The 280,133-nt window shown below is 43.2% G+C and overlaps 1 protein-coding gene and 1 long non-coding RNA gene across 4 annotated transcripts; one reads left to right on the top strand and one right to left on the bottom strand.

Moving 5' to 3' along the window:
- Positions 1-18,381: 18,381 nt before the first annotated feature.
- LOC140204915 (GTPase KRas-like) lies at positions 18,382-64,721 on the top strand. 3 transcript variants are annotated; one of them, XM_072271863.1, is made up of 5 exons: positions 18,382-18,455; positions 37,472-37,668; positions 43,943-44,121; positions 52,718-52,877; positions 62,077-64,721. In XM_072271863.1, exons 2-5 carry the CDS (start codon positions 37,558-37,560, stop codon positions 62,191-62,193), a joined length of 567 nt encoding a protein of 188 aa, XP_072127964.1. In that variant the 5' UTR covers positions 18,382-18,455; positions 37,472-37,557; the 3' UTR covers positions 62,194-64,721. The 3 variants fall into 3 exon arrangements, with proteins under 3 accessions (XP_072127964.1, XP_072127966.1, XP_072127965.1); XM_072271865.1 differs by having other exon boundaries at positions 18,389-18,451; XM_072271864.1 differs by lacking the exon at positions 18,382-18,455 and adding an exon at positions 19,556-19,800.
- Positions 64,722-72,341: 7,620 nt separating this feature from the next.
- Positions 72,342-124,410, bottom strand: LOC140205431 (uncharacterized). Its single transcript, XR_011887840.1, has 3 exons — positions 124,372-124,410; positions 92,733-92,788; positions 72,342-72,523 (listed from the first exon to the last, which is right to left on the bottom strand). It is a non-coding gene; the product is annotated as an uncharacterized lncRNA (long non-coding RNA).
- Between the last annotated feature and the right edge of the window lie 155,723 nt (positions 124,411-280,133).

Below are 280,133 nucleotides of genomic sequence, written 5' to 3' on the forward strand. Positions count from 1 at the left end.
TTGTGTCCTTGAGCAAGGCACTTAACCACATATGCTCTGTGATGACACTGGTGACAAGCTGTATCAGCCCTTGTGCCCTTCCCTTGGACAACATCGGTAGCGTGGAGAGGGGAGACTTGCAGCATGGGCAACTGCCAGTCTTCCATACAACCTTGCTCAGGCCTGCGCCCTGGAAACCTTCCAAGGCGCAAATTCATGGTCTCACGAGACTAATGGATGCCTATTAGGCAGGAACTAGGGAGAGTTAATTGGGAACGTTTGGCAAGTCCACATCTGACATGTGGAGGGGGTTTAAAGGCTAACTGCACAGAATACAGGACAAGTTGGTTCCAATAAGGAGAAAGCACTGGGATAGCAAGGTAAGAGAACCATGGATATTGAGAGAGGTGAAAAGTTTAGTCAAGAAGAAAAAGGAAAAGTGTGTATAATCCTCTCACCAGGGCTCATCCACAAACTTGGCTCGTCAGCTAGCTCTGCTGACAGCCACGGGACTCAGCGGTGAGAAGACCACCGTTCATACACAATCTACCTCGAGGGTCGGTATGATCTGGGGCTCAACCAAACAGGAATGTTGTGATGTTCTGATTAAAGAAACCTCGATTTAAGTGAATGCTGTGAAAATGCTGCCCATATACACAGTTATCGGTCACCCAGAAATGACAGATCGTACACCAGCATAAAATTATAAAGAAACATATTTACCAAATTTTCAACTTTAACAAACAGTTATAGAAAAAGAAAAGAGAAATAAAAGGGCCCATTACAGTTAAACCAGTCCAACGTGCACATATTTGGAGGTGTATCTCTCACTCACCCGCTGGACCCACGGTCCGCATGAAAGCTCCCGCCACATTCTGAGCTCCCCTCAAAGATTATCTCGAGTGAACTGACCCTCCCTCAGGAGCAATGGGCTTTCTCCCTTGGAGCCATTCATCTGCAAAAAGCACTTCTTGCACCGGGGACTCTGCGGCATCTTCCCTCGTGCCCTGCTCTGCAGCTCCCGCCAAAAGACCCCAAACCAGAGGACTGTCCTTCAGAAAACTCTTCCCCGCAACACTCTAGAACCTTCTCTCACATCCCACAATCCTGACTAGCTAACTCACATTCCTAAATTGGACAACATGGGTCCTAATCTTAGCCGAAGCCAAAGCTCACTTTCTGGCATAGCACACTGCTTTTACAGGAAACTGCTAATACCAACTACCCCACAGCATAGCAGCAGAAATCTTTACAAGGCCATTACACATGTGAAGCTTGTGAGGCTAGAATCAAACAGAGGTCTTGAGGATTATAAAGAAGCCAGAAAAGAATAGAAGTGAATTAGAAATGCCAGGAGGGGCCATAAAAAATCCTTGGCAAGTAGGATTAAAGAGAATCCTAAGATATTGTGTACATACCTCAAGAGCTAGAGCATAACTAGAGACGGGGTAGGACCACTCAAGGATAAAGTGGGGAACATTTGCTTGGATGTGGAGAATGTGGGTGAGGTCCTTAATCAGTACTTCACTTCAGTACTTACCAAGGAGAAGGACATGGAGGACCAGGAGATCTGTGCTGAGCATATTGATGTACTAGGGCATTTCAAGGGAGAGGAGGATGTAGTGTTGAGCATTGGGTGGCAACGGGCAGATATTCTCTTCCAAAGGAGGAGTAAGGTGCTCCTTCCCTCTGCTAGCCTGCTGATAACCCTTGGGCAAGGTGTAGCACTTGCTTAGCCCCTGATCAGGGCGAAATGAAGCCATGGGAGCAGGTGGTGAATATCACAAGTCCTGGTTATGTGAACACTGATGCCATTTGTTACATAACCGGCAACAATGAATATCAATCGAGACAGGTTATATAAAAAGAACCAAACATTTATTAAACACGGGTAAACAATAAAAAAAACAAACGAAAACCTTAACTGGAAGTTAACTGCTATGCAGCCGTTCAACAAATCGTCACGCAGCACTGGTTCTTAAAGTGTTAAATGTGAAAACAGTTCTTAAAGCGGTAAAGTCAGATATAGTTCTTAAAATGGTAAATTCGAAAGTCCAACAGATTTATATATTCAATTGGGAGAGACTTCTCTGGAGAAGGATTTCTTCATAGACGCGACTTTCCTGCTGGTTCTGACCAAAGGGTTCACGATGCAGGAAATAAACAGTTTAAAACAACTGACCTTAAATTCTAGAGAGCACCTTGCATGAACTTTTTTCTCGTTTGGCAAGAGTTATTTTCGATGCAGGTCACTACTCCTTCAACAAAGACTCAATAAGGTCGATCCTTTGTTAAACCGCCAAACGACACCGACTCCTCTCAATCCTTCGGGTCCTGTACTTCGATAAAGTCTTCACTCTCCCGTACTACTGCTGGAATAAGGTACATCAACACATCTAGCAAAAATTTCCAGTCCAGCACTATTGTACCTCGCAACAGAACATAACACTCCGTTTTAAAAATGAAACTGTGTCATAAAAACAAGTACGCAACAGAAACGGAGACACATCAACGTTCTAGCTGGAAAACTAAAAACTAAAAACTAACTGCGTCATCTGAGGTCTTCCCTTATATACCCGTGGTGCACATGTCATTACGTGACCTCACATCGGCGGGAAAATTACATCAGGTGACCTCCAAAAGACCGTTACATCATTCTCACAAAAAAAATCACAGATGTCCTTGAAGTATGTAACACACTCAATCTCTGAAGAGTATTGATAATGGCTGGGGTCATCTGGCTTGTAAAGACACTGCCCAGAAGGCGGCAATGACAAACAACTTCTGTAGAAAAATTTGCCAAGAACAATCATGGTCATGGATAAGACCATGATTGCCCACATCATACGACATGGCACATAACGATAAAGATAAGTGTTGGGGATTGAAGTTGTTAAGTCCCGAGGACCCGATGGGATATATCCCAGGTTATTGCGAAAGACGAGAGAAGAGATTGTTGGGGCCTTGACCAATATCTTTGTGTCCTTTCTTGCCATAGGCAAGGTCCCAGAAGATGGGCTGGTTGCAAATGTTCTATTATTCAAGAAGGGAGCCAGAGATAAACCTGGAAACTATAGACTGTGAGTCTCACATCAGTGGTAGGGAAATTACTGGAGGGAATTCTTTGGGATAAGATCTATGAGCATATGGAAAACCATGGCCTAATTAGGGGGGACCAGCATAGCTTTGTGCGGGGCAAGTCATGTCTTACTAACTTGATTGAGTTTTCTGACGGGGATGATTGATGAAGGTAGAGCTATGTCTATGTGGATTTTAGTAAGGTGTTTTACAAGGTTTCTCGTGGTAGGCTCACAGTCGATTAAGATGCATGTGATCCATGGGGAATTGGCCATTTGGATTCAGAACTGGTTTGCCCACAGAAGACAGAGGGTAGTGGTTAAAGAGACGTATTTTAGCTGGAGGTCTGTCATTAGCGGTCTTCCACAAGAATCTGTATTGGAACCTCTTGCTGCCTGTGATGTATATAAATGACCTGGATGAAAATGTAGATGGGTGGGTTAACAAGTTTGCAGGTGATACGGAGATTGGTGGTGTTGTGGATAGCTTAGAAGACTGGCAAAGGATACAATGAGATATAGATCAGTTGTATTATGGGCGGGAAAATGGCAGTTGGAGTTTAACCTGGCCAAATGCAAACAGACAGTACACTTTTACAGCCAAGATCCTTAACAATGTTGATGAGCAGAGGAATCTTGGGTCCCAAGTTCATACCTCCCTAAAAGTGGCTGCACAGGTTGACAGGGCGATTAAAGAGGCACCTTCCCTTTACCAGTCGAGGCATTGAGTTCAAAAGTCAGGAAGTTATGTCGCACTTTACAAAACTCTAGCAAGAGGTTCCAATACAGATTCTTGTGGAAGACCACTAATGACAGACCGCCACATCTAGAGTATTGCATACAGTTCTGGTCGTTCCATTATAGAAGTGTTTCCCAACCTTTTTTTTAGCCCAGTGCCCCCCTAAAGCACTTTCATACTTGTCAGCACCCCTCTTAGACACAATATGCTTTCTGGAACCCCCATAGTGTAAAAACATGTCTACCATATGCTAACATGAGAAAAATGATTCCACTTTAAATTTTTATTTGTCTTTAAATCTAGCTTACACTGTACCTGTGCACTGTACAGCATCTTTGATATCAATGTAATCCTTGAGCTTGATGGCTTTTAGCAATAATTGAAATATCTGGTTCAAGTTGTGACAGCAAAAGCCTTAAGTCCCCATGTGTAACAATGTCCAAGGGGTTTCCGTTTTTTTGTAAGTATGTAGTTCACTGTACTGAAGCCTCTTTTAACATGGTAGGAAGATGGAAATACAATGCAGAGCAGTTTGGCTTTTCTCCAAAGACCAGGAAATTTCATATGACATTTCACAAAAGCTGACATTTTTGAAAAGCATTTTTGCTTCTTCACCATTCTGAACTTTGATAATTTCTTCTTGCAAGCTCTCTTCCTGTTCTTCCACCTTGCAAAGAAATGGGTTAATTACCCAGTCCAGAATTTCCAGATCATTCAAATCCTTGAATCGATTCTGAAAATCCTTCTTCACTGACTGCAGGTGTAAGCAGTACTCTTGCAAATCACCGACTGTGAAAGAGAGTGCCATACTTTCCATGCAGGGAAACTGTGAGAACATCATTCTCCCAGTGTTTTGCTTATATATTTCCAATTTTCTGATAGAAGTGGACACTGCACTTTTTGCCAAGATTGAATTGAAATTCTCACCCAACAGTTTCATAGTTAGAATGTTTATTTTGTCACACAGATCAGCTAGGTATGCCACATCTCCACACAGACGTACAATCTTGTTTCCCAAGTTCTAGTCGACTTTGAGCAAAAGTTCAACCACGGTGTCAAAAAGATTAAAGTAACATTTTAAGCAGCAGCCTTTTGACAGCCAACACATTTCAGTGTAAAGAAGCAAGTGTTCAAACTCTTCATTGTAATCTTGGCAAAACTGGTGAAATATTTTGCTATTTAATGGCTGAGTTTTAATTTTGTTGAAAGTAGATATTACAATGGTCATGCTTGAAGAAAGTCGCTGGCTGAGGTTTTTTGGCTGTGAAATGTTGACAATCAGTTACACAATGGATTGCAAACAGACTTGGAATTTCTTTTTTCAAAATGCCACTAAACCAGCAAGGCGACCTGTCATATATGGTGCTCCATCTATTGCACAAGAAATCATGTTCCTAATCGGAATACTTCTATCCTCAATATACATTTTGAGCTCATTGTAGATTGATTCTCCATTGAAATTTGTTTTTAACTTTTTACAAAAGAGAATCTTTTCATAAACTCCTCCATTTTTGATAAATCGTACATATGCCATTAGCAATTCCTTGTTGTCTCACACAGTTGACTTATCCAGTTGTATCCCAAATTCTGTTTTTTTGTAACTCTGTGTATAGTTGATACTCAGTGTCTTCACTCATTTCATCAATATGACAAGCTACTGAGTTATTACTCAGAGGAATTGATTTTAAAATACTGGTATCCATTTTGAGAACAGTGGTGAGCACTTCTGATATAGAAGGCATTGCTAATCTTTCACCAAATATATGAGATTTTCTACACATTGCCATCATTTTGAAAATGTTATAAGCAACAAGACGACTATCAAGGTCACTTTTAGCTTTCTTGGCAAATGGCTCGAGTGTGCAATGCTTTTCAAATGCTGCTTTCATCTTCGGGAACCGAGTAATACCAGAAGTAGCCTTTTCAGGGTGTCTTACGGAAGTGTTCCTGCCACCTTGATGGTTTTGTGGTTTCATTAGACAGTACAGTATTACAAATTACACACATGGGGTGTCGCTGATCTGATGGGAATGGAATAAAACCATACTCGAAGTATGTAACATCGCATTGATGCACTTTCTGTAGTTTCTGTATCTTTGCAGGACTAGAATTCAAGGCTTCACTGCCTCAGACTCGTAGATATTGCACCTTGCATATTTACCCATCATTAACAGGGCTAAATTAAAGTTAACAATTAACACAAACTGGGAATGCCTATCGGATGTTGACGACGGCAGCAAGTTGACATAGTCGGTCTGGTCTCTTGCCTCAAGTTAGGGTGATGCTTACCACCACACCCCCAAGAATCTTGACCGCCCCCCGAAAAATTCTATTTCCCCTAATGCCCCCATTGGGAATCCCAGCATTATAGGAAGGATGTTGAGCCGTTGGAGAGAGTGCAGAAGAGATTTACCAGGATGTTGTCTGGATTAGAGCACACGTGAAAGACTGGACAGACTTGGGTGGTTTTCTCTGGAGTGTCAGAGGCTGTGAGGAGATCTGATCGAGGTTTTTTAAGATTATGAGAGCCATAGATAGAATAGACAGATAATGTCTTTTTCCAAAGATGTCTAATACAAAAGGGCACAGATTTAAGGTGGGAGGGTGCAATATGAAAGGAGCTGTGAGGGGCAAGTATTTTTACACAGAGGGTGTGGTGGGTGCCTGGAATGCACTGCCTGTGGTGTTGGTAGAGGCAGAAACATTAGAAACTTTAAAAAGATGTTTAGAAAGGAACCTGAATGTGAGGAAAATGGAAGGATATGGGCATTGTGTAGTCAGAAGAGATTATTGGATGCATTGGTCATGGTCTTTCAGGAATCACTTGATTCTAGCACGGTCCCAGAAGAAGATTGCAAATGTCACTCCACTCTTTAAGAAGGGAGGTAGGCAAAAGAAAGGGAATTACAGGCCAGTTATCCTAACCTCAATGGTTGGAAAAGTGTTGGAGTCCATTATAAAAGATGAGATTTCAGGGTACTTGGCGACTAATGATAAAATAAGTCAAAGTCAGCATGGTTTCTGTAAAGGAAAATCTTGCCTGACAAATCTGCTAAGAGTTCTTCAAGGAAGTAACAAGCAGGGTAGACAAAGGAGAGGCAGTGGATGTCATTTACTTGGATTTTCAGAAGGCATTTAATAAGGTGCCACACATGAGGCTGCTTAACAATATAAAATACTATGGCTTTACAGGAAAGATACTGGCATGGATAGAATGGCTGACAAGCAGGAAACAGCAAGTGGGAATAAAAGGGGTCTTTTTTGGTTGACTAGCAGTGTTCCTCAGGGGTTAGTATTGGGACTGCTACTTTTCTCATTGTTTGTCAATGATTTGGAAAATGGAATTGATGGCTTTGTAGCAAAGTTTGCAGATGATACAAAGATAGGTGGAGGGGTAGGTAGTGCTGAGGAAGCAATGCAATTGCAGCAGAACTTGGACAAATTGGAAGAATGGGCAAAAAAGTGGCAGATGCAGTGTTGGGAAATGTATGATAATGCATTTTGGTAAAAGGAAGAATAATGCGGACTATTAAATAAATGGGGAGAAGGTTCAAACTTCAGAGGTGCAGAGGGATTTAGGAGTCCTCATGCAAGACTTCCAGAAGGTTAATTTACAGGTCGAGTCTGTGGTAAAGAAGGCAAATGGAATTTTGGCATTTATTCCAAGGGGAATAGAATATAAAAGCAAGGAGATAACACTAAGCCTTTATAAGGCACTCATCAGACCGCACTTGGAGTATTGTTAAGAGTTTTGGGCCCCAAATCTCAGAAAGGATGTGTTGTCATTGGAGAGAGCCCAGAGCGGATTCACAAGGATGATTCCAGGAATGAAGGGGTTAACAAATGAGAGTATTTGGCAGCTTTGGGCCTATATTCTCTGGAATTTAGAAGAATATGGGGGCGGGGGAGGTGGAATCTCATTGAAACCTACCAGATGTTGAAAGGACTAGATTGAGTGAATATGGAGAGGATATTTCCTATGGTGGGGGTATCCAGAACTAGAGGGCACAGCCTCAAAATTGAGAGGTGACCCTTTAAAACAGAGGTAAGGAGGAATGTTTTTCACTAGAGAGTACTGAATCTGTGGAATGCTCTGCTACAGACTGCAGTGGAGGCCAAGTCCATGCGTATATTTAAGGTGGAAGTTGATCGTTTCCTGATCAGTCAGGGCATCAAAGGATATGGCGAGAAAGCAGGTGTATGGAGTTGAGTATGATGGAATGGTGGAGCACACTCAATGGGCTGAATGGCCTAATTCTGCTCCTATGTCTTATGGTCTTATTAGTTTAGTTAGCAATTTGATTGCTAATTTAATTGGTTTGGCAAATCATTTTGGGCCAAAGAGTCAGCTCCTGTGCTATACTCGGAGAGGACTCATCCACTGAGTCCCTATGATTCATCATCATCATTATGTGCCATGTCGTACTGACATAGATGATCACAGTCTTATCCATGACCATGATTGTTTTTGGCCAATTTTTCTACAGAAGTGGTTTGCCATTGACTTCTTCTGGGCACTGTCTTTATAAGACAGGTGACCTCAGCCATTATCAATACTCTACAGAGATTGTCTGCCTGGCGTCAGTGGTCACATAACCAGGACTTGTGATGTGCACCAGGGGCTCCCACGACCATCCACCACCTGCTCCCACGGCTTCATGTGCCCCTGATCGGGGGGGGGGGGGCTAAGCAGGTGCTACACTTTGCCCAAGGGTGACCTGCAGGATAGTGGAGGGAAGGAGCACCTTACACCTCCTTTGGCAGAGATGCATCTCCACCCCGCCACCATATGGATAGAACTTTAAAAAGTGCAATCACTCTGATGGGATTAAACCACAGGACACTCCCCACCCCACACCAGGGCCACTGAAACAGTGAGGAACTGATATGTGGGCTGATTAGGGAACGGTGTAAAAGCAACAATGTTGTTGTCATGAGTGACTTCAACTTCCCCAATATACACTGGAACCTCCTTGGTACAAAAGGTTTAGACGTGCAGAATTCGTAGGTGCACCTTGGAGGTTTGTTAAATCAGTATTTAGATAATTTAACAAGAGGAAGGATCATACTGGAACTAGTATTGGGAAATGAGCCAAGCCAGGTGACTGAGCTTTTGGGGGAGAACAGTTGGGGAATGGTGACCACAACTTCTTAAATTTTAAGATGTCTATAGGTACAGATAAGTCTGGACCTCATGGGAGAGTATTAAATTGGAGCAGGGTGCACTGCAAGAATATTAGGCAGGAACTAGAGAGAACTGATGGGGAACAGCTGTTTAGGTGAAAACAAATCAGCGTGGAGGATGGTTAAAGACTAAATGCACAGAGTAACAGGGCAGGTTGGTCCCAATAAGGAGACAGCACTGGAATGGCAAGATAAGGAAACCTTAGATGTTGATAGAGGCGGTGAATTTAGTCAAGAAGGAAGCATATGTACGGTTTAGAAAGTTAAAACCAAACAGAGTCCTTCATGATTATATAGAAGCCAGAAAAGAAAAGAAGGGAATTATGAGAGCCAGGAAGGGCCTTGGCAAGTAGGATGAAAGAGAATCCTAAAGCATTCAATATATACCGAAAGTTCTTTGACTGGAGGGGCGAAAGTATTAAGAAATTAACTTATGTTAAAAATTGTGTCTGAAACCCTGGAAGGCTGTAAGGTGCAGTGGTGAGGAGCCATGAAATGTATGGACCACCACCACCCTTTTGTGTTGGCATTGATTATTCGTGCATTGTACGAGTGGGTGACAGGAACGAGTCTATTCGCATTCCAAAGAACAAATTTGTAAGGACATAAAAGAGTTCTATAATAGGTAATTTCCAGAAGCTACAACTAACCTGCACAAAACATAGTGAGATAAAAATAATGAAAATATTTGACAAATATTCTTGGTCCTTCATCACAGAGCAGGAAAACAGGCCCTTCAGCCCAACTCATTCATGCTGACCAATGTGCCTTCCCAAGCTAATCCCTCCCATTTGATTTGTATCTCTCAAAATCTTTAAAGACCAAAATGGACAACTGTGAGTGGAGCTGTAGGAAATGGGTTTCATCTTCAGTAAATTGTTCTCCTTTGTTTTTACCATGGAGAAGGATATGAAAACTTCAGAACTTGAGGTTAGTCCACATTACAGCACAGAAGGTAGATATGTTCTCCAGGGCCAGATCTGGTAAAGAAAAACCTAGGAACTATAGACCAATAAGCCTAACATTTATGGTAGGTAAGATGTTGCTGGGAATTGATGGACAGAGCTATGGAGAGAAGTTGTGCAGGCTGGGGCTGCCTTCACTGATGGACAGAGTTACGGAGAGAGGTTGTGCAGGATGGGGCTGCCTTCATTGATGGACAGAGTTACGGAGAGAGGTTGTGCAGGTAGGGGCTGCTTTCACTGGAAAGTAGGAGAACGTGAGGTGATCTCACGAGTGACAAAGAAAATGTCCAATGCACACAGTATTTTCCCCAGGTTTGTGTGATCTAAAGGGCATCAATATAAGGTTTAAGATTTAATAGGAAGCTGAGGGGCAACATTTTCACTCAGGGTGGTCAGTATATGGAATCAGCTGCCAGAGAAATTGGTTGACATTTACTAGTTACTTGAACCGGTACATAGATAGGAAAAGTTTGGAGGGATATAGGCCAAATATGGGACTAGCTTGGATTGGGATCTTGGATATCCAAGGGGCTCATTTCTGTGCTTGTTTGTCTTTATGACTCCCTTACCTTGGGAAAAAGACTGTGACCATCCACCTAATTTATGGCCCCCTATAAGGTCACACCTTGGCTTCCTCCATTCCAGACAAAACAGACCTAGCCTATAACATCGCTCCTTGCAGATTTGGTCCTCCTGTACTGGCAACACCCCGCAGAATCTTTTCAGCACCTTCTCTAACTTAGTCAGATCATTCAGTAGTATGGTGACCAGAACTCTAAACAATGTCCCAGGTGCAATCTCACCAATGTCTCGCACAGCTGTGATATGATGTTTTGAGTGTTACTGATGTCCTGATCAATGAAGGCAAGTGTGTTGCCTGTTATGTCTTCTTCACCACTCTCAGGGAATGTTGGAGTTGTACCCCTGGGTCTCTCGGAATTTGTTAAGCATGTTTAGGATTTGCTCTCAGTCAATACATGGATGACCCAACCTGAGAAGAGGCAAAACTCAACCTCTTCATGGAAGAGAAAGCAGGGCAAGAGACTTCAGTATCATTAGGGAAAACTATGACCATAACACTAATAATTTTAAAACTTTTCTCAGTTCAAAGAAAAAAGTTATTATCAGAGTACGTACACGTCCCCATATACAACCCTGGGGTTCATTTTCCTGCGGACATACTCAGCAATCTATAGAATACAGTAATAACTAAACAGGATTAATGAAAGAGTGAAAGTATAAGAAGTTCTGTTACTTTCAAGGCCACTGTGTTGGTGAGATATTCGACAAGCACAAAGATGAGTCCTCTACAACACTGTCCCAGAACATTGTGGAAAGCCAGGGGAGAAATTTCAGGGTCTCTTGTGATCATATTTGCTAGCCATGGGTAAGACACCATTAGATTGGTGGGGGGGGAGGTAATGTTCTTTAAGAAAGGCTGCAAAGAACTGCGTGCAATATGACAATGAATAAATTGTATTTAAGAGGCTTTTAGATAGCTGGGTGAATATACTGGGAAAGGAAGGATCATGTACAAGCAGAAAGAATTACCATGTTCAGTACAGGTATTGTCAGTGGAAGACCCTGGTCCTCTATTGTCCTATGTTGTATCAGTACTGTGCGCAGTTCTATTTGTGCTCCTACAGGAACGATAGTTCCTTGGGGTTGTTATAGCTGGGGGTGGTAATGGGGACAAGCTCCCACGACCTACTAAATACTCCCAATGGCATGCACCTCAAATAGTCTCTGCAAACCAAGTCCAACTCCTGGCCTTCATGTGTGGCTTAGCTACTAAGCCTGGCGTAACAGTTTCCACTGACAGGCAAAGGTGGGTTGCTGGCACCTTAAACCCAGTTGCTTTGGGCAGATGGGACGTGTCAGTCGTGTTTGGCAGCTCATCTAGGAGAAGGCAAACTCTGACCTCAAACCTCCACTGCCTTGCAGCTGCACCCACTCATGGGGAAGGCTTCGGGAGTAAACTCCGAGGGAAAAAACCTGAGCTGGAGTCCCTAAGGCAGTCCAACATTGAGTTCAATGCTGACTGGAACTCCTGTGACGCTGCTGGTACCAAACTGTATTGGTCTCTGCTGTTCTTTTGGGGTCATCAGCTGTGCGGAGAGGAGGAGCCTGCTACAGGGCAACAGCTTGCTCTCCATATTGTACTGCCCTGGTTTGTGTATCTAGACAGCTAGGACACAACATCCATGGTCGACTCTGACAGACGGAGGTCTCACTCACTCAAGAGAAGGACATCATTAAACCGTAGAATGTGCAAAAAAAAAATTTATGAGTATGTTACCAGGCCTGCAGGATTTGAGTCATAAGGAGAAACTGGATAGGCTGGGGCTTCCTCCTCTTGAGTGAAGGGAGATGAAGGGGCAAACTTAACGAGGTTTATAAAATCAAGAAGGGCATAGCTAAGGTGAGTAACTGAGCCTTTTTTCCTAAGGTAGGTAAATCCAAAACTAGAAGGCATAGGTTTAAACTGAGAGGGGGAGGATTTAAAATAGACCTGAAGGGGAACATTTTCCACACAGGGGCTGGAGAGAATATTGAATAAACCACCAGAGGAAGTGGTAGATGTGAGTACATTATGACATTTAAAAGACATTTGGAGAGGTGCATGGACAAGAAATGAAAATGGGGGGAGCTGAGCCAAGCTGCTTGGCACGGTTGTGTTGAGTCAAAATGCTTATTTCAAAGTACATACATGTCACCATATACTACCCCGAGATTTATTTTCCTGCAGGTCTTTGCTGCACAACAAAGAAATACAATAGAATTAACATTGCCACACACAACGACTGAGAAAAAAAATGCACAAAAGAAGATAATCAGTGTAAATAAAAAAAAGTAAATAGCACTGAGAACACGAGTTGTTGAGCCCTTGAAAGTGAGTTCATAGGTTATGGAATCAGTTCAGTATCGAGGTGAGTGAAGTTATCCACGCTGCTTCAGAAGCTTGATGATTGTCGGGTAATAACTGTTCCTGAACCTGGTGGTGTGGGACCTAAAGCTCTTGTACTTCCTTTCCGATAGCAGCAGCAAGACGAGAGCATGGCCTGGATATTGGGGGTCTTTGATGATGGATGCCACTTTCCTGCAACAGTGCTCCTCGTAGATGTGCTCAGCAGCGGGGAGAGTTTGCCTGAGATGGACCGGGCTGTATCCACTACTTTTTGTAGGCTTTTGCATTCCTGGGCACCAGTGTTTCCATACCAGACCGTGATGGAACCAGTCAGGATGCTCTCTAGTGTGCATCTATAGAAGCTTGCCAAAGTTTTAGAAAACACGCCAAATCTGTGCAAACTTCTAAGGAAGTAGAGGTTCTTTGTAATGCAATTACCGTTTGTACATACTGGGTCCTAGACTAGATCCTTTGATATGAAAATGCCAAGAAATCCTCTCCATGTCTGATACCCTAATGAGGACTGGCTCATGGGCCTCTGGTTTCTTTCTCCCGTAGACCCTATAATGTTCTGTTCTAAACATTCCCTGGGGCCCTGCACTTCACTATATGTCCTGTCCTGGTTTAACTTTCCACAATGCATCACTTTGCCTATGTCCCAGTTCACGCTTTCCCAGTTGATCCAAATCCTGCTGTAAGCATTTACAAGCTTCTTCACTGTCCACTGAATCATGAGCTTTGATGTCATCCACTCATCTAGGAACATTGCCATGTGAATTCTCATCCAATATATTAAAGTACATGACGAACAGCAGCGGGCTCAGCACCGATCCCTGTGACACACCACTGATCACAGGTCTACAGTCCGAGTAACTACCCACTGGCCCCTTACACCAAGCTTGTTTTTCTATCTAATTGCACAGCCTGCACTGGATCCTATGCGATCCAACCTTCCAGAGCAGCCTACCCTGTCAAAAAGCCAAGTCCACAAACAAAATGTCTACTGCATTGCCCTTTGCATTTTGGACAAGTTTATGCGGACTCTCCCCAGTCAGTCCTTGCCTTTCCAAATGCTGGTAAATCCTGTCTCTCAGGATCTCTCCAGCAACTTCCCCACCACTGACGTCAGGCTCCCCAGCCTGTAATTCTCTGGTTTGTCCCCACAGCCCTTCTGTAATAGAGACACAACATAAGCCACCTTCTAGTCTTCCAGTAGCATACCTGTGGCTAGCCATGGTACAGATACCTCTGCCAGGGCTCCTGCCATTTCTTCCCTTGCCTCCGGAACTTTTTAATTTATTAATTTATTTATTGCTGTACAATGCATAACAGGCCCTTCCAGCCCTTCAAACCACGCCGCCCAGCAATCCCCCAATTTAATCCTAATCTAATCACAGGACAATTTACAATGACTAATTAACTTACCGACCGGTACGTCTTTGGACTATGAGAGGCAGAGGCAGGAACTGAACTCGGGTCGCTGGTAATGTAAAGCGCTTTGCTAACCGCAACACTACTGTGCCTCCCAGGATACATTTGGTGATGCCTCAAGTGATTTATATAATTTTATACAGCTTCAACACCACCAGCACTCCCTTTTGTGTGAAGTCAATATGTTTTAGGACATTACCGTCTCTTCCATGAATTCCTTAGCTTCCGAGATCTTCTCCTTGGTAAACACAGATGAGAAATATTCATTTAAGACCTCACCCATCTCCTGTGGCTACATTAAACCTGCAGCGGCCACTCTATTAGATACCTCCTACAACTTGATAAAGTAGCCATTGAGTGTATGTCGTGATCTGTTGCTGCTGTAGCCATCCACTTCAAGACTTGACGGACCGTGTATTCAGTGATGCTGTTCTGCACGCCAACATTGTAATGCAGTGCCATCTTACATGCGAAGTGGCAATTCCAGACCAAACTTGAATCGCTGAAGGATGCTTGTCAGCTGTGGCAGGGCCTGAATGCCATCACCTCGTACAAAGTAAAACCAAGCAACTCATGTGACAACGAGGTTTCACTCCCAGATGAGCTCAACGCCTCTTGACCGACAAAACATGGAGGCACCTTCATGAGCTCCCACAGCTCCCGATGACCCTGTGACTTCAGTGAACCCACAGAAAGCATCCAGCCCAGACTGGGTAGCTGGCCGAGCACTAAAGACCTGTGCTGATCAACTGGCTGGAGTGTTCACTGACATCTCTAACCTCTCGCTTCGGAAGTCTGAGGTACCCATTTATTTTAAGCCGGCCTCAATTATACCAGAGCCCAGGAAGAACATGGTAACGTACCTCAAATACTTCCGTCCAGTGGCACTTACATCCACTGTGATTAAATGCTTTAAAAGGTTGGCGATGAAATATTTCAACTCCAGCCTGAGAAGAGACATGGATCCACTCCAATTTGCCTACATTTACAACAAATCAGCAGGAGATGCCATTTCACTGGCTATTCGCTCAATCCTGGAACATCTGGACAGCGAAGATGCATACATCAGGATGCTCTTTATTGACTACAGCTTGGCAGTCAATACTAACCCCTCTTTAAAACTAACCAATAAGCTCCAAGACTTGGCCTCAATACTTCCTTGTGCAATTGGATCCTGGATTTCCTCACTTGCAAATCCCAGTCAGTTCAGATTGGCAACAACATCTCTTCCACAATCTCCATCAACACAGGTGTACCACAAGGCTGTGTGCTTAGCCCCCTGCTGTACTCACTTTACACTTATGATTGTGAGGCTAAGCACAGATCCAAAGCCATATTTAAGTCTGCCAATGGCATCACTGTCATTGGCCGAATCAAAGCTGGTGATGAATCAGCATACAGGAGGGAGATTGAAAATCTGACTGACTGGTGCCACAACAACAACTTCTCACTCAATGTCGGCAAGACCAAGGAGCTGATCACTGACTTCCAGAGGAGGAAACTCAAGGTCCATGAGGCTGTCCTCATTGAGGGATCAGAGGTGGAGAGGGTAAGCAACTTTTAATTCCTCGGCATATTTATTTCAGAGGATCCAACACACAAGTGCCATTACAAAGAAGGCACGACAGCAGCTCTACTTTCTTAGAAGTTTGCAAAGATTTGGCATGTCCGCTAAAACTCTGACAAACTTCCATAGGTGTGTGGTGGAAGGAATATTGACTGGTTGCACCATGGTCTGGTATGGAAACACCAATGCCCTTGAATGGAAATGCCTACAAAAAGTAATGGATATGACCTCGTCCACCACGGGTAAAGCCCTCCCCACAGTTGAGCACATCTACAAGGAACACTGTCACAAGAAAGCAGTATCCATCACCAAGGACCCCCACCTTCCAGGCAATGCTCTCTTCTCACTGCTGCCATCAGGACAGAGGTATAGGAGACCCAGGTCCCACACTACCAGGTTATTACTTTCAACCATCAGCCTCCTGAACCAGAGGGGATAACTTCACTCACCCCAACACTGAAACGTTCTCACAACCCAAGGACTCACTTTCAAGGACTCTTCATCTCATGTTCTCGATATTTGTTGTTTATTTATTTATTTAGTATTTGCAGAATTTGTTGTCTTTTGCATCAACGACTGGTATCGAGGTGTCAATACACAGGACTAAAAAGCGTAACAGAGGGTTGTAGACTCAACCAGCTCCATCATGGGCACAAGCCTCCGCACCATCGAGGACACCTTTAAAAACTGTGCCTCAGAAACGTGTCTCCCATTATAAGGGCACTTACCACCCAGAATATGCCCACTTCTCACTGCCACCATCAGAGAGGGATACCAAGCCTGAAGGCGCACGCTCAACATTTTAGGAATAGTTTCCTACCCTCCCACATCAGATTTCTGATGCTCCATTGACCCATAAACACTACATCACTATTTTGCTCTTTTACAGTTTTTATATATTTCTTATTGTAACTTGCAGTAATTTTATATGAACTGCTGCCACAAAACAAATTTCATGACATTATGACAGTGATAATAAATCTGATTTTGATTTAAGACTTTAACTTGTGGAGCAGTCCTAAATCTTTGCATATCAATACTAAAGTGAGAAAAACAGGCCCATTGGCCGATCGACTCTATACAGACCACACCACGTGCCCCACTAATCCCAAATGCTTGTTTTCAGCCCACAACCCTCCCAATGCCTCACATATTGCCACTGTACCTGCCTCGACCACTTCCTCTGGCAGCTCATGCCCGCCACCCTCTGTCAAAGTTGTTGCCTCTCACATCTCTTTTAAATCTATCCCCTCTTATCTGAACACTGGAGAAAAGACTATGATTGTCCACCTCATCCATACCCCTTATAAATTTCTTTGAGGTCACCCTTCGTTCTCCTACACTCCAAGGAATAGATTCAGTGTGGCCAACCCCTCTCTCTTAACTTGGGCCCTGAAAACATGCAACATCCTCGTAAATCTCTTCTGAACCCTCTGCACCTTGACAATGTCTTTACTTTAATAGAGTAACCAAATCTGTACATAAATACTTTAAGACCAGTGTCACCAACATCATATCTAACTGCAACATAATGTTCCTGCTCCTAAACTAACAACCCTGACTAACATAAACATAAGACCATAAGAAATAGGAGCGGGAGTAGGCCATCCAGCTCATCGAGCCTGCTCTGCCATTCAATAAGATCATGACTGATCTGACCATAGAAACATAGAAAGTAGGTGCAGGAGTAGGCCATTCGGCCCTTCAAGCCTGCACGGCCATTCAGTATGATCATGGCTGATCATCCAACTCAGAACCCTGCACCTGCCTTCTCTCCATACCCCCGATCCCTTTAGCCACAAGGGCCATATCTAACTCCCTCTTAAATATAGCCAACGAACTGGCTTCAACTGTTTCCTGTGGCAGAGAATTCCACAGACCATGGACTCATCTCCACCTACCTGCCTTTTCCCCATATAACCCTTAATTCCCCTACTGAGGAAGGGCAGCCTTCTTCACCACCCTGTCTACTCGCGCGAATTGTTCACTTGTACTGCTCGGCCCTTCTGTCCCAGAACACTCTTCAGTGCCCTGCCATTCACTGTATAGGTTAGAAGGTCCAAAATGCACCAACTCACACTTAGTTAATTAAAAAAAAACATCGGCCACTCCTCAGTCCACTCTCTAACTGATCAAGATCTCCCTGCAATTCAGAGAAGACTACTTCACGAACAAACCATACTTTGTACACTCACATCCGGATAATGTTCATAAATAATGAGGAACGGGCCCCCACCCACCCACCCAGCGGAATTGTCCCTGTCAAAATCTGGGTCCTGACACTGAGGTACCTCCTCTTGCGACTTACATCGAACAATCCAGTCAGCTAATTATGCCGAAGCACCAGCCTCATGACCAATTCGTTCAAATTATTCACTACGTGTTTTCTTTTTTTTAAATTAAACCTTCGTTCCAGAAATATTTGACAGGCAGCCGTAAGACAGGCGGCAAAGGCCCCCCTGGCGACCTGTCCTCACTGGACAAAATCCAACCGAGTACGCGCTGTGATTGGCTGGCTGCCCCCGGCGTCCGCGGACGCGATTGGTTGGGCGGTCCTGGACCGGAGGAGTGGACGGACTGGTTACCGTGTGCTGGCGATGGGTGGGTGAGTGTAACAGGGTAACTGTGTATGTTGGGGTCGGTAACTCTGGGTGGGTAACAGTGTGTCTGGGGGTCGGTAACTCTGGGTGGGTGAGTGTAACAGGGTAACTGTGTGTGGGGGTCGGTAACTCTGAGTGTAACAGTGTAACTGTGTGTGTGGGGATCAGTAACTCTGGGTGGGTGACTGTAACAGGGTAACTGTGTGGGGATCAGTAACTCTGGGTGGGTGAGTGTAACAGGGTAACTGTGTGGGTGGGTAACAGTGTAACTGTGTCTGGGGGTCGGTAACTGGGTGGGTGTGTAACAGGGTAACAGTGTGTCTGGGGGTTGGTAACTCTGGGTGGGTAACCGGGTAACTGTCTGGGGGTCGGTATCTCTGGGTGGATAACAGTGTGGGTGGGGGTTGGTAACTCTGGGTGGGTAACTGTGTGTGTGGGGGTCAGTAACTGGGTGGGTGAGTGTAACAGGGTAACAGTGTGTGTGGGTGGGTAACAGTGTAACTGTCTGGGGGTCGGTAACTGGGTGGGTGTGTAACAGGGTAACAGTGTGTCTGGGGGTCGGTAACTCTGGGTGGGTAACAGTGTAGCTGGGGATCGGTAACTCTGGGTGGGTAACAGGGTAACTGTGTGTCTGGGGGTCGGTATCTCTGGGTGGGTGGGTAACAGTGTGTGTGGGGGTCGGTAACTGGGTGGGTGGGTAACAGTGTGTGGAAGGGTCGGTAACTCTGGGTGGGTAACAGTGTGTGTGGGGGTCGGTAACTGGGTGGGTGGGTAACAGGGTAACTGTGTGTCTGGGGGTCGGTATCTCTGGGTGGGTGGGTAACTCTGGGTGGGTGGGTAACAGTGTGTGTGGGGGTCGGTAACTCTGGGTGGGTAACAGTGTATCTGGGAGGAACATTGTGCTGGGCAGCGGCGGAGGTGTAGGTAAAGTTGTCTCGGGGTATGTGGGGTAACTGTGTTTGGGGCAGAAATGTATCTATGTAGCCAACACGGTGACTTGGCTGCTTGGGTTAAGAATTGGCTTGCCCATTAAAGACAGCGGATCGTGGGCGATCGGATTTATTCCGGCTGGAAGTCTGTGACTGGTGGTGTTCTGTACTGGAGTCTCTGCTGCTTGCAATATGCACGTATATAAATAGCCTGCATATGCGGGGTTAGTGAATTTGCAGACGGTGCAAAGATTGGTGATCTTGTAGATGGGAGAAGGCGTTAGCGGTTAGCGCGGCGCATTTTACAGCCCGGGACGTTTCGGAGTTCAGTTCCGGCACCGTCCTGTAAGGAGTCTCTTTACGTCCTCCCCGTGGAAAGCGGGTCCGCTCGGTTCTCTCCCACAGTCCAAAGATGTTCCGGGTAGGTTAACTGGTCATAAGGTTAGGGTTAAACGGGGTTTGTCGAAGGGCCTGTTCTCGCTAAATAAAATAACAAAGCATACAACGGGATATAGATCAATTGCAGATGGAATTTAATCCGGCCAAATGTGAAGAGATCAAATGCAAAGAATCCTTAACAGTGTTGGTTTATGTAGGGATTTTGGAATCCAAGTCTGCAGCCACACAGGGTAATAAAATGACGTATGTTATACTTGTGTTCATGAGTTGAGACATTTAAATAGAGTCGGAAAATGATACTGCGGCTTTATAAAACTCTAGTTAGGCTGCAATTGGAATATTGTACCCACTTATAGGCTTTGGAGAGAATATAGAACAGGTTTACCAAAATGCTGCTTGGATGGAGGGAATGCGCTTTAAGGTGATGTGGACAAACTTGGACTAGTTTCTCCGAACCTGGGGAGAGATCTGATAAGAGGGTTATAAGATTATGAGAGGCATAAATAAGTAGAAAGTTTGTTATTTTCTTCCTCGGGGACCAGGTGTCTAATAGGATATGCATTTAAGGTCAGCAGGGAAGGTTCAAAGGAGATGTGCAGGGTAAGTTTTTACACAGAGGGGTGGTGGGTGTCGGGAATGTACTGCCAGGGTTGGTGGTGGAGGCAAATACAATGGAGAGGTTTAAGAGGCTCTTGGATGGGTACATGAATGTACAGAAAATGGAGGGATATGGACATCATGTCGGCAGAAGGAATTAGTTTGGATTGGCATTAATTTAGTTGGTTTAATGCCACATTGTGGGCCAAAGGATTGGTTCCTGTGCTATACTGTTCAATGTGCTAACATTATGTTGCATGTGTGTGTAATATTGTATCTGGTAACAATGATTGTGGGGGTAATGTGTCTGGAGCAATAACTATCTCTGGGTAGATAACATCACACATGGTTGTCTGTGACTGTGTGTGTGAGATAGTGATTGTGGGGGTAAGGTGTCTGTAACAAAAACTATCCCTGGGTAGGTAACATCACATGTGTGGGTGGGTCAGTGACTGTGTGTGTGTGTATATATACATGTATCAGTGTGTGTATCGGTCTAGATTTAGATTCATTTCAATGTACGAGGGGTGATTGATAAGTTCGTGGCCCAAGGTAGAAGGAGATGAGTTATTAACTTAAAACTTTCTGCATAATCACTCAGAGTTGAACTGCACATGCATGTAACGAGAGCTGTATAACTCATCTCCCTCTGCCTTAGGCCACGAACTTATCAATCACCCCTCGTACATGGAAACGGGCAGTAAATTGCGTCATTTGCATCAACAATCTGCACAGCCTAAGGATGTGTTGGGGGCAGCCCACAAGTGTTGCTACAGACTCCAGTACCAATATAGCATTCCCATCATGCTCAGCAGTACAGCACAAGGCAACAAACAACAACACAACAGCAAAACAATCCTGTTCCTCCCCACTCACACAACATTCCAAACCCAAGACTAGGCCAAATCCAGTGGACTTGCAGACCCAGGTTTTGGCCATCGGGCAAGATTCTTCAATATCGATCATAGAACTCACCAATGATGATAAATTAAGGTCCCAAGCTCCAAAGTTGTTGATGATGAATAAGGATCCTGAACTCCAGGCCCCAACTCCAGCCTTCGAACCCTAGGCCTCAAACTCTGGTCTCACCGTCTCAGATACCCGGGGGTCACCGGTCCTCGTGCTTCCTGCCCACATGGTCTCTGAACCTGCTGATGACTCGCTGACCTGGGGGATGACCACTAGCCCTTGGCCTTGCTTGTCTGCCGGTCCTACATCCACGTCGCTGACCTACGAATGTGGAGCATAGAGCAGAGGCATAGACTCTGGCCTGACATCTAACTTACCCATATCCCTGTCCCTAATCACTAAACTGACTCCTGTCTCTCCTCTCTATCCCCAACACCATCCCTACAAACCTAGAAAGCAGCTGAGTCTGGGCCAGAAATTTGATAGAGACCACAGCTCGGCATCATCTTGACCAGAAGAAACATCCCAGAGCTCGTGTGTCCCTTTGTCCATTGAAAGGTCTTCAGCCTGATGCAATAACTCTGCTGTTCTTTCTGCAGACAGTGCCTGATCTTTCCAGTTTTCGTTCCTTTGCTCCCACATTTCTACCTAAGAGCACTGCAGTCACAGTCCGGTGGCCCTGCGCATGCGCACTGTTTCATTCCTGACATTTATTCAGTAGTTCTATTTAATATCAGAAAATGTATATGATATACAGCCTGAAATTCTTACTCTCCACAGACGTTCACAAAACAGAAATCACATTTATTTATTAATTATTTAGCAATACAGCCCTTCAACTCGCACTGCTCAGCAACCCCAATTAACCTTAACCTAATCACGGGACAATTTATAATGACCAGTTAATTGACCTGGTATGTCTTTGGACTGTGGGAGGAAACAAGAGGACCCGGGGAAAACCCATGTAATTCCACAAGCAGGACGTTCAGAGATTCCTTACAGACAGTGCCAGAGTTGAACTCCAAACTACAAAACACCCCAATCTGTAATAGCGTTGCGCTGATCACCACACTGCCATGGGGGTTTGACATGCCAGGTCAGTGATGGTATCTCAGTGAATCCACTGTACCCCTCCCACCCCTAAATGGCACTGGTGTCTAACACCACTGTGTGTGAACTGTCCATTCTGACAGTCCTGTTCCCTGGCCGCCTCAGAACGAACTGTGGCTGTTCTGATTTGCTTTTACGGTTTGTTCCTCCCCACTGGCCATGAGCAGAGAATGAGGAAGAAAGGTTCCTGGTGTTCCTGGCAGCAGTGAAAGGAAGGTTAACAGACACAACACCCTTTCAGGAGCTGAAGATGGGTGAGGGTGGTTGGCAGAGGGAGTGATCTGATACAGGTGGCTACCCTCTCTAGCAGGGGGTGAAGAGTTTGATTTGGGTACCAAGATTTTAGCCAAACCCTGAAAGGGAATTCCAAAGGTTGTCCTCACAACTGAGGGCCTGACATTCTGAGAACGATGACGCTCAGGAGTGCGTGGAGGTATGGAGGGAGTGAGCTGCGGGGGGGGGGGGAGGGGAGGACGAAGGTGTGTGTTGAGGGGGGAGCGGGACCTGAACCTGAATTTGAGACGGACAATTCTAAAGTTGAGCTGCTGCTGCTGAGGGAAGAATGTTGGCCAGGGAGCTGAGATGAACAGGAGTGCGGCAGCCACAAGCTGGGCCCAGAGTGAACAGAGGCACGGGGGAGAGCCGGGAAGCTTTTAAGAGTGGGATCAGAATCCGAATCAGGTTTAATATCACCAGCATATGTAGTGAAATTCATTAACTATACAGAAGCAGTACAATGAAATGCATGATAAATATAGAGGAAAAAACTGAATTCTGGTAAGTATATGGAGTAGTTCACTTAAAATAAGTAGTGCAAAAAAAAAAACAGAAATTGAAAAAAGAGAGGTAGTGTTCATGAAATCAGATGTCAGAGGGGAAGAAGCTGTTCCTAAATCGCTGAGTGTGTGCCTTCAGGCTTCTGTACCTCCTTCCTGTCTCTGGAGGAGGCTCTTTGGCCCATCACATCTGTGCTGACTGTTGAGTACCCATCTACACTAATCCCATTTCTGGCATTCGACTCGTAAGTAGGCAGTTTTTGAAATATTTTCTTTTCTCTATTCCATAAATCTCTTGATTTCCATGGTCTGTTGTTTCCCCTCTCTCACTCCCAGCCCACCAACTTTTCCCCAAGCCTATACAGCTTGGTACATCTATGTATTTTTGAAAGCTATTGAATGAAACAAGTAACAGTATTCTCTCATGCCCCCAAACCCACTCACAGCCACCGCATGTGTGAGTGTGTGTGCGTGTCCTCTCTCTCACTCGACGCTGTCTGACCTGTTGAGCTAACAATGCTGTGGTTGATGTTTCAGCACTGGGCTGTTTGACTTGAGGCCACCTGAGCTCGGCTTTCAGCCAAATAGCTGAATTCGACACCTGATTCTGAGAGTTTCGGAAGATGAAAGTTTATCTGCTGGCGGGAGAGGTCCCACAACGTTTGTCACATTTGGTAGATTTCTGGTCCTGTAGTGCAGGTGATCAGGACCCGCTTGTCTTTGAACAGGGAGGCAGCTGGTTAAATGTGGAATCACCTGCACTGGGGCAAAGGCTCCAGTCCTGAAAATTCCAGCAAGGAAACCAGAGATTTGGCCCCTAAATGTAAATGGAGATAAGAAATTAAGCTTCCTATTGAAGAGTCTGAAAACACATGGTTGTTTGGGAGCCAGAAGTGACTATTTGCTTCCACTTATTCATGATGTTGGTGTTGCTCGCAAGAGATTCACTGTCTCTCTTGTATCCTTAAGAATGGAAACCCATCAAGTAGAAATGTCAAGCACCAGAGGGCATAGGTTTGAAGTGAGAGGGGTAAAGTATAAAGGCACGCCATTTTCAAACAGAGTGGTCGGTGCCTGTAATGCACTACCACAGAGGTCATGGAAGCAGGTTTGACAATGATGTTTAATAAGTGTTTCTGCAGGCACATGAATAAGATATAAACCATGTGGAGGCAAATGGGATTAGTTTGGATTGACATCATTGTCAGCACAGAGATGATGGGCCAAAGGGCCTGTTCCTGTGTTGTGGTGTTCTATATTCTAAGGTATTTGACAATGCCCTGTATGTTAGCCACATGGAATTCTGGACAAGCTAGCTGATTGGATCCAAAATTGGCTTTTGCTGACAGATGAGACAGAGGCTGATGGTGGGAGGATGTCCTTATTGTAAGAAAAAGGCCATTTGGTCCATCAGGTCTGTTCTGCCATCCCATCATGGCTGATTTATTAACCCTTTCAACCTTTTTCTCCTGCCTTCTCCCATAACCTTTGATATCATTACTAATCAAGAACCTGTCAACCTCCGCTTTAAATATACTCAATGACTTGGCCTCCACAGTCACCTGTGGCAATGAATTCTACAGATTCATCAACCTCTGGCAAAATAAATTCCTCCTCACCTCTTTTCTAATGGCTGAGGCTGTGCCCTCTGGCCTTTAGACTCCCCCACTGTAGGAAATACCCTCTCCATGTCCACTCCATCTAATCCTTTCAATATTTGATAGGTTCCAATGAGATTCCTCCCTCATTCTTCTAAACTCCGGCAAGTACAAGCCCAGAACCATCAAACTCTCTTCATACATTAACCCTTTCATTCCTGAGATCATTCTTGTGCCTCATCTCTGGATCCTCTCCAATGCCAGCATATCCTTTCTTGGACAACAGGCCCAAAACTGTTCATGTCAAATGCAGCCTAATACCTTGTAAAGCTTCAGCATTACATCCTTGTTCTTGTAGTATAATCTTCTCAAAATGAATGCTGATGTTGCATTTGCCTTCCTCACCACCGACTCAACCTGCAAGTTAATCTTTAGGGAATTATGGCACGAGGACTCCCAAGTCCCTTTGCACCTCTAATTTCTGAATTTGGTCCCCATTTAGAAAGTAGTCTACACCTTTATTCCTTCTACCAAAGTGCATGATCGTACACATACCAACACTATTCCATCTGCCATTTCTTTGCCCATTCTCCTACTGTCTAAGTCCTGCAGCCTCCCTGCCTCCACAACACTGCCTGCCCCTCCATATACGTTTGTATCATCTGAAAACTTGGCCACAAAGCCATCAATTACATCATTGACACAAGACATGAAAAGAAGTGGTCCCAACACCAACCCCTGTGGAACACCATTAGATACCTGTAGCCAACCAGAAAAGGCCCCCTTTATTCCCACTCTTTGCCTCCTTCCAGTCAGCCAATCATGCTAGTATCTTTCCTGTAATATCTTGGGCTTTTATCTTGGTCATCAGCATTGGGTAGGAAAATGACAGGTGGAACTTATTTCAGACAAATGCAAGGTGATGTATTTTGGGAAGTGGGATAAGGGGGTAGGATGTATGCAGTACTGGTAAGTCTCTAAGGAATAATGATGAACAGGGATATTTTGGTGTTGAAGTCCATAGTTTCCTAAAAATGACCATGTGGGTGGATGGGGTGATGATGAAAGCAAGTGGCACCCTTGCTCTCGTTGGTTGAGTCAGAAAATGGACAACTTTACACAAACACACTGGCTCTGTTGTGCTCATGAGATGTATGTGCTGTAATTGATATTAAAGGCATCCATTAGTCATGCGAGACCATGGATCTACGCCTGGAACGTCTTCACTCTCCAGGGCGCAGGCCTGGGCAAGGTTGTATGGAAGACTGGCAGTTGCCCATGCTGCAGGTCTCCCCTCTCCACGACACCAATGTTGTCCAAGGGAAGGGCATTAGGACCCATACAGCTTGGCACTGGTGTCGTCGCAGAGCAATGTGTGATTAAGTGCCTTGCTCAAGGACACAACACGTTCCCTCGGGCTGGAGCTCGAACTCACGACTTTCAGGTTGCTAGTCCAATGTCTTAACCACTTGGCCACGTGCCCACTCATGATATAGAGATAGGGTAACTAATGAGACAGTACTCCAATGTGCCCATACAAAAATGAGAACATCAAATGAGAGGAAACTTAAATTCCTGGGCCATGTCATCAGAAAGGGAGAAATAGAATGCCTTACATTACAAGCCGTATGCCTGGTAAACGTGGAAGAAGGAGGCAAAGAAGAAAATATATGGACACTGAAAGAACTAACAGATCTAAGTGTGCGAGATATCATTGACGCTGCGAGGGATCGTTCGATGTGGACAACCATGATCGCCCAAGCGTATAACACGCAAGGCACATGAAGACAAAGCTGTTAGCCGCACCCCAGCAAGAACGTGGGACAGAGCGCGGCCAAGATTCATGGGGACAGTGCCTGGGTTGGATAGGCCTGGTTTGCCTTCCATGGAGTGAAGGAGGTCGTGACAGAGAGTGACTTGTTGGAAGAGTGTAAGGTTGTGAGAGGCATGGACAGTGAGATGTCAGAAGTCAGAGCAAAGTTTTAAAGTGAGAGGAATTTGAGGGCAATTCTCTTTTTACACAGAGTACAGTCAGATACAATTACTGCATTTAAAAGGCACTTCGATGGACACTCGTTCGCTTTAGGTCGCATCTGGAATTTCCAGTTGGCGGACGATTCCCCTCCACGCCGCTCTGACATGTCGGGAAATCATGTTGGTGGCAGGTTACACCAGTGGTTTGCCTTTGCCTACTGCCGGGTGAGTTTAAAGAGATCACCACCTCTTACAGTGGATGACCAGGACGTCTTAGTGCCTTGTCGTGCTGCTGGCACTCCACAACGCCTGCTGGGCCTGCCTTCTTGACCGTTGGACCTTTAATCAGTCTCCTCCGCTCAATCTGCCAGGGCCAGACTAAACACGCTGGGACAGACAGATCCCCTACCTCGCCGAGGGTCGAAGACCCATCGGCTACCCTCACCTGGTTTGGCCTGTCTGCCGAGACGGTTTACCGGGGTGTGGCCGCTGCGCGTGCTACAACTACTTGGAGCCACAGGTGAGAGTTGAGCGCCAGGTGGGGACCAAAGGTGGATGAGCTGCCCTGAAAAGGGCATGGCAGCCCCCCCCCCCCACCAGAGGTGCTACCCCTCCCTGGACACCCCATACACCCCAGATGGACATTAGAGTTAAGTTTATTATGTATTTATTTATTTAGAGATACAGTGCAGTACAGGTGCAGTACAACACCCAGCAACCCACCTGTTTAATACTACCTTAATCACAGTACAATGTACAATGGCCAATTAACCTGCTAACCTATTATCACTGACGTGCCATATATCTTGAAATGTCGTTTTGCCACCACTGTACAATGCAATACATAAATGGCTGTTATAATAAATAATTAGTACAAAAGCAGAGGAAAGTAGATGAACAATTCAAAAATCTCATAGCGGAGGGGAAGAAGCTATTTCTAAAATATCGAAGGATACATTCCTAATTTAGGCAAATGGAATTAATGTCAATGGGCAAAAAGATGGGTTTGGACTAGGTCAGGCTTGATCTGTGTCCCTACGTCTGTGACATGAAATGCACGTGCTGTTGGAATGCTCTGTCACGAAAATCCAACCAAACTGGTAAATATTAGAAATCTAAAACAAAATCAAAATGTTGGAAGGAGACTGAATCTGTGGGAGGAGGAATAGTCATGTGGGGTGTCTTCAGCCTGAAGTGAGTTCTTCCAGGAATTTCTGTTTGTATTGTTAAAGTTCTCCAGCTCTTGCTGCATGCAGATAGGGAATGGTCCAAAGTTCAAAGTAAGTTTATTTATATACGTCGCCATATCCAATCCTGAGGTTTGTTTTCTTGTGGGTAGACTCAGTAAATAAACATAGAACATAGAATAATACAGCACATTACAGGCCCTTTGGCCCACAATGTTTTGCCGACCCTCAAACTCAGCCTCCCATATAACCCCCCACCTTAAATTCCTCCATATACCTGTCTAGTAGTCTCTTAAATTTCACTAGTGTATCTGCCTCCACTACTGACTCAGGCAGTGCATTCCACGCACCAACCACTCTTTGAGTAAAAAACCTTCCTCTAATATACCCCTTGAACTTCCCACCCCTTACCTTAAAGCCATGTCCTCTTGTATTGAGCAGTGGTGCCCTGGGGAAGAGGCGCTGGCTATCCACTCTATCTATTCCTCTTATTATCTTGTACACCTCTATCATGTCTCCTCTCATCCTCCTTCTTTCCAAAGAGTAAAACCCTAGCTCCCTTAATCTCTGATCATAATGCATACTCTCTAAACCAGGCAGCATACTGGTAAATCTCCTCTGTACCCTTTCCAGTGCTTCCACATCCTTCCTATAGTGAGGTGACCAGAACTGGACACAGTAGTCCAAGTGTGGCCTAACCAGAATTTTATAGAGCTGCATCGTGACATTGCGATTCTTAAACTCTATCCCTCGACTTATGAAAGCTAACACTCCATAAGCTTTCTTAACTACCCTATCCACCTGTGAGGCAACTTTCAGGGATCTGTAGACATGTACCCCCAGATCCCTCTGCTCCTCCACACTGCCAAGTATCCTGCCATTTACTTTGTACTCTGCCTTGGAGTTTGTCCTTCCAAAGTGTACCACCTCACACTTCTCCGGGTTGAACTCCATCTGCCACTTCTCAGCCCACTTTTGCATCCTATCAATGTCTCTCTGCAATCTTCGACAATCCTCTACACTATCTACAACACCACCAACCTTTGTGACATCTGCAAACTTGCCAACCCACCCCTCTACCCCCACATCCAGGTTTTTAATAAAAATCACCAAAAGTAGAGGTCCCAGAATAGATCCTTGTGGGACACCACTAGTCACAATCCTCTAAGCTGAATGTACTCCCTCCACCACGACCCTCTGCCTTCTGCAGGCAAGCCAATTCTGAATCCACCTGGCCAAACTTCCCTGGATCCCATGCCTTCTGACTTTCTGAATAAGCCTACCATGTGGAACTTTGTCAAATGCCTTACTAAAATCCATATAGATCACATCCACTGCACTACCCTCATCTATATGCCTGGTCACCTCCTCAAAGAACTCTATCAGGTTTGTTCGACATGATCTGCCCTTCACAAAGCCATGCTGACTGTCCCTGATCAGACCATGATTCTCTAAATGCCCAGAGATCCTATCTGTAAGAATCTTTTCCAACAGCTTTCCCACCACAGACGTAAGGTTCACTGGTCTATAATTGCCCAGACTATCCCTACTACCTTTTTTGAACAAGGGGACAACATTTGCCTCCCTCCAATCCTCCGGTACCATTCCCGTGGACAACAAGGACATAAAGATCCTAGCCAGAGGCTCAGCAATCCCTTCCCTCGCCTAGTGCAGCAGCCTGGGGAATATTCCATCAGGCCCCAGGGACTTAGCCGTCCTAATGTATTTTAACAACTCCAACACCTCCTCTCCCTTAATATCAACATGCTCCAGAACATCAACCTGACTCATATTGTCCTCACCATCCAAGAACCTTTATAGAATCACTGAAAGACTGAATCCAACAGGGTGGGCAAACAAGGAATGTGCAACAAACTGCAAATACAAAGGAGAAAAAAGTAATAATTACACATAAATAACCAATAAACATCAAGAACATGACATGACAGGTCCTTGATAGTGAGTCCATAGAGATTGTGGGAACAGTTCAGTGATGGCATGAGTGAAGTTGAAGAAGTTAATCGCCACTGGTTGATGGTTGAGAGGTAATAGCTGTTCCTGAGCCTGGTGATATGAGTCCTAAGACTCTTGTTCCACCTTCCTAATGGCAGCAGTGAGACGAGAGCGTGACCTGGTTCACTATTCAAGGATCAATAAATGTCTGTTCTCTTTCTCGTTATTGCTTCCAGATTTAACTATGTTTGGACCAAGGGTAATGAAGACTGGGGGTGAGGTGGTCCTGGTAAAAATCCAAGCAGTAAGCAGTTTAGTGGAAAGTAATGCTGTCCCTATTTTAGCAGTTGCATCTTGCCTCACTCTGATTAATTAGGTGGTGATTAATTAGGTGGTAATTAACTGGCTTTGGTTGGCTCTGCCTTGTGTGAATAAGTTTGTCTGGACAAGTACCACATTGTCATATATGTTATGAATTAGTAACATGAAGTATTAGCTCCAGGGTAAATCTGGGCAAACTTCCACTGCCACAGAGGAGATTTACAAGGATGTTGCCTGGATTGGAGGACGTACCTTATGACAGGGGTCCCCAAACTTTTTTGCACCGCGGACTGATTTAATATTGACAATGTTCTTGCGGACCAGCCGACTGGGGGTGGGGTTGGGTTGCCAACTTTCTCACTGTTTACCCGGAGAAAGCCTACCATGATGATGAAGCCTTGCGCGGGCACTTGTGTACGCGTACATGCCATACGCATGTGTGTACGTGCCGATTTTTTTTTTCTCTACAAATCAGTTTTAGCGATTCTTCAGTGAAACTACACTGTACATACATTATTTCTACTTTATATAGGCTGTGTATTTATCATCTCATTCCTGATTTTACTATATGTTAGTGTTATTTTAGGTTTTATATGTTATTTGGTATGATTTGGTAGGTTATTTTTGGGTCTGTGAACGCTCAAAAATTTTTCCCATATAAATTAATGATAATTGCTTCTTCGCTTTACGCCATTTCAGCACGAAAGGTTTCATAGGAACGCTCTAACGGGAGAAATACAGGACAAGGGTGGTCCCATATGGGACAAACCAATTTAGCCCAATATAGAAACATAGAAAATAGGTGCAGGAGTAGGCCATTCAGCCCTTCGAGCCTGCACCGCCTTCAGTACGATCATGGCTGATAATCCAACTCAGAACCCTATACCTGCCTTCTCTCCATACCCCCGATCCCTTTAGCCACAAGGGCCTTATCTAACTCCCTCTTAAATATAGCCAATGAACTGGCCTCAACTGTTTCCTGTGGCAGAGAATTCCACAGATTCACCACTCTCCATGTGAAGAAGTTTTTTCTCATCTCTGTCCTAAAAGGCTTCCCCTTTATCCTCAAACTGTGACCCCTCCTTCTCAACTTCCCCAACATCGGGAACAATCTTCTTGCATCTAGCCTGTCCAATCCCTTTAGAATTTTATGTGTTTCAATCAGATCCCCCCTCAATCTTCTAAATTCCAGAGAGTATAAGCCTAGTCGATCCAGTCTCTCATCATATGAAAGTCTTGCCATCCCAGGAACCATTCTGGTGAACCTTCTTTGTACCCCCTCTATGGCAAGAATGTCTTTCCTCAGATTAAGGGACCAAAACTGCACACAATGCTCCAGGTGTGGTCTCACCAAGGCCTTGTACAACTGCAGTAGTACCTCCCTGCTCCTGTACTCGAATCCTCTCGCTATGAATGCCAGCATACCATTTGCCTTTTTCACCGCCTGCTGTACCTGCATGCCCACTTTCAATGACTGGTGTACAATGACACCCAGGTCTCGTTGCACCTCCCCTTTTCCTAATCGGCCACCATTCAGCTAATAAATCTGTTTTCCTGTTCTTGCCACCAAAGTGAATAACCTCACATTTATATGGGATGTCCCAGCTAATACAGGACAGTTGGCAACCCTGGGGGGAGGGGTGTTAATCACAACTGGAATATAGGTGATAAGTCAACTATAAGTCACTTATAAGTGGCTAATACACTCGATTTCATTTCTAAAAGGGTTTACCTAATAAATTTAATATTAAACACACAGCACATATTTTCCTCTCATGAATATAGTGATAAGACAATTATAAGTCACTTATAAGTCAATAGCATCATAACATTTTAAGTAACATTTGGATATTAAACAGACAGCACATATTTTCCTCGTATGAATATATAAAATCATTGCAACACACCAATATCGCTGGATCAGTGGGAGCCCTGAGCGTGTTTCCCTGCAACAAGACGGTCCCATCGAGGGGTGACAGGAGACAGCGATACTCGAAGGGGGTTCCTTATGTCCAGTTTTCCAGTTTATTCTGCAATTTAGTTTTTGTTGCATTCATTGCAGAAAACCCTGCTTCGCAGAGGTATGTTGGAAATGGAAGCAACATTTTCAGTGCTTTCGTGGCTATCTCAGGATTTTCAGCCTTGACTTTGATCCGGAATGCCGGCAGCGATGTTATGTCAAACATTCTTTTCAGCCCACCGTCACTTGCAAGCTCGAGGAGTTGATCTTCTTCCCGTGCTGACATGGATGACGCGCGGGTAATGACCTCACATGCATTCAAGTTCAACAGTGGTCGTGACAGAGAATGAGGAAAGGTGCAGCTGACCCATATCGTTTCATATCGCCAAATCATATTGTTTCCTCGCAGCCTGGTAGCACATGCTTTGCGGCCCGGTGGTTGAGGACCACTGCCTTATGAGATCAGGTTGAGTGAACTTGGCCTTTTCTCCTTGGAGCGACGAGGATGAGAGGTGACCTGATAGAGGTGTATAAGATGATGAGAGGCATTAATCGTGTGGATAGCCAGAGGCTTTTTCCCACGGCTGAAGTGGCTAACACGAGGGGGCATAGTTTTAAGGTGCTTGGAAATGGGTACCGAGGGGATGTCAACAGTAAGTTTTTCACACAGAGTGGTGGGTGTGTGGAATGCACTGCCGGCGGCGGTGATTGAAGTGGATACAACACGATCTTTCAAGAGACTCTTAGACAGGTACATGGAGCTTATAAAAATAGAGGGCTATGCCGTAGGGAAATCCTAGCCAGGTTGTAGAGTAGGTTACATGGTCGGCACAACATTGTGGGCCAAAGGGCCTGTAATGTGCTGTAGATTTCGATGTTCTATTCCACGGTGGGAAATGGTGCAGCAGCTCAGTTAGAAGCTCAGCTGCCTCTGGAGTCTTAAGGACACTGGCTGGTCTCTAAGCTTTCTTGCAATCTCATCTAATTTCTGATCTGACTTGGAGAGAAGCTAGGTGGTTGCAGGTTGTGTTGTGTAATGATGGGGAACATTGATAATCCACCGGGCAGTTCTGGCTGAATGTGGTTGCTTTGTCTGTGCTCTTTGTCTGGTGACACCCACTTTGGCTGAAGTTGGGGGATCCTGCTGTGCACCATGTTGTGATCAGCTACTGTTCCTGACGAGATGTGGGTACGCTGCCGAGCTGTCTGCTCGAGTATAGTCACAGAGCAACACAGTGTGGTAACAGGCCATTCAGCCCACTGGCCCATGCCAACCATGGTGCATACCTACTCCAGTGGTACTTACCTGCTTTTGGCCCGTATCCTGCTTAGAACCTTGCCTATCCTTTACTTGTTCAAATGTCTTTTAACCTCTGTAATTGTACTCACCTTGGCAACCTTCTCTGGCAACTCATTGTTTACTCACCACCCTGAGTGCGCGTTTGGGGGGGCGGGATCTTGGATCTTGTCCCTCAGGTCCCTTTTAAATCATTCCCCTCTCTCCTAAAACCATTGTCCTCTAGTTTTAGACTCCCAAGTTTGGGAAAGAGACTGACCACGGTTTTATAAACTTCTCCTGTACAAGGAGAAGTTCTTGGCCTCCTTTGCTCCGGGGAAAACAATCTCAACCCATCCAGTGTGACAAAAGAACCAGTTATCAGAAGATTGATGCCGATAAGAGGACAATGGAGGAACATGCAAGGTGCTAATAAGAGAGAGACGAGAGAGATTACCGAAAGGAGACACGGTTCCCAGTATTGTCAGAGACCGGTGGCTTTGAACCCTGAACTGTTTGAAGTTTGATGGACAGGCGATACCCCAGCAGGGGGATAAAAAGGGACAGGTTCGCTAAGGCAACAGACACGCGAGACCACTAGGTAACGAGATCCTGGAAGCGGTGTGCCCCCCCCCCCCACAAGTTGGTGGGAGTTTTTGGAGGTCTGGTCGCAGGACCAGCCATAGACACACAAGGTGGAAAGATACGGTTGGGCGGGAACCTGGTGTGTGTGTGTGTCCGCCCTTGCCTGGGTGCCGGGTTCACCGCAGAAGAACGATCGTATCTGGAACGGAGGGGTCACAGTCGGTGACCTCAGAAGTCATTACAAAGGGCTCGCCTGAAAGCTAACTGCGAGGAATATCGAAGGTCTGTTTGGAATCCGATTTGCATATTCATTCGTTCTCTCTCTCTCTCTCTTCTCCCCGCCCAACGGCACAACAGCGATTACTGCGAACTGAACTAAATTGAACTGAACTTTGCGTCACTTGAAACTGATCATTTACCCCTAGACTGCGATAGAGCTTGATTGATCCTATTATCCTAGTTCTGTGTACACGTGTGTTTTATCATTGCTAAACTGTTGCATTTATATCCTTTTGATTAGAGTACTGTGTTGCTTATTTCTTTAATAAAACTTTCTTAGTTCCAGTAATCCAGACTCCAACTAAGTGGTCCATTTCTGCTGGTTTGGCAACCCAGTTACGGGGTACGTAACACCAGTCTCTCCTCGTAACTCAAGCCCACCAAACAAAATCCTTGTGAATCTGTTCTGTATCCTCTCTAGCTTAATCACGTGCTTCCTGCAGTATAGTGACTAGAACTGAACATAGTACTCTGAGTGCAGGCTCGCCTGCATCTTGTGTGGTTGTAGTCTGCTGTCTCTATTTTAGACCAAACCTCCTGACCAATGAGGGCAAGTGCCATGTGTCTTCCTCACCATTTTGTCTAGGTGGTATATTTCTGTCATTATCTATCTATTTGCACGTGTGGGATTCTGTTCTACAACATTGCTAGTCACAGTGGAAGCCCTGGCCTGGTTTAACTTCTCAAGAAGCTTCACTTTGCACTTTCCCGAGTGAAATTCCATCTGCCATTTCTTGGCTCCCTTTGCCCAGTTGATCTAGATCCTGATGTCATCTGTGATCAACTTAGATTATTCTGAAATCAATGAAAATCAGTTGAAAATAAAATTTATTATCAGAGTGCATACATGTCAGCACATACAATTCCAAGATTCTTTTTCCTGCTGGCATACTTAGCAAACCTATAGAATAGTTACTATAAACAAGATCAATGAATAACAAACTGTGCAAATGTAAATATAAATAAATAGCATAAATAACGACTATAAAATAACATGAAATGAAAGAGCATGAAATAACAAGATAAAGAATCCTTAAAGTGAGACCATCGGTTGTGGGAAGACCAGAAATAGAACGAGCATAGTTATCCCCTTTTGTTCAGAGCCTGATGGTTGAGGGGTAGTAAATGGTCTTGAACCTGGTGGTGCGAGTCCTGAGGCACCTGTACCTTTTACCTGATGGCAGCAGTGAGAAAAGAGCATGGCCTGGATGTTGAGGATCTTTGATGATGGATGCTGCTTTTCTATGACAACGTTTCATGTAGATGTGCTCAACAGTGGGAGGGCTTCACCCATTCCACTACCTTTCATAGGATCCTTTCCTTGGATTAATGACTAAGAACGATCTTGTTATTATTCTCTGTCTTTGAGGTGTAGAGAATGCAGTGTGGCCCGACTCATCGATGCCGACAATGCTGCCCACCAAACTAGTCCCATTTTCCTGCTGTTGGCCCGTATCCCTCTAAAAAAAACCTCTTATCCGTGTCCTTATCCAAATGACCTTTAGATATTACTGCATCTGCCTCACCATTTCTTCTGGCAGCTTATTCCACATATGAGCCACCCTCTGTGTAAAGAAATTGCCTCTCAGGCCCCAGTTTAAATCATCCATCTCTCTCCTTAAACCTATGCCCAATATTTTTTTAAGATCACTTTTCCCGGTAAAAGGCATTCAACCTGTCTATGCCCCTTGTGATTTAAGTCACCCCTCACTCTAAGGAATAAAGTGCTAGCCTGCCCAAATTCTCCCTCATCCTCTCAGAGACTTGAGTCCCGGCAATGTCCTTGTAATTCTTCTCCATATTTTTTTGAGTTAATGGCGTGGTTCCTATGACAGGCTGACCAAAACTTTACGCAATGCTGAAAGTATAGTCTCACCAATATCTTGTACGGTGGCAATATAACACCCTAATTCCTATACTCAATGCCCTGGCTGATGATGACCAGTGTACTAAACACCTTCACCATCCTGACTATCTGTGATGCCACTTACAGTGAACCACAAAATGGTACTGCTTGACCCCTCTGTTCCACAGCCCCCACCCTGGTTAAGATGCAGCACTTCACACTTAACCTGAATTGAAACCTTTTGCCAAACGTCTGCCCACATGCCTATCTGATCGAGCTTAAATTTTGATAACTTGCCATGTAATTTTACTGCTTTCACCCTTTCCACTGGCCTTTAGATTCATGGAAACTTCAGTACAGAAGGTGATTCAGCCTATTGATGATGCGATTGTATTTCCCTCTGTTCAAATTGAAGATCTGATTCAATCTGAAAAATTATCTTTATTTGTCACATGTATATCAAAATATGCAGTGAAATGGGCCAACATTTTGAGAGAAGAAATTTTTTCTTTTGTCTCTTGTTGGGTTTCAGTTCCTGTTCTGATTTTATCATGTTGTGGTATTGACCTCCTTGTACTACTTGAAAATCCTCACCCTACTGAGGGTAATGCCTTCCTCCCTGACCTCCTTTACCTGTTGTCCTCGTTCCTATGAATTCCCTCACCCTAACTGTATATAACACTTTTGCACGGCCCTTCATATACGTATGCATGTTCATTCCAACAAATGGCAGAGCTCATTTCCTTTCTTTGGAATGGTTATCGGAACGATTTCGAAGATTCAAAGTGCATTTATTATCCAGAGTGTGTATACAACTCCTGAGGTTCATCCTGAGATATTTGTGTATTTTCTGATTTGTGGACAAAGTTGACTTGTGATTGTTCAATAGTTACATTTAATGATGAGAATGTGTGCAATATACAACCTGCAGTTCTCGCTCTCCACAGACATCCATAAAATAGAAGAAAAACCCCAAAGAATAGATGACAGGAAAACGTTAGAACCCCAAACCCCCTTCGCTCCTCCATGCACAAGCAGCAAAGCACCAACCCTTCCCTTCCCTCTCCCCTACCTGCCTCAGCAAAAGGCACTAGCCCCCCCACCACCTGCCATGTAAGCATTAGCAGAGCCCCCAAAGAGTCAATGTCCATCAAAAGCCGCTGTCACTCCAACAGTTCGACATGCCACAGACAGAGAGGTATTGCTCCTGCCACAGTGAGAGACTTGTAAGATGGAATTGGTGTACCTTGAAGCAAATGTTTAAATGTAAGGGGCGCATTTTAAATTTGAGACCTAATAACAAATGTTACTGTTCTTTCCAGATTTTAGGTCACATCACGGACATGCATGTTCATGATTAAAACACAGATGCCTGCTTCATGATACTCATCAGTGCACCAAAGGGAAGATGACCGAATACAAGCTGGTGGTAGTGGGAGCTGGTGGCGTGGGGAAAAGTGCTCTGACAATCCAGCTGATACAGAACCACTTTGTAGATGAATATGATCCAACGATCGAGGTAAGTGGAGATGCTGAGATGAGGCAGGGAAATATCTCCCAGTGGCCACACATTTAAATTCCACATCCCATTCCCATTCTGACATGTCTATCCACGGCCTCCTCTACTGTAAAGATGAAGCCACACTCAGGTTGGAGGAACAACACCTTATATTCCGTCTGGGTAGCCTCCAACCCGATGGCATGAACATTGACTTCTCTAACTTCCACTAATGCCCCCCTCCCCCTCATACCCCATCTGTTATTTATTCATTTATATACACACATTCTTTTTCTCTCTCTCCTTTTTCTCCCTCTGTCCATCTCACTATACCCCTTGCCCATCCTTGAGGCTTCACCCCCCTCCCCCTTTTCTTTCTCCCTAGGCCTCCTGTCCCATGATCCTCTCATATCCCTTTTGCCAATCAACTGTCCAGCTCTTGGCTCCATCCGTCCCCCTCCTGTCTTCTCCTATCATTTTAGATCTCCCCGTCCCTCTCCCACTTCCAAATCTCTTACTAGCTCTTCTTTCAGTTAGTCCTGACGAAGGGTCTCGGCCTGAAACGTCGACTGTACCTCTTCCTAGAGATGCTGCCTGGCCTGCTGCGATCACCAGCAACTTTTATGTGTGTTGCTTGAAATTCCAGCATCTGTAGATTTCCTGGTGTTTGCAGGGAAATGAAATGCAGCATTGGAAACTGGAGGTAGATAGACTCTAAAAGAATGTATGTAATATGACAGCACATGACGATATGATGTGGGTCTTTCATCTGTCTTCAATCTGACTATTGAGTGAGGGATTGTTGCTCTTTCCATGACCATGGTGGTCCTTGGCGAACTTTTCTACAGAAGTGGTTTGCCATTGCCTTCTTCTGGGCAGTGCCTTTACAAAACAGGTGACCCCCAGCCATTATCAATACTCTTCAGAGATTGTCTGCCTGGCATCAGTCGTCACATAACCAGGACTTGTGATATGCACCAGCTGCTCATACGACTATTCACGCAACCCTGATTGGGGGTGGGAGTGGGGGCTAAGCAGGTGCTACACCTTGCCCAAGGGTGACCTGCAGGAGCACCTTACACCTCCTTTGGTAGAGCTGTATCTCCAGTACACCTCCCATGTGTAATAGAAACCTGAAAAATTGGAGCAGGAGGGAGCCGCTCAGCCCCTTGGGGGCTGTTGCACCAATCCACAGCATTATGTCTGATCATTCACTTCAGACTTTGTACCTTGTCTAGCCTTGGCCCTTAATCTCTAGCTTTAATCTACCTGCTTCTCAAATATATTTAATGACTCGGCCCCAAGTTTCTGTGGTGGAGTTTCCACAGGCTTACTGCCTCCTGAATGAAGAAACCTCTCGTCTTGGTTCTACATGAAACACTTCATATCCCAAGGCTCTGAGCCCTGGTTCACGAACTCCCAGCTTCCCAGAATATCTTCCCTTTATCTGGTTTGTTTTGAGGCCATAGTCATAAAACACAGAAACAGGCCCTTCAGCCCAACTGATCCATTCTGACTAAGAGGCCCATTTAAACTGGTCGCATTTGCCTACGTTTGATCCATATCCCTTTTCTATTTAGGTACTTGATCAAATGTTTTTTTTTTAAATGCTGCATCAACCACTTCCTTTGACAGCTTGTCCATATAGGAACATAGAACATTATCATACAGTACAGGTCCTTTTGCCCACAGTGTTGTGCTGATATTTTTACCTACTCTAAAATCAATCTAACCCTTCCCTCCTATATAGTCCTCCATTTCTTTATCATCCATGTACCAGTTTCTAAATGTCCCTAATACATCTGCCTCTACAACTACCCTTGGCAGACCATACCTTGCACTCAGCACTCTCTGTAAAAGTCAATAAATAAGCTAAATACCTCTGAAAACCCCACCATACTTTCCTCCAATCACCTTAAAATATATTAGCTATTTCTTCCATGGGAAAAAGACTCTGACTGTCCAATCTTTCAATGCCTTTTATCAACTTGTACACCTCTTTCTAGTCTCCTCTCATCCTCCTTCACTCCAAAGAGAAAAGCCCTAGATTGCTCAACCTATCTTCATAAGACTTGCTGTCTAGACTATGCATTATCTTGGTATCTCTCTGCGCCCTCTCTAAAGCTTCCACATTCTTCCTACAATGAGGTGACCAGAACTAACCACAATATTACAAGTGTGGTCTAACCAGGGTTTTATAGAGCTGCAACATTACCTTGTGATTGTTGAACTCAATTGCCCTCAATTGGTCAACACAACATATGCCTTCTTAACAACCGTACCAACTTGCGCAGCGTCTTTTGAAGGACCTATGGTTGTGGACCACTAGGTCCCTCTATTCCTCCACATTGCCAAAACTCTTGTCTTTAACCCTGTGTTCTGTATTCTGCCTTCAAATTCGACCTTCCAAAATAAATCACTACGTACTTTTCCAGATTGTACCTTCATCTGCCACTTCTAAGCCCTAGCTCTGCATCCTGTCCTGCTAAAACCTACAATAATCCTCCACACTATCCACGACTCCATCAACCGTTCTATCATCTGCAAATTTACTAACCCACCCTTCCACTTCCTCATTCAAGTCATTTATAAAAATCACAAAGAGCAGGGGTCCCAGAACAGACCCCTCCAGAACTCCACTGGTCACCAACCTCCAGGAAGAATACGCTCCATCAACAATCACCCTTTGCCTTCTACAAGCAAGCCAATTCTGCATCCACACAGCCACGTCTCCCTTGGATCTCATGCGTCCTGACTTTCTGAGTAAGCCTACTGTGGGAAACCTTATGAACCACCTTACAAAAATCTGTATTCACCACATCCCCTGCTCTACCTTCATCAATGTGCTTTGTCACTTCCTCAAAAGAATTCAGTCAAGCCTGTGAGGCATGACGTGTCGCTTACAAAGCCATGCTAACTCATGGTAATCAGACCATGCTTCTACAAATCCTGCCTTTAAGAACCAGGTTGTGCGTATTTACTCTATCTATGTCCCTCATGATTCTGCGCGCCCTGAGACCACAAGGAAACGTTGGCCTGCGCGTTACAGGAGCGAGATTTGAAAAAGTGAGTTAGGCCTGTTGGGACATTCTGTGACCCTGAAATCGCCGACTGTGGGCAAGGGCCAATAAAATAGGTTAGGTGTAAGTGGAGCAGTCATTGTTGGCGAGGTTTGGGAATCAAATGAGATGCACAGTGGGGAATCCTGACTGGTTACATTATGTCCTGATACGGAAACACCAATGCCCATGACCGGAAAAGGCTACGTAAGTCCAGCCCACCACAGGGTAAACCCTCCCCATTATTCAGCACGCCTACAAGGAGCACTGCTACAAGAAAGTAGCATCAGTCACCAAGGACCCCACCATCCAGGCCATGCTCTCTTCTCGTGGCTGCCATCGGGAGAGAGGTTCAGGAACCTTGGGTCCCAGGTCACCAGGGTCAGGAACAGTTATTAATTACTCTTAGAGCACCACGAACAAAAGGCATTCCTCTGATCCGGTGCAATAATGGACCTGTGAGCATCAGGTTACACAAACGCAGAAGGCAGTCGTTTTGCTGATGTTCTCTAGTCAGGCTGACTGCGACGTTGTCAGTACTACAGGTTAGACCAAGAATAGAGGTAAAATGGTGGCAGGCAAAAATGATGATTCTCATAAAAATAGGAGCAAGGAGTGAGTTTTCGAAGGGCGGAGGGCGGAAGGCTCTATACCCGGGTGGATAATGAGGTGTTGGGTCTGTTTGTAACAGAGCAAAGTTCATAGTGGGATGGTGAATAAACATGGCTTACAACTAGAAGCTCAGTCATCTTCTGCATTAGGCGTACAGAGCAATCACCCACGTGTTGGTTTTGCTTTTATTTGAAAGGCCTCACAATGAACAACAAATGCAATGTGTTGAATGGGGGATAAAGTACAAGTGAATCACTTCTTCACCTGGGGAGAACGTTTGGTCCCAGGATGATGCGGGTTCAAGCAGCGACATCTCATCTCCCTAAACACAAAAGACTCTGCAGATGCTGGAAATCCAGAGTAATGCTGGAGGAACTCAGCAGGCCAGGCAGCATCTGTGGAGAGGAACAAACAGTCGATGTTTCAGGCCATAAACCCTTCTTCAGGACTGGAAAGGAAGAAACCAGAATAAGAAAGTGGAAGGATGTGGGTTGGGGGGCAGGGGGGGGGGAGAGAAGAGTAAAGGACTGTGCAAAAGTCTTAGACATATGTAAGAAAATAAATTCTGTAAAGCAAAGATGCCTTCAAAAATATTGAATTGAAAAGTTTCTAAATATCAAAAAAATACAGTCAGAAAACTAAAATCAATGTTTGGTGTGTGACCACTCTGCCTTTAAATCTGCATAATTTCTCTTAGGTACACTGTCGTGCAATTTTATATGTAAAAAAAAAAAAATCAGCTGGTAGGTTATTTCAAGGATCTTGAAGAATTTGCCACAGTTCTTCTGCAGACTTTGGCTGCCTCACTTGCTTCTGGCTCTCCAGGTAATCCCAGACAGCCTCGATGATTTTGAGGTCAGGGTTCTGTGGAGACCATACTTTTTGAAGTAAGAAGTTGGGAGGTAAAGGACTGAAGAAGAAAGAATCTGATGGGAGAGGATAGTAGATCATAGGAAAGGAGGAGGAGCACCAGAGGGAAGTGATGGGTAGATGTGGAGAAGAGAAGAGATAAGGGGAGATAGAATGGGAAAAGGGAGAGGGAGAGAAATTACCAGAAGTTAGAGAAATTGATGTACATGCCATCAGGTTGAAGGCTATCCAGACAGAATATGAGGTGTTGCTCCTCCAGCCCAAGGGTAGCCACATCGTGGCAGATTGCAGCCTCAGAACTCTAAATTTCACATTTTTCAACCTTAGATAACTCATTCTGTCTGTTTTATGTGCGAACTGGGTACATTTGCTTGCTGTGTTTTCGCTGTATAGTTTGTCCTGCTGCTCATGTCTCAGGTGGCCATCACACAGGGGTGAGCTAATCCTAATTTCTCCTTTCTTCCTATTGGATAAACTGCCCTTGCCCCTGTCTCCCTTTCTCAGTTCTGAAGGAGAGTCCAGACCTTCAATGCTGACTGTTTCTTTTTTCACCAACACTTGGAACTTCAGCTGAGGACTTTTTCCCGTTTTTGTCCCACGTGCTTTAAATACGCACACTGTTGTTTGTTGGGTTGTTGAGTGCATGGCACTGAATAATTGTGCAAGGGCAAGGCAGTTAGCTTCAATATCTACTGTAACACCACGCGTTTTGTGAAGATCATCCCTGAAGTGGAGGCAATAATCTGCTACCGAACATGGCTAACTGTAAAATGGTAAAACTGAACAGTGCCAAAGTTCAATGTTCAAAAGTTGAAAGTAAATTAATTATCAAAGTACATATACTTCACCATATACAATCCTGAGATTCATTTTCTGGTGGGCATTCATGGTCACTCTGTAGAATCATAACAATAACAGATGAATGAAAGACTGGCCCAACTTGGGCGTTCAACCAGCGTGCAAAAGACAATAAGCTGTGCAAATACAAAAAAGAAATTAATAATAAAAAAAAAGCAATAAACATTGAGAACATGAGATGAAGAGTCCTTGAAAGTGAGTCACTGATGTGGCAGCTTTTCAATGATGGGACAAGTGAAGTTGAGTGAAATTATTCCCTCTGATTTGAGAGCCAGATGGTTGAAGGGAAATAACTGTTCCTGAACCAGGTAGTGTAGGTCCTGAATCTCCTGCACCACCTTCCTGATTGCAGGAGCAAGAAGAGAGCATGTCTGGGTGGTGGGGGTCCCTGATGATGGCCATTGCCTTCCTGCGACAGCATTTCATGTAGATATGCTCAGTGGAGGGGTGGGCTGGAGAAGGGAACTCTTACTCACCTACACCAACTAAACGTGGAACTATGTTTATGAGTCTCGATTCCAATTCTGGGTCAATGGTCTTGTGAGTTCTTGAGGTGCCTTTGAAATGTGATAGAGATTCTGTTTTCTCTATTCACAAAGTCGGAAATCTTCAACCAACCTGTGAATAGCACTGGAAAGGGTGCAGCTTATTCCACATCTGCACGGATTCAGTCTGGGATTGGCATTGCAAGAAAGTAGCTAAACTTGGGAAGAGTTCACTGACAGAACAAAATGAATCTTGGAGAAAGCTGCACATCCGGACTCTGAATTCCCAGACCTCCTCCCAACAAACAATTTGACTGACTAAACTTGCATCAGTGATGAGGATCAGGAGCAAATTATGGTGGGAAATGTAATTACGGTTTGATTACTGACCACCTGTCTTCCTTTGCGCAGGATTCCTACAGGAAACAAGTGGTCATTGATGGAGAAACATGTTTACTAGATATCCTGGACACTGCAGGTCAAGAGGAATACAGTGCTATGAGAGATCAGTACATGCGAACAGGGGAAGGTTTCCTCTGTGTTTTTGCTATCAATAACATCAAATCTTTCGAGGATGTCCACCTGTACAGGTTAGTATTATTATGTGCTTGGAACATATTTACATCTTCAACGGGAATATAACCAAGGAGTTCCATTTTATTCCTGCAAAAGGCACAATATAAAGTTGGAGATGTGTAACTTGTGCTTCAAGGAGGTTTTAGCTTTAAAATAAGTACTTTCCAATCATTAAGTCCACAGCCTTGTTGTGGTTTGGAGGCTTGTGTGCCTCAATGACCTGGAGAGCTGTGTTGGCTGGAGTCAGGGCCTTGTGCTTTGGCTCTTGGTAGAGTCACCTATGCCAAACAGGTCAAAAGGTAGAGGCCAGACTAAGAGTGGTCCTCCAGGTTTGCTCAGAGCTAACAACCCTGACTGGTAAAACAAAATTGTTACGGAAACAGCAATGAAGAATCCTTCTACATCCGAGTGTGATGGTATTCCTGAGTCTCCACCCAGGACTCGCATGACTGACGGTACTGAAAACCGAGAGGAAACTGCTGAGATGATGAAGGAAGCCCTGAACACCACCAGAGATGGAGAATCTTCATTGTTGTCCTAAACGCCAGCGGTGTAACGGGCAGTAAGTAATCATAAGGTTAACTGTATCGATAAGGGCCCAATGAGCAAGATGGAGGTTTGTCAAAATTGTCTTCATCAATAAGGAATTGTCAAACACCTTCAAGTATTTGAAAACAGGCACTTGTGAAGAAAAAAGTTCACTATGACAGAAGTGAATGAGCAGGATGAGATCACAGGTTCCAAATCTGAGCGTAGCGTGTGGGTTAAGTATAAAAGAGTGTGGCCTATCTGCACACCATGTTGAAAAGTGTATTTTTTTTTTAAACAAATTGTCACATTGAACATCTGTTGTAAAAAAGGCTAAAGATTTAAAGAGTCACAGGTATTTTCAAAGTATTGTGTCCAGTTGATCTTTGTCTTTCAGTACTTAGTCTGGGTATTGGGTACAAGATAAAGAAAGTCCTCTGTTTTCTTTTCTTCAAGATTACTTGGCCACTCACAGGATTGCTCCCTGTACCATGTGCTAGCAAGGATAGAAATAAGAGGCTAGGGCAAATAACTGCTTGCCTGAAGAGTTGGTGAAGATGGGAAGACTTCAGTCACTTGGACAATTAGGGCAGAGGTGATCTTTACAAGAGAGGTGTGTTGTGTACTTGGATTTTCAGAAGGCCTTTGACAAGGTGCCGCACATGAGGCTGCTTAACAAGAGCCAAGGTATTACAGGAAAGGTACTAGCATGGATAGAGGATTGGCTGACTGCAGGACATGAAGAGTGGGAATAAAAGGGGCGTTTTCTGGTTGGCTGCCGGTGACTAGTGATGCTCCACAGGGGTCTGTGTTGGGAACAGTTCTTTTCACATTATGTTCATGATCTGGATGATGGAATTGCTGGCTTTGTGGCCAAGTTTGCAGATGATGAGAAGATGGGTGGAAGAACATGTGGTTTTGAGGAAATGGAGTTTGCAGAAGGACTTGGACAGATTAGGAGAATGGGCAGAGAAGTGGCAGATGGAATATGGTGTAGGCAAATGTTTGTTCATGCACTTTTGTAGAAAGAATGAAGCTATAGACTACTTTCTAAGTGGGGAGAAAATTCAGAAATCAGAGGTGCAAAGGAACTTGGGAGTCCTTGTGTAGGATTCCCTAAAGGTTAATTTCCAGTTTGAGTCTGTGGTAAGGAAGGCAAATGTGCTGTTAGCGTTCATTTCAAGAGGACTAGAATATAAAAGCAAGTATGTGCTGGCATTGGGGAGGATCTGGAGGAGGTTCTCAAGAATTAAATGGTTAACATGTTTGGAATATTCAATGGCTCTGTACTCACTGGAATCAAAGGTTACGACAAAAGGCAGGAGAATGGGGTTAAGAGGGATAATAAATTAGCCAAGATTGAATGGAGGAACAGACTCGATGGGCTGAATAGCTCAATTCTGCTCCTGTGTTTTATGGTCTCGTGTTGCATCAGAAATGGAGTGGAACTAATACCTTGGCGTGGAGATTTGCTTGTGCTACTGTGTGAGCTTGAACTTGTGTGGGAACCTAAAGTAGTAATGCTAACAGATGAGAAAGCTGAAGAAAATATATACATTAAGTTTGGAAAAAGCCAGTCTGGTAGGCGTGTCAGGGAATGAGGAAGATGTGATAACTTGCATGCAAAACCCTGATGATGAGCTCAGTGTGTGGACTGGACCGGCCCATGAGATGATACAGTATCTATTACAGAAACCTGGCTGTGGGAGGAGCAGTACTGTCTACTCAGTGTTCTGCCGTACACATTCTGCAGTCGTGATCGAGGTGGAGGAAAGGCAGGAGGAGGAGTTCATACTGACTAGAGAGAACATCACGGTACTACTTGGAAGATTTTATTGGCAATAGTATGGGTAGAACTTAGAAACAAGAAATAACTGATTACTTCTAATGGTTTATACTATAAGCCCACCAGCAGTCAGTGAGAATTAAAGCAAATGTGAAGGTAGACTCATGTCAGGTGTAAGAACAATGCTGTTGCAGTAGTGAGCAGTTTTAAATTTCCCTAACATTGAATGGTACTGCTTAAGTACTAAGTGATGAGACAGGACTGACTTGAAGTGTGTCTGGATTAACTTCCAAATATACTCTTCTGCTACTGTTCATTGCCCACACATCTCTTAGACGCTTACTCCACATTTACAGACAAGGCATCAAAACCAATACGCTTCCAGCACTGATCCTTGCAGAACTCCGCAGGTCCGACCCCTCCACCATGACCCTCGTTTCCCCTACGGCCAAGCCAAACTTGGGTCGATTTATATGCTCACTGTGGATTCCATGTGACTTGGTTCAAGACTGTTTGATCTCATTTCCAGTACACAAGTGTAAAGGAGAGTGAGATAATCGTTACTCCCGATGCAGTGCAGCACAAAAATATCACAGTGAGAGAAAGAACCTAATGATAACAGTCTAACACAAATATAAATACATAATTGATTGTATGTCCATAAAGTGACACTAGGCAATGATATAGTAGTGGTGGGGTGGGTTAGTGGGTGAGGGTGTTGATCAGTCTTACTGCTTGGGGAAAGTAACCGTTTTTGAGCCTGGTGGTCCTGGCATGGATGCCACGTAGCCTCCTCCCTAACGGGAGTGGGATGAGCAGTCCATGAGCAGGGTGGGTGAGATCCTTCACGATATTGCTCACCTTTTCTCAGTACATATTCTCTGTATTATCTGTCCTTGATGGCAGGTAGGCTGGTGCTGGTGATGGGCACTGTGGAGCCTTCCTGTCTGCTGTAATGCAGTTTCCGTACCACACAGTGATGCACCTTGTCAGAATGCTCCCCACTGTGTACCTGTAGAATGATGAGTACAGATGTGCGTAGTCCAGCTCTCTTCAGCTTCCTCGAAGTAGAGGCATCGGTGAGCTGTCCTGATTACGCAGAATGTGTTCTGGGACCTTGAGAGGTTGTGTGAGATGTGCACTCCCAGGAGTTTGAAACTGCTCACAGTTTCCACTGCTGTGCCGCTGATGTGAAACGGGGCATAGGTGGTGCAAGTTCTCCTGAAGTTGATAACCATCTCCTTTGCTCTGCTGATATTGAGGGAGAGATTATTTGCCTGACACCAGGCCTCGAGCTCTTCCACCTCATAGTTTAAAATTCAAAGTAAATTTATTATCAAAGTACATATATGTCACCATATACAACCCTGAGATTCGTTTTCTTGTGGGCATACACAGTAAATCCAAGAAACATAACAGAATTAATGAAAGACCGCACCAACAGGGAGGGCAAACAACCAATGTGCAAAAGACAAGCTATGCAAGTACAAAAGAAATAAGTATAATATAAAAAAATAAGCAGTAACTATCTGGTCCAAGAGCTTGATGATTGAGGGGTAGTAACAGTTCCTAAACTTGATGGAGTGATTCCTGAGGCTCCTGTACTTGCCACCTTGATGGCAGCAGCAAGAAGAGAGCATGATCTGGGTGTTGGGGGTCGTTGTTGATGGATGCTGCTTTCCTGCGATAGTGCTCCATTTAGATGTGCTCAACGGTGGGGAGGGCTAAACCCATGATGGACTGGGAAGTACCCACTACTACTTGTAGGATTTTCTGTTGAAGGGCATTGGTGTTTCTATACCAGGCTATGATGCAACCAGTCAATATTCCCTCCACCACACACCTATCAAAGTTTGTCAAAGTTTTAGATGTCATGCCAAATCTTTGCAAATTTTTTTCTAAGCAAGAGGTGCTGTCGTGCTTTCTTTGTAATTATACTCGTATGCTGGGTGCAAAACAGATCCTCTGAAATGATAACACCAAGGAATTTAAAGTTTCTGACCCTCTCCACTTCTGATTCCCCAATAAGTACTGGCTCCTGGACCTCTGGTTCTCTCCTCCCATGGTCAATAATCAGCTCCTTTGTCTTGTTGACATTGACTGAGAGATTGTTGTTGTTCTCATCTCCTCCCATATATGTTGATTCACCGCCACCTTTGATTCAGCCAATGACATTGGTGTCATCAGCAAACTTAAATATGGCTTTGGAGCTGTGCTTAGCCTCACAGTCCTAAGTGTAAAGCAAGTGGAGCAGAGGGCTAAGCACATAGCCTTGTGGTGCACCTGTGCTGATGGAGATTGCGGAGGAGATGTTGTTGCCAATCCAAACTGACAAGGAGCTATTGAGGCCAAGATTTTGAAGTTTATTGATTAGTCTTGAGGGGATAATGGTATTGAATGCTGAGCTGTAGTCGATAAAGAGCATCCTGAGATGTGCATCGTTGCTGTCCAGATGTTCCAGGTTGGTGATGAGCCCCACCACTGTTGTGTCATTGACGAACTTGACAACGTTATTACCAGGGCGTTTGGCCGTGCAGTTAACTCCTGGATCAACCAACTGTACAACTCTTGCCAATTTGTTCCCCTCTTCCCAACCTGCTTTTGAACACGTATTGCTAGTGACATGGGTCTCTGGATGCCTGTCTTGCCCACAATCCTGCATCTAAATGTACACTACCCAAGAGAAAGTATGGGCAAATTCTACCTTGTTAGTTCAAGACATGTTATGATTGGTGATGGCCTGACTACAGTCCAGAGGTGCTATTCTGGTCTTATTGAAATCATAAACCATTCTTATCCAAATGGTTCTGGAAACTCAGAGCCCCAAGTTTAAAGCCCACTATTTTCTGGAATGTAAGTGTTTGATTAGAACACTACTAGGTTGTTATTGTAAGCCAGATGGGTTTTAAATGTATTTCCGGTAAGGTGTCTGCTATCCTTTTTTGGGCTGAGTTGTGTTTGACTCTAAGGTGGCCAACCCAAGTGGCCGAGCAGGTTGTTCATCTGGGAACAGTTGGAATGGACCTGGTCAGTGATACTTCCATCTTTTGGGATATGGGTGAATTATTTTGAGATGACATTTGGCCCACCAAGCCAATACCAGTACGTGTAAGACAATTCAGCAGCCCATGCCTTCCCCAGAGCCTTGCAAATATTTCCCTCTTGAATACTTTCACCTCTTCCTCGTTAGTAGCATAGTATCACTGATAGGAAGGTAGTTTACCTTTAGAGAATATCAGTAGTGTGGTTAGTAAGTTTGTGGCTGTCTCTAAAAATGGGGGTATGGTGGACAATAATCCAAGGTTGCAGTGGGACCATGATCAATTGAGCCAGTGGGCTAAGGAATGGCAGATGGAGTTTAATTTAGATAAATGTGAGCTGTTGATTTTGGTGTCAAACCAGGGCAGGACTTGCACAATGGTAGAGGCATGTGGAGTGTTGTAGTACACAGATCTAATGGGTGCAAGTACATGGTTCCTTGAAAGAAACAGCGCGGAGGCTGGTGCAGGTGTTTGACGCACTGACTATCATCGGTCAGGGTACTGAATACATGAATTAAAAAAAACTCTGTTACAGCTGTACAAGACTACATTTGGAGGTTCATTTAAAAACACATCTGGAGGGCTGTGTACAGTTCTGGTTACCCTGACATTGGCAAGGCCACACTGGGAGGATTTTGCCTCCAACTTCCACTGTGCCCTCATTTATTTGGTCCATTTCCAACTTTTCCCTCCCTTTCTCAATCTTTCTCTGTATCTCTGGAGACAGTCTATCTATTGATATCTTTTATAAACACACTGTTTGTTACAGCTACCTAGGCTATAACTCTTCCCAAACTGCCACTTGTAAAGATGCCATCCCCTTCACTCAGTTCCTTCGTCTCGACTACATCTGCTCTCAGGATGAGGCTTTTCATTCCAGAACTAATGAGATGTCCTCCTTCAAAGAAAGGGGCTTCCCTTCCACCAACATCAACAGTGCTCTCACCTGCATCTCTTCCATTTCGTGTACGTCTGCCCTCTCCCTATCCTCTTGTCCTCACCTACCACCCCACTAGCTTCCATATCCAACACATAATTCTCCCTAACTTCTGTCGTCTCTATCGGGATCCCACCACCAAGCACATCCCCCCAACCCTTTCTGCAGGGATAGCTCCCTATGTGATGCCCTAGTCCACTTGTCCCTCCCTACTGATCTCCTTCCTGGCATGTATCCTTGCAAGTGGAACAAGTGCCATACCTGCTCCTACACCACCCTTGCTACCTTTCAGGGCTCTAATCAGGTGAGGTGACACTTTATCTGTGAGGCTTTTGGGGTCATCTACTGTACCCAGTGCTCCCAGTGTGGCTTCCTGTATGTTGGTGATACCCGACGTAGACTGGGAGGCTGCTTCACTGAGCAACTACGCTCTAACCGCCAGAAAAAGCGGGATCTCCCAGTAGCCATCCATTTCAATTCTACTTCCCATTCCTATTCTGACATCTTAGTCCACGGCCGTCTCTACTACTGTGATGAGGCCACACTTGGGTTGAAGTAACAACAGCTTATATTCTGTCTGGGTAGCCTTGAACCTGATGGCATGAACATCAATGTCACAATCTTCTGGTAGTTCCCACCCTCCCCTCACCATTCTCCATTCCTGTTTCCTTCTCTCCTACCTCCATGCCTACCCATCACCTTCCTCTGGTGCTCCTTCTCCTTCCTCTTCTTCCATGATCTACCCTCTCCTGTCAGATTCCCCCCCTTTCCAGCCCTTTATCTCATTCACCAATCAACTTCCCAGCTCTTTACTTCATTCGCCCCCCTTCCCAGTTTCACGTATCACCTGCCACCTTGTTTCTTCCACACCTCCCCCCACCTTGCTCTGACTTCTTTTTTTTTCAGTCCTGAGGAAGAGTCTCGGCCTGAAATATTGACTGTTTATTCCTTTCCATAGGCGCTGCCTGACCGGCTGAGTTCCTCCAGCATTTTGTGTGTTTTGCTTTGGAGGACTGTGCACAGTTCTAGTTACCTTGCTATAGGAAGGATGTTAAAGTCCACAAAAAATACAAAAATATTGACAAAGTTGTTACTGGGACTGGAGGGTTTGAGTTAAAAGGAGAGGTTGGATAGCTGGGACTTTATTTCCTGGAGCATGAGCCTGAGGAGTGACTTCGTAGAACTATGTAACTTCATGAGTGACATGCAAGGAAGAAAGCCACAGTCTTTTCACAGAAGAAAGGAGTCGAAAAGTAGAAGGGTAGGTTTAAGGTGAGAAGGAGATGGGACATGAGAACCACACAGAACGTGATGGAAATGTGGAATGGGCTGCTATCACTATCAGGGAAGTGATGACCCCCGTCCTGTTAGACTGTTTGTGGTACTTGTTTTTATTCTTTCTACTTCTCTCCTAATATTTAATTCTGTTCACTTGTAATATTACTGTGTCACTGTAATTCCTTTGGGATCAATGAAATGCCTATCTATCTATCAGAGGAGGTGGTTGAGCCAGTTACATTTACAGCATTTAAAAGGCACACGGGCAGGGATGTGGATAAGAAAGGTTTAGAGGGATACAGGTCAAATGTGGGCAAGTGGGATGAGCTCAGGCAGCTTGTTCAGCAAGGAGAGTTTGGGCCCCCTGTTTATTGTGTTTATTCATTGCACAGCTTTAATCAGTTTATTTTTACACTAGCAAGGACACATTTATTGTTCTGTACTATCTCTTGTTTGACCATAGGAAGCCATTTAAGACTCCACTCCAACCTGCAGGCATCAACCCATTATGCCTGAAGATAGATTGCAGATCCTAATCCCTTACTACGGTTCAGTTTAAAGAAAATTACCTGTTGCCATGACTCGTGTTACTTAACCAATTGACTACCCATACCACTATAACCACACCCTAATCTGTGGCAATCAATTTTGTGGACCTTCATAAGATACCTCTTTGGAGGTTTATACTTTATGTAGCATATTTTCTTCTTTGAAAACACATTTACTGTTAACAAACAAATGTTTTTCTCTAAACAATCACTCGTGCAATTGGCTGTGATTCTGACTCTGATACTTGGTTTCGGAACTTCAGCAGCACTGGCTTTAACTGGTGGCTCTGTTTATTCATGCACCTTTTTTAAGCTTGGATGTAACATCTGCAACTTTTCGGTCTTTGCACCACCTCCTGGCTCTCTCTGAGGTGCCCAATGATGTGGTACTACTGTACGGATTTTACCCTACGCATTGGGAATGGGAAAATTCAGCTTTAAGATGGGACAAGAGGTGGAAATCGATCTTCACTTTCTTCTATGTCATTTCAGGGAACAGATTAATCGTGTTAAAGACTCTGATGACGTTCCCATGGTACTGGTTGGAAACAAGTGTGACCTTCCATCACGCACTGTGGACACAAAGCAAGCCCAGCAATTGGCAAAGAGTTATGGAATCCCATTCGTAGAAACATCAGCCAAAACAAGACAGGTATAAGGCTACCTTTAAAGGAATGAGAAGAGAATAGATTGGAAGGTCGTGTACAGCTATTAGTGTTTGTGAAAGAAGGAAAAAGAACTTGTTACTCAACCTGCTAAGTTCCTCCAGCATTTTGTATGTGTTGCTCAAAATTTTCAACATTTGCAGAAACACTTGTGGTTAGTTCAACCTATGCTTCAGTTCCTGACATGGCCATTCAGCATGGAAACAGGCCCTTCAGCCCAACTGGTCCATGCTGGTTCAGAGTCCCTTTTGCCCTCATATGGCCCACATCACTTTGAACTTTTCCTATCCATGTACCTGTCAACTGTATTTTAAATATTGTTAATGTACCTACTTCAACCACTTCCTTTTACAGTTTGTTCCATTTCAGTCCTTGTTGATCTTTCCAACACCCTCTCTAGCTTCATCACACCCTTTTTATAGTATGGCGATCAGAATTGCATTCAGTGTTCCAGCTATGGTCCTGGCAACCTTTTTGTATAGCAGTAATATGGCATGCCAACTCTTATACACAATGCTCCATCCAACAAAAGCAAGCAATGCACCTTCACCACGTTGTCTCTTGGGGAACTATCTACTTGCATCCCTATGTCTGTGTTTGACATTGTTTCCCAGGGCCTAGTCATTCTCGGTACCTGTCCTGCACCGGTTTCTCTTCTCAAAATGCATCACTGCACGTGTCTGAGTTAAATTTAATCTATCATTCCTTTGCTCAGGTTCGCAGTTAATCCAGATCCAGAGACAATCTTCTTCACTCCATAACTCTGGTGTCATCTGCAAATCTACTAACTATTCCTTGAACATTCCCATCAAAATTGTTGATATAGATGACAAACAGCAGTGGGCTCAGCTCCGACCCGAGGCACACCACTCATCATGCCATCTATGTTCTCATGCAAGTTATTGATATTAACGTGTTAATCAACAGGGGTAAAGCACTGACCCCTGTGGCTACAGGCTTCCAATATGATAAACAACTCTGACTCCTTCCACCAAGCCAATCTTGTATCCAGTTGGCTAACTCACCCTGGGTCTTGTGTGATCTCACCTTCTACACCAGCAGCCACCCCCCCCAACCCAATTTAGTCATAGTCATACTTTATTGATCCTGGGGGAAATTGGTTTTCGTTACAGTTGCACCATAAATAAAAAATAGTAATAAAACCATAAATAAATAGTAATATGTAAATTATGCCAGGAAATAAGTCCAGGACCAGCCTATTGGCTCAGGGTGTCTGACCCTCCAAGGCAGGAGTTGTAAAGTTTAATGGCCACAGGCAGGAATGACCTCCTATGACACTCTGTGTTGCATCTCGGTGGAATGAGTCTCTGGCTGAACGTACTCCTGTGCCCAACCAGTACATTATGTAGTAGATGGGAGACATTGTCCAAGATGGCATGCAACTTGGACAGCATCCTCTTTTCAGACACCACCGTCAGAGAGTCCAGTTCCATCCCCACAACATCACTGGCCTTATGAATGAGTTTGTTGATTCTGTTGGTGTCTGCTACCCTCAGCCTGCTGCCCCAGCACACAACAGCAAACATGATAGCACTGGCCACCACAGACTCATAGAACATCCTCAGCATCGTCCGGCAGATGTTAAAGGACCTCAGTCTCCTCAGGAAATAGAGATGGCTCTGACCCTTCTTGTAGACAGCCTCAGTGTTCTTTGACAAGTCCAGTTTATTGTCAATTCGTATCCCCAGGTATTTGTAATCCTCCACCATGTCCACACTGACCCAATGGATGGAAACAGGGGTCGCCGGTGCTTTAGCTCTCCTCAGGTCTACCACCAGCTCCTTAGTCTTTTTCACATTAAGCTGCAAATAATTCTGCTCACACCATGCGACAAAGTTTCCTACCGTAGCCCTGTACTGAGCCTCATCTCCCTTGCTGATGCATCCAACTATGGCAGAGTCATCAGAAAACTTCTGAAGATGACAAGACTCTGTGCAGTAGTTGAAGTCCGAGGTGTAATTGGTGAAGAGAAAGGGAGACAAGACAGAATTTGGGACCTAGGTAAAGTTAAAATAGACAATATCCACTGCTCTGCTCTCATCAATCCTCTTGGTCACCTCTTCGAAACAAAAAGTTGATCTAATCAGTGAGACATGATTCCCCACATACAAAACTCATCTGTCCCTGCCTTTTCAAATGCAGGTAGATTCTGTGTCTCAGAATTCTCTCCAATAACTTTCCCACGATTGATATCAGGCTCACGGACCTGTACTTCCCTGGCTTGTCCATGCAACTGTCCTTAAATAAAGGCACATTTGACATCCTCCAGTCTTGTATCTTCCTCGCCATGGAGATACATCTATCGAGAAAGATACAAAGATCTCTGCTGGCTATTTCTTCTAGTTTCCCACAACATACTCGGATATGCTTGACATGTCCTGCAGACTCATCCATTTTTTACACCTCAGGACTGCTAGTTCATCCTCTTTCATAATACTGATTTTTAATGTGGACAAGTCAAAAGCAATTCCCTTTTGGGCGGTCAGATTCTGTTGGGACATGTACAGTAAATAACAGGAACTTTGATATATTAAGATACGTAGAATTAGTGCAGCACTGGACAGGACACTTGATGTCGTGTTGACCTTAATGCAGATTTATACTTCCCTGCCCATAATCTGTAACTGATCCATATCCTGCCGTATTCTTTCACAGTCCCTCATGCTTATCACAATTCCTCCAATCTTGGTGTGAGCTGCAGATTTGCTATCCACCCAACTACATTTTCATCCAAATCATTGACGCACGTCACAAATAATAGAGATCCTTGCGGAATATCAACGGCTACAGACCTCCAGTGAGAATAACAACCTTCCACCCTTACTCTGTACGCAAGCCAGTTCTGAGTCCAAACTTGCAATTCACCTGGCTCCCAGGCATCTTTATCTACTGAATCAACTTACCATGAGGAGCCATATCAAATGCCTTACTAAAGTCCATGTAGATGATGTCCTTGGCCTTACCCTCACTAAGCTTTCCTCTCACTCCTTCAGGTTTGTAAGACAAGACCTTCCCCGCACAAAGTGATGCTCGCTGTCCCTATGTAGTTCATGTCTTTCCAAATGTTGGTAAAAACTGTCTCTCAGTATCCTCTCCAGTAGCTTCCCTACCACTGATGTGAGGCTCACTGACCTATAATTATCTGAATTATCCCTATTTTCCTTCTTGAACATCGGCATAACATTTGCTACAATCCAGTCCTCTGGGACCTCGCCTGTTGCTTAGTGAAGAAACAAAGATCTTTGTCAAGGCCACAGCAATCTCCTCACTTACTTCTTTCTGGGATATATAGCATCAGGCCCTGGGGACTTGTCTACATTAATGTTTTTCAGAAGACCAAGCACTACCTCCTCAATCTCAAAATTTCCCAGCACATTAGCTTGCTCTGCGCCATTTTCACTACCCTCCAATCTTTCTCAGTAAATACTGATACGAAATACCAAATGCAAATTCCCTCCTTTATCCATGAGTAGATCTTAGATATCCTCTCTTTGTTAAATGCCTTGGGATTCTCCTTGACCCTGGTTGCCAGGGCATTTTATGGTCCCTTTTGGCCTTGCTAATTGCCTGGTTGAGCGCTTTCCTGTTATCTTTATATTAAATTGAATTGACTTTATTTCTTGCATCCTTCACATACATGAGTAAAAATCTTTACGTTATGTCTCCTAAATGTGCAATTATAGTAATTTATAATAATTTCTAATAAATAGAACAGTCAATGTAAAAGAAATACACTCTAATAAGTGTGAGTTCATCAGTCTGATGGCCTGGTGGAAGAAGCTGATGTGGAGCTTGGTGGTCCTGGCTTTTATGCTGCAGCATCGTTTCCTGGGTGGTAGCAGCTGGAATACATTGTGATTAGGGTGACTCGGGTCCCCAATGAACCTTCGGGCCTTTTTCTCACACCTGTCTTTGTAAATATCCTGAATCATAGGAAGTTCACAACTACAGATGCACTGGGCTGTACGTACCACTCTGCAGAATCCTGCGATTAAGGGAAGTACAGTTCCCATACCAGGCAGTGATACAGCCAGTCAGAATGGTCCCAATTGTGCCCCTCTAGAAAGTTCTTAGGGTTTGGGAGCCCATACCAAACTTCCTCAACTGTCTGAGGTGAAAGAGGCACTGTTGTGTTTTTCACCACACAGTTGGTGTGTACAGACCACATGAGATCCTCGGTGACGTGGATGCCGAGGAATGTAAAGCTACAAGGCCCAGTCTGATTTTAGCTTCCTAAGCCTTGCATATGCTTCCTTTTCCTTCCTGACTAAACTTAAAACCTCTTAAGTCGTCCAAGGCCATCCTTGCCCTTCTGGAACATGTTGATCATGAACTCTAATCAGCTAATCTTTAAATAACTCCCACGTTAGACATGGACTTGTCCAACAGCAACTGCTCGCAATCAATGCCAGTAGCTCCTATTTCGTTCTGTTGTGATTTACCGTTCCCAATTTAGTACCATCCTGCAAAATACATTTTTATCCTTACCTATGCCTATCTTAAAACGACTAAAGAGTTATGCCCTAAATATTCACCCCACTATCAGATCTGTTACCAGCCTGGCTTATTTCCTGAAACTAGGTCCACTATATTCCTTCCTCTAGTTTGACTGTCCAGTTTCAAGAATACCTCTTGGATTCATTCACTGAAGAAATCCCACCCCATTCAAGTCCCTTATATTAAGAAAGCACAAACCCATAGGTCCTTGAAAGTGGGATATAGGTGAATTAAGGTATTAAAAAAGGCATTTGCTATGCTGGACTTTATAGGCAGAGGCACTGAATCTGCAAGTTGGGATGTCATGTTGCAGCTGTACAAAATATTCCTAAGGCTGCCCTGATCTGTAACTGATCCATATCCTGCTGTATTCTTTGACAGTCCCTCATGCTTACCACAGATCTTCCAATCTTGGTGTAACCTGCAAACTTGCTATCCACCCATCTACATTTTCATCCAAGTCATTGAAGTACATCAACAACAGAGGTCCCAGTTCTGGCCCCCACACTTTAGGGGGATGTAGGAGGAATAGAGGGAGTGCAGAAGAGATTCACCAGGATCCTTCCTAGAATAGAGGGCTGAAGTGATGAGATGAGATTCGATAGGCTGGGCTTTGTCTCACTGGAATGTAGGGAGCTGAGGTGTATTACAATTAGGAAGGGTATAGGACATAGGCCAAAATTAGATCATTCAACTCTGCTCCACCATTCTGTCATTGCAGATACTTTTTTCAACCCTGTTCTAGCTTCTCCCTGTAACCTTTAACCATTTTGCCAATCAAGAAACTATCAATCTTTGCCTTAAATACATCCAATGATTTGGCCTCCATAGCCCTCTTAAGGCAATAAATTCCACAGATTCATCACGCTTTGGCTTAAGAATTCCTTCTCATCTCTGTTTTTAAAAGCACCCCCTTTTATTCTGAGGATCTGTTCTCAGATCCGAGAATCGCCTACTGATGGAAATATGCTCTCCATGTCCACTCTGTCCAGTCCTTAGTATTCAGTAGGTTTCAATGGATCCTCCCTTGTACTTCCAGGGAATTGCAGGTTGGTGAGCCTGACACCAGTGTGGCTAAGTTACAGGAGGTGATTCTCAGGGACAGGAACTACCAGCATTTAGATAGACCAAGGTCTAATTAGGGAAATCATGTCTGACAATCCCTTAAATTTTATAAAAGGTAACAAGCAGGATAGATGAGGGTAGGACAGTTGCTGTTATCTAAATGCACTCTAGAAAGGCTTTTGACAAGGTCTCTCATGGCAGGCTAGTTCAAAAGGTTAGATTGCATGGGATCCAGGGAGTGCTAGCTAATTGGATTCATAAATGGCCTAATAGTTCCTTATGGTTGTTATAGGAGGGGTGTTGGCGGGGATAAGTTCCCACTACTTATTAAATACTCCCAATGGCGTGCGCCTCAAATAGCCTCTGGCAACTAAGTCCAGCTCCCGACGTCCATGTGTGGCTTAGCTACTAAGCCTGGTGGAACAGTTTCTACTGACAGAAGGGGCAAAGGCAGATTATTGATACCTTAAAACCAGTTGCTTTGAGCAAATGGGGCTTGTCAACTGTGGTTGGCAGCTCAGTAAGAGAAAGAAAACTCTGATCTCAAACCTCTGCTGCCTTGCAGCTATAGCAACTCATTGGAAAGTTTCAGGAGTAAATCCTAAGGATAAATCCAGAGCTGGAATCCAAAAGGCCAACCTACATTGAATTTAACACTGGCAACATGTCGAGGAACCAACTACAGAGCAGGCTATTCTAGACTGGGTATTGAGCAATGAGGAAGGGTTAATTAGCAATCTTGTCATGAGAGGCCCCTTGGGTAAGAGTGACCATAATATGGTGGAATTCTTCATTAAGATGGAGAGTGACATAGTTAATTCAGAAACAAAGGTTCTGAACTTAGAGGGGTAACTTTGAAGGTATGAGACATGAATTAGCTAAGATAGACTGGCAAATGACACTTAAAGGGTTGACGGTGGATATGCAATGGCAAGCATTTAAAGATCGCATGGATAAACTACAACAATTGTTCATCCCAGTTTGGCAAAAGAATAAATCAGGGAAGGTAGTGCACCCATGGCTGACAAGGGTAATTAGGGATAGTATCAATTTCGAAGAAGAAGCATACAAATTAGCCAGAAAAAGTAGCTCACCTGAGGACTGGGAGAAATTCAGAGTCCAGCAGAGGAGGACAAAGGGCTTAATTAGGAAAGGGAAAAAAGATTATGAGAGAAAACTGGCAGGGAACATAAAAACTGACTGTAAAAGCTTTTATAGATATGTGAAAAGAAAAAGATTGGTTAAGACAAACGTAGGTCCCCTACAGACAGAAACAGGTGAATTGATTATGGGGAGCAAGGACATGGCAGACCAATTGAATAACTACTTTGGTTCTGTCTTCACTAAGGAGGACATAAATAATCTTCCGGAAATAGTAGGGGACAGCGGGTCTAGTGAGATGGAGGAACTGAGGGAAATGCATGTTAGTAGGGAAGTGGTGTTAGGTAAATTGAAGGGATTCTGAGGATTGGAGGGTGGCTAATGTAACCCCACTTTTTAAAAAAGGAGAGAGAGAGAAACCGGGGAATTATAGGCGGGTTAGCCTAACATCGGTGGTGGGGAAAATGCTAGAGTCAGTTATCAAAGATGTGATAACAGCACATCTGGAAAGTGGTGAAATCATCGGACAAAGTCAGCATGGATTTGTGAAAGGAAAATCATGTCTGACGAATCTCATAGAATTTTTTGAGGATGTAACTAGTGGAGTGGTTAGGGGAGAACCAGTGGATGTGGTATATTTGGATTTTCAAAAGGCTTTTGACAAGGTCCCACACAGGAGATTAGTGTGCAAACTTAAAGCACACGGTATTGGGGGTAAGGTATTGATGTGGATAGAGAATTGGTTGGCAGACAGGAAGCAAAGAGTGGGAATAAACGGGACCTTTTCAGAATGGCAGGCAGTGACTAGTGGGGTACCGCGAGGCTCAGTGTTGGGACCCCAGTTGTTTACAATATATATTAATGACTTAGACGAGGGAATTAAATGCAGCATCTCCAAGTTTGCGGATGACACAAAGCTGGGCGGCAGTGTTAGCTGTGAGGAGGATGCTAAGAGGATGCAGGGTGACTTGGATAGGTTAGGTGAGTGGGCAAATTCATGGAAGATGCAATTTAATGTGGATAAATGTGAGGTTATCCACTTTGGTGGCAAAAACAGGAAAACAGATTATTATTTGAATGGTGGCTGATTAGGAAAAGGGGAGGTGCAACGAGACCTGGGTGTCATTATACACCAGTCATTGAAAGTGGGCATGCAGGTACAGCAGGCGGTGAAAAAGGCGAATAGTATGCTGGCATTCATAGCAAGAGGATTCGAGTACAAGAGCAGGGAGGTACTACTGCAATTGTACAAGGCCTTGGTGAGACCACACCTGGAGTATTGTGTGCAGTTTTGGTCCCCTAATCTGAGGAAAGACATTCTTGCCATAGAGGGAGTACAAAGAAGGTTCACCAGATTGATTCCTGGGGATGGCAGGATTTTCATATGATGAAAGACTGGATCAACTAGGCTCATACTCGTTTGAATTTAGAAGATTGAGGGGGGATCTTATTGAAACGTATAAAATCCTAAAGGGATTGAACAGGCTTGATGCAGGAAGATTGTTCCCGATGTTGGGTAAGTCCAGAACGAGGGGTCACAGTTTGAGGATAAAGGGGAAGCCTTTTAGGACCGAGATTAGGAAAAACTTCTTCACACAGAGAGTGGTGAATCTGTGGAATTCTCTGCCACAGGAAACAGTTGAGGCCAGTTCATTGGCTATATTTAAGAGGGAGTTAGATATGGCCCTTGTGGCTAAAGGGATCAGGGGGTATGGGGGGAAGGCTGGTACAGGGTTCTGAGTTGGATGATCAGCCATGATCATACTGAATGGCAGTGCAGGCTCAAAGGGCCGAATGGCCTACTCCTGCACCTATTTTCTATGTTTCTAACTCCTGCGATGCCACTGGTACCAAACTGTTTCATGGGCAATAGCTTCCCCTCAATATTATACTGCCCTGGCTTATGTATCACATTGACAGCTAGAACGCAACATCCATGGTCGACCTCTACCAAAGGAGGGCCTGAAATAGCTAAATGGTAGGAAGCAGAGAGTGAGGGCTGAAGGTTATTTCTCAGACTTGAGAGGCCATGGGGGTTGGTGCTGGGACCTTCATTTGTTATTTATTTTAAAACAAAACAATGTAAATGTAAAGCATGGTTCATAAGTTTGCAGATGATACTAAAATAGATATCACAGACAGTAAAGGTTTTAAAAAATTATAGGAGATTTTGATCAGCTGGGTGAGTGGGTCAAAGATTGGCAAATAATTGTGAAGTATTGCACTTTGGGAAATGAAACGAGTATAGAACTTGTACACTGGTTGGGCCCTGGGGAATGTTGTGCATAGGTTTAAGGTAAGAGGGCAGCAATTGAATAGGAACTTGAGGGGCAGTTTTTCACCCACAGAGTGGTCAGTATATGAAGTGACTTCCTACAGGAAGTGGATGAAACAGGTACATTTTAAAAAAAACGGTACTGTATGTGCGCTTTTCTGGTCACCAAGAATGAAATTCCTGAGTTTTGTTTCTCCTTCACTTCAAGTACATTCTTCTAATTTCAGGGTGTGGAAGATGCATTCTATACATTAGTGCGTGAAATTCGTAAATACAAGGAGAAGATCAGCAAAAATGGTAAAAGGAAGAAAAAGCCTTCAAAGAAGAAGTGCATAATTCTTTAAAGTAACTTGGACCTTGATCTTAAATTGCAAGTGTTGCATATCAGAAGGGAGCAAATTGAAACTAACCGTCTTTAACTAACACCACTGTCCAACCCTACCTGAACCTTGCTCTCTCCACTAACTGAACACCCAGAGGAAATGAGATTATCGGATGATACAGTAAAAGCTGTGGTTTCCAAGTACAGATCATGCAGCTTTTGAAATGCTACTGCAGCATTTTTAAGTTCACCACTGCTATTATTAATGGGGATGCCAGAAATCACAGTGTCTGTGAAAAGATCATAAGTTTAAATTCCAAAGCTGTTGCAATGCAGAACACTTGTACTGAAAAGTTTCCTTTTTTACAAATGCAGATTTTAAACTGTCAATACAGTTGTGTGATACTGTAAGCCTTCCGGTAACTTAGCCAGTAGTGATCCTGCTGATTAACGAAGAGGAGGCCGAGAGAGCCATGTCAATTTTGTTTAGTTGCAGTGAATATTTCTTATCACTGGTGCCTGGGTTAAGACCTCAGACAGAACGATACACATCCTTTCTCTTGCTATTCAATAATGCCATTAAACATCTGAACACTTCCCCGTGAAATGCTTTACATGCAGGATCTATGTGCATGATGCTATCTGCATTGACTAAGATATGAAGATTTCAAGAAAATGAAGAATGCTGTTGTTAATGGTATAATCTGGATATAAAGAACTTAGAAAAGAGTTAACAGAAGTAAATGCAAACTGGTTACAGATGTGAAATTGCAGCTCCAATTGTCAGTATCATAGTTTACATTTTAATTCCACTCTGGAAGATAGCCAGGAACTGCTGTTGAATTGGATCTTAACTTGGACTATTTCATTGCAATGAAGTTTAGAATACACAGGAATTAATAACTGTACTCAGTGCTGTTAATAGTAGCTGTCATAGTCTGTGGCCTGAATTATTCATTTCTTCCAAACATGGAAAACAAACTATAGTGAAAGATTGTAATTGCAGTCCTCAAATAGAAATGCCTATCCACCTTCAATTGACTGGAGAACTGCCAATTATTATGTTTCACTCCCTGCTTCACAGTTCCACAGAAAAATAATGGAAGGCTTGAGATCAACTTAAGTAAAATCATTCAGGATAAAAGCATTCTACAAATAGTCCAAGAATATAATCTGAACAAATGTTGTATCGAAAGAGTGATAATGCCTTATGAGTAATGATTTTGTGAAGAGTCGTAGCCCAAGCTTTTGGCCTCAGAATTTGGAGTTTGTAAAATAATGTAAATGCTGGAGAGGGGGGATCATTATTCAGTTAGCTTGCTGAACCTAAGTATTTTTGTTTTTGATTTCAAAGAAGTTTAATTCTGTGCAAACAGTTATTGTTGCCCAATGGGTTCCAGTGTCAATTGGCACACGTCATCACATCTGTTGTGAAAGGTGTCATGTTTGGAGGACCACTAGTGTCCTCTTTGTGTGATGAATAAGTACCACAACTCTGTGGCAATCTCCTCCACAACTTCTATAATTTAGTATGTACAAAGTTACTGGATGTTTCAATAATGTGAGTTTGTTTCTCAACTGATTTACTGATTAATGTAATACAAAGATGACGAGTTGCCATTTAGTCAACAGCCTGGTGCCAGTTCCAGAATCTTTTCCATTAACTTGCCTCTTGTCTTTATGCGACTTTTACTTTCAGACAAAAACTAATTTACAGCTTAACTTAAACTTACTATATGTGTGATTGATTATGGCTCATTTCTTGTTATTTGGACAGCATTAAACCCATTGTCCAAGATAAAAATATTTAAAGATGAACCATATTTGCAAATCAATCACTAACAAAATATCTTGCAATACTTTATTGACCAAGTTTAAAAAGGTTTGGACAATCTATTCACATTTGATTATACTTAACATGTTAAATCTATTTTGCAAATCCTATTTTGCAGTTCTACAAATAGATTACAAAAACGAATAGACTGAATGACTTGTTATTCCCTTCAAATGGTGAAAATGTCCATTGTTAGTTTATATTTCAATAACCCACTGCGACAGGTGGTCAACAGTGTAAACTGTTTTCACGTATTATAATAGATTCCCTGCTTTACTGAGAACAATCTTGCTCTTTATCATATTTGAAACAGTTCCCAGCTAATTAATTCTGAATTGATTATTCTCACAGTACTTTGTTGCCAATTTACCCAACAACTGATGTATCTGCTTCTGTAATGGAATTTGCAGACATGGTAAAACTGTTCATCCTTTTAATGTCACAGATAGCTTCTATCTTTCTGAATTGCTTTAACAGGGCTGCTGTTTATAAATTAATTTAAAAGATGGTACATCTAAAAGCAGTGCTACTGTGGGCCTTCAACTCATAAACATCTGATGAGCTGAGAGTTGAAATTGGCATTTTCTGAAGTAGATCATTTCACTGTTCAATTAATTGTTACAGTATACTTTAAATAAAACTGCAATCTGTAATTCTTGTTCTTGTCAAAATTAAACTGAGTTCAAGGTATTCTGCTTTCATTTCCCAATAAACAGATTCAGTTTTGATATTCTTTACAATCACTGCATTAGCAATTGTTTTAAAAGAATGTGTTTTTAATAATCAGTACCTTCTTTTACCTTTTGAATTAGATATGCAACACCAGTAATACAAAATAAAACTGATACTGTAATCACGCAAACACAAGGAAATCTGCAGATGCTGGAATTTCAAGCAACACACATAAAAGTTGCTGGTGAACGCAGCAGGCCAGGCAGCATCTCTAGGAAGAGGTACGGTCAACATTTCGGGCCGAGACCCTTCATCAGGACTAACTGAAAGAAGAGCTAGTAAGAGATTTGGAAGTGGGAGAGGGAGGGGGAGATCCAAAATAATAGGAGAAGACAGGAGGGGTTAGGGATGGAGCCAAGAGCTGGACAGTTGATTGGCAAAAGGGATACGAGAGGATCATGGGACAGGAGGCCTAGGGAGAAAGAAAGGGAGGGGGGGGAAGCCCAGAGGATGGACAAGAGGTATAGTGAAGAAGGAGAGAGAGAAAAATAATGTGTGTGTATAAATAAATAACGGATAGGGTACAAGGGGGAGGTAGGGCATTAGCAGAAGTTTGAGAAGTCAATGTTCATACCATCAGGTTGGAGGCTACCCAGACAGAATATAAGGTGTTGTTCCTCCAACCTACAAGGGGGAGCCTCCAACCTGATGGCATGACCATTGACTTCTCGAACTTCTGCTAATGCCTCACCACCCCCTCATACCCCATCTGTTATTTATTTATATACACACATTCTTTTTCTCCCTCTGTCCCTCTCACCTTGCCCATCCTCTGGGCTCCCCCCCCCACCCTTTCTTTCGCCCTAGGCCTCCTGTCCCTTTTGCCAATCAACTGTCCAGCTCTTGGCTCTATCCCTCCCCCTCCTGTCTTCTCCTATCATTTTGGTTCACCCCCTCCCCCTCCCACTTTCAAATCTCTTACTAGCTCTTCTTTCAGTATCCTGACAAAGGGGCTTGGCCCGAAACATCGACTGTACCTCTTCCTAGAGATGCTGCCTGGCCTGTTGCGTTCACCAGCAACTTTTGTCTGATACTGTAATTTTTTTTTCCTTGGGAAGAGAAACAAAAGTATTACAAAACTATCCTGAGGTTTGGTAGCACCGGTAGCGACCTGGAACATTAACTAGTATGTTGGATCTGTAAAATTAAGCGCAGATGAGACAAGAATTTGCATAGTTGTGGATAGTGAGGAAAATTATCAAATTATGGGTAGGATATAGATCAGTTAGAAATGTGGGCAGGGAAATGGCAGACTGAGTTCAATCTGTAGCAGTGTGAAGCATTGCTCTTTTGGAGATCAAATGTGAGAGGAAAGTATACAGTAAAGGGCAGGACTTTTAGGAGCATGGATGTACAGAGAGAATCTGGGTTACAAGTACATAGCTCTTTGAAAGTGGCACACAAGATGGAGGAGAGTGCACGATATTTGCCTTCATCAGTTGAGACGTTAAGTCCAAAAGTTTGGAAATCATGTTGCATCGTATGTGTTGGACAAACTTGGGTTGTTTTCTCTGGAGTTTAGGAGGCTAAGGAGGTGACCCAAGAGAACTATATGAAATGACAGAGGAGGTAGTAAAAGTCTTTAAGCCCAGATGGAACCAACAGAGGACATAAGTTTAAGATGAAAGAGGGGTAAGTTTTTAAAGGAAATATTCAAGGCAAGGTTTTTATTACACAAAAGTGGTAGGTGCCTAGACTGCACTGCCAGGGGAATTGGAAGCAACTATGATAGCAGCATTTAAGGGGCATTTTACAGGCATGGATATACAGGTAGACACAATTAATTTGGATTGCCACCAGACAATGGACAGTGTGGGCTCAAGGGCCTGATTCTCTATTGTATGGTTTTGTTTCTATAATATCAGATGAGAAATTAATCTGCTGTTTTACTCAATATCACATTTTAAATGCATTATTCATCATTACCTTTTGAAAGGTGAAGTTGTTATGCAACTTGCAACCAACATTTCCATTTGCAAGTCTTTTTCAACTAAGTTTTCCAGTTTCTCAAAATGCTGACCCTAGGTAATGCCTTTTATTAGTTCCCATTGCAAAGTTTCTTATCTATGTTATTGAATGGTACGGTACAGAAACAGGCCCTTTAGCCTTCAGGCTATGTCACCTTTTGCTATCTATATTTGCCCATTTTAGGACCATCTCCTCTTATGCCTTATCTATTTTAAGTGTTTGCATAAACACCTGGTAAACATACTACTATGTCCTCTGGCAGTGTGTATCATGTATTCATGACATCTCTGTTCGGTTTTAGAGTACCTGGTGCTTAATGGGTGAAAATTTTATTTAAATTGCATGAAAAAGTACCTTTTCAATAAGATTATTATACTACTTTGACACTACTTATAACTCTTGAAAGCCTAAGCACCTAAAAATTAAATATTTTTGGCTGATCCAGGGTAATCTCACCAACTAGGAGTCGGAAAGTGGTTGCTTCTCACATTGTAAACCTATGACCAGTGTAAGGTCCACTGTTGTTTGTCAAGTATATTAACAACTTTAATGAAAATATAGCCAGCATGACACCAAAATTGGTGGTGTAGTGGACTGTAAATAGTGACATCTGAGATGCAACCAAAATCTACTGTAGGTCGACTAGTTAAGTGCATAGGCAGCTATCCTTTTTCCCCATGGTCAACATGTCTCATACGAGAGAGCATGTATTTAAGGTGAAGAGCAAAGTTCAAAGGAGGTGGTGCAGAGGAAGCATTTTTTTATATACAGGGTGATCAGGAATGTGCTGCCAGGAGTGGTGGTGGTGGAGGTAAATATAGAAGCATTTTAGAGTCCCTTGGATAAGCACACGAATTTGCAGAAAATGGAGCAATATGGGCCCTATGCAGGCAGAAGAGCCTGTTCTAGTGCAGTACTGGTCTATGCCTATGCTTGCTTTCTCCAATGTAGAGAAGGCTACATTATGATCACTGCGTAAAATAGAGCAGGTTGGGAGAAATGCAGGTGACTTTTTCACCCCTAGAGGGATGTTTAGGTCCCTGAACAATGTCAGAGAATGTGAAGTGACAATTACACCTTTTAGAATTGCAAAAGAAAGTGCCTGGGTTCGGTGAGGAGGGTATCGTAGACAGGTGTGGAACAGATGTGACTGGTAGTGAGATCACGTTCAAGCTGGTGGACATGGCAAAGAATGTAGAAGCAGAGGCTGGTAGGGAGAACAGTGAGAATCAAAGGAAATTTGTTATGGCTAGGGGGAGACTAGTGGGTGGAAAAAAGATTTGCTGGTAATTGAGGAAATATGTGTGATAGTTCCATCAACTACGTAGAGGGGAATCCATATTTCAGGAAGCAGGAAGACATTTCAGAAGCCCCAGCAGAAGGCTTGAACTCTATTGTCTAAGGCCACATCTTGAGGTCAGATGCAACAGAGATGGAGAAATTGAAAAGAGATGACAGTGATCCAGAAAAGGAAGAATAGTGTCAGAATCAACCCAGGGCAACTTGAGGAAGTCTGTTGACAAGGGTGGATAAGTTACATACAAGTGCATGAAATAGCTCAGATGCAGTACAGAAAATTTGGGGAAGGGGTGTGTGCTGAAGTTGCCAGCAAATACATAGGCATAGTTGGGGCTCATACAAGTGCCCATGGCAACTGCACCTTTTGAGCAACATAAAGTGAGAAATTGAGAGAGAAGTTGTCGAGGGTAAGGACAAGCCCAGCAAAGCAAAAGAAAATGCAGAGGAACTGGTTTGGTCTTTTATCCCCAAAAAATCTTGAGCCTTAAATGTTGACCCTTAAGGTTAATTGTCCCTTCGCCTCCACAGTTACAGCCTGACCTGCTGTGTTAGAAGATAGAACAGTACAGCACATAAACAGGGCCTTTAGTCCATGATCTATGTGCTGAGCATGATGCCAAATTAAACTAAACTGTCTGCCTGCACATGATCCATATCCTTTACTTCACTGCATATTTATGTGCCTAAGTGCCTCATAAACACTGTATGTGGAAAGGACACTTGCCACTCACTACGTAAGAAACCTCTCTCAATTTAAAGCTGTGACATTTTGTATTTGGCATTTGTACCCAGAGAAAAGGACTCTATTTTCCTTATCAATGCTTCTCATAATGTTATAAACTTTGATCAGGTCTCCTCTCAGCCCCCAATGCTCCAGAAAAAAAAATAATCAAGGTTTATCTAACAGCTTATTTTCTCTCGTCCAGGCAGCACTCCCTCCAATGTTTTATATAGCTGCAGTGACTTCCTAAATTGCATCACTTCAAGGCTGCCCAGTCTCCATCTACCATCTCTCTGCACTAGTAATCCAGGACAATATCACAACTGCACTCAGCGAAGACATAGGGAGGGGTCAAACACTGAGTCCATTTGAGTAGAACTCAGGAATAGGAAGGGTGCATCACACTGATAGGATTGTACTGTAGACACCCCCACCTCTATAGCCACTGGGACATTGAGGAACAGATACATAATCAGATTAAGGAAATGTGTGAAAATGAAATGGGTTGTTGTCATGGGGGATTTCAACTTCCTTAATTTAAACTGGGACTTTCTTGGTGCAAGGGGTTTAGATGGGGCAGAATTTGTTAAGTGTATTCAGGAAGGGTTCTTAAATCAATATGTTAACCATACAACATGAGGAAGGGCTGTACTGGACCTGGTGTTGGCTAATGAGGCAGGCCAGGTGACTGACCTTTCATTGGATAAGCAGTTAGGGAACAGTGACCACAACTCATCATCTTTCAGGATAGCTATAGTTCCTGCAAGAGAGTTTGAAATTGGAGGAGAAATTACAAGGGCATTAGGCAGGAACTAAGATGATTTAATTGGGAACACCTTTTTTTCTGGCAAGTCCACATCAGACGTGTGGAAGGGGTTAAAAGATCGACTGCACAGAGTAAAGGTGTGATTTCATGTTAGAAGGAAGGATGGGGACGGAAAGATAAGAGAACCTTGGATGTCTAGAGAGGGAATGAATTTAGTCAAGAAGAAAAAGGAAAAGTATGTAAGAATTCAGAGTTAGGATCAAATGAAGTACATGAGAAGTATAACGAAGCTAGAAAAGAACTAATGGAGGGAATTATGAAAGCCAAGAGGGGCCATGGAAAGTCCGTGGCAAGTAGGACTAAGGTGAATCCCAAACCATTCTATAAATACATCAAGAGTAAGAGGATAACTAAGGAGAGGACGGAACCACTCAAGGATAAAAGGGAGAATATTTGCTATAATGCGGAGAATGTGAGGTACTTTGCTTCAGTATTTACCAGGGAAAGGGGTATGGAGAACCAGGACGTCCGTGCTGAGTGTATAAATATATTAACATGAGGAATTCTGCAGATGCTGGAAATTCAAGCAACACACGTCAAAGTTGCTGGTGAGTGTGGTTTAATTCCACATCCCATTCCCATTCTGACATGTCTATCCACGGCCTCCTCTACTGTAAAGGTGAAGCCACACTCAGGTTGGAGGAACAACACCTTATATTCCGTCTGGGTAGCCTCCAACCTGACGGCATGAACATTGACTTCTCTAACTTACGCTAATGCCCCACCTCCCCCTCGTACCCCATCCGTTATTTATATACACACATTCTTTCTCTCACCCTCCTTTTTCTCCCTCTGACTATACCCCTTGCCCATCCTCTGGGTCCCCCCCCCTTCCTTCTCCCTAGGCCTCCTGTCCCATGATCCTCTCATATCCCTTCTGCTAATCACCTGTCCAGCTCTTGGCTCCATCCCTCCCCCTCCTGTCTTCTCCTATCATTTTGGATCTTCCCCCTCCCCCTCTCAAATCTCTTACTAGCTCTTCCTTCAGTTAGTCCTGACGAAGGGTCTCGGCCTGAAACGTCGACTGTACCTCTTCCTAGAGATGCTGCCTGGCCTGCTGTGTTCACTAGCAACTTTGATGTGTGTTGGTTGTATAAATACATAAGGCTGCTTGCAAGTCAAGGAGGTAGTGTTGGGCCTCCTAATGAGTATTAAGGTGGATGTCCTCAGGGACCAGTATCTTCATGTCCTCTCTATCCACAGGCAAGGTCCTGGAGGCTGTATGCTATACCTGTATCTAAGAAGGGAACAAGAGGAAATACTTGGCTCTATAGACAAGTCTCATGTCAGTTGTAGGAAAATTGCTGGAGAAAATTCTTAGAGATCTGATTTATGAGTATTTGGAAACCCACGGCCTAATTAGACTTTGTGTGTATCAGATTGTGCCTTACAAAATGATGAAAGAGATTGATGGGGGTAGGGCAGTGGAATTTGTCTATGTGGATTTTTATAAGGTGTTTGACCAAGTCCTTATGGGAGGTTAATCCAGAAGATTAAGATGCATGGGGTCTGTGAATTGGCTGTTTGGATTCAGATGTGGCTTGTGCATAGAAGACAGAAGGTGGTGGTTGAAGGGACTTATTTGAGCTGGAGGTCTGTAATCAGTGGTGTTCCACAAGGATCTGTACTGGAACCTCTGCTGTTTGTGATGTATATAAATAACCTGGATGGAAATGTAGATGGGTGGGTTAATAAATCTGTGGATGATACCAAAGTTGGTGGTGTACAAAACTGGCAAAGATGTAGATCAACTGCAGATATGGGTGGAGAGATGGCAGATGGAGATTAACCCAGATAAATGTGAGGTGTTGCACCCTGATAGGGCAAAGGAGACAGTACACTGTTCAGGGCAAGAACCTGAACAGTGTTGCTGCGCAGAGAAATCTTGGGATCCAAGTTCATAGCTCCTTGAAGGTGGCTACACAGGTTCATAAGATGGTTAAGAAAGCTTATGGAATGCTTGCTTTTATTAGTTCAGGCCCTGAGTTCAAAACTCAAGAGCTTATGTTGCAACTTTACAAAACTCTGGTTAGGCCACATCTGGAGTATTGCATACAGTTCTGGTCATCCCACTATAGGAAGGATGATGAGGCCTTGGAGAGGATATAGAGAGGTTTACCAGTTTGCTGCCTGGTTTAGAGGGCATGTACTATCATGAGAGGCTGGATAGACTTGGGTTGTTTTCTATGGAACAATGGAGGAGATCTGACAGAGTAGACAGGAAATACTTGTTTCCCAAGGTTGAAATGCCTAATACCAGAGGACATGCATTGAAGGCGAAAGGGGGTAGGTTCAAGGGGGATGTGAGGAGCAAGCTTTCTACTCCACGTGGTGAATGCCTGGAATGCACTGCCTGGTATGGTGGTAGAGGTAAATACATTAGAGGCTTTTAAGAAACGTTTGGATAAGCACATGGATTTAAGGAAGATGGAGGGACACAGACATTGTGCAGTTAGGAAGGAATAGTGTTTGGTGTTCTTGATTTGCTTTTTAGCTGGTTCAGCACAACACTGTGGGCCAAATGGCATGTTCCTGTGCTATACTGTTCTATGTTCTACATTCTATGTAACAGAAAGACATAATTTAGACTGAGCAACTACATGATCAGTTATTCTGGCATTATGGGTGATCAGAAAAATAAATGTATACATAAGCTAAAACTATGAATTTCATTTAAAACAGTTAAAATTTAAAAGTGCTCTTTATTTTGAAAATTACATTGATTACTGAGTCAAACAGGTGGAGGAGCTCCATGCCTTAGCCTGATTTGAGGGCAAAGTAAGGCTTTAAACAATGACCAGAAGCTGCTGCCTGTGCATTCTGTTGAAGAGTACCTTTGGCAACACCCGGGGAAGAAGGAGAAAAAGCTGGAATAAGCCACAAGCATCAGTAAAAAACAGCAAAAGCTTACAAGACACAAGTTCTTAGTCTGCGAACAAAACCAAATGGACGAGTCCAGCTGATCTTCATGTCTACAGAGAGGGGAAAGGAAATGAAAATTCTAAATACTGTATCAAGAGTGGCATTGTAGGTCCAAATAAAAAAATGCATCATATTTATTCCATTGGTTACTGCAAATGTCCAAAATTGCAACTTTAGTACATTTTCATTAATGTTAGAAATGACATTATGGGTAATCATTTTGTTGGTGTCTTCACACATCTATGTAATTTCCAACTTTGCAAATTAACAACTTCAAATTAAGAACACAACAATTGAGATTTATAATGCATATTTCTGAAGAGACTTATACAAATATTAGTTAAATTTAATTAAGCTTCATTTAATGTAAGTACAATGTCTAGTTTATTGAATGATTATATTGTTCATTACAGAAGATCTTGCCAAAATCATCTAATAGCACCATTTCTCAGCAACAATGTTATTTCTGGTAATAACAACACCGAGTTTTTTCACAAAAAAACTTTAATTCACTCATCTCCACTCCATAGAAAAACTGGGTTACAAACACTAATTATAATAAAGAACCAAATGTCACTAATTATAAAAACATCACTGTTTCTATTTGATCCTCCTCAATTGCTCTAACTCCAGTGGATCTCACAATTTTTGAGATTTCTTTTAAAACTACATCTTAGAATTGTTTTTACTCATTTATAGGATGTAGGCTTCAGAGTCAAGGCCAGAATATACTGACCATATCCTACTATGCCTTGTCTGTTGGCACGTGGCCAAGTGGTTAAGGCATTTGTCTAGTGATCGGAAGGTCGCTAGTTCGAGCCTTGGCTGAGGCAGCGTGTTGTGTCCTTGAGCAAGGCACTTAACCACACATTGCTCTGCGACGACACTGGTGCCATGCTGTATGGGTCCTAGTGCCCTTCCCTTGGAAAACATCCATGGCGTAGAGAGGGGAGACTTGCAGCATGGGCAACTGCCTGTCTTCCATTCAACCTTGCCCAGGCCTGCGCCCTGGAAACCTTCCAAGGTGCAAAACCATGGTCTCACAAGACTAACGGATGCCTCTATATTATATTATATATATACACATATATACATACACACACACACACCGTCTACTTAAGTGACAAATGTCTGTTAAATTTAGTTATTGTATCTGAATGTATCTCAGCTGTCACGGTAACAGGACTGGCTGCTGGAATTTCTAGGGCTTAGATGTTAAAAATGGGTCAGGTAAGGCAGGTAAGGAGGTAAAAGAGGTGGGGGTGGCATTGCTAATCAGGGATGGTTTCACGCCGCAGAAAGGGAAGACATCATGGAGAGATCTACTGAGTCAGTGGGGGTAGAAGTCAGAAACAGAAAGGGAACCACTACATTACTGGGGGTATTCTATAGCTGACTACAGGGTCACCAAGGAGCAGATCAGTAGACAGATTCTGGAAAGATGCAAAAATACTAGGGTTGTTGCCATGGGTGCTTCAACTTCCCTAATATTGATTGGTACCCCTTTAATGCAAGAGGTTTTGAGGGCAGACTTTAGATAGGTCCAAAAGTATTCCTGATACAATATATAGATATGCTGACTCAAGAAGAGGCCATACTGCATCTGGTACTAGGCAATCAGATGACTGATCTCTCAGTAGGTGAGCATTTTGGAGACAGTGACCACAACTCTCTAACTTTAGCATAGCCATGGACAAGGATAGGAGCAAACCATTTAGGAAAGAATTTAATTAGGGGAGAGCTATTATGCTATTAGGCAGGAACTTAGGAACATATGTACTCAGGGAAATGTAAAATGGAAATGTGGAGATTGTTTAGGGAATACTTGTATGGAGTTCTGGATAGCTTTGTCGCATTGAGCTGGGAAAGAAAGTTAGGGTGAAAGAAACATAGTTGGCAAGAAAAATGGAACATTTAGCCAGAGGCAGAAGGAAGCATACTTAAGATTTAGGAAGCAAAGATCTGATAGGACTCTTCAGTTCCATGTTCAAAGTAAAGTTATTATCAAACTACAAACGTGTATGTCACTATATAGTACACTGAGATTCATTTTCATAAAGATATTTACAGGCCAAAGATATACATAGAATCAATGAAAAAAACTACACAGACTGACAATCAATGTGCAAAAGAATAAAAAATGGCAAATACAAAAATAAACAAATAAATAATGCTAACATGTTGTAGAGTCCTTGAAATTGAATCCATAAGTTGTCAAATCAGTTCAGAGTTCACAGTTATAAGGTAGCAAGGAAGGAGTTTAAGGAGGGAGTTAGGGGAGCTAGAAGCAGACATGAGAAAGCCTTGGCAAGTAATATTTTAAAAAGACCCAAGCCATTGTACAAGTACGTAAAGAATGGGAAAATAACAGTGACAGTAGGACCAATCAGGGATAAAAGAGGAAACATATGCCCACAGTTGTGGGAGGTAGGGACAGTCTTTAATGCATACTTTGTTTCAGCATTCACCATTGAACAGACCTTGACTAATGTGAGGTCAGTATAGAACAGGGTATAAAATGGGTTGGTACAACTCAAGAAGAAGGAAGCATGGAACTTTTGAAAAACATTAGGATAGATAGGTCACAGGGCCAGATGAGATATATTCTAGGTTAATAAGTGAGAGAAGAGACTGCTGGACTGTTGGCAATAATCGTTACATCATCACTGGCAGCAACAAGTACAGCCAGATGATCAGACTTTCCGAAGTGTGAGCATGGAATAGCACGGTATTCATTCCTGATGGTGGTGTAACAGTAGTCCAGTGTATTGTTCCCTCTGGTGGTACAAGTGATTTGTTGATGGTAATTATTTAGTGACTTTTTCAAGCTGGTCTAATTAAAATCCCCACTAAATGACGATGAAGGTGTCAGGGTGTGCTGTTTCGCGCATGTTGATCACATTCCACAGACTGTATGACATTGGCCTGAGGTGGAACGTACACTGCTACCAAAATGATTGGTAAAATCTCCCACAGCAGGTAAAATGGACGGCACTTAATTGCAGGGTACTCCAGGTCGGGTGAGCAGAATTGGGACATCACTGATACATTTGTGCACCAAGAGGAGTTGATCATAAGGCATACATCTCCACCTCTGCCTCTGTCCTATCCTGGTGGTGTATAGGGAACACATCAATCTGAATTGCTGTGTCCAGTACGGGAGGGATTAACCAGGATTCCATGAAACAAAGAATGCAAGTGGTCCTAATGTCCCTCTGATATAGCTCCCTTGCTCTGAGATCTTCAATTTTATTTACTAGAGACTACGTTTGTCAGCAAGATACCCGGTATAGGGAGTCAAAACCCCATTTTCTTAAACGCACCTGTATCCCGGACCGCCAGCCACATTTCCTTCGAGGAGTCTGATGAGCAGTATGGCCACAATCAGCATTGTTTCCACTGGTTTTAAGCAGTGACAGATTGTTCAATCACATTGAAATATCTTTATTAACTGTACAGACCGTGGAAGCAGTTGTGATTCTCAGCTTATCAAGACTGAAATGGGAATATTTAATCGTATCCATCGAGCTGCACTGCAATGAAATCACCCCAGGAGTAAATGCCACGTGTAGAACCAGAGGAGTGAGCACACCTGACCATTGTTACAGCACCATCAAGAATGCTTACTGTGCCATCCCACTGCCACACCTGGTTGTACTTCTACACCTGGCGTGCAAGCAGAAACTGAAGACTGCAGCGCCAGTGGTGAGAATCAGGCATGGTCAAGGGAGGCAGAGGAATGCTGACAAGACATTTGTATAATTATAGCAAAAGTTATGACATAAGACTTAGGAGCAGAATTAGGCCATTCAGCCCACCGTCATTAGTGGAAAGCTAGAGGATTGGGAAGCCTTTAAAAACCAAGAAAAGTTGAAACATGAATGAAGCTGGTCATTGATATAAAAGAGGATACCAAAAGTTTTTTTTTTAAGACATAAAAACAGTAAAGGAGAGATGAGAGTGGAAAGTAACAGTGAAGAGGTATTAGTGGGGATAAAGAAATAGTATTTAGTATTTTGCACCAGAGATGAAATTCAAGAGTGTTGGAGGCAGAAGTGAAGATCAGTTGCTGCTACTAAGGAGAAGGTACTTAGGAAGCTGAAAGAACTGAAGGTGGATAGGTCACCTGGACCTGATGGATCACACTACAGATAGCTGAAGAAATCGTGGAGGCATTAGTAGTGAATCATTTGACTTTGGAATGGTTCTGGAGGACTCTTTCAGAAGGGATGGCGGGAAAAGACAGGAAATTATAGGCCAAGCCACTTAACCTGACTGCAGTGGTTGGTGAGATGTTGGAGACATTAAAGATGAGGTTTCGGGGTACTAGGAGGCACATGATAAAATAGGCCACAGTTAGCATGATTTCCTTAAGGCGAAATCTTTCTTGACAAATCTGTTGGGAGGATTGAGAAAGGAGAGTCAGTGGATGTAAATTACTTGGATTTTCAGAAGGCTTTTGACAAGATGCCCAACATGAAGCTGCTAAACAAAATTAGAGCCTATGGTATTATAGGAAAAATACTAACATGGAGTAACATGGACAAAGGTTTGGCTAATTGGCAGGAGGCAAAGAATGGGAATAAAGAAGTCCTTTTCTAGTTGGCCACCAGTGATTAGTGGTGTTCCACAGGGGTCAGTGTTGAGACCACTTCTTTTCACATTATAGCTCAACAATTTGGATAACAAAATTGATGGCTTTGTGACCAAGTTGCTCATGCATCCTTCTAGCTCTCAATTGACAATGAACCCATGTACACAGTCCACCTCACTATATATATATTTTCTTTACTGCACTTTTTGCGCTACTTATTTAAATTTTTATTTTTTATTGTATTTTATAGTTTTTAATTATGTATTGCAATGTAGTGTTGCCACAACACAACATAATTCATGACATGCCAGTAATATTATACCTGACTCTAAATCTAATCTAAAGACACACTCAATGTTTTAGGAACAGCTTCTTCCCCTCAAATAGCTGATTTCCAAATGGTCCATGAACCCACATACACGACCTCACTATTTTATTCTCTTTTCTGCACTACTATATTTTTGTTTATATTTCTTATTGTAACTTAAAGTATATTTATGAAGAGCCTATGGTATTACAGGAAAGATGTTAACATTGACAGATGCTTGGCTAACAGGCAGAAAGCAAAGAATATGAACAAAGGCGGTTTTTTCTGGTTGACTGCTAGTGGCTAGTGACCAGCAACAGGGGTCGCTGTTGGGTCCACTCATTTTAAAATGAAATGTTAACGATTTGGATGACAGAATAGATGGCTTTGTGGCCAAATTTGCAGATCATACAAAGACAGTTGAAGGGGCAGGTTCCATTGTTCTTTGATCTATGTCAATGATCTGGATGATAATGTGGTAAATTGCATTGGCCAATTTCTGAATGACACCAAGATGGAAGTGTAGTTGACATGAAGAAGGCTATCAAAACCTGCAGCAGGATATGGACCAGACGGGAAAGATAGGCTGAAAAATGGCAGAGGGAATTTAATGCAGACAAGTGTGAGGTGTTGCACTTGGGTAGGACTTCTGCAGTGAATGGTAGGGCACTGAGGAGTTTAGTAGAAGAGAGAAGTCTGGGAATGCAGTGGTCAATTATGCCGATGATACAAAGCTAGGTGAAGGAGCAAGCAGTGTTGAGGAAGTAGAGGGTCTGCAAAAGTACTTGGGAAGATTAAGATAATGGGCAAATAAGTGGCAGATGAAATACAATGTAGGGAAGTGTACAGTCATGCACTTTGGTAGAAGGAATAAAGATTTAGACTATTTTCTAAATGAGGAGGAAATTCAGAAATCGGATCTGCAAAAGGACTTGGGAGCTCTAGTGCAGGATTTTGTAAAGGTTAATTTGCAGGTTAAGTCCGTAGTAAGGAAGGCAAATGCAAATGCATATTAGCATAAATGTAATATTAGCATTAATTTCAAGAGGACAAGAACATAAAAGCAAGGATGTAATGCTGAAGCTTAATAAGACTGCTTTAGGGCCTCATCTCTAAGAAAGACTATGCTGGCATTGGAGGGGGCCCAGCGGACATTTACAAGAATGATTCTGAGAAAGAGAGTGTTGAACATAGGACATTAAGAAGTCATCTGATAAAGATATAAAACACCATGAGTGGCATAGACAGGGTAAAAGCACACAGTACCTTTTTCCCTAAGGATGCTAAAAAGAAGTGGGCATAAATTTAAGATCAGATGTGAGAGATTTAAAAGAGCTATCAGGAATAGCTTCTTCACACAAACAGTGATGCATATTTGGACTGAGTCATCAGGAATAGTGGTTGAGGCAGGCACTTCAGCAACACTTAACACCAACTAGATAAGTACATGGATAGTAGAGGTTTAGAGGGCTATTGTCGAAACATGAGCAGATAGGACTAACTCCCAGGGCAACAAATTAGCAAGGACAAGTTGGGCCAAAGGGCCTGCTTCCTTGCTGTACAACTTTGATACTAGCCTGAAGTGACAGCAGGATCTCTTTCTAAATATATCCGATTTAGCTTTCAGATAGATTCCTTCAACAATATGCTGTTTGCTTATTAGTGCCCATCAGCCATTCTGGCACAAAGATTAACCTTTACAGTTTCAAGTCTCATTTTTTCAACTTCAGTTCAATTAATTATTTATTTTAAGCTTTTGAAATATAAAAGCTTTTAAAAATCCAAATATTCTTTCATTTCTCTATTTTTCTTTCCAAACATTTTCTGGTTCACCCACTAATTATACTTGTTGTTCAATCCTTGTGCTGTTTATTTCTTCAATTGGTTAAGCCCTATCAGTACTTTCCTACAAAGCAAGTTTTATCAGCTAGCTCAAAGAGCAACTTGAAATGCAAAACAATCAATTAACTGATTAATCACTATTTTGATGATTGTGAGCTAATACATCTAAATTATTTCCATGAACTCATGGGATCATGAGTTCTTCCCCGTGTTTCATAAGTATAATATGAGTCCTATATTGACATATGGTGTGCATGATTCAAAAAGTTCAAAGTTCAGAAGTTAATTTTATATCAAAGTATACAACTTGAAATTCTTCTCTGGGTAGCCATGAAACCAAGAAAGGCAGCACAATCATCAGCCCCCAAATACCTCCTCCTGCACAAAAAAATTATCAAAATAGAGCAGGCACATCGATCCCCAAATCCCTCCTTCCACACAAAAAAAATGAACAAAAATGGAACAGGCACATCCGCCCCCAAATCCCTCCTCCTGCACAAAAAAAACCAGCAGAACAGAACAGGCACATTGATCCCCAAATCCCTCCTTCCACAAAAAAAAAAAGAACAAAAATGGAACAGGCACATCCGCTCCAAAATCTCTCCTCCTGCACAAAAATAAATGAACAAAATGGAACAAGCACATCGACCCCCAAATCTTAACTCCCACACAAACGAAAACAGATAGGCACATCAGCCCCCAAATACCCCTACGCGCACAAAAAAGGACAATAAAATTTGGGTGAAAAACACAGAATATAAAATACTATAAGACCAAAAAAAAAGTCTATAGTCTAAGTACACATTCAAAATGCAGAAAATCTGGGCAACACTCTCTGGACCTGTGGCAGACCTTTCCCTCTCTGTATCAAATCGATCAATAAAAAAGGCAGCCAGTGCTCACCCTCTGCATTCACCTTGATGCTTCAATCTCCCTCATCGCTTTAATTGGCGAACAATAGAACCTTTAATCAGCACAATGGAGTCGAATAACAGCTTGTGCCCCATCCTGAGGCCTTCTCGCCACAAAGTTCGCACATGCTGCCTCTGGCTCCCGGAATCCTCGCAGAGACTGCAGAGTACTGAAGCACCTGAACAATCTCCAAGCTTCTGCATTCGCCTCGATGTTTCAATACGCTTGTCACTTCAATTGGCGAACAATGGAAGCTTTAATCGGCGAATTAGAATTGACCATTGGCTCGCAGCCTGCCCACCATGAGGTTCACATACGCTGCCTCTGTCTCCTGGAATCTCTCAAAGACTGCAGAGCGTTGGAACACCCAAACAATCTCTAAACAGCAAATCACAGGCTCTAACAGTTCCAGAATCACATCCAAGACGAAAAACAATAGTAAAAGACATAAAAGAAGTGAAGCATATGGTTTCATGATCTATCCAAATGATGTCAACCGAAGGACTGTTGTATGCAAACACCATCTTGACCGGAAATTTCTTTTTTGACAATGTTTTTTGCCAATATTAATCAAGTTAAAACCAGCTGTATTTACATACACATTTGCAACAGCAGTTTTTAAAATACCGAGTGCTTACAACAGACTAGTTCTCCTGCTGATATTTTGTCTTTTTCAGTTCAGTCAGTATTCATTCCTAAATCATCTTAACTTCAAACATCTCTGCTGAAATACCACATAATTTTGTGTTCTTAACAAAATATCAAATTTCAGTTTGAATTTCACTGAAGTATACAAATCCTAATAAACCTGCAAAATACTTTCTCTTGTACCTTAATATTCAAAATTGTATTCCAGCACATTATATCTTATACTCTTAAAAAAGTTGCTCTAAACATTCAAATTCCATTCATGTTTCTCTTAATGCAATTTACATTGAATTCTGATGTCCAATGATCTCACTTTCAAATTAATTGGCTTTTATACTTTTAATGTTTCTAAAATATCACTTACCATGGCTCTGTCCTTTTCCACCTATGTCCATGACACCTCACATGTTCTCAATTTGACAACTTTCAAATTTCCTGCCCACCCCTCACCACCTCATTTTTCCTAAGAATAGTCAGTTCCTGTACACTTCTATCACACTTCAGAAAGGCCTCAGAGGTTGTTGCTTTTTGGAACATACACACAATCAGTTCTCCTCCACCAACACCTTCCTGTTTGGCAAACTTGTATTTACCCTCAACAACTTCTCTCCTGGCTCCTTATACTTTCTCCACACCAAAGCCGTGGCCATGAGCACTTGAATGGGCCTCAGTTATGGCTACCTTTTTATTGGCTACATGGAGCAATCCATGTTCCAAGCCTAATCTGGCACCATTCTCCAATTCTTTCTCTACTACTTTGATGATTGTATTTTATATTCGTGTAGTGATGCTGAACTTTATCCATTTCGCTGCCAAATTCCATCTCACCCTCAAGTTCACTTGGTCCATCTTAGACTCTGCTCTTCCCTTCCTTGATCTATCTCCATCCAAGGACACAGATATCTCCAATATCCACGATAAACTACTGATTCCCACAGCTACCTTGACTACAACCACCTCACGGCCTCCCTGTCAGGCTGTTTCTCTATCTCTGTTCTCAGGTCGAGGCCTTCCATCCCCTGAGATTGAAGCCCTCACTCTCATCCCCTCTATTCCTTTATCCTATTCTCACCCCCTCCCTAGTAGATCTGGGGTAGAGTTCTCTTGGTCCTCACCTTGCCCTCCTGAGTCCATCTGTTCCATACAAAGCCAGGACCCTACCTTTCACCGAATGCATCCTACCCAGGTTTGATCTTCCAAATGCAAAACCTTGCATTTATCTGGATTGAAAGCCATTTATCAATTCTCAGCTCAGGTGTCTAGTCTATCAAGATCCCTCTGTAATTTGTCATAAACGTGTACACCATCTACTACACTAGCTATTTTGGATAGATAGATAGATACTTCATTGATCCCAAAAGAAATTAGTGTCACAATAGCATTAGAAGTGCACAGATATACAAATCTACAGATATTAGAAGAGAAGAATAAAAAATGTTACCTCGAACAGTTGAGCTGGGCAGGGGGGGGGTGGGGGGGTCATCATTTCTGCGGTTATAGGCTGACTAATTATAGAGCCTAATGGCCAAAGGTAAGAATGACTTCATATAGCGCTCTTTACAGCAGTGCAGTTGTCTTAGTCTATTATTAAAAGTGCTCATCTGTTCAACCTAGGTGGCATGCAAAGGGTGAGAAACATTGTCCAGAATTGACAGGATCTTCCATAGGGTCGGTATTCACCAATGAAAAGGACCTTGGCAATTGTGGGGATGACATACAATGGACTGAAATGTTTGAGTATATAGATATTAATAAAGAAGATGTGCTGGAGCTTTTGAAAAGTATTAAGTCAGATAAGTCGCTTGGACCAGACGAGACCTACCCCAGGTTACTGTGGGGAGCGAGGAAGGAAATTGCTGAGCCTCTGGCGATGATTTTTGCATCATAAATAGGGAAGAGAAAAGTACCAGAGGATTGGAAGGTTGCAAATGTTGCTCCTTTGTTCAAGAAAGGGAGTAGAGATAACCCAGGAAATTATAAACCAGTAAGTCTTACTTTAGTGGTGGGCAAGTTGTTGGAGAAGATCCTGAGAGGCAAGATTTATGAGCATTTGGAAAGACATAATCTGATTAGGGATAGTCAGCATGGCTTTGTCAAGGGCAGGTCATGCCTTAAAAACCTGATTAAATTCTTTGAGGATGTAACAAAACACACTGATGAAGTTAGAGCACTGGATGTAGTGTATATGGATTTCACTAAGGCATTTGACAAGGTTCTGCAAGCGAGGCTCATTCAGAAGGTAATGAGGCATGGAATCCAAGGAAACCTTGCTTTGTGGATCCAGAATTGGCAGGACCACAGAAGGCTAAGGGTGGTTGTGGATGGTTCATATTCTGCATGGAGGACAGTGTGGCGTTCTGCAGGGATCTATTCTGGGATCCCTCCTTTTTGTGATTTTTATAAATGACCTGAATGAGGAAGTAGAAGTGCGGGTTAGTAAGTTCACTGATGACACAAAAATTGGAGCATTGTCAGAGGTTACAGCAGGACATCTATAGGACGCAGAACTGGGCTGAGAAGTGGCAAATGGAGTTCAACCCAGATAAGTGTGAAGTAGTTCATTTCGATAGGTCAAACTTGAGGACAGAATTTAATATTAATGGTAAGACTCTTGGTAGTGTGGAGGATCAGCAAGATCTTAGGGTCCATGTCCATAGGACACTCAAAAGCTGCTGCGCAGGTTGACATTGTTGTTAAGAAGGCGTATGGTATGTTGGCCTTTATCAACTGGGATTAAGTTCAAGAGCCATGAGGTAATGTTACAACTATACAGTATAAGACCTTAGTTAGACCCCACGGAGTACTGTGTTCAGTTCTGGTCACCTCATTACAGGAAGGATGTGGACATTATAAGAGAGAGTACAGAGGAGATTTACAAGGATGTTGCCTACATTGGAGAGTATGCCTCATGAGAATAGGTTGAGTGAACTTGGCCTCTTCTCCTTGGAGCAATGGAGGATGAGAGGTGACCTGATAAAGGTCTATAAGACGATGGGAGGCATTGATTGTGTGGATAGCCAGAGGCTTTTTCCCAGGGCTGAAATGGCTAACATGAGGGGGCAGAGTTTTAAGGTGCTTAGAAGTAGGTACAAGGGGGATGTCAGAGGTAAGATTTTCACACAGAGTGGTGGGTGTGTGGAATGCACTGTCAGCGTTGGTGGTAGAGGCAGATACAATAGGGTTGTTTAAAAGATTCTTAGATAGATACGTGGAACTTAGAAAAATAAAGGGCTATGCAGTAGCGAAATTCTAGGCAGCTTCTAGAGTAAGTCAGCACAACATTGTGGGCTGAAGGGTCTGTGATGTGCTGTAGATTTTCTACGTTTCTATCTACAGGGTCTTCTGTTCTACGACAGCCTCCAGCGTGTCCAGTTTGACTCTTATAGCAGAGCCAGCCTTTCTAATCAGTTTATTGAGCCTGTTGGCATCACCTGTGTTGATGCCATTGCCCCAGCACACCATCGCATAGAAGATTATACTGGCGACAACAGACTGCTAGAGTGTGTGAAGGAGAGCCCTGTATACTTCAAAGGACATCAGTCTCCTCAGGAAGTAGAGATGGCTCTGCCCTTCTTGTACACAGCCTCTGTGTTGGTGCTCCACTCAAGTCTATCATCCAGGTGCACCCCCAGGTACTTGGTCAATAGTAACAGGGAGCAATGCCGTATCATTTGCAAACTTACCAGCCATTTCTTGTACATTCACATCCAGATTGTTTATATAAATTATAACAACAAAGCTCCTTGCACACTCCTAATCACAGGCAACCCTCAAACATCACTAAGAGTAGAACCTTCCTACCACTGAGCCTATTTTCTCTCTCAGATCCTATGCAATGCAACCTTCTAGACTAGCATGCTGTGAGGGACCTTGTCAAAGGTATGTTAAGCTGCATATATTTAACATTAGCTGTGTTACTCTCATCTAACCTCTTTACCTCCTTAAAGACCTTCAAGAAATTTGCCAGACATGGCCTCTTACGCACAAAATCATGCTGACTGTCCCAAGTCAGGCCTTGACTCTCCAAATATCGGTAGATCCTGTCCCTTAGCACTCCCTCAAGCAATTTACTCATTGATGTCAACCTCATTCCCTGTAGTTTCCTGATTTGTTTCTGCTTTAAACAATAGCACCACATTAACTATTCTACATTCCTCCAGGACATCATCTCAAGCTAGAGATGAAACAATTATCTCTGCAAAGGCCTCCACAATTTCTTCTCTAGCTTCTCACAAGAATGCACTAGGTCAGGACCTGGAGTTTTATCCACCCTAATGCACTTTAAAGCCTCCAATATTGCAAAATGATTGGCAAAATGACTGCTAGGAGCCACTTAGACAATAGACAACAGGTGCAGGAGTAGGCCATTCAGCCCTTCGAGCCAGCACCACCATTCACTGTGATCATGGCTGATTATCCACAATCAGCACCCTTTTCCTGCTTTCTCCCCATATCCCTTCACTCCGCTATCTTTAAGAGCTCTATCTAACTCTTTCTTGAAAGAATCCAGAGAATTGGCCTCCACTGCCTTCTGAGGCAGAGCATTCCACAGAACCACAACCCTCTGTGTGAAAAAGTTTTTCCTCAACTCCATTCTAAATTGTCTACCCCTTATTCTCAAATTGTGGCCTCTGGTTCTGGACTCCCCCAACATCAAGAACATGTTTCCTGCCTCTAGCGTGTCCAATCCCTTAATAATCTTATATGTTTCAATCAGATCCCCTATCATCCTTCTAAATTCCAGTGTATACAACCCCAGTCACTCCAATCCTTCAACATATCATAGTCCCGCAATCCCGGGAATTAACCTCGTGAACCTACGCTGCACTCCCTCAATAGCTAGAATGTCCTTGCTCAAATTTGGAGACCAAAACTGTACACAATGCTCAGCTGTGGTCTCACCAGGGCCATGTACAATTGCAGAAGGACCTCTTTGCTCCTATACTCAACTCCCCTTGTTATGAAGGCCAACATGCCATTAGCTTTCTTCACTGCTTGCTGTACCTGCATGCTTACTTTCAGTGACTGATGAACAAGGACACCTAGATCTCGTTGTACTTCCCCTTTTCCTAACTTGACACCATTCAGGTAGTAATCTGCCTTCCTGTTCTTGCCACCAGAGTTGATAACCTCACATTTATCCACATTAAACTGCATCTGCCATGCATCTACCCACTCACCCAGCCTGTCCAAGTAACCCTGCATTTTCATAACATCCTCCTCACATTTCACACTGCCACCCAGCTTTGTGTCATCTGTAAATTTGCTAATGTTACTTTTAATCCCTTCATCTAAATCATTAATGTATATTGTAAATAGCTGCGGTCCCAGCACCGAGCCTTGTGGTACCCCAATAGTCACTGCCTGCCATTCTGAAAAGGACCCATTAATCCCTACTCTGTTTCTTGTCTGCTAACCAATTTTCTATCTATGTCAGTACCCTACCCCCAATACCATGTGCACTAATTTTGCCCACTAATCTCCTATGTGGGACCTTATCAAAGGTTTTCTGAAAGTCCAGGTATACTACATCCACTGGCTTTCCCATGTACATTCTCATAGTTACATTCTCAAAAAAATTCCAGAAGATTAGTCAAGCATGATTTCCCCTTCGTAAATCCATGCTGACTCAGACCCATCCTGCCACTGCTATCCAAATATGCCGCTATTTCATCTTTTATAATTGATTACAGCATCTTTCCCACCACTGATGTCAGACTAACTGGTCTATATTTGCCTGTTTTCTCTCTCCCTCCTTTCTTAAAAAGTGGGATAACATTAGCTACCCTCCAATCCGCAGGAACTGATCCTGAATCTATAGAACATTGAAAAATGATTACCCACGATTTCATCCACGATTTCTAGAGCCACCTCCTTAAGTACCCTGGGATGCAGACCATCAGGCCCTGGGGATTTATCAGCGTTCAGTCCCATCAGTTTACCCATCACCATTTTCTGCCTGATGTGAATTTACTTCAGTTCCTCTGTTACCCTAGGTCCTCTGGCCACCATTACATCTGGGAGATTGTTTGTATCTTCCCTAGTGAAGACAGATCCAAAGTACCTGTTCAGCTCATCTGCCATTTCCTTGTTCCCCATAATAATTTCACCCATTTCTGTCTTCAAGGGCACAACTTTGGTCTTAACTAATTTTTTCCTCTTCACATACCTAAAGAAGCTTTTACTATCCCCCTTTATATTCTTGGCTAGCTTACCTTCATACCTCATCTTTTCCCCCCGTATTGCCTTTTTAGTTATCTTCTGTTGCTCCTTAAAAGTCTCCCAATCCTCTGGCTTCCCACTCAGCCTTGCTATGTTATACTTCCTCTCTTCTATTTTTATACTGTCCTTGACTTCCCTTGTCATCCACGGTCACCCCTTACTCCCCTTAGAATCTTTCTTCCTCTTTGGAATGAACTGATCCTGCACCTTCTGTATTATTCCCAGAAATACCTGCCATTGTTGTTCCACTGTCATCCCTGCTAAGGTATCTTTCCAGTCAACTTTGGCCAGCTCCTCCCTCATGGGTCCATAGTCCCCTCTCTTCAACTGTAATACTGACACTTCCGATCTTCCCTTCTCCCTCTCAAGTTGTAGATTAAAACATATCATATTATGGTCACTACCTCCTAATGGCTCCTTCACCTCGAGTTCCCTTAACAAATCTGGCTCATTACACAACACTAAATCCAGAATTGCCTTCTCCTTGGTAGGCTCTAATACAAGCTGCTCTAAGAATCCATCTCTGAGGCATTCCACAAACTCCCTTTCTTGGGGTCCAGTACCAACCTGATTTTCCCAGTCTACCTGCATGTTGAAATCCCCCATAACAACTATACAATTACCTTTGCGACATGCCAATTTTAACTCTTGATTGAACTTGCACCCTATATCCAGGCTACTGTTTGGTGGCCTGTAGATAACTCCCATCAGGGTCTTTTTGCCCTTACAGTTTCTCAGTTCTATCCACACTGACTCTACATCTCCTGATTCTGTGTCACCCCTTGCAAGTGACTGAATTTCATTCCTCACCAGCAGAGCCGCCTCACCCCCGTCGGCCAACCTGTCTGTCCTTTCGATAGGATGTATATCCCTGAATATTCATTTCCCAGCCCTGGTCCTCTTGCAGCCATGTCTCTCTTATTCTCACAACATCATACTTGCCAATTTCCAACTGAGCCTCAAGCTCATCCACTTTATTTCTTATACTCCGTGCATTCATATATAATATTTTTAATCCATTACTCCCCTCACCTTTTACATCGATTCCTGTTGCACTTGGCCATACTGTCTGATCCCTTCCTGAGCTTTCCGCCCCTTTAATTCTGTTGTCTTTCTTAACTTTTCTTATTCTCTCATTCCCTTTAACTCCATTCTTATATTTTCAGTTCACCCCTCCCCCCACTACTTAGTTTAAACACACCCGTGTAGTAGTGGCAAACCTGCCTGCCAGAACGCTGGTCCCCCGTCTGTTAAGGTGCAACCCGTCCCCTCTGTACAATTCATCCTTACCCCAAAACAGATCCCAGTGGTCCAAGATTCTAAATCCCTGCTTCCCGCACCAGCTCCTCAACCACACATTCAGATCCCCTATTTCCCTGTTCCTGTCCTCTCCAGCACAAGGAACTGGAAGCAAACCCAATATAACCACCCTGGAGGTCCTGCTTTTCAGCCTTCTTCAGAGTTCTCCGAAGTCACGCTGCAAAATGTCTCTCATCTTCTTCCCGACGTCATTTGTGCCGACATGCACCACCACCTCCGGATGTTCACCTTCACCCTTGAGGATGCCCTGCAATCGGTCCCTGATGTCCTGGATCCTAGCACCAGGGAGGCAACACACCATCCTTAAATCCCACCTGTTGCCGCAGAAACCCCTATCTGTACCTCTCACTATGGAGTTCCCTATTACCACGGCTGTGCCTGACATCTGTCTCCTCAGCTTTGTTTCAGCGCCAATTTTTGACTTGCAGACCCGTCCGCCTCTCAGACTGGCACTGTCTTCTGTCCCGACAGCTTCCAAGAGGGTGAACCTTTTTTCAAGAGGCACATCCCCCCGGGGTCTCCTGTACTCCAAGCATCCATCCCTTCCTCATCATCAGCCCCTTTCTCTCTTCCGGTATCTTAAGTGTAACGATCCCACTACAGGTCCTGTCCAGAAAATTCTCTGTTTCCTGGATGACCCTGAGGTCATCCAGTTGCCTCTCCAGTGCCTCAACACGGTCCTTCAGGAGCTGAACCTGGACACAATTTCCAAAATTTGCAGCAGTCAGAGGCACCATCAACGTCCTGACCTCCCACATCATGCAAGAAGCACACTGAATCAGTTGTCCTGTCATTTCTTCACCACTTCTCACCCCCTCCAACTGTGGCGTAGTCTCCTCCCTCAGCCTCCTCGCCGAAGACTCTCTAGACAAAGAGAGTCTATTATCTGCCTCTCTTAGCCGTTTGACAAGGGCCAATAAATAATAAGACATTAGAATTAAGCAGAGCAGCCACTGTGGGAATGGTCATTGTGTGAGTGGGCCAGCATTACAGTGGAGAGCTGGAGGCTTTGGTGAGGAGAGGAGGAGGCTGTAGGTAGATTTTTCTCATTTTTTTAAATTTCCTTCTTTTTTATTGCACATTTAGAGCACTGGGAATGCCAGGCAGGATAGTGGAATGCTCCTCTTGCATAATGTGGGAAGGCAGGGTGTCCTCCAGTATCTCTGATGACTACAGCTGCAAGAAGTGCATCCAACTGCAGCTTCTTACAGATCGTGTTAGGGAACTGGAACTGGATGAACTCTAGATCATTTGGGAGACTGAGGAGTTAATTTACAAGTGATACAGGGAGGTAGTCCTAAGGTGCAGGACACAGGTAACTGAGTGACCTTCTGGTGGAGGAAAGGGTATAGGCAGACAGTGTAGGATGCGACTGTGTTCGTTCACCTCAACAATATACTGCTTTGGATACTGTTAGCAAGGTGGTGGGGGGGTATGACATAGCAGAGGAAAGCTACAGCAGTCAGGTCTCTGCCAATGAGTCTGCCTCTGTGGCTCAGAAGGGAAGGGGGAGAAGAGGCGAGCTGTAGTGATAGATGATTCATTTGTTAGGGGAACAGCCAGGAGATTCTGTGGATAAGAACAAGATTCCCGGATGGTATGTGCCTCCCAGGTGCCAGTGACAATGATATCTCAGACCAAGTCCATAGTATTCTTAAGTGGGAGGGTGAGTGAGCAGCCAGAGATTGTGGTCCATGTTGGTACCATTGACAATCCACACATCCACACCTTCACATAGCAACTGCTATTGTCCAGATCTTCACCTCCTTCAGTCCCTACCTCCCAGCAACTCCCCAGTCATTATGGACTCACTCACCTTCACTACTGAGCAGGTGAGAAGGGCTCTGGGAAAAATCAGACACAGCAAAGCTTTGGGACTGGTTGGTGTGAACCCCAAGGTCATGAAGGAGTGTGCTGAGCAGCTGTGTGGAGTTCTCCAGCACATTTTCAGTCTGAGTCTCAGCCTGGAAAGGGTCCCGACTGTGTAGAAAACATCATGTGTGGTTCCAATCCCAAGAAGGGTCAACCAAAAGTCTTGAATGACTACCATCCAGTGGTCCTGACGTCACACATTATGAAGACCCTAGAGAGGCTAAGTCCTGGGTCACCTCCAACCCCTGGTCAGATCAGACCTCGATCCCCTGCAGTTTGCCTACTAGGAGCACATTGGAGTTGCTGTCACCTACCTGCTGAACAGAGCCTACTCCCATTTGGATAAGCAGGGCAATACTGTGAGGATCATGTTTTTTGATTTCTCAAGTGCCTTCAATACCATGTAACTCTCATTGCTGGGGATAAAGTTCCATTCAATGCAGGTTGGCACTTCCATTGTATCCTGGATAATGGACTACCTGACTGGCAGACCACAGTTTGTGTGGCTTCAGAGCTGTGTGTCAGACATGGCTATAGGCAGCACTGGAGCCACAGGGGACTGTATTGGCCTCCTTCCTGTTTACCCTGTATACATTGGACTTTAGATTCAACATGGAGTCATGTTATTTGCAGAAATTTTCTGACCTAAACAATAGTTGAGAGGATGGGAGGATGAATACAGGGTCCTGGTGCAAGCTGAATCTGCAGCTCAACATCAGTAAGACAAAGGAGATGGTGATGGACTTTGCGAAGACTAAGCCTGCATTGCTTCCTGGTACTATTGGTGGTGAGGACCTACAAGTACCTGGGGGTGCAGCTGGATGATAGACTTGAGTGGAGCATCAACAGAGAGGCTGTGTACAAGAAGGGCCAGAGTCACCTCTACTTCCTGAGGAGACTGAGGTCCTTCAGAGTATGCAGACCTCTTCTTCACATGTTCTAACAGTAACAATTGATGCTACCCATGCCATGTTGTAGTGAGACTAGAAATTAGAAGATAATAGGGAGTCTTGTAAGTAAGGCAGATGAGCTTAGAACATGGATCAGCACGTGGAAAGATGACATAAGTGAGACTTGGTTGCAGAAGAGGCAGGGTTGGCAGAGCAATGTTCCAGGGTTCCATTGCTTTAGATGTGATTGAGTGGGTGGGATTAAAGGGAGAATGTGCAATGCTGGATCTCCTATTAGAGAATGAGACAGGGTAGCAACAGAACTGTGTATACAGGGGTCACTTTAGATCATGTGATCATAATTGCAATAGTTTCAAGATTATTATGGAGAAGGGTAGGTCTGGTTCTCAGGTTGAGATTCTAAATCAGAGAACCCAATTTTAATAGCATCAGAAAGGATCTGGCAAGTATGGATTGGGACAGTTTGCTTTCTGGTAAAGGTGTGCTTGGTAAGTGTGAGGCCTTCAAAAGTGAATTTTTGAAAGTATAGGGTTTACACGTTCCTGTCAGAATAAAAGCAAGTCTAACAGGTTTAGGGAACCTTCATTTTCAAAATATATTGAGGCCCTTGTTAAGAAGGAGGAGGTGCATAGCAGTTATAAGCAGCAAGATACAAATGAGGTACTCAAGGACTGTAAGAAATGCAAGAGAATAATTAAGAGGGAAATTAGGATGGCTAGAAGAAGACATAAGGTTACTCTAGCAGACAAAGTAAAGAAGAATCCCAAAGGCTTTGCTGATCTATTGAAAGCAAAAGCATAGCAAGGGATAAAATTGGTCTTCAAAGATCAACATGATCATCTACAGTGCCTATAAAATGTATTCACCCCACTTGGAGGCTTTCATGTTTTATTGTTTTCACAGCATTGAATCACAGTGGATCTAATTTGGCTTTTTGACAACAGAAAAAGACTCATGTCAAAGTGAAAACAGATCTCTACAAAGTGATCTAAATTAATTCCAAATATAAGTCATAGCAGAGGAATTTAAAACATCCTTAACCACAGGTGACATGCAGGAGGTTTGGAGGATAACTAACGTTGTTCTGTTGTTTAAGAACAGCTTAAAAATAAACTTGGAAATTATAGGCTGGTTAGACTGACATCAGCAGTGGTTAAGTTATCGGAAAGTATTCCAAGGAACCATATATGTCAGTATTTGGATATGCAGGGGCTGATAAGGGATCATTAACATGGCTTTGTGCATGGTAAGTCATGTCTAACCGACCTTATAGAGTTTTTTGAAGAGGTTATCAGGAAAGTTGATGAAAACAAGGCAGTGGATATTGCAAACTTTGTTGGGCACATCTACATGCTCAATTAGTTTGAACCCTAAAAAGCAGTGAACAAAGTTGGGATATTCGACAAAATAGAGAACATCAAAAGTCTCAATATTGCTACCTTTTAATTGTACTTCATACCAAATTAAATTCTAGAGCAGGTTTCATGTGATATCATTTGCTTACATTTGCAGTTGAAACAAAATATGTTTCTTTAAAACACCGCCAGTCAGTTAAAATTTGGCATTCAATCTGACATATGGATATACAACAGAAAATGACAGCTCAGGTTAATAAAATCATAAGTACTCACTTCACATCAGTTGCTGGTGCTGTCAACTCTGTCTGCATCACATTCCACCTGATGCACTATTAAATTAAAATGAAAAAAGTAAGTTATCAAGCAGTCAATTAAATTTTCAGAAATGTTTCAATCTGTAATCTAGTTCTGGAAGTAAGTCACAAGGCACTACTATCTTCAATGTACAATGTTGACTATAACTATTAACAAAGTTATCAGATTTCAACACTGACAGCACACCAATTAATTTTTAAAACCTAATTTTAGCAATCTACAGCAACCTAGGCAGCAAACCTTAGCTCAGCAAGGAAACCATTGGGCACTCTAGGCAGTGTTTATTTCACATTTCCAAAAGAGCCGAGACTAATAATGTCCACTTTTAATCTCCACGTCAGCCATTGTCCATTAAAAGCCAGGGGGCACAAAAATGCATGAAGGCAGTAATTAATTCTGACTCCGGTGAACAAAAAGAAGAATATGTGCTCTACAGTTCACAAAAAATGACTTTGTTAACATGAAGTTTCAATATTAGGATCAAAATGTAGTTATTTGTAGGCATTCATTGGCTGATTTGATTCAGGAATGCAAATAATACTATGAGGAGTCAACACCTGATGCACCATTCTCAAAGCAATGAGTGAAAACAGAGCCTGAAAGGACTGAAGGTACCTTATGAAGTACAGTAGGCCGTATTCAGAATACTGTCTTCAGTTTTGGTCACTCTGCATTATGCAATGCACCATTAAGCTGAAAATAGTACAGTAGTACAAAGGACATTTACGAAGAATGTTGCCACGGCTTGAGGGACTGAGTTAGAGAGAGAGAGGTTGATAAGGTTGGGATTTATTTTCAATGGAGCATAGGAGAATGTGGGGTGATGTTTTAGAGGTGTATAAAATCATTAGCCATAGGCAGAGTGAATATGTACAGACTTTTTCTCAGGGTTAGAAAATCAATATTTGGAGGACATAGAAGGAAAGATTTCATTGGAACTGAGGGTCATCCAGAGAATGGTCAGTATATGGAAACAGCTGCTGGAGGAAGTGGTTGAGGTGCAACAAAATGAGGGGCAATCTTATAACAGTGATAAAATTATGAGGGTATAGATAGGGTGAATAGTGATGGGACTTGATACTTGAGGGCCATACTTGGAGGATGCAATACTGGACCTCCTGTTAGGGAATGAGATAGAGCATGGAACTGAACTGGCAAACAGGAGGCACTTTGGTTCCAGCAACTATAATTCTATCAGTTTTAACATAGTGATGGTAAAGGGCAGTGCCACAGACTGGGTCCTAAACTGAAGCACAAAAAATTTTGAGGGAGTTAGACAGGATGAAGTAGAGGTCAACTGGGTGAGTCTGTTTGAAGGGAAGGAAACAAATGGCAAGTGGGAGGCTTTTAACAGTGAGGTATTAAGAGTCCAGGAACAACATGTTCCTATTAGTGAAAAAAGTAACTAACAATTAATGGATCCCTGGCTGACAAGAGTTGTTGAGGCTCTGGTCATGAAAGAAAGGATACATTGTGTTTAGGAGGTTGGGGATGTGTGAATCTTTTGATGATGATGATAAAAAGAACACTTAAGCAGGAAATCAGGAGAGCAAAAGGAGGATATGAGACGGATCTGGCAGGAAAGATTAAGAAAAATCCCGAGATTCTATAGATATATTAAGTGAAAAAGGGTGGTTTAGAGATCAGCAGGGCTGCCTATGTTTCAAGCCACAGAAGATGGGTGGGATTTTTAACAAATATTTTCCTTCAGTGTTTACTAAAAAAAAATTCATGGTTGCTCAAGAGATAAAAGGAACAAGTGGAGATGTTTTGGGAACAGTCATATATCAGTGGGGAGGTATTTGCAAATTATCAGCACATTAAGATCAGTAAATCCCCCAGGGCCTGACTGAGCGCATTTCGGACCTTTGTGAGATGCTAGAGAAGAAATTATGGAAGTCCTTGCAGAGTATTTGATTCATCATTAGCCACTGGTGAAGTTCCTGAAGACTGTAAGGTGGCTAAATGTTATTCCATTATTTAAGAAGGGTGTCAAGGACAAGCTAAGAAACTAAAGGTCAGTTACTCTGACGTCAATGGCTGGGAAGTTACTAGAGGAAATTCTGAGGAATAGCTTCTACCAGAATTTGGATCTGATTAGGAGAACTCAAATGGGTTTGTGCATGAAAAGTCATGTTTGACGTTATCTTTAGAGTTTTTTGAAGATGTAACCAAAAGATGGGGGTAGGACAACCAATGCTGTCTGTTTGTACCAGCCTACTGACGGGACAAGGCTTTTGACAATGTCCTACACAGTAGGCTGGTAAGACAGCTTATGTCCCACAAAATTCAAGGACAGCGAGTTACTGCATTCAAAATTGGCTCGGAGGTGGGAAACAGAGGGTGGTGGTTGAAAGTTGTTTCTTGGAATGGAGTCCGGTGACAAGTGGTAAACTGCAAAATGATTTGGGTGCAAATACACAAGGCCTAATCAGGGAAAGATATGGTTAAACTGGAAAGAGTACATAAAATATTCAGAAGGATGTTGCCAGGACTAAAGGGCCTGAGTTATAGGAAGAGGCTAACCAGATTAGGTTTTTATTCCTTGGAATGTAGGAGAACTGGAAGGGCGGACAGGGAGCCTTGTAGAAATATTTAAATATGAAAGGCATCAATAAGAAGGATGGTATTTTTCCCCAGGGTAGGGGATGTCCAAATTTAGGAGTCAGAATTAGAATCAGGTTTATTGTCTCAGACAAATGTCATGAAATTTGTTGTTTGCGCAAGTCAATAAACAAAGTTAGGTCATAGGATTAGGATGAGAGGGGAAAGATTTAAAAGGGACCTGAAGGACAACCTGAGGGATGGTGAGTGTATGGAATAAGCTTTCAAATAATTGATTAAGGCAGATACAATATCATTTAAGATCACTTAGATAGGTACATGGACATATGGGACTTAAGGGATTTGTGTCAAACAGAGGAAATTGGGGCTAGCTGGGTGGACTATCAGCTTGGCCTAGACAGGTTGAAGGGCCTGTATCTACTGAAGATCTTTTAATTCCTCTCTCACATTCACTGTAATTGAATGTCAGGGACAACAAACCAGAATCTGTGTTGTATTGCTCTATGACTATGAATGTGTAGTCTTTAACCCTAATTTGGAAAATCAAGAACTAAAAGACATTGGTTTAAGGAAAGCAGTCAGAGATTTAATAGGATCTAAGGGGCAATTTGTTCACCCAAGTGAGGTGTACGTATGGAAAGACCTGCCAGAGGAAGTGGTTGGGACTCTTGTTCTTCGTTATTTAAACATATATGAATGTGGGCCAGTTGGACTGAGGGGCCTATTTTCATGCTGTCTGACTCTATTCTAGTCAAATTGAAGCCAATGAGGATCAGGAGAAAATTATATTTCCTTTGTGCTGTTCTACTTGCCGTCCTACAGGAAGGATGTGACTGCACAGAAGAATGTAGAGGGGATGCACTACATTGTTGCTTGGATTGGATGGATTTAGTTATGATGAGTGATTGGATAGGTTGGGCAAAAGATACATGTAAGATTATGAGCAGAAAACATACAGTGGTTGGCTAAAATTCTTTTCCAATGGATAGGATATAAAAAGCAAGGAAGCATTGGTGGAAAATGAGAGGAAAGTTTGAAAGGATATCTGAAAGGCAAGTATTTTATAAACAGGGAGTGATTGATTTCTAAAAAATGTTGCCAGTGGAGGTGGTAGAATCACAGATAATCAGTATATTTAATTAAATTTAGACAGACACTTAAGTAGGCAAAGCATAGGATGATGTTTTTAATGGGATTAATATATAGATGGGCAAAACAAATAACCATTGACATGGTGTTCTGAAGGGCCTGTACCTGTGTTATATAATTGTACATCTATGCAGTCATACATAACTTGCATAAAACAAGATGGCTTTAGTTTAAGTTAATTGCTTCTGCCTCAGGATATCACTGTAGGTGTTAAACAAAACAATGTCCTAGAGACAACCTATTTTAAATTAGTGAATTAGTTTATTACTGTCACATGTGCCAAGGTACAATGAAAATCTTTATATTTATGCCATCCATACAGAACATCAGTGCATTGACATAGTACATGGGGAAATAATAAGAATGCAGAATATAATGCCACAGTTACAACTGAGGTGCAATGCAGGAGTAAGGTGTAAAATCATAACAAAGTGGATTGCGAGGTCAAGGGTCTATTCTTATTGTACTAGGAAACCATTCAATAGACTTATAACAGCAGGATAGAAACTGTCCTTGGGACTGGTGGTATGAGCTTTCAGGCATTTTTATGTCCTACCTGATGGGAGGGAGAGAAGCGAGAATGTCCAGGGTGTGTGGAGTCTTTGATTATGTTGGCTACTTTCCTGATGCAGTGAGAAGTGTAAACAGGGTCCATAGAGGGAAGGCTGGTTTCTGTGATCTCCTCCACTGTTTATGGTGATCTCAGGCAGAATAACTGCCATACTAAATCGTGATGCATTTGAGATGCACCCCTCTCACTGAATATCAGCAAGGCCAAGGAGCTGCTTATTGACTTCAGGAAGAGGTAACTGGAAGTCCATGAGCCAGTCCTCATTGGGGGATCAGAGGTGGAGAGGATCAGCAACTTTAAATTCCTTGCTGTAGGCATTTCAGAGGATCTGTCCTGGGTCCAGCATGTAAACACCATTACAAGTAGAGCCTCTACTTCCTAAGAAGTTTGCAAAGATTTGGCAGTATCATCCAAAACTTCTGACAAACTTCTATAGATGTGCAGTGCAGAGTATATTAATGGGTTGCATCACAGCCTGGCATGGAAACACCAATACCTTGAAACAGAAAAACCTACAAAAAGTAGTGGACATAGCCCAGATCATCACAAGTAAAACCCTCCCAACCACTGAGCACATCTACATGGAATGCTATCTTAGGAAAGCAGCATCCATCATTAGAAACCCCCCATTAAACAGGCCCTGCTGTCTTCTCACTGCTGGCATTAGCAAGGAGGTAAAGAAGTCTCAGGACCCACACCACCAAGTTCTGAAACAGCTATTACTCCATAACTATCATTTTGAATCAGAGGGAATAACTTCACTCAACTGTTCCCACAACCTATTGATTCGCTTTCAAGTACTCTTCATCTCATGATATTATTTATTATCATTTTGCTTTATTTTGTTTCTTTTTACTTACTGTGAATTTTCGCTAGAAAACTTATTTCAGATTTGTATATGGTGACATAAATTTACTTTGAATTCTACAGTGTATTGATTAAAATTGTTGAGGGTCAAAGGGGACATGCTAACTTTCATTGGACACCTGAGAAAGCAGAGGTACCCTGGTGAGCTTTCTTGTCCATTGCATCAATGTGGTCTGACCAGGTTAGGTGACTGGTGATGTTCACTCCTAGAAATCTGAAGCCCTCAACCTGATATAAACAACAGCATGTGTACTGACACCCCACCTCCCCACCACTTCCTGAAGTCCTGAACCAGCTCTTTTTGTTTGCTGACATAGAAGTAAAGGTTGTTGTCATGATATCATGTCACTAGGCTCTCTACCTCCTTCCTGTATTGATTCATTGTTACTTGACATACAGCCCCCTATGGTGGTATCATTTGCAAACTTATTGATGGCATTACAGCTGTATCTGACTACACAGCAGTGAGCATATCAGGAGTACAGTAAGGAGCTGAGGGCACAGCCTTATTGGCAGAGGTCATACTGATTGTCAGGAAGTTGAAAAGGAAGGTATTGAATGCTGAGTCTATGAGTTTTTAGATGAGTTTACTTGGAATTATGGTATTGAAGGAGAGCTGTATTGGATAAACAGCAGTTTTTGTTATCCAGATGCTCCAGTGATTAATATAGAGCCAGAAAGATGATGCCCACCATGGGCCTGTTATGGTGGTAGGTGAATTGCAGTAGATTGAGGTTACCTAGGAGAATGGAACCAGGAGGATGACCAGCCTTTCAAAGCACTTCATGATGATGGATGTCAGAGCTACCAAGCAATAATCATTAAGGCATGCAACTTATTCTCTTACCAGGACAATAGAATTTTTCTTTTAGCAGGTGGGGGCCTCAGACTGAAGTAGAGAGTGGATAAAATGCCCTCAAGAACCCTGAAAACTGATCTGAGACTTTTCCCTCAATATCAGCAAGAGTTAATCATTGATTTCAGAAAGCGAGGTGTTGCTCATATTGATGCTGATGTGGAGGTGGTTGAGAGCTTCAAGTTGCTAAGCATAAATATTACCAATAGTTTGTCATGGTCCGACCATGCAGATGCCATGGTCAGCAAAGTATATCAGCAGGCTAAAGAAATTTAGTACATCCCACTGCCTCACCAATTTTTACAGATGCACCATAGAAAGCATACTATCCAGATGCAATAGGGTTGTATGGCAAATGCTCTGCCCTAAACCACAAGAAACTGCACAGAATTGTAAACAGATCACAGAAACCGTGACTGTCTATCATTCCCGCTGCCTTGGAAAAGCAGCCAACATCATCAGACCACTCCCACCTCAGGCATTTTCTCTTCTTCCAACAACCCCTGCCATCAGGCAGAAGACATAAAAGCCTGAAATCACACACCACCAGGCCCAAAGATTGCTTCTATCCCACTCTAACAAGACCAGTGAGCGAACCCCTTGTATGATAAAGGCGGACTCTTAACCTCAAAATCGCATGCAACTTTATTGTCTGCCTACACTTTTGCTGCAACTGTAGAACTATATCCTATTTTCTGTCATTGTTTTCGCTTGTACTACCTCGACATACTGATGCAGTGAAATGATCTGCATGGTTGGCATGAAAAAGAAAATTACTTTTTTTTTAATAAACCTCAATACATGCAACTATAATAAACCGATTTTAAGCAACAGGCCTACAAGTCACTTACCATTCAGACTATGAAATCATTTGTTATTTCTTCAATATGATTGGTCAAAATTATATTTATGATCCCTGGCCTCATAACTCAAGCATTGTTCCATAATAGCTACTCCTATCCATTATGCCCATTTAAACATTGTTTTATGTATATGGGTGCCATGGCAGCGTGACTGTTAGCATAATGCTATTACAGCTTGAGGCATTGGAGTAGGGAGTTCAATCCCAGCATCCCCTGTAAGGGATTTGTACGTCTTCCCTGTGTAATATGTGGGTTTCCTCTGGGTGCTCCAGTTTCCTCCCACAGATCAAAGGCCTACCAGTTAGTAAGCTAATTTGTCATTATAAATTGTCCTGTGATTAGGCTAGGGTTAAACCGGGGGTTGCTGGCAGTGCGGCTTGAAGGGCCTATCTCGCACTGTATCTATGAATAAATTTTAAAAATACCATATCCCTCTGATATGCTACTAGTGGCAAAACATTCAGTTCAATTGGTCTTTCTCTTGGAATCATTCTCTCCATTTATATTTACAAACTTCTTCAAACCCGTTTCGGTTAACCACATTTTAATCCTTTCTTCAGTATACTGTTCATTTTCTTTAAGCAGCTATTTATGAACCATTTTTTTTTCATGTTAGAGGCACAGCTTATCCAAATGCAAAACCACAGTCTTAAATTAAGACAAGTAATTTTGCACAAAGCAAGAAATTAAATACAATGAGATGTAAATCTCTGCCATCGATGAATTTACTAACAATGTTTCCTTCATGCTTTTGCTCACTCGAAAATAGCTCTTCAAAACGCAGTTCTAACTTGCCTGCAAAACAGAAAAAAAATGTAAGCACCTCCTTCCCTTTAATCCATGTCTACTGTCCTCTCTTATCAGATTCCTCTTTCAGCTCTTTCCCTCTTCCACCTATCACCTCTTAGCTTCTCACACCAATCCCTTTCATTTCCTCTCCCCCACCCACAGACTTTCACCCCCTCACTATGTGCTCCTCTACCTCCACCTACCTTTTTATTCTGGCTTCTGCTTTCTTCTTTTCCAGTCCTACTGAAGGGTCTTGGTCTGAAATATTAGCTGTTCATTTCCTTCCCTAGATACTGCCTGATCTGCTGAGTTCCTCCAACATTTTATGTGTTGCATAAGCAAGGTAGGATAGAAAACAGAACAAAATAGCACAACCCCTCACCCAACGATGTTGTACTGAAGAAATTAGATCAATGACTCACGATTAATTTAAACCTATTCCCTGTATATTGGCCATAGCACTCCCTTCTCTGCATATTCATATGCCTAAGTCTCTTAATCGCACCTATGCTATCTACCTCTACCACCACCCTTAGCAGTGCATTCCATGCTCAACACTGTGTAAAATACTTGCCTCACACAGCTTCTTTGGTACATTCCCTCTCTCACCTTAAATACATACCATCTAGAACTAGACATTTCAGTCATGAAAAATGATAATACCTGTCCACTCTATGTACCCCTTGCATAGTCTTATAAACTTTTATCAAATGATCTCTGTCGCACTAGAGAAAACAGTCTCAGCTTGACCAACCTTTCCTCTGAGCACATCTTCCAAGCTGGGCAGCATCCTGACAAACCTCACTTGCACATTCTCCAATGTTTCCATATATTTCTTATAATGTGACCAAAACTGAATGCAATACATTAAATGTGGCCTGACCAGAGCTTTAGAAAGCTGTAATATAACCTCCTGACTCTTGAACTCTATGCCTCAATGAAGGAAGGCAAGCATTGCATATGCCTATCAAGCTGTATCGCCACTTTTAAGGAGCCAGGTATGTAGATCCCAAGATCACCTGTTCAGCAAAGCTGTTAAAGATCTTGCCAATTTCCGTTTATGCTGGATCTCCCTAATGCAGCACCATACACTGTCCGCATTAAACTCCATCAGCCACTTCTCCATCCATATGATCTATATCTCACTGTATCCTTTCGCAATCTCCGATGTATCCATAACATCACCAAACTTGTCATCTGCAAAATTATTCATCACCCAACCACATTTTCATATAGACCGCTTTTATTTTTATATATAAGCAAACAACAGAGATCCCAGTACAGATCCCTATGGAACACAATGAGTCAATAACCTCCATCCATAATAAGAACCATCTACCAGTATCCTCTGCTTTCTATGTGCAAGCCAACATGGATCCCCTGCAATGTAGTTTTGTAAATAAACCTATTATGCAGAACCTTGTTCATTTCTTTAATAAGTTTCATGCAAACAGATTATATACTGCTCTAACTTCATCTATCACCTCCTCAAAAAATTCAGATTAGTTAGACATGACCTGTCCCATGCAAAGCCATGTTGTCCCTTCTTAGACTACTCTTCTATAAATTTTCATTTTCCTATCATGATGTGAGATCTTCTTGTCTATAGTTTCCAAGATTTTCCCTACTTTGAACAAAAGAACATTAGCTACCAGCCAGTCCACTGGGACATATGTGGTTAGCAAAGATACAAATATCAAGGCCCCAGCAATCTCTTCTCTCATCTTTCAATAACCTGAGGTTTCTCCTATCAGGCCCTGGGGGTTTAACCACCGTAATATTTTTCCTTGAGTTCTAACTGCTATGTTTTATAATTCTAAAACATAAAACTAATTGGAAGAAAAACAAGAGAGTCCAGAATGTCAATCTAACTTATATTTTACTCTAAGCGAGGTCTTCACATCTTACATGGTAGTGTCATGACATAAGCAATCCACATATTTTTACATATAATACACAATGAATTATTTAAACAAAGAATTCTTAATCAATTTATTTATAATATTACTCGAATATTAAATATACAACACCAACACTACCATTATCCCAATCTTGAAATATTGTAGCATCCATGTCGTACTATTTCCACTCTGGTCTCATTATCCTCCACATCTCACACAAAGTACTCATTTAGGATCTCACTCACATCCTCCAACTCTAAGTACAAATTCTCTACTTTAGCCTTGAGCTGTCCTCTAACATAATTATCCTCGTTCTTTAACGTATGTACGGAATACCTTGGATTTTCTTTAATTCTACTCACCAAGGACTTTTTGTGACCCCTTCATGTTCTTCTAAGTCCCTTGATTTCCCATCTATCTCAATATATGTACTTTTCTTTGCTCAAAATATAGCACTCAAATGAGAAATTTTGAATAAATGCCTTTAGTTTTATTAAACTTACACTGTTGCATTGTAAGTAACTGCCAGTTGATGTGATTGTCGGCATGAACTAATAATGCATCACTGATTAAACATTTGATATGAAATTGAAAAATCCCATTCATTCTCATGATCTCACCTTGGGGATAGGATGTACTCTCATCTGGAAAAGTACAGAATTAGTAGGGATAGTCAGAATCAATTTCTTATTACTATCTCATATGATGTGAAATGTGTTGTTTTACATCAGAAGTTCAATGCAAGAACAGTAAATTATTATGAATTGAAAAATTATGAAGTAGTGCAAAAAATGGAATAATGAGCTAGTATTCATGGATAGTTTTGAAATCTAATGCTGGAGAGGAAGAAGCTTTTTACTGAATCCTTGAGTGTTGGTCTTTTGGCTCCTGTATGTCTTCTTTGATGGTAGTAGTGAGAAGAGAGCATGTCCTTGATGGTGAGTGATTGATGCATCCTTCCTGAGGAACCATCTCTTGCTGATGTCCTTTAAGAAATAGAGGGTTATGCCCCTGAAGGAAATGTCTTGAGTCTGTAAGTCTCTGAAGCTTTTTGTGATCCTATGCACTAGAGCCTCATTCTGATTGGTGATGCAACCAATCAGACTACTCTCCACTGTCACACCACACAGAAATTTGCAAGTCTTTGGTGACATACCAAATCTCCTCAAACTAATAACAAAGTAATACTGCTGATGTGCTTCTTCATAAGTACATTAACGTGTTGGGTCCAGGACAGATCAGCTAGTGTGAGGTTGTAGTTGCAACACCACTCAACCAGTCAACCTATCTCAATCCTCTACGCCTCTCCTTCTCCATCTAAGATTTTACCAACTACAGTGGTGTCATCTGCAAATTTATAGATGGCATTTGAATCAGTCTTGATTGTAGACATCAGCATGGCTTTGTACAGAGGAGAGCTTGCCTTATAAACTAGAGGTGACATAACTGATTAATGAGGAAACAACTTTAGACTTAGTACACAGATTATGTCAAAGCTTTTGACAAGGCTCCTTATAGTAGATTCAGGAAATTAAGGTACATAGGATCCATGCAGACTTGGTAGATAGGATTCAACTTGGCTTGGCTATAGAGGACAGATTGTCATGCTGGAGGGATAGTATTCTGACTGGAGGTGTGTGACCAGAGATTTTCTTGAAGGATCAGTGTTGGGAATTCCAATGTTTGTGAAATATTATATGTAATATATATCATACACATGCATATGCCTGATTTGAATGAAAATGTGATGTTAGTTGTCAAGTCAAACTAGAGTTTCTAGAAAGTATTGGGACTTAGAGGTAAAAGAAAATAAAATTTAAAAGTAATAGCAAGAATCCACTGATAGACCGGATGGAACCCACTGCCTGAGTGCTGCTTCTGCCTGGAACATTGGGGGGATCCAGCAGCATCACAGCGGCAGTCCGGAAGCAGCGTTGGAATCTGCGGTAAGATGCTGAACTTTAAATAACTTGAGAGACTGTTTCATGGAAAAGAGCACTGCTGTTACTGCGTTTTGAGCTAGCGCTAGCTTCATGTCACGGCGATCATCGCGTGCAGACACTTATGGAAAATGGTGCGAGCTTTAAGAAGAGCTCGGGAAGGGTCACCCGGTTTGAAAACATAACGGTCTATTAGGGAGCGGAGACTGTGCAGGTCGAATCAGTCTACGAAGTCCGGAGAGGCAGCCAGTTTTTTCACCTAATGACTAATGACTAATGTCTAATGACTATTGTCTAATAGCTCATGGCTAATGGCTGATGGAACTAATGGAACTATCAAACTGCTGCATTTGCGAAAAATAAGTTTGGTCATTGAGTGGAATCCAGTTAAAAAACCTTCAGATAGACGCATTCAATCTCTTTCAAGTGGGGAAGCTGCACATGTTCAAAGAAGAAAAAGAAATCCCACTTGACAGTAAAAAAACTGGTTGACCAGGAAACTGAAAACTGGGAGCTTTGAGCTGGAACAGCAGCAGCAATAACCTGGATTCCCGAAAAAGGAAGAAAATCCAGTTAAGATAAAACAACATCAAAGCATCATTAAAAAGTTGTACTTACCTTCTCACCTGTGAACAGCCTGCAGAGGAAATCAAACATGGCTAATCAAGCTACTGGGAAATCAGTTGAGCAACTCAAGATAGAGTGAACGACAGCAAAAAGATTATTTTCTCATCTGGTCAACAGTATTACCAGGACCTATAAGGACATGTCTGAAGAGGAGCTCAGAGTCAGTTTCAATAAACTCACAATAGAAGCCGAGGAGCTCAGAGTCAGTTTCAATAAACTCACAATGGAAGCCAAAGATGATGTGGAGGCCAGACTCACTGCAGAACTGGAGGTGGAGCTGAACACAGAGGAAGTAGCTGTGTTAACTGAACAGCAAAAAGCTGACCTGGCAAAGACAGCAAATGAGTGTGAGTTGAAACTAAAGGAGGTCAGAAGCCTAATCCAGGAGACTCTTTGGACCAACTTTGGAAATGTTGAATTGTTCACAGTACTACAAGCAGCAGAGGATGAGTGTAAAAATGTCTCTGCTGTACAACCCGATGGCAACCAGGAGGCATATGACTACATGCTTAACTGCCTGCAAGGACTGGTAAAGACAGCAAAGGATGTGCATGGTCAGTGGAAAGGATGGATCCCGCCAGGGGATCAGAAAGACCTTCAGAGTCACCTAAAGGGGCTCGAACTCCACATCCCCAAGTTGGTTTCCAAGAAGGCCCACTTCATACAGGCAAGGAGAAAGGAGGATGCTGAAAGACTAATACCGACGGTGTAGGGCTTTTCCTCCAATTTTCCCACACCAGCCATCAGATTGAAACCAACGGCCCTTCCCAAATTTACTGGCAGCAAATGTGATTTTCACAGGTGGGGAAGGGACTGGGAAGCACGCCAAAGGCAGGGAGAGACGATCGGTTCAAGAGAGGTGAAAAAGGTTCAACTACTGGACAGTCTTGACGACAAAATCAGAAGAGACCTTCGCCTCACTACTTAAAACTGCAGACGACATCTTTCATGTTCTAGAAAACCGCTATGGAAATCAAACGTGCATTGCTATTGAAATAGTGAAAGTGTTACAGAAAATGCCAGCTGTCAGAAATCATCCGTCACGGAAAATAGTGGAATTAATTCAAGCTGTGGAGAAGGCACTTCAAGACTTGAGTGACCTTGGAGACACGGGTGCTATCAAAAATCCGCTGGTGACAAAATCAATTGAAAGTAAACTTCCAGAAACTCTCTAAAAGGAATGGCTGGTCTATGTCGCTGACAGGAGAAATGCTGTGGCACCAGATAATCAGTTTGACAGTCTCTTGGAATTCCTCAAAGGGCTTGAGAGCATATATGAGCAGCTCGAGCAACTGAGGGATGAAGAGCCAAGTAGAAGAGAAACCAGGGCTGAGCCAAGACATGCCAGAACCAAGTCTACCAAGTCAAGCAACGACCATGGAGGGTGTGTAGTCTGCGATGATGGAAAGCACAAAAGGAAGCTCTACTTTTGCAAACAGTTCCGAGCGCTAAAGCTACCAGAGAAAAAGGTTGCAGTAAGAAAGTTGGGGGCATGCAAGAGGTGTCTCGAGGTTAATGATGACAGTTCATACTGCAATCCCGCCTATCTGTGTAAAAACCAAGACTGCAAGGATGAGCATACTCCTGAAAATCATTACTATCTGTGACCCAATGCTAAAATAAAGAAAAGCAGCGCAGGTCAGAAAAAGAGCAGATTTGGTCCAGAGGAGGATAAAACCAGGAAGAAATATTCAGAGGATCTCTTCAAGGGGAGTTCTTCAGCAACTTTCACCAGAATCAGCCAAACAATGTCGCGATGTATTTTCAAACACTGCATCCAGAGCTTTCAGCACTGTGAAAGATAAACTGGGCCTTTGGTGGAAAGTGGATTGCAAGAGCTGCCAGTGATTATGATGCTTCTCAAGGTCACAGCTAAAGCTAGGCAAAAAATCGGGACGTTAATTGACTTGGCTTCAGACACCAATTATATAACCCACAAGGCTGCAAGCAGACTGAACCTCAGAAGTGAGGAAATCACTCTTGTCGTCCATGGAGTTGGGGGGGATGAAGGTTCAGGTGGAGACAAAGCGGTACCTTCTAAAAATTGAGTAAACACTCCCAAGGGCACTCTCAAATCACACCAATTGGTTTGTTATGGACTAGACAGCATTGCAAATGTCCACAAATATGTGACACCGAAGCAACTGCAGAAATTCTTCCCAGACACACCGCTTGATGAACTTGAGACTCAGAGAAATAAATTTACTCATAAGCCATAGAGAAGGTCAGCTAGCGCCTCAGGGAACCAGAGCTGTTGGAGACTTCGTGCTGTGGGACGGACCATTGAGGAAGACGGTCGGAGCTGCACATCCTGATCTCTTTTAGGAGCTGTCTGTGTCGGCCTACATGTCCAAGACACATTTTGCAAGGTCAATGACAGCGGCTGCTGTAAAGTATGAGGAGCTCACCAGCACAGTCCCAGAGCAACTTCCACCAAACAAACAGGATGGCATCAAGCTCCAGGAGTCAGGTACTTCAAGCACCAACCGGGACTTCCTAGAGTGGTGGAAGTGGGATAGTATTGGCGCAGAGTTATCAATACTAATCCAGACAGCAAAGGCATCGTGAGGGACGTCAACGTCGGGATCTTCCCAACCTACAGTGTTCCTGTGACATAAGCTCCCAAAGTAACAACAGGCATCCAATCTCTGATGGGAAAAATGACAGGATCCAAGCCACCATCCTTCACAGGGACGTCAGGCGGCTGGTTGTCTTACTACCTGCTGAGAAACAGATGGAAAGTCAAGTCAACAATACATCGTAAGAACACCGAACTGCGGCCACCAAGTTTGCCTTTGAAGCTGGCAATCTCCCCAGTGTTTCCATGGGAAGATTGAGTGGGAGGTGTTAGGTCAAACTGGAGTTTCTAGAAAGTATTGGGACCTAGAGGCAAAAGAAAATAAAATTTAAAAGTAATAGCAAGAATCCACTGATAGACCAGATGGAACCCACTGCCTGAGTGCTGCTTCTGCCTGGAACAATGGGGGGACCCAGCAGCATCACAGCGGCAGTCCAGGAGCAGCGTTGGAATCTGCGGTAAGATGCTGAACTTTAAATAACTTGAGAGACTGTTTCATGGAAAAGAGCACTGCTGTCACTGCGTTTTGGGTTAGCGTTAGCTTCACACCACGGGGATCATCACGCGCAGGCACTTCTGGGAAATGGCGCGAGGTTTAAGAAGAGCTCGGGAACCTTCGGGAAGGGTCACCCGGTTTGAAAACATAACAGTCTATTAGGGAGCGGAGACTGTGCAGATCGAATCCGTCTACAAAGTCCGGAGAGGCAGCCAGTTTTTTCACCTAATGACTAATGACTAATATCTAATGGTTGATGGAACTAATGGAACTATCAAACTGCTGCACTTGTGAAAAATAAAAGGAGGAAAAAGGAAAAGTTGTTTGGTCATTGAGCGGAATCCAGTTAAAAAACTTCCGATAGACACATTCAATCTCTTTCAAGTGGGGAAGCTGCACACGTTCAAAGAAGAAAAAGAAATCTGACTTGACATTATTAGGAGGTTAACAGTCAAAACAAAAATTGGTGTTGTAGACAGTGATAAAGTTCATCAAAAAGATTCAGCAAGATATTGACCAGCTGGAAATATGATCAGAGAAATTGCAGATGATTTAAAATTAGATAGGCGTAAGGTGATGTGCTTTAGGAGGACAAATTTCAAAGGAAATTATATGGTAATGGCAAGACCCTTACGAATACTAGTGCACAGAAGGATCTTGGGGTGCAAGTCCATAGTCCCCTGAAAATGAACACAAGTAGATAGGGTGGAAGACAGCACCCAGCATACTTGCTTTCATCAGTCAAGGTGCTGAGTGTAAACATCACTAAGTCATGTTGCAGCTGTATAAAATTTTGGTTTAATACACTTGGAGTATCATGTGCAGTTCTGCTTGCACTCATTACAGGATGGATGTGGAGACTTTGGAGAGGGTACAGATGAAGTTTACCAGGATGTCATCTGGTTCAAAGAGCATTAGCTATAAGGAGATAATCAGACAAACTATGATTATCTTGGTTCAAGTTTCAGAGATCTGATTTAAGTAAAGTTATGAGAAAATTGAGAGGCATAGATAGTCTCTGTCTCAGGATGGAAATGTCAAACAGAACAAGACATAACTTTAAGCTAAGAGGAGGAATGTTTAAACAAAAGTTTTTTTGTTTACAAACAGGGTGGTAGGTGCCTGGAATGTGATACCAGGATAGGTGCTGGAAGCAAATATGATAGCGAAGTTTATGAAATATATAGACAGGAATATGAACAGACAAGTAATGAAGGACATGGATCATTTGCAGACAAATATTCAGTGGCATTGAGGTCAGCACAGACATCATGGGCCAAAGGTCTCTAATATTCTCTGTACATTGCAGTGCCAGTGTTCTGTGCCCATCATTATTGCCATGGACAAATTGGGCTGAAAGGACCCATTTATTAAGGAGTATGACTCTAGCTTAAATCTATCTACTCTAGCTTTTATCTGCTTCTAATATGGGAGAGGTTTTCTACAGATTACCCAATCTAAAGTCCTTATAATCATACTCATTTCACTTCTTAACCTCTTCCACTTCCAGGGAAAAGAATCCTAGGATCTCCGCTCTTTTCATATCTGAAGCACTCCAGCTGAGGCAACATTCTGGTGAATCTCCTCCGCATCTTTTCTAACGCTATCATATTTTATAAAGTTGGAGCATATGCTCCCTACTCTTCCATTCTAATGAAGTCCAGCATTTTGCTTTTGGGGGTATGGAATCATAAAGAGCACAATTTGTTTGACTCATCTAGAATCAATGTTAACTCATGCACTGTGACAACCTTTGATGGATTCAGTTTTAAGATAATATTCCTTTGTCTGATGTGCAGATAAAGGTACAATGTCATTTTTTAAATTGTGCATAAAGTAAAACTTCCAATGGTGAATGCCACTTGTAGAAGGTGCTGTGGACACCAAAATTGCAAATCAAATGCTATGATCCTTACAAAAGAACAAAGACACCTTCCAGTAACTACAACAAAAAATGTTCAAGGTGAAGCAGCCAGGCAGATCACAAGATCTTCAACTGCAGCTTTTCCTAACCTATTCAGGCAGTAGAATTTCCCTTTAAGACTTCAATACCTCACTGAAAGGATATAGTGGTGATCTTGTTTTATCAACATCCTATTGATCTGTGTTATTATTTTCAGCGAACTATGGAGATGAACCCCCAAGGTTCCTCTGTCATCAACACTGCTTCACACCCTATCCTTTACTGTGTACGCCCGATCCTATTTAACTTTCCAAAATGCATCACCCCACACTTGATGGGGTTAAGTTCCATCTGTCAATGTTCTGTCCAACTTTCCCATCTGCTCAGAATCCTGTAATAGCCTTAGGCAACAATCCTCTCTATCCACAGTACTACCAACTGTCATGTTACCTACAAACCTACAGATTTCCATTACGTTGTTAACCATTGCATCAAAAGGACAGATAGGTGGGCAGAGAAGTGACTATATGCTTCGAGTCGGTGGACTGGGCCACATTGAAGGACTTGGCAGAGGGCCTGAATGAATATGCCATAGTTGTTACAGACTTTATAAAGACTCTCGTGGACAAGTGTGTACCCACAAAATCATTCAGCCTTCCACAACTAGAAACCCCGGTTGTACCACGAAATCTGCAATTTGCTAAGGGCTAGATTGGTGGCGTTTAGGACTGGTGATCCAGTTATGATCTCTGGCAAGCCATCTCAAAGGAGCAGTGGCAATTCCAGACCAAACTGGAATCACAGAAGGATGCTTGACAGCTGTGGCAGAGCTTGAATGCCATCACCTTCTACAAGATAAAACCAAGCAACATAAAAGACAATGATTTTTTCACTCCCAGATGTGCTCAATGCTTTTTATGCTTACTTTGACTGAAAGAACATGGAAGCTTCTTCACAAATCTCCACAGCCCCCAGCGATCTGATGATTTCAACCTCTAAGGCTAACATGAGAGCATTGTTCAGGGTTCAAAAAGAACCAAAAAGAATGTGGTAACCTGCCTCAATAACTATTATCAAGTTGCATTCACATCCATTGTGATGAAGTGTCTTGAGAGGTTGGCCATGAAGCATATCAACTCCTAGCTGAGGAGTGACTTGAATCTGCCCACTATCACAGCAGATTAAATCTGTTGGAATTCTTTGAAGGAATAACAAGCAGGATAGACAAAGGAAAATCGGTTTACGTTGTGTACTTGGATTTTCAGAAGACCTTTATCAAGGTGCCACACATGAGGCTGCTTTACAAACTATGAACCCATGGTACTACAGGAATGATTCTAGCATGGATAAAGGAGTACCTGATTGACAGGAGGCAAAGAGTGGGAATAAAGGGAGCCTTTTCTGGTTGGTTGCCAGTGTCTAGTGATGTTTCACAGGGATCTGTGCTGCTGGAACAGATTCTTTTTATGTTATATGCCAATGATTTGGATGATGGAATTGATGGCTGTTGCAGAGCTGCAGACAATAGGAAGACAGGTGGAGGGGCAGGTAGTTTTGAGGAATTAGAGAGGCTACAGGAAGACTTAGACAGATTAGGAGAATAGGCAAAGAAATGGCAGATGGAATACAGTGTCAGGATGTGTATGGTCATGTACTTTGGTAAAAGAAATGAAAAGGTTAACTATTTTCTAAATGGAGAGAAAACAAAAAAAGCTGAGGTGTGAAGGGACTTGGGAGTGTTTGTGCAGTATTCCCTAAAGGTTAATTTGCAGGCCGAGTCTGTGGTGTGTAAAGCAAACACAATGTTAGCATTTATTTCAAGAGGACTATAATATTAAAGGATGTAATGTTGAGACTTTATAAAGCACTGGTGAGGCCTCACTTTGGAGTATTATGAACAGTCTTGGGCCCTTTATCTTAGAAAGATTGTGCTGAAATTGGAGAGGGTTCAAAGGAGGCTCATGAAAATGATTGCAGGATTGAATGGCTTGTCATATGAAGACCGTTTGATGGCTCCTAGCCTGTATTCACTAGAATTCAGAAGAATGAGAGACACCCTCATTGAAACTTATCAAATGGTGAAAGGCCTTGATAGAGTGGATGTGGAGAGGATGCTTCCTATGGTGGGTGAGTTTAAGACCAGAGGACACGGACTCAGAATAGAGGGGCATCCTTTTAGAGATGAGGAAGAATTACTTTAGCCAGAGAGTGGTGAAACTGTGCAATTCTTTGGCACGGGCAGCTGGGGAGGCCAAGTCTTTATATATATTTCAAGCAGAGGTTGATAGATTCTTGATTTGTCAGGGTATGAAGTGATATGGAGAGAAGGCAGATTGGGGCTGAGAGGAAAATTGGATCAGCCATGACAAAATGGAGCAGACTAAATTGGCCAAATAGCCTAATTCTGCTCCTATATCTTATGGTCAACAGCAGGTGTCATTTCATTGGCTCTTCACTCAGCTCTGGAATACCTGGACATCAAAGATGCAAAATATCAGGATGATCTTCATCGACTACAGCTTAGCATTCAACTCTATCGTCCCCCCCAAAACTAATCACTAAGCTTCAAGACTTTGGCTTCAATTCCTACTTCTGCAACTATATCTTCGATTTTCTCACTTGCGGATCCCAGGCAGTATGGATTGACAACAATGGCTCCTCCACAAACACCATAAAGGCAGGTGCGCCATAAAGCTGGGTGCTTAGTCCCCTGCTCTATTCACTTTATGATGGAATGGCAGCGCAGTCTCAATGGGCCGAAAGGCCTAATTGTACTCCAATGTCGTATGGTCTTAGGGTAAGAACAACTTCAATGCCATATTTAAGTTTGCTTATGACAGCACTGTCATTGGTTGAATCAAAGGTGGTGACAAAACACCATATAGGAGGAAAATTGATATTAATAGTGCCATGACAACAACCTCTCACTCAATGTCGGCAAAACTAAAGAGCTGATTATTGACTACAGGAGGAAGAAACCGGAGATCGACAAGCTAGTCTTTATTAGGGGTGCAGAGGGTCAGCAGCATTAAATTTCTTGGGGTTACCAGGCAAGAAGATCTATCCTAGAACCAGCATGTAAGTGCCATCACAAAAGAGGAATGACCTCAATCCTACTTTCTTAAAAGTTTGTGTAAATTCAGCATGCCTTTGAGAAATTTATGTAGATGTATGGTGGACAATATCCTGACTGTTTTCATCGCGACTTGGTATGGAAACACCAATGACCCGGAACAGAAAAATCTACAAAAGACCTTACCATCACTGAACACTTTTTCATGGAGGATTACTACAAGAAAACAGCATCCATTATCAAGGAGACCCATCACCCAGGCCACGCTCTCTTCTCGCTACAGCTATCAAATAGGGGGTAGAGGAGCCTTGGGTCCCATACCATTAGATTCACAAATGGGTATTACCCTACAACCATTAGACTACTGAACCATTGTGGATAACTTCACTCACCTCAAATATGAAATGACTCCACAACCTATACTTACTTTCAAGGATTCTATACACGTTCTCAGTATTAATTTTTTTAAAAACTTTTTAATTTGCACAATTTGTCCTCTTTTGGACATTGGATGTGTTAATCTTCATTACATATAAGTTTTTATAAATTCTATTGTATTTATTTATCTGTAAATGCCTGCAAGAAGATTAGATAGATTAGATTCAACTTTATTGTCATTGTGTCAAGTACAGATACAAAGCCAATGAAATGCAAATAGCATTTAACCAGAAATGCAAAGAATAATGTTATTTACAAAATAACTGCGAATAAAAAGTAAGCGCTATAGCACACAAATATAAAAGTACTGAGACATATGATGACATATACATACTTTGATAACAAATTTACTTTGAGCTTTCAACATTGAGAGGCGGTGGTGTTGTTCTGCTGGAAAAAAATCATATCAAATCCTTAGAAATAAGTGACATAGGATCAGAAGATGTAGAATCGTAATGGGTAAAGTTGAAAAACTACAAAGATAAAAAAGATTCTGATTAGTGGTGATATACAAACCTCTGACCAGTAGCCAGCATGTTAGAATGGGAGATTAAAAAGGGATACATTATACATTAAGGGCAATACTATAATGGTCATGGAGGATTTTAGTATGAAAGGAGATTGAGAAAATCAGATTGGTGCTGGATTCCAGAAGAGGAATTTGTAGAATGCCCACGAGATGCCTTTTAGAACAGTTTGTGGTCAAGTCCATTAGGGAAAAGGCAATTGGGTGTTGTGTATTAGTGATTTGATTAGTGAGCTTGAGGTAAAGGAATGCTTGGGAGACAATGATCATAATATGACAGAATTTATCCTGCAGTTTGAGAAGGAGAAACTAAAATAAGATGTTCTGGTAATAAAGTGGAGTAATGGGAACTACAGAGGAGCTGGCCAAAGCTGATTGGAAAGCACTAGCGGGGATGATGGTAGTACAGCAATGCCTAGAGTTTCTGGGAATAATTCAGAAAACGCAAGATCAATTTATCCTAACAAAGCATTCTAACTGGAGAATGAGGCAACTGTGACTGACAAGGGAAGTCAATGACAGCATAAAAGCAAAAGAAGGGCATATAATATTGCATACTTAGTAGGAAGGAGGATTGGAAGGCTTTTAAAAACCTACAGAAGCTAACTAAAAAAACCATAAAGAGTGAAAAGATGAAATATGAAGGTAGGCTAGCCATTAATATAAAAGAGGATCCACAGTTTTTTTCAGATATAGATAGATAGAGAGAAGAAGAGAGACAAGAATGGATATTAGACCAGTGGAAAATGACGCTGGAAGACACTAACAGTATATCAGAAATTCGAGCATCGGGGGCAGAAGTGAGTGTAGTTGCTATGACTAAGGAGGAGGTGTTTAACAAGCTGAGAAGTCTGAAGGTAGATAAGTCACCTGGACCAGATGGGCTACACTTCAGGGTTCTGAAAGAGGTAGCAGAAAATATTGTGGAGGCATTAGTAGTGATCACTCAAGAATAAACGGATTCTATAAAGGTTCTGGAGGAGTGAAAAATTGTAAATGTCATTCCACTCTTTTAAGAAGGGAGGGAAGCAAAAGACAGAAATTCATACACCAGTTAGCTGGCTTCCGGGGTGGCAATATGTTTTAGTTCATTTAGATTTTTAGAAGGTCTTTGTAAAGGCTGAGGTGTTTCTGCATGCTTGAGATCATGAGGAGCTATTGCCTTGTGCATTCTGGGAGCAAGATCTGAAAAAGTGAGTGAAGCCAGCCGGCACACTATATGCATTTGAGATCGCAAGGAGCCATCACCTTGAACAATGTAGGAGTGAAATTCAAAAAAGCAAGTGGGCCAGCCAGGACATTTTGCATGTTTAAGGTTGCAGGATAATTGAGCACTTGGAAAGAACTAACAAAAAGAAGTGAGGTTTAAGAGGAAGGGCCATTATTGGAGTGGGCAGGGTTAGAGTGATGACCCTCAGGCTTTGACTCAAGGAGGCTTTGGTAAGGCGAGGCGAAGGGTAAGGTAGGTTTCTGTTTTTTTTTTTCTCTCCTTGTCTCTCTTTCTTTCTTTCAGGACGGTCTTGACGAAGGGCCTCGGCCTGAAACGTCGACTGCACCTCTTCCTAGAGATGCTGCCTGGCCTGCTGCGTTCACCAGCAACTTGTATGTGTGTTGCTGAATTTCCAGCATCTGCAGAATTCCTGTTGTTGACATATGTTGTGAAATTTGTTAACTTTGCAGCAGCAGCACAATGCAATACATAATAGAGAGAGAAAAAAGGAATTACACACAAAAAATGCTGGAGGAACTCAGCAGGCCAGGACACTTCATCAGGACCATTCTTCAGGATGAAGAGTCTCAGCCTGAAATGTTGACTGCTTACTCTTTTCCACAGATGCTGCCTGGTCTGCTGAGTTCCTCCAGAAATTTGAGTGTGTTGATTTGGATTTCCAACATTTTCAGATTTTTCTGTGTTTCTGCATGATTGTTTTATATATATATATATATATATATATATATATATATACACACACACACATATAAAATAGTTAAATAAGGAGTACAAAAATTGAAATAAGAGTGAGGTGGTGCTCATCGGTTCAATGGCCATTCAGAAATCAGATGGCAGAGAAGAAGAAGCTGTTCATGAATCATGCAGTGTATGTCCTCAGGCTTCCGTGCCTTCTTCCTGATGGTAGCAATGAGAGAACGGCATGTCCTGGGCAATGGGAGGTCCTTAATGATCAGCATCATCTTTTTCATTAGAACTGTAGGTACGATGGTGTTAAATGCTGAGCTGTAGTCAATAAACAGCATCCTGACATAGGTATTTGTATTGTCCAGGCAATCCAAAGCCACATGGAGAGCCAATGAGATCACGTCTGCCGTAGACCTATTGCGGCCAGCTAGGGGAATCCCAGATAGTACATTGCCTCCCAGGTGCCAGAGACAAGAACATCACAGATCAAATCCATAGGTTTCTTAAGTAGAAAGGTGAACAGCCTCATGTTGTGGTCCATGTCAACACAACATGATAGATTGATGAGGACCTGGAAAGTAAGTTCCAGGAATTAAGTGCTAGGTTAACAGACAGGAACTCCAGGGCTGTGCCTTCAGGATTGGTTCCCATGCCACATGCTAGGGAGACCAGAAATAGGAGGATAACACAGTTTAATACATGACAGGGAGACAATGCAGGATGGAGGGTTTTGGCTTTCTTTCAAGGAAGCTGAGATCTGTACAGATATGAGGGTTTGCACCTGAATTGCAGTGGGACTGCATTGGGGGGAGGGCGGGGGAAGAGAATTAAACCGGAGTGACAGAAGGATGGGAGCCAAAGTGCCAGGAGAGATAATGGAGTGGTTGTGGGGAAAGATGTTAAGTCTACACACAAAGACAGGAATCAAAAGGTTCAGCATGGTGGGGGTAATATCCTAATGAGTTTACTTCACTGCAAGGGGTATTGTAGGTAAAGTGAATGAGTTAGAGCGTGGATTAGCAAGTAGTATTATGACATTGCAGCCATTAGTGAGACTTTGTTGCTGGAGAGACCATAAGACCATAAGACAAAGGAGCAAAAGTCAGCCACTCGGCCCATCGAGTCTGCTCCGCCATTTTATCATGAGCTGATCCATTCTCCCACTTAGTCCCACTCCCCTGCCTTCTCACCATAACCTTTGATGCCCTGGCTACTCAGATACCTATCAATCTCTGCCTTAAATACACCCAATGACTTGGCCTCCACTGCTGCCCGTGGCAACAAATTCCATAGATTCACCACCCTCTGACTAAAAAAATTTCTTCGCATTTCTGTTCTGAATGGGCGCCCTTCAATCCTTAAGTCATGCCCTCTCGTACTAGATTCCCCCATCATGGGAAACGACTTTGCCACATCCACTCTGTCCATGCCTTTCAACATTCGAAATGTTTCTCTGAGGTCTCCCCTCATTCTTCTAAACTCCAAGGAATACAGTCCAAGAGCGGACAAACTAATTTTAATTTTCCATATATTGATTGGGACTCCCATACTGTTAGGGGTCTAGATGGTTTAGAGTTTGTAAAATGTGTTCAGGAAAGTTTTCTAAATCAATATATAGAGGGACCAACTAGGAGGGATGCAATATTGGATCTCCTGTTAGGAAACGGGTTAGGACAAGTGACGGAAGTCTGTGTAGGGGAGCACTTTGGTTCCAGTGATCATAACACCATCAGTTTCAACTTGATCATGGACAAGGATAGATCTGGTCCAAGGGTTGAGGTTCTTAACAGGAAGAAGGCCAAATTTGAAGAAATGAGAAAGGATCTAAAAAGCGCGGATTGGGACAGGTTGTTCTCTGGCAAGGATGTGATCAGTAGGTGGGAAGCCTTCAAAGGAGAAATTTTGAGAGTGCAGAATTTGTATGTTCCTGTCAGGATTAAAGGCAAAGTGAATAGGAATAAGGAACCTTGGTTCTCAAGGGATATTGCAACTCTGATAAAGAAGAAGAGGGAGTTGTATGACATGTATAGGAAGCAGGGAGTAAATAAGGTGCTTGAGGAGTATAAGAAGTGCAAGAAAATACTTAAGAAAGAAATCAGGAGTGCTAAAAGAAGACATGAGGTTGCATTGGCAGTCAAAGTGAAGGCTAATCCAAAGAGCTTTTACAGGTATATTAAGAGCAAAAGGATTGTAAGGGATAAAATTGGTCCACTTGAAGATCAGAGTGGTCACCTATGTGCGGAACCAAAGGAAATGGGGGAGATCTTAAATAGGTTTTTTGCATCTGTATTTACTAAGGAAACTGGCATGAAGTCTATGGAATTAGGGGAAACAAGTAATGAGATCATGGAAACTGTACAGATCGAAAAGGAGGAGGTCCTTGCTGTCTTGAGGAAAATTAAAGTGGATAAATCCCCGGGACCTGACAGGGTGTTCCCTCGGACCTTGAAGGAGACTGGTGTTGAAATTGCAGGGGCCTTGGTAGAAATATTTAAAATGTCGCTGTCTACAGGTGAGGTGCCGGAGGATTGGAGAGTGGCTCATGTTGTTCCGTTGTTTAAAAAAGGATCGAAAAGTAATCCGGGAAATTATAGGCCGGTAAGTTTAACGTCGGTAGTAGGTAAGTTATTGGAGGGAGTACTAAGAGACAGAATCTACAAGCATTTGGATAGACAGGGACTTATTAGGGAAAATCAACATGGCTTTGTGCGTGGCAGGTCATGTTTGACCAATCTATTGGAGTTTTTCGAGGAGGTTACTAGGAAAGTGGATGAAGGGAAGGCAGTGGATATTGTATACGTGGACTTCAGTAAGGCCTTTGACAAGGTCCCGCATGGGAGGTTAGTTAGGAAAGTTCAGTCGCTAGGTATACATGGAGAGGTGGTAAATTGGATTAGACATTGGCTCAATGGAAGAAGCCAAAGAGTGGTAGTAGAGAATTGCTTCTCCGAGTGGAGGCCTGTGACTAGTGGTGTGCCACAGGGATCAGTGCTGGGTCCATTGTTATTTGTCATCTATATCAATGATCTGGATGATAATGTGGTAAATTGGATCAGCAAATTTGCTGATGATACAAAGATTGGAGGTGTAGTAGACAGCGAGGAAGGTTTTCAGAGCCTGCAGAGGGACTTGGACCAGCTGGAAAAATGGGCTGAAAAATGGCAGATGGAGTTTAATGCAGCCAAGTGTGAGGTATTGCACGTTGGAAGGACAAACCAAGGTAGAACATACAGGGTTAATGGTAAGGCACTGAGGAGTGCAGTGGAACAGAGGGATCTGGGAATACAGATACAAAATTCCCTAAAAGTGGCATCACAGGTAGATAGGGTCGTAAAGAGAGCTTTTGGTACATTGGCCTTTATTAATCAAAGTATTGAGTATAAGAGCTGGAATGTTATTATGAGGTCGTATAAGGCATTGGTGAGGCCGAATCTGGAGTATTGTGTTCAGTTTTGGTCACCAAATTACAGGAAGGATATAAATCAGGTTGAAAGAGTGCAGAGAAGGTTTACAAGGATGTTGCCAGGACTTGAGAAACTCAGTTACAGAGAAAGGTTGAATAGGTTAGGACTTTATTCCCTGGAGCGTAGAAGAATGAGGGGAGATTTGATAGAGGTATATAAAATTATGATGGGTATAGATAAGAGTGAATGCAAGCAGGCTTTTTCCACTGAGGCAAGGGGAGAAAAAAACCAGAGGACATGGGTTAAGGGTGAGGGGGGAAAAGTTTAAAGGGAAGGGGGGGCTTTTTCCACACAGAGAGTGGTGGGAGTATGGAATGAGCTGCCAGGCGAGGTGGTAAATGCGGGTTCTTTTTTAACATTTAAGAATAAATTGGACAGATACATGGATGGGAGGTGTATGGAGGGATATGGTCCGTGTGCAGGTCAGTGGGACTAGGCAGAAAATGGTTCAGCACAGCCAAGAAGGGCCAAAAGGCCTGTTTCTGTGCTGTAGTTTCTATGGTTTCTAAACGTTCCTCATATGTTAACCCTCTCATTCCCAGAATCATTCCAGTGAATCTTCTCTGTCCCCTCTCCAACGTCAGCACATCCTTTCTTAAATAAGGAGATCAAAACTGCCCACAGTACTCCAAGTGAGGTCTCACTAGCGCCTTATAGAGCCTCAACATCACATCCCTGCTCCTATACTCTATTCCTCTAGAAATGAATACCAACATTGCATTTACCTTCACTACCGACTCAACCTGGAGGTTAACCTTAAGGATATCCTGTACGAGGACTCCCAAGTCCCATTGCATCTCAGAACTTTGAATTCTTTCCCCATTTAAATAATAGTCTGCCCATTTATTTCTTCTGCCAAAGTGCATAACCATACACTTTCCAACATTGTATTTCATTTGCCACTTTTTTGCCCATTCTTCCAATCTATCCAAGTCTCTCTGCAGACTCTCCATTTCCTCAGCACTACCGGCCCCTCCACCTACCTTCGTATCATCAGCAAACTTAGCCACAAAGCCATCTATTCCATAATCCAAATCGTTGATGTACAATGTAAAAAGAAGCGGCCCCAACACGCACCCCTGTGGAACATCACTGGTAACCGGCAGCCAACCAGAATAGGATCCCTTTATTCCCACTCTCTGTTTCCTGCCAATCAGCCAACGCTCTATCCACATATGTATCTTTCCCATAATTCCATGGGCTCTTATCTTGTTAAGTAGCCTCATGTGTGGCACCTTGTCAAAGGCCTTCTGAAAATCCAAATATACAACATCCACTGCATCTCCCTTGTCTAGCCTACTGGTAATTTCCTCAAAAAATTATAATAGCTTTGTCAGGCAGGATTTTCCTTTAAGTAATCCATGCTGAGTTCTGCCTATCTTGTCGTATGCCTCCAGGTACTCTGTAACTTCATCCTTGACAATCGACTCCAACAACTTCCCAATCACCGATGTCAAGCTAACGGGTCTATAATTTCCTTTTTGCTTCCTTGCTCCCTTCTTAAATAGCGGAGTGACATTTGCAATCTTCCAGTCCTCCAGAACCATGCCAGAATCTATAGACTTTTGAAAGATCATCACTAATGCCTCCGCAATCTCCACAGCTACTTCCTTCAGAACACACGGGTGCATTCCATCTGGTCCGGGAGATTTATCTACCTTTAGACTATTCAGCTTCCTGAGTACTTTTTCTGTCGTAATTGTGACTGCGCACACTTCTCTTCCCTGCCACCCTTGAGTGTCCGGTATACTGCTGATGTCTTCCTCAGTGAAGACTGATGCAAAATACTCGTTCAGTTCCTCTGCCGTCTCCTTATCTCCCATTACAATTTCTCCAGCATCATTTTCTATCGGTCCTATATCTACTCTCACCTGTCTTTTACTCTTTATATACTTGAAAAAGCTTTTAGTATTCTCTTTGATATTATTTGCTAGCTTCATTTCATAGTTAACCTTTTCCCTCTTAATGACCTTCTTAGTTTCCTTTTGTAAGCTTTTAAAAACTTCCCAATCCTCTGTCTTCCCACTAATTTTTGCTTCCTTGTATGCCCTCTCCTTTGCTTTAACTTTGGCTTTGACTTCTCTTGTCAACCACAGTTGCATCCTTTTTCCATTCAAAAATTTCTTCTTTTTTAAAATATACCTGTCTTGCATCTTCCTCACTTCTCGCAGAAACTCCAACCACTGCTGCTCTGCCGTCTTTCCCGCCAGTGTCCCTTTCCAGTCAACTTTGGCCAGTTCCTCTCTCATGCCACTGTAATTTCCTTTACTCCACTGAAATACTGACACATCAGATTTCGGCTTCTCTTTTGCAAATTTCACAGTGAACTCAATCATGTTATGATCACTGCCTCCTTCACCTCAATCTCTCTAATCACCTCCGGTTCACTACACAATACCCAATCTAGTACAGCTGATCCCCTAGTGGGCTCAACAACAAGCTGTTCTAAAAAGCCATCTCGCAGACATTCTACAAGTTCTCTCTCTTGAGATCCAGTGCTGGATCTTAGGGTGTTGTAATTTGTAGCGGAGGTTGCTAGGCTCTTGATTAATAAGGACGCCAAAAGTTAAGTAGAGAAGGCACTACAATGGGGTTGACAGAGAAAATAATATAAGCCATGATTGAATAATGGAGCAATATCAATGGGCCAAATAGCCTAAATCTGTAAAATATTATTATCTAATATACACTACAAAAAGGATCCAGCACTGATTCTCACCATTCACAGACTTCCAATCAGAAAAGCATCCTTCCACCTCTACCCTCCGCCTCCAATCACATAACTAATTTTGATACAATTAGCCAGTTTGCAGTGGATCCTATGTGCCTTAATCTCCTGGAGCTACCAACTGGTCATTGCTCAAATCTCCTCAATCATGTTGCCCTGGTCTAGCCACATAGACTTCATAGCGAAGAAAATGTACCAATGTCATTACTTCATCAGGAGGCGAAGGAAATTTGGCATGTCTCCATTGACTCTCACCATTTTAAAACAAATATAAATTACAATGAGAAATCAGAGGGGAAGAAGCTGTTCCTGAAGTGCTGAGTCTGTGTCTTCAGACTCCAGCACCTCCTTGATGGTAGCAAAGAGAGCATGTCCTGGGTGATGGGGTCCTTAATGATGGATGCTGCCTGTTCAAGGCGTCGCATTTTTAAGGTGTCCTCGACGCTGGGGAGGCTAGTGCCCATGATAGAGCTGGCTGAGTTTATAGTTTTCTGCAGCTTTTCCTTTCCTGTGCAGTGGCCCCTCCATACCAGATGGAGGTGCAACCAGTTAGAATGCTGTCCACAATACATCTGTAGAAATTTGTGAATGCCTTTGAAAGCCACCCTTCCCTCTCTTGACTCTGTCTATATTAGCTGCTCGCTTGGTAAAGCAGCCAACATAACCAAATACCCCACTCACCCAAAATACTTTCTCTTCTCCCTCGCATTGCGCAGAAGATACAGAAGCCTGAAAACATATAAAGCCTGAAAGTCCAAATTACATGGCGGGTTCTGTCCTATAGTTATGCACCACTGAACAGACTCTTGACCTCACACTTTACCTTGTCATAGTCTTGCATCTTATAGTCTGCCTGCACTCCACTTTAGCTATCAAATGTGACACAATATCCTGCTTTCGTGTTCTCCCTTATACTGCCTCAATGTACTGATGTGGTGAAATGATCTGTTATAGATGCCATGCAAAACTAAGTTTTTCCCTGTACCTCAGTACACATGACTCTAATAAATCAATTACCAATCTCCAATGCAGCAACTCTCACATACACCCTCCAATGCTATCAGTAATGGTTAGTACCCAATGTTTTATCTTCATACACAATAAGTTGTTGATTTACTTTTAAAATAGAAGATTAATTACTTGCAGAACATCAGCGCATTTACTATCATCACATTCATCTCTTTTAAACCTGAGGAACTTTCAAATATGGTTCAAGTTAAACCTGGCAGACAACAACCCATGAGATTATAAAACTGAAGAGAATCAGTGGCACAAGTACTGAAGGATCCCCAGAGTTCCAGTGATCAGCATTCAATTCTAATATCCGGAAGAGTTTGCAATCTTTTTCCGTGACCACTTAGGTTCCTCTTGGGTGTTCAGGCTTCCTCTCACACCTCAAAGTTATGCTTCTTGGTAGCTTATTCAGCTACTGTCAACTACTTCTGGTAATAGTGGTTATTATGAGAATCAGTGGTACCTGATGCTACGCCCAGACTAGACCGGATAATTTTGAAAACTCCAGTTTCACATGTAAACAATAGGCGTCCATACCAGGCGTTTTTGAAAATACCTCTGTCCACAGTAAAATGGGTGTTTGGGCAAATTGCCTCCTACTAGGCATGCGCAGGACACATCTACAGAAAACAAGCAAAGAGGAAACGGTATACCTGGTGCGCGTTTGTCCAGTTACAGACTAGAAAAACTTAAAAGGAAATTGCCAAATGACGCACAGCTGTTAGCTCTCGCGCAAGAGGACCTAAAACTAAAAAAACAAATACTGGAGCGTATGGAGGCAACCGATAGAGTTCACAGACAGTATGACTCAGCTGACGACAAACATTGAAAAACTGACACAATACCAGCCTCACAGCCACTACAACAGCTACACATACGGTCACACAGATCCCGGGGTGGCCCCACCAACATCTTCCCCACTCCCACAGAGGGGTCACCCTGGAAACATTTCCTACAGCCATCGTCTCTTCACCGATGAAAGAGACGACAGGTTTTTTAAAACCTCCGGTTACCCCATACACACCATAATGCCCAACCAGCATTTTCAGGTTTAAACACTCTGGAGAGTGTTTTAGAAAAGCTCAGTTTTTGGGGGAGGAGAACGCCGTTTCAGTGTGGACGGAGCGTCAAAACGAAGAGAAAAAGCTTCGGTTACGGATTTAACCAGTCTAGTGTGGACGTAGCCTAAACAGACAAGTCAGAATAGATTACGGGAGATCCAGCACAGACTCGATGGGCCAAATGGCTCCTTTTGATGTCCAATTGAAGATTAAAACTATTTTATGCACATAAACATCCACAATCAGTAAATGAGACAAATGTCTAGATACCTGCATTGGTGGTGACTGTTGAGGATAACCAAGTGTCAAGAAAAACAACACTGAATTATGCCAAAGGATCTACTCAAATAGGTTAAAAGAGCCCCAGTTTGATATTTTATCTAATAACAGCATACACTATGAGCCTAAATCTATGACGATCAGGACATGGCACAATCCTACAGGACATGGCACAATCCTACAAGACTTGTCACTGAGTGGCAGGGGGACAGACTCTTACAACATCTCATTTGTACAGACATGTCAAGTGTATTTCTGGAAACTATAATAACCCAGTAGCATTTAGATAAACCCTTTAACAAGATTATTATTTGTCTCAGAAACAACATTTATTCTACGTAAAAATGTTAAAACTGCACACAAGGTTAGTATCCAGCAAAATGAATAACTTACTGTCATTCTGGGGCCCTTTTAAACCTTTTCTCTCTCAATTTCATTTTGTGATTTCTGCTACTATCCAATTATTCTTAATGAACTACTTTCACTGTACGGTTCTGACGTTGGATAACGTACTTTGTTGCTGATCTATGTTGCCACATAAACCCCGACAAGCTCTTTGAACTTGCATTGTCTCTGAGCTGGTTGCACATCTCGTATTATGCTCTTTCTCACTGGATCGATCAACGTGAAGATTATAATGCTCTGGAGATGTCCCACACTCAACCTACAGCAAGAAAATTAAAAGTAAGATGCTAGATCAGCTCTAGTCAACAATAACAAAATGCTTAATACAATTTCAACTTAGGTGAGGTTTTCATTATCAGTAATATTTACTAATGCAGTACCACATAAGGAAATTTCAGGCACACGGGCAAAGGTTGGTTGGCGAAATGTTTTCAGTAGCAGTTCAGTAAAGCAGTTCAGACAAGGTTCCCCATACATTAGACTCACTCAGAAAGACAGGAAGCATGGGATCCAGGGAAATTCGGCTGTGTGGATACAGAATTTGTCTTGCCCACGGAAGTCAGAGGGTGGTAGTGGATGGAGAGTATTCTACTTGGAGGTCAGTGACCAGTGGTGTTCCACAGGGATCTGTTCTGAGACCCTCCATAACTATTCCCCCCCCCCCACTAAATGGGAGCCAATACAGATTCATGAATTGAAAAGCTTTATATGGATATGGGCCAAATGCAGGGCAAATAGAACTCAATCAGGAAGCAACCTTGATCAGCGTGGACAATTTGGGTCAAAATTGGCCTGTCCATGTTGCACAAATCTGTGTCAATTAAAGAGTTATGGTGGTGAGGAGAGAAAACACTGAAAGCTTTCAGCAGGTCATATAGCACTCATGCACAGTAAAATTATATCAATGTTCTAAGTCTATAACTTTTCATCAGAACTCAGCAAAATTAGAAATCAAACACATCTGTTATACAGAAGAGGGAGGTATGGAAACAGTAATGAAAATACTATGATAAGGTGGAGACCAAGAGAGTCAAAAGTGGTTACTGTGCTGGACAAGAGGATGATAATGACAGCTGATCAGCCAAAAGGAGATGTAAATTGAAGAAATTAAATAAACATTGGAAAATAGTAATAACAATGTCAAATGGCATAATACAATGTGAAGCAAAGCACAGCATGTTCCAGCTACGTAAGGACACAGAAACATTACAGGATCTCCCTGATTCTAATTCTGAGTCACAAACATTTGACCGATGGACACACTGTACATCTGAATTAACTGCTAAGAAACCAGCAGGATGAAAGAGGATGGATTTGTCAGGTGCTGCAGGCATCTTCTGCTGGGAGGGTACAAGGTCTTTCTGGGTTTTCAGCCTTCTCTTGAGCTAAGATTTTTGGGGCTGGGTTGAGCAGTGAGCAGATTTATTTGCTCACCACAAAATTAGTGAGGCAGACTGGCAGCCAGTCTTTCTTTGCATGCTTGGTCTCCTGTCACAACTATCTCTGTGACACTCTGCCCCCCCCCACCCCCACATCATGTTTTTCATCATTTCCAACTTACAAACCAACCAGGTTACGAACAGTTGTAACGAATGCCTGTATTCTGTCTCACCATTCTAGCTGCTCCTGATACAACCTTCATTTCTGCCCTTTTCTGACGAAGATGTGGTTCAGCCTTCACATACTCAGCTGCAGGATGATCATTGTCTTTTTTAACACCATTTCTGAAAGTCAAACATCTTATGTAACTTACTTGTTTCAGTTTATGATCAGTAGCCATAGGTATTACAAACTGAGTTTCTTTGATATTCAAAGTAAGATATACAGCACATAGTACAGCACAGCAACAACTCACGGATACCTTCTCTTATTTACCCCTCAATCATGACCCCACTAAGGAGCACCAGGCCATTGTCTCCCACACCATCATCAACTTTATCTGCTCAGGGGATCTCCATCCACTGCTACCAACCTTATAGCTCCCACACCCTGCACTTACCATTTTTACCTCCTACCCAAGATCCACAAACCTGCCTGCCCAGGTAACCCATTGTCTCAGCTTGCTCCTGCCCCACCAAACTCATTTCTGCATACCTCAACACCGTTTTATCCACACCCCTTGTTCAATCCCTTCCTACATGATCCCTGTCATGTTCGTGACACTTCTCATGCTCCAAATTTTTTCGATGATTTTAAGTTCCCTGGCCCCACTGCTTTATTTTCACCATGGATGTCCAGTCCCTATATACTTCCATCCACCAGGAAGGTCTCAAAGCTCTCCGCTTATTTTTGGATTCCAGACCTAACCAGTTCCCCACTACCACCACTCTGCTCCGTCTAGCGGAATTAGCCCTCACTCTTAATAATTTCTCCTTTGGCTCCTCCCACTTCCTCCAAACTGAAGGTGTAGCTATGGGCACCGTATGGGTCCTAGCTATGCCTGCTACACATGCCCATTCACCACCATTCAGAGCCCCAGACTGTCCTTCCAGGTGAGGCGACACTTCACCTGTGAGTTGGCTGGGGTGATATACTGCGTCCGGTGCTCCCGATGCGGCCTTCTATATATTGGCGAGACCCAGCTGGGAGACTGTTTCACTGAACACCTACGCTCTGTCTGCCAGAGAAAGCAGGATCTCCCAGTGGCCACACATTTTAATTCCACATCCCATTCTCATGTGTCTATCCACGGCCTCCTCTACTGTTAAGATGAAGCCACACTCAGGTTGGAGGAACAACACCGTATATTCCGTCTGGGTAGCTTCCAACCTGATGGCATGAACATTGACTTCTCTAACTTCCATTAATGCCCCACCTCCCCTTTGTACCCCATCCGTTATTTATTATTAAGTTTTTTCCCCCTCTCTCTCCTTTTTCTCCCTGTCCCTCTCACTATACTCTTTGCCCATTATCTGGGCTTCCCCCTCCCCCTTTCTTTCTCCATAGGCCTCCTGTCCCATGATCCTCTCATATCCCCTTTGCCAATCAACTTTCCAGCTCTTAGCTCCATCCCTCCCCCTCCTGCCTTCTCCTATCATTTTGGATCTCCCCCTCCCCCTCCCACTTTCAAATATCTTACTATCTCTTCTTTCAGTTAGTCCTGACGAAGGGTCTCGGCCCGAAATGTCAACTGTGCCTCATCCTATAGATGCTGCCTGGCCTGCTGCGTTCACCAGCATTTTTTGTATGTGTGTTGCTTGAAATTCCAGCATCTGCAGACTTCCTCGTGTTTGCACTTTAGTCCATGATGTCGGTTTTGAACATGATGCCAAATTACACAAATCCCTTCCACCTGCACATCATCCATATCCATTCTCCGTATATATTCATGTGCCAATGCAAAAGCTTTGGACAACAATTACAGAACCTGAACCTCTGTACCTCCCTCTGCAATTGGATTCTCGACTTCCTAACCGGAAGACCACTATTTGTGCGTATTGGTGATAATATCTCCTCCTCACTGACAATCAACACTGGTGCAGCTGAGGGGTGTGTGTTCAGCCCACTACTCTACTTTCTCTATACCCGTGACTGTGTGGCTAGGCATAGCTCAAATACCATCTATAAATTTGCTGATGATACAACCATTGTTGGTAGAATCTCAGATGGAGACGAGAGGGCATATAGGAGCAAGATATACCAACTAGTGGAGTGGTGTCGCAGCAACAACCTTGCACTCAACGTGGATTTCAGGAAGGGCAAGACGAAGGAACATATACCAATCCTCATAGAGGGATTTAGAAGTGGAGAGAGTGAGCAGTTTCAAGTTCCTGGGTGTCAAGATCTCTGAGGACCTAACCTGGTCCCAACATGCTGTTCTAAAGAAGGCAAGACAGTAACTGCATTTCATTAAGAGTTTGAAGAGATTTGATACGTCAATAAAAACACTCAAAAACTTCTATAGATGTACCGTTGAGAGCATTCTGACAGGCTGCATCACTGTCTGGTATGGGGGTGGGGGATGCTACTGCACAGGACTGAAAGAAGCTGCAGAGAGTTGTAAATTTAGTCAGCCCTATCTTGCGTACTAGGTTACAACTGACCCAGGACATCTTCAAGGAGCAGTGTGTCAGAAAGGCAGCGTCCATTATTAAGGACCCCCAGCAACCAGGACATGCCCTTTTCTCATTGTTACCATCAGGTAGGAGGTACAGAAGCCTGAAGGCACACACTCAGTGATTCAGGAACAGCTTCTTCTCCTCTGCCATTCGATTCCTAAATGGACATTGAATCCGTGAACACTACCTCACTTCTTCAATATATTATTTGTCATTGCATTTTTAATCTCCAATATACATATACTGTAATTGACTTACTTATGTATCTTCTATTTTATGTACTGCAATGAACTGCTGCTGCTAATATAACAAATTTCACAACACATGCCTGTTATAATAACAAGCAACACACATCAAAGTTGCTGGTGAACGCAGCAGGCCAGGCAGTAACTCTAGGAAGAGGTACAGTCGATGTTTCAGGCTGAGACCCTTCATCAGGACTAACTGAAGGAAGAGTGAGTAAGGGATTTGAAAGTTGGAGGGGGAGGGGGAGGGATGGAGCCAAGAGCTGGACAGGTGATTGGCAAAAGGGATACGAGAGGATCATGGGACAGGAGGTCCGGGAAGAAAGACAAGGTGGGGGGGGGGGACCCAGAGGATGGGCAAGGGGTATATTCAGAGGGGCAGAGGGAGAAAAAGGAGAGTGAGAGAGAGAATGTGTGTATAAAAATAAGTAACAGATGGGGTACGAGGGGGAGGTGGGGCATTAGCGGAAGTTAGAGAAGTCAATGTTCATGCCATCAGGTTGGAGGCTACCCAGACGGAATATAAGGTGTAGTTCCTCCAACCTGAGTGTGGCTTCATCTTTACAGTAGAGGAGGCCGTGGATAGACATGTCAGAATGAGAATGGAATGTGGAATTAAAATGTGTGGCCACTGGGAGATCCTGCTTTCTCTGGCGGACAGAGCGTAGGTGTTCAGCAAAGCGGTCTCCCAGTCTGCGTCAGGTCTCGCCAACATATAAAAGGCCACATCGGGAGCACCGGACGCAGTATATCACCCCAGCCGACTCACAGGTGAAGTGTTGCCTCACCTGGGAGGACTGTTTGGGGCCCTGAATGGTGGTAAGGGAGGAAGTGTAAGGGCATGTGTAGCAATTGTTCCGCTTACACAGATAAGTGCCAGGAGGGAGATCAGTGGGGAGGGATGGGGGGGACGAATGAACAAGGGAGTCACGTAGGGAGCGATCCCTGCGGAATGCAGAGAGAGGGGGGGAGGGAAAGATGTGCTTCGTGGTGGGATCCCGTTGGAGGTGGCGGAAGTTACGGAGAATAATATGTTGGACCCGGAGGCTGGTGGGGTGGTAGGTGAGAACCAGGGGAACCCTATTCCTAGTGGGGTGGCGGGAGGATGGAGTGAGAGCAGATGTGCGTGAAATGAGGGAGATGTGTTTAAGAGCAGAGTTGATAGTGGAGGAAGGGAAGCCCCTTTCTTTAAAAGAGGAAGACATCATCCTCATCCTAGAATGAAAAGCCTCATCCTGAGAGCAGATGTCGCAGAGACGAAGGAATTGCGAGAAGGGGATGGCGTTTTTGCAAGAGACAGGGTGAGAAGAGGAATAGTCCAGACAGTTGTGAGAGTCAGTAGGCTTATAGTAGACATCAGTGGATAAGCTGTCTCCAGAGACAGAGACAGAAAGATCTAGAAAGGGGAGGGAGGTGTCGGAAATGGACCTGGTAAACTTGAGGGCAGGGTGAAAGTTGGAGACAAAGTTAATAAAGTCAACGAGCTCTGCATACGTGCAGGAAGCAGCGCCAATGCAGTCGTCGATGTAGCGAAGGAAAAGTGGGGGACAGATACCAGAATAGGCACGGAACATAGATTGTTCCACAAACCCAACAAAAAAGCAGGCATAGCTAGGACCCATACAGGTGCCCATAGCTACACCTTTAGTTTGGAGGAAGTGGGAGGAGCCAAAGGAGAAATTATTAAGAGTAAGGACTAATTCCGCTAAACGGAGCAGAGTGGTGGTAGAGGGGAACTGATTAGGTCTGGAATCCAAAAAGAAGCGTAGAGCTTTGAGACCTTCCAGATGGGGGATGGAAGTATATAGGGACTGGACACCCATGGTGAAAATAAAGCAGAGCGGGCCAGGGAACTTAAAATCATTGAAAAGTTTAAGAGCGTGAGAAGTGTCACGAACATAGGTAGGAAGGGATTGAACAAGGGGGGATAAAACCGTGTCGAGGTATGCAGAAACGAGTTCGGTGGGGCAGGAGCAAGCTGAGACAATAGGTCGGCCAGGACAGGCAGGTTTGTGGATCTTGGGTAGGAGGTAGAAACGGGAAGTGTGGGGTGTGGGAACTATAAGGTTGGTAGCAGTGGATGGGAGATCACCTGAGCGGATAGAGTCAGTGATGGTGTGGGAGACAATGGCCTGGTGCTCCTTAGTGGGGTCACGATCGAGGGGTAAATAAAAGGAGGTATCCGCGAGTTGTCGCTGTGCCTCAGCAAGGTAGAGGTCAGTACGCCAGACTACAACAGCATCCCCCTTATCGGCCGGTTTAATAATAAGGTTAGGATTAGTGCGGAGGGAGTGGAGAGCAGAGCATTCGGAAGGAGTGAGGTTGGAATGGGAACAAGGTGCGGTGAAGTCGAGATGGTTGATGTCCCGTCGGCAGTTAGCGATAAAGAGATCCAGAGCAGGCAGAAGACCAGAGTGGGGTGTCCATGAAGAGGAGGAGGGTTAAAGACGGGAGAAGGGGTCATCGGTGGGGGTGGAAGAGTCCTTGCCGAAGAAGTAGGCTCGGAGACGGCGGAAGAAAAGTTCCGCATCATGGCGAACACGGAACTCGCTGAGATGTGGGCGAAGGGGGACAAAGGTGAGGCCCTTACTGAGGACAGAGCGCTCTGCCTCCGACAGTTGAAGGTCAGAGGGGATGGTAAAGACCCGGCACGGATGAGAGCCGGGATCAGAGGGGGGAGGGGGGAGGCTGGGGATGTCAATGGAGAGGGGAGGGTTGGGGTGAGAGGAAGATGGAGCCTCTGAGGACCCAGGAGCTGACGATGGGATCTGAAGGAGATGGGATTGCAGAGTATTGGTGGGGGAAGGGGAGACGGGAGTCACAATAGCAGCACATAAAGACCCAGCCTGGAGTTCAAGGCTGGAATCTTGAGAGCTTGGATCAGAGGGGGGAGGGGGGAGTTGATGTTTGCCAGTTATAATAAACCTGATTCTGATACATACCTGCTTCTACTACCAACTTTAGCAGTGTGTTTCAGGCATCCACCACTTTTGTCTTGCACATCCCCTTCCCTTCTCTCTCTTTAAATGTAGGCCCTTTGGTATTCATCATTTCTTGAGGAAAAAGATTCTGGCTGTCTACTATACCTATGCCCCTCATAATTTCATGAACTTCTCAGCCTCTGTTGCTACAGAGGAAACAATCCAAGTTTGTTCAAACTCTCCTTATAGTTCATGCCCTCTAATCCAGGCAGAAACCTGGTAAACCTCTTTTGCACTCTCTCTGAAGCTTCTGTATCTTTCTTGTATTGAATGCTACTCTGGGTGACTAAGTGTGGCTTAACCACAGTTTTTTTAGAACTCTGACATGACTTTCTGACTCTTATATTCTATACATCTTGTGATGACAGCAAGCATACCATATGCCTTCCTTACCATTCTATCTACTTGTTACTTTCAGAGAGGTATGGACTTGATTTTTTAAAGATAAATGGGTTAGATTTGCAGTATTCTGCCTTGCTCCACCTACAATGGATACTTGCTCTTGCCTTCTACATCTAAAATATTTTACTCTTCTAAACTGTAATACTTTTCTGGTTTAATTCCAATTGCATCAGAGCTGGTTCTCACAACTCTCAAGTGCAACAGACTGTTACAGCTTCTGACATTGGTCTGAAGGGAAAAAAAACACACAGAGTACCAGAAATACTAAGCAGATCAGGAATTGGGTCTCTGCGTCAGATCTCAGTGGAAGGTCTCAAACCAAACTCTCAACTTGCACCTTTTGCCTGAATACTTCTTGAAGTACTGATTTTTTTTTTGCAGATTTAGCATCTGCAATTGCTATACATAAATATATATATATACACACACACACACACACATATTATATATACATATATATACACACACACAGATATATAAAACATGAATGCCTGGTACCAACCTAGTTTATTCCATATTTTCAGAGATCACTTCCACTTATACTATTCTAAAATTAAATTTTCCACTTCTTCCAATGCACTAGCTTGAAATGATTCTGTAATTTCTCTTTACACTGTTAAATAGAATATTAAATAGAATATAGATTTTCTTATGTTTGTGAAGCTAGCCTGATTTCAATAAATACATCCTCCCACACTTGATATGGCCTAACCACAAAATCTTTCACCCTCCCCTCTATTTCACTGATACCTGCCCGAAAATTTATTCGGGGACATCAAGGGACATCTGTGCCTTGATGTAAACTCCCCCTTCTCCAGCCTTGTATCCCTTTTGCCAATCAACTTCCCAGCTCTTGGCTTCATCCTTCCCCCTCCTGTCTTCTCCTTTCATTCAGGTCTCCCCCTCCCACTTTCAAATCTCTTACTATCTCTTTTTTCCATTCGTCCTGACGAAAGGTATCGACCCAAAACTTCAACTGTACTTCTTCCTATAGATGCTGCCTGGCCTGCTGCATTCCACCAGCATTTTGTGTGTGTTGCTTGAATTTCCAGCATTTGCAGATTTTCTGGTGTTTGCGTAGATAAATTTAATGTTTTGTTTTCATATCTGGAAGCAAAAGGTCTGTCTTGGAAGAACTATGTTGGCATCTGTATCGATGGTGCCCCATCAATGGTTGGCTCCCTGAGAGGTTCCATTTCAAAGAAAATCCTGATGCTGTCACAACACACTGCTTTCTTAACAGAGAGGTGCTGCTGTCAAAAACTCTTGGAGATGAAATGAAAAAAGATGCAACAAAAATCGTTAACTTTATAAAATAAAGACCAGTTCACATGAGAATGTTTAAAAGACCGTGTGAAAACCTGGACCTGGAGAAAATGTTCTGACTTCAAGTGACAAGATTCTTGGATTTAAAAGGAAACTGAATCGTTGCAAAAATAATGTTGCAAAAGGGAATTGTGAAATGTTTTCATTGCTGCTTGTGCTTGAGAGTAAGGAAGGTTATCAGAAATTCTTGAGTCTTATTGAAAACATTTATTATGCTTTCCTTATGTTTTTAAAATTTATGAAAGGGAAAGAGATTAATTTCAAGAAAGGTAAACAAAGTTTAACTACCTTTTTTTTTCCCCAAGTAAGATTGGGTAAATTTCATTCTCTACTCAAAAGAGCATTGCCAATTATTTTTTGATTATTGTATCTACAACTTACTGATCATGCTAATGTACCATGAGCTATAGATACAAAACTTTCTACACGGGGTTCCCTGAGACGTGAAAATTATTTCAAGGGTTCCTCCAGGGCAAAAAGTTTGAGAAAGGCATGATGTAGAGACTTATATACAGTATGTGAAGCTGAAAGTGTGGGCAGGACATTATAGGGACCTTCAAGCTTCTTCCTAGAATTTTCCCAAATATTGTTGCAATCCAGGAAGCACTTAATCATAAGACATCGACTTGTGGGTGCCACGGTGTGATACTATTACATCTCAGGGTATCAGAGCTTGGAGTTCAATCCTGGCGTCCTCTGTAAGGAGTCTGTATGTCCTTCCCGTAGAATGCGTAGATTTCCCCCAGGTCCTCTGGTTTCCTCCCACAGTCCAAAGACATACCAGGCAGGTTAACTAGTCAGTGTAATTGTCCCGTGATTAGGTTGAGAGTTAAATCAGGGTTGCTGGGTGGTGCGCCACACTGTATCTCTAAATAAATAAAATTAAATTAGAGCAACCATCACTGTTACAACCTATTCAGCATTTTTTATGAAGTCCAACACTTCTTTAGTTCACTCTGCATTCACGTTTTGGCCATACTCTGTGAATTATGGCCCATTATGAATATGCAACTATCTTAATCATGCACAGGAAGCAGTACTCATGTCAGTCAGTTCGAAAAAAAAAAAGGTAATACTTCGGATTTCAATTCAGTTGAAACTGGGCAACGCAGTAGCATACCAGTTAGTGAAACACTATTACAGTGCTAGCCTGGGTTCAATTGTGCCGCACCTGTAAGGAGTGCATAAGTTCTCCCTCTAACCGTGTGGGTTTCCTCTAAGTGCTCTGGTTTTATCCCAAGTTTCAAAGACATATGGGTTAGAAGGCTAATTGGTCTCATGGGTGTAAACGAACTGTGCAGGCTTGTTTGGGCAGAAAGGGATGTTACTGTGTCGCATCTCTATATAAAAACAGAATAAAAGTTCCAAACTGCACTCCCACAATCTGAGACTCTGATAATACTTTAAAAAATTAAACATTTTCAAAATAAAGTAGGGATCTGATTAGCAAATTGCGAATAATATCCAATTGGTTATGACTCTTATTTGTGCCGCACGAAGATACCTGGTGTATGAATCCGTCTCTGTTTGGTGTTGCTGCATGACAGCTGTCAATTGTGGAGCTAGATTCCCTTTGTACATGTCCCAGATTATTTTAGTATAAAACAGGCAACTTATTTTCTGTAGAAGTTCTTTAGTTTCCTCTTCGATATCTTGCTGCATAAGCTAAAAGTAAAAGAGAAGCAAATCAGCAAACCACCACAGACTATAAGACAACAATAAGTCACTCACTAAACCTGAATGAGATACAGAAAAGAATAAATAAAAATCATCAAATAAGCAAGCAACATTAAAGACCAACACAATAATCATCATCATTATGTGCCACGTTCAATGATGTGGATGATCATACGCTGTGCCCACTGATTGTTCTTGGCATGAAATAAGCTAGCTCTAAAATAATAAATAATAAAAGTTGAGCAACACACTCAAAATGCTGGAGGAACTCAGCAGGCCAGGCAGCATCTATGGAAAAAGTAATCGTCCTTTCGGGCTGATATCCTTTGGCAGAGTTTTGGCCCAAAACGTCAACTATACATTTTTCAATAGATGTTGCCTGGAGTGCTAAGCTCCTCCAGCATTTTGTGTGTGTTGCTTGGCTTTCCAGCATCTGCAGATGTTTTCGTTTGTGAACTAATAAAAGTTGGTGGGTTGTGGAGGCAGTAAGAGGTCTATACAGATACTAATGAATTTGTTCATTATTTTAAAGGGAACTTGCTGACACTCATTTTCAATCAAATTAATACAGCTTAAAAATTTTGTGTGACAGTCAAGATATTGGATGAACTCAGTGGCTAGGCAGCATCTGTAAAGGGAAATGGATAGTTAATGTCTCAGTTTGAGACTCTTCAACTCTTGTGCTCAAAACTAGTGTTTTCTCAATTCTACAATGCCTTAGCCATTCTGAATGATGACACATGAACTTCATTAAGATTTTTAAAAGTAACCAAAATCTATGTTTGCATGAATTTCAAAGCCCTCATGTTTTAGTAAATGCATCATACAACACCGAAGCTGGAAAATGGAATGGGGAATGCCACAATGGTAAGTAGGCAAATGATTCATATCATTAAGGCCATCCTGGCCATCAGAAGTGCAACTTGTTGGTGAACTTCCCAGCTAGAGTGTGGTATCAACAATGGAAAGGCTTTTTGTGATGCAGTTGATGATCTTTACATTATGAGTTATTTTTGTCCACGCTCATCTAAGTTGAAATACATGTTTGTTTTAAGTTAATAAAGTTACAGAGCCAGCTACTTTAAGAGTTCAGCAAGCAAAGATCAGGCAACCTCTTTGTGCATTGTCAGTGGGTCAAACAATACATACCTCTGAATGAATACTGTGAAAGTAACAGTAGTGCCTCATAAAAATTGGTACTGAAAAAATACCCATGTTTTTAAACATGAAGGTTATTGTTCCTCAAATACAGAATAGACAAACATAGTTTACCTTATTGTTTACATTAACTGGCTGTATCTGGTTCCATTTGTTGGCCCAGTATATTAACACAATTAGTACACAGAAATCTGGAGACAACATCATAGACGCTATAAAGTCTCTTATCACACTGAGATAAGAGGCAACCAGAAGCACCCCCACACTTCTTAAAGTCTATTTCATTTATTATCCAGCTTCAGGTCTGGAGATAGTCAAGTAATGAGCTGAGTACAGAGTGAAATGAGGGTAGAGTTGAGGAAGTGCAAAAAATCCTACAAGAGGAAGCTGGACTACAAGCTCCAGCAGAATAGCATAAGGGTCGAGTGGTCAAGCATGAAGCAGATCACTGGCTTCAAGGTTAAGGAAAGGAAGATCGAGGGCTGCCTGGATAGGGCCAATGAATTTAACTTGTTTTTCAACAGCTTCAGCGTGTACCTCCTGCTGTCCCTCTCCTACTTTCCCAAACCACATACCCTCCCTGCCCCAAAGCTTTCTTTCCTCCACCCCTCCCCCCTCCCCTGTGGTGAGTGCTTGTGTTTCAAACACTGCCCCCCCAACCCCAACTTTGGAGTTATCCGCCTGACTGTGACTGCAGGTCAGGTTAAAAGACAGCTGTAGAGACTACATCAAAGCAAGGCTGCTGGACCTGACTGTATGAGCCCCAGGGTACTGAAGGCCTGTGCAAGCCAGCTGCCTGGCATTTTGTAGCATCTTTTCAATCTAAGTCTGAGTCAGGAAAAGATACCAGTGTTATGGAAGACTTCCTGCTTGGTTCCTGTACCCAAGAAGGCGACTCCATCTGAACTTACTGCCTACAGACCAATTGCCTTCGCATCTCAGGCGATGAAGGTGCTAGAGAGGCTGGTCTTGACTTACCTTGGACCACAGGTGAGATCTTCATTGGACCCTCTACAGTTTGCTTACCAACCTCATGTGGGAGTGGATGATGCCATCATCTACCTGTTGCAGAGAGCTCACTCCCATCTGGAGGATGCTGGTGGTATTTTGAGAATCACATTTTTTGATTTGTCTAATGCCTTCAATACAATCCAGCCACTTCTTTTGAGTGAGAAGCTGCAAAGGATGGGCATAGACAAATCCACTATCCCTGGATTACTGGCTACCTGACAGATAGACCCCAGTTTGTACGGCTAGGTAATTGTCTGAGATGGAGGTAAGTGGGACTGGAGTACCACAAGGGTCCTGTCTCCATTTCTGTTCACGCTGTACACCTCAGACTTTTAGTACAAATTTGAATCTTGTCACTTGCAAAAGTTCTCTGATGGCTCTGCGGTGGTTGGGTGTATAAGAGATGGGCAGGAATCAGAGTACAGAGGACTGGTGGACAAGTTTGTGGAGTGGTGTGGGTGGAATCACCTGTTCCTGAATGTGACGAGAACCAGGGAGATGGTGATTGATTTTAGGAGGAAGAGGACCGTGACAAGTCACATATACATTCTGGGAGAAGTTAAGGTGGTGGAAGAGTACAAGTACTTAGGTGTTCACCTTGACAACAGACTTGACCGGAAAACCAAGACCAATGCTTACAAAAAGGAGATGAGCATACTCTATTTTCTAAGGAAGCTGAGATCCTTCAATGTGTGCAGCAGGATGTTGGAGATCTTTTACCAGTCTGTTGTAGCGAGTGCAGTCTTCTTTGCAACTTTATGTTGGGGGAGCAGCATTGGCTCTGGTGACGCAGAAAGACTAAATAAACTGATCGAAAAGGCTGGATCCATCCTTGGCTACAACCCGGACTCTTTTGAGTTAGTGGCAGAGAGGAGGTCACTAAACAAACTGTTATCCATTAAGGACAATCAGGCATATCCTCTCCATGAGCTACTGAATAAGCAGCGGAGCACCCTTTTGAACAGACTCATTCAGCTCTGCTGTCACAAGGATCGTTACAAAAAATCTTTCCTACTAAGTGCAATAAGCATATACAACAGTTCATCTCTGTGCAACAGGAGAACACACATCATGGTACAATCATCCCTGTTATATTATTTCATACATTATTAGTACACATTGGTAAATTGATACTGTGTATATTATTATTCTGTACTTTATTATTAGTTAAGTCTGAGCATTACTAATTGTGTTTTTAAATGTTGCTGCTGTAACGAAATAATTTCCCACTTCGGATCAATAAAGTGTTTATTATTATTAACTAATTGACACTCATGCAGACGCTTTTCTTTGGGAATAAGCAGATAGAGATCAACAACCCCAAAGCAGCAGCAATCTGAATGGAAAAAGCAATCATGGCTGACAAGTGAAGTTAAAGGCAGTATAAAAGCAAAACAGAGGGCGCACAGTATAACAAAAACTAGTGGGAAGCCACAGGATTGGGAAGCTTATAAGTAACAACAGAAGGCAACTAAAAAGCAATAAAGAGCGAAAAGATGAATTTTGAAGGTAAGCTAGCTAATAATACAAAACAGGATACCAAAAATTCTTTTAGATATATAAAGAGTAAATAAGAGGCAAGAGTGGACATTAGACCACTGGAAAATGATGCTGGAGAGATAGTAATAGTAGACAAAGACATGGCAGATGAACTGAATAAGTATCTGTGTCAGTCTTCACTGTGGAAGATACCAGCAGTAAGCCAGAAATCAAGAGGGTCAGGGACAGAAGTGAGTATCGTCACTATTACAAAGGAAAGTGCTTGGGAAATAAAAGGTCTGAAGGTGAATAAGTGGACCAAATTGACCACACTCCAGGGTTCTGATAGAGGTAGCTGAAGAGATTATGAAGGCAATAGTAATGATTTTTCAAGAATCACTAGATTCTGGAATGGTTTCAGAGGACTGGAAAATCGCACAAGTCCCTCTACTCTTTAGGGAAGGAGACCAAGGAGAGAAATTATAGGCCAGTTAGCCTGACTTGAAGGCCTTAATGATGGATGCTGCCTTTTGAGGTATCACTCCTTGAAAATAAAGATGAGAAAAGGATGTTGGCATCCAAAGGAGGTCTGTAAAAACTGACATGAGAATGAAAGTGAGAAGAGCATTTGATGGCACTGAGTCTGTACTTGCCGGAGTTTAGAAGAATCAGGGTTTTTACTAAAATCCAGCAAATATTAAAAGGCCTAGATACAGTGGGTGGGTAAAGGATGTTGCTAATAGTGGGACAGTCTAGGACTAGGGAGCACAACTTCAGAATAGAAGGGTGTCCCTTCAGAACAGAGAATAGGAGGGATTTCTTTAGCCAGCCAATAGTGAATCTGTGGAATTCATCGCCAGTCAGCTGTGAAGGCCCAGTTGGTTAATAGATACTTAATTAGTAAGGGTGTCAAAAGTTATGGGGAGAAAGCTGGAGAATGGAGTTGAGATGGAAAATAAATCAGCCATGATCAAATATTGGGAGTATACTCAATGGGCCGAATGGCCAAATTCTACTCCTGTGTCTTATGATCTTTTCATGAAACTCACCAGCCTAGATTACTATGTCACTGAAACCAACTAACCAAACCTTGCACGCTTTGAGTTTTTCTAACTGACCTCGAATGTATTAAAGCTGAAGAATAGGAGTTTGTGAACATATGATAAAATACCAGTCTCAGCTTACCCAGATGCTGAGAGCATAACTGGTTCTTTGAAGAAATCTTGGGAAAATTTATTTATATTGTTGGATATGACACTCTTCTTCCAGAAACACCTTTGTGACACCATGGACACACGGTGCACGTGGCAAACCATAACAGATTACAAGTCCACGCTGCCCTGCACGCAGCAATGACAGCAACACTCCACATTCGTGTTTTTTCTTTTCTCTTCTTTCTCTCTCTCTCTCACACACACACTCACTCACTCACAGGCATGCTCTCTGCCTGCATCCAAGGTCAAGAAAGCTGCAGGCCAGACAGCATATCTCGTCAGGCGCTGAGGGATTGTATGGCCCAGTCAAAAGAGGTTTTAACGGGCATCTTTAATATCTCTTTGAAAGAATCTTATGTCCCTCCAGGCTTCAAGGCAGCCACCAGCATTCCAGTGCTCAAGACAGTGACAGTAACTGACCTCAACGATTACAGTCCAGTGCCAATGACTTCAACCACCATCAAGTGTTTTGAGCAGCTAGTCATGGATTGTATGAAATTCCACCTTCTAGCCACATTAAACCTTCTCCATTGTGCCTACTGCTCAAACTAGTCTACTGATGTTGCCATAGCCTCGGCCCTCCACTCCACCTGTCCGACCTAGAAAACAATGGCTCATATGCCAGGATGTTATTCATCGACTTCAGCTCTGTGTTTGACACAATCATCCCTCAGAGGTGGTGGGTAAACTGTCCTTGTTGGGACTCAACATTCCCCTCTGTAACTGGATCTTGGACTTCTTGATGGAAAGACCCCAGTCAATCTGATTTGTCAGCAACATCTCAAGCTCCATCATCCTGAGTGCTGAGTGCTGAGTGCTGGTGCCCCCCCCCCGCACCCCCCCCACCACCACCACAGGGCTGTTTGCTCAGCCAGCAGCTGTTCATGCTGCTGACCACAACTGCACTGCCAAATCCAGCTCAAATCACACCATGAAGTTCACTGATAATACAACAGTGTTGGCTGCATCCACAACAACGATGAGTTGGCATACAAGGAAGAGGTAGAGAGGCTTGTCAAATGGTGTGAGAACAACAACCTGAGTCTCAACATGGACAAGATAAAAGAGCTGATTTTAGACTTCAGGAAGGTACAGGTCAAACACACTCCAATGCACAAAGATATCAGTGCTGTCGCAATTCTGCACATCAGACCTGGAATATCTCACAATTTAGTGCCATTCATTTTATGTACCACAGGAGATTTCTGTGATTATTTTGGTAGTGGTATACATTCCACCTTGGGCCAATGTCAATCAGGCTTTAGATGATCTAAGCAATGAGATCAGCATGCATGAAACAGCACATCATAACACCTTCACTATCATTTTGGGGGATTTTAACCAGGCCAGTCTGAAAAATAATCACTAAACATTAACCATCAACAGATCACTTGCAATACCAGAGGAAACAACACACAAGACCATTGTTACACCAGCATCAAGAATGCCTGATGTGATATTCCATGCTCTCACTTTGGGAAGTCTGATCACCTGGCTGTACTTCTACTCCCTGAGTATAGGCAGAGACTGAAGACTGTAGCACCAGTAGTGAGGACCAAGAAGGTACTGACAAGGGAAGCACAGCAGCGCCTACAGGACTGCTTTGAATCTGTGGTCTGGACCGTACTCAGGGATTCATCTTCGAATCTGGATGAGTATGCTGCAGTTATTACTGACTTCATTAAAACCTGTGTGGATGAGTATGTGCCTACAAAAACTTGCTGTATGTTCCTAAACCAAAAGCCATGGATGAACCAGGAGGTACATCTGAAAGCTAGATCTGTAGCGTTGAAGTCTAGTGACCCAGGTCTACACCAGAAAGCCAGGTATAACTTGTAGAGGGCTACTTCAAGGGCAAGGAGACAATTTTGTATGACGTCTTATGCACAACAACTCTGACAGGGTTTGCAAGACATTACTTCCTACAAATTGAAACCCAATAGCATGAATGGCAGCAATGCTTCAGTACCAGATGAACTCAATGACTTCTATGCCCGCTTTGAAAGGGAGAATATAACTGCAGCTGTGAAGATCCCTGCTGCACCTGGTGACCCTGTGATCTCTGTCTCAGAAACCGATGCTAGGCTGTCTATAAAGAGGGTGAACCCACACAAGGCAGAAGGACCCAACGGAGTACCTGGTAAGAGTCAAGGTCCATGATGGCTGTTTAGCATCTTAAACTGCAAACCTGCTAGGTTCCAGAAGACACATTATAATTTAAAAAGTAATGTAACAGTAAATTTCCTGCTTTTTTCTAAAGAGCTTGATGACAAGTTGATGACTCACTCGCCTACCCTGATACACATATGCTAGTACCTCTCTAGTAGTTCATGCAGGCACCATTGTCTCATCTGAAATTCCATGCGATCACAGTGAAAAGCTTTTACAGCAACGACAGAACATAGACCAGCAGAGCACAGGAACAGACCGTCAGCCCACAACTGCACTGGACATGGCGCCAAATTAAACTGCCTGTACCTGACCCACATCTCCGCACATTCATGTATCTACCAGCCTCTTAAACATGGCTATTGTATCTGCTTCCATCACTATACAAGGCAGCCCACTCTGGCATCCTCCACTCTCTGTGTAAAATCTTTGCCCTACATATATCTCCTTTAAATTTAAGCTCTCTTGTTTTACAAACATAGAACATAGAACACTACAGCACAGGAACAGGCCCTTCAGCCCATCTAATCACTGCCGAACTATTAATCTGCCTAGGTCCGTCAACCGCCATCCAGACCATAGCCCTCTAGACCACCGTAATCAATGTACCTATCCAAATTTCTCTTGCTGAAATCGAACCCACATTAGTTTTATATACATGTCCTCTAGTACTTGACACCTCTACCCTCTGAGAAAAAACTATTGTTTTATCCTATCTATGTACTTCCTTAATTTTATAAAACTTCTATAAGATCTACCCTCAGCTTTCGATACTCTAGAGAAAACAACCCAAGTTTGGTCAACCTATTCTTAAAGCCTTATACCTCTAAACCAGGCAGCATCCTGGTGCACCAGTTCTGAATCCTTTTCAAAGTTTCTACATAGTTCCTATAATAGGCAATCAGAATTGCACATAATAGTGCAGCCTAACCTAAGTTTATGACTTGCCCTTATAACATAACACACCAACCAATGATGGTAAGCATGCAAAATGCCTTCTTTATAATCCTATCTACTTGCATGACCACCTTCTGGGAGCTATGAACTTGGATCCCAAGATCCCTCTGTACAGCAATGCTGTTACAACACAAGGTATCTAGAAGTCATTATATAGTGAAAAGAAGTAGCAATATAATTCTTACCAGTTCTTCAGTGATTCCCTGAAAATCTACCAAGTTTCGTTGAGAACATTTTTGATACATGTCTTTGATTAATCTTGCAGAGCCATGAAGTGGTAATGTGCCACAGAAGGGTGTAGGTAAATTATCTGAAGCAACATCTGATTTCTGCTAAGAAAGAAAAAAATTAATGGCTGTGGCCCAGATGAAAGATAATGATCAACCAATACTTAAGCAAAACCTCCAATCAGCTACGAAGCATTGCTTTTCTTATATTGTACAAAACAGAAAACAGAAAATAAGCAATCCAATTCATATATAACACTGTGTGGCGACCCACTTTCTACACATGCGAACCAGCTCACAAAATAGCCCGCGCGCGAGGAGAGACTTTTGTAACGTGCCTCTGACGTCATTTCCACCCGGAGAGGGCTGAAAGGGAGCTGCTTAAAAGCCAGTGCCGCGAAATTTGAATAAACGAGTCTCAAGTGCGACTTACAGACTGCATCTCGTTATTTCTAGCACATCGCTACATTGGTGACCCTGACGGTCCAAACGGGATTTGGACCAAAGATGACCGACTCTTCTTCATCTGTTCACACAGTTTCACTAAAACTGCCAACTTTCTGGACGCTGCAACCACGCGTATGGTTTGACCAAGCAGAAGCCCAGTTCCAGATTCAGCAGATATCTTCGGATTCCACATGTTACTATTACGTGGTGAGCTCCCTCGACCAGGAGACAGCCGCACGAGTTGGGGATTTCATACAGTCACCCCCCGAAGAAGGCAAATATGCAGCAGTCAAAGCACTGCTCTTAGAGACCTTCGGCCTCTCACGGCATGAGCAAGGTGCCCGCTTGCTGCACCTGGACGGTTTGGGAGACAGGACGCCGTCAGCATTGATGAACGAGATGCTGGCCCTGGCTGAAGGACACAAGCCCTGCCTCATGTTTGAGCAGGCGTTCCTAGAACAACTGCCCGAGGACATACATCTGCTGCTGACCGACGCAGATTTCAGTGACCCCCGGCAGGTGGCGGCCCGGGCAGACATGCTGTGGAAAGCCAAGAGGGAGAGTGGGGCATCAGTCGGACAGATTACCAAGCCACGCGCCCAACAGCAGGCCAGACCAGGCCCGGCAACGGAGCACACACAACCCGGAGGCAGGAGTGAGGAGGCTAATGAACAGTGGTGTTTCTAACACCAGCGGTGGGGCACAAAAGCCCGCCATTGTCGCCTGCCCTGCAAGTTCCCAGGAAACGCCAGGGCCAGCCGCCGTTAATGGCTACGGCAGCTGGCCACCAGGACAGCCCCCTGTACGTCTGGGACAAGCAGTTGGGACACCGCTTCTTGGTCGACACTGGAGCGGAGATCAGTGTTTTACCCCCGACGGGGTATGACACCCGCAACAGGGCGACCGGACCCACTGAGGGCCGCAAACGGCAGCACAATTCGGACCTACGGCACCCGCACAGTGCAGCTACAGTTCGGCGCCAGCCAGTTCACATGGGACTTCACACTGGCCGCCGTAGCCCAACCACTCCTGGGGTCGGATTTCTTGCGAGCCCACAGCCTGCTGGTCGACTTGCAAGGGAAAAGACTGGTCCATGCCAAGACTTTCCAGACGTTCTCCCTGGGTGAAGCCAAGTTGCCAGCCCCACACCTGGACTCCATCACGCTGTCTGACAACGAATTCACCAGAATCCTGGCGGACTTTCCATCGGTTCTGGCACCGCAGTTCATGGCAGCCATGCCCAGACACAGAGTACGGCACCACATTCCGACCCAGGGACCACCCCTCCATGCCCGCGCACGAAGGCTCCCCCCAGACAAGCTCCACCTGGCGAAGGAGGAGTTCAAGGGGATGGAGGAATTGGGGATCGTACGGCAGTCCGACAGACCATGGGCCTCCCCCTTGCACATGGTGCCCAAAGCAGCTGGGGGCTGGAGACCATGCGGCGACTACCGCAGACTGAACGAGGCTACAACTCCAGACCGCTACCCCATGCTGCACATACAGGACTTTGCAGCAAACCTGCATGGGGCAAGCATCTTTTCCAACGTAGACCTCGTCCGGGGTTACCATCAATTCTGGTACACCCTGAATACATTCCCAAAACAGCACTCATCACCCCGTTCGGCCTGTTCGAACTCCTCCGAATGCCGTTCAGCCTGAAGAATGCCAGACAGACGTTCCAACGACTAATGGATGCGGTGGGACACGAACTGGACGTCGCGTTCATCTATTTGGACGACATCCTCATAGCCAGCAGTAATCGTCAGGAGCATCTGGCCCACCTCCGCCAGCTCTACTCCCGCCTGAGTGATTCCGGCCTCACGATCAACCCGGCCAAATATCAGTTTGGACTCGACACCATCGACTTCCTGGGCCACAGGATTACCAAAGACGGGGCAAAACCTCTGCCCGCCAAGGTAGACGCAATCCGCCACTTCGCCCGGCCCAACACAGTCAAAGGTCTGCAGGAGTTCTTTGGTATGGTGAACTTCTACCATCACTTCCTCCCCTCAGCAGCCCGTATCATGCGCCCTTTGTTCACCCTGATGTCGGGTAAAGGCAAGGGACATTACTTGGGACGAAGAGGCCGCGGCCACTTTCATTAAAGCCAAGGAAGCCTTGGCAGATGCTGCGACGCTGGTGCACCCCAGAACGGACGTTCCAACTGCCCTCACAGCGGACGCATCCAACACAGCAGTCGGTGGAATGTTGGAGCAACTCATCGAGGGGCGCTGGCAACCCCTGGCATTCTTCAGCAGGCACCTACGGCCATCCGAACTCAAGTACAGTGCCTTCGACCGGGAGCTGCTGGCACTATATCTGGCAATCCGGCATTTCAGGTACTTCTTAGATGCAGACCGTTCACTGCGTTCACGGACCACAAACCGTTGACCTTCGCATTCACGAAGGTGTCCGATCCCTGGTTGGCCCGCCAGCAGCGACATCTGTTCTACATCTCTGAGCACACGACGGACATCCAGCATGTCTCGGGAAAGGACAACGTTGTGGCGGACACACTCTCCAGACCAGCTATCCAGGCCCTGTCCCAGGGGGTGGACTATGCAGCACTGGCAGAGGCGCAGCAGGCAGATGACAAGATGCCCAGCTACAGGACCGCAGTCTCGGGTTTGCAGCTGCAAGACTTCCTCGTAGGCACAGGTGAGAAGACCCTCCTGTGTGACGTGGCTACCGGCCAACCTCGCCCCATCGTCCCGGCAGCCTGGCAGCGGTGAGTTTTCAACTCCATACACGGCTTGGCGCACCCATCTATCAGGACAACCGTCCGGATGGTCTCCAGCAAGTTCGTGTGGCACGGACTTCACAAACAGGTCAGCGAATGGGCCAAAACGTGCACTCAGTGCCAAACAGCCAAGGTGCAGCAGCACACCAAAGCCCCACCGCAACAGTTTGAACCTAACCGCTGGAGGTTCGACGACATTCATGTGGATATCGTGGGGCCCCTGCCAGTGTCGCGAGGAGCGCGGTTCCTCCTAACTATGATAGACCGGTTCACGAGATGGCCAAAGGCGGTCCCACTCACCGACACCACCGCCGATTCCTGCGCCCGAGCACTGATTGCAAACTGGGTAGAACGCTTCGGGATACCAGCCCACATTACCTCCGACAGAGGCGCCCAGTTCACCTCCAGCCTGTGGTCGGTTGTGGCCAGCCTGTTGGGAACACAATTACACCACACAACTGCCTACCACCCACAGTCGAACGGACCAGTGGAATGCTTCTACCGTCACTTAAAGTCGGCTCTCATGGCCCACCTGAAAGGGCCTAACTAGGTGGACGAGCTTCCCAGGGTACTGCTTGGAATCCGCACAGCACCCAAAGAGGATCTGCACATCTCGTCGGCCGAGCTGGTGTACGGCACACCCCTGGTCTTCCCAGGAGAGTTCATACCAGCCTCAAGGGGGCAAGAGGAAGAACCCGCAGCAGTCCTGGACAGACTACGCGAAAGGCTCGGCAACCTGGCCCCCATACCGACTTCACAGCACGGACAGATCCCGACCTGCATACCCAAAGACCTGCAGAACTGTAAGTTTGTATTCATACGAAGGGGTGCACACCAGGCACTGCTACAGCGGCTGTACGAGGGGCCGTTCAAGGTGATCAGTAACAACGGGTCCACTTACGTTCTGGACATTGGGGTGAAAGAGGTGGTTTTCACGGTGGACCGACTCAAACCGGCCCATGTGGACTTGGCGCAGCCAGTCGAGGTTCAGGCACCGCAGCGCAGAGGCAAACCGCCCAAACAGAGACTGATCCAGACTGTGGACATTGGGGGTGTATCGCCGGTTCAGGGGGGCGGGGTGTTATGAGGCGACCCACTTTCTACACAAGCGAACCGGCTCACAAAACAGCTCATGCGTGGGGAGAGACTTTTGTAATGCACCTCTGATGTCATTCCACCCGGAGAGGGCTGGAAGGGAACTGCTTAAAAGCCAGTGCCAGGTTTGAATAAACGAGTCTCGAATGCGACTTACAGACTGCGTGTCGTTATTTCTAGCTCTGTGGGTAGCACATCGCTACAACTGAAGATTATAGTAATGCAGAACAGGAAGCAAGTTTCACAATATTATGGGCCGAAGAACTAGTTCCTGTACTGTACAGTTCAATGTTAACAGTTACAAAATGCAGATCTGAAAATTGTAAGCCACTGTAATACAAAATTAGGAAGGCTAGATCTGTTCACTTGTAGCAAAAATCACCAACAATAAGAGACCTCTCCAGTAGTCTTCTTAGCAATCGTTCTCTAGAATAGAGTTATAGAACAATACAGCACAGATACAGGCCCTTCAGCCCATATCCTTAAAGCCCCTTCCTTCCATGTACCTATCCAAGTTATACAATTGTACCTGTGCCAACCACTTCCTTTAGCAGTTTATTCCATATACTCACCATCTTCTGCATGAAAAGTTCTCCCTCAAGTCTCTTTTAAATATTTCCCCTCTCACCCTAATCCCTTGTCCCCTAGCTTTGGACAATCACGCCTCACTGTTCAATTTCCCAGGAACTTTGCCTCTAGGCACTGCTATTTCTGTCAACCTAAATCCTGTTGGCATCTTTGGTAACCTATCCCAGAGTCCACTATATGACCCATTTTAGTGTAATCTCAAATTTACTGATTATGCCAACTTTACTGCCATCCTTTTACATAATAGAGATCATCAGCTATAATGAAGATACCAGTACTAAGCACAATATTGCAAGTGTGGTCTAACCAGGATTTTATAGAGCTGCAATATTACCTCATGGGTCTTGAACTCAATCTTCAATTTATCTTCATAAATTCACTTTTTCACATCACCAAATAATTCAATCAGACTCGTAAGGCATGACCGACAGCTCAAAAAGCCAAGTTGACTACCCTTAATCAGACTACTCTACTCCATATGCTTATAAATCCTGTCTCTAAAAATCTTCTCCAATAATTTACCGACAACTAGATCCACTAGTCTATAATTCCCAGGGCTATCCCTACTCTCTTTCTTGAATAAAGAAATAATAGTTGCTACCTCCAATCATCTGGTACTACTCTGTGGCCAAGGAGGGCACAAAGATAATTGCTAGTGCATAGCAATCTCTTCCCTCTCGCTTCCCTTGGTAACCTGGGATATACCCTGTCCAATCCTGGGGTTTATCTATCCTAATGTTTTCTAAGTGTTTTTGCATATCCTCTTTCCTAACGTCAACATGCTCTAGCATATCAGCCTATTTTATAATGTCCTCACAAACATTAAGGTCCCTTTCACTGGTGAATACTGAAGCAAAGTATTTATTAAGGATCTCCCCTACTTCCTCTAACTCCAGGCACATTTCCCCTTATCTTTGACCAGTCCTATCCTCACTCTAGTCAACTACCTTTAAGTGCATGTATATAACATTTCTTCCCTGGAAAGGAAAGATTCTGTATATCCTACCTTTGATTCTTATCATCTTATAAATTTTATTGGGTCTGCCCTCAGTCTGCAACCCTCCAGAGAAAACAACTCACATATGTTCAACCTCTCCTTACAGCTCCTACCTTCTAATCTAGAAAACAACCTGGTAAACCTTTTAAATATCCTTTCCAAAGCTTTCAGATTCTTCCTGTAATGGAGCAACAAAATTACAAATAATGCTCCAAATATGGCCTAATCAAAATTTAATGTAGCTGCAACTTGACTTACACTAATACTCAGTGTCCCAATGAATGCAGCAAATTATGTCATAGATCTTCTTTACCATGCTATCCACTAGGATGGCTACTATTAGGAGCCATGGACCTGGGCTCCAAGATCCCTCTGTACAATAATGCTGTTAAGGGTCCTACCATTAACTATATACTTTCCCCTTAAGTTTGAATAGGTTGTGTACAGTATTTTAGTTCTGGAATTTACCAACATACATTTCTGGTGAATTTCTCTAATTATGTTTGATTGATCATTCCTACCTGTTGAATCTCTTCTATCTCCAGCTGTAGAGAATATGCTGGTGTTCTTACAGGAGCAATGGAACTTTGCAATTCTATACCTTGGGTGCCATAGGGTCTGTGGTATGGAAAAGCTTTTTTTCAAACTGAACTCACAATTTTCATTAGATTTGAATAGTGAAAATCCAAACAAATAACATACAAATGAGTTAATAATTAGTGAACAAAAATCTCTTGATAGGATTTAGTTTGCAAGTACTCAGAATTACTTGCTACATCTTCCTCTTTAATTCCATTCAGAAGAAAGAAATTTGTCAATATAAACTTAATGCACATTCACCTTTAGAGGAAGGTGAATTACATCATGATGCTCTGGGCTTTCTTTTTCCCTCTAGGCCTTTGACCAAGTTCTTTCCCAGGACTACTACAGCCAACTATCCTTGTCTCTGTTTTTGCCTTTGCTGCCATTTCATCCATATGCTTTCCAGGCTTCCAGTTTAACCCAGCAAGGATCTTGCGGCCACCACTTCTCCCTATAGTTTTCCCTCAATGCTTTAGATCTCCACTATATATCAACACCTTCAGACTCTCAACCTTTTCCTCCCAGGGCTCTGGGCCTCCCTTTCCCAGATATGCCAGTACCTAATTTTTTGTCCTCCAACAGATCCACTTTTTCAACCAGACAATTTTTAGCAATCCTGATTTCCAAAAGAACATTGAAAACTGACCTGACTCCAGATTCCCACAGGACCACCTGCACTTCCTTAAGAGAGCTAGAAGGGGACATGAGAAGGCCTTGGAAAGTAATATTAAGAAAAACTCCAGGGCATTCTACACGCATGTGAAGGATAGGAAAATGACTAGTGACAGTACAAACAATCAAGCATGAAAGAGGAAATGTGCCTGCAGTTGCAGGACGTAGGAAAGGTCTTTAATGCATACTTTGCTTCAGCAGTCACCATTGAATGGACCTTGAAAATGTAAGGTCAGTATAGAGCAGGAAAATGAGTTCGTACAAGCTGAGGTTAAAGGGGATAAGTTGGAACTTTTGAAAAACATTAGGATAGATAAGTCCCAGGGCCAGATGGGCTGTACCCCAGGTTTACATGGGAAGCAAGGGAAGAGACTGCTGGATCATTGATGATGATCTTTGCACCATCGCTGGTGAAAGTAGTAGTACTAGAGGTCTGGAGAATGGCAAGAGTTATTCCTTTGATCAAGAAAGATAACAGGGATAATCCTAGGAATTATAGACCAGTGATTCTTACCTCAGTTGTGAGAAAACAACTAGAGAGGATTCTTAGAGACACGATTTACAAGCATTTGAGAAGCATAGTCTGATTAGGATAGTCAACATGGCAGTGTAAGGGGTAGATCATGAGTCTAATTGACTTTTTCGAGAAAGCAACAAAATATACTGATGAAGGTAGAACACTGGAGGTGGTGTATATAGTAATACATTTGACAAAGTTCCCCATGGTAGTCTCTTTCAAAAGGTTAGGAAGCATGGGATCCCCAGAAACTTGGCTGTGTTGATTCAGGAATGGCTTGCTCATAGAAGGAAGAGGGTGATAGTAGAGCGTATTCAGCCTGAAGGTTCACGACCAATTGGTTGCATCAGGATCTGTTCTGGGAGCCCTGCTCTTTGTGTTTTTTTTAAATAAATGATTTTTATAAAGAAGATCTCAGATGTCTCAAAGGGTGGTGCGGATAGGAGACTGTCATAGGTTACAACACAAAATTAACAGAATGCAGATCTGAGCTGAGAAGTGGCAGATGGAGTTCAACCTGGAAAAGTATGAAGTGGAAGCTCGAACTTTAAGTTTGTATACAGGGTTAAGGACAAGATTCTTAGCAATGCGGAGGAACAGTATGTTCTATGATTCCCCCACCTTCTCTGATAGCATATTCCAGATATCAACCAAGCTATATAAAAAATATTTACTCCTTACATCCGCTTTAAAATAAGGGCAATAATCCCACACTTACAGATGAGCTCAATGTCTTCTACACACACTCTGTTCGAGAGAAATATGACACATCCACTGAGCCCTCTCCTCTCTACATGCCTCTGTAAACTCAAGTCTCTGAGACCAACGCTCTGAGTGAACTCATGAAAGATACCTAGTCCTGATAGGACATTGAGACATGTACTAAAGATCAGTGTGGACTAAATAGCCTGAGTATTCATGGATACATTCAACCTCTTGCTTCTGCAGTCTAACATTCTCATCTGCTTCAGAGTTATCTATTGCACCAGTGCCCAAGATGAGCATGGTGACTTGCCTTAATGACTATCACTGCTAGCACTGGCAGCTTCAAGAGGTTATGTTTTGGTACTAATCAACTCCTGCCTCAGAAATGACTTGAATCCACTTCAATTTGCCGACTACCCCAACAAGTCAATAGCAGATACAATTTCTCTGCTCTGCACCATCTGTACAATGTAACACATACCAGGTATGTGTTCAGTGATTGACTTAACTGACTACAGCTTAATGTTCAAAACAAAATCTCCATCCAATAATCTTCAAGATCTGGGTCTCGCCATTCAAAACTAATCTCTCATAGATAGCCCCCTTCTGCAATTGAATCCTTGACCTCTATTTTAAGAGACCTTAATCAATGCAGACTGGTAACAACATCTCCTCCACACTGACCATCAACATACTTGTAAGTGTACTTTAAAGCTGTGTGCTTCGACCACTGCCTTACTCTCCATACACATGTAACTTTGTGGCTAAGCAATGCCATATACAAATTTCCCAAACAACACCACTGTTGTTAGATGAATCACAGATGATGAGTCAGCGTGCAGCAGCAAGATAGGACACATGGGCACAACACATAGATGCAATCACAAGGAAAGCAATCCAGAGTCTTTACTTTCTTTCACAGACATACTGTTGAAAGCATCCTGATTGGTTGCATCATGATTTGATAGAGCAATCTGAATGCAGAGTAGTGGATACAATCCAAAAACAGACTCAGCATCTCATGAAGATGGTGCCAGAGAGTAGTGATTCTTAATGTGCAGCTCAAAAAGGAATTATCAAGTACAAAAGGATTCCGGCTAATTGGGGCAGTCACTTATTTGGGACAGCTCTTGAAGAACAAAAATCGAGCCCATAAAATTGGTGGGATTCCCTTTGTTTATTTGGGACATTAAGTCACTTAATTGGAGCAGGAGACTATTGCGAAACAGTTGTGTGCACTTATGTGGCCTTTGGAAATTATAACGTGCTTAGAACGACCATTTTTTAAATAGTGTCAGTTGCATGTGCTTGTGTTGTTATCCATTTGGCTTGACAGATGCCAATTCAAAAAGCAGTGTTTTTTTTGACAATTTTGTTTTTTATTTTGACTTTAAAAAACTTTAGATCCTTGCCAAGATGCCATTAAAGATTTGACACTAAGCAAAAATATTACCTTAGGTAACACACACAAAATGTTGGAGAAACTCAGAAGGCCAGGAAGCATCTAGGAAGACAGTACAGTCGACATTTTAGTTCGAAACCCTTAGCAGGACTGGAGAAAAAAAGCTGAGGAGTAGATTTAAAAGGTGGAGGGAGGAGAGAGAGAAACACAAGGTGATAGGTGAAACCTGAAGGGGGAGGGGATGAAGTAAAGAGCTGGGAAGTAAATTGGTAAAAGAGACAGAAAGCCATAGAAGAGAGAAAGGGGGAGAGCAGCACCAAGGAGATAAGATTTTTTTCTCTTGTCCTGCCGAAGGGGTTTGGCCAAAACGTCAACTTTATTCTTTTCCTAGATGCTGCCTGGCCTACTGAGTTTCTCCAGCATTTTGTGTGTATTGCTCAGATTTCCAACATCCTCAGATTTTCTTTTGTTTGAAATTACCCTAGGTGTCTGCTCTGGTTTTGTTCATTTACAGTCAACCAAAAGAACACAGTAGTGCACAATGGATGAATTTCTCCATTGAAAACTATCACAAATAAATACACAGCTTTATAGCATTATTGGTGGCATTCTAATTTGTTCTGTATTTCATTTAAATACACAATTTGTTACTCAATCTATTCCATGAAACTTTGGCTAATTGGGGTAGCTGTTTAATTAGGCCAAAATATATAGACCCTGATATGTCCCAATTAACTGGAATCCACTGCATATTGTTTTGGAAACTGGGGGTTGGGAGTGGGATAATGCCCATTCAAGAGAATGAAGCAGTCGCCAGGTCTGTGCACCAATATCGGCTCTGAGGCTCAGCAGAGAAGTGTGAACGCAGGCAAGACTAAAGTGATATGGGACTTAATAGTTATGGAGGTGGAAAAGAGATCCTGTGGCCACAAGAGGCTCTGGAGTGGTATGGTGCCTTCCCTGGGCCAGGGTTCAGGATATCAGAGTGGCTACAGACTATTCTGAAGAACTCTATGAGAAGGCCAAAAGTGGTGCATGATGCTGACACAATGACAAAGGTAAAGAAAGGGCAGAGTTCCTGCAGAACGAATATCGATGCTAGGGAAGAAGTTAAAAAGCAGGACCACCAAGGTAGTATTTCTGAATTATCTCCAGGGCCATGTCCTAATGAAGGTAAGAATGGAAGGATACAGCTATAAAATTGCTGTGTGTGTGGGGGGGGGGGGGGTGGAGAGAACAAATCAGATTTTGGGACCACTGGACTGAGGTAACTTGTACAGTAAGGACAGGTTGTACCTGAACTGAAGGGGGACCAATATCGTAGCAGGCAGATTTGCTAGTGCTTCTAGTAGTAGTAGTCATACTTTATTGATCCCAGGGGAAATTGGTTTTCATTACAGTTGCACCATAAATAACAAAATAGTAATAGAACCATAAATAGTTAAATAGTAATATGTAAATTATGCCAGTAAATTATGAAATAAGTCCAGGACCAGCCTATTGGCTCAGGGTGTCTGACCCTCCAAGGGAGGAGTTGTAAAGTTTGATGGCCACAGGCAGGAATGACTTCCTATGATGCTCTGTGCTGCATCTCAGTGGAATGAGTCTCTGCCTGAATGTACTCCTGTGCCCAACCAGTACATTATGTAGTGGATGGGAGACATTGACCAAGATGGCATGCAACTCAGACAGCATCCTCTTTTCAGACACCACCGTGAGAGAGTCCAGTTCCAACCCCACAACATCACTGGCCTTACGAATGAGCTTGTTGATTCTGTTGGCGTCTGCTACCCTCAGCCTGCTGCCCAAGCACACAACAGCAAACATGATAGCACTGGCCACCACAGACTCGTAGAACATCCTCAGCATCGTCCGACAGATGTCAAAGGACCTCAATCTCCTCAGGAAATAGACACAGCTCTGACCTTTCTTGTAGACAGCCTCAGTGTTCTTTGACCAGTCCAGTTTATTGTCAATTCGTATCCCCAGGTATTTGTAATCCTCCACCATGTCCACACTGACCCCCTGGATGGAAACAGGGGTCGCCGCTACCTTAGCTCTCCTCAGGTCTACCACCAGCTCCTTAGTCTTTTTCACATTAAGCTGCAGATAATTCTGCTTACACCATGTGACAAAGTTTCCTACCTTAGGGTAGGAAACTTTGGGTAGGTTTAGGTTAGGTTCTTAGGGTAGGTTTAAATTAATTTGGCAAGGAAGTGGGATCCTAAACAATAAAGTGGTAAATTTGAGGCTGAAAAGTGATGCAGAAGACATTCACAGCATGTTGAATAGGCATGCCAGGCATGGGAATGGTAGGGAGTGTGGAAAACCTCTCAGATTTAAATCGTATTGATTTCCAGATTCACATGCAAGAAATCTGACAAGCAAGGTAAGTGAATTTAGGGCATGGATTGTTATGTGTGACTAGGATATTATAGCCATTACAGAAACATGGCTAAGGGATAGACAAGTTGGGCAGTTTGATGATAACAGGGTTTGGATGTTTTAGATGGGATTGAAAAGGAGGAAAGGGGATGGGGGGAGGAAGAGATGCATTCTTGATTAAGGGTAATGTCACAGCAGTAGTCAGAGATGAAATTATTGAGGATTATCAAATGAGACTTTATGAGTAGAGCTCAGATATAAGAAGGGTATGATCACACTTCATAGGGATTCTTCTATAGACTCTCAAATCGTCACCATGTGTTAGAGGAGCAAATATGTATTGTTCCAAACATTAATACGGTTGTATTAGTAGGGAATTTTAACTTTCTTAACATTAACTGATACTATCATATTGTTAAGGGGTTACATGGGAAAGAATCTATTACATGCGTTCAGGAAAGTTTCCTTGGGCAACATATGGGGAGCCTTGTGAGAGAGAATCGAAGGTTGAACTACTTATGAGTAATAAGAGTGGGACAGGTAACTGAGGTGACAGTCAGGAAGCATTTTGGACCAATGACCATAGTTGTTAGTTTCCAACTAGTTTATACAAAGGGACAGGACAGGCCACAGGTTCAAATTCTAAATTGAGACAAAACAAATTTTGACAATATGAGGTAGGAGTTTGCAAAGGTTGATTGGAGTAAGTTTGTTTGTAGGCAAAGCTTTAGAATACAAGGATGTTCCTTTACAACTGTGATGAAGGGAAATTTCTGAAGCAGAGGTTGGTGAATCTGTGGAATTTCTTGTCACAGATGGTTGCGGAGGCAAAGTCACTGGATATATTTAAAGCAAAGGTTGATAGGTTCTTGATCAGTAATGATGTCCTCGTGTAATAGTGACCAGTGAATACTCTAAAAGTAGCCTAACAAGAATTATATACATTTGCAAGATAAATTTGTACTCATTCCCTGCACCGCCCCTCCATCTGATGCAGGTGAGCATGCTATATACCTTCTTTATCACACTATATCCTCCAAGAGGATCAAAAGCTTGTTGTGGTTTGGAGGCCTATGTGCCTCAATGACCCAGAGAGCTGAGTTGGCTGGAGTCAGGGCTTTATGCTTTGGCTCTTGGTAGGGTCACCCATGCCAAACAGGTAAAAGGGTAGAAGCGAGACAAAGAGTGATCCATTGGTCCTCCAGGTTCAGGGCTACAGCTCAGGGCTAACAACCCTGACTGGTAAAACAAAATTGTTACTGAAACAGCAATGAAGAATCCTTCTACATCTGAGTGTGATGGTATTGCTGAGTCTCAACCTGTGACTTGCATGACTGACAGTAGTGAAAACTGAGAGGAAGCTACTGACACGCTGAAGGAAGCCCTGAACATTGCCAGAGATGGAGGATCTTCATTGCTGCCTTAAATGCCAGCAGCGTAACAGATAGTAAGTAAGTAACTATATATACTTGCGTCACTGCTTTCAATGAGCTAATGACTGGACCCTAAAATCCCTCTGTACATTGATGTTCCTAAGGGCCCAGCTATTAATTGCATACTTCCCACATACATTTGACCTTCCAAGATGCAAAACCTCACACATGACCAGCATAAATTTTATTTGCCATTTCTCTACCACATCTGTTACTGATCTATATCCTTCTTTACCATTTGACTACCTTCTTTGCCAACTGCAACTTCACTAATTTTACTGCAAATTTAATAAAGTACATGTTTACATTATCATCCAAGTCACTTACGCATACACAAGGAAGAGGTCTTAACACTGATTTCTGTGAAATGTCATTTGGTCTCAGACCTTGATCCAGGTGGTGTTGTGGATATTGTGGAATATTGTCAAAGGATACAGCAGGATATAGATTAGCTGCAGATACGGGTGAAGAAATGGCAGATGGAGTTTAATCTGGCCAAATATGAGGTGATGCACTAGTGAAGAATAAATGTAAAGGGACAGTACACTGGCTCTTAACAGTGTTGCACAAAAGAATCTTGGAGTACAAATTCCTGAGAGTGGCTACAGGTTAATATGGGGGTGCAGATGGCTATGGCATGTTTGTCTTTATTAGTCGAAGCAATGAGTTTGGAGAGGTGTGAAGTTATGTTGCAGCTTTATAAAACTCTGGGTAGGCACATCTCCGGTACTGTATTCAGTTCTGGTTGCCCTATTATAGGAAAGTTGTAGAAGGTGCAGAAAAGGTTTCCTAGGATACTACCTGGATTACAGCGTATGCTACAAGGCGAAGCTGAACAAAGTTGGATTGTTTTCTCTGAAGTAGGGGAAGCTAAAAGGAGATCTGATAGAGCTTTATCAGATGACAAGAGGCATAGATAGAGGAAATTTCATCTTTCTCCCAAGAATGAAATACCTACTACTAAAGTGCATGAAATTAAATTGAGAGCAATTAAGTTCAAAGGAGCTATGTGGGGCAAGTGTTTTTTTTAAATAGAGTGTTGGATGATGGTAGAGGCAGATACGATAGAAGCATTGAAGAAGTCCTTAGATATGTATACGAATGTGAAGAAAAGAAGTTCATGGATATTGTGCATATGTTGTGAAATGTGCCGGTGATAATAAACTTGATTCTGAACTGTAATAGCTATCACATCAGATTTCAGCTGTCTCCCTCTTCCTCTCCCCCTTCCTCTCCCCACTCCCTCCCTCTTTTAAACTGCAGTTCAATGCAATACATAATATAGAAGAAAAAATAAATCAATTATAGTATACGTATATTAAATAGATTAAAATCATGCAAAGAACAGAAATAATAAATATTTTAAAAGTGAGGTAGTGTTCATGGGTTCAATGTCCATTTAGGAATTGGATGGCAGAAGGAAAGAAGCAGTTCCTGACTCACTGAGTGTGTGCCTTCAAGCTTCTGTACCTCCTACCTGATGGTAACAGTGAGAAAAGGGTATGCCCTGGGTGCTGGGGGTCCTTAATAATGGACACTGCCTTTCTGAGACACCGCTCCTTGAAGATGTCCTGGGTAGGTTGTAGGCGGATACCCAAGATGGATCCGACTAAATTTACAACTTTCTGCAGCTTCTTTCAGTGATGCAGCCTGTCAGAATGCTCTCTACAGTCATCTATAGAAGTATACAATTCAGTAACATAGTTTCATTTCATCCCAAGGACAAAGCGTATTAAGGGGTGGATGATGCTATCATGACTGACAAGAGAAGTCAGTGATAGCATGAAAGCAAAAGAGGCAAATATTAATGGGACGCCTTTAAAAGCCAACAGACAATAGAAAAGCTATAAACGGCAGACAACATGAAATGCAAGAGTAAACAAGCCAATAATATCAAAAAAGATATTAAAATTTCTTTAGATATATAAAGGCAAGAATGGACATGATGCCACTTAAAAAATGATATTGGAGAAGTAGTAATAGAGAACAGGAAAATAGTGTAGAAGCCAAATAGGTACTCTGCCTCAATCTTCATACTCAAGGAGACCAGTAATATGACAGACATTCAACAAAATCACAGGGCAGAGGTGAGTGTAGTGGTTATTCCTAAGGAGAAGGCACTGGGAAAATGAAAGGCCTGGAGGTAGATAAATCACCTGGACCACATGGACTACACCCCAGAGTTCTGAAAGAGGTAGTTGAAGGGTTTGTGAAGACAGTAATGATCATTCCAGAATCACTGGATTCAGGAAAGGGTCCCAAAGGACTGAAAATTGAAAATGTTTAAGAGAGGCAAAAGATAAGAAATTATAGGCAGGGCATCCTGACCTCAGTGGTTGGTAAGGATTTAAAGTCCATTATTAAAGGATGAAATTTTGGAGTTTTTGGAAGTATATGAGGAAACTGAACAAAGTGTGTTCAGTTTTTTTAGGGGGAAGAACTGATAAATCTGTTATAAGTCTTTGAGGAGGTGACAAGCAAGTTAGACAAAGGAGAATCAATGGACATTACTTAGCTGGGTGTTCCAAAAGGCCTTTGGCAAGATGCTGCATATGCCGCCGCTAAACAGAGCTCAGGGTGTTAAAGGCAAGGTGCTAACATGGAGAAAAGATTGGCTGAGATCTAAGAATAGAAGTATATTGGCCCCTGTAAGTGGTGACTCAGGTAGACAAGGTGGTGAAGAAAACGTAAGGCATTCTTGCCTTCATCAGATTAGACAGTGAGTACAAGCTTAAATTATGAAGAGAGACTGGAGCAAAGGAGGCTGAGTAGTGATCCTTTAGAGGTTTATAAAATCATGAGGGGCATTAGTAAGGTGGATAGACAGTCTTTTGCCCCAGAGCAAATGGTTAAAGGTGAGAGGGGGAGGATTTAAAGGAGACTGTAGGGAAAAGTTTTACCAAGGTAGTATATATGCTATGCCAAAGAAGGTTTGAGTGGTGGTATAATTACAATGTTTAAAAAAAATTTCGAAAGGTTCGTGGCTAGGAAGTGTTAAGGGCTATGAGACAAATGCAAGCAAGTGGATGGTACTTAGGTCAACGTGGACAAGTCAGGCTTTAAGGATCAGTTTCCATGCTGCATGACTCTGTGATTAAGGTACATGATGACTTGGTAGATTTGTTTCAAAATTGGTTTGGTCATAGTAGAGAAGATGTTAACAGTGAAGCACTGTTATTCTTACTGCAGATTTATGACCAGTAAAGTTCCACAGTGATTAATGCTATGATCTCTATTGTTTGTGATATACAAGCAATTTGGATGAAAATGTAGGTTGGCTGATTAGTAAGTTTGCAAATAACACAAAAATCAGTAAGGTTGTCAATAGAGAGGAAGACTATCAAAGGATAGTGAGGAGATACACTCAGTGGTCACTTTATTAGGTACACGTGTACACATTATCAGCCAATTATGTGGCAGCAATTCAATGCACAAAAACATACAAACATGGTCAAGAGGTTCAGTTTTATTCAAACCAAACATCAGAATCAGATTTAATATCACCGGCATATGTTGTGAAATTTATTAATCAGAATGGTCTTCATCAGAGAGTGACTTTGACCGTTGTTGGTACCAAATGGGGTGATTTGAGTTTCTTAGAAACTGTTGATCTCCTGGGATTATCACGCACAGCACTTCTAGAGTTTACAGAGAGTCGTGTGATATAACAGCAGTTCTGTGGGTGAAAACTCCATGTTAATCAGCGAGGTTGGAGGAGAATGGCCACAATAGTTCAAGCTGACAGGAAGTTGAGAATAACTCAATAACCTTCACTCTGCCTTGTGCAGCTGGATCCTGGGCTTCCTGTCAGATCGCCAGTGAGTAGTAAGAATGGGCTCTCTTATGTCTGCCCTTCTGACCTTCAACACAGGAGCCCCCCAGGGTTGTGTCTTAAGCCCCCTCCTTTACTCTCTGTACACCCATAACTGTGTTGCCACCAATTTAATCTGCTAATTAAATTTGCAGATGACACTACATTGATTGGCCTTATCTTAAATAATAATGAGGCAGCTTACAGAGTAGTCATCACCTTGACACAGTGGTGTCAAGAAGACAACCTCTCCCTCAAGGTCACAAAAACAAAGGAACTAATTGTGGACTATAGGAGGAACAGAGACAGGCTCACCCCTATTGACATCAATGGATCTGGGGTTGAGAGGGTGAACAGCTTCAAGTTTCTCGGTATACACATCACTGAGGATCTCACTTGGTCTGTACACTGGGGGCCTGAGTCAACCCAATCACAAATTGTTCCATCTGCTACCACTCAGGAAACAGTCCTGCAGCATGAAAGTCAGGACCAACAGGCTCTGGGACAGCTTCCTTCACCAGGCCATCAGACTGATTAATTCACACTGACACAATTGCATTTCTAAGCTATATTGACTGTTCTGCTGTTTATCTTACAATGCACACTATTTATTACAAATTACTGTAATTTGCACATCGCATATTCAGACGAAGACGTAACATAAAGGTTTTTACTCCTCACCTATGTGAAGGATGCAAGAAATAAAGTCAATTGAATTACAACAACAGTGTGCAGAAGGCATTTCTGAACTCACAACCCGTCAAACTTTGCAGTGGATGGGCGATGGCAGCAGAAGGCCACAAACTTACACTCAGTGGCCACTTTATTAGATACACGAAGTACTTAATAATGTGGCCACTGAGTGCAATTGCTTCTTACACTTGACTTCCAAAAGTGCAATACTTCACACTTGATCAGATTTAAACTCCATCTGTCATTTTTTCCAGTCAATCTATTCTGTAATCAAGTACAGTGTAAAGCACCAGGTACTCTACTTCAAGACCGATGGAATAAAACATTAAAGAACTTGATTCTGATACACTGTGCATGGTCTACTATATATTTTCAGTCTTTTTTTTTGTCTCCCAGCATTTACTTTTCATCTACACTAGTATCACAACTTACACTGATAACTCTTCAGATATGAGATGTGACTGTAACTTGTTTATTTCTTCTTTCAATCCCTGTATTAAGAACAAAAATCATAAGCATTTAATATTAAGGCTATCAACAATTACAAAGAAAATTATGTGGCAGAGAATTCCTCATGTAAAAACTGAAAGATACCAGTCATCAAGTTACAATACATTTCTCCTTTTCAGCAAGCAGATTAAGAACTGGAAGTGCCAGCTTCTAAAAAGGAAGTTCTAATCACCACTGACATAAATTGGCACTAACAAGAAATTTGTGCTGCTTAATATCTCCTGTCCTTTTACTAATGGATATCCTCATCTCTCACTTAGATCTTAGAAGTTCAAGATACAGAGAAGGGTAGTGATACTTGTACTTTGGACAGCTAGCACAAGTTTAACATTAGTAGTATGTGGGAGATGTGCTAAATACCTTTCAAAATTAGATACACTGGCAACTCATTTAGTGTTACTGCACAGAGAAATGAATCATTATAGCTCTCTTGTTGCTTCAGACCAAACACGTGCAGATATGTACCCACCAGTACTTCTAAAGAATAAATACAAGTGAACTACTGCCTTCTGCTGAGAAATCCGCAACAAAGAATCATCCCAGCATGGAGAGGTTTCATGGGGTTAGGTTGATCTGAGATATAGAGATATAGTGCTCAGAGATGCACCCAGCATTGAGTACTCCACATTTTCAGACCACTAAGGACCTCCCTCAACATTTCACATTGGATGCAATTTAATGTATTATCTCCCCTTTGGTTCCATCTCTCTCCTCGGGGAAGTGACATTTCTATGGTAAAACATTCAACCTGAAACTATAATGTTGTAGCCTTTACAGGGACTTAGCTGAGAGGGGAACAGGAATGGATAGTTAATTTCAAGACAGTATCACAGCTGCTCTCAGAAGGGTATTATGGAGGGCTCATTAATAAAACTTTTTTTTCCACTTTACTTCCAGCAAATGTCCATCAATCCTTTATGTCTTTGCTATTTTACCTTAATAATGTCATTATATTCATCCACAGTTAATTTCATTTCTTCTGATTGATTTATTTTCTGTAAAATAATATACAGCAGCATCAAGGTGCATGTACGTATATGAATGTTTCCATGTTATATTTCTAAAATCACCAAGGTATCAAGTTTGAATTACAATTTTCATAATAATATAACCATGGCAATGTAATTCTGCAAGTCAGATTTCATCCCTGTATTTCTATTCCACAATAATTGGAAAGAAATTCAACTGGTATTCAAAGTTTGGCTGGCACAGAAATCATTTTGTGTGCTGGTGCATTGAAATCTGAGATTCAAGTAAGGTTACGAAGCTTAAATTCCTCTACCAAACTACGTACACCCAACTCATAGCAAAGCAAGCCAAGGTTTGTTAAGCTGCACAATAGGAGACACATACTGAACATGCAAGAAAAATCAGTTAAGTCTCAGACCAAGCAAGGTAAAGGTTGTAGTCATAAAGTCATACAGCATGGAAACAAGCCATTTGGCCCACTGCGTACATGCTGAACAATGGGCATTCATCCTTATTAATCCCAATTTCCAGCACTTGGCTCTAGGTGATTCAAGTGCTAATCTCGGCACTTCATAAATATTAACAGTGAACATGCTTCCATCACTTTCTCTGGCACTGCATTCCAGGTACTCACATTCTGTGTGAGAAAACTCAACCTCAGATCCACTCTAAATCAAGTTATCAAGTTTACTATCAAATGCACAAGTACAGTGAAGTCCAACACAAACCTCACTTGCAACAGTATCGCAGGCACATAGGCTCTCTTCCACCTTACTCTGTGGAACATAGAACAGTACAGCACAGTACAGGCTCTTCAGTTCACAATGTTGTGCTGACCTTTTAACATACTCCATGATAAATCTAACATTCAGCTGACTGAGCATGCAATTTAAAAGTGAGTGAGGCCTTTCGGTACATATTGATCTATCATGGTTTCTAGGCACTTGTCAAATGCTTATAAAAAGAAGTGAGGTTTAGGCAGAGCAGTCATTGTGGGAGCAGCTATTGTGTGAGTGGACCAGTATGCGTGGAGAGCTAGAGGATTTGCCTCAAGAGATTTCAGTGAGAAGAGGTGGAGGGAAGTTCATTTCTTTCTCAGTCTATTGCTGTCTAGCTAGAGCAATAAGAATGCAACCAGCTCAGTGTGTTCTTCATGTCTCCCTGATACCTACACCTGTATGAATTGCATCAGCTGCAGCTCCTTACAGACAGTGCTAGAAAAGTAGAGCTGCAACTCAATGACCTTTGGCTGTTATGGAAAAATGAAGAGGTGAAAGATAAGAGTTACAGGGAGGGGCAGGAGGCAGGTAGCTGGATGACTGGAATAAGCAAAAAGTGCTGAATATCCTTGTGGCCATTCACCTCAATAAATGGTATATCACTTTAGACACTGTTTGCTGGGAGGGGGGAAATGACCTAAATGACCTACCGGGGAAAGCCGTCTTTATTAGGTCTCTAGCACTAAGTCTGGGTCTGTGACTCAGAAGGGAAGGAGGGGAAAAGAGGAGTGATAGATTTAATAGTCAGGGTGCAGACAGAAGATAATGTGGAGGTGAAAAAGATGCCTGGATGGTACGTTGCTTCCCAGGTGCCAGGGTCAGGAACGTCTCAGACTGTGCCCATAGCATTCTAAAGGGGAAGGGTGAGCAGCCAAAAGTTGTGTTACATATTGGTCCCAGCAAAAAGGGATGAGAGAGGGAATATAGAGAACTAGGTAGGAAGCTGAAAAGCAGGATCTCAAGAACAGCAATTTGGCAGATGAATGTAGTGTGGCTGAGGAACTGGCAGGGTTTCAAATTTGTTTAAGTGAATTTGGCATATCATCAAAGATGACAAACTTCTAAAGATATAAAGTTAGAAAGCATTCTGACCGGTTACATCATGGTTTACTGTGGAAACTTCATGCACAGTAATACAAGTGTCTACAGAGAGTGGCGTGCTCAGCCAGTTTCCCTCTGCACCATAAAGGAGATATCCATCATCAGGGACAGATTCAACTTACACTGATTACTCTTCAAAATAGAGACTTGATTGTAACCTCCACCATCCAGGCCTTATGCTCTCTTCTCAAGGATGTCATTAGGGAGGAGATTCCTTAGCTTCCATGTTCTTTTCCAATGTAAATACAGAAATATTCATTTAACACCTCAACCATCCCCTGTGGCTCCACACATAGAAAACCACATTGATCCCCAAAGGTAATGTATTCTTTCCCTAGTTACCCTTTTCCAGTTAATATACTTGCAGAATGTCTTAGGATTCTCCTTTATCTATCTGTTCTATGCACATTAGCATGAAACAATGCCTACCTCACTCAGTAATGCATCCTTAACTGAAATGAGTCCTTTGGCTTCATATAACTGATTCTGGAAAGCAAGAGTATTAATTATTGTCCAAAAGCATTTTCCTTGGTGACAAGGAAGTAAAACACTAAGACTGTCAGCACCATTTATTTAGGATTTCCATGGTTTCCTGCTTAAGTTATTGTTGCTGAGATGAAACCTCCAAAGAAATTTATCTCTGATGGATTGGCAAGGTAATGCCAGAAAGCAGCATCCATCATCAAAGACCCCCACCATCCAGCACAGTACATGCTGTCTTCTCGTTGCTGCCATCAGAAAGGGGGTACACCACCAGGATCATGAACAGTTATTACCCCTCAACCATCAGGCTCTTGAACCAGAGGTGATAACTTCACTCATCCCAACACTGAACTGTTGCCATCACCTATGGACTCACAAGAACTCTTCATCTCAAATTCTCTATATTTAGTGCTTATTTATGTATTAATTATTTTGCCATTTTTAAAAAACTTTTTGTACTTTGTTTGTTGTCTTTTGCACATTAGTTGTTAGTCCATTTTGTCATGTACATTTTTTTCCATTGATCCTTTATATTTGTTGTTAATGTCCACAAGAAAATCCCCAGACCATCCAATGTCTATTACCATCCTTATGACAGCCAAGTCTCTGTAATAGCTACAACGTCGTAGCCAAGTACTCAACCATGCTCTATGTTTATCACCTTTGTTCCTGATACTTGTCACTGACTGAAAAGTAACCACACTTCAACCCGTGCACTGACTGAATTGTGCAATATCCACTGCCTATCCTTCTTCACAATCTCTCTACACATTGCATCTACCTTTACAACGGCTCCGTCATCTGGCCTATTACCCTGGTTCCCATCGCCCTTCCAAAAGCTCAGGCAAACTTGCCAACAAGGACAACCACGCTCCCCTAACAATTTTCAAAGTAGTATACTTAATACTGAGGGGAATGGCCACAGTGGCACCCCGCACTGTATGTATATTCTCTTTCCTCTCTTGACAGACATCAGCTATCTATCTGTTTCCTCTAACTTAGGACTGCCTCCCTGTAGCTCCCGTCTATCAACTCCTAATCCTCCTGAATGACTTGTAGGGCATCCAGCTCCAGCTCCCTTACAAAGACAGCAAGGAGCTGCAGCCAGCTGCACTACTCACAAGCATCAGGGACACCAGAGTTCACCATGACTTCCTACATCATGCAAGGGAATTATATCACTGCCATGGATTCCATTTGTGCAGCCGTACCTCTGCAATAATATACGAAGAAAGAGAATCTTTCAAAGTCATCAAACTAAAGCTCATGCATTGAAAGTCACTAAGAGTAGTGGGTAACTGGGAGAATGGGATATTTCCAAAAGCAACAAAGAATCACTAAGCAAACAATAAGGGAAAATAGGTTATGAAAATAAACTAGCACAAAACATAAAAACAGAAACACTTTATAATTACATAAAGTGGAGGATGGCTAAAATGAACGTAGGCAACTGGGGGTATTCAATAATGTGGAAATAGCCAACACTTCGAATGACTATTTTGTGTCGGTCTTCATAGTAGAAGACAGGTCTAACATACCAAATCGAGATGTTTTGGAAGCCAAGTGATGGCAGGATGTACTTCAATACAATCATTATCACTAAACAAGTGGTGATAAGTGAACTAGTTGGCCTGAAGGTAAAGTCCCCTAGTATTGATGGGATACATCCCTGGGTACTGAAAGAGATGTGTTTGTGATGACTTACCAAAACTCTCTGAACTCTCAGCAGATCCTGGCAGATTGGAAGACAGTGAATATCATACCACTGTTTAAAAAAAAGATGTAGGCAAAATGTGGATTAACTATAGGCCAGATAGCTTAAGGTCAATAGTCAGGAAAATGCTTGAAGCTACCATTAAGGAAGAAATAGTGGTACATCTGGATTGAAGTGTTCTTATCAGACAGACACAGCACGAATTCATGAAGGGCAAGTCCTGTTTGACAAACCTGCTGGAGCCTTGAGGGATAAAATAAGCACAGTGGACTGAGAGGAACAGAGTGCTGCCTCTACTCTGGTTCTCCAGGACTCTTCCAGGCATCATGTCCCCAAGCGGCCAGTAAAAGAGGAAACCCATCAGTAAGAAGGGGAATTCTGACAGGATTGATTCTCCCTGCAAGCACTGTCCCCTAATTAAGTAATGGCCCAGTTTCTCTATCACGGGGGTCTCAGACCCATGGGTTTCTGGCATTTTTTGACTCCGGGAAGTCAGGAACCTCATGGATATCTCTCAGACTCAAAGATGAAGAGTTCCCACTCAACAACTGAGAGAGAATATTGAAACCAAGGTTCTGGGTAGTCAGCCACTTGGCTCCCACAAGATCTACTTTTCTATAGTACCCCTCAATCTTGTGCTAGAAGGCAACCATAGGGAACAACCCTCTATCTTGTTGATTCACATGGACTGCCACCGGAGCTTGGCCTTCTCTAGCTCTCTTGACAGAAACTCACAGATCAATTGGTTCTAAAAGGCACCCCAAGAATGGGGAAGGGCATGTCAGTCCATGAGGCTGGGTCTTGCTCGAGCCCTGTTCAGCGCATCACCTCCTGAGCCATCCTGGTGTTCCAGATGAATATGCTGACCTTCTTGCATTCTAAGTAAGAAGGTAGCTATCTCCCTGCCTCCACACCAGCCAGATAACTGCGCCATTGACCTCTTACCTGTCTCTATTCCCTCTCTTGTCCTGAAACAGTGGCCATGGAAGAATACATCAAGAAGGCATTGGCTTGAGGATTTAAACATCCATCTACCTCATCATCAGCAGCAAGAAAGACGGCAAGTTCCATCCTTGCATTGATTATCAGTTCTTCAACAACACCATGGTGAAGAATATCTACCCTCCTCCTCTGCTTGCCTTGGCATTTCAACATCTCCAGGGAGAAACCTTGTTCTCTAAGTTGATCTGTACAATGTCTACAACTTGGTTCACAACCAAGAAAGACTGAGTGGAAGACAGTATACAACACCCTCACTGGCCACTGAGTACCTCATGATGCCATTTGGTTTGACAACTGTTTTCAGGCCCTGATCAACAACATATTCTAGGACAGGTTGAATCAGTTTGCGTATTTAGAAGACGTTATTATCTACTCCTGTTCTCACCAGGAACACGTCCAGCATATCTGGGAAGTTCTCAGACAGCTCCTCAACAACAACCTTTATGCCTAAACAGAGAAGTGTGAGTTCAACAAAGAGCAGATGTCATTCCTGGGCTACATCCTCACCCCTTCCAGTGTTCAAATTGATCCATGTCAAGTTCAGGCAGTTAGAGTGGCCCAAACCATCTAGTGCCAAACAAGTGAGGCGCTTCATAGGATTTGCAAACTTTTATAGCTGCTTCATCAGAAGTGACAGTTCCGTCGTGGTTCTTATAAATGCACTCACCAAGAGGACCTCTGCAGGATTCCAACGGACAAATGAAGCAGACCAAGTGTTCTCGGAGCTAAACTGACGTTTCACCACTGCCCCAGTGCTACAATCTATCCCATCCATTAATCATCGAGGTTGATGCATCTAATGTTGGCATTGGAGCTGCACCTTCCCAGCGCTTTTCTGTAGATAATCAGCCGCACCCCTATGCTTTTCTTTCCCACTGCTTGATACCTACAGAATGTAACTATGATGTCTGGAAATAAAAACTTCTGACCGTCAGGAAGGCCCTGGAGGCATAGAGACTGAAGAGAGAAAAACATCCTTTTCTGATATGGACAGGTCACAAAAACCTCTCCTACATTCGTAATGCCAAGAGACTCAACTCCCGTCAAGCCCATTAGGTTCTCCTCTTCACAGTTTAATTTCACCCTCACCTACCACCCTAGCAGCAAGAATACCAAAGCTGATGCTCTCTCCCACCAGTTTGACATCACTGAGAATAATACCAATCTAGAGCCCGTCCTTCCCTGCACATGCATAGCTGCTCTGGTGATCTGGAGAATAAACACAGAGGTGAAGACTGCTCAACAGTCGGATCAGACCCAGGTGGGGGAACTTCCCAATCAGCTGTTTGTCCCGGCCACTGTGTGCCCCAGAGTGTTGGAGGGGGGTCACTCTTCTCAACTGCTTGGCCACACAGGGATTCAACAGACCCTGGAATGTATCGAGATGATTTTGGTGGCCATCTATGTATGCCTCAAGACATCCATGACTTTGTGTCTGCCTGTCCCACTTGTGCCCAGAACAAGACATCATGTCAGCATCCCGCTGGAATGCTCTACCTGCTGCCCGTGCCTCACTTCCTCCTCACTTGCTCTAGTCAACCCCCCCACTTCCCCACTTGGTGGGTGGGTCGCCTGTCTATTCTGTGCAGTGCATTCTGGCATCTTGCTGGGTACGCGGTAGTGTCCAGTACCTCGCTGACTGGGAAGAAAGTTGTTGGGTTCCAGCTCGATGCATCTTGGACAAGTCTCTAGTCCAGGACTTGTAGCAGGCACAGGCCTCTGGCATCTTAGGATATGCACATAGCGAGGGGAGCCCTATCACAACTGCTGACACTGCTGCGGAGATCGGGTGCTCTCGCAGGATGGCAGCTGAAAGAAGACAGCAATCACACATGTGAGCATGCACACTTTCCAGCTAATTAGGGTTTCTTTGTAAATGTATTTAACTTGCTTCCTTTTGCTTCAGTCTTGTTAAGTCTTTATCGAAGCACAGCGATGACAATACTGTCGGTTTACCTTAATCCACGTTTCAGGAAAGAAGATTAGTGATTAGATAGACACCACTAATGCAGCAGTAGTAATTTGGTTCTAAGTTGCTGCTCTAGAGCTGCAGTAATAGCATTAGTTTCAGTTAGCTTGAAAGCTTTCAGTTTGCAGCCCTGTTGGCCAAACATTTATTAATTTCCTTTGTTGTGAACTGTCATTATTAAGACACAGTGAGCTGTTCATTCTGGATCTGTGTTTCTCATTTTGCACTTGGGTCATCACTGAACTCCTGTCATGTGCAATACCAAAAGATACCTACTTTATTTTCTAAACGAAGAACTTTTGTAATATGAACAAGTTACTATATATCTGTGATGACAATAGCGTAAATTGAATTGACTGGCAGTCACTTTGTAAAGCACCTTGGTCGATGACAGGTGACATACATCCATTATTACAGTTGTAATATCACAGAGTATGGTCCATGCAGATGTAGTTTTCAGGGACACTGGAGATCTCCTAGAACTCCAGCATCTGATGTGAAGAACATACCACTGATTCTGGATCCATTGTCACTACTCTAGCTGAGTACTAAACAACAAAGAAAGAAAAAAAACTTATCTTAGCCTCTGCCTCTTCTCTGTGAAGACTCGTGAGGGAAATCTTCGAGCTCCCCACTCTTAACACTGTCCACATCTGGCCGTATGAGTCTTCAAGCTCCTGAGCCTTCTCCCGGAGGGAAGAGGGACGAAAAGTGTGTTGGCTGGGTGGGTTGTGTCATTGATTATCCTGGCAGCACTGCTCCAACAGCGTGTGGTGTAAAGTGAGTCCAAGGACAGAAGATTGGTTTGTGTGATCTGCTGCGCCGTGTTCACGATCTTCTGCAGCTTCTTTCAGTCTTGGACAGGACAACTTCCATACCAGGTTGTGATGCACCCTAGAAGAATGCTTTCTACAGTGCATCTATAAAAATTAGTGAGGGTTTTAGGGGACAGGCCAAATTTCTTTAGTTTTCTCAGGAAGTAAAGGCGCTGGTGGGCCTTCTTGGCAGTGAACTCTGCTTGGCTGGACCAAGTCAGGTCATTTGTGATATTGACCCCAAGGAACTTAAAGCTGTTCCACTTGCGCACCACCGATGTAAATTGGGTCGTGCGGTCTGCTACTCTTTCTGAAGTCAACAACCAATTCCTTCATCTTGCTGATGCTGAGAGATAGGTTATTGTCTTCACACCATGCCACCAGGTTCTTAATTTCCTCTCTGTACTCAAACTCATCATTACCCGAGATACGGCCTACAATTGTTGTGTCATCAGCAAACTTATATATTGAGTTTGATGGGAACTTGGCTAGACAATCATGGGTGTACAGCGAGTACAGCAGGAGGCTGAGTACACAGCCTTGTGGGGCACCGGTGCTCAGAGCGATTGTAGAGGACAGCTTGTCCCCTATTTTCACAGCCTGGGTCCTGCCTGTGAGGACGTTGAAGATCCAGCTGCAGATCTGAGTGCTAAGGCCCAGGTTCCAGAGCTTAGGAATCAGTTTATTTGGAACGATGGTATTAAAGGCAGAGCTGTAGTCAATGAAAAGGAGCCTTACATATGCGTCTTTGTTCTCCAGGTGTTCTAAGGAGGAATGTAAGGCCAGAGAGATGGCATCTACCGTTGACCTGTTGCTCCAGTAGGCGAATTGCAAAGCATCGAGGTTGACCGGTAGGCTGTGGTTGATGTGTGCCATAACCTATCTCTCAAAGCACTTCATAGCAATTGATGTCAGAGCCACAGGTCGATAGTCATTCAGGCATGCCACCTTGCTCTTCTTTGGCACTGGGATTATCGTTGCCTTCTTAAAACACGAGGGGATCTTAGACTGAAGCAAGGAGCAGTTGAAGATGTCAGCAAACATTCCAGCTAGCTCGCTTGCACAGGCTTGGAGAACCCGTCGCGGGACGCCATCTGGGCCCGTCACCTTCCTTGGATTTATCTTCAGGAAGGCCCTTCTCACGTCCTCCTCAGTGACTATGAATCTCGATGCCACCAGGTCTGGTTCATCCGGAGGGAGTGGGTCGCTCCTCTTCTGTTCGAATCTTGCGTAGAATACTTTTAAGTTCATCAGGAAGAGAAGCGTCACAGTTATTGATATTCCCAGCCTTTTCTTTGCACCCAGTGATCTCATTTAGACCCTGCCATAGTCTACTGGCATCCCTCTGGTTAGCCTGGGCTTCCAACTTGGCTCAATATTGCCTCTTGGCACTCTTAATGGCTTTCCGGAGTTCACGCCTGGATTCCATGTAGCGACTGGTATCCCCGGACCTAAAAGCCGCAGCTCTAGCCTTTAAAAGGGACTTGACCTCATAATTCATCCAAGGTTTCGGTTAGGGAATACCCGGATCATCTTGCGAGACACACAGACCTCTGTGCATTTCCAAATAAAGTCCATGACAGCTGAGGCATACTCATCCAGGTTAGCTGCCGAGTCCTTGAATACTAACCAGTCCACTGATTCAAAGCAGTCACGGAGGACCTCATTCGTTTCCTCTGTCCAACGCGACACTACTTTTGACACTGTGACCTCCCACTTCAATTTCTGTTTGTAAGCTGGGAGGAGGAGTATGGCCTGATGGTCCGATTTTCCGAAGTGAGGTCGTGGGACGGAATGGTAGGCATCCTTGACTGCTGTGTAGCAATGGTCAAGTATATACGGGCCGCTAGTGGGGCAGGAGACATGTTGGTATAACTTTGGCAGCGCCTTTCTGAGGTTGGCCTGGTTAAAGTCCCCGGCTGTAATGAGCAAAGCCTCCGGATACCTGGTCTCAAGTTCACTGATGTTGGCATACAGTATGTTCAGAGCACACTCCACGTCCGCCTGGGGGGAAATGTAGACCACTGTCAGTATGACCGAGGTGAATTCCCGTGGCAGATAGTAGGGACAACACTTCACCGACAGGTGTTCCAGGTCCGGGCTGCAGAAGCTTGTCAGTGCCACCGTGTCCGAGCACCACACAGTGTTGATCAGTAGGCAGACACCACCTCCCCTCGTCTTGCCCAAAGACGCCGTGCGGTCCATCCGATGGTTCGAAAATCCGTCCGGTTGGATGGCACAGTCAGGGGTGGCAGGGGAGAGCCAGGTCTCGGTGAAACAGAATACACAGCAGTTCTGCATCTTCCCGCAGTAGTTGAGTCTCCCCTTAAGATCATCCACCTTGTTCTCTATGGCTTGCACATTAGCTAGTAGGATGGTGGGCATAGGGACCCTGAAGACCCTCAGCTTCAATCTGACCAGCAGCCCAGCTCTTTTCCCACACTTCCTTGGTAAATAGTGCACCTTTCCAGGTTTCCATCGATGCAGTGTGTTGCTGTCAGCTCTTTGAGGTTGGTGGACGCGTCCCGCAGGGATCAATCGGTGGGTCGCGTCGTCGGGCGCATCGGGTTGGACTGAGTGATGGGGGAGGCTCTGCTGCCACTCCCAGCTGCTGGGAGCCCGGGCTGTCGATTGGGTCGGGCCCCAAAGCCGACACTTAATCCTGGATGGCCGGGCTCCTGGCTGAAACAAGTCTGTAAGCCGAGACACGGTTGCGGAGGCCTCCGCTCCAGCCAAGCCTCGGGCTCGATTTCCAAGGTCGGCGGCAGAGGCCTCACTTCCAGCAGCTGTGGATGGCCACCAACGGGGCTTTACGGTGGTCACTCCGCGGAAGCGCCTGGAGCACCTTGAAGTCTCCACCGTCACTTCTGTGTGGTCGTCTGCTCCAGAGAGGTGCTGGTCGGAATGGGCCGTGTCTCCAAGTGCACCGGCACGGTAGCAGGCCGCAGGTCTCCGGGAACGTGGTGGGCCTCGCTGGTCGGGTCCAGGTGCGGTCCAGAGTTTAAGAAGCAATTCTGGCGGGGTGGTCTCCAGCTGGGTCAGTAGCTTCGCCAGGGTTTTGCTGATCTTGCTAGATGTAGCAGATTGAAGGTTTAGAAGGGTTTCTCGGGTATAGGATAGTGGACAGGGCAGTTTGCTTGGGAGAGCACGCGCCAAGTCACCAATTACCAGCGCCATCTTTCTTTCTTTTTATAGTATACCACTTTGGATACTATTGGAGAACAAAGTATTAGGGAAAAGCTATAGTGACCAGGTCTCAGGCACTGTCTGGTTCTGTGGCTCAGAAGGGAATGGGCAGTGATAGGGGATTCAACAGTTAGGGGAGCAGACAGGAGATCCTGTGGATATGAAACAGAATCTCAAATGGTATGTTACCTCCCAGGTGACAGGATCAGGAGCATGTCAGATCGGGTCCACAACATTCTAAAGGGAAAGGTGAGTAGTCAGAAGTTCTGGTACATTTTGGTACCAATGACAAAACTAGGAAAAGGAATGAGGTCCTAAAGAAAGAATATAGGAAGCTGAAAAGCTGGACCTCAAGGATAATAATATCTCATCTGCTGCCTATGCCTTGTGACAGTGAGGGTAAGAAAAGATTATATGGCAGATGAATGCATGGCTGATGAATTGGGGTAGGGTCAAGGGTTTCAGATTTGCGGATCAATGGGATCTCTTCTGGGAAAGGTATGACCTGTGCAAAATGGACAGATTACACCTGAACTTGAAGGGGACCAATATTCTAGAAGGCAGATATGCTTGTGGGGAGGGTTTAGTCTGGTTTAGCAGAAGGTTTGGAACCTGAGTGATAGGTCAGGGGGTGGACAGTTGGTATACACGTAGGTGCAGCATGTAGAGAGACTGTGAGAAAGAACAGGCAATATTGAAGTAAGTGGAATGGGTTGAAAAGTGTCTATTTTACTGTATGTATCAGGAGCAAAGGTGATGAACATAAAGTATGAAGCAGTACAGGTTTCCCCCACCATCCGAAGGTAGAGCGTTCCTATGAAACAGTTCGTAAGCCGAAATGTCGTAAAGTGAAGAAGCAATTACCATTTATTTATATGGGAAAATTTTGTGAGCGTTCGCAGACCCAAAAATAACCTACCAAATCATGCCAAATAACACATAAAACCTAAAATAACAGTAACATATAGTAAAATCAGGAATATGATAAATACACAGCCTATATAAATTAGAAATACTTTTCCACAATCATTACTGAACTGTTCTCCGTAGCGAAAATCTCACGCAAGCGCCGTCAGCAAAAAATTTCACGCAAGCGCTGTTGGCAAGAACACTCTCTCCAGTAACCGTTAAGCTACGAAGCTGCCAAATCATACCAAATAACACGTAAAAATACACAGCCTATATAAAGTACAAATAATGTATGTACAGTGTAGTATCACTTATGGGAATCGGGAAGACAGTGAGCACACTGATGATGGTGTGTTAGACTGAGTCATTGCAGGCTGGGGTGATGCAGTGACCCCCACCCTCCAGGCCGCTGAGCGATACATTGCCGCGAAGAACGCAGGAGTCCAGCGGTAGCCGGGAGGTATACAGCACATCTTTAAGAAAAAAGCTGAAACAAATATGCTAATTAATTAGGTGCTGCCCGTAATTGTTGGCCCAGATCAGTGCCAGTTTCCAATTGCGTCGTCTCTGATCTGGGCCGACAATTACGTGTCGGCGGCACCTAATTAATTAGCATGTTTATTTTGGCTTTTTTCTTAAAGATGTGCTGTGTGCTTCCCGGCTACCTTTGCATTCTCCGCAAATCGGTATCTGTCCATGGCCTGGCGGTTGGGGTGGTGGGGTGTCATCTCGTCGCCTGTTTCCATTAGAGCAGGTAGCTCATCTTCTTCTATCTCTGCCCGCCTCGATGTCGCAGGTCGAGGTTCATCGTCTACTGTGGCTGATGTGGAAGGCTTGCTTGACTGCAGAGCCTGGCGCATTTTTCTATCACACAGTTCTTTGTAAGGACTCAAACCATCCTGCAAATATCCCCTAAACCGACGTACCCTTTCAAAATTAAAGTTGTACTTTATCATTACTCATTTGGTTTCGATTGTTATCCTTTTTTCTTCCAATTGCATCAGCTCTTCATCTGTCAGTTCTTGGTGATGGGATGCCAAAACCTCTTCAACATCATGTTCCTCAGCTTCCACAAGCCAAACTCACGTTGTCCTTACTTCGTTCACCACGATCAAAACGCTTAATTATATCTAGTTTTACCGTAAGTGTAACACCCTTACCAGCCCTTTCAGGCTTTTCCGATACCATAGAATTCATCTTGCAAACGGCTACTCACAGGCACGTGTTAAAGCAAAGCAGTTCCGAATCCGGGGGAGAGCAGCTGCTTGGGACGCGCTGCCTTTTATCGCACGCTGATTTTTTTTTCGTAACATTGAAAACACCTTCTGAAAGCGAAAACAGGGTACTAATGTAGGTCATTCGTAACAGTGAGGTTTCGTAAAGTGAACGTTCGAAAAGTGGGGGACACCTGTACATGGAACAATGACACTGTAGCCATCATGGAAACAGCCGTCAGAAAAGCAGCAATGGCAGCTGGATGTTTCAAAAGAGACAGTGAGGGACGTAAAGAAGCTGGAGCAGTGGCATTATTAATCAGGGATAGTATCACAGCTGCAAAAAGGGAGGAAGTTGTAAACGGACTGAGTCAGCATGGGTGAAAGACAGAAACAGGAAGGGCGCAATCATTCTCCTGGGAGTATTCTATAGACCTACCAATAGCAAGAGACATTGAGGCACAGATCAGGAGGCAGAGTTTGGAAAGGTACAAAAATAACAATGGGTGACTTAAACTATCCTAATCTTAATTGGCACCTACTTGGTGCAAAAGGTTTAGATAAGGCAGAATTTGTTAGCTGTATCCAGGACAGATTCTTGTAGGTAGGTAGGTAGGCTGAGTAGAGGACATACTTCCTCTGATGCTAGGTAATGAAAAAGGTCAGGTGTCAAATCACTTGGTGGATGGACATTTCAGAGACAGTGACCACAATTACCTAACCTTTACCATAGTCTTAGACAGGAATGGGAGCAGACAGTCTGGGAGGTATTTAATTGAGGGAGTGGGAATTAAGAGGCAGGAACTTGGAAGCATAAATAGGCAACAGATGTACTCAGGGAAATGTACAGGTTAGGGTCAGTGTTAGGAAGTGTGGAGGTTGTTTGGGTTAGCACTTGTATGGGGTTCTGGATAAGTGTGCATCATTGAGGCAGAGAAAGGATGACAAGGTAAAGGAACCATGGTTGACAAAACATGTGGAACATGTACTCAAGAGGAAGATAGGAAACTTTATTAAACAAGATCAAACAGGGTTGTAGAGCTACAAGGTAGCTTGGAAGGAGCTGAAAATGGCCTTAAAAGTCCAAGAAAAAGCATGTATGAGAGGAACAGGAGGACGACTAAAGCAAAGGTAGCACTGATCAGGGATAGAAGAGGAAACATGCCTGGAGTCAAGATGAATATGAAAGGCATGAAGAGATACAGATCATGTGTAGGCATTAGATTTAGTTTAATTTGGCATTGTATTCACCAGAGACAGCACATGCCGAAGTACCTGTTCCAGTGCTGTACACTAATCTGTTCTAATTCATTTTACTTACTCATATCCCACTATTTCCCCAAAGATTCTGCCACTCATCTGCACACTAGAGGGTATCTACAATGGCCAGTTAACCTACCAAACTACATGTTTTATTCAGTTTTTATTTTAACATGAATCAACTGAATGGTGCTCTTGACATTTAGCAAGGGCAGCTTAACAGTCACATTGTTACAGTATGTGAACATCTGTAAGTCCGACAGAGTAAGGGCAGCGAATTGTTTCCCTCTGAAGGACACTAGTGAACCAGAGGCGTTTATACACTAAACTGTTAGTTTCACGATTACCATAACATAACTGAGAATAAAAAATACACACTGTTAATATGAAAAACAGACATTAAGCTTTAAGACATTAAGAAACTGTAATTAATTTTTCTTATCATGCACATGCATACCTTCAGGTCAACCAACTCAAGTAGCAGCTCCTCATTTCTCCAATGTACATTCTCTTTCTCAACTGTCAATTTCCCATTCTGCATTACATAAGAAAACAATTACCTTATAATTCTTACATTTTCCATGTTCTGTCAAATTTGAACTTCAGGTTCAGGAGCTAGTGTTATAAAATGTTAAACATTGTAACCTAAAATGCATCCACCACTTCTGATGGCAGCTCATTCCCCACTCCCATCACCCTCTGTTCTATCACACCCTGAAGTGCCCTTCTGCTCATCTTGTAAATCCTACCCCAATCTGTCCTTCCAGAAAGCAACACATCAAACTTGCCTGCATTAAATTCCATCTGTAATTTTTCTGCCCCTTTTTCCAGCTGGTGCAGATTCTGAAGGCTTTGATAGCTTCCTCGTTGTCCACTACACTCCAAATCTTGATGTAATCTGCAAATCTGATTATCTAAAATACCACATTATCATCCAGATTTTTCATACAGATGGCAAACAGCCATGGACCCAGCACCAATCTTTGCCACGTATTACTAGTCACAGGCCTCCAGTCCAAAAGGTAACCATAAGACATGGAAGTAGAATTAGGTTATTCAGCCCATCGAGTCTGCTTCGCCATTTCAACATGGTATCTACCTCCATTCCCTGGCTTTTCCCATGAAGCCAATGGCTAATCTGATATATTACCTTATCCTAAATGCCAAACAACTAAACCTTCTTGATCAACCTCTCATGCAGGACTCTGTCAGATGCCTTGCTAAAGTTCATCTAGACAATGTGAACTACCTTCCCTTCATTAACCATCCAAAGGTGTCAGGTTCACTGGCCAATAATTTCCTAGTTTATTCTTAGAACCTTTCTTAAATAATGAAATAACATTAGCTATTTTCCAGTCTTCCTTCTCTTACAAGTAAATACAGATGCAAAAAATCCTTTTAAGATCTCCCCTACCTCTTTTGGCTCTAAGCACAGATGACTACGCTGATCTTCAAGAGGACCAATTTTGTCTCTTGCTATCCTTTAGCCCTTAATATTCTGTAGAAGCCCTTGTGATCCTCCTTCACCTTGTCTGCCAGAGCAACCTAATGCCTTATTTTAACCCTCCTGATTTCCTTCTTAAGTGTCCTCCTGCATTTCTTATACTCCTTGAGTGCCTCATTTGCAACTTGCCTACTTGTAACCACAATGCATCTCCTTCTTCTTTTTAACCAGAGCCCCAATATCTCTTAACAACAAAGATTCCATAAGACTGTTAGACTTGCCTTTTATTCTGACAGGAAAATACAAACTCTGTACTCTCAAAATTTCACTTTTGAAGGCTTCCCACTTAACAAGCACGCCTTTGCCAAAAAACCACCTGTCCTGATCCCCACTTGCCAGATTATTTCTGATACCATCAAAACTGGCCTTTCTCCAATTTAGAATCTTAACTCAGAACTAGACCTACCCTTCTCCACAATCATCTTAAAATTAATGGCATGATCATTAGATGCAAAGTGCTTCCCAACATGTACTTGTCCTGTCTCATTCCCTAATAGATCTAGTATCACACTCACTCTAGTTGGGTCCTCTATATATTGATAAAAGAAACTTTCCTGAACACATTTGAGAAACTCTATCCCATTCAGTTCTTTTACAGTATGGGAGTTCCTGTCATAAGCTCTGGTAGAGTTGTTCCTGACCCCCTGCAATTCTAGTTTAAACACCAACCCCCCCCCCGCCACAAGTAGCACTTGCAAACCTTCCCATAAAAACATTAGTTCCACCCCTCTCAGTTCGTGCAAACTGTTTCATCTGTACAGTTCCCACCTTCTTGGAAAGAGCAAAATAATCCAAAAATCTGAAGTCCTCCCTCCAGCACCATATCCTTAGCCATCTGCTAAACTGTATTATTTTCCTATTTCTGGCCTCATTGGCATATGCCATGGGTAGTAAGCCTGATCACAACCCTGGAGGTCCTGTCCTTTAACTCGCACCTAACTCCCTGAACTCACTTTGCAGGAACTTTGTCACCCTTCCAACTCATGTCATTGGTACGTCCCGTGACTTCTGGCTGTTCACTCTCCCATTTAAGAATACTATGGACTTGATCCAAGATGTCCCTGACCCTGACACCCTGGAGGCAACATTCCATCTGGAAATATTGTTCTCGTCCACAGAACTTCCTATCTGTTCCCTTAAGCACTGAACTGTCTATCGCTACAGCTTGCCTCTTCTCCCCCTCCCCCCTCTGAGCCACAGAGCCAGAATCAGTGCCAGAGACCTGACCACTGTGGCTTTCCTCTGCTACCATCTCTACCCTCCCACCCCCCTCCCCCACCAACAACAGAATCCAAACTAGTACAGCGGTTATTGAGAGAACAGCCACAGGGGTACCTTTTACTTGCTGCCTATCCCATTTTCCCTTGCCAACAATCACCCAGTTATGCGTACTACACCTTAGCTGTAATTACCTCCTTGTATTGCATGTCAATCAATCCTTCAGTCTCATGAATGATCCAAAGTTCATCTAGCTCCAACTCCAATACCTTAATACAGCTGGTACAAAGTTGCTACTGGATGCACTTATTGCTGGAATAGTCATCAGAGATACTGGAGGTCTCTCTGCTTCACAAGAGGAGCATTATACTATCTTGCTGCCATTTCCACTGCCCTAATTGTGCCAAAAGAAAACTATCTACCTACAGTCTCTGCCTTTCCTCACCGAAGCCCATATCGATCAAAACCTCAACTCCCCACTCTAACAAAGTGGCTCATGATGAAGCAAATACCTCCTTAATTTCTTCTCTCGCCTCCCACAAAGTAGAAGGATGCACTCAGCCCAGGAATTTATCCATCTTAATGTGCTTCAGTACTGTAACTTCTTCCTGTCTGGTACAATGGATGCTCTCCAAAGCCTCTCAACTTGTTCCCTTATCTCTTAAGTAACCATGATTTTCTCCTCAGTTAACATGGAGAAGAAATATTTGTTAAAAACCCTATCTATTTCCTGTGGCTCAAGATGTAGGTGGCCTTGTTGATCTTTAAGGGGATCTACTCCCTTCCTTGCCAGCATTGTACTCTGAGAACCTCAGGATTTCCTTACTATTGCCTACCAGATCCACCTCATTCCCTCTTTTTACCCTCCTGATTTCCTTAAGTGTATTCTTAATCTTTTTATCATTATCAAGGGATTCGCACATCCCTGAGCTTCCCAATGTAAACCCAATGTATATTTCCTTCTTTTTCTTGACCTGAGCTTCAATATCATTTGTTAGCCAAGTTTCCATAATATGGCCAGATTTCCCCTATACTTTCGAATATACATTCGGCCGTTCTCAATGACATCGTATGTGTTAACTGGGGGCCGTGCACAATCCTGACTTGATGGAGACAGCCGTGGGAAGCACAGAGGAACTCCTGGAGAGACTTCTGAAATGCCCACTTCGCTGCCGCTGCTACTGTGCGATCAAAAATCTCCGGAGGAGAAGGCCCCGAATCCTCGACTTTGCCTACTGCCTGCTGCTGGGGCCAGGGTCGAAGCGCTCGGCAGAGCTGGTGCTCGGTGTTGGAGGCTTGAAGTTTTCCGACAGATTCAGAGTCGGACTGTGGTCAGATGCTACCAGGATACTGCATCGGTAAGTTTGCGGCGCTGGAGATTCACCGTCTGCGTGAGGTGATGGGACTTTCGAGAGACTTTGAGACTTTTACCGTGCCCATGGTCTGTTCTTATCAAATTACGGTATTGCTTTGCACTGTTGTAACTATATGTTATAATTATGTGGTTTTTGTCAATTTTTAAGTCTGTTTGTCATGTGTTTCTGTGATATCATTCTGGAAAAACATTGTATCATTTCTTAATGCATGCATTACTAAATGACAATAAAAGAGGACTGCGTGTCCTCATAAACTAATCTAAAAAAAAAGAACATGCTGCCAATGGACTCTAGGTGTCACTCATAAAATCCTCCCTCTTGTCGTTTATTCCTTTTCTTTCAAACTTATCAACTTCTACTGCAGTTGATACTGCCTATTTCCCCCAAAATTAGCCCTGCTCCAGTTTAGGATCCTAACCTGTGGACCTGTGGCCTATTCTCTTCAATAATATCTTAAAACTAAGAGAATTATGATTTTCCAGAATATCAGATGTTATTTAATTAATATTCCAGCACACTTCTAAATTAATTTTTTTTAAAAGGTACATTATACAGTAATATTTCAATAAACCTAGAGTTTAAAGCAAGTGTGGCCAACCGAACCAGGCAACTTTAAAGCAAGTCCACCAGCCTGCGGCTGGTGAATGTAAGAGCTGTAGCACTGGCCAGTGGAAAGTGCAAAAATCACCTGGTGAGGAAGATGCCACACTAATGTGATTTCCCATTGATAACATAGCAGATTATCAGAGTTTCTCTGTATTTACATTGGTCCTTTTTTTTTTTATAACCACTTGTAGGTTCCTTCTGCTTTTTACACCACTCCTATCACTAAAAAAGCTGGTGGTGGGGATGAGCAATTTACTGTTGGGAGGTAACTGGCCTCTACTGCTAAAAATGTGCCTTGTACATTAAAACATGAATTCCAGTTCATGTCTTGTACAAAAGCAAGTTTTATTTGTGTTTCAATTTAAATTCACTCTCCCAAGATATTGCGAGTTAAGTGGTCCAACATCTTTATTACAAAATATATTCTATTTTTCAACTTATTATAACCACAGGAGATGCACTAGTCATACTAATCCTCCAAATGCATCTTTCAGTTCTAGGAGCTCACCTCTTCTTGAAGCTGACTGATGCTTGCACTCAGATTCTGATGGTCTTTTTCCTGTTGAAGATAGATTTCATAAAGAAAGTTTTGTTTTCCTTTTTATTTTATTAAAGTATAGTAGAACTAAATGTTCAGTAAGGTGGGTGAGTATCGAGAGGGAGAGTACATAGTATGGGATCCTTCTGTGGCTGTTCCCCTCTCAAATAGGCATACTCTTTTGAATACCATTGGGGGACAGCCTCTCAGGAGGAAGGGACAGTAGCAGGTAGACCAGTGGTACCAGAATGGCTCTGATTTGCACCAGAGTAGGTCAAAGACCTGGCAAGCAATAGTAAAAGGGGGCCCTTTAGTCAAGTTCTCAGAAATAATTACTGTGGCTACGTGCGAGTCTCCAGCCTTCCTGGTAGCAGGCTCAAAACCAACTGAGTGGGAATAGGATATCCTGAAAGAGGAAGATACACAGCTAGAGGTTATAGTTCATAATGGTACTGACAACATAAGCAGGTAAGAGAATTTAAGGACTTGGGCAAGTAAAAAAAATCTCAGGATTACCCCCTGTGCTGCATGCTAGTGAGGCAAGAAATAAGATGGCAGAGGTCAGTTCAAGTAAGGCTGAAAGGAAAGACAGGTCAGGTTAGGTTAATACAGATAGTGGGCTGAATGGCAGAAGGCAAAAGGTGGTAATAAATGGGACTTTTTCTGGTTGGCTGACGGTGACTAATGGTGATGTGAACGGATTGATGTTGGGTCCACTACTTTTCACATTATATGTTAAAGATCTAGATGATGGAAACGACAGCTTTGTGACCAGTTTGCAGCTGATACAGAGATAGCTGGAGGGACAGGTAGCGTTGAAAAGAACCTGCAGAAGGATTTGGACAGTTCAGGATAATTGACAAATTCAGAGGCAGATGAAATGCAGTGTAGTGAAGTGTATGGTCATACACTTTAGTAGAAGGAATAAAGGCGCAGACTATTCTCTAAATGGGGAGAAATTTCAGAAATCGGAGATACAAAGGTCTTTGGGAGGGCTAATGCAGGATTCCCTGGTTTAAATTGCAGGTTGAGGTGGTAGTAAGGAAGGTAAATGCAGTATTAGCATTCATTTCGCGAGGACTAGAATATAAAAAGCAAGGACGTAATTCTCCGATATGATAGGAGAAGACAGGAGGGGGAGGGATCAGATCTCCCCCTCCCCCTTTCAAATCTCCTACTAGCTCTTCTTTCAGTTAGTCCTGACGAAGGGTCTCGGCCCGAAACATCGACTATACCTCTTTCTAGAGATGCTGCCTGGCCTGCTGCGTTCACCAGCAACTCTTATGTGTGTTGCTTGAAATTCCAGCATCTGCAGATTTCCTCGTGTTTATGTAATTCTGAGGCTTTAAGACCACATGATATACCAGGAGCAGAATTAAGCCATTTGACCCATCGAGGCTGTTCCGCCATTCCATCATGACTGATTTATTATCCCTCTCTCAACCTCATTCTCCTGCCTTCTCTCTGTAACCTTTTGACACCATAACTAATCAAGAACCTATCAGCTTCCGCTTTAAATATACCTAATGACTTGAATTCCACAGATTCACCGTCCTCTGGCTGAAGAAATTCTTTCTCATCTCTGTTCTACAGGGATGGCCTTCTATTCTGAGGCCATGCCCTCTGCTCCACCTTAAGAAATATCCTCGCTACGTCTACTCTACCTAGGCCTTTCAATATTCAGTAGGTTTCAATAAGATCCCCCTCCTTCTTCGAAACTCCCCAAGTTCAAGCCCAGCCCCATCAAACTGCTCATTGCTCGGCCCCCAAATCATAGAAAGAATGTGTTGGCATTGGAGAACGTCCAGAGGATGTTTGCAAGAATGATCCCAGAAACAAATGGGTTAATACATGAGGAGCATTTGATGGCTTGGGCCTATACTCATTGGAGTTTAGAAGAATAAGGAACTATTTCATTGAATATTGAAAGGCCTAGATAGAGTGAACATAGAGAGAATGCTTCCATTAGTGAGAGATTCTAGGACTTAAAGATGTGAGATAAGGTGGTGTGGAGAAGATGTTTCCTCTGGTAGGAGTATCCAGAACGAGAGAGCACAGTCTCAAAATTGAGAGGGTGACCCCTTTTAGAACAGAAGCAAGGAGGAATTTTTTTAGCTAAAGAGTGGCAAATCTGTGAAATGCTCTGCCACAGACTGCAGTGGAGGCCAAGTCCGTGAGTATATTCAAAGTGGCAGTTGATAGATCACTGATTGGTTGGGGCATCAAGGGATATGGTGAAAGGACAGGTGTATGGGGTTGAATGGGATCCAAGATCAGCCATGATGAAATGGCGAGAGTGAACTTGATGGGCTGATTCTGCTCCTATATCTTATGGACTAGAAGGACCAGACCTAAAACAGAAGGACGTCCCTTTAGAACAGAGATTAAGATGAATATATTTAGTCAAAGGGTGGTGATTCTGTGTAATTCAACAGTTCAGATGTTAAATATGATAATAGAAGGGGATGTAAAAGAGGTGGGAAAGTTGCACTATTCAGGGAGAATGTCAAAGTAGCACAGAGGACATTTTAGAGGACCCATACAGTGAAGCAATATGGGTAGAGCTCAGGAACAAGAAAGGTCACTGTGATGAGATTACGCTAAAATTTTCCCAATAACCAGCAATAATATATAATTAATTATGGAAAGATGTAATGTACTTGTAAAGGATGACTTTAATTTTCCCATTTTTGTCTCGGACTCCCTTAGTGCCAGAGGCTAAAAAGGGGCAGAATTTGTTAGGTGCATCCAGGAGGGTTTCTTCACACAGTATAGATAACTCAACCAGCGAAGAGGCCATGCAAGACTTTCTATTGGGAAATGAACCAGACCAGGTGATTGATTTTTCAGTGGGAGAGCACTTTGAGAAGAGATACAGTTAATTTACAGATAGTTATGGATAATCTTAACTAGAGAATCATACACAGGGAAAGGTTAATTGCAACAATATAAGGCAGGAGCTGAGGAAAGTAGATTAGGAGCAGCTGGTATTGCTAAGTCCAAATCATTCATGCAGGGGTCATTTAAAGGCTAACTGGAAGCTAAAGAACCATACGGGAATTGCTAAGCAGTCTTACACTAAGATGTTTAAATCCCCAAGTGCATCATCTGTCTTCCTAGGAAGCTAGGGAAGAAATCACAAGGCCCTGCAGATATTTGCTTCATCTTTAATGATTTTTAGTGGTCCAGGTTCCAGAAAACTGGAGACAGAAAAGACAGGCCTAGGGACTACAGGTTGGTGAGCCTGACATCAGTGGTTATGGGATTCTGAGAGTCAGGATTTATCAGCAATTCGATAGACACAGACTGATTAGAGATAATCAGCATGGCTTTGTACGTGGGAAATCACGTAACAAAATTCGGTGAGAGTTTTTCAATGAAGATGTACCTAAAAGGTAGATGAGGGTCAAGCAGAGGATATTGTCCATCTGGACTCTAGCAATACCATTGACAGATTGAAAAAGACCGAGGGGCAACTCCTCCATGCAGAGGGTGCTGAGTATATGGAACAAACTGCTAGAAGTGATTGGAGCAGGTAAAATATTTATAGGACATTAGGATAGGTTCTAACCAGCCTACAATTTCTTGCCTTTTGCCTCCCTCCTTTCTTAAAGAGTGGGACTTGAATCCCAAGCTCCTTCTGCTTGTCAATATTCCTTCATACCTTAGCCATTTACCTCTACCTGACTTCCCAAAATGCATGCTTTGCACTTGTCGGGATTAAAGATCCATCTGCCAATATTCTACTCAAGTTTCTATCTGTCTACATCCTGATGAAGCCTTATCCACACAACAGGAACAATTTTAGGTCATCTTTAAAGTTACTAATCATCCCTTTTACTTTCACATCTAGGTCATTAGTACACGTCACAAACAGCAAAGGACTCAGCACCAACTCCTCCAGTAGTTAACAATTACAGAAGCCTGTCATCAAGCTAATGCTGTGAACAATTCTTCTGCAATAGAAGTGTTATATAAGCAACACCTACAAAATGCTGGAGGAACTCAACAGACCAGGCAGCATCTATGGAAAAAAGTACAGTCAACATTTCAGGCTAAGACCCTTCGGCACGGCGGGTGTTATATAAACAAGAATGGTCATGCTCTTTATTAGAAAATTGCACTTCCATCAGCAGAAGTCCAATTAAGGCAAAAATAACAATTTTTGCAAATGAAGTCAGGGCATTCCGTAATGGATTGTACAACTCTGACGCAGGTGCTTTACATCCAGTTTGATGATGGCAGTAATAACAAGTCTTGATCATTATCTCTAGCACAGATCAGAACAGTACTGTACTAATTTCCCCCAATGCTTGAGTGTGCTATATCTTCTTTGCAGAATCTGCTTATTATTTCATTTGAGTCTTCAGTCTTTATTTATGATTGATCTCTCAGCTGTGGGTGCCAAGGACAGAATTGATACAACAGTATTTTTCTTACCAAATAACCTGCTGACAAATGACAAATAGACTATAAGACATAGGAGCAGAATTAGGTCATTTGGCCAATGAGTTTATTCTGCCATTCATTCATGACTGATTTACTTCCCTCTTCAACCCCATTCTCCTGCCTACTCCCCGCAACCTTTGACATCCTTACTAATTAAGAACCTATCAACCTCATTTTTAAATATACCAAATGTCTTCTCCTTCTCACCCAATGAATTCCACAGATTCACCACCCTCTGGCCAAAGAAAGTCGTCCTTAACTCTGTTCTAAGGGACATCCGATGCTAGACTCGCCCACTATTGGAAATAACCATCCTCTGCACATCCACTCCATCTAGGTCTTTCAATATTCAGTAATAATAGTAGTAAAAAGCTGTCGTCTATGCTATCATACCCTGCGTAAATCAATGGAGCAGCATGAAACATTGAGGTTAGGCATCTGTTTTAAAATTTGACAAAAATAAATTCAATCCAGAGAGGAATTTAAGTCACTCAGACCAGAGTTTTGAGGTTTTAATTAGACTAGTTAATGCTTATAAATACGTACCAATTGCCGCTTTTGAGTCTGCAGCTTACAATTTCTGTCCTCTAGATTTTTCATAATGGTTTTCAAATCCTCTAATTCATTCTCAAGTAATCTTACGTGCAGTGTTACTTGCTGGCAGCTGCAAAGAATAACAAGTATTAGTTAACAATGAACGGTTGAGGGTTGCTACTGAGAATATGACTTGACTCTCATAACTAGAAAGGTAACATAATTCCAGATTTTTGTTTGATCTGGAAATAAGATACACCAAAACTCAACAATTTTCCCTCTAGAATGGGCAGAACACTGGGAGGTGTAAAATATGGAGACATTTTCCTGTCTTGTACAAAAGCATATGAAATATCCAGTCACATATCATTTCCCTACCAACAATCTCTAAACTGAAGTTGCCATCAGCTATGCATACTGTTTAAATGTTTTATGTCATTAACATACTATGTTTTCAATCCTTTCTTTCCCTCAAATGCTGAAACAACTGCATAACCGAGGCTGAGTCTTAAGCTCTAAATAAATTAGCAGCGGAGTGAGTTTCCCACGTAAACACAGCTGGCAAAATCTTCAAGAATAAAAAAAAAATTGCATCTGATAGAGACTTAGAACAGAACCATTGCTGACATTCAGTTTTCACTACTCAAAGGAGGGAAATTTAGAGTGCTGCAGTTAATCAAAGGGACATTTTTGAAGGAAGCAACACCATAGAGCATGAACAAGAAGCAGCATATTGAAAACAGCATCAGCAAGGTCAGACCATAAAGAATGACAGAAAAACCGGTAAAAGAGTCACCCACATAAACTGCCAAACACAGGTGTAATACTTGGTCAATGTAAAAGAAAAGGGTTGCCCATATGCATGCTGTAGAAAAGAGATTGCTGTGTCAGCTTCTTCCCAAACCTGGATGACAGAAAAATAAGTTCCACACACAGGGACTTCTGGAAACAATTTACTATCATAACTTAGTCCTGACGAAGGGTCTTGGCCCGAAACATCGACTGTACCTCTTCCTATAGATGCTGCCTGGCCTGCTGCATTCACCAGCAACTTTTATGTGTGTTGCTTAAAATTTATTTTCTGTTATTCCCCAGGGTCCTGCCGCTCACTGTGAAAGTCCTAACACAATTTGACTTTCCAAAATGCAGCAACTCATACTTACACAAATTAAAATCTATTTCCATTCCTTGGCCCACTTACTCAGCCAATCAAAATCCCCCTTAGGGTTTTGATAATCTTCTTCATTGTCCACCTTACCATCTATTTTAGTGTCATCGGCAAGCTTACTAGCCGTGCCTTGACATTCTTATCCAAATCATTGATATGACAGACAACAATGGGGAAGGTACTGAACCCTGTGGCACACCGCTAATTATGGGCCTCTAAATGTGAAATAACCAGAAGCTCATTTCTGGTTTCACCCAATCTGAAGAGCGACGACTATCTTAAACCTTTAATTCTTTGAGTCTTTAAGGAAAGGCAAATTTTTCAATCTTTGTGCAACCAATTCTCTCTGGCAGTTTTAAACCAGCAATCAACTCTAAGAACTTTACAAATTCCAATAAGTACAGTATTTCCTTTCTTTCTCAAAAGAAGTTCCATTAAATATAAATTTGATCTTCCAGTGTAGTAAACCATATTCTTTGTGGATTGTGTGGTCTTTGTGTTTTCTTTTCAGGGGTAAAGATGGCTTTATTGCCATGCCAAATATACCATACTTCCTGGCCATGGCTGCTTTGAATCTGGTGTCTTACTATAGATGATGTGCATATTGCTAGACATCTGAAGGAGCAGTGAATGCATATCACATGCAGTTTCAGTATTACAGCTCCTTATATTTCAATTAATCTCCTCCTGAACTTTGTGTAAATCAAGTCAGAACAGTCAGCCCTACAATATTCAGGGGTGACTTCCTTTGAAGAAATTGGGAAAAATTAATCTTACCATTCAAATAATTAAGAATAGGTCTTCAATACATACTATATAATAATCAATCAAGCAATTGTGACAATAAAGTTCACTGACACATTATATACCAATATCTTCTAATAACTTGGAATTTCATCCTGCCACAAAATATGATTTTTTTCATTCCAACTCTATTTCAAGCTACCTTTTCAGTTTGTTTTTCAATTCGTAGATTTCCTCGGTCAGCCGTACATTTGCTTCCTCAAACCCTTCTACTGTTCTCTGTAGTTTTGCATTTTGATCCATCAACTTCCTATTTGTGTACTCCAGACACTCAATATCATTGATCAGCTCAGTTGTCTCGCTTTAGAAAAAGAAAATTTAGCCTTAGACCATCATTAACATAAATTTTGCAGTTACTACAAATAATTTTGATTTTCTCTCTATTTTTAATTATCTGAAGAGGATGATTCTATGCAATTGCAAATTTGATCATTTTTCTTGAATAAATTGATTTATAAATCAATGCATAAAATTAAAATATGCCTATTCAAAGAAAAGATAATTCTCCAGTGATCCTGAATTACCCATTCCCAAAAGAATATGATTACACAGAGAAAAAAGGGGTGTATTCAATTTACTCATTTGCACAAACCCATCTGCATATAAGCATAGTTAACAAAATTAGAATAGACTTGGTTCAGGCAATCTTGGGACAGATGATCAGAAGGTATATTTTGATGTATATTTTGAAGGAAATTGATTAAGGAAGCAGTATTGGGGAAGGAATACTAAAGTTAGCTCCTGAAAAGAAGATTGCCAATAGTGAAACTATTAAATTCTTAGATGACCAAAAGACTCTCTCTGTTGTTAAGCAGATACTCACAGGCTTCCTCTGTTCACTTCACCCCCATATCCCTCCAGCTGTCCCGATGATGCATCAGATTTCTTATCTGGAAAAATATATCATTTTTAAATGAAATGCTAACCAACATAAATTCAAAAACCCCACAATTTCTGTAGCGAAAGCACTTGCGTAGAATGGTTAAGGAATATAAAATGGCGGCCCTGAAATTCCACTGCAAGACAGTGCAAAGTAAGCAATAATTTCAGAACATCCAACAAGTCTAATTTAAAAAAATAGGTATCGTCACCTTGCTACAGCACCATGAGAAGTTCTAGTTTTCATGGGGCACTGAAAGCAAATTACTAAAGTCAAACTGGAGTTCCTCCTCATATGCACAAGTGGATACAAAAAAAAATGAGGTAAACACAGAACATTACAGCACAGTACAAACCCTTCATCCCACAATGTTGTGCCAACTTTTTAACCTATTCTAAGCTAACCCTTCCCTCCATTTTTGTATCATGCATGTGTATCTACCACCACTCATGACAGTGCATTACATGTACTCAAAACTCTGCACAAGAAAACCTTCCTCTGATTGCCCCCTTATATTTTCCTCCTATCCGCTCAAAACTATGCTCCCTCATGTTAGATCCCTGTCATTAACTGCATTCTGACTTCAAATTCAACCTTTCAAAGTAAACTATTTCATTTTTCAGGATTGAACTCCATCTGCCATTTCTCAGCCAGCTCTGCATCCTATCAATAATGTCCACTTCTACACTGTCCACCAATCTTCATGTCAGTTGCAAACTTACTAACCCACCTTTCCACTTCCTTATCCAAGTCATTTACAAAAATCACAAAACGCAGCAGTTCCAGAGCAGCTCCCTGCCAAACACCATTGGTCACCAATTTCCAGGCAGAATACACTCCATCGACAACCACACTCTGCCTTCTGCAGGCAAGACAATTCAGTATCAACACAGCAAATTTCCCTGGAGCCCATACTTCCTGACCTTCCGAATGAGCCTACCATGGGGAACCTTTGCAAACGCCTTATTAAAATCCATACACACATCCACTGCTCTGCCATATTCAATGTGCTTAGTCACATCCACAAAGAATTCAATCAGGCTCATCAGGCATGACCTGCCCTCATAAAGCCATGCAGGCTATCCTTAATTAGTCTATGCTTCTCCAAATACTCGTGACTCCGTTAAGAATCTTCTCCAATAGTTTGCCCACCACTGAAGTAAAACTCACTGGTCTATAATCTCAAGGTTATCTCTACTCCTTTTCTTGAACAAAGGAGTAACATTTACCACCTTCCAATCATGTGGTACTACTCCTGTGGCCAGTCAGCACACACAGGTTATTGCCAACAGCGCAGCAAACTCTTCCCTCACTTCCCATAGTAACCTGGATATATCCCATCCAGTATTGGGGACATCTATCCTAATCTTTTTCAAAAGTTCCAGCACATTCTCTTTCTTAACAAAGACACGTTCTAGCCTATCAGCCAGTTTTATAGAAACACAGAAAACCTAAGGTACAATACAAGCCATGTGCCAAACATGTACTTACTTTAGAAATTACCTAGGGTTACCCAAAGCCCTCAATTTTTCTAAGCTCCATGTACTATCCAGGAGTCTCTTAAAAGAACCTATTGTAACCGCCTCCATCACCATCACTGGCAGCCAATTCCACGCACTCACCACTCTTTAAGTAAAAAAAAAAACTTACCCCGACATCTCCTCTGTACCTACTTCCAAGCACCTTGAAACTATGCCCTCTCGCGCTAGCCATTTCAGCCCTGGGAAAAAGCCTCTGACTATCCACACAATCAATACTTCTCATCATCTTGTACACGTTTACCAGGTCACCTCTCATCCTCCATCACTCCGAGGAGAAAAGGTGGAGTCCACTAAACCTATTCTCATAAAGCAAATTTTTAATATTTACTAATTTTAACTATTTTTAATATCTTTAATATTTAATATTTGTAATCCAGGGAGTGTGAAGCGCAGAATCAAATATCACTGTGATTATTGTACATTCGAGTACCAATTGTTTGGCGACAATGAAGTATAAAGTACGCTCCCCAATCCAGGCAACATCCTTGTAAATCTCCTTTGCACCCTTTCTATGGTTTCCACATCCTTCCTGTAGTGAGGCGACCAGAAATGAGAACAGTACTCCAAGTGGGGTCTGATCAGGGTCCTAGATAGCTGTAACATTACCTCTCGGCTCCTAAACTCAATCCCACGGTTGATGAAGGCCAATGCATCGTATAACTTCTTAACCACACAGTCAACCTCCATAGCAGCTTTGAGTGACCTATGGACTTGAACCCCAAGATCCCTCTGATCCTCCAAGCTGTCAAGAGTCTTACCATTAATACTATATTCCAGGGGTCCCCAACCTTTTTTGCACTGCGGCCCGGTCTCATATTGACAATATTCTTGCGGACCAGCCGACCCGGCCAGGGGTGGGGGTGGGGGGGTAGGGTTGCCAACGGGCAAGAGTAGAGCGAAATACGTTGTTTACACAGAGACTACAATGACCATGAAGCCTTGCGCGGGCACCAGTGCGTATGCGTGTACGTGCCGATGTTTTCTACAAATCGTTTTTAGCGATTCTGTTGGGTGGGGGGGGGATGTTAATCACGACCAGAATATAGGTGATAAGTGGCTAATACACTTAATTTTGTTTTTAAAAGGGTTTATCTAACGAATTTAATATTAAACACACAGCGCATATTTTCCTCGCATGAATATAGCGATAAGTCAATTATCAGGGAAGGACGGGAGCTTGAAGTAAGTGTTGAACGAACTTCCAGTAGAAGTGGTAGAGGCAGGTTCGATGTTATTTAAAGAAAAATTGGATAGGTATGGACAGAAAAGGAATGGAGGGTTATGGGCTGACTGCAGGTCGGTTGGACTAGGTGAGAGTAGCATTCGGCACGGACTAGAAGGGCAGAGGTGGCCTGTTTCCGTGCTGTAATTTAGGGACTTCCGGTAGAGCTCATGGAGTGAAGTCGTGTTCTTGACTCGCTCCATTATCTCTGAGTTTTTTTTCCTATGATCAGCTACATTTAAGCTAACCATTAAAGCACCGACTTTTATAATACTTTGAAACAAATTGTGTTTTTTCATATTCGGATATTTTTAAGGTCTGCTATGTCTAAGAACAGGAAAGACGGCAAACCTCCGGTTAGACCGAAAGTTACCGATCCTCCTCCGACTGAATCACCGTTAACTTTGAAAGCTATATCGGATCTAATTCAAACGGAAATTTCAACCTCTATAACGGATCTGATTCGTGCGGAAATTTCAACTAATCTCCAGAAAATTGCCGATGCAATCAATAAAATGCAAACATCTATCACGGAACATCAGTCTGCTATATCTAATCTTCAAAACTCCACCCAACAAAATGAACTCAAGATGGGGAAAATTGAAGAAACAATTACTGTAATGAAGAAAAAACTTGACTTTCTAACTTTTAAAAACTCTGACTTAGAATCCAGAATGCGATGGCAGAATATTCAAATTATTGGTATTCGTGAAGCTGCTGAATCTGACAACCCTATAAAGTTTTTTTCTCAACTTTTAAAAGATGCATTTCCTATCGTGCTGTAATTGTCATATGGTTATATAAGTAAGTCAATAGCATCATAACATTTTAAGTAACGTTTCGATATTAAACACACAGCACATATTTTCCTCGTATGAACATATAAAATCATTGCAACACACCAATATCGCTGAATCAGTGGGAGCCCTGGGCTGAATGCTTGTTTTCCTGCAACAAGATAGTCCTATCGAGGGGTAATGGGAGACAGCAATACTTGAACGGGGTTCCTCATGTCCAATCTATTATGCAATTTGGTTTTCGTTCCATTCATTGCAGAGATATGTTGGAAATAGAAGCAACGTTTTCAGTGCTTTCGTGGCTATCTCAGGATATTTAGCCTTGACTTTGAGATCCAGGATGCCGGCAGAGATGTTACGTCAAACATACTTTTCAACCCGCCGTCATTTGCAAGCTCGAGGAGTTGATCTTCTTCCCGTGCTGACATGGATGACGCGCGGGTAATGACCTCGCATGCGTAATGGCTCAACAGTGGGCATGACAAGCAATGAGGAAAGGTGCAGCTGACTCCTATCGCCAAATCATATCGTTTCCTCGCGGCCCGGTGGTTGGGGACCGCTGCTATATTCTACCATCATATTTGACCTACCAAAATTAACCACCTCACACTTATCTGGGTTGAACTCCGTCTGCCACTTCTCAGCACAGTTTTGCAACCTATCGATGACCCACTGTAACTTCTGATAGCCCCCCACACTATCCACAACACCCCCAACCTTGGTGTCATCAGCAAATTTACTAACCAATCTCTCCACTTCCTCATCCAGGTCATTTATAAAAATCACTAAGAAAAGTGGTCCCAGAAGATCCCTGAGGCACACCACTGGTCACCGACTTCCATGCAGAATATGACCTGTCTACAACCACTCTTTGCCTTCTGTGGGCAAGCCAATTCTGGATCCACAAAGCAATGTCCCCTTGGATCCCATGCCTCCTTACTTTCTCAATGAACCTTGCATGGGGTACCTTATCAAATGCCTTGCTAAAATCCATATACACTATATATACTGCTCTACCTTCATCAATGTGTTTAGTCACATCCTCAAAAAAAATCAATCAGGCTCATAAGGCACGACCTGCCTTATCCTCTTGCTCTTCACATACTTGTAGAATGCCTTGGGAGTTTGCTTAATCCTGCCCACCAAGGCCTTCTCATAGCCCCTTCTGGCTCTCCTAATTTCATTCTTAAGCTCCTTCCTGCTCGCCTTATAATCTTCTAGATCTCTATCATTACCTAGTTTTTTTGAACCTTTCGTAAGCTTTTCTTTTCTTCTTGACTAGATTTACAACAGCTTTTGTACACAACAGTTCCTGTATCCTACCATCCTTTCCCTGTCTCATTGGAACGTACCTATGCAGAACTCCACGCAAGTATTCCCTGCACACTTGCCGCATTTCTGCCGTACATTTCCCTAAGAGCATTTGTTCCCAATTTATGCTTCCAAGTTCCTGCCTGATAGCTTCATATTTCCCCTTAGTCCAATTAAATACTTTCCTAACTTGTCTGTTCCTATCCCTCTCCAATGCTATGGTAAAGGAGATAGAATTATGATCACTATCTCCAAAATGTTCTCCCACTGAGAGATGTGATACCTGACAAGGTTCATTTCCCAATACCAGATCAAGTACAGCCTCTCCTCTTGTTGGCTTATCTACATACTGTTTCAAGAAACTTTCCTGAAAACACCTAACAAACTCCAGCCCATCTAAACACCTTGCTCTAGGGAGATGCCAATCAGTATTTGGGAAATTAAAATCTCCCACCACAAGAACCCTGTTATTATTACACCTTTCCAAAATCTGTCTCCTTATGTTCCTCGATGTCCCTGTTACTATTAGGTGGCCTATAAAAAACACCCATAGAGTTATTAACCCCTTCCTGTACCTAACTTCACCCACAGAGACTCAGTAGACAATCCCTCCCTGACTTCATTTTCTGCAGCCGTGACACTATTTCTGATCAGCAGTGCCATGCCCCCACCTCTTTTGCCTCCCCCCCCTGTCCTTCCTGAAACATCTAAAGCCTGGCACTGTAAGTAACCATTCCTGCCCCTGAACTCTGTAATGGCCACAACATCATAGTTCATCATTTATGCTGTCCCTTACAAACAGCAAGATCCTTCTCACAGGTGAACACTGAAACGAATTATTCATTAAGGACCTCGCCTACCTCCTCCAACTCCAGGCACATTTCCTCTTCTATCTCTAATTGGTCCTACCCTCACCCTACCCATCCTTCTGTTGTCACATCCGTGTAAACCACAGGGTTCTTCTTAAGCATATTTGCAAGGCTTTCACATGCCTCTGGTTTTCCTCATTCCATTATTCTGTTCTTTCCTAACTACCTTGTAAAGTTGAAGTCATCTATGCTAAGAACCCTGTTATTTTCTAACCCTTCCAAAATCTGCCTCAATCTGTCCCTCAGCGGCTTAGTTGAAAAATGTGGGGGGGGCTCTATAGAATACTCCCAATACTTCCGTTAGAGTAATTTCTCCCTCCCCGTGTTTGATTTCCACCAACATCAACTCAGTAGATAATCCCTCAATGACGTCAACCCTTTCTGCAGCTGTGATACTCTGCCTCCATACCTGTCTTTTTCGTAATATCGAAACCCCAGAACATCCAGTAGCCAGTTTTGTCCTTTGTGACAGGCAAATCCCCACAATGGCCACAATATCATAGTTACATGTACTGATCCATGCTTTAAGTTCATCATCCTTGTACTGTAACTTCTTGCATTAAAATAGACACACTTCAACCCATCCCACTGACTGCAATTTTGCTCTAACAAATGCTTTTCCTTCCTCACAGCGCCTCTATATGCTGTATCTATCTGTATACCACTGCCATCCTCTGACCAATCACTTGTTTCTATCCCTCTAACAAACTCATTTATACCCTCCTCTAAAGCTCTATCAAACTTGCCTGAAAGGATATTGGTCTCCCTCAAGTTCAAGTGTAACCTGTTCCTTTTGTACGTGTCAGACTTTCCCAAAAGAGATCACAATGATCCACAACTCTGAAACCCTTCCCCCACACCAATTTCTCAGCCACATATTCATCTGCTAATTAACCTATTCTGACCCTCACAGGTGTATGGCACAGGCAGCAATCCAGAAATTACTATCCTTAAGGTCCTGCTTTTCAGCTTCCTACATAGCTCCCTATATTCTCTGTTCAAAATCTTAGTCCTTTTCTGATTTATGTATGCCTTTGGTACAAATATATACCTGACTTCTGACTACTCACCGTCCCCTTTAGAATACCGTGGACATAATCTTAAACATCCCTGGATCTGTTCCTTGGAGCCAGCATACCATCTAAGTGTCTCTTTCATATCCACAGAATCTCCTGCCTGCTCTCCTAACTACTGATTCCTAGCACCACTGCCTGCACTCTTCTTCTCCCCCCTTTAGCATTATCATGGAAAAGGACAGAATCAGAGAGGACAGGAAAATTTTTAATTGGGGAAGGGCAAATTATGAGGCTATTATCCCAGAACTTGCGGGTGTGAATTGGGATGATGTTTTTGCAGGGAAATGTACTATGGACATGTGGTCAATCTTTAGCGATCTCTTGCAGGATGTTAGGGATAAATTTGTCCCAGTGAGGAAGATAAAGGCCTTGGCGAGTAGAGTAAAGGGAAACCTCAAGGCATTCTTCAATTATGTGAAGAAAAAAAACGATGACAGGAGTGAAGGTAGGATCGATTAGATATAAAGGTGGGAAGATGTGCCTGGAGGCTATGGAAGTGAGTGAGGTCCTCAATGAATACTTCTCTTCGGTATTCACCAATGAGAGGGAACTTGATGATGGTGAGGACAATATGAGTGAGGTTGATGTTCTGGAGCATGTTGATATTAAGGGAGAGGAGGTGTTGCAGTTGTTAAAATACATTAGGACGGAGAAGTCCCCGGGGCCTGACGGAATATTCCCCAGGCTGCTCCACGAGGCGAGGGAAAAGATTGCTGAGCCTGTGGCTAGGATCTTTATGTCCTTGTTGTCCACGGGAATGGTACCAGAGGATTGGAGGGAGGCGAATGTTGTCCCCTTGTTCAAAAAAGGTAGTAGGGATAGTCCGGTTAATTAAAGACCAGTGAGCCTTACGTCTGTGGTGGGAAAGCTGTTGGAAAAGATTCTCAGAGATAGGATCTATAGGCATTTAGAGAATCATGGTCTGATCAGGTTCAGTCAGCATGGCTTTGTGAAGGGCAGATCGTGTCAAACAAGCCTGATAGAGTTCTTTGAGGAGGTGACCAGGCATATAGATGAGGGTAGTGCAGTGGATGTGATCTATGTGGATTTTAGTAAGGCATTTGACAAGGTTCCACATGGTAGGCTTATTCAGAAAGTCAGAAGGCATGGGATCCAGGGAAGTTTGGCCAGGTGGATTCAGAATTGGCTTGCCTGCAGAAGGCAGAGGGTCGTGGTGGAGGAAGTACATTCAGATTGGAGGATTGTGACTAGTGGTGTCCCATAAGGATCTGCTCTGGGACCTCTACTTTTGGTGATTTTTATTAACGACCTGGATGTGGGGGTAGAAGGGTGGGTTGGCAAGTTTGCAGACAACACAAAGGTTGGTGGTGTTGTAGATAGTGTAGAGGATTGTCAAAGGTTGCAGAGAGACATTGATAGGATGCAGAAGTAGGCTGAGAAGTGGCAGATGGAGTTCAACCCGGAGAAGTGTGAGGTGGTACACTTTGGAAGGACAAACTCCAAGGCAGAGTACAAAGTAAATGGCAGGATACTTGGTAGTGTGGAGGAGCAGAGGGATCTGGGGGTACATGTCCACAGATCCCTGAAAGTTGCCTCACAGGTGGATAGGGTAGTTAAGAAAGCTTATGGGGTGTTAGCTTTCATAAGTCGAGGGATAGAGTTTAAGAGTCACGATGTAATGATGCAGCTCTATAAAACTCTGGTTAGGCCACACTTGGGAGTACTGTGTCCAGTTCTGGCCGCCTCACTATGGGAAGGATGTAGAAGCATTGGAAGGGGTACAGAGGAGATTTACCACAATGTTGCCTGGTTTAGAGAGTATGCATTATGATCAGAGATTAAGGGAGCTAGGGCTTTACTCTTTGGAGAGGAGGAGGATGAGAGGAGACAAGACAGAGGTGTACAAGATAATAAGAGGAATAGATAGAGTGGATAGCCAGCGCCTCTTCCCCAGAGCACCACTACTCAATACAAGAGGACATGGCTTTAAGGTAAGGGGTAGGAAGATCAAGGGGGATATTAGAGGAAGGTTTTTTACTCAGAGAGTGATTGGTGCGTGGAATGCACTGCCTGAGTCAGTGGTGGAGGCAGATACACTAGTGAAGTCTAAGAGACTACTGGACAGGTATATGGAGGAATTTAAGGTGGGGGCTTATATGGGAGGCAGGGTTTGAGGGTCGGCACAACATTGTGGGCCAAAGGGCCTGTACTGTGCTGTACTATTCTATATTCTATGTTCCTTTTAAGTCAGAGCCAGACTCAGTGCCACAGACCTGATCACTACAGCTTTCCCCTGCTAGGTCATCTTCCCTCAACAGTATCCAAAACGGTATACTTCTTATTAAATGGAAAGTACTCACTAGCTGCCTACTCCCTTTACATCTCCTTGCAGTCAACCAGCTACCTGCTTCCTGCAACTCAGTGGTGAACCTGTAGCCTTGATCTATCACCTACTTATTCTTCCTTATAAGCCAAAGGCCATCCAGCTGCAGCTCCAGTTCTTTAACACAATCTGTAAGGAGCTGCAGCTGGATGCACTTCACACAGATGTAGTTATCAGGGAGACTTGAGGCTCCCAGAACTCCCAAATCTGACATAAAGAACACATTACTGACCCTGGACCCATTTTCCCTACTCTAGCTAGGCACAAACAGACAAAGAAACTTACCAGAAAGTTACCTTTGCCTCTCCTTACCACAACCTCTCAAGCTAAAGCCTCAAGCCTCATGATCAACTCTTCTCGGTGCACGAATATATCAGTGCTGTCCCAATTCTGCTCACCAGACCTGAAATATCTAGCAGTAAAGTGTTGTCCTTTTTACTTACCGCGGGAATTCTCCGGGGTCATTCTGGTAGCAGTTTACATTCCACCTCAGGCCAATGTCAAACAGGCTTTAAATGATCTGAGCAATGGAATCAACATGCACAAAACAGCTCACCCTAATGCCTTCACCATTGTTTTGGGAGATTTCAACAAGGCCAGTTTGAAAAAAATCACTAAACAATTACCATCAACAGATCTCTTGCAATACCAGAGGAAACACCACACTGGACCATTGTTACACCACCATCAAGAATGCCTACTGTGCTATTCCACACCCTCACTTTGGGAAGTCTGGTCACCTAGCTGTACTTCTACTCCCTGAATATAGGCAGAAACTGAAGACTGCAGCACCAGTAGTGAGCATCAAGAAGGTTTGGACAAGGAAAGCACAGGAGCACCTACAGGACTGCTTTGAATCGATGGACTGGACTGTATTCAGGGATTCATCTTTGAATCTGGATGAGTCTGCTACAGTTGTCACCGACTTCATTAAAATCTGTGTGGATGAGTGTGTGTCGACAAAGACTTACTGTACATTCCCAAACCAAAAGCCATGGATGAACCAGGAGGTATGTCATCTGCTGGAGGCTAGATCTGTGGCATTCAAGTGCGGCAACCCAGGCCTGTACCATAAAATAAGGTATGATTTGCAGAGGGTTTTTTCAAGGGCAAAGGGACAATTTCGAACGAGGTTAGAGGCCATATCAGATGCACAGCAACTCTGGTAGGGACTGCAAGACATTACTTCCTCCAAAGCGAAATCCAGTAGTATGAATGGCAGCAATGCTTCACTACCAGATGAACTCAACGCCTTCTATGCACACTTTGAAAGGGAGAACACATCTACAGTTGTCAAGATCCCTGCTGCACCTGATGACCCTGCGATCTCTGTCTCAGAGGCCGATGTTAGACTATCTTTAAAGAGAGTGAACCCTCGCAAAGCAGGAGATCCCGATGGAGTACCTGGTATGGCTCTGAAAACCTGTGCTAACCAACTAGTGGGAGAATTCAAGGACATTCTCAACCTCTCACTGCCATGGGCAGAAGTTCCCACTTGCTTTAAAAACTACTACATCGACTCAGGCCGAGGGAGTTTAAAAAGGCAACAATTATACTAGTGCCAAAGAATGATGTGGGCTGCCTTAACGGCTATCGCCCAATAGCACTCACATCGACAGTGATGAAATGCTTTGAGAGGTTGGTTATGACTAGACTGAACTCCTGCCTCAGCAAGGACCTGGGCCCACTGCAATTTGCCTATCGTCACAATAGGTCAACGGCAGACGCAATCTCCATGGCTCATAACACGGCTTTAGACCACCTAGACAACACAAGCACCTACGTCAGGATGCTGTTCATTGACTATAGCTCAGCATTTAATACCATCATTCCCACAATCCTAATTGAGAAGTTGCAGAACCTGGCCTCTGTACCTCATGTGTAATTGGATCCTCGACTTCCTAACCAGAAGACCATAGTCTGTGCGGATTGGTGATAACATATCCTCTTTGCTGACGATCAACACTGGCACACCTCAAGCGTGTGTGCTTAGCCCACTGCTCTACTTTCTATATACACATGACTGTGTGGCGAGGCATAGCTCAAACACCACCTACAAATTTGCTGACGATACAACCATTGTTGGTAGAATCTCAGGTGGTAACGAGAAGGCGTACAGGAGTGAAATATGCCAACCAGTGGAATGGTGCCGCAGCAACAACCTGGCACTCAACGTTAGTAAGACAAGAGAGCTGATAGTGGACTTCAGGAAGGGTAAGACAAAGGAACACATACCAATCCTCATAGAGGGATCAGAAGTGGAGAGAGTGAGCAACTTCAAGTTCCTGAGTGTCAAGATCTCTGAGGATCTAACCTGGTCCCAGCATATTGATGTAGTCATAAAGAAGGCAAGACAGTGGCTGTACTTTATTAGGAGTTTGAAGCGATTTGGCATGTCAACAAATACACTCAAAAAACTTCTATAATTGTACTGCATCACTGTCCGGTATGGAGGGGCTACTGCACAGGACCGAAAGAAGCTGCAGAAGGTTGTAAATCTATTCAGCTCCAACTTGGGCACCAGCCTACAAAGTACCCAGGACATCTTTAGGAAGTGGTGTCTCAGAAGGCAGCGTCCATTATTAAAGACCTCCAGCACCCAGGGCATGCACTTTTCTCACTGTTACCATCAGGTAGGAGATACAGAAGCCTGAAGGCACACACTCAGCAATTCAGGAACAGCTTCTTCCTCTCTGCCATCTGATTCCTAAATGAGCTTTGAAGCTTTGGACACTGCCTCGTTTTTTTTAATATACAGTTTTTCTGTTTTTGCACATTTTTTAATAATCTATTCAATATACGTAATTGATCTTGTTTATTTATTATGTTTTATTTTATTTCTTTTTTTCTCTCTCTGCTAGATTATGTATTGCATTGAATTACTGCTGCTAAGTTAATAAATTTCACATCACATGCTGGTGATAATAAACCTGATTCTGATTCTTACCCTGGCTTACTCCAAATATGGCTCTCCCACAATGACCGTTCCACTTAAACATCACTTCTTTTCATAGCCCTTTGCCAGATGTCTAATAAATAACAATATTTCAAATCCACCAAAAAGTTCCAAAGGTTCGCTTTTTAAAGCTCAAGCTCAATCCTCCTAACAAGCAACTGCTTGCAATATCTCAAGCCTGTAACAATTTGAACACCATACTAACCTGCGTGCAAAATGCACAAGTTGTCTTTGGATATGACCTCTTCATTCTTTGCACTGGATAGCCTAGAGAGATTACAGTTTCAATCAAGATATCAGCTCTTTAAAATCTGAACACTGAGTGCTATTAATAACAATTTTTTTGTGACTGAATGTCTTTATTGTAACTATGTGTGCTACATGTGCAATGTACTGTGCGACTGTTGGTACTGTGCTTTGCACCTTGGCTCCGTAGGAACACTGTTTCAATTAGCTCTATTCATGTGTATGGTTGAATGACAATTAAACTTGAATTTGAGCTTGAACTTGAACATCGTAAGTACATGGAACAGTTTTGAGGACTCTGGGCCAAACCTGGACAAATGGGACTAGTTTGATAGGAAACACAGTTGGCATTGACGAGCTCCGCCAAAGGGCCTGTTAACTTACTGTATGTCTCTATGACTCTATTAAAAGGCAAGCCTTCAACTTCAGGTTCAGATTACAGATAGATCGGTGCTACTAGAAGTTAGGAGAGTAGGCAGACAGTGCAGAGTTCACTTGTAGCCATTCCTCACTTACAGATATACCCTGTAGATAATGTTAATGGGAAAATAATCTCTCAAAGGCTAGCACCAGCAACTGGGTCAGTGGCAGCAAGTGCAGCTCTGAAGCAAAGAAGGGAATGGTCAAGTCAAGCAGAGTGAGGGTAATAGGGAATTTGATAGTGAGGGGCACAGATAGGTGTTTTTGTGGTCATAACCAAGACTCCAAGACTGTGTGTTACCTTCCTGTGCCAGGATCAAGACCGTCTTGCCATGTGTATAGGCGAGGGGAGGGGGCGCAGTCAAATGTCTTGGTCCATACTGGTACCAGCGAGAAGAGAGAACATAGGGAGGAGCAAGTATGAGGTCCTGCAAAGTGATTTTAAGGAGCTAAATATAAAGTTAAAAAGTAGGAGTTCCTCGGTTGTAAAGTTATAGAGAAAATGCAATGGAGCTAAACAATAAAGTACAAGATTGTAACAAGGCAGATTATGAAGTCATACTAGGGAACCATTTAGTAAATCTTATAACAATGGGGTAAAAGCTGTTCTTGAACCTGGTAGTATGTGCTTTCAGGCTTTTGTAGTTTCTGCCCAATAGAAGAGGTAAGAATGGAGTTGTCTAGGGTGGATGAGGTCTTTAATTATGTTGGCAGCTTTACCAAGGCTTGCATGATCTGAGGAATCATAAGTTTAGTCAGGAAGGAAAAGGAAGCATACATAAGGTTTAGGAAGCTAAAATCAGATGGGGCTTGTTACGGTACACACCTACTCACACCAGCCTCTGGAGTTTAGATGCTTCGATTATCCAGAGCATGGATAGCTGGCCCACTCCGCTAATTGGTGGCTGTGGTTTGGTGTCAAGATTTAGATACTTAGAGAGCACCTGAACTCAGGTTCAGTGCTTAATCATCAGCTCAACTTTGGCTCAGTCTGCAATTGCGTTTAGGATTTCTGTCCCATTTGGATTCTCATCTAATCTTGTCAGGTTCTCGTCTAGCATCTAGTCAAGAACCTTGTTCTCACCGCAGTCTCAAAATCATGTCTCGATTCTCATCTTGGGTACTCCAGCTCTTGGGTCCAAACCACCCTTGCCTAAACCTTTCATCGCAGGGCTCTTGTAGAATGAAAGACAGAAAGGAATTGCTCAAGCAGGCTATTAGGAAGGCTAAAAGAAAAACTACAAAATGTCCTTGGTTAGCAGGTCAAGGAAAATCCCAAGGCACATTATACTTTAAGAAAAAGTGATAACTAGGGAGAGAGTAGATTCACTCAAAGATAAAGAGTCAGAGCACTAAGTGAATACTCCATTTACCGAGAAGGAATTGAAAGATAATGAAAACAAAGTGGGCCATGCTAATGTGCTGGAACATTTTAAGACTATGGAAGAGGTAGCATAGGATATTCAGAAAAGCAGAGAGAGAGACAGAGCCTGTGGTATGTCAAATGCGGGTGGAACACAAAGCCTTTGGGGTAATTGCAAGTCTGTGTCTTTGCTATTGCTTTGCTCACGCTTGAGAGGCTGATGGTGGGTGCTGATGCTTTTTATGCTGGTGGGGGGAGGGGAGATTGTTGCTCGCTGCGGCTTACGTGCGGGAGGGAGGGGAGCTGGGGGGACTTTTGGGGTTCTTACGTTTAACTGTCGTTCATTCTTTGGGGTACTCCTCTGTTTGTGTGGATGTTTGCGAAGAAAAAGCATTACAGGATGTATACTGTATACATTTCTAACATTAAATTGGACCTTTGAACGCTTGAAATAGTTAGATCCCCATGGCACGATGGCATATATCCTAGAATACCGAAGGAAGGAAATGGGAGTATTATAAGGTGTTAAACAGAAAATATTTGTGTCCCTACTAGCAGCAGGGACACATCAGGACCAATATATTTTGGTCCAATTAAGCGACTGTCCCAATGACCACTCAAGGACATGGTTACTCTGGGAGTGCACTTTGGGTCATTATTCTATTGAATGACAAACTTCCTCCCCAGTTTAAGGTTTCTGGCAAAGACAAGCAGGTTTTTATCCAGAATTTCTCTGTATTCAGCAGAATTTATTTTCCCATCAATCCTGACCAGGTTTCTTGTTCTGCTACTGAAAAGCATCCCCATAGCATGATGCTACCTCCACCATACTTTACAGTAGGGATGGTGTTACCTGGCTGATGCACAGTATTAAATTTACACCACATGTACCATTTAGTGTCAAGGCCAAGAAGTTCCACTTTAGTCTCAACCAAACACAAGACTTTCTTCCACACCTTTCAGTATCTTCTAAGTAATGCTTTGCAAGTCTTTACAGGCAAGGGTGTGCCTTTTTTAGCCAGGGCTTTTTCCTTGCCACTCTTCTATAAATACCCTTTTTGAGCAAAGCCTTAGAGATTGTGGAGCCATGAGCATCATCTCCAGTTGCAGACACTGATTTCTGCAGCTCACCCAGAGTGACTATTGGCATTATAGTAGCCTCACTTACAAAGACCATTCTTCTCCAGTGACTAAAGTTTAGAAGCAGCATGACCTAGGCAGTGTAGCTGTGATTTCATATTTTTTCCACTTTTTCATGCTGGACTGCACTAAGCCCCTAGGTATATTTGGTTCCTTTGAGATGGTCTTATACCCTTCCCCAGATTTGTGCTTCTCTAGTACTATTTCCCTGACTTGTCCTGAATGCTCTTTTGTCTTCATTTTGGTTGGATCTGCTGAAAATTTACCATACTGTTAGACCTTACAGAAAGAGGGGTATTTATTCCTACGAATTGATTGAAAACTGGTGATCCTCCAATTTTCTACATTAACATTTTGGGTGAGTTGGTACAACTATATATTGCATCTGAGGAAAGTTAGAGTAGTAATTATAAAGGGAATGAATACTTATTCAGCCTCACAATTTTGGTTTTCAATTTTTAGCAAATTGCTGACTGGATCGTGCCATGGGGATCTAACTATTTCAAAGGTTCAAAGGTCCAATTTAATGTTAGAAATGTATACAATATACATCCTGTAATGCTTTTTCTTCGCAAACATCCACACAGAGGAGTACCTCAAAGAATGAACGACAGTTAAACGTAAGAACCCCAAAAGTCCCCTCCCAGCTCCCCTCCCTCCCGCGCGTAAGCTGCAGCGAGCAACGATCTCCCCTCCCCCCACCAGCATAAAAAGCATCAGCACCCACCATCAACCTCTCAAGCGTGATTTAATATGATGTACAATGTTTTGTAGATTAGCTCAAAAATCCTATTGTAGCACATTTTAAATTTTGAAGTGATTGGAAAAAGAAGGGAGGGGGGGAAATTACTGGAAGTTGGAGAAATCGATGTTCATTCCATCAGGTTGGAGGCTCCCAGATGTGTAGTGGTACTTAATAGTGTTATTCCTATGCCACTCTGTTAGCTATTCACAGAGTGGAGTTCACATACTGTACAAGCAGGATTATCAATAGAGTATCCTGCATGCTGGTGTCCTGGTACCCCTCAATAAAGAGCACAACATGGTGTCAGAAGTGGTTGATCATCGATGAATTGGTGCTACAGACCAAGTGAGATCCTTAGCAAGAAAGAATTTACAGTAAGACTGTTCTTCACATATACCTATGAAACTATCCATAGATTTATCAATCTAAACTGCCCATGCTAGTTTGCTAACCTAAGGGATGAGCTGAGAAAGGGCAAGGGTTACTAGGCAACATCTTCAAGTTACACCTAAAAGGGGATACATTGTAATAATATATGTGCCACTTGCCTGGGGAAACACAGAGACACAAACAGAACAGAGAAGTCAGTCAAACTTTCAGGGAGTCCAAATAAATAAAGTAATAAATAAACAAACAAAGAGAAAAATGGTGCAAATACCTGTAGTACCTACATCTACTTACCTAATAAAGCCTACCATGACAGTTGATTTCTCTAAACCAGGGGACTTTGAGAGATGGCTCAGATGCTTTGAGAGATCTAGGGTTGCAAGCAATCTCATTCAGGCTTCAGAAGAGCATCAAGTAAATACAGATGACATCGTGGGTGGATTAGGATTGACAGATGTTCAGAAAAAGGAGTACAAAACAGTGCAGGACTAATTCAAAGAATATTTCACAGGAAAGCAAAATGTGAAATATGAGAGGGCAAAGTTCAACTCCATAAAACAGGAGCCAGATGTATGCGTTAATCACAGCATGGTATGTCCTGTCAGACAACTATGCATATGGAAATCTGAGAGATGAGCTCATTAGAGACAGGATTGTTGTCAGGCTACTGGACATCAAATTGCTAGACAAATCTCACACTAAAGAAACCTATTACTATGGTCAGGCAGAGTGAGAATGTCCGTCAGCCACAAGCAGAACTCAGGCCAAAAACAATGCTGAAGTAAAGCTAGAAGCTGTACAAAAAGAAGGGTACAAACAAGGCGCAGTCAGAAAGAGGTAACAGTAGAGCTCATCTCAAACAAAACAGACAAGTAAAATGTTCAACTGCAGGAGTTGCAGCAAGTCCCCATTCCACACCAAAGAGCTCTGTCCAGCAAAAGAAGTGAAATGCCCCCAATGCAATAGAGTTGGCCATTATAAAAGCCAGTGTCACTCAAAATCAGTCCTTCAGAAGGTCAAAGACGACAATGATTCAGACAAAAAGAGAACTGTCCTTGAGGCTCTAGATTCAAATAGACAAGGTTTGTGTTCTATACTTCAGTTGCAAAATGAGGCAGTGACATTCAAAATGAACACTGGAGCAGATGTCACAGCCATCCCCGAACATCTATTCACAAAACTGATGAAGAAAACAGGCATTAAACTAAACCCAACAAAAAAATTGCTCATGTGGCTAGGGAAACATAAGCTCAGTGTGAAAGGAATGCTTACTAATTCCATCCATAAAAATAGGATCTCTATGCTGTTCAGAATCTCTTCTCACCACTACTAGGACAACATGCCATCGAGAAGCTGAACCTCATTGCAAGGCTGGATTTGCTTAATAACGTTCAGTGGCAGAAGTACCCGGAGATGTTCACAGGCCTGGGGATACTGAAAGAGTACCTTATCCAAAGGAGACCAGGAGTGACACACTACTTCCTGACCACAGTGAGGCATATACCAGTCCCACTGATGAATAAAATCAAAACTGAACTTCAGAGAATGGAGGCCCTTGACATCATAACTAGAGTGAATGGACCTTCTGACTGGTGTGTGGGCATTGTTCCTGTTCCCAAACCAGATGGCACAGAGAGGATCTGTGTTGATCTAACAAGATTGAATAATGCGGGAGATAGTTATTCTGCTCTCTGTTGAGCACACATTGCGTATGCTGGGTGGAGGAAAGTTCTTCACCAAACTAGATGCAAACTCAGAGTTCTGGGAGATCCATTCAGCTCCTGAATCACAGAAGCGCACAACCTTTAACACACCATATGTACAGTATGTTATACTCCCTTTTGGCATCTCATCAGCTCCTGAATGCTTTCAAATGAGGATGAACCAAATTTTGGAAGGACTGGAAGAAGCAGTCTGCCACAGTAGTCTCCCACTCATCTTCGAAGGTTCAAGTGTAGAGTATGACAAGAGTGGAAACTTAAGAAAAATTGAAACAGGGTAAAAACACCCTGAACAAAAATAAATGCAAATTTGCAAAAGTTGGAGTGAAGTTCTTAGACCAGGGGTCCCCAACCCTTTTTTGCATCGCGGACCAGTTTAGTATTGACAATATTCTTGCAGACCGACCGACCGGGGTGGGGCGGGGGAGTTTCAAGTAGGGTTAAACTCACCTCAACGTGTCTTTTACAGTTAGGATTGCCAACTTTCTTAAGGGACAAAAGTAGCAGTCAAATCCCGGGACACTTTACCCCTGGAAAGACTACCATGACCATGAAGCCTTGAGAGGGCACCTGTGTGCACATGCGTGACGTGCCCCTGTGCGTACGTGCCGAAATTTTCCCCCACTAATCGGTTTTGCCCTCATCTTCCTGACTACACTGTACATACATTATTTCTACTTCATATAGGCTGTGTATTTATCATATCATTCCTGCTTTTACTATATGTTAGTGTTATTTATTTTCGGTTATATGTGCTATTTGGTATGATTTGTTAGGTTATTTTTTGGGTCTCGGAACACGCAAAAATTTTTCCCGTACAAATTAATGGTAATTGCTTCTTTGCTTCACGCCATTTCCACATGAAAGGTTTCATAGGAATGCCATACCTTAGCGGGGGAAATATGGGACAAACCAACTTAGCCCAATATACGAGATGTCACGGCATATACGGGACAGCTGGCAACCCTATGTTCAAGTTCAACAGTGCGTGACAGGGAATGAGGAAAGGTGCAGCTGACTCATATTGTTTCCTCACAGCCCGGTAGCACATGCTTTGCAGCCTGGTGGTTGGGGACCGCTGTCTTAGACCACCAACTGTCCTCAGAGGGAACGCAACCAGATTCAGACAAACTAGCAGGAGCTCGAAACATGGAACAACCCACAAATGTATCAGAGATTCGCAATTTCCTTGGTATGGTAAACCAGCTGGAAAGATTCATTCCAGGCTTGGTAGAGAAAACTCAGAGAAACGTTTCCACCTGGAATGCACCACAGAAGTCATTCTCATCACTTCAAACAGAGCTTATCGCTTTGCCAAAATTGGCATTCTTTGATCCAAACAAAGCAAGATCTCAGCAGATGCTTCTTCCTTTGGACTAGGAGGAGTGCTCATGCAATACTGCAGTGTTGTATGGAAACTGGTGGCATATACATCAAGAGCAATGAATCCTACTGAACAGCATCACGCTCAAATCAAAAGCATGAATCTGGCTCCCCTGTGGGCTTGTAAACATTGCAACTGCTACTTAACAGGCATTAAATTCCTACTTGAAACAGACCACAAGCTACTTGTCATCCTCCTCAGCTCAAAACACTTAGATGACTTACCTCCACATCTGCAAAGATTCAGAATGAGGCTTATGAGATACTGTTCTGACATTGAACGTGTCCCCAGCAAATCTTCCACAACACCAGAAACTTTGTCGAGGTTGTTATGCAAGACTGAGTGGATGGAAGCTGACTCTGACCTCATAGAAGATACCAGCATCCACTTAGCTCAGGTACATGAAGGCTTTCCTGCATCACAGAGTAAACTGGATGAAATCCGCGGCGAGTTGAAATAGGATCAAATCTGCAGCAAGGTCATGCAATACGGTCAGCACGTATGACCAGCTGTTCCAAAAGCAGCTCATAAACTCAAACCTTACTGACTTGAAAGTGACACTCTCACCATTCTTGAAAGTTTGTTGTTAAAGGGCTCTAGACTCATCATTCCTGCTTCTATGCACACCAAAGTCATCAGTCAAATGCCAATACACCAAGGTATTGAAAAATATCACCTAAGAGCAAGGCAATCTGTGTGGTGCCCTGGTCTGAGCACACAGTTGGGAGATTATGTACAGCAATGTGAAGCATGCACATGAATTTAAATTCACAATTTAAAGTTAAATTGGATAGATATATGGACAGGAAAGGAATGGAGGGTTATGGGCTGAGTGCAGGTCGGTGGGACTAGGTGAGAGTGAGAGTTAGGCACGGACTAGAAGGGCCGAGATGGCCTGTTTCCGTGCTGTAATTACTATATGGTTCTATGTTATATGTAGAAAACTGTACAAAAATCATGCTGAACCTTTCTGTTCCACAGAATTCCCAATCTTTCTATGGCAAATTACAGGCAGAGACATTTTCCAGCTGAAGAGAAAGAAATATCTTCTCACTGTGGATTACTACTTACAGAATGTTGAGGTGTCCAAGCTGTCCTCTACATCCTCCGCAGCAGTTGTACAGCACCTGAAAGATGTATTCACTCACCATGGAATACCAGAGAAACTTGTGTCAGACAGTGGTCCATGATTCAGCTGCTCAGAATTCAAAGCCTGTGCTAGGGACTACGAATTCAAACACCAGACAAGCAGTGCAGAGTACCCACAGGCAAATGGGGAAGCGGAAAGAGCAGTTCCAACTGTTAAGAGTCTACTGAAGGTAAAAGACCCCTACAAGGCACTGCTAGCTTATCTCTCCACACCTCTTGCGAATGACTACAGTCCATCAGAGCTGTCAATGGACCAAAGCCTGAGAACAAGCCTTCCTTCCCTTCTCCAACCTCAGTGACCGGACCGGACTGAGAAATTTTGAGGCAACACGGTGTGAAAAAACAAACAGCATGCATGATCTCGAGACACAGAGCAAACCCTTGTCACTGTTCAAAGTGGTAAAGCAGTTTGGGTTTCAAACCAATTCAACAAAGGAACAATAGTCTGACAGCATGTACCATGATCGTTTGTGATCAGAACATCACAAGGTAAAATCAGGCTGAACAGGCATGCTCTTGTGCACCTTCAAAGTCCAAGAAAAGTAGAGAAAGGAATAGAGTAGCCAGATCCTTATGACGAGGACCACTTACCTGGACGCAACTGTTCAAAACTCTCCATCCACTTTTAAAACATAGAAGCATAGAAAATAGGTGCAGGAGTAGGCCATTCGGCCCTTCGAGTCTGCACCACCATTCAGTATGATCATGGCTGATCATCCAACTCAGAACCCTGTACCAGCCTTCCCTCCATACCCCTTGATCCCTTTAGCCACAAGGGCCATATCTAACTCTCTCTTAAATACAGCCAATGAACTGGACTCAACCGTTTCCTGTGGCAGAGAATTCCACAGATTCACCACTCTCTGTGTGAAGAAGTTTTTCCTCATCTCGGTCCTAAAAGGCTTCCCCTTTATCCTCAAACTGTGACCCCTCATTCTGGACTTCCCCAACATCGGGAACAATCTTCCTGCATCTAGCCTGTCCAATCCCTTTAGAATTTTATACGTTTCAATCAGATCCCCCTTCAATCTTCTAAATTCCAACGAGTATAAGCCTAGTTCATCCAGTCTTTCATCATGTGAAAGTCCTGCCATCCCAGGAATCAATCTGGTGAACCTTCTTTGTACTCCCTCTATGGCAAGGATGTCTTTCCTCAGATTAGGGGACCAAAACTGCACACATCAAAGTTGCTGGTGAACGCAGCAGGCCAAGCAGCATCTGTAGGAAGAGGTGCAGTCGACGTTTCAGGCCGAGACCCTTCGTCAGGACTAACTGAAGGAAGAGTGAGTAAGGGATTTGAAAGTTGGAGGGGGAGGGGGAGATCCAAAATGATAGGAGAAGACAGAAGGGGGAGGGATAGAGCCAAGAGCTGGACAGGTGATAGGCAAAAGGGGATACGAGAGGATCATGGGACAGGAGGTCTGGGAAGAAAGACGGAGGGGGGGGGGAACCCAGAGGATGGGCAAGAAGTATATTCAGAGGGACAGAGGGAGAAAAAGGAGAGTGAGAGAAAGAATGTGTGCATAAAAATGAGTAACAGATGGGGTACGAGGGGGAGGTGGGGCATTAGCGGAAGTTAGAGAAGTCGATGTTCATGCCATCAGGTTGGAGGCTACCCAGACGGAATATAAGGTGTTGTTCCTCCAACCTGAGTGTGGCTTCATCTTTACAGTAGAGGAAGCCGTGGATAGACATGTCAGAATGGGAATGGGATCTGGAATTAAAATGTGTGGCCACTGGGAGATCCTGCTTTCTCTGGCGGACAGAGTGTAGATGTTCAGCAAAGCGGTCTCCCAGTCTGCGTCGGGTCTCGCCAATATATAAAAGGCCACATCGGGAGCACCGGACGCAGTATATCACCCCAGTCGACTCACAGGTGAAGTGTTGCCTCACCTGGAAGGACTGTTTGGGGCCCTGAATGGTGGTAAGGGAGGAAGTGTAAGGGCATGTGTAGCACTTGTTCCGCTTACACGGATAAGTGCCAGGAGGGAGATCAGTGGGGAGGGATGGGGGGGACGAATGGACAAGGGAGTCACGTAGGGAGCGATCCCTGCGGAATGCAGAGAGAGGTGGGGAGGGAAAGATGTGCTTAGTGGTGGGATCCCGTTGGAGGTGGCGGAAGTTACGGAGAATAATATGTTGGACCCGGAGGCTGGTGGGGTGGTAGGTGAGGATCAGGGGAACCCTATTCCTAGTGGGGTGGCGGGAGGATGGAGTGAGAGCAGATGTATGTGAAATGGGGGAGATGCGTTTAAGAGCAGAGTTGATAGTGGAGGAAGGGAAGCCCCTTTCTTTAAAAAAGGAAGACATCTCCCTCGTCCTAGAATGAAAAGCCTCATCCTGAGAGCAGATGCGGCAGAGACGGAGGAATTGCAAGAAGGGGATGGCGTTTTTGCAAGAGACAGGGTGAGAAGAGGAATAGTCCAGATAGCTGTTAGAGTCAGTAGGCTTATAGTAGACATCAGTGGATAAGCTGTCTCCAGAGACAGAGACAGAAAGATCTAGAAAGGGAAGGGAGGTGTCGGAAATGGACCAGAAGGGTCTCGGCCTGAAATGTCGACTGCACCTCTTCCTACAGATGCTGCCTGGCCTGCTGCGTTCACCAGCAACTTTGATGTGTGTTGCTTGAATTTCCAGCATCTGCAGAATTCCTGTTGTTTGAGGTAAACTTGAGGGCAGGGTGAAAGTTGGAGGCAAAGTTAATAAAGTCAACGAGTTCTGCATGCGTGCAGGAAGCAGCGCCAATGCAGTCGTCGATGTAGCGAAGGAAAAGTGGGGGACAGATACCAGAATAGGCACGGAACATAGATTGTTCCACAAACCCAACAAAAAGGCAGGCATAGCTGGGACCCATACGGGTGCCCATAGCTACACCTTTAGTTTGGAGGAAGTGGGAGGAGCCGAAGGAGAAATTATTAAGAGTAAGGACTAATTCCGCTAGACGGAGCAGAGTGGTGGTAGAGGGGAACTGATTAGGTCTGGAATCCAAAAAGAAGCGTAGAGCTTTGAGACCTTCCTGATGGGGGATGGAAGTATATAAGGACTGGACATCCATGGTGAAAATAAAGCGGTGGGGGCCAGGGAACTTAAAATCATCGAAAAGTTTAAGAGCGTGAGAAGTGTCACGAACATAGGTCGGAAGGGATTGAACAAGGGGTGATAAAACAGTGTCGAGGTATGCAGAAATGAGTTCGGTGGGGCAGGAGCAAGCTGAGACAATAGGTCGGCCAGGACAGGCAGGTTTCTGGATCTTGGGTAGGAGGTAGAAACGGGAAGTGCGGGGTGTGGGAACTATAAGGTTGGTAGCAGTGGATAGGAGATCCCCTGAGCGGATGAAGTCGGTGATGGTGTGGGAGACAATGGCCTGGTGCTCCTTAGTGGGGTCACGATCGAGGGGTAAATAAGAGGAGGTATCCGCGAGTTGTCACTGTGCCTCAGCAAGGTAGAGGTCAGTACGCCAGACTACAACAGCACCCCCCTTATCGGCGGGTTTAATAATAAGGTTAGGATTAGTGCGGAGGGAGTGGAAAGCAGAGTGTTCCGAAGGAGTGAGGTTGGAATGGGGACAAGGTGCGGTGAAGTCGAGACGGTTGATATCCCGTCGGCAGTTAGCAATAAAGAGATCCAGAGCAGGCAGAAGACCAGAGCGGGGTGTCCATGAAGAAGAGGAGGGTTGAAGACGGGAGAAGGGGTCATCGGTGGGGGTGGAAGAGTCCTTGCCGAAGAAGTAGGCTCGGAGATGGAGACGGCGGAAGAAAAGTTCCGCATCGTGGCGAACACGGAACTCGCTGAGGTGTGGGCGAAGGGGAACAAAGGTGAGGCCCTTACTGAGAACAGAGTGTTCTGCCTCCGACAGTTGAAGGTCGGAGGGGGTGGTAAAGACCCGGCACAGATGAGAGCTGGGATCAGAGGGGGGAGGGGGGAGGCTGGGGGTGTCAATGGAGAGGGGAGGGTTGGGGTGAGAGGAAGATGGAGCCTCTGAGGGCCCAGGAGCTGACGGTGGGATCTGAGGAAGACAGGGCTGCGGAGTGGTGGTGGGGGAAGGGGAGACGGGAGTCACAACAGCAGCACTTGAAGACCCGGCCTGGAGTTCAAGGCTGGCGTCGCAGTTGGTGGTTGCGCAATCGCTGTGAAGGTGTCCATGGTCATTGCTGGATTCCGGGTTTTGAATATGCCCTGAGGTGTTGGAGCCGGCGAGATCAATGGCAGAGGCTGCAATCTGAAGTTCATGCCTGCTAGTGTCGGGGCCGGCAGGCTCTGGAGTCCGTAGATGTAGGATCTTGCGATCTTTGCCTAAAATGACAAAGTCAAAAAAACGGCGATTGCAGGCGTGAATCCGACGGAGGATGAAATAACAGGTAGGACCATTACAGACGGTGAAGAAAGTGTCCCGAAGGTGTGGAGGGGTCTGGGATAGGGACACCAAGTACCTCCTCATGGCGGAGAGAGTCGCCTTCAGAGCTTGACGGGAGAAGCGGCGAGAGGCAGAGTCAATAAAATGTGAGTACCTGGGATCCTCAGAAGGTCCAAATTGAGAGGCTTGGAAACAAATCCTAAAGCCAACTGGAGTAAGTTGGCGATGGAGGCACGTTCCAAGAAAGGATATATGGCTGTGATAGCGAGTCTGAGTCAAAGTGTGGTCGAAAAGTTGAAGAGCCGAAGAAATTACAGATGGGAAGCAGTGAGAGATGGTTTCACTGAACTCCCGTCGAAGAGAGGATCTAAACTTCTTCGGGGTAGGCATCACCGGAAGAGGCTTCGCAGTAGTGAATTTAAACGCAAACAGAAATTCTGCAGATGCTGGAAATTCAAGCAACACACATCAAAGTTGCTGGTGAACGCAGCAGGCCAAGCAGCATCTGTAGGAAGAGGTGCAGTCGACGTTTCAGGCTGAGACCCTTCATCAGGACTAACTGAAGGAAGAGTGAGTAAGGGATTTGAAAGTTGGAGGGGGAGGGGGAGGGGGAGATCCAAAATGATAGGAGAAGACAGGAGGGGGAGGGATAGAGCCAAGAGCTGGACAGGTGATAGGCAAAAGGGGATACGAGAGGATCATGGGACAGGAGGACACAATACTCCAGGTGTGGTCTCACCAAGGCCTTGTACAACTGCAGTAGTACCTCCCTGCTCCTGTACTCGAATCCTCTTGCTATAAATGCCAGCATACCATTCGCCTTTTTCACCGCCTGCTGTACCTGCATGCCCACTTTCAATAACTGGTGTATAATGACACCCAGGTCTCGTTGCACCTCCCCTTTTCCTAATCGGCCACCATTCAGATAATAATCTGTTTTCCTGTTTTTGCCACCAAAGTGGATAACCTCACATTTATCCACATTAAATTGCATCTTCCATGAATTTGCCCACTCACCTAACCTATCCAAGTCACCCTGCATCCTCTTAGCATCCTCCTCACAGCTAACACTGCCGCCCAGCTTCGTGTCATCCGCAAACTTGGAGATGCTGCATTTAATTCCCTCATCCAAGTCATTAATATATATTGTAAACAACTGAGGTCCCAGCACTGAGCCAGATCTACACCAGATCAGATCATTTATCGGTCCCACCACGGAGATGCACTCCATAGCTTAATAACTCAGGTAAGTGACTAAAGAGGCAGAATAATCCTCTCACTTTGCCAGTATTCAGGTAGTCTACCCTAACCTTGATTAGATTTAGTGTCTTTTAAAGAGAGTTCTAGTGTTGAAAACATTTCACAAAATGAGACTGTTCTTAAAAAAAAATTGAATGGGTGTAAAAAAGGAGGAAAACAAAGAGAGAGGGCATTAAAACAAGGAGAAAGACAGTTATAATGTTGGCAATTCTTTTTTATATTTATGTAAGGAGCATAAGATGCATGCTATGAGTAAAGTGAACTGCAGTTCTATGGACAAGTTGTACATACCTAGCTTTTCATTTTTTTCTTCAAGGAAGGGAAGATATAGTGGTAGTTAATAGTATTATTCCTCTGCCACTCATTAGCCACTCCCACATGGGAAGAGTTCGCATACTGTACAAGCAAGGTTATTAATAAACTTCAGTTGAGTATCTTGCATGTTGGCATCTTGGTATGATCTGCACTCTCTCTCAATAACGAACACAATATGATGGAATACGAAGTGTTGCTCCTCCAACCTGAGTTTGGTCTCATCACAACAGTAGAGGCGGCCATGGATTAAAATTTCAGAATGGAAAGGGGAAGTCAAATTGAAACAGATAGCCACCAGGAGATCCTGTTTTTTTTTTGTGGTACAGCATGGGTGTTTGACAAACAAGTCCCCCAATCTGCACTGGGTCTCACTAATGTAGAGGAGGCTGCACTAGGAGCACTGGACAGCTGCTGTATGGTCTAAGTGCAGGTCAATGTGACTATGCAGAGTAACAGTTCAACATGGACTAGATGGGCCAAAGAACCTGTTTCTATACTGCAGTGCTCTATGACACTATAGCAGTTTAGTAACAGGGGCTGAACTACTCGCCTTGTGCAAAAGTAAATAAAGTGTAATTGAAAAATGAGTGCACGTTGTCACAGCCCAGTTAAACAGCAATGACAAGGTCATCTGAGGCCTAGGCTGATGACTCTCTCCAGTGCCAATTCCTCAATGTATATTGACACATGTTCACCCTCCTTTCCTTTCCTAAATTCAACTATCAGCTCTTTAGCTTTAATGACACTGATTGAGAGGTTGTTGTTATCATAGAACATAGAATAGTACAGCACAGTACAGGCCCTTCGGCCCACAATGTTGTGCTGACCCTCAAGCCCTGCCTCCCATATAAGCCCCCACCTTAAATTCCTCCATATACTTGTCTAGTAGTCTCTTAAACTTCACTAGTGTATCTGACTCCACCACTGACTCAGGCAGTGCATTCCACGCATCAACCACTCTGAGTAAAAAAACCTTCCTCTAATATCCCCCTTGAACTTCCCACCCCTTAGCTTAAAGCCATGTCCTCTTGTATTGAGCAGTGGTGCCCTGGGGAAGAGGCACTGGCTATCCACTCTATCTATTCCTCTTATTATCTTGTACACCTCTATCATGTCTCCTCCCATCCTCCTTCTCTCCAAAGAGTAAAGCCCTAGCTCCCTTATCAGAATCAGGTTTGTTGTTACTGACAATGTTACGTTGTGAAATTTGTTGATGTGCAGCAATACAGTGAAAAACAAAAACTATAACAAGATATTAAAATAAACAAACAATGCAATAGAGAAATAAAGTAGTGCTCATGGTTCATGGGCCATTCAGAAATCTGATGGCAGAGGAGAAGAAGCTGCTCCTAAAAACTGAGTGTGGGTATTCAGGCTCCTGTACCTCCTCCCCAATGGTAGTAGCACAAAGAGGACATATCCCAGATGGTGAGGGACCTTAATGATGGATACTGCCTTCCTGAGGCATCGCCTCTTGATGCCCTCCCTAGCATAGAGGGTTGTGCCTGAGATGGAGCGGGCTGAGTTGCAAGGAAAGAGTTAAATTCGCCAGATTCCTTCTTGATACATGCAATGGAACATACATTGGACTTATCTATTCACATGTCCCTAATTCAGTATCTTTTTATCTAGGCCATCCTACCCCAATCTGTAGTAAATCCCTGCATACAGAGGGCCAAGATAGAGAGCAGTGTGTAGATCTCCAGATAAGGTAATCACTCTGTCAGATAAGGTAGGACTTCACAAACAGAGGAGAGTAAGGGTATGGTTTTATGGATTTTGCCATGTGGCTGGAAAAATACATATGGCACATAAAGGCAGCAGAGCAATTGAGGGGCCATCCTAGATAACCCTAGAGCAGCAGGTGCTCCTGATGCAGCCTCCTTTACATCGTTGAGACCCAACGTAAATTGGGGGACAGCTTTGTCTAGCACCTCCACTCCATCTACCAAAAGCAGAATTTTCCAGTGGCCAACCACTTCATTCCTATACCCATTACCATTCTGAAATGCTGGCCAACGGCCTCCTCTTCTACCACGATGAGGCCACTCTCAGGGTGGAAGAGCAACACCTCATATCCTGTGCATGTATCCCGCAACATGATGCGTGAACAAAAATTTCTCCTTCCGGTAATATTTCCCCTCCCTCTTCTAGTTTCCACTCTGGCCCTCCTCTTACCTCTCTCCTCACTTGCCTATCACTTCCTCCTAGTGCCCTCTTTCTTCCTTCTCTCTCATGGTCCACTCTCCTCTCCTATCAAGTTCCTTCTTCTCCAGCCCTTCACCTATCACCTTCCAGCTATCCTCCTTCCCCTCCACCACCTTTTTATTCTGGTGTCTTAGCCCTTGCTTTCCAGCCTGAAGAAGAGTCTTGGACCTAAACATCAATTGTTTATTCATTTCCACAGATGCTGCCGAACCTGTTGAGTTCCTCCAGCTCCAGTATTTTGTGTGCGCTGCTCTGGATTTCCAACATCTGCAAAATCTATTGTGTTGAGAATTTCACCTTAACTGACTAAGCTAAATCAATCTATGAACAAGCTGAAAAAGATGAAACCCAGCAAACCATCCTAGTGTGTAAACTGATTAAATCATGCCAGGAGGATTTGGCAAGGCTGATGGATCAGGACCCAGACCCCATCTGTTGTATTGGGGTGTAGAATTTTTTTTTTTAAAATAATTGTAGTTTAACTCTACTATGCTTGTTCATACTTGTATATATTCATCCATACACATTCAATGAATTTTCCAGTAATTATAATGCAGTTGCATCTGTATTTTTCTAGAAACTTCTTGGTTTTCAGTGAGAAATGTCATATCAAATTAATCTGGCTGTTTACAGGTTAATTGTTATCAAAAGAATTTTGTTATCTCTGGTCTGGTCTGGAGACCACAACTACTATTTAGTTTGCCTTTTCACTATTCTCTAGGTATTTCTTTGCTTTTGTAATACATAATAAAACAGTTGTAAGAAATAAGTTTCATGCTAGATAGCTGGAATGGCAATATTTGGCATGGCCCTGAGGATCTCCCACTGAAGTAGTATGAGCAGTTTCACATATGAGAACTTGATAGCCCAGGCCCATCCAGTGACAGTCCATAGTCATAAAACCACCATCCAGAGTTGTAGTAAACAGGAGAAAAGCATGACCAAGGTGTGAAAGACTGAGAAGAAAGCCATTCTGGATAAATTTGTACAAATGACTGGGGAATCTCTTGCCTCATGGTTGTGCTGGAACAGTGCATCTGACTATGGAGGAAGATAACACTTTGTTTCCTCTTTCTACAAAAGGTTCTGTTAATAAGATGCAGAATAAGAAAGAGGAACATACAGACTGTTTGCACAAGTCCAGTAGACAGTTGAGGGTTTATCCCTCTGCATTACACTGCGAACAATAGGGTACACCTTGGCACACCACAGACGAGCGTATCATGATCTGTAGTTACGGGGATGTACCATAGATCAGGGTGGGATGGCCTGAATAAAGAGATACTGAATCAGGGACGTGTGAACAGATTAGTCCAGTATACACCCACACACTTATAGGGGAGGTGGGTCTTATTTTCGGTCCTGGCATTGCAAATGGAGCATCCTTCGAGGATGCGACTCAAAGGTTTCAGACACTACAGCAGTTATTAAAACAAGGTATGATCAAGCATACATCTACAAAGTATAACATTCCTGCTTGGCCAGTGATGAAAACAGATGGCAGCTGGAGAATGACAGTTGATTATTGCCACCTAAAAATGCACAACACACCATTAACTGCTGTCATCCCAGGAACTTTAGTGGAGGGAATATGTCTCAAGGGAGAAAAGAAGTGATGTGCTGTAATAACCTTGGCCAACACATTTGTTTCCAATGGCAACACACTCAAAATGTTGGAGGTACTCAGCAGGCCAGGCAGCACCATCTATGGGAAAGAGTAAACAGTCAACATTTTGGTCTGAGCCCCTTCTTCAGACTGTAAAGGAAGGTCAGAGTAAAAAGGTGGGGAGAGGGGAGGAAGAAGAACAAGGTGGCAGGTGATAGATAAAACCAGAAGAGGTGGAGGGGGTGAATTTAAGAGCTGGGAAGCTGATTGGTGAAATGATAAAGGAGAAGGGGGAATCTGATAGGAGAGGAAAGAAGACTGGAGAAGATCATAGAAAGGGAAAGGGGAGAAGGAGCACCAGAAAGAGGTGATGGGCAGGTAAGGAGATATGGTGAGAGGGGGAAAAACACAAATGGGGGAGAGTGAAGGAGAGGAGGGGGGCAATTACTGGAAATTCAAGAAATCAACATTCATGCCAACAGGTCAGAGGCTACCCAGGTAGGATATAAGGTTTTGCCCCTCCAACCTGAGTGTGGCCTCATCCTAGCATTAGAGATGGTCATGGACTGACATATAGGAATGTAATATAATGTACTGCTTTTGTCTAATGAGGAACCAAGGGATGGAGTGTAAATAAAGAGTAAAATTAGCCATAAGTCAAAATTGATTTCTCCTTGGTATGTACATAATATAAAATGAAGGATGTAAGACAAAATGAAATTAGCTTGGAAACTAGGAATGTTTTAAGAACTAATAGAAGATTTGAGAATAGATCATAATGAACAATCTGTTTGTTGGGGGAGGTGGGATGAACAGTGGGGGGAGGGAACAGAAGGGAAAAACCTGTTGGGACACCTGAGGTTCCCTCTAGCATTATATAAATTAGCTCAATGATTGGTTGGTAAGTATTATTTTGTTTCACCACTACCTGATTACAATTCTTTGTTTATATAACTCCTATAAAGTAACTTCCTACAACTTTAAATACTCATGTAATACATCCTGTTTGATGATACCTCTTGCTGCTGAATCAGGAAAGAACAAGGTATGAATTTTACAATATTTTTGTTTCACAAGTCTATAGCCCTCTGCAGTCTCTTTCAATACTGTGCATTAGAGACTCCCAACAGGCAGTGATACAACCAGTCAGAATGCTCACCATACACATGTAAAAATGTGAAAGCCTTTGTTGACATATTGTATCTCTTCAAACTCCCAAAAAAGTCAAACCATTGGCATACTTTATTCACAATTGCATCAATGCCTTAAGCCAAGATAGATCCTCAGAGTGCTGACACCTAAAAACGAAGCTGCTCAACTTTTCCAAACTGACTCCTCATGAGGAGTGGTGCATGTCTCTCAAATTCACCTTCCTGAAGTCTATAATGAATTATACTCTGGTAATTCAACTCACCATTACCTCCAATTCACCCAGCACAGCAGTGTTGTCAGTAAATCTGTGTGTGTCAGTGCAGTTGGGCTTATTACGTACAGACAGTAGTGTAAGAAACTACGCATGCAGCTGCAATACCCTAGTTTAAGACCAGGCATTATTTTATTAATTGTTATGCTGTCAGGTTTTTTTTTTATTACAGATTTTCTCAAAATACAGTAGGTAGTGTTCCTTTAATTACATTATACAATCAAGTATTTCATTTTTGCTGTTTAAATTAAAAGTTCAGTTGATTAAGTTAGGCTTGTTGAATTAGCCATAAGGCTGTCTTGGAAACATTCTAGAGAGCATGGAGAAAAGAATGGGGAATCATCTTATACAGAGAGCATGGAATCAAAGAAGAAAGATGGAGAACATGGTGAGATGCTCAGAGTCCATTTGGAAGGACAAATACCACGGTCAGCAAATCCTTATGCAGACAATGGTCTCACAGAGAATGTGCAGGTAACCTTTAGTTAACTAGTGATACACGATATTGGAAGAGGTTCGACATCTTTTTCCTTGGATGTAGCATGGAAATTTATTTATGTTTCACTTGGACAGGGTTTTCAGGCAAAGTCATTTCAGTACCATGAGTAAATGAAGTGAAATGAACTGGATTGATTACACAACAATGAACTCCAACACTTACTTGCACGTTATAGTTCATTGAAACTTTTATGGTTGTGTTTACTCTAATTATATTTACCCTTGACGTGTTTATTTAATGGAAGTGACCTTTCCATCATTATTCCTATGCATTGAGTTATGTTGCTGTTAGCTTGTGTTCACTGTAATAGCTAACTCATTAAGAGCCTATGGTGAGGGGGTTACACAGCCTTGAGGTGCACCTGTGTTGATGGTCCAAGGAGAATCTGTTACCAATCTGTACTGATTAAGCACCCTGATGAAAAAGTTGAGCAATCTAGTTGCAGAGGACAAGGTATTTTCAGATATATAAAGAGAAGAGGTGAGATTGGATATCAGACCACTGGAAAATGACAGTCAAGATAGTAATCAAGACAAAGAAATAGTAGCTAAATTTAATAAATATCTTGCATCAGTCTTTATTGTGGAAGACACCCGCAACATGCCAGATATTCTAGTGCTAGGGAGCAAAACTGAGTGTAGTTGCTATTACTAAGGAGAAGGTGCTTGGAAAGCTGACAGGTTTGAAGGTAGATATGTTACCTGCATCAGATAGACTGCACCCCAGGGTTCTGAAAGAGGTAGCTGAAGAGAATGTGGAGTGATCTTTCAAGAATCACTAGGTTTTCAAATTATTCTAGAGGACTAGATAATTGCAAATGTCATTCCACTTTCTTCAAGGGAAGGAGGCAAAATACAAATTATAGGCAAGTTTTCTTGACTTCTATGGTTGGGAAGATGTTGGACACCATTATTAAAGATGTGATCTGGGCCTCATCCTTAGTGTTATTTCACAGGCTCTATCCTGGGTCTAGCACATATGTGTTATTACAAAGTATGGCAAAGCCTCTACTTTCTTAGAAGTTTGGAAAGATTCGGCATAGCTTCCAAAACTTTGACAAACTTCTATAGATGTGCGGTGGAGAGTACATTGACTGGCAGCATCATGGCCTGGTATGGAAACACCAATGCCCTTGAATAGAAAAGTCTACAAAAAGTAGTATTTACAGCCAAGGCCATCATGAGTAAAACCCTACTCACCATGAACACAATTACATGGAGTGCTGTCACAGGAAAGCAGCATCCATCAGAGACCCTCACCATCCAGGCCATGCTTTCGTCTCGCCACTGCCATCAGGAAAGTGATAGTGGAACCTCAAGACCTACGCTACCAAGGTCAAGAAGCTTTTACTCCTTAAATCATCAGACTCTTCAACCAGAGGGGATAACTTCACTCACCGCTACACTAAACTTCCCCACAACCTGTGGATTCATTTTCAAGAATTCTTCATTTCATGTTCTCGATATTTAATCTGTATTTATTATTACTATTTTCCTTGTCTTTTGCTGTTTCTTTGTATTTACTGTGAATACCCACAAGAAAATGAATTGCAGGGTTCTATATAGTGATATACGTACTTCGATAATAAATTTACTTTGAACTTTGAGGTTTCTGAGCACTTGGAGGCACATGATAAAACTGGCCAAATTCACCCAGCACGGTTTCCTGACGGAAAATCTTGCCTGACAAATCTGTTGGAATTCTTTGAGGAAATATCAGGCAGGATAGACAAAGCAAAGTCGGTGGATATTGTTTACTTTGATTTTCAGAAAGCTTTTGACAAGGTCCTGCATACGAGGCTGTCAAAGATAGAACCCACGGTTATTACAGTAAAGATACTAGCATGGACAGATGATTAGCTGACTGAAATGAGGCACAGTGGGAATAAAGGGGGCCTTTTCTAGTTGGCTGCTGGTGACTAATTGAGACCACTTCTTTTCATGTTATGTCAATGATTTAGGTGACAGAATTGTCAGCTTTGTTGCCAAGTTTATGGGTGATACAAAGATATGTGGAGGACAGATCATGTTAAGGAAGCAGGGAGGACTTAAAATGGATTAGGAGAATGGACAAAGTGGCAAATGGAATACACTGTAGGGAAGTGTATGGTCATGTACTTCAGAAGAAGGAATAAAGGTGCAGACTATTTTCTAAACAGGGAACAAATTCAGAAATCAAGGGCTCTTAACACATCTGCAAGCACCTTTGGGATTCTCCTTTTCCTTGTCTGCTAGAGTAACTCCATGCCTCCGTTTAGCTCTCGATCTCTTTCAGTGTTCACTTGCATTTCTTAGTTCCTCAGCCTTTCAGTATGTCAGGAAAATACAAACTCTGTACTCTCAAACTTTCTCAAAACGCCTCCCACTTACCAAAACACGCCTTTGCTAGAAAACAATCTGTCCCAATCCACACTTACCAGATCCTTTCTGATACTATCAGAATTGGCCTTTCTCCAATTTAGAATCTCAACCAAAGCACCAGACTTTTCTTTCTCCATAATCACCTTGAAACTAACAGCATTATGATCACTTGATAGACCGTTTTTACCCTTTATGAAGAGAAAAACACTTTGTAATCTTCTAGTTCAAATGTTGCCTTTCAGTATTATTGGCTACAGGTTATCTGACTGACAGACTGACACTTAGCACCTTCTTATTGGCTCTAGTCCAAGCCAGCATCCACTTATTGCTCTTCTTCCACAAATGACAATTGGGAATTTATAGCATATTGTTCTCTTTGACTCTAGCTCAAACCTGTAAACAGCTCTAATTACTCAGGGCAGACACAGACCACGCCATTCACAAACTTTCATGTTATATTACATCAAACAGCTCACAACTAACTTATTTGGAAATTATCTCCAGTCCAGCAGATTACCTGGAGCATCATTAAGCCTACTTTAAAAACACTGATCAAGCCAAGCAACTTCAGGTCACAAAGTGGAGGATGCACAGTAGCCTCCATCCTTCAAGCTCATGGTAAGAACACTGTCTGCTTCCACTGTTCATTCGAATTCACTGATTTGTAGACTGTAGTTCTTTCTGACCAACACTGCCTAATACTCTCGTAGTTTGCCATGCCCCAATGTAATACTCTCTCACAAGATCCATACTTATCTTTTTCCATGGCTACCTAAAGATACAAGGAAGGTATGCCAGCATCCTTACTTTCTTAGGAGCTTAAGGACATTTAGTTCATTGCTGTATATGCTAACAAACTTCGACAGATGTATCCTGACTGGTTGCATCATGGTCTGATACAGCAATTCATATGTGCAAGAACTTAATCAGCTGCAGAGAGTAGTTTTTAATTTGCAATTTGCACAATACATATGGGCACATCCCTCTACATCATGGCTGTTTAAAGGAGGTGCTGCCTCAGCAAAGCAATGTCCATCAAAAATCCCCACCATCTGTTATATGCCAATTATTTGCAGCTAAGATTGGGGCAGGAGGCACAGAAGTCAAGTCTCACCGCACAAGATTCAAGATTATTTCCAATCATTCAGTTCTTGAATCAACTGGCAACACCCCAGTCACTATAGTTTAGCAACACTATGATTACTTTGATTATTTTGCAATAAAATAGTCATTTTATTCTGTGTTCCTTCTTGTATAAATTATGTACAATTTATATTCTTTCATGTGAATGTTGCTTATGATGCTATGTGCATGCAGTGCTGCTGCATGTAGACTTTCATTGCACCCGAACACAAATGTATTTGCACACACTTTGACCTTCAGAATTGTGACCAGTTTGCTAAATGCTCTTCCACTGAAACATCAGTTTAACTTGCCAGTACTAGGTACAACGTTTTCCCTTGAGTTGAACTGATTTAAGAAACCCTCTTGGATGCACCTAACAAATTGTGCCTGTCTAAACCACTTGCACTAAGCAGCACCCGGTATATATTAGTATATATGTTCACAAGATTCCTGTTATTTTTGCATCATTCCATCATCTTTTTACATATCTGTTCCTCAATGTCCTGGTGGCTATGGGGGGGAGGGGGGGGTTGGGTTGTAGTATAATCCCAGAGTGATTGCACCTTCCCTACTTTTGAGTTGTACTCAATGCATGAACCATCCATGTCCACTCGGTACAGCTGTGCTATATAACTATGATATATAGTTTGTCCTCTCTGTGGAATGTGTGGGTTTTCTCCAGATACTCCAGTTTCCTTCCTCAGTCCAAGGATATATGAGTTAGTAGGTTAACTGATCATTGTAAATTGGCCCATGATAAGGATAAGGTTAAATCTGGGTTTGTCTGGGGTTCCTGGGTGGTGTGGCTCAAATGGCTAGAAGAGCCTTTCTGCACCTTCTAAATAAATAAACTCCAACCTTTCTTTTCCCTCCCCATCTTTTCTAAAGTATCAAAATATTGGTAAATTAAGCATTCAGTCCCTTCTCTCTCAATCAAGTTTCTAATATTAATAACAATCTTTCAATGTACTGCTCCATACACTAAATTCATCACCCTTATCATTCAATGCTTCGTTCAGTGAAATCAGCATACAGTTGGATTAAATTCAGAAATGCTAAACTTCATAATTTATACAGTAAATCCCTTTTCGAAATGATACATAGATTTTATGCAAAATGCGATACTTACCCCCCCTCTCTACATTCAGCGATCCACTGTTTCATAACATTGTGAAAGGTTCCTAAATTCACTGCAACATCTTTCTCTTCTGGATTTAGCATTTTTTGCAGCATTCCTAACTGGCCTTTCTCACAGCTTTCACCAGTTACTTCTTCCAGATATGCAATGATTCTGGATACATATACTTCTCCTACAAATACAAAACGGACCATCAAAACCAGGATTCATTAACCAAGTATTAAAAATAAATGTTTGCTTCACAGAACTTTACAGCACAGAAACAGGCCTTTCGACTCAAGAATGTTGTGCCAAACTCTTTAAACTAATGGCACCTAATGAAACTAGTCCCCTTTGCCTACACATGATCCATAACCCTCCATTCTCTGCATATTTATGTGCCATCTTAAATATAAATGTTTTAAAAACCTCCAACATATCCATCACAACAGCAAATTCCAGGTGGCTATAATTCTGTATAAACTTGTCCCTCTCACTTTAAATGAATGTCCTCTCATATTAAATGTTTTAATCTTGACAAAAAGATAGATAGATATACTTTATTGATCCCAAGGGAAATTAGGTTTCGTTACAGCCGCACCAACCAAGAATAGAGCATAAATATAGCAATACAAAAACCACAAACAATCAAACAACAAAATGCAAACTATGCCAGATGGAAATAAGTCCAGGACCAGCCTATTGGCTCAGGGTGTCTGTCCCTGCACAGGAGGAGCTGCAAAGTTCGATGGCCACAGGCAGGATCACCTCCCGTGACGCCCAGTGTTATATCTTGGTGGAATATGGCCGGGGTCCAACAGCAAAAAGTTTAATATCCGGTCTACAAACACATTCCTCGATCATAATATGACCCGGATTGCACCATCCGTTGTTAACCAGAACAGTAAGCACCCAACTCCTTTACGCTTACCGCTCTCAGTGCACTTCCAGTCTGTTAGCTGTCAGCTGTCTACTCTGTAACTCTCAATTTTACAAATTGTTATCAGGTCTCCCCTTAGTCTTTACCACTCTAGAGAAAACAAGCCTACCATGTCCACTACTCTAGCAAACTTACTAACCCATCCATTCACATTTTCAACTAAATCCTTGAAATATATACAGAGTAGTTTCTTTTCTTTTTGATACAACTGCTCCTTAATGCAAATATCTAATCTCACATGCCTTCTGGCAAACTCTAGATGAGATTTCACAAGTTTTTTTTCCCCCACCAACAGTGGCTCTCTTTGCCACTCTCCCATAAAGTTGTGAATGGTGAAGCATCCGAGCAACAGTTGTTCTCTATGCAGTCTCTCCAATCTCAGCCACTGAAGCTTGTAACTCCTCTAGAGTTGTCATAGATCTCTTGGTGGCCTCCCTCACTAGTCCCCTTCTTGCATGGTCACTCAGTTTGAAGACAGCCAGATCCAGGCAGATTTACAGCTGTGCCATATTCTTTCCATGTCTTGATGATTGACTTAACTGTACCCCAAGGGATATTCGGTGACTTGAAAATTTTCTTATATTCATCTCCTGACTTGTGCTATTCAATAACCTTTTCATGGAATTACTTGAAGTGTTCTTTTGTCTTTGTGTCGTTTTTAACCAGGGTACTGACTCACCAGCAGTTAGACATTCCAAATACTGGTGTACTTTAACTACAATCAATTGAAGCACCTTGACTGGGCACTGGTGATCTCTATTTAACTAATTATATGACTTCTAAAACCAATTGGCTGCACCAGTGATAATTTGGTATGTCATTTTAAAGGGAGGGTTGAATACTTGGGCAATTATTTTCTGTTTTATATTCGTAACTAATTTAGATCACTTTGTAGAGATCTGTTTGTAAAACAATAAAAATGTTATAAAACATGAAAACTTCCAAGGGGAGGGGAGGTGAATACTTTTTATAGGCACTGTATATGCTTGATGGTGCTACCCATTGTAGAGCCCTCCTGTCTGCCACAGTGCAGTTTCTGTACCAAGCAGATATGTACCTTGTCAGGATTCTCCCTACTGCAGAATGACGAGAGTATAGATGTGCAAAGTCCAACTTTCTTCAACCTCAAGAAGTAGAGGCATTGACGAGCTTTCTTGACTATGTAGGATGCGTTCTGGGACCATGAGAGGTTGTGTGTGATGTGCACTCCCAGGAATTTGAAACTGCTTGCAGCTTCTACTGCTCTGCTGCCAATGTAAAGAGGAGCGTAGGTGGTGTGAGTTCTCCTGAAGCCAATAACCACCTCCTTAGTCTTGTCGACATTAAAGAACAAGTTATTTGCCTGTCACGAGGCCTCAAACTCTTCCATCTTCTCTCTGTAAGCCATTACGTCATCGTTGATGAACCCCACGACTGTCATGTCATCAGCAAATCTGGCGATACAATTGCTTGGAGGTTTGGCCATACAGTCATATGTGAGCAGGAAGTACAACAATGAGCTCAGCACATAGCCCGGGGGGGGGGAAGGGGGGGGGAAGGGGGGGGGGGAAGGGGGAGGGGGGGGGGAAGGGGGGGGAGGGGGGGGAAGGGGGGGGAGGGGGGGGAAGGGGGGGGAGCACTCTTGTCGAGGATAATGGGGAACAAGGAGCGGTTGTGCATCTTGACCATCTAAAGTCTCTTCGTTAGGAAGTCCAATACCCAGTTACACAGTGGTGTACTTGGAACAAGAAGTAGCAGTTTGTTCACCAAGGTCTGTGGGACAATAGTGTTGAATGCTGAATTGAAATCCAGAAACAGCATTTTGACATAAACGTCCTGGTTCTCTAGGCGTCAGGCGCATGATAGATGCTAAGTCATGCTTACCAATAGAACCATTCTATGACAGATGCTATGGTGATTGTCCAATGTCCTGGGATCATTCTTGTGAACCTCCTCTGGATCGTCTCCAATGCCAGCACAATTTTTCTTTTCAGACAAGGTGCCCAAAACTACTTACAATACTCCAGGTTTGGTCTGACCAATACTTTATAAAGCCTCAGTATTACTCTTGCTTTTATATCATAGCCTTCTCAAAATGAATGCTAATATTACATTTGCTTTCCTTACCACCAAATCAACCTGCAAGTTAACCTTTTACGGAATCCTGCACGAGGCCTCCCAAGTCCCATTGTCCATGATTGATGAATTTTTTCCTTTTCCCCATTTAGGATATAGTCCATGCCTTTATTCCTCCTACCAAAGTACATGAACAGAGTCACAAAGCCATCAATTCCTTTACCCAAATCATTGACATATTGTGGCGACCCACTTTCTGGCACCCACGAACCGGCTCACAACAGCGCGCGCAGGCGGAGGGCCGGCCCGAAAAAGGGCGCCAGGCCATTTTCACCAGCAGGGGGAAAACCCCGCGCGCGGAAAGGGTCTGGGAATATGCATTCCCCACAGCAATCCCGCCCAGGGAGGGTGGGAATGGGAAGGCTTTAAAGCAGGCCGCGAAGTTTGAATAAATCTCTTTATCGCAACTCGAACTCACCGACTCCGTGTGGTTATTCTAGCGCTGTGTGTAGCGCACCACTACATTTGGTGACCCCGACGGCCCAAACAATATTTGGGCCAGAGATGACCGACACCGCATCTGTTCATGCAGTTTCGTTACAACTGCCAAGCTTTTGGCCGCTGAGACCCCGTCTGTGGCTGGAACAGGCAGAAGCACAATTCCACATTCGGCAGATAACCTCGGAGTCCACTCGCCACTACTACGTGCTGAGCTCTCTCGACCAAGAGACTGCTGCACAAGTTGAGGAGTTTATACAGTCGCCCCCGGAGAATGGCAAATACACAGCATTCAAAGCCCTGCTCATAAGGACTTTTGGACTCTCACGGCGCGAACGAGCACGCCGCTTAATGCACCTGGATGGTTTGGGAGACAAGCCGCCATCAGCATTAATGAACGAAATGCAGGCCCTGGCTGAAGGACACAAACCCTGCCTCATGTTTGAGCAGGCGTTCCTAGAGCAACTGCCCGAGGACATACGCCTGCTGCTGTCCAACACAGATTTCAGCGACCCCCGGGAGGGGGCGGCCCGAGCAGATGTGTTGTGGAATGCCAAGAAGGAGAGAGGGGCATCTGTCGCACAGATCACCAAGCCGCGTACCCAACGACAGACCAGACCAGGCCCGGCAGCAGAGCCCAACGAACAATGGTGTTTCTACCACCAGCGGTGGGGCACAGAGGCCTGCCACTGTAGACCAGCCTGCAAATTCCCAGGAAACGCCAAAGCCCAGCCGCCGCTGATGGCTACGGCGGCTGGCCATCAGGACAGCCTCCTGTATGTCTGGGACAAGCAGTCGGGACGCCGATTTTTGGTCGACACCGGAGCGGAGATCAGCGTTTTACCTCCAACGAGTTACGACACCCGCAACAGAGAACCACGACCCACGCTGAGGGCCGCAGATGGCAGCACAATACGAACCTACGGCACCCGCACGGTGCGGCTACAGTTCAGCTCCAGCTGGTTCACGTGGGACTTCACACTGGCCGCCGTGGCCCAACCACTCCTGGGGACGGATTTCCTACGAGCCCACAGCCTGCTGGTCGACCTGCAAGGGAAGCGACTAGTCCACACCAACACTTTTCAAACATTCTCCCTGGGTGAAGCTAAGTTGCCAGCCCCACACCTGGACTCCATCACGCTGTCCAACGATGAATTCACCAGGGTCCTGGCGGATCTCCCATCAGTACTGACACCGCAGTTCACGGCAGCCATGCCCAGACACGGAGTACAGCACCACATCCCGACCCAGGGACCACCCCTCCACGCCCGTGCTCGAAGGCTTCCCCCGGACAAGCTCCGACTGGCGAAGGAGGAGTTCAAGAAGATGGAGGAATTGGGGATCATACGACGGTCCGACAGCCCATGGGCCTCCCCTCTGCACATGGTGCCCAAGGCAACGGGGGGCTGGAGACCATGCGGTGACTACCGCAGGCTGAACGAGGCTACAACGCCAGACCGCTACCCTGTGCCGCACATTCAAGACTTCGCAGCAAACCTACACGGCGCAAGGATCTTTTCCAAGGTAGACCTCGTCCAGGGATACCATCAAATCCCGGTACATCCGGACGACATCCCCAAAACAGCACTTATCACCCCGTTCAGACTTTTCAAATTCCTCCGAATGCCGCACAGATTTTCCAGCGGCTAATGGACGCGGTGGGACGTGACCTGGACTTTGCATTCATCTATTTGGACGACATCCTCATAGCCAGCAGTAGGCGGCAGGAGCATCTGTCCCACCTCCGCCAGCTCTACTCCCGCCTGAGCGAATTTGGCCTTACAATCAACCCAGCCAAATGCCAGTTCGGACTCGATACCATCGACTTCCTGGGCCATAGGATTACTGGAGATGAGGCAACCCCGCTGCCCGCCAAGGTAGACGTGGTCTGCAACTTCCCCCAACCCAACACAATCAAAGGCCTGCAGGAATTTCTGGGTATGGTGAATTTCTATCACCGTTTCCTCCCCTCAGCAGCCCAAACCATTTGCCCCCTCTTCACTCTAATGTCGGGTAAGGGCAAGGACATTACCTGGGACGAAGAGGCCGCAACCGCTTTCGTTAAAACCAAAGAAGCCTCGGCAAAGGCCGCGATGCTACTGCACCCCAGAACGGACGTTCCTACTGCCCTCACGGTGGACGCATCCAACACAGCAGCCGGTGGAGTGCTGGAACAACTCATCGAGGGTCGCTGGCAACCCCTGGCGTTCTTCAGCAAACACCTACGACCACCTGAACTCAAATACAGTGCTTTTGACCGGGAGCTATTGGCACTATACCTGGCAATCCGGCATTTCAGGTACTTCTTAGAAGGTAGGCCCTTCACCGTGTTCACAGACCACAAACCGCTTACCTTTGAGTTCATGAAGGTGTCCGATCCTTGGTCATCCTGCCAGCAGCGACATCTGTCCTACATCTCCGAGTACACGACGGACATCCAGCATATCTCGGGAAAGGACAACGTAGTGACGGACGCACTTTCCAGACCGACCATACAGGCCCTGTCCCAGGGGGTGGACTATGCAGCGCTGGCAGAGGCACAGCAGGCAGACGCTGAGATCCCCAGTTACAGGACTGCAGTCTCCGGTTTGCAGCTCCAAGACCTCCCCGTAGGCCCAGGTGAGAGTACCCTACTATGTGACGTAGCTACCGGCCAACCCCGCCCCATCGTCCCAGCAGCCTGGTGCCGGCGGGTTTTCGAATCCATTCACAACTTAGCGCACCCCTCCATCAGGACAACCGTCCAGCTGGTCTCCAACAGATTTGTGTGGCATGAGCTGCGTAAACAGGTCAGTGAATGGGTCAAAACGTGCATGCAGTGCCAAACGGCCAAGGTGCAGCGGCACACCAAGGCTCCGCCGCAGCAGTTCGAACCCACCCGCCGGAGGTTCGACCACATTCATGTGGATATCATGGGGCCCCTGCCAGTGTCGCGAGGAGCGCGGTACCTCCTAACTATCGTAGACCGGTTCACCAGATGGCCAGAGGCAGTCCCGCTCACCGACACCACCTCCGAATCCTGCGCCCGAGCACTGATTGCAACCTGGGTAGCCCGCTTCGGGGTACCGGCCCACATTACCTCCGACAGGGGAGCCCAGTTCACCTCCAGCCTGTGGTCGGCAATGGCCAACCTTTTAGGAACACAGCTACACCACACAACTGCCTACCACCCACAGTTGAACGGACTAGTGGAGCGTTTCCACGGTCACCTGAAGTCGGCTCTCATGGCCCACCTGGAGGGGCCTAACTGGGTGGACAAACTTCCCTGGGTCCTGCTCGGAATCCACACGGCGCCCAAAGAGGATCTGCACACCTCGTCGGCCGAGTTGGTGTACGGCGCACCCCTGGTCGCCCCAGGGCAGTTCATACCAGCCCCAAGGGGGCAAGAGGAAGAACCCACAGCAGTCCTGGACAGACTACGGGAGAGGCTCGGTAACCTGGCCCCCATACCCACTTCACAGCACGGACAGAGCCCGACCTGCGTACCCAAAGACCTGCAGAACTGTAAGTTTCTCTTTGTACGACGGGGCGGACACCGGGCACCGCTACAGCGGCCCTACGAGGGGCCATTTAAGGTGATCAGGAACAACGGGTCCACGTTCGTGCTGGACATTGGGGGGAGAGAGGAGGTTTTCACGGTGGACCGACTCAAACCGGCCCATGTGGACTTGGCGCAGCCAGTCCAGGCTCAGGCACCGTGGCGCAGGGGCAGACCTCCCAAACAGAGGCCGATCCAGACTGTGGACATTGGAGGAGGTATTGCCGGTTCTGGGGGGGCGGGTTATGTGGTGACCCACTTTCTGGCACCCACGAACTGGCTCACAACAGCGTGCACAGGCAGAGGGCTGGCCCCAAAAAGGGCGCCAGGCCATTTTCACCAGCAGGGGGAAAATCCCGCGCGCAGAAAGGGTCTGGGAATATGCATTCCCCACAGCAGTCCCACCCAGGGAGGGCGGGAACGGGAAGGCTTTAAAGCAGGCCGCGAAGTTTGAATAAATCTCTTTATCGCAACTCGAACTCACCGACTCCGTGTGGTTATTCTAGCGCTGTGTGTAGCGCACCGCTACAATATAACGTAAAAAGCAGTTCCAATAGCAACTCCGAGGAACACCACTAATCACTGGCAGCCAACTAGAAAAAACTCCCTTTATTCCCACTCTTTGCTTCCTGCCAGTCAGCCAATCTTCTATCCATGCTAGTATCTTTCCTGTAATACCATGGGCTCTTATCTTGCTAAGCAGCCTCATGTGTGGCACCCTGTCAAAGGCCTTCTGAAAACTAAACAAACATCATCCAGCAATTCTGCTTTGTCTATCCTGCCTGTTATTTCTTCACAGAATACCAACAGATTTGTCAAGCAAGATTTCCCCTTAAAGAAATCATGCTAACTTTGGCCCATTTTGTTCTGTACTTCCAAGTACTCCGAAACCTCATCCTTAATAATAGACTCCAACTCTTTCCAACCACTGAGGTCAAGCTATCTGGCCTATGATTTCCTTTCTTCTGCCTCTGTCCTGTCTTAAGGATTGGAGTGACATTTACAATTTTCCCAGTCCTCCAGAACCATTCCAGAATCTAATGATTCTAGAAAGATCTTTACTAATGACTCCACAATCTCTTCAGCTACCTCTTTCAGGGCCCTAGGGTGTAGTCCATCTGGTAACTTAACTACCTTCAGACTGTTCAGCTTCCAAAGCTCTTTCTCCTTAGTAAAAGCATTGACACTCACTTCTGCCCCTTGACTTTCTCATATTTCTGGACTTCTGCTCGTGTCTTCCAGTAAAGACTGATAGAAAATACTTCAATTCATCTGCTATTTCTTTGCCCCATTACACATCTCCAGCATCATTTTCCAACAGTCAGATTTCCACTCTTACCTCTCTTTTACTTTTTACATATTGTGAAAAAACTTGTTGCATTCTCTTTTACATTATTGGCCAGCTTACTTACATATTTCAGCCTCTCTCTCTTTAGGACTTTTTTTTATTTGCCTTCTATTAGTTTTAAAGAAGTTTCCCAATCCTTTACCTTCCTACTAATTTTTGCTATATTATATGCCCTCTCTTTTGCCTTTATGCTGTCCTTAACTTCCCTTGTCAGCCACCTCCCTTTAGAATACTTCGTTTTTGGGATCCATCTTTCCTGTACCTTCCAAATTTCTCCCAGAAAACTCCAGCCACTGCTGCTCTGTTAGTGTCCCCTTTCAATCAACTTTGGCCAGATCCTCTCTCATGCCTCCTCTGTAATACTGATACTTTTGACTTTAGCTTCTTCCTTTCAAACTGTAGGGCGAATTCTATGGTGAGGGGAAGTCATATTATGATGACTGCCTAAGGGTTACTTTACATTAATCAAATCTAGGTCATTACACAACACCTAATCCAGAATCTTTTATGGGCTCAATCACAAGCTGCTCTAAAAAGCCATCTCATAGGCATTTTACAAATTCCCTCTCATAGGAATCTCCTGTGACTACTGTAATATTGCCTCTTTTAAGTGCCTTTTCTATCTCCCATAGTAAATTGTACCCGACATCCTCGCTATTGTTCAGAACCCTGTATTTTAACTCCCAGAGTATTTTTACCCTTGCTGTTTCTCAACTACTACCCACAAGGATTCTACATCTCCCTATCCTATATCACTTCTTTCTAAAGATTTGATTTCATTTTTTCCAAACCAACAGAGCCACTTCATCCCCTACCTGCCTGCCCTTTTGATACAATGTGTGCCCTCGAATGTTAAGCTCTCAACTACGATCTTTTTTCAGCTACAACTTAGCAATGGCTACAACATCATACCTGCAAATTTCTAACTGCACTACAAGATATCACCTACCTTATTCCAGACACTGAGTGCAAATATAATGTTCAGTCCTGTATTTATCACCCCTCTCAGTTTTGACTCCGTTACGCTTCAACTCATCTCACTCACTGCAATTTTGCTAGATCATCCGCCTGTCCTTCTATAGTCTCGATACACATTGCATCTAATTGTATAGTAATTGCCCCAACTCTGGTTCCTATCCCTCTGACAAATTTGTTTAAACCCTCCCCAACAGCTCTAGCAAACCTGCCCACAAGGATATTGGGCCCCTCTGGGGTTCAGGTGTAACCTGTCCATCTTATACAGGTCATACTTTCCCCAGAAGGGATCCCAACGATCCAGAGATCTGAAACCCGAACCCCTGCACCAACTCTTCAACCACACATTCATCTGCCATATGCTATTTTTACCAGATAGATTACCACCATGGAATTCCTGCTTTTCAGCTTTCTACCCAACTGCCCATACTCTCTCTTCAGGACTTCCTCCCTTTTCCTATCTATGTTCTTTCGATTTTTTTATCTTATAATTCTATTTTAATTGTTTATATTATTGTAATGACACTATATGGCCATAACTGTCTCTTGTACAAATGGCAGGAGCTATACTGATGTTTTGCCATTATTTAAACACATTACAGTTTGCAACCTATTTACCAGCACAAGGCAGCAACACATTACCTTTCCCTTCTGTATCACAGGATTCAAATGTACAATTTAAAACATCCTCCTCTGAGCAGATACTCATTTCAGTCAAGTTTTCCATGGAGTCCTTTGCTTTAACCTCACATTGCAAGTCTGAAAAGATAATGAAAAGATTAAATTGCCAGTCTCGAGTTTTTCTTAAATATGTTATTACATTAATTTAAAATTAATTTCATCCTATATCAAGAGTGGCCAGATAACCCAAGTAATAACTAGCAGGTGGGAAGGTCAGCAGGATAATAGAAGGGTGGGGGAGAGACTATGAACAATTACTTGGGGATCTTGATCACCTAGCTATATGGGATGAAGAGTGGCAAATGGTTTTCAATCCAGATAAACTCTGGAAGATCAGAACAGAGATGAATGGTAAGTGGATATTAAGAATGTGCAGAGTGTGTTACCGTAACCTAAGAGTTTAAGGCACAATTCACTGAAAATGGTTTTGCAGATGAGTAGAGTGGTGAAGGTGGTATATTGCACATTGGCCTTAGTTAGGGCATTCAGCACGAATTGAGAAGTTACAGTGCCTATAAAAAGTATTCACCTCCTTGTAAGTTTTATTGTTTTACAACGTTGAATCACAATGAATTTAATTTGGCTTTTTTGACACTGATCAACGGAAAAAGACTCCTTTGTGTCAAAATGAAAACATCTTTACAAAGTGATCTAAATTACAAATATAAAACACAAAATAATTGACTGCGTAAGTATTCACCCTCTTCACGTCAGTATTTAGTAGTTGTATCTTTGGCAGCAATTACAGCCTCAAGTCTCTGTGGATAGGTCTTTATCACCTTTGCACATCTGGACACTGAAATTTTTTTCCATTCTTCTTTACAAAACTGCTCGAGCTCTATCAAATTGCATGGGGATCATGAGTGAACAGCCCTTTTCAAGTCCAGCCACAAACTCTCAAATGGATTGAGGTCTGGACTCTAACTTGGCCACTCCAGAACATTAACTTTGTTGTTCTTAAGCTATTCCTGTGTAGTTTTAGCTTTATGCTTGAGGTCATTCTCTTCCTAGAAAACAAATCTTCTCCCAAATTGCAGTTCTCTTGCAGACTGCATCAGGTTTTCAAAGGTACATTTAATGTCAGAGAAATGTATACAACATACATTCTGAAATCAAAGTTGCTGGTGAACGCAGCAGGCCAGGCAGCATCTCTAGGAAGAGGTCTCGGCCCGAAACGTCGATTGTACCTCTTCCTAGAGATGCTGCCTGGCCTGCTGCGTTCACCAGCAACTTTGATGTGTATTGCTTGAATTTCCAGCATCTGCAGAATTCCTCGTGTTTACATTCTGAAATTCTTTTTCTTCACAACCATCCACGAAAACAGAGGAATGCCCCAGAGAATGAATGACAGTTAAATATTAGAACCCCAAAGCCCCCCCGTTCCCCCCTCCTATGCATAAGCAGCAGCAAAGCAATGATCTCCCCTCCCACACAAGCAAAAGCATTACCCCCCCCCCCCCCCACCAAGCACACAAGGTGCAGCAAGTATTGTTAAGAGTGGTTTTTGGGTTTAGGTAATTTACATTTAGCAAGTTGCTTTGGCTATCAGTCTTCTATTCCTTGATAATGTATTGTGGATTTAATTTGGAACAATGCATTTCCTAAAAGGTGTGAATCCCAGTCCACAGACGATGCTGGCATCTATAGGATGGATGCGAATCAGGTGGTGTGAAGTTTCTATGTAGCTTCAAAGGAAAGATTGTCTATACTTTGTAAATATAGAATCATCCTTTGTGTTTAGCAAATAAATATCAAGCCCCACGTTGGGCCAGCAGACCTTTCCACTGAAAGCATCTCCATATGATGCTTGCTGTACCTTGTTTGCTTTGTCGAATAAATGCAACAACAGCATCAATAAAGACACAGACTTGCAGTACCCCAAAGACTACTCATTCACCCAGTACTTGGCATACCACAGGCTCTCCCTCTCCCTATTAAGAGAAAAAGGGGTGCCACCATTTTCACAGCAAGAGGGAAGACATTTCCTCCAGGATTTCTCTGTATTTTGCTGTATTCATTATACTCTCTACTTTCACAAGCCTTCCAGGGCCTACTGCAGTGAAGCATCCCCACAGCATGATGCAGCCACCACCATGCTTCACGATAGGGATGGTGTCATTTTGATGATGTGCGGTGTTCAGCTTATAGCAAACATAGCGTTTAGTCTGATGCCAAGAAGTTCGATTTTGGCTTCATCAGACCATAGAACTTTCTTCCAGCTGACTTCAGTCTCCCATATGCCTTTTGGTAAAGTCTAGCCCAGACTGCCCCCCAAACAGTGGCTTTCTCTTTGCCACCCTCCCATAAAGCTGTGACTGGTGAAGCAACTGGGTAACAGTTGTATGCACAGTCTCTCCCATCTCAGCCACTGAAGCTTATAACTCCTCCAGAGTTGTCACAGTCTCTTGGTGGCCTCCCTCACTGGTCCCCTTCTTGTACAGTCATTCAGTTTTTGAAGATGGCCTGCTCTCGGTAGATTTGCAGCTATACCATATTCCTTCCATTTCTTGATGATTAACTTAACTGTACTCCAATGGATATTCAGTGACTTGGAAATTTTCTTGTATCTATCTCCTGACTTGTGTTTTTCAATAACCTTTTTGTGGATTTGCCTGAAGTGTTCATTTGTCTTCATGGTGTAGTTTTTGCCAGGATACTGACTCATCAGCAGCTGGACCTTCCAGATACCAGTGTATTTTTACTACAATCGATTGAAACACCTTAACTGCACACAGGTCTCCAAAATCAGATCCCCATTTAACTAATTATGTAACTTCTAAAACGAATTGGCTGCACCAGTGATAATTTGGTGTGTTATATTAAAGGGGGTGAATACTTATGCAATCAATTATTTTGAGTTTTATATTTATAATTAAGATTAAATTGTGGAGATCTGTTTTCACTTTGACACAAAAGAGTCTTTTTCTGTTGATCAGCGTCAAAAAAGCCAAATTAAATCCAATGTGATTCAATGCTGTAAAACAATAAAACATAAAAACTTCTGGGGGGAGAATACTTTTAATAGGCACTGTATGATGCAGTTTATATAAACTGTTTACAGTTTTAGTCACTTTGTTACAGTAAAGATGGTATTAAACTAGAAAGAGTGTGGAAAGCATTTTCCAGGACATTGCCCAGACTTGGTGGCCTGAGTTACAAAGAGAGATTTTGCAGACAAGGTCTTTCTCTACTTGAACATTGGAAACTTGAGGGGTGATTTGATATTAGTGTATAATATCAGGAGACATGGAAATAGTGAAAATGGTCTGTTCCTAGGGAGTGTGTACAAAAAGCAAAGATGGCATACGCTTAAGGGCAGGGGCAAAGTTTAAAGAGGGACGTCAGGCGCAGCTTCTTCAACTAAAAGAGTGGTGCGTATTTGGAACGAGCTACCAGCAATAGTGGTTGAGGAACACTTGATAGCAATATTTAAATAAGTTAATGAATATGAGAGGCTTAGGGGGCTATCGGCGAAACAATTAGACATGACTAGCTTGCTAGGCAAGTTAGCATAGATAAGTTGGGTCAAATGACCTGTCTCCATGCTGTTTGTTTGAATGAGATTTAAGGCAATTTCCTTTGAGCACAAAAGGGCAAGAAGCTGCCAGGGGTTATACCAGAGGTAAATATGGTGGTGTTTAAGAGGCTCTTAGGCACATGAATACACAGATGAGAGGAAAATTGATATTGTGTTGGTAAAAAGAGATTAGTTTGGATAGGTGATCAATTGCCAGCTTAATTAGTTCAGTAAATTATCGTGGTCTGTAGGGCCTGTTCCTGTGTTATGTCCTGTTCTGTTTTCCTCATCGGAAAATGTAGCGTCATTTGCAAAAATAAAGCCCTAATGTACTATCACCTGGTAGAAAAGCAGGTGAAGCATTGAAAAGTAAACAGAATTTATGCAGACATCATGCTTCATTATTAGACCCAATCACATAATATGCCTATAGTTAGTACTGACATTCAATCAAGGCAAAAGTCATTAACATAGTTAAAGTAAAACAAACAATGTTAAAGGTTTCAACTGAGAAATGACAAACATGATTTATGTGGATGAAAAGGTATTGCATCTGTTATTGATCCACATGAGTGACATACAACACTGAAAAAGTCCTTTAGGCACATTATAATTGGCTTGCACAGGAGTAGTGTCTGGCATACAAAACAATGCTAAACTAGTTAAGATAATGACACCTAATTCCTTCTGCCTGCACATGATCCTGGACAGTGAAAATGCACACATCAGGAAGCTCTTCACTGACTACTCTGCTCAGCATTCAATACTATCATCCCCTCAAAACTAATCAATAAGCTCCAAGACCTTGGCCTCAATACCTCCTTGTGCAATTGGATCCTGGATTTCCTCACTTGCAGGCCTCAGTCACTTTAGATTGGCAACATCTCCGATTACCATCAGCACAGGTGCACCACAAGGCTGTGTGCTTAACCCCCTGCTCTATTCATTTTATACTTATGACTGTGAAGCTATGCACAGCTCTCATGCCATAGTCAAGCTTGCTGACAACATCACTGTTGGAGGCCGAAATCAATGGTGTGATGAATCAACATGTACTGTAGAAGGGAGATTGAAAATCTGGTTGAATGGTGCCACAACAACTTCTCAGCAAAACCAAAGAGCTGATTATTGACTACAAGAGGAGGAAACCAGAGGTTCATGGGCCAGTCCTCCTCAAGGAATGAAGAGGTGGAGAGGGTTCAGCAACTTTAAGTTCCTTAGTGTTATCATTTCAGAGTATCCGTCTTGGGTCCAGTATACAAGTGCCATTACAAAGAAAGCGCAGCAGCGCATCTACTTTCTTAAAAGTTTGTGAAGATTTGGCATGTCATCTAAAAGTGTGACTAACATCTATAGATGCACGGTGGAGAGTATACTGACTGGTTGCACCATGGCTTGACACAAAGATTCTGGTTAAGGCCTCAGCAATCTCACCTCTTGCCTCTCACTAACCTGGGGTATGTTCCATTTGGCCCGGAAGACTTATCTACCTTAATGCATTGCAAGTGACCCAACACTACCTCTACCTCAACATGCCATAGCTTATTATCATGCTCTACATTGATCACTACATTTTCCATGTCCTTCATGAAAGCAAAATATTCATTTAGGACCTCGCCCACATTCTCCATCTCAAAGTAAATGCTCCCTCCTTTTTCCTAGCATAATCCTAACCTCTCCATAATCATATTCTTTCTCTTTATATATAAAATGCCTTGGGATTCTCTTTAATCCTACTTACCAAGGACTTCATAGCCACTCCCGACTCTCCTAATTCATTGGGTGTTCTTAACTTGTTTCTTTATATTCCTCAAGGAGCCCCGCTCAATTTTAGCTTCGTAAACCTTACACATGGTTCATTTTTATTTGAGACTAGCTTCACAACCTAACTTGTCATCCAAGGTTCCCTTGCTTTGCTATCTTTGTCTTTCTTACTGAAATACATGGATGCAATATATCAGGTGTGGACAAGCCCAAAAATAGCTGTTCTCAACTAACTTGCCTTAGCTTCTGCCTTCTACTCTCATAAATTGCCTCCCCCCGCCCCCAATTTATTCAATTATTTTCGGTAAAGTAGACGGAAGGTCATCTGACCAGTACAAGACCATAAGACAAAGGAACAGGATCAGGCTGTTCGGCCCATCTTGTCTTTGCCACCATTCCATCATGGCTGATTTATTTTCCCTCCCAACCCCATTCTCCTGCCTTCTCCCCATAACCTATGACACCTTGATTAATCAAGAACTTGTCAGCTTCCATTTTAAAAATGCCCAATGACTTGGCTTCCACAGCCTTCTGTTGGAATGGATTCCACTGAAAAATTCTGCTTCACCTGTTCTAAATGGACATCCTCTATCAGAGGATGTGCCCTCTAGTTCTAGACACCACAACTATAGAGAACATCATTTCCACATCCACTCTATCTAGGCCTTTCAATATTCAGTAGGGTTCAGTGAGATGCCCCTTATTCTTATAAACTCTCCAGCGAGTACAGGCCAACAGCTATTAAACACTCCTCTTACATTAACCCTTTAATCCTGGAATCATTCTCCTGAGCATTCTCTGATCCTCTCCAATGCCAAGACATCTTTTCTTAGATAAGGGCACAATACTCCAAGTGTAGTCTGACCAATATCTTATAAAGCTTCAGCACTGCATCCTTTTATATCATTCATCTTGAAATGAATGTTAACATTGCATTTCTCTTCCTTACCACCGACTCAACCTGCAAATTAACCTTCAGGGAATCTGCCCGAGGTCTCCCAAGTCTCTTTGCATCTCTGAATTTTGAATTTTCTCCCCATTTGGAGAAGTGACTGCACGTTTATTCCTTCTACCACAGTGCACGACCAGACACTTCTCTACACTACATTGTATCTGTTAAAGTCCTTCTGCAATCGCCCTGTTTCCTCAATTCTACCTGCCCCTCCACATATCTACATGTCATCCACAAACCTGGTCACAAAGCCATCAATTACATCATCCAAGTCATTAAAATATAAAGTGAAAAGGAGCAGTCCCAATACCAATCCCTGCACAACACCAGTAGTTACCTACAGCCAAACCAGAAAAGAGCTCTTTTATTCCTTTTTGCCTCCTGCTAGCCTGCCAACTTTCTACACATGCTAGAATCTTAACTGCAATACCTTGGGCTCTCATCTTGTTAAGCAGTCTCATGTGCGTCATTTTGTCAAAGGCTTTCTGAAAATCCAGGTAAGCAACTCCACTGACTCTCCTTTGTCTATCCTGACTATTAATTCCTAAAAGGAATTCAAACAGATTTGTCAGGCAAGATTTTCCTCTTCAGAAACCATGCTGAATTTGGCCCATTTTATCATGGTATCCAAGTACCCCAAAACCTCATCCTTCATAATGGCATCCCAACAGCTTTCCATCCACTGAAGTCGAGCTTTCTGGCCTGTAATTTTTCTTTTGCCTCCCTCACTTCTTGAAGAATGGAGCAATATTTGCAATTTTCCAGTCCTCTGGAACCATTCTAGAATCAAGTGATTTTAAAAGATCATTACTAATGCCTCCACAATTTCATCAGCTACCATTATCAGAACCCACAGTGCAGTCCGCCTGGTCCATGTATCATATCTACCTTCAGACCCTTCAGCTTCCAAAGCATCTTTTACATAGTAATAACAAGTGCACTCACTTCTGCCCTCTGACCAGCTCGAATTTCTGGCATATTGCTAGTGTCTCCACAGTAAAGACTAACAAAATCACTTAAGTTCATCCTCCATTTCCTCGTACCCTATTACTGGCTCTACAGTGTCTTTTTCCAGCCGTCTGATATCCACTCTCATCTCTCTTTTACTCTATGTATCTGAAAATACTTCTGGTATCCTCTTATATTATAGGCTAGCTTATTTTCATATTTCATCTTATGGCTTTTTTTAGTTGCGTTCTGTTGGTTTTTAAAAGCTTCCCAATCGTCTAACTTCCCACTAATTTTTGCAATATTATATACCCTTGCTTTCATGCTGTCTTTGACTTCCCGTGTCACCCACGATTGCCTTGTCCTCACTTTACAATACTTCTTTGGGGTGTATCTATCCTGCACCTTTGAATGGCTCAAAGGAATTCCAACCATTGCTGTTCTGCCATCATCCTCGCTAGTGTTCTCTTCCAATTAGCTTTCACCAGGTCCTCTTTCATGCCTCTAACTTCCTTTACTTCACTGTAGTACTGATACTTCTGACTTTAGCTTCTCCCTCTCAAACTGCAGGGTGAATTCTGCAGGAGAAGAATTTCAGAGTTATATACTTTGATAATAAGTGAATCTTTGGCTTCTATTATATGATCACTGTCTCTTTAGGGTTCCTTTACTTTAAGGTCCCTAATCAAATCTGGTTCAGTACACAACACCCAATCCAGAATTGCTTTTCTCCTTGTGGGCTCAATCACAAGCTACTCTAAAAAGCCATCTCATAGGCATTCTACTAATTCTCTCTCATGGAAACAGCACCAACCTAATTTTCCCCAATCTGCATATTTAAATCCAATTATTAACTATTGTAATATTGCACTTTTTACATGGCTTTTCCATCTCCCATTGTAAATTGAACCTGACATCCTGCCTGAGGCTTGAATTTAACTCCCATCAGGGTATTTTTACCCTTGCTCTTTCTTAACTTCTATCCACAAGGATTCTACATCTTTCCATCTTATTTCACCTCTAAGGATTTGATTTCTTTTTTTTTGTTTACCAACAGAGCCACCCAAACCTTCTGCCTACCTGCCAACTATGATCTTCTTTCAGCCTTGACTCAGTGATTCCCACTTCATACCTGCCAACTTCTAACTGCGCTACAAAATCACCTACCTTAATCCATATACTGTGTGCATTTGCATATAACACCTTCAGTCCTCCATGCACCCTCCCCTAGTTTGTTCATCTACATGGTGTTTTAAGAAACTCACTGAGATGGGGTAGAATTTTAACAAATTCTACCTCATCTAACCCTCTTGGATGAAGGAGGTCCCAAGCTATACTGAAGAAGGTGAAGTTATACACGTGCATGGGGTGGGGATGCTATTAGTTTTTTTCCCACCTTTTTTCACCTGCCTGCCTGCATATGTGGCTATAGAACAGGGGAGAATGCTTGCACCTTCAAATTCCATTCATAAATCCAGTGGATGAACTCTCCATTATGACCCCCCCACCCTGAGTAAAGCTGCAATATTGTCCCCAATTAATAGTAATGCCCCTCCTTTCCCTCTTTTACCATCCCCCCCCCAACTGTCTCTTCTAAAACACCAAAACCCTGGAATATTAAGATCCTTTCTCTACCAAATCTAATGGCCACAACACCACAGATCCATGTACTGATACGAGCTCTAAGTTCATCAATCTTACCTTAATATTCCTATCATTAAAATAACTACACTCAATTCTTCTGTCCTTTCAAGCACTTGAAAGACCATGCCACTGCACACCGTTTCTTACAAATTTGCTTGTCATGACACCTACTTTTTCCTCAATCTGACCAGCAGCTCTGGCTGCCATCTCCCTGCCAAATTAGTTAAAACCCTCCAAAGTAGCATCAGAGAAATTCCATGTCATAACAGGTCCTCTCCAGTTAACGAGCAACCTATCACCCTTGTTCAGGTCACACCTACCCTAGATGAGGTTCCACACAAGAAACTGAAATCCTCCCCTCCCCACCCCCTGCACCAGCTTCTCAGAAATGCATTCATCTATTCTTTCTATACCTGCCCTAACACATGGTACTAAGTGTAAAAGAACAATTATAACCTTCAATATCATGACTATAGCATCTTTCCTAACTCCCCACACTCACTGTACAGGATTTTCCTTCTCCCTTTCTACCTTTGTCATTAGCACCAATGTGCAACACTACCTCTGGCTGTTCACCCTTCCCCTTGAGAATGTTCTGCAGTTGTTCTAAAGACATCCCCGACTCTTGCAACATAACATCCTGAAATCCCTTTTGCAGCTACAAAATCTCTGTACATCTCTGTCAAACCACCCATCACAACTGCACTGCCTGACACCCCCCAGGTACTGTTTCTGTCATCCTGCCCCTAACCCCAGCAGTATCTAAGGGGGCATAACTATTGCTAAGGGGAATGACACTGGCTGCCTATCAATAGGTACATATAATGTCAGACAAATGTATGCAATATACATCCAGAAATTCTTTTTCTTCACAACAACAGGAGTGCCCCAAAGAATGATAGTTAAAACATTAGAACCCCAAAGCACTCCCCAGCTCCCCCTCCCACGCACAAGCAGTAGAACCCCCCCACCCCCAAAAAAGCATCAGCACCCTCCATTGAGCATAAAAGCGCGCAGCAAGCATCAATAAAGATACAGACTCGCAGTACCCCAAAAAGTACTCCTTCACCCGATAATTCAACACACCACAGGCTCGCTCTCCCTAATAAGCAAAAAAAAAAGGTGTCCCCCGCTTCACAGCGAGAGGGGAGACATAACAAACATCGCGCTGATTTACGATGTTAGAAGTCTATTGCATCGTTTCTTCCAAGCTCTGCTCCCAGAGATTCAGCACCAGAAAGGCACAGCTCTCTGGACACACAACCCCTGGCAGCTAACCTGCTGCTCCCGATGCTCCGCATTCAGTCAGGGACACCAGCCTAGAATCAGCACACCTCCGGAGCCAAGAGAATCCAGAACCCTGAAGCAGAAAGCTTTGAAGCCTTCCTGACAGGGGATAGAAGTAGTGAAAATGAGGCAGGGTCAGGGCCAGGGAACTTAAAGGTACTCGGAGACTGAGAGTATGAGAAGTGTCAAGAAAGGGACTGAACCAGGGGGATAGAATGGAATCGAGGTATAAAGACAGAAGTTCAGTGGGGCAAGAGCAGAGACAATAGGCCTATCCTGACAGTCAGGTTTTTGGAGCTTGGGTAGGAGGTAGAAGCCAGCTGTACAGGATAAGGGAACTGTGAGTTTGGTGGCAGTGGATAGGAGTTCTCCAAAGTTGGAGGTCAGTGATAGTGTCTGAGAGTTTTATCTGATGGTTTTATCTGCTTTTGCCTGCTCCTCAGCCTCCTTACAAAAGTCTCTCAAGCCATAGCTTCAGCATTTGTACCCAAATACAGCATTTGCAGCTCAAACACAGCAACTCGCAAACCTGCAGCTCCACCAGAGCACTGTTTAACCTCCTGGATTAAAACCACACAAGACAGCTACACTCAGAGCTCTTAAAAACTTTCCCACTGCTGCACTGTTCTACTTCGCCTCCCTGCTTGAAACCATACTCATCACAAGTAACTAAATACAATGAAAAGTTTTGTCTTGCAAGCCATCTTGCAGACCATTTGGAATACAAGTACCCTGAAATAGTACATGGGAAAGCACAATAACAGAATGCAGTGTATAATGTAACTGTTAGAGGAAATGCAGTGCAAGTGGACATACAAGGTCCACAAAGAATAATGACGAAGGGTCTCGGCCTGAAACGTCGACTGCACCTCTTCCTACAGATGCTGCCTGGCCTGCTGCATTCACCAGCAACTTTGATGTGTGTTGCTTGAATTTCCAGCATCTGCAGAATTCCTGTTGTTTCCACAAAGAATAGATCTTTGTTGTACAAGAGATCTATTCGCAACTTCCAACAGCAGGATTGTTGTCCTTAAACCTGGTCTTTGTGGGCTTAAGCTTTTATATCTTCTGCCTTTTGAAGAGGAAGGAGAGAGAGCAGAGGTCTTTGATTTCATTATCTGCTTTCCCGAGGCAGTGGAAAGTGTAGTCAATGGAAAGGAGGCTGATTCTTACAATAAACTGGATTCTGTACACAACTCTACAATTTCCTATTGCCAGGCAGAGCCATTACCATACCATGTCGAAATGCATTTAGACAAGCTACATGCTATGGTGCATCTATAGAAAGTAGTGAACTTGCTAGTTCACTAAGCAAAAATGTACTGAATTTGCTTAGTCTTCAGAGGTGTGCTTTCTTGGCCAGTGTCTATGTGGTTGGACTAGTGATAATTACACCTAGGAACTTGAAACTCACAACCATCTCTACCTTTGTACCATGGGCATGTGCTCTGGGTCTTTTAGGATACAATAGTGTCTTTAAAGAGACCCCTGGATAGGTACGTGGAGCTTAGAAAAATAGAGGGCTATGGGTAACCCTAGGTATTTTCTGAAGTACGTACATGCTTGGCACAGCATTGTGGGCCGAAGGGCCTGTATTATGTAGGTTTTCTATGTGCTATGGTTCTATCTCCTTTGAACTTCTCGGTTCTCACCTTAAATCTATGCCCTTCAGAGTTAAACATTGCCCTGGGGAAAAGGTTCTAACTGTGTACTTTATCTAATTCTCTCAATTTTACAAACTTTTATCAGGTATCCTCTCAGCATCTGCCGCTACAAAGGAAAAGAAAATTATTTCACATACATTTATCTGCTTTAAAACATACCATTTGTATCCATCAATGGGAATGGTAAAGTCTTCTTTACTGCAGCATGTTGTTCGCTGTTACACAAACTATCTATACTGCTATGCCATCTAACATTTGGTCCATGACATTCCTGGTTATCTGTCAATCTGTACTGGAAAAAGCTGTCAAAAGAACAGCTTCTCTCAAGATGATTGTGTTTTCCTTTTCTTTGCTCCATCAACAATCTAGCAAAGTGACACAGAAAGAAGAGAACAAAGAGAAATAAGATCATTGGAAAAACATATATAGGATTTTCAGAAGCCGACAGCAGGAACCGTCCCAGCTCTTTGGCGCGGGGGTCCAGGGTTCAGGTCCCAGTGGTGGCAGGGTCTTGGGCTGGACCCCTTCCACTTACAAATATCTGCCCACAAAAACCTCCGGATGAGAGTGACAAGAACAAGAAGAGTCATGGCGGCTTGGACGTTGCTCGGATTAACAAGGTCCACACCAATGACTGGAAAACTGGGACCATCTGGCGAGAAATTGGCTACCTGAACAAACCTTAAATGGACAACATGGAATTAATGAAAAGCTATTTTAACAGCAACCCACATGAAAGAGGATACATCAAGCACAGGTGGGGACATATCGACGCTGGGTGCTGCAAGAAGATTATACCTAAATTGGCAACTGTCAATCAACAAACTAGACTCCCCAGACATCAAGCAGCAGCCAGTTAAGTACTACTCACAATTACAACCTCCAGTATAACCTGATATATGCATCAGCAACAGCAGTCCTAGAAATGTCGGGCTACAAAATAAAATCCAGTGGAGAGTACTGTTATAACCCCTACTCCCTGCACCCCCCACCACCCCCGGAGATGCTGACTGGAGCCCAAGATGAAAACCATGAAAACCACAAGGGTGAAGGTCAGCAGACTGACTGAGCTGCAGTAAGGTGGGAAGACCAAAGACGCATCTCAGTTACCAAGTACATACAGAAATATGTCTGTGGCCAAAGCCCTGGAAACTGCCAAGCAATGGTCAACAGCTCTGGCTACCAGTCTGCAGAGGTACACGATGAACACAGAGGCCAAGCGAATAAAATGAATTGGGAAAAGTATTCACACAGTTCCAGAGCAACAACATGCCAGTACCTGAACAAATCAAAACAGCAACTGAAGAGCACTGGAAGAGTATATTTGAGAAAGACGCATCACATAACACTAGTGTCCAATGTCTGAAAGACCTACAAGCAAACTCCTGCAACCTCCCAGAGGAAGAACCAGTCATCATCACAGCAGATGTTCTACGATTGGTAGCAAATATGAAGAAATGGACATCAGCAGGGTGTGACATGATCCATGCCTATTGGCTGAAGAAACTAACAGCAGTACATACACAGCTGGTAGCTCAAATGAACCAGCTGCTTGAAGCATGCTCCCACCCTGAGAGGACGGCACCCAAGGAGGGACAGTACTCACAATGAAGCATCCCCACAAAGGAGCAACACCATCAAGCTACCAACCTATAAACTGCCTGTGAATAACACAGAAGCCCCTATCAGGCATCATAGCCACCAACCTGAAGGAACAAGTGTGTAAATTCCTGAGCCCTGCTCACAAAGGAATTAATAATGGAACCAGAGCCTCCAAGCACAACTACTGGTAGACAAAGCAGTCATGCAAGACTCCAAGACCAGGCAAACCAACCTAAGCACAGCCTGGATCAGCTACCAGAAAGAATATGGCTCAATGTGCCACACATGAATCCTGGAACGCCTGTCTCAGTACAAGGTCAACAAGACAATAAGGACTTTCCTCAAGTACTCAATGAGACATAGGAGGACAATGCTAGAAGTTAATTCAAAGCCAATAGCACAAGTGACCATCAGATGTGGAATATACCAAGGTAATGCACTATTCCCACTGTTGTTCTGCCTAGGCTTGAACCCCCTCAGGCAGATCGTCTTTAGAGTGGATATGGGTACAGGTTCAAGAGAGGAGTGACCATCAGTCACCTCCGTCAGCAATCGAGCTGTATGCCAGAAATGAAAGAGACATTGACTCACTAATCCACCTTAAAAGGGTGCACAGCAGAGACATCAGGTTGTCATTTGGACTGGAAAATTGCAGCTAGGTGGTAGTGAAAAAAGGCAAACTCATCAAAACTGAATGAGCCAAATTACCTGAAGGCCGCATACAAGTTGTACAGAACAGCTACAAATACTGGGGGATCCTGCAGGCACATGGAAACCATGATGAGGATACAAAGAGGGCTGCAACATCCAAGTACTTCCAAATAGTGAGACAGTCCTAAAAAGCCAGCTGAATGAGAAGAACAAGATCGATGCATCAACACATTCGCCCCACCAGTCATCAGATACCCAGCTGGAAAAGTGTGCTGGCCAAGGAACAAAATAGGAGCTGCTGACATCAAGACTCAGAAACTACTAACAATACATGGAGGATTCCATCCAAAGTCCAACGTCCAGCGGAATAAAGGAGGACAGGGACTTGTAAGTGTCAAGGCCACAGTCCTGGAAGAAATGCAAAACATCCATGAGTTTGTCAGGAAGATGGCCCCCTAGGGACAACCTGCGAGGAGAATACCTCAGACAGCAGGCAGAGAATAGGAAAATGGAAGTGTGTGAAGCAGAGCCAGAGGACCAGAGGCCATGGCAGGACAAGCCACTGCACGGGATGTACCATCGCCAGATATCAGAGACGGATGAGATAAGGAAATCTTACCAATGGATGGAAATAGCAGGGCTGAGGGACAGTACCAATGCTGCTGACGACTGCACAAGAACAGGTACTTAGCATAAGAGCAATAGAAGCAGGGGTCTATCACACCAGACAAGACCCAAGATGCAGACTGTGCAAGGAATCCACTGTAATCATCCAGCACATAGGAGAAGGATGCAAGATGCAGGCAGGGCCAGCATACACTGAACAGCACAACCAAGCTGCAGGAATTGTATACAAGAACATCTGCGCTAAGTATGAATCGGACATACCCAAGTACAAACGGGAAACACCCGAGAAGCTAGTGGAGAATGACAGAGCTAAGATCTGTGGGATTTCCAAGTACAAACTGATAAGCAGGTACCAACCAGACACAGTAATATTGGACAAGGAACAGAAGAAAGCAGTAGTAATAGATGTGGCAATCCCAAATGACAGTAACATCAGGAAAAAAGAATAAAAGAAGCTGGAGAAATACCAGGGCTTGAAAGAGCAGATAGAAAGGATGTGGAAGGTTAAAGCCAGAGTAATCCCAGTGGTGATAGGAGCACTTAGGGCTGTGACACCTAGACTGGGAAAGTGGCTCTGACAAATCCGACAACATAAGTCCTCAGTCCAGAAGAGCACGTTACTTGGAACAGCAAGGAAACTGTGCCGAACCCTCAATATCCCGGGCCTCTTGTAGGGTTTCCAAGATTGAGCGGAAAATATACATACACACATACATACATACAAACACACACACACACACCACCCGTAAGGAGTGAGGAAAAAAAACAACTAAATATATAAATTAGCCTCTAAAGTAGAGAAAGACTTTTTCTCCAATAATTTGGAGCCAGAAGTACTAGATTCATATAGAATATGATGTTGTCTTACAAATCAGAAAACTCAGATTTGCTCCTATGCATTAAAAAAACTAGAGGCACAATGACATTTAAACATTCCTGGATTAGGGAGATTATGGAGAAGTAAATAATCCAGTGCTTGTATCAATGATCTGTTTTGTATAGATAGGATCAACGTTAGCCTCAATCCCTTTATGACCACATTTAATAGTTAATTATCAGTCCTGACGAAAGGTCTCGGCCTGAAATGTCGACTGTACCTCTTCCTAGAGATGCTGCCTGGCCTGCTGTGTTCACCAGCAACTTTGATGTGTGTTGCCTAATAGTTAATTAGTTTCATTTAATATAGGAGAAATGAATGCAATATACATCCTGAACATTTAACTCTTACATGCACAACTACAGAGATTAATAATTCATATGGTTAGGGTGGCAACAAACAAAAGCAAATTTACAGTAAGTTATAATTTAAAACTATAGTTTAACTGGCATTTCTACAACCCATTCTTTTGGCAGTATTAGTTTTCCAAGTTAACATGCACAAATACAAGCAACACCATGCCATCCATGATGCCTAAGGGTTTACTACTCCCCCAACATCTTATTCATCAATTTTTGCATCTTCCTAGTCACCACTCTTTTAGACAACTTTAAATTAATTGGAGGAATGCAAGTAGTGGAAGAACTTTTGTTCAATATTCCCTCGGCAACTTTCTTTCCCCAAAATTTGCTCCAATGAATAAAATTCTGATTCAGTTTTGAAAATCCAGTTCTTTCCACCCACAAATAACTCTCAAGTATACCACCAATACTTTGATGCTCTTCAGTTTATTTGCCAAATAGTTAAACTTTCAAAGCACTGTATTTTATATCCCTTATTGCAGCAACCAGGAGTAAACACGAGGAAATCTGCAGATGCTGGAAATTCAAGCAACACACATAAAAGTTGCTGGTGAACGCAGCAGGCCAGGCAGCATCTCTAGGAAGAGGTGCAGTCGACATTTCGGGCCGAGACCTGACGAAGTGGATGAAATTTCACAAAACACACACGTTGCCATAAGACCATAAGACATGGTAGCAGTAGGAGGTCATCTGACCCAACTAAACAGTCAAGGACCTCTGCCTTGGCCTCCACAGATTCACCATTCTCTGGTTGAAGAAATCCCTCCTCACCTCAAATATAAAGGGACATCCTTTTATTTTGATGCTCTGCCCTCAAATCATAGACTCTCCTACTAATAGAAACATCCTGGCCACATCCATGTTTTTCAATATTCAAAACAGGCTTCTTCCTGCAGTATCCAGGCTTGCACTCACTTTGAATGAATCCCCAACTTCCCTTCATCCCTTTACTGGTTCATATGTTCCCTCACAGACGTGTTCATCATTTATCTCAGATCAACTAAAGCCACTTTAAAAAATGCGACTAAGCCTCACCCTACTCAATCCCTACCTCACCTTACCTCTCACTGCAATTGTCAACCATGCATTTGTTGGCAGGCATCTCTTCCATTCCAAGCTCTACTGGAAGTCACCGTAACATCCAACTCCCGACAGTCCTACTCACGATCAGCCAGCCGCTTCAAGGCTGAAAATATTCAAAAACCCTCCCGAGCTATTTTGGTCCTGTTTCCTGTTGCCCCGAGCCCTTGGAGCCCAACCCGCTGGACTTCACACGCCGCAACATCCACCTTGTCCCCCTCGGCAGCCCCAACACCACAAGACCCGACCGGCAAACCTTCGCTCAGAGGACGTCGGTGTTCGGCGGCCTCAGCCTTGCAATACTACATCAACTAACCTGGCGGCCTCAGCCTTGCAATACTACATCAACTAACCTGGCGGCCTCAGCCTTGCAATACTACATCAACTAACCTGGCGGCCTCAGCCTTGCAATACTACATCAACTAACCTGGCGGCCTCAGCCTTGCAATACTACATCAACTAACCTGGCGGCCTCAGCGAGCCGCCGGACGAGGCGAACGTCTCGCCAACCGTCACGGCGCCAATTCCGCTTCCAGAATCTTCGCCGCGCCGCGCGCCAACCTCGAGAGCGCAACCGGCAGCGGCCGACAGCTGGTACAGCCTATCAGAAGCTCCCTGACTGTGCGGCAGCCGGACTCGAGCCCAAGGCGTGTGTGTGGACGGGAGGTGTCAGCGGCGCCATGTGCTCGGTGGTGGTGAGGCGACGCCGGGCCGGTATCTAACCCCCAACTCCTTAAACAACCCCTTCACTTAGGGGTGAAGTCGCTGTTCGGCAGGGTAGGGTATGCCTTTCTGCGGGAGGATTTGAAAACGAGACTGAACCATAACAAATGTACGCGACATGGAACGAATTACACCCTCTCTCAGCTCGATTCTGGTAGATGGAGAGCTTTGGCCAGCACGGCAGGGATTGTCAGAAAAGAGAAATCAAGTTTATAATGTTAATGCTTTAATCGATGTGGAGACACTGAAAATTCCACTGTTGGCCTCTATGTAATTTCTCATGACTGAAACCGCCCTCGGTAGAAGATTTACCACTGATGCTGTCACTTGCTGATGGATAAAGTGATCAGCTACCTATTCCCATCCCTCAACATCCTAGAGATCATGCCCTGTTCAAGTGTTTTTAGATTTCCTGCTTCCACCTCTAGCCCCTTTAGAAGTGACTGCCAAGCACCTGATCCTGGCCACTGCACCCAAAGTTGGCTAAAAACCAGTAAGAAAGAAGCTGGAGAGTGGATTGTAACTCATGAACTAAATACCCTATTTATCATCATCATCAGGTGCCATGCCCAGTTTGAGCTTTGACTGCCATGGCCCACACGCTCCTGTTTCGGGTCAAGTGGATCAATTCATTGGTATTCATTTCCAGTTCTCTGACTGCTGTCTCCATCATCATTTGTCTATGTCTTCCTCTTGCTTTCTTCCCATCAATCTTTCCCATAATTACCGTACATCCTAACTCCTCTTTCCTAATCACATGTCCAATGAAGTTACGTTGCCTTTTCATGATCTCATACATTATTTCTCTTTTTGTGTTTACTTTGTTCATGACATCCTCAGATATTCATTTCATCCATGACATTCTTTGCATCTTCCTCAAAAACCACATCTCTGATGCTTCAATTTCTTTCCTCATGTTACTAGATATTGTCCAACATTCTGAGCCATTAACATAACAGGATAAACATAACATTTCAATACTCTGAGGCGGGTTGTCATGCCTAGTTTAGTTTTGGTCAGTATACTCTTCATTCTCGTAAAGGTGTCTTTCGCCATCCCTATTCTTCTTTTGATGTCAATGTCGCACCTGCCACTTGATGTCACCCAGCTTCCTAAGTAGCAAAAGTTCTGTAATTTTATGCCTTCCCCGTTTATTCTCAGCCTGCAGACAGGATTCTCCTTTTTGGATATCACCATATATTCTGTCTTTTTGCAATTGATAGATAGACCCATTTTTGCACTTTCTTCAACAACTATATCAATTAAGTTTGTAGTTCTTCCTCCATACTTGCAATTAACACAGTGTCATTGGCATATCTGAAATTATTGATGTTTTCACCACCAACTTTGATTCCCAAGATGTCTCTTATTTTTTGTAATATTGTTTCACTGTACACATTAAATCAGGGGAGAAAAACACACCCTTGTCTAACGCCTCTTGATTTTCATGAACTGACTCATTTCTCCATCTACTCTTACAGTGGCAGTTTGTTCCCAGTACAGATTTCTGATTAGGTGGAGGTCTTTCGAACCTAGATCTACAGTTTCCTGTAATGGTTCACCTGGAATCAATTTGAAGTTTAACCGTCAGCTATAAAATTCATTAGCAATGCGTCTGCAGAAGTTGGTCACCGTCGAGATTACAGTAGTTAGCTGGAACAGTTCTTTACAGCTGTTGGAACTGATATCCATCCCTCTTTCATAGTCAACTGTAACACTATCTCTGTCATGTCCCATTATATATAGTTTCTTTGCCCCTAAAGCAGAATAGACCACAAATACCATTTTGAGGACATTACTAAAAGTAGTTACAGTATAAACTTCAATTGACCCAAACCTCTTCACGTGGTCAGTAAAATGTAATCAAGCCTGTATGGCCATATCCTGGGTATAAATTTTTTAACTGGTTATTACAATTGCTGCTGTGACAGAGACAATGTAATAGCGTTGAGTGAATATATCAGCATTGCGCCTGTGGCTAATGGAGAAATTGCTCAAATTTGCTTTCAATTAAGATCAATGTGTCATTGGGCTGGACAACCACATACTTGAAGATAAATAGGATTCTTCAGCTTTGCATGACTGAAGTTATAAAGTAATACAGCCTGGAAACAGGCCCTTTGGCCCAATTAGTACACACTAACCAAGATGTCCTCCAATTTTATTCCATTTTGTCCCTGTTTAGGTCAGGAATTTTCTAAATCTTTCCTATTCACGTACCTGTCCAACTGTCCTTTAAAAATTGTTTCTGAACCTACCCTAAGAGCTTCCTTAGCAGTTCATTCAATATATGTCACTTGCAAAGTTCCTGCAGCATTTTATATTCATTGCTCAAGATTTCCTGCATCTGCAGAATCTCTTGTATTTTGAGAAACCACAGGACTAGAGCAGTCATCTACAGTGCATTACAGTGGGATATAGGGACATAGTTCAAATCAGTGAAAATGAAGTGGTGTCTGGAAGAAGTATGTCAAGCCTGACTGATCCAGTACAGTGCAGCACACACAAAATGCTGGAAGAACTCACCAGGCTAGGCAGCATCTATGGAAAAGAGTAAACAATTGATGTTTCAGGCCGAGACCCTTCATCAGGACCTGCCCGATCTGCTGAATTCCTCCAGCATTTTGTGTGTGTTGCTTTGCATTTCCGGCATCTGCAGATTTTCTCATGTTTGTGATCCAGTACAGTAATGTTTTTGGTGCTTATTCGGCAATCTGAAAAACTGTCCAGGTTTGTCTTGTTTACAAAAAGCAAATCTGATCTAGCTAATTGCCACCTAGTTCAGTTATCAACCGAGTGAAGGTAGGACGTAATCTCCAATAACCTGCTCGTTGAAGTTTGTTTTTTCCCAGGACTGCAGGCTATAGCCTTCATAGCTTTGATCTAACAACTGAAATGTAGAAGTGAGATGAGAGATGAGAGAGACTATCCTTAGAGACATTCGTAGAATTATGCAACAGAGAAACAGGTTCTTTTGTCCAACTTATCCATGCTACAAGATTCCTACCTAAGCTAATATCTTTAGGCCCACTATTTGTCTAAATATTTCCTGTATGAATGTTTTTTAAACATTTAATTGTACTTATGTCTAACACCTTCTCTGACAGCCCCTTCAATATACCTGCCAAAATGCAAAAAAACTGAACCTCAAATGCCCTTTCAATCTCAGCTTAAACCATGTATCTGTACCCCTAGATCTCTTCAACACTCCTGCTGTTTGGTATCCAAAGGAGCAGCTGAGCAGAGCAATGATAGAGCAGGATGAACTGCTGATAGAGCATCCTTGACTGCTGTGTAGCAGTGGTCAAGTATATTCGGGCCTCTAGTGGGGCAGGAGACTTGTTGGTATAACTTTGGCAGGGCCTTTCTGAGGTTGGCCTGGTTAAAGTCCCAAGCCTCCGGATACCTGGTGTCCAGTTCACTGATGTTGGCATACAGTATGTTCAGAGCACACTCCACGTCCACCTGGGGGGAAATGTAGACCGCTGTCAGTATGACCGAGGTGAATTCCCATGGCAGATAGTAGGGACGGCACTTCACCGACAGGTGTTCCAGGTCCGGGCTGCAGGAGCTTGTCAGTGCCACTGTGTCCGAGCACCACCCAGTGATGATCAGTAGGCAGACACCACCTCCTCTTGTCTTGCCTGAAGACGTTGTGCAGTCCATCCAATGGATTGAAAAACCCTCCGGTCAGATGGCACAGTCGGGGGTGGCAGGGGAGAGCCTTGGTCTCGGTGAAACAGAATACACAGCAGTTCTGCATCTCCCTGCAGTAGGTGAGTCTCCTTTTTAAGATTATCCACCTTGTTCTCTAAGATCATTTTGGAGTACTTGGTGGAAGTACATGATAAAATAGAACAAAATCATTGTTCATTAAGGGGTGTTCTTTCCTGACAAATTTGTAAGAATTTTTTTGTTGAGATAACAAGCAGGTTAGACTAAGAGTTGGAAGATATTATTTTACTTGGATTTTCAAGTCATTGACAAAATACACACACAAAGATGCTATACAAAATAAGAACCTTTGGTATAGGAGGCAAACTGGGACAGGCAGGAAGATTGGCTGACTGGACAACATCAAAGATGGGTAAATAAAGGGGACCTGTTGAGATGCGTGCCCATGGTTAGTTAAGTTCTGAGGGTGTCTTTCTGGGACCACAGCTTTTTCACTTTATACATTAATGATCAGGGTGAAAGAACTGATGACATTGTGGCAAAGTTTGCAGAAGATACTGTACCAAGATAGGTGGAGGGATGGTAGAGTCTTAGAGACAGGAAGTCTGCAGAAAGACTTGGACAGATTGAAAGAAGTGGCAGGTGGAATACAACATATGGAGTGGGATTATGTGCTTTGGTAGGAAGAATAATGGATTAAGCTGCTTTCTAAATGGGGAGAGAATTGAGAAATTGAAGTTGCAAAGGGAATTGGAAATCTTAGTTCTGGATTCCCTTAAGGTTAACTTGCTGATTGAGTCAGTAGTTAAAAGGCAAGTACAATGTTAGCATTCATTTGGAAAGAATGAGAATTATAGAGTCATAGAGTTGGAAAAAGGCTCTTTGATGCATATTTGTCCATGCTGACCAAGATGTATATCCAAGCATTTCCCAGCACTTGACCCATGTCCGTCTAATCTCATGCCATCCATAAACCTGTCCACATACTACTTAAGTATATTTTCTACACCTGACTCAACCACTTCCTCTGGCAGCTGATTCCATATATCTACCAACTGTTAATCAAAAAAAGTTGTCCCACGGGTCCTTATTAAACCTTTAACCTCAAACAATAAAATAAAGTCCTCTAGTTTTCGATTTTCCCAACCCTGGAAAAAATTACCACACATCTATTCCCCTCATGATTTTATATTTCATTTTCAAATTTAGAGATACAGCACGGTTACAGGCCCTTTCAGCCAAAAAAAGACTCTGCTACCTAATTACATGCATGTGAGCAATTAACGTACCAACCTATACATCTCCGGAGTGTGGAAGGAAATTCACATGGTCACAGGGAGAACTTTCAAACACCTTACAGACAGCGGTGGAATTGAACCACACTCAGTCTCCTATGCTCCAAAAGGTGAAGTCCCAGCCTGTCTAACCTCTCCCTATAATTTAATTCCTCATATCCTGGCAACATCCATGCAAATCTTTTCTGTACTCTTTCCAGTTTAATTAATCCTTCTGACAACAGAGCAACCAAACTTCAGTGACCTGACTGATGAAGGCCAGCCTGCCAAAAGCCTTCTTTGCTGCCCTATCAACCGGTGACACCTTAAGGGAACTATGTACCTGCGTTCCGAGGTGCCTTCGTTCTACAATAGCACCCAGGGGCCTTCCATTCAATGTAAAAGTCCACCTTCGACTGACCTTCCAACATGTAGCACTTTGCACTTCTTTATATTAAATTCTATTTGCAATTCATCACCACACCTACCCAACCAATCAAAATCTCACTTCAGTTCCTGTAAACTCCTCTTCATTGTCTATGACACCACCAATTTTATTGCTACCAGCGATATAAAAGCAAGGACATAATGCTGAGGCTTTATAAGGTGTTAGACAGTCCAGTGTACAGCAGAAATATGGCAAATGTTTGGGGGATATTTGCGTGGTGTTCTGCATTGGTACGTTCCAATGAAATGGAAAGGGTGGTAGGGTACAGGAACTGTGGTGTACAAAGACTGTTGAAAATCTAGTCAAGGAGAAAAGAAAAGCTTCTGAAAGGTTCAAAAATACTTGGTAATGATAGAGATCTAGAAGATTATAAGGCTAGCAGGAAGGAGTTTAAGAATTAAATTAGGAGAGCCAGAAGGGGCCATGAGAAGGCCTTGGCAAACAGGATTAAAGAAAACCCCAAGGCATTCTACAAGTATGTGAAGAGCAAGAGGATAAGACATGAGAGAATAGGACCAATCAAGTGTGACAGTGGAAAAGTGTGTATGGAACCGGAGGAGATAGCAGAGGTACTTAAATGAATACTTTGGTTCAGTAGTCACTATGGAAAAGGATTTTGGTGATTGTAGGAATGACTCACAGCGGATTGAAAAGGTTGAACATTAAGAAAGAGAATGTGCTGGAGCTTTTGGAAAGCATCAAGTTGGGTAAGTCTCTGGGACCGGATGAAGTGTACCCCAGTCTACTGTGGGAGGCAAGGGAGGAGATTGCTGAGCCTCTGGTAATGATCATTGCATCATCAATGGGGACGGGAGAGGTTCCAAAGGATTGGAGGGTTGCAGATGTTGTTCCCTTATTCAAGAAGGGGAGTAGAGATAGCCCAGGAAATTATAGACCAGTGAGTCTTACTTCAGTGGCTGGTAAGTTGATGGAAAAGATCCTGAGAGGCAGGATTTATGAACATTTGGAGAGGCAAAATATGATTAGGAATAGTCAGCATGGCTTTGTCAAAGACTGGTCATGCCTTACGAGCCTGATTGAGTTTTTTGAGGATGTGACTAAACACATTGATGAAGGTAGAGCAGTATATATAGTGTATATGGATTTTAGCAAGGCATTTGATAAGGTACCCCATACAAGGCTTATTGAGAAAGTAAGGAGGCATGGCTTCCAAGGGGACCTTGCTTTGTGGATTCAGAATTGGCTTGCCCACGGAAGGCAAGGGGTGGTTGTAGACAGGTCATATTCTGCATGGAAGTCGGTGACCAGTGGTGTACCTCAGGGATCTGCTTTGGGACCCCATCTCTTTGTGATTTTTATAAATGACCTGGATGAGGAAGTGGAGGGATGGGTTAGTAAATTTGCTGATGACACAAATGTTGGGGATGTTCTGGATAGTGGAGGGCTGTCAGAGGTTACAGTGGGACATTGATAGGATGCAAAACTGGGCTCAGAAGTGGCAGATGGAGTTCAACCCAGATAAGTGTGAGGTGATTCATTTTGGTAGGTCAAATATGATGGCAGAATATAGTATTAATGGTAAGACTCTTAGCAGTGTGGAGGATCTGAGGATCTTGGGGTCCGAGTCCATAGGACATTCAAAGCAGCTGCGCAGGTTGACTCTGTGGTTAAGAAGGCGTACAGTGCATTGAGCTTCATCAACCATGGGATTGAGTTTAAGAAAGATGAGAGAGGACCTCATTGAAACATATGGGGTACTGAAAAGCTTAGTTAGAGTAGACATGAAGAATATGTTTCTGTTAGTAGGAGAACCAAGGATTTGGGGGCATGGCCTCAGGATAAAGGGATATTCTTTTAAAACTGAAATGAGGAATTCCTTAAGCCAGAGGGTAGCTAATCTAAAATATGTTGCCACAGAGGTCTGTAGAGGCCAAGTCATTGGTGTACTTAAGGTATCAATGATATTGTCCTGATTGCTATGGTGGGGAAGGTTAAAACTAAATTGGGAAGAATGTGGTTGAAAATAGTGGACCAGATTCAATGTGCCAAATGTCTTAATTCTGCTCTCATACCTCCCATATGCTCTCATGGTCTTATATCTAGTGAGAAGACGAGACCACTCAAATAAAGAACGGAACATGTGTTTATATGTGGGGCATATAGGCAGTCCTAAATAAGTATTTTATGGTGGCTTTTACCAAGGAGAAGGACATGGAAGATAGGTCATTGTAGAGTGTCCTGATATGCTAGAGCATATTGAGATAAAGAAGGAGGAAGCATTAGGTCTCGCAAAGAACATTAAGATGGTTAAGTCCCCAGCGTCAGATGGGATTACCCCAGTTTATTGAGAGGCAAGAGATGAAATTGCTGGGGCCTTCACCAAGATCCTCTTGCACAGTCAAGATCACGGAGGACTGGCACATAGTTATGCTACTTTGTTGTACCAGAAGGAAATTGAGATAATCCTGGAAACTATAGACTAGTTAGTCTCACACCAGTGGTAGGAAAGCTATTATAGGAGTGATAATGAGAGTGGGAAAGGATTAAAAGAGTACGTCTCTGTTTAGTTATTAACTCATTGGACAACACTGCCAATAAAAGCAAGGTAAGTGGTGTGGCCATTGTGGAGAGGTTCAGTTTAAGAGTGGGACTTGAAACTTTAGTGTAAGTGGGTGGAGTAAGTGAGCAGAGGCTAAGGTGAGAATTCTCAGGGATAGGATTTATGAGCATTTGGAAAACCATAGCCAAATTAGGGGCAGTCAGCATGGTTTTCTGTGGGAGAAGCCATGTTTTACTAACGTGATAAATTTTTCAAGGAGATGACAAAGTGCTTAATGAAGGTAGAGCTGTGAACATTGGATTTTAGACAAGGTTTGACAAGGTCTCTCATGGGAGGCATATCCAGAAGATTAAGATGCATGAGAAAACAGGATGACTTGACAGTTTGGATTCAGAATTGAATTGCCTGTAAGAGACAGAAGATAGTGGTCAATGGAACTTATTCTGGCTGGAGGTGCATGATAAGTGGTGTTCCACAGAGATTCATACAGGAATATATATATATATATATTCAGACAGAAGGAGATACACACAAATTACTTGGATGAAAATATGGATGATATGAATGCATTGGATATCTTTTTAGGGAATGAGGTGGATAAGATAACTGAAGTGACAAGAAGGGATTATTTTGTGTCCAGTGGTCCAGTGACTTCATTTCTATTCATTTTTAAATAGCTATGAAAAATATCGAACAGGTCCACAGGTTAAAATCCTGAACTGAAGCAGGGCCAACTTTGAGGGCTTTATTTATTTATTGAGATGCAGCACGGGATCTGTCTTTCGAGCTGTGCCGCCCAGCAATCCCCTGATTTAATCCTAGCTTAATCACGGGACAATTGACAATGATCAATTAACCTACCAACTGGTACGTCTTTGGACTGTGGGAGGAAAGTGGAGCATCTGGAGGAAACACATGGTCATGGGGAGAATGTATTAACTTCTTACAGGCAGCAGCAAGAATTGAACCCAGGTGACTGGTTTTGTAAAGTGTTGTGCTAACCACTGCACTACCATGCTGCCCCAAGATGTCATTCATGCATTAGTTAGGATCTAACTGGGTTCAAAAGGACAACTCTATTTAAAGACAAAGGAACAGTTGGCAAGTGGGAGGTTTTTAAAAAGTTCATTTCAAGAGTACGGGGGCAGCACGATCTTGCTAGGTGAACAATAGACACGTCAAATTCACGAAATCCTGGCTGTCACAAGATATTGAGGCTCTGATCAGGAAATAGAAGGAAGCAAACATCACTTAGTAAAGAAATTAGGGTAATAAGTCGTGAGGTCTTGGAACATCTGCATATTATAAGGAAGGAGATATTCGCGATGTTGAAGCACATCAAGTTGGGCAAATCCCCAGTGCCTGACCAACTGTACCCACAGATCTTATGAGAAGCCAGGGAAGAAATTGCTTGGTTATTAACCACTGATCAATTACAGAAGACTGGAGGATGGCTAATGTCCTTCCATTGTTTTAGGATAGCAAAGATAGGCCAGGGAAACACAGGCCTGTGAGCCTGACTTCAGTTGTAGGAAAGTTACTGGAGGGAATTCTGAGGGACAAGATCTACCATTGCCTGTATTGTCAAGGTCTAATCAGGAATAGTCAGCATTGTTTTGTGCATGGGAGGTCATATCTGACGAATCCTTTTGAGTTTGTCAAAGAAATAACTAAAGGGATAGATGCAGTTAGGACAGTCGATGTTGTCTATATAGACTTTAGTAAGGCATTGGACAAGTTCCCATATGGCAGTCTGATCTGGAAGATTAGGTTATGTCGGATTCAGGGAGAACTAGTGAGGTGGATTCAAAAAAATCTCAATGATAGGAAGGAGAGGCTAATGATTAAAGATTAATTCTCCGACTAGAGGCCTGTGACTATTGGATGTCCCAGGGATTAGTGTTGGGGCAGTCACATCAGATTGTGATAGTAGGTGATTTTAACTTTACACATATTGACTGGGATTCCCATACTGTAAAAGGGCTGGATAATATAGAGTTTGTCAAATATATTTAGCAATTGGAGGAAGGCAAATTTTGATGGTTTTAGAAAGTATCTGGCAAGTATGGATTGGGACAGGTTTTTTCCTGGAAAAGGTGTACTTGGTAAATGGGAGACCTTCAAAAGTGGAAATTTTGGAAGTACAGAGTATGTATATCCCTGTCAGAATAAAAATCAAGGATAACAGTTTTAGGGAACCTTGGTTTTTGAGAGATATTGAGGTATAGTTAAGAAAAAAAAAGAGGTATATAGCAGATATAGGCTGGAAGAAGCAATGAGGTACTTGGAGTACAAGAAATACAAGAGGACACTTCAGAAGGAAATCAGGACTGAAAGAAGGTATGAGGTTGCTCTACCAGACAAAGTGAAGGAGAATCCCAAGGGCTTGTACAGATATATTAAGAACAAAATGATAGCAAGGGACAAATCAGTCCTCTGGGAGATCAGAGTGATCATCTATGCATGGAGTCAAAAGAGATTAAGGAGATCTCAAACAAGAGAAGATCTGCAGATGCTGAAAATCCGAGAAACACGCCAAAATGCTGGAGGAACTCAGCAGGCCAAACAGCATCTATGGAAAAAAATCACAGTCGACGTTTCAGGCCGAAACACTTTGGCAGGACTGGAGAAAAAAACTGAGGAGTAGATTTGAAAGATGGGAGGGAGGGGAGAGAGAGAATTAGCAGGCAATAGATGAAACTTGGAGGGGGAAGGATGAAGCAAAGAGCTAGGAAGTTAATTGGTGAAAGAGACAGAAAGCCATGGAAGAAAGAAAAAGGGGGAGGAGCATCAGAGGGAGGCAATGGGCGGGCAAGGAGATAACATGAGAGAGGGAAAAGGGGATGGGAATTGGTGAAAGGGGTGGGGGGGAAGGCATTACTGGAAGTTTGAGAAATCAGTGTTCATGCCGCCAGGTTGGAGGCTACCTAAATGGAATATAAAGTGTTGTTCCTCCAACCTAAGTGTAGCCTTATCACAATAGTGGAGGAGGCCATGGATAGACATATCAGAATGGGAATAGGAAGTGGAATTAAAATGGATGGCCACTGGGAGATCCCGCTTTCTCTGTTAGATGGAGCATAGATGCTCGGCGAAGCGGTCTCCCAATCTACGTCAGGTCTCACCAATATACAAGAGGCTACACAGGGAGCACCAAATACAGTAAATGACCCCAACAGACTCAGGGGTGAAGTGTCACCTCACCTGGAAGGACTGTTTGGGGCCCTGAATGAGGGAGGAGGTGTAGGGGCAGGTGTAGCACCTGCAAGGGTAAGAATCAGGCAGGAGATCAGTGGGGAAAGACGAATGGACAAGGGAGTCACATAGGGAGCGATCCCTGTGGAAAGTAGAAAGTGGGGGGAGGGGAGGGAAAGATGTGTTTCGTGGTGGGATCCAGTTGGAGGTGGTGGAAGTTTCGGAGAATTATGTGCTGGACACGGAGGCTGGTGGGGTGGTAGGTGAGGACAAGAGGAACCCTATCTCTACTAGGGTGGTAGGAGGATGGGGTAAGAGCATACACTCATGAAATGGAAGAGATGCGTTTGAGGGTAGTGTTGTTGGCAGTGGAAGGGAAGCCCCTTTCTTTGAAAAAGGAGGACATCTTCATTCTAGAATGAAAAGCCTCATTCCAAGAGCAGATACGGCAGAGACAGAATAACCTCTCCTGCATTCTCCCTCTCTTTTATTTTTTTCATATTTTTCAAGCTCTTTAACCCACTCCCTGCTCTTTAGTTTAAAGCCCTACCCACGGCTCAGTTTATGAAATTCACCAGGATTCTGGTCCCAGCATAGTTTCTGTGAAGCCTATCCAATCAGAACAACTCCTTCCTTACCCAATACTGGTGCTAGTATCCCAGAAATTCAAGCCCACCTTTCCCTCACCAATCTTTGAGCCATACATTTTGCTCTTTAATCTTATTAACCCTGTGCCAATTTATACATGGCTCAGTTAATAATCCAGAATGATTGTCTTTTTGGTTCAGTGGTTTAATTTAGTTTCTAGCTGCTCAAATTCCCTCAGCAGAACCTCTTTCCTTGTTTTTCCTACATTGTAGGTACCCACATGGACCACGACAATTGAATCTTTCCCCTCCCACTACAAATTCCTTTGCACCAGGTGGACAAGCAACACCCACAAAATGCTGGAGGAACTCAGCAGGCCAGACATCATCTATAGAAAAAAGAACAGTTCAGCAGGACTGGAGACAAAAAGATGACAGGTAGATTTGACAGCCAAGTAGACAACACAGCCTTCAGGGCACTCAATCCTTGTGACAGAGAATTGTGTCTATTTCTCTGACTATACTATCCCCAATTACAACTACATTTCTCTTCTCCCTTCCACCCCCCTCACTCTTGAAAGGCTTCCTGAACCACAGTGCCATTGTTTAGTTGTTCATCTTTCCTACAGCCCCCAATCTCATCCTCACAGGGAGAAATAATCTCAGACCTGGTGGGAAATCTCAACAGCTGAGGTCCTCCAGTGCCACCTCTTGGATCCCCCTACATGCCTCATTCAAAGTCTCTCCATCTTGTACCTGATCGCAAACTGAATATGAAGTAGTTAATCTAATGGGTGTGACTGCCTCTTGAAACTCAGTGTACAGATAATTCTCCCCCTTTCTGATGCATCACAGTGTTTGAACCTCAGATTCCAGGTCATCAACTTTGAGCCTGAGTTCCTCAAGCAGCCAACACTTCAACCTACGTCAGGCATACGGGGCCCTCTTCTTTGGGCAATTCAGCTTCACCATGTCCTACCAACCCAGCCCAAGAGCACTAAGTGGACACCCTGTCACGACAGCTCAACCCAGCTGAAACGGAGATTGACCCTCAGCTCATCATTCCATCCTGACAGATCCTCGCCCTAATCATCTGGGACCTTGAGAACCAAATTGACCAGGCCGTATAGTACAAACCTGCTCCGGCCGACACAGGTGACAATCACATGTATATGCCAGCAGCCATACCCTCTGAGACACTCCAGAGGGCCCACACCTCATCCCTCTCCAGCCATTGAGGTGCACAACAGACTCTGGATTTCTTCAACACAAGTTCTGGTGGCCTACCATGATCGCAGATGTATGCCAATTTGTTGTTGCCTGTCTTCAATGTGTCCACATCAATTCCTCCAACCAGTGGACATCTAGGCTCCTGCAACCCCTACCGTTCCCTTGACACTCATTGTCCTCCATCACCATAGATTTGTCACCTTCAGATGGAACTATGGGGATCATGACAGTGGTGGACCAGTTCTCCAAGGCAGCCCACTTCATTGCCCTCCCAACTTCCGTCAGCTGCTGAGGTGGCAGACCTCATTTTCCAACACATCGTGTGCCTCCACAGATTCTTTTGGAACATTGTGTCAAACCGGTGACTACAATTCATCTCCCACTTCTGACAAGCCCTCTGCTCCCTCCTCCAAATCTCAGTTAATTTGTCCTCTGGCAATCATCTGCACTCCAATGGTCAGAGAAAGAGCCAATCAGTAAGTGGAGAAGTCTCTGCGATACTTCTCCCCTCTAACCCTTCCACATGAAAGAATTATCTGCTCTGGGCTGAAATGGCTGGCATGGTGACTGTGTCTGGCTGTCTACTCAAGATCTGACCCTGCACACCAACTCCAGTAAGCTGTTGCTCTGTTCAATAGCCCTTTTACCAATCATATCAACCTAGTCACTTACCGTCTCCAGCTTTCACTATCCCTCGGGATCACACCTACCTTCCACATATCCTGCCTCAAGCCCGTTGTCCTGGAGCACTCAACCTACCTGAGCCTGCACCCCTGGAACCAAGGATGGTGGAAGGTGGTCCAGTGTACATGGTTTGCAGGTTGGTGGATTCACATTGTTGTGGACGAGGTGTGCAGAACCTGGTCCACTGGGAAGGATATGGCCTGGAGGAGAAGTCTTGGGTGCCATCCAGTTTCTTCTTGGATCCATCACTGGCTGAGGTGTTCCACCAGACCTATCCTAATCATCCTGGGCTGCTGGGTGCTGATCGTAAGAAGGGGGTAGCCTGTCAGGCTTGCACAGGGAGGCACCTCCCAGTCTCCACCCAGCTTTCATCCACGGTCCTTGGTCACTCATTTGAACCAGACAACGTCAACCACCTTCAACTACCTTGTTGCCCTGTTAAGTATCTATTCTCTTGTTTTGTGGCCCCCTTGTGACTTGATGTTTTGCAATGTATTAGTAAAATATTGTTTACTGCTAAATTGTCTCCTCTACTGTACTCTTGGGTCAAGCCTTCTCTACATTCCCTGGCAACGAGAGGCATAGGTATCTTTTCCCCAGGGTTGAAACATCTAATGCTAGAGGGCATGCATTTAAGGTAGGGGGTGGTGTAAGTTCAAAGTGAATGTGTTGGGGAATGTTTTCATAAGAGTGGTGGGTGCCTGGAATGTGCTGCCAGGGATGGTGGTGGAGTCAAATATACAATAGAGGTATTTAGGAAACTAAAATAGGTGCCTGAATGTACAGGGAATGGAGGTGTATGAATATTGTAAAGGATTATTATTAATAACTAAATAATTAAATAATTTGTAATCAGTAATTATTATTGTAAAGGATTATTATTAAAGGATTAATTTTGGTTGCCATTATGTTTGTTTTGTTCATAGTAATTAGTTTGGCAGAACAATTGTGAGCATAAAGACCCATTCCTGTCCTTTATTGTTTTATATTCTAAGATTTACTTTTTATAAAAGACAAGCAACTTTAAATGAGCTTAAGGAAAATACCTCATCCAATTCTTTCTGCACTGTGATAAAATTTATTTGGCACAATATACAGATATCTATCACTGGAATATGCTCAACAATACATCCATCATTGAAGTAGCTTACAGTGACGCTGGAAAGGAATTTTATTGTTTATTGGCATCTGTGCTATTTAATTAGATTTTTAACATTGTCATCAAACCTTGACTTTTCATTTTTGGGGTGCGGAAGTTGTGTCCTCTGGGACCCAAACATTGAAAGTGTTTTCAAATACCATAAAATGTCTTTATTTTCAATGGTACATATTATAAAATAATAATGGATGGGTCTTTCATCCTGAGAATATTGAATATCAATAGAAGTATAGAAATTATACACTCTAGTCCATTCTCCAATCCTTAGGCTGTTCTTTGAGGCTGCCATCATTGCTTACTGCTGCCAGTGAAGTGGTTCAATAACCTGTGAGGAAAAACTATCTATTAAAATACAACTCTCATCTTAATCTGAATCAATTAATAAGTTTACTATAACTATGAACAATATTTTGTTCAGATGAGCCATTAAACATTGATATTTCAGTCTTGTTCTACATTTACTGTTCTCAAAATAAACAGACTGAGCCAGTTGCAGCCGCTACCACTGCCCTGTTGCTTCAACTATTTTTAAAAAATTGCAATTACAATTAGTATAAATCCATATTCAATAGGAGAAATTCTACATAAATTAAAATGGCATTTTTTGGAACGAAGAAAAGAAAATTCTATTTTCCCCTGTCTTTATTTTCCAGTTGGACAGATATTATAGCTTTCCAAATAATAAACAGTACCTTTGGTGAAAATCCAAGCATCTAGTTCAGTAACTAAGATTATATTTTTGTATTTTATCTTACTATTGGTATTTAAATTTCCTGTGCTGTAACTCATGCTGAATTTCACTTTTGAAGCGTGTTCTATCTTTTCAGAATCAGGCTTCATGTTAATATTTGAACTCAAGAATAATTATTTGTACATTCTTACAATTTTGTCTACAGTAGAGAATGTTCATAATAGCAAGACACTTTGTTATAAAATTAATATTAAAAATTTTTTGCATTACATTATGCATTAGTAAAACTTCAATCAGTTTCTGCCAGCTGGGAATATAAAAACTGGGCAAAGATAGAACTGATAAATGTTATTAATGTTAGATTATAAGAGCAATTTTTTAATGTATAATACCTCGTCAGCAATGCAATTTTAAAATGTTAAGAAGTCATGGGAATGGTAGCTATTTGTTATTCAATAGTTGCTACTAATTGGCTAAACTGATAAATTTCTGTAAATGGGAAGCTAGAAGCAGTAAATGTGACCTGTAAAGGTGATATCCACAGCTGCTGCTAGGCAAAGCTCACTTTCTTTGCTCGTTTTTTATATTCCCACTTGACGGAAACTGATTAAAGTTTTACTAATATAAAAAGGTTCTCTTTACCCACTGGAAATTTTGAAAAACATTTGGATAGATAAGTCTCTGGTGCCAAACAGGATATAACCCAGGTTACTGGAGGAAGCAAGGGATGAAATGGTGATGATCTTTGTGTCCTCACTGGCCACAAAAATAGTACCAGATAATTGGAAAGTGGCAAATGCTATTTCTTTGTTCAAGAAGGGGAGTAGAAATAACCCTGGGAATTATAGGCAAGAGAATCTTACTTCAGTGGCGGGCAAGACTATGGTCTTCTGATAAGGAAGCTGCAGAGGGAGGTAAAGAGCCTTGACTGATGAGGACCAGTGTAAGTAGCCTTCTTCACCACCCTGTCTACCAGTGACACCATTTTCAAAGGGCCATGTTCCTCTGTTCCACAACACACTACCAGGACCCTAACATTCACTGTGAAAGTCCTATGCTCATTTATCATTTTAAAATGCACTACTCACACTTTCCCATATATCAGCCCAATTTTCCAGCACTGTAATTCCTGATAACCATCTTCATTATCTACAACACCACCTGGAACAGTGTCAACCTTACTAACCATGACTTGTACATTCTCATCCAACTCATTGGTAATAGATGATAAAGTACCATAGGGCTGGCACTGACACTTGTGGAAAACCTGTAGTTACAGAGCTTCAGTATTAGAACCATCGACTGTGCTTCTTACCATCCAGCCAATTGTATAGCAATTAGCCATATCTCACTGGATCCTAAGCAATCTAATTTTCCATGCCAAACCTTATCAAAGCAAGTACCATATTTTTTAATATAGTCATTCATGGGATGTGGGTATTACTGGCAATGTTACTGCTGAGAACTATTATTACCTATCTCTAAGGAGGCAATCAAAAGACAGCAATCTTTGTGGATCTGAAATCACATAGACTTGATCAGAAATGAATAGCAGATTTTGTTCTGTAAGAGACCGTGAGTGAACTGGTTCAGGTTCTGTAACATTTAGGCTGTAAAGCTGTAACTAGGAAGGGCCCCAATAATCAGTTCTTGCCTTTCAATTATTTACTGTTTATACAGTATTAACTACAGACAGGAGGAAGCAGTGCTTAAAGTCTCTTCTCTCTCTTTGGTTGTCCATCGAAATCCAATGACGATGTCCACTCCTTTAACAGTGAGATCTTTGACAACTATACAGTCCTATCCTGGACCCAAAAGCAAAGTAGGAGGGAGGGCATGTTGTGATGTCATTTTGGATTCTGGAATAAGATATACAGTAGATTGAGTAGGAAAAAAATAGAAAATGGAATTTAAAGCGGAAAAATGTAAAGCCATGCGTCTTGCAAAGAGAAAACAAAAGGCAGATCAGTATCTAAGAGAAGAGAAATTGCAGATGAATGAAGTTTATAGGGATCTTAGTGTATCTATGCACAATTCACAAGAAGTTAACAGACATGTACAGCAAGTAGTTAGGAAGGCATCTGGCATATTGGCTCTTTTTGCAAAATGGTTAAGAGTTTAAAACAGGGAAGTCCTGTTACAGAGACATCTGCAGTACTGAACACAATTTTCACCTCTTATTTATGAAAGAAGATATTAGTGTTAGAGGTAATCTTAAAAAAAGATTCACCTGACTAATTTCTGGAACACAAGAGTTATCATATGTGAGTGGCTAAAAATAGTTGAATCTGTCCTTGGAGTTCAGAATAAGGGTGGGGGGGGCGGGGTCACTGAAGTACACAAGATCCTAAGGGAGCAGCACAGGATAGACCCTGAGATGGTGAAAGGCCTTGATAGAGTGCATGTGAAGAGGATGTTTCCTATGATGGGAGGGTCTAAGACCAGAGGGGACAGCCTCAAAGGAGAGAGGCATCCTTTTAGAACGGAGATTTTGAGGAATTTCTTTAGTCACAGCGTGATGAATCTGTGGAATTCTTTGCCACAGGCAGCTGTGGAAGCCAAGTCTTTATGTCAAGTATGTGTATTGCCAAGGTACAGAAGACTAAGGGCTTAGTGCTCATAAACGGGCTTTGTACAGATGGGTGTTTGATGTTTAGCAAGAATGTAGTAGGCTTAAGGGCTGGTTTCTATGCAATATGTCTGCATGACTCTAGAGAACAGTGAAAAACTGGGAATTTTGGGTAAATAGCACAGAAGAGGAATTTCAAGACCTGGAATAGGTCAGCTATAATCTACTTTCAACAATATAAGACAGAAAGTAGCAGAAGTAGATTGGGAGCAGCTGCTCAAGGAGGGAAAAAGAAACGTCTGATAAGTGAGAGATGATTAATGGTGATATAGTAAGAGCTTAGAGTTAGCAAGACCATTCAAAAGTAATATTAGAGAACTTTGGTTAATAAAGCCAACCTAAAGTTGATCAAAACTAAGAAAGAAGCATATGTCACTTTTAGGATAGGGATGAACATCGACTTCTCTAACTTCCGCTAATGCCCCACCTCCCCCTCGTACCCCATCTGTTACTTATTTTTATGCACACATTCTTTCTCTCACTCTCCTTTTTCTCCCTCTGTCCCTCTGAATATACTCCTTGCCCATCCTCTGGGCCCCCCCCCTTGTCTTTCTTCCCGGACCTCCTGTCCCATGATCCTCTCGTATCCCTTTTGCCTATCGCCTGTCCAGCTCTTGGCTCCATCCCTCCCCCTCCTGTCTTCCCCTATCATTTTGGATCTCCCCATCCCCCTCCAACTTTCAAATCCCTTACTCACTCTTCCTTCAGTTAGTCCTGACGAAGGGTCTCAGCCTGAAACGTCGACTGTACCTCTTCCTAGAAATGCTGCCTGGCCTGCTGCGTTCACCAGCAACTTTGATGTGTGTCACTTTTAGGCATTTGTTCATAAGTTAGTACTTTGAGGCTTACAGGGTTTGTAAGAGAGGACTCTAGAAATAAACTAGGAGGGCAAAAAGAGGATATGAAATGGCCTCCTGTACCTAATAAAGTGTCCACTGAGTATATGTTCAGGGTCTTCTGCTGCTGTAGCCCATCCACTTCAAGATTTAACATGTTGCAGATCAGAGAGGCTCTTCTGTGCACCACTATCATGCATGGCTATCTGAGTTACTGTCACCTTCCTGTCAGCTTAAACCAGCTGGCCATTCTCTCACCTCTCTCATTGTGGTTTTCACCCATAAAACTTCCACTCAGTGGATTTTTTTTTGTGCACTATTCTCTGTAAACTCTGGAGGCCATTGTGTGTGAAAATCCCAGGAGATCAGCAGTTTCTGAGATACTCAAACCAGTAAGCATTCCATAGTCAAAGTCACTTAGATGTTTGGGCTGAACAACTGAACCTTTTCACCATGCCTGCATGCTTTTATACATTGAGATGCCGCCACATAATTGGCTGATTAGATATTTGCATTGAAGAGCATGTGTACAGGTGTACCTAATAAAATGGCCACTGTGTTTATGATTAATGAGGATCCTAAAACCTTATATAATTATATTTGAAGCAGGAGAATAGTGAAACAAAGAGGGAACTGTGTATGGAGCCAGAGAATGTGGGAAGGATCCTAAATGAAGATTTTTCATCACTATTCAGAGGAGATATTGGAGGTATCAAATTCTGTGAGAACCATCTTGCCAGCCAGAACTGTACACTGTTCCCTCAACAATGAGCCCTGGATCACCATTGACCTGAAAGAACTTTTGAATAATAAGAAAGCCTTTAGGTCTGGAAATAGACAAGTACTAAGGCGAGTACAGAGTGAACTGAGGGTAAAATTGAGCAAGTGCAAAAAATCCTACAAGAGGAAGCTGGAGTACACATGAATTAGTGGTGGACGGGAGGTCACTAAACAAACTTATCCATTATGGACAATCAGGCACATCCTCTCTATGAGCTACTGAATAAGCAGCGGAGCACCCGTTCAAACAGACTCATTCAGCTCTGCTAGTCACAAGGATCAGTACAGAAAATCTTTCCTATCAAATGCAATAAGCATATACAACAGTTCATCTCTGTGCGACAGGAGAACATACGTTTGTACATTATAGTACAATAGTCTGTCTCTATCTCATAAATTATTGTTGCACATTGATAAATTATTATTGTGTATGTTATTATTCTGTACTTTATTATTAGTTAAGTTTGCACATTGCTGTGTGTGTTTTTAAATGTTGCTGCTGTTACGAAAGAATTGCCCACAGGATCAACAAAGTATTTATTATTATTATATTAGCATACATTAAGTTGGATAAATCTCTGTAGTGTGATGATATAGATACAGAATGCTATGGGAAGCAAGGAAGGAGATTGTTGTGGCTCTGACAGGACATGTACAGTAAATTGTAGGGACCTTAGGAATTCTGAGACATTGAGTGTAAGAGTTGGGGTATCATTGCAACTGTTCAAAATATTGGTCAGGCCACCCCTGATGTATTCTGTACAGTTCTGGTTCCCACACTAGAGGAAGGGTGTGGTAGCAATAAAGAGAGTGCAGGAGAAATTCATGTTGCCTTGAATAGAGTGCTTTACATGGTGTAATTGGGAAAGCTAGGTTTATTCTCACTTGAATGTTGGAGACTGAGGGATGAGCTTTTCCACACAGGGTGTTGGTGACATGGAATGAGCTGTCAGAGGAAGTGGTAGACCTGGGTACAATTACAATGTTCAAAAAGAATGTTGACAGATACTTGGCTAAGAAAAGAATAGATGAGGTACACCTATCTATTGCAGATAAATGGGATTAGTATCAATAGGCATCAGCATAGATGGACCCATTTTCATCTACACATTTCTATCGCTATCACTCTATAATCATATTGAATGGTCCACTCCTCCTATTTTCTCATGATTCATCAATTTCATGCATCCAGTTACCAAGACAAGCATTCTGTTTAAACTTCAGATTTATTTCATACTTGTACTTAAATTCTTCAACCATTGTAATGAAATTCAAATTTCTGTCACAGATCAATGATCCATGCCTGCTTATCCAGTAACTTAAATGTTACACAACTTTACACATTTGCGATGTGATCAATAACACATCCATTACTGACATATTGTATACTTGACAAGGGAATGAATATCACTTCAAGGAATATTACCATCAATGCTATATATGAAGCTTCCTGTGATGAATAAAGAACATAAAATCGTACAGTGCAGGAAGAGGCTCTGTGAACTATGTTGACCATGGAGCCGATTTTCAACTAATCCCACCTGCCTTCACACAGTCTATATGCCACCACCCTCTGACTGGTTATGTGTCCATCTAAATGTTGCTATTGTATCTATTTTCACCATCATCCCTGGCAATGCATCCTAGGCACCTATCACGCATGTAAACAAAAAGAAAAAAATTGCTTCATAAAACTCCTTTAAACTTTTCCTCCTCATCTTAAAATGTTTGACATTTTTATTGTTGGAAGAAGAGTGACTATCCTATCTCTACCTCTCAAGAAGAAAACAATCCAAATTTGACTAACGTCTCAATAATAGCAATACTCTGTAATCCAGACAACATCTTGCTGAACCTCTTTTGTACCTACAGCCTTCCTGTAATTTGGTGACCAGATCTGCACATGATACTCCAAGTGTGACCAACTCCAATTTCCTCCCACAGTCTAAAGCTGTGTCAATTAGAAGGCTAATTGACCATTGAAAATTGTCCTGTGTTAAATAGGTGAGTTATTGGATGGCATGGCTCTTTGGGTGGGAAGGGCCTAGTTCATGTTTTATCTCTAAAATAAATAACATTGTTACGTTTTATTAAGTAAGATCTTAGGCAGTTTCCAACAAGAAGGCTTGGTGTGCAGGAGTCCATGAGGGCATGAAGAGTCAGACTTGACTTAACGACTGAACAACAAAAGGTTTATTCAGCTGCAACACGACTTGGCAGCTTTTACACTCAGTGCTATGGCCGATAAAGGCGAGTATGCTGTGACACACACAAAATACTGGAGAAACTCAGCAGGTCAGAAGGATCTATAGAAAAGAGTAATCATTTGGCATTTTGGGCCAAGATCCATCACCAGGACTGGGAGAAAAAGATGAGGTCAGAGCAAGAAGGTCAGAGAAGGGGAGGAAGAAGAACAAAGTGGTAGGTGATAAATGAAATCAGGAGACGGGAGGAATGAAGTAAAGTGCTGGGAAGTTGATTATTGAAAGAGATAAAGGACTGGAGAAGGGAGAATCTGCTAGGAGAGGGTAGAAGACCATGGGAGAAAGGAAAGGAGAAAGAACACCACAGGGAGGTGATGGGGAGGTAAGGATATAGGGAGATCATTGCTGTCCATCTCCTTCTGAATGAATACTGATATGGAATACTCACCTAGAATCTTACCCTAGATCAAGGTATAAATTCCCTCATTTATTCTTGAGTGGGTTAGGGTTTTTCTCCATAAATATCATCTTGTTTTCAGTGTATAAACTGTATAAAATGCCTTGGGATTCTCCTTAATGCTACTTACATCTCATGACACTTTTTAGCCCTCCTGATTCTTTGTTTAGGTTCTTCCCTCCTTCCTTTATATTCTACAAGCACTCTATCCAATTTCAATTTCTCAAACCTTAGACTTACTTCTTTTTCTTATTGGTTTAAATTTACATCTTCCATTGTCTCAGTTTCCTGAACTTTGTTGATTATGAATGAGAGTTCATTCCAGGAGAATCAGGTCTTCCGAAAATGTTTACATGCCTCATATTTCACTAGCATAAATTTTGGTCTCAAACAAATAAAGCATGCATGCAATGCAGGACATACTGTATTTACTCTGTATAGTCATAGAAATGTCCAGCACAGCAGTGGGGCCGATGTCCATGCTTATCTTTTTGCATATCTGTACTAATCCCATGTATCAGGACCATGTTATTCTATGTCTTGCCAAATTTAAGTGTCTGCCTAAATGCCTCTTAAGTATAGTAATTGCATGTGTTTCTACCACCTCCTATAGCAACAGATTCCTGATGACAACCACTGTCTATATGAAAAAAGCCTACCTACTCAGATCTTTAAATGTCCTTCTCACCTTAAATCGATGCCTCTCGATTTTGATACTGCTAACATGGAAATTATATATATTCATGACCTACCCAAACTTTGGAAAGGATGTTATCTGGAATCGTGGCTATAACTATACAGAAAAACAGGCTTTTTTTTTCCCCTGGAGCATCAGAGACTGGGGAGAAACTTGATAGAGAATTGTAAGATTATGAGAGGCATAAACAGGGTTTACAGCCAGAATCCTTCTTTCCCATAGTAGGAATGTCCAATACTAGAGGCATGCATTTAAGGTGAGAGGGGGGAAGTTTAAAGTAGATTTGTGATGCCTATTCTGTACACCAAGACGGGTGGGTGCTTAGAAAAGCTGCTTCGGGTAGTGGTGCAAGCAGATATGAAAGTGCTTTCCACAGGCATGAATGTACAGGGAATGGAGGGATATATAGGCAGAAGAGAATTAGTTTAATTCAGAGCTGTGATTGGCACATATCCCCTAAATTCTTCTCTTTGATGACTATCTTCAAAGAATATTCATTAGGACTTCACCCACATCATCAAGCTCCACACATAGATTTCACCCTTTAATCCCTGATCCACTCTTTACCTAACTACCCTCGTGCTCCTCAATATAAAGTGACTTGGGATTCTCCTTAATCTTACCAGCCCAGGATATTTCAAAGACTCTGTTTGTCTGAATATCCTTTCTTAAGTACTCTCCTACACCCTCCATATTTTTCAAGGGATTTGGCCTCCAACTAACTAAGTTTTCTCCATTAGTGAAATTCACTTTGTTTGTTTCTATTTACTTCATCAGTTACATCAAAGTTCAAAGTAAATTTATTATAAAAGTACATACATGTCACATATACAACCCGAATTACTCAATAAATCTCATAACCATAATTGAATCAATGAAAAACTGCACCAACAGGGTGGACAACCAGTGTGCAAAGGCAACAAATTGTGCAAATACAAAAAGAAAGTTTAAAAAAGAAATAATAATAATAAATAAGCAGTAAATATCAAAAACATGAGATGAAATGTCCTTGAAAGTGAGTCCATAGGTTATGGGAGCGGTTCGGTGATGAGGCAAATGAAGCTGAGTGAAGTTATCCCCTCTGATTCTAGAACCTGATTGATGGTTGAGGGATAATAACTGTCCCTGAATCTGATGGTGTGATTCCTGAGGCTCCCATACTTTCTGATGGCAGCAGTGAGAAGCAGTGGAGGGGGTCTCTTATGATGGATGCTGTAACAATGGACCAGCAGATGACGTATAAAAAAAGGTACAAGAATATATGGGGTTACAATCACACAGAAGCTGGAGATAATAATAATCAAGCTGTTGAAAATGAGAATAATTCAGTGAAGAAATTTGACATGGGCTTGTTAAGGATTGACAATATAAAAGCTCAGAAGGTGCAGTTATTGAATTTTATGGCTTCCTCAGAAACCTACAATGCCATCAAAACCCATTGTATTTTTCAAAAACCATAACTAGCCCAGTTAAATAATTTTTCATATACGCGGCTTGCATTGAACCAATTTCATTCCAGATCAAAGGAGATGTCCTTTTTTAAAGAAAGGGGCTTCCCTTCCTCCACCATCAACTCTGCTCTCAAACGCATTTCCCCCATTTCACACACATCTGCTCTCACTCCATCCTCCTGCCACCCCACTAGGAA

The sequence above is a fragment of the Mobula birostris genome, chromosome 11, assembly GCF_030028105.1.
Source record: "Mobula birostris isolate sMobBir1 chromosome 11, sMobBir1.hap1, whole genome shotgun sequence".
NCBI lineage: Eukaryota > Metazoa > Chordata > Chondrichthyes > Myliobatiformes > Myliobatidae > Mobula > Mobula birostris.

Excerpts from the sequence above, each read along its gene's own strand:
- LOC140204915 (XM_072271863.1), top strand. The coding sequence starts at position 37,558 with ATGACCGAATACAAGCTGGTGGTAGTGGGAGCTGGTGGCGTGGGGAAA. Across the intron at positions 37,669-43,942 it reads AATATGATCCAACGATCGAG|GATTCCTACAGGAAACAAGT; the intron begins GTAAGTGGAGAT and ends TCCTTTGCGCAG. Across the intron at positions 52,878-62,076 it reads CATCAGCCAAAACAAGACAG|GGTGTGGAAGATGCATTCTA; the intron begins GTATAAGGCTAC and ends TTCTAATTTCAG.